We start from the raw sequence: 260,911 nt of genomic DNA, 5'->3' as shown, positions 1-260,911 counted from the left end.
TACGGCTGATTAGAGAGAGGGCCAGAGGTGCAGAGGGACCCCCACAGCCGGGGTCCAGGGCATCACTGTGTCCAGAGCGTGAGGAAGAGGGCGCAGGGCCCGGAAGACCGGCCGGCCTGAGGAACGCTGTCTTGGGTTCAGCTGTGGATTTCCTAGGGGGGAAGGTGGAGGCCATCCTCCTCTACTGAGAAGATCCCGATTCCAGCGTTTGGCAGCAGCCTCACCCTCTAGTTCTTCCCTCTAGGCCAGGAACGACCGGTGTCCCCCCTGCTCTCCTCCGCCCAGCCTCACCTGTGTCCCTACTCCCACCCCGGTCATCCCAGGCGTGCTCCGTGTTAATACATCACATCTCCACCAGCTTCTTCCCAGAGGCCCTCGAATGTGCGCTGTCAACATTTGACAAGGTTGACTCTGCACACTGCTCCCAACTGTAGCTTCTTTCCTGCCGTGCGCTGGGTGTCCCTGGTGCGGAGAACAAAACTTGACACCTCAGATTTAACGTGCCCAAGGCTGAGACCCACGTCCCACCTGCTCCAGGCCTGCTCATCTACCTCTTTCAGAGTAGTCCCTCAAAAACGGATCTCCACTTCTCAGACCCTAGTTGTGGCAGTTTTCCCTTTGAGATCTGTTCATCCTTGCACCCGCATTCTTATTTCCACTTTCCTAGGCCAGACCTTCATCCTCCCTCACTCAGGAATTCTAGAAACCACCTCTGGTTCCCTTCAGCTCTAGGTTCTCCTCCCCCAGCCTCCACTGCAGCCTGTTGCCATATTATCCCTGCATAAACAGTCTTTCTCTTGCTCTTCCCCTGCTCAGAAACTTAAGCACTCTTCCCACAGCAAATCCAAAAGCCTTTCTTGTAAGTCATCCATCTAACCTTACTTACGTTACTTGTATGTCCTCTGCTCGAATCAGGCCATCTTCTCATTGTCCTCTGAATTTGCCATGGTTTGTTGAGTGCCTACTGTTGCAGCCTTAGGAGGCTTCAAATAACACACATATTGCCCATGCAAGTTCGGAATCCATTGAGATAGCTGCAGGAGTTAGGTGGAAAGTAAAATGTCAGTGCTGTTCCTGGTAAAAACTGGTGGCCGTGGCTTTAGATCTGCAGGGACAAGGACTTGCTTGTTCCCCAGCTGTATAAAACTGACTGCAGTTTTACAGTTTCTGGAAAGGCAGAAAATAAATGCTTCCTGGGGCAGGTCTGCTCCCCATACTTAAGAGGTCAGAGGGACACATCTCTAGTTCCTCCTTCAAGCTCAGCAGTCAGACAATGCAGTCCTGCTTCCTTGTTATGGGAATAAGAGAAGTAGGGAATAGACATTCCCCCACCAGCTACCCTGTCCCAGTCTCTGTGCTAGGACCGGAGGGCACTATGTTGTACAAGTTTTGCTTCTGCCCTTTAATAACTTGCAGTACTTTTCATCCCTGGCGTGTGCACTGCACCGTCTCAGAATCTGGCATGGTCTCCTCTCCTCCTTCCTTCTTTTGTCTATTCAAAATCAGTCTCTCTCTCTCTTTTTTTTTACCCCCAGGATCCAAGTAAAGTTTCATTGCTTTTTCTAGGAACTTTTCTCGGAATAATTTGGCATAGTGGAAGGCACATGAGGTTTGAGGTCAAATGAACCTGGCTTTCAATCTTGTTGCCACCTTTGACGAGCTGTGTGACTTTGTCAGGTTACTTAAGCTCTCTGAACCTAGGTTTCTGCATCTGACAAATGGCAGCAATAATGCCTGGCAGGGGGTTATGAAATTTAAATATGGTATCTTATAGAAAGTGCCAGGCAGGTAGCAGCCCTCCATAAATGGTAACCGTTATTATTTCATTGATCTGCTTTGCATCTGAATTGCAGTTGGTATTATATGCCAGGTACTAAGTACAAGAGCCAGGTCTTATTTTATTTATCACAACAAACTGAAAAGTTTTTTATTTTTCTTATTGCGTCCACTCTCCAAGTAACGAAACTGAGGCTCAGAAAAATTTGGGTACTTTTCTGAGGTTAATAGTTGATAATACAGACTTACAACTTGGCATCTCATTGCCTATTGTTATACAGTGTCTAACACTTGTTCACATAGTTGTCAGTCTTGATTCTTCAGCAAGAGTTTAAGTTGCTGAGGGCATAAACATTGTTTTTCATGTCTTCATTCTCTCCACATTTGGGGCACAATTGATCAATTTGATTATATCAAAATTAAAGATTCCTGTTAATCAAGGGCACCATAGAAAAGTGGTAGATTAGAAGGAGATGTTCAATATCTAAAATGCACACAACTGCAATATATATGTGACCCCTGCAAATCAATAAGAAAAAGACAGGAAACAATAGAAAAGTGGGCAAAAGGTATGAACAGGCAGTTACTCAAAAAAAAAAAAAAAAAAAAAAAAGGAATCCTGAATGGCCAACAAGTAGAGAAAAGATGCTCAAAGTCACTGGTAATATTTAAACTATGCAACAACCCTATAAAATCAGTATTATTTTATTACCGCCATTTTACAGGTAAGGATACTTAGACACAGAGAGTTTAAGTAACTTGTCCAAAGTTACATAAGAAATGGTAAATATTACTTTACACTCATCACAGTGGCAAAAACTGGAGAGTTGGACAATGCCAGATGAATAGTGTGGTCTTTCTGGTACACTGTAGTGATTAAGATTATGGGTTTAGGAGCCAGGTTGCCTTGGTTCAGATTTGCCTTGGTAGTAAATCTTGGCTTTATTACTTAGTAACCTTGGGCAAATTACTTACCTCTGGTCTTAGTTTCCTCATTTGTAAAATGGGGATAATAATAGTACTAAATCCATAGGGTTATTGTGCAGATTAAATGTTAATATATTTAAATTACTTAGAACAGTGCCTGGTACATAAGCTTATAATTAATATGTGCTGCTAGGAGAACAATTCAAGGGAAGGACCTTGCAGATACCGATAATTCTGTGCTACAGAGTATGGTTAACTTGACTCTCTATAATAAACACAATACAAAACAAAATGAACCAACACTGATAACAACAAAACGAAGGAGTTGACAGCTGTATCAGTGAGGAATTTTTTGGTTGCGGATGATAGGGAAGCCAACTTAAATGCTTTATGCAATTAAATAGAATTTATTCGCCCACTAGCTGAAAAATCCAGGGGTAAGGCTGCCTTCAGGAAAGCCTTCATCTGGAGCTCAAATAAGGTCGCTAAGGATCCAGTTTCTTGCCATCTCTCGTCTTTACCTTCAGCAATCTTATTTCATCCCTGGATTCCACATGGTGGTCTCTGGGAGTTCTAGTTTATGCTCCCAGGGTGGTAAACCATCTGCAGTGCCAGCCCTTGGACTACCCCATCTGGGTGAGGGAGAGAGCCTCTTTGGGGGGCTGCTACAAAATCTTAGGGTTCACTTTTTTAAAAAGAAAGCTGAAATTGAATTTCTTGATATCTCTATACCAGTCACTTTAATTGAAGGCTGGGTTGGCATGATTAGTTTAAGCCAGTGAGGTCCCACCCAAAAGAAAATCAGGGTAATGTTGACAGGAAAAGCAGGAATGAATGCTGGGACCAAGCCCACCATGTCCACTGCAGCAACGAATCACCACCCTATCCTGTGAATCCAGCACTCTCCAAAGTTGGGGTGCAGGGTCCCCAGCGGGCATGGGGAAAAAGTATTAGAATGTCTATTTTTACTTATTTCCACTCTAAAAATAGAAATTAACTGTGCAAATATGTAGATAGACTCTGTTGCCCATATCGAGTCCCCATGTCAGACAGTCATGAGTTATGCCGCATTGCCAAACACCATGAGGAGAGAGAGGGCATCCTCCCCACAAAGGGACTGACAGCACCTAGGTTCCTTTAACGTGTTGTGATATACTGCAGTGTGCCCACGTAAATGGATTTACCTATTATATGATCTGGTTTTAACTAACCTAGATTAAAAACATTTTAGCCATGAAACTGTAAATTGAGGATAAACCTTCTTCCTATTAATAAGCAAAGGGCAGAGCTGACATGTTTCCTACTTCGGAAAAGAGCTCGCTGACTGCCACGTTAACAAGATAAAAACAAGTGACTTAATTAGATCTGACAATGAGTCAAACACAAAAGTAACAATAAGACTATTTGAAATAGGGATTCACATTCATTATTATTAGTGATGTACTCATCCCTAAGTATGCTATGGGTTCTTTGTTAGGAATACCGTACTTAGGATTACCGAGAACTTTAGAAACCAGGTATCTGAACGTAAAGACGTTAAGACAGATGCCCGTTATTTTTGGGGTGATGTTTGTTTGAAGATATACAATACTCGATCCAGTACTTTAGAAAATTTCACTCAATTTGATATTAAATATTTAGAGACACTCTTTTAGGTTTCTTGCTTAATAGCCAAAGACATACCGTGAGGGGAAACAATTATCTTCCTGATCTAATCAGGAATAGCAGAAACAGTGCATGGAAAACAATATAATGACAAGCTAAAATGCATTTTTTGGTCAGCACACACCATTGGAATTGGCAAAAAAAGATTCAAAAAGCCACACACACACACACACATCTGAATATTAGCAGGAAAAGCAAGTATTAGAGCAAATTACACCATCCAGAGTTGCTATATAGTGATGAAAATATGGATGTCTCAAATGTTTCTTTGCTTATTAAACACTGGCTAGATTCTGTTTCAATAATGAAATCAACAAAGAACTGCTTTTTGTGTGTGCGCAGCTACAGAAAGCTCTAGTGCTGGAAAAGATACATTCTTAATAATAAGTGACTTCTTTAATGAAAGCAATTATCTTCTGGAAGAACTGTGTATGTGAAGCCACAGAAGAGTGGCTGCTTTGAACAGAGTGGAAGAAGGGTTGAGGGTGAGGTTCCAAAGCTACCCTTACAGATGGAGTCCTGTGCTGCACAGGTGAGCTACTGCAGCAAAGAGACTGAGGCAAGAGCTGCACAACATGCTGTAGACAGTCACTGATGTGGTTTATTTTATAGATTAACATAGAGCAGAATATTTTAATATTTAGTAATGCTATGGGAAGTGACTATGAAAATATTTTGTACCACACTGAGGCTCATAGATTACCTTGGGGAAGAGGCCATAAATGCTGTCCAACTTGAAAACACAAATCTTTGTCTGATATAAAGACAGCTGTTTCAAATGTGTTGTGTTTTTATGTGGTAACAAGTAGAATGCTACCTATCAGGTTAAAAAAGGAATCCACATACAATCTACCATTTTATGGAAAATTTGTGATGCTAATAATAAGTAATTGCTCTTAAAAACAAACTTGTGCTATGGAGAAAGTATTTTTAAATTGGATATTTGGAAACAGTTCATTGTTAGGTGATTTTGTTGTCCCAAACAAAAAAGGTGTGGCACCCATAAAAACTCTCATGTACACGCATTAAAAAATTTTAACAAAAATTTCTAGCCTGTTTAAAAATCTTCCAGCAAAGAGTTTTCATAGTTTGTCTACTCACTTGTGAAAAGTTTAAAAATGTAAAACTTTCAGTTACTTTGCAGGACAAGTGATTTCTGAGCAGATGGAAATTTACCAGCCAAATTTCAACAAGAGCTTCTGCGTGATTGGTTTATAGCACTGCCATATTTTTGTGAGTGGACCACTGGTGCACATTTCCTGTCTAGATCTACGAACATTTGGAGTGTGTTAGTCTGCTAGGGCTGCCGTAACCGAATACCGAATACCGCAGACTGGGTGGCTTACTGAACAGCAGTTTGTTTTCTCAGTTCTGGAGGCTGGATGTGCAAGATCAAGGTGATGGCAGGATTGGTTTCTGAGATCTCCCTCCTTGGCTTGCAGATGGGCACCTCCTTGATGTGTCCCCACATGACACATCCTTTTGGGACACCAGTCCTATTGGATTAGGACTCTACCCTTCTGACTTCTTTTAACCTTAATAACCTCCTTAAAGGCCCTGTTTCCAAATATAGCCATGTTGGGGGTTCAACATATGAATTTTGGGAGAACACAATTCTGTCTATAAAAATGAGTTATCTTTTTCACCTCTCACAGTCATCAAACCAAATATCAAAATAAACTGGACTTAGGATCAGACCTTCAACTTTCCCTGTCACAAAATATTAAGCAAATATTTTTTAAATAAAAACACCACTCTCACTAAATTTATTATTATTATTTTTCCAGGGAGAGCATAAAGGTTTTTTGACCATTAATAAGTAAAAATGATATTTTTAAAATTTTGGTTATTTTATCTTTAACTCATCTTCTTATATTTTGTGTATGTTTTATAATGTATATATTTAGTTTATTGTTATTAGTGGTGGTATGTCACTATAAAGTTTGAAGATCACTCCTACAGAAAACTAAATCTCACTCTCAGGCCAAAAGAACATTTCTAGAATTGAATACAATATTTATTATTGTTAATCACATTCATTGTGACATTAATCAAATTCATTATGACATTTTGTTTAATCATTGATTGAGAGCACCTGTGACATGATGCTTTCATCAGCAACTTGGGGAAATATTTATTACATATTTATGTTTATTTACATACACAGAACAAAGTATAATTTATATGTATGCCTATTCTACCCTGTCTAAAAGGTGCTAGATTCACACAATCTCCTCCAAGTTAATTTTTGAAAATTCTGTAAATTGGTAATATAAATTATCATATTATATTTACAAAACTATGATTTATGATAATCCAATCTATTTATCACAAGCTTGGCAGGCCTATTCATTTGAATAAAGGCATTTATATCATGAAATCCTCTGGTATTCAGTACACATCTATTCCTTTTTCAGCCAGCATGCTCTCACCCCACTTCAGGTAACCATATTACATTTCCCTCTAAAATACCATTCCTCTTCCACTCTTCATCCTTGTGTTCTGCTCCACTCTAGAGGTAAAGCAATGACCTCTAGGTAAACAAATCACTGCCTTTCATTCCCCTGGCCACAGTTCAGCAGTAGGCATGTGACAGAAGTCAGACCAATAGGGCCAATGCGATCCAATTTCAAGATTTTTATTTTGCCCATTAGGGAAAAACTACCTTCTATTCCACTGGCCAGGGCACAAAACAATGTGAGTTTGAAGCTGCAAGGGGCCACATCCTGGAACCTGAGATACTGCCAACCTTAAAGGGACAGAGCCAAGAGATGGAGCCCAATAATGCTATCAGAGCCTCAAACTGAGCTGTACCTGATTAGCCCCAGATTTTTTAACTTTGTTGTCTGCTTGGTTTTGCTCAAGCCTCTTAGGCTGAGTTTTTTGATCACAATTGGAAAGAGTCCCAACTGATCATCAGTCCATAAATATGATTACAGAGTGTTTAAAACAGTAAAATAGTTAGCATAAGCAAACGCAACAGTCATTTAAGCGCAATCTTTGTAAGAGCTGTGAAACATCAAAGCTGGGAAAAGGAAATGATTTTCTCAAACACTTGCAGAAGAGCAGATGTTGGGTCCACTGCACCAGGCTGCCTCCTCCATTTCCCAGCCTGCTACAGACATGGGGATGTGTATTATTTAAGATATCTTTAATACAAGTGACTAAATTCAACTTATACTAGCCTAAGCCAAGAAGGAATTTACTGGCTGGTGACAATGCATGGTGTTGAAGGAAGAGCTGCAAGAAATAAGGTCTCAGGGACTTGAATGGGACTTGCAGTTGGCTAAAAAAATATTCCTAAAAAAATGCTCCCCCCACTCCCACAAAGATGTATTTACTTCCTACTCTCTGGAAGCTGCAAATGTTACCTTTTATGCAAAAAAGTGAATATTACTTATATGTCAAAGATATGATTAGGTTGAAGATCTTGAGAGGCGGAACTTATCCTGGATTTTCCAGGTGGGCCCTAAATGTAATCACATGCATTCTTATAAGAGAGTGACAGAGGGATATTCAACACAGACAAAGGAAGAGAAGAGACACACAGAGAAGGTGATGTAGATGGAAGTGGAGGTGGGAGTTGGTGTGGCCACAGCCAAGGAACACCAGAGAATGCCTGCAGCCACCAGAAGCTGGAAGAGGCAAGAAACAGATTCTCCCCCAGAGTCTGCAGAGGGAGCACTGCCCTGCCCACATCTTGATTTCAGCCTTCTGATCTCTGGAACTGGGAGAAAAGAAATTTCTGCTGTTGTAAGGCTGTGGGAATTTTTTATGGTAGCCCTAGGAAATGAATACAGTATTCAATGCTATAAGTATTCTCTCTCTCTCTCTCTCATCAAACTCTCAGCTTATTCTGCAGTTTTACCTTCTCCATATGGCTGAGAAGATGGCTAGTGCAGGTCCCCAAATTGCATCCTCCCAGCTCTGGTACCACAGCAAGAAGAGAGTTTTTATTTTCCCAAGGTCCGTACATCCAACCCAGGGAAGGATTCTGATTGGTCCTGTTTGTGTCATGTCTCCCCCCAACCACGTGATTGGACAAAGCACCTTGTCAGGGGGTAATCTTGTACTTGGCTGTATTTGGGTCGTGATACAGTCCCTATAGCAGGCAGCACGTTCTGATTAACAGCTTCCCAAACCACATGGCATGGGGCAGGATGTTTTTCCCAAGAAAGGACACCGCGGGGACTAAAACAACAACTATCCACGACAAGGCAGTCGGCCAGATTCCTGGGCTCTTTCCCAGCTTGGGACACCATGAGGACGTGTAGGGTTATGGGCAGAGGGACACCAGACTTGTCCCTGGGACGTGGGACATTGGATATTCCTTCCCCAATCCAGATGTAGGAGTTAACAACTGCCTTCGGAATTTATGTGGAGACTGGAAAAGCTGTGTGATTGATCAAAATGATGGGTCCACTCTCCTATCGGCTCCAGTCAGAGTGGGGCTGGTCTAGGCTGGATGAGAGGGTGTCCTCAGTGGTGCCAGGAGGTTAACTGGCAGTCACAGCTTATGGATAGGCTGGGACTCTCCTGGGAGGACCCTTGGGATAGGATTTTTTCATGACCAGAGCTCAAGGCTGAAGAGAGCCCTTCCTCATTCTCTGGCAACTTCATTTCCCTTTCTTTCCCCCCTTTTAGTCTCCCTCCCTCTGCTACCTTCCCTCTTCTTTCTCTCTTCTTCTCTCCTAACTCCCACCCTTGGGAGAAGAAGCAGGATGCTATTGCACCCGCTGTGGGGTTTGTAGAAAGCAGTCTATGATTTTTTTCCCCCACTGAAAAGTAATGCCTTGCCCTGCCTGGTGTTGGTGGAACACTCTATTATCAGCATAATCACTGACATTTATCATAAAACCTCACAGACTGAGGTTCTTCCAGGGTCTGGGCTACTCCCCAGGAGTAAATCAGGCACTTTTAAGCAATAACAGGGCTTCCTTCAGACCCTTAAGTATTATTTTTAATGTACCAGCAAAACCTAAAAATGGAAGTGAATAAATGCAGCTGGTTAAAGGAACAGACCTGCACACGAAGATCATGCAGTAGAAGAATTTGGTTCATTTAGGATGTGTGAATGTGGCAGAAAATGTTCGTTTCTCCTGGCTTTTCATGGTAAATATAAGTGCTGCCATTAATCTGCTGAATACGACTCAGAGTGAACCTACCAGTGATGCTGCCTGGAAGCCCCTCCAGCTGGGTCTGCCCCCTGGACGTTTCTTCTTTGCCCTCATTAAATTTTCAGACACTTACGGCTTCTTCCAAAGAAAGCTGACTCTTTCAAGTTACTGACTTAAATAGCTGTAATGGGTGTATGGGGGAGGGGAATATAATATCTCTTCCTTGCGGAGAGACTTATAGTTTTTTTAATGTGAGGAAATGGTGCTACTTCAATATGAATGGAAATCTGTGGACCAGACTGACTGTGTGCTGGCGACCCCCAAGACCACTCCCAGTTCCATGATTTGCCAGGAGGACTAACAGGACTGGGCACATAGTTGTGTTCACAGCTATCATTTATTATAGTGAAAGGACACAAAGCAAAATTGGCAAAGGGAAAAGCACATGGTGCAAAGACCAGAGGAAACCAGGTGCGGGCTTCCAAGAGTCTATTGCCCCTGGAGTCACTCAGAATGCACGGAATTCTTCCAGCCACAAATTGGGACAACACGTGTGAAGTGTTGTCTATGGGGGAAGCTCATTAAGACTCATGACCAGGGTTTTTACTGGGAGCTGGTCACGTTGGCACACTCTGCCTAGTACCTACCAGAATCCCAGAGTTTTAGAAGGAAAGCCAAGTGTTCAGCATAAGCATACGGTTTGCACAGTTTAGACACCATGAACCACACTCACTATTTCTGGGAATGGTGGGAACCGTCCTAAAATCCAAGTTTCCTGATATCAGCTAAGGACCAACCTTGCAATCAGGACTTTCTAAGGACAGCAGTCTCAGGCCTGCTGTTAACTCTTTAATCTCTACAATGTGCCAGTGTCTGTAGCTTTTCCTGCATTAAGGAAAACTTGAAGTTATAAAACAGAACTTGTTACTATAAATTGGGAGATACACCATGAAGCCACAAATGTCGATCTTGCTCCCACCTTTCTTTCAAACTGGATTTATATGTCATGTGTTTATCCTACTCTCCTGGCCGTAAATGATGAAACAAGAGATTTCTCCTTGAGTCAAAAGCTAAGAAATGCATTTGGACATGATCTAGTCCAAGAGTCACAGAGTCTGACCAATAAGGGGAGCACTGTGGTGGGACATGATAAACTTATCCCATCTACTGCCTCTGGAAGAATAAACGCTAGATGGAGGAAGGGAAAGTGGGTGACTTGAGCTCAGACTGAGTGAGAGCAATGTCGAGTTGTTGTTCCAGGTCTCCATGAAGCCTGGTGTGCTTCTCAATCTTGGAAGTCTACGGTCAAGATGGAGAGGATGCCTCCTGGCTCACATTCTCATGTACCCTTGCAGTGAATTCCTTCATTGATAAGGGTGTGTCTTTTCTAAGCAGCCTGAAAGAGCCTAGCGAACATGGGGGTAAATATTCCCTTTACAAAGAGATTTGGCAACTAAAATGAAAAGAATTGTACTAGAAAGCATCCAAGGAAACTTGAAAGGATACAAGTTAGGTCAATAACAGGAAGTAGTACCTTACACTGCAGAAAGGAAGTTTCAGAACACATTCCACTTCCTCAAAAATAGAAAACATAATTAGGCTTAAGAAAATCTTTAAAACTTATCTGTGTGGTTGAGTCATAAGGAGTTATTGGGAAAAGCTGTATATGCGGGGACTATTTCCTCTTCTATGAGATGGACGTCAGGAAAGAGTGATGATCTCCTACGGCATAACTCTGGTGCCCACGGCAGGACCAACCACAGCCTGAAGCAAGGGTTCCTCTTGATGAGGCTTCCAGCAGGGGCTGTGAAGTTGAGAACAGCCCCCTGAGGACTCGAGCCCCGGAAGCCCTAAACCAGACCTGAACAGTGCGCTGAAGCATTGTGATGGGCTCAGTGGGAGGCAACATTCAACCCCTGCATCCGAATCAGGCTCAAAGGCAGGAATATAGTGTATTTATCAATGTGTCTGTGGACTAAATATATCTCAAGAGTCAACATTTCGGGTCTCTGCAAGGATGAGGGTAATCAGAAATATACTCCGGGGACACACTGCCCAGCCCAGGATGTTCCTGTGAAAGGCCCTCAGAACATACAGTCAGTGTGGGGACACAGTGCCTGCCGTCTGGCTAAGCACTTCAGAGACACCCACTGACATGCTGTGGGCTGAGGCAGGACTGTGATTAGAAAGGATGGTTTCATTCCAACACCATCACCTTCTTAAGAAAAGGATAACCTCTCTTTATCTGGCATGCGACCTTTCAGTTGAACTTGGAGTATTTGGGGCTGTTCAGAGAGAGCACTAAATGGCACAAGAATACTTACTCTGTGATGATGGTTCCCTGGTGAGCTTCCTGCAATAAAAATGATAAGGGTTGCCTGAGACTATCCAGTTTTAGTACTGGGGCCATTTCCATCCTTTGTTATTAAAAATGGGCTCAAGTTTTCTTTCTCTGTAGGGGGAGGGGAAAATTAATAGCTGGCTTAAGGACATAGGACACACTTATGCTTTTGAATACAGAGTAGTGGTTAAGACTACAGATTCCAGTGTATGAGAGATCTGCAGCTTACTAGCTGCTTGGGCCAGTTAATCTAAACTCTTTGCTCTTTGGTTTCTTCTGTAAAATGTGAATAATAGTAATATCACACAGGGTTTTGGTGAGGATGGAACTGGATAATGTATGTAAGACGCTCGGTGCCTAGCACAGAGTGAGTGCCCAATTACTACTCAGCTAATATTTAACTATTTTATTTTTTTTATAGGTACTGAACCTGCATACAATTACTTTATTCCAGAACCTTCCAACATCAGAATTCCATCACAGGAAGTGGTCTAGAGCAGAATGTTTTATAGACATTTAGCAGGGGTAGATTTGGGCCACTTGTAAAATGAAATAGACCTTTGTTATTCATGGATTTCAGGTTCGTGGTTTCAGCTATTCACAGACAATCTCAAGGTTTCGTGACGCGGTGTATGTTATATATATTATATATAAGGTTTCGTGACGTGGTGTATGTTTTTTATATATATATATATATATATATATAAAACACCTTCATCTGAAAGGAATGAGAAGTGGTGAGGATGCAGCAGAATCATTTTGAGTACTCACCTGGTCATGCTGTTGTCCAAGAACCTCCCCTCAGCAGAAGAGATGGGCCCCCAGGGCTGGCTCTGTGGCTTGTGACCCCTCGCCGCAGCTGACGGGATAGCTGGCCTAGGGAGAGCCGCTTTGGTGTTTGAGTCAGCCTAATTTTCTCTCCTGGACTGTTCTTGTTTTCTGGAGATACATGAAGAAGAATTGGGGATCACATCTCATGATATATATATACACAAAATTTATTTTTAAGTGGTTCAGGAAAAAGTATATATATATGTATATATTATACAGAGAGAGAAAGCAAGCATCATAGAGGTATAACAATTAATAACTCTAACTGAAGGGTATACAAATGCTCATTGTACTATTATTTCAGTTTTTCTTTGGTTTAAAGTTTTAAACATTGGAAAAAATTTTAGTGGAAAATAAAAAGCCCTTTTAAAAAGATTAAAGCAAAACAAAACTCCTTGAGTTACAATGAGCTCCTGAGCCTCTGGCTGTCTTTCCTAGGCTCTGAGCTGAGAAAGCGCATGTTAATCTGGGGCCACGCATACACAGAAGAGAAAGCTGTACTTCAGAGAGAGACAAAGACGTACAGAAACAGAAAGGGGGATAGAGCCTGAGATCCTCGGCAAATGGAAGCATGGGCTACATTCTTGATCTCTTGGTTCTGGCTCCAGAAGCCTGATTCTAGTGCAAGGTCTACCTCTTCTTTCTGTCTATGAGGTTCATGGAATACCCTGGTAGCCTTCCAATAAATTCTTAATTAAAAAAATTTTTTTTTTTTGCTTAAGATATCTTGAGTGTTTCTGGCTCTTGTGAATCAATGGGCTCCAGTCAAGTCCCCTGGCCAGTCTGTGGTAACAGGTGCACTCTCCTCTGAGCTGAGATTGGGAAGCGTGGCTTCATTGGAGAGTGTGCCTTGCAGACTGCTAGCTTCTGCATCTCAATGGAGTTGACATGGAATAAGAGTATTAACTAGAAGCGTAATTTTCAATTGTACTTTACAGCTTTTGAAAGGGTAAGCACTTGTGTCGTGGGAATATCTTCTTCAGGCCACAAACTCAGGTGTGGGCTAGGGGGTAGGAGGAGTAACATTTGTTCCTTTTCGATGCTGAAGTTAAGTCCTATCCTCAGCCTTCCTCCTGCCTGGTAGCAGAGTCTGAGTTTGCTCTCTGGGTTCAGTGTTTTTCCTCTTTTCCCCTGGGGGAGCTTGTTGGTGAGGATGGACTATAACCCTGGGTCATCACCACTGATGCACACCTGGCGTCTCCAAAGAGCTCTCTTACCCTCTGGTCCTCCTGGCTCTCCTGCTCTTGGGGTCCAGACCTGCTGCCTCGGTGCACAGCGACTCTCTGAGACAACTTCTGGCCTCTCAGCTCACATCTTCTCTAGGGCCAGCCCCTGCAACTCTCTCCACTGCCCACAGGGGTGGAGTCTTACCACACTCCCTGGGCTCAGATTTCCCCAACAGGTTCTGAGCGGTCTGTTCACCTTCCTCCCCGGCTTAGTTTGTGGGAGGGAACAAGGGCCTTTCTCAAGTTACCAGCTGACATCCTTTCTCTTTCCTCTTGTAGAAACCTGGGATGGTGGCCTGGATCATAGACCCTCCCCTGGAAGTCTTCTCAGTCTCCTGTTTATGGCACATTTTCTTTTAAAACACAGTGTTTTATGCTTACTAGAGTACCTACACAGAAATAGCTTATTTGGTTGTTTTCTTTAATTACAAAATAACCAGAACTAACAAAAAGAGTCTTTCTATATTGCTCTCTTAGAAACATAGGATTCACAAGTTAATAACATATAGTTTGGCGTGATTTTATGACCTGAATTTTTTTTTTTTGATATTAGCTTTTGATATCTAAATGCCAAGCTTTGGGATCTCAAAACCCTTTTTTCTCGCAAAGCCTATTTTGAAACCCCAAAGCTAAGAACTGACTTGTTATTTGCATTTTGTTGTAACAAATCTACCTTGAGACAGTGACAACTTCAGGTCTAGGTCAAATGTGGATTGGACAAAGGGTAGCAGAAAAATGTGGGGATGGGTAGGAGGAGAAGACATTGGGTCATGTTATCCACTCCATATGCCAATGGAGTGTTCATGAATTGGGAAATTTAAGTAGACCCCAGAGTTCCCGTTGCCAAGCTCGAGGTTTTCCTCTCTGGAAAGGGAAAAGATTTTACCTTGCAAAGATTCTACTATACGATGACATCTCATCTACCTGAAACTTGGATTGGATTTAATCGAAACACAGCTAGGGATAGGAAGTAGCAAACAAAGTCTCAGAGTCATGAAGACAGGTTTCACAGAAGCCATGCATCAAAGAGTTCATTCATAGGCAAACCCCTTAAACCCTCCAATAAAGCTTGTTTTCGTTACATATTCAAACACACTCAAGTTATCAAGTGTCTAGGCTAGATTGGGGTTGGTGACAGGAGGATCTAGTTGCATGTTGCAAACAGTAAGAAAAACTGCTGATAGAATGACAGCAACAGAGGAGTCAGAAATACAACAAAAATCAGACATAAACATTTAAAACATCAGTGCCGTCTAGGGACATCAGTGTAAAGATAACACGTCTTAAATTTCTCTTTTGTTTATGTAACCAGAACTCTAATTGATCAGTGCCTTAGAGCTCAGTGGAAATTCAGAGAAATCTAATCCAAGCATGAAATATGGGATTCATAACTTAATAATGTGACATGATTTTATGCCCTAAATCTTTTGGGGCATTAGAATTTGATAACTAAAAGCCAAGCTTTTAGATCTCAAAACTTTTTTTTTTTTTTGCAAAGACTATTATGGGCTGAATTGTGTCTCTCCTCAGACTCATATGTTGAAGCCCCAACCTCCAGTACCTTAGAATGTAACTGTCTCTGGAGAAAGGGCCTTTAAAGGGTGATTAAGCTAAAATTAGGCTAAAGGGTGCGCCCTCATCCAGTCCGACTGGCTTCCTTATAAGAAGAGGAGATGAGGACACACAGACACCCAGTGAAGTGCACACATGGAGAAGAGGCCACCTAAGGACTTGGAGAGAAGGCAGCCACCTGCAAGCAAAGGAGAGAGGCCTCAGAAGAAACTGAACCTGACAACACCTTGAACTTGGATTTCCAGGCTCCAAAACCATGAGAAAATAACTTTCTGTTGTTTAAGCCACCCAGTCTGTAGTATTCTGCTATGGCAGCCCTAGCGAAGTAATATGAAGACTATTTTGAAACACAAAAGCTGAGAACCAACTTCTTTGTTATCTGCATTCTACTGAAAAAAGTCTACCTGAGGCTTTGTAGTTTAGTCACAGAGCAGATCATGGGTTTTTCCAAGGTACAGGGTTGAACCTAGTGCTCCCCCATCCTACCCCTTGCCCATCAGGCAGCAGCTTGGAGTACAGAAAGAAAAAGTCTTTAGGTTCAAATCTAGGCCCTGCCACTTAGAGGATGGGCTGCAGTTTATAATTTCTCTCATTTCTCTGAGCCTAAGTTTGCCCATTTACAAAACACAGATGAAGTGTGCAAATTATCTGAGATTACATTCAGGTTATATGTGCAAAACACCTAGCACAGGCCTGGCACATAATAGGCAGATGACAAATATAGTTCTATTATTATGATGATCTTAAGCCATAAATAAAAGATTAAACTCTGCATGTTATTTCTGTTGAAGAAGGGGGTATGTTATTTTTAAAATAGATTTTTAGCCTTATGTGATGATTCAAATGTCTTGATGGTTAAAGGGATGAGCATTAGATATTCAGAATGCTGGATTATCCAAACTGTTCTCCAAAGACTCTTGATAGTTGAGATTTCAGTGTAAATATTTTGTGACCACTGAACTGTTTTTAATTCCTATTCTCCTTTTGTGTTTTTTACTCCAAGGTTCTCAGTCAGAACCCCCTCAGAACTTTTTTTTTTTTACTATATTTTATTCTTTTCTGTATTCCCCCAAATGTCTATAATGACTCCTTATGAATTTTAAACCAAGACAAAAAGCATCATAAAATCTACCAAGAGATCAGGTAAGAGAGAATACAATAAATTTGATTATTTGGTCACTGCTGACCTTAATGGAAGGAACTTGAGATAGTGACAGATGCCAGTATGCATGGCTGGAGTGACTGAAAAGTGAGGAAGTGAAGATATGTGTGGACAAGAGCATGAAAAGGGAGGGAGCTGGATTTGGGGAACTGTTTTTTCAGATGGGAGAAGACTTGGATATATTTTTGGGGAATAGGAAGTAGCTCTTGGAGATGGTGAGATTATAAAAATATAGACAAGAGAGCAAGGGCTGGGGAGAGGCAGGGTGGATCCGGTAGAGGCCCAGGCAGGTGAGGACGTTAGCCGGGGACAGGACTGAAAGGTCCTTCTCAGGGCCAGGCAGGAAGGAGGAAGGTTGGGGCCATGATAGGTGAGTTTAGGGGAAGAGGAAAGAGAAGCTCAGGGGTTCTGGTCTGATGGCCCATTTTCTTTGTGACAAATGATCTCAACTGCTGAGATTGAGGGGAGTAGGCTGGAGGACGGGCTGTGGAAAGTGTGGGGAGCTGCCAACACGGAGAGTGAGAAAGGGCATATAGTAGGGACAAGTGAAATCATTGCTGGGGGCCTGGTCAAGGCTGAGAGAAAATAGGGTTATGGAGACAACAGTGAGTTACTAGAAGTTTTTGAGGAGAAGAGCAATGTGATGACAAGTGTGTTTCCGGGAGCGTATAAAGTGCTGGTATACCAGATGGTGCAGATAAGCTTTGCCAAGTTCTAGGCTGACTAGTATTGGGGCTGAAGGAGGGATGGTGAGCAAGGTCCTCTTGAAGGAAAACCATCTAGACCTTCATAATAAGGCAGATGTCTTCAAGCCACATTTCTCCTTGACTGGCTGGCTCCCCACAACACTGTGACAATAGGGGACACTAAAGGGAGACTGGAAGGCTGGAGGAGATTCTTCGAACTGCCTTGTTTTCTGTTCCTGTCAGTGTCACCCCAGGAAAGGTTGTTCACCCTGTTGATGACAATGCGTTCTGGTTTCCATTTTTTTTTCGCACTCTGAACCAACCTCATAGCATCCCCCTGGAGATAACAGCCCCAGACACTGGCCACATCTCCTCAGAGATGAGTTCCACTTTGGTGGGTCCTTCCTCTGAGCTCCAGAGGCACCAGCACTGACAGGCAGCTCCCATGTCTAAACCCCAGCTCAGCAGAGCCACTCTTCTAAGCTTCTAGATTCTGATAACCCTGACCTCTTCTCTTTTTTCCTTGCTCTAGGATGGTAGCTGCTTCCTTAATTCTCTGTTACCTCAGTGCTCCTCCTTTACCTTTCAGTCTCCAATACCTGCTTAACCTGTTTCTTTAGTTAAATTCTTCCTGTAAAAATAACTGATGTGGATTTTGTTTTCTTGATTAAATTCTTACTATAGAGTTACCATATTAATTTGCTAAGGTTGCTGTCATAAACTACCAAAAACTTGGTGGCTTCAGCAACAGATACTTATTGTCTCACAGATCTGGAGGCTGGAAGTCTGAAAGCAGGGTGTTGGCAGGGTTGGTTCCTTCTGAGGCCCAAGAGGGAAGGATCTGTTTTGTGCCTCTATCCTTACCTTAAACGGCCATCTTCTCCTTTTGTCCCTTCATATCATCTTCCCTCTATGTGCATCTGTTTCCAGATTTCCCCTTTTTAGAAGGACACCAGTCGTATGGGACTAGAATTCATCCTAATGACCTAACTTTTTAACTTGATTACCTCTATAAAGACCCTGTCTCCAAATAAGGTTACAGTCTGAGGTACTGGGGGTTAGGATTTCAGCATATGAGGGGCCACAGAATTCAACCCAACTGTTGCCTTCAGCATAAGAACAGCCGTTAGGGAAAACTGTGTGTTTAAGTTTTGCTTAGCCCACTTTTAGTTCTATATCCCTGAACAAGTAGCTTAATCTCTCAAAGCCTCAGTTTTTATCTTCTATACAATAAATATCGTAATTCCTACTTTAAAGATTAAATTAGATCATATAAAGATATCCCAATTCTCCTTTCTTTTTTTATATTTTGTAGAAGATAGATACATGTTTCCCCCCTTCCCCCCTGCTCACTCCATTATTCGCATCCTGTTTAGATGGAAAGATAAAGTTTTGTTGCTCACAACTGACTTTGAGACTTGACTGATGGGCAGTACTGACCACTGGAAACTTGTACCTCCACCAACAGCTCTCTGCCGTCCTTCATTCTCACTCAAGTGGTGCCACCAGGGCTGCCTCCCAGCCTTTCTTTGCTCTGTAACTCATTTCTTCTCTACCTTTGGCACGATCCGGGTGTGTCTCTCTTAGAGACCCCACTTTCCCAAACAAGTTTTGGCCAAGTTTCTGGCAGCTAACCGCACCCCTGCCTCTCAGGGGAAAGTGCTTTTCCACACACTACTTTGTTTAGAAATCTTTATTCCTGGAAGCTAACAAGCTGTGAGTTGCTTAAAATGTAATGGTTACCTATGAGCAGCACAGCTAAATATAGTCACAAAAAATGCAGTATTTTGAAACAGAAGAGTATTGTTTAAACAAGATTTTGAATAGTTTCTTCCATGTAGGGATACAGTGAGAGGCCTTAGTGAAGCCTGAATTCTTTGAAAACAAATGAAATTTTTAAAGTGGTACCAGAGTTAATTTTTCCTATCAACTTGACTGGTCCATGGGTGCCCAAACATTTGGTCATGCCTTATTCTGAGTGTTTCCGTGAGGGTGTTTTTGGATGCGATTGGCATTTGAATCTGTAGACTGAGTAAAGAAGATTGCTCTCCCTGATGTGGTGGCCTCATCCAGATCAGCTGATGGCTTGAATAGACCAAAAGTGCTGACTTCCCCCTGAGTAAGTGAATTCCTCCTGCCTGACAGCCTTTGAACTGGGATATCAGCTTTTTCCTGCTTTTGAACTAGAACTAAAACATTGGTTCTTCCTGGGTCTTGAGCCTGCTGGCCTTCAGACTGGAACTATACCATTGACTCTGCAGTTCTCCAGCTTGTGGACTCACGCTACAACCTTGGGACTTGTCAGTCTCCATAACCACGTGAACCAATTCCTTACAATAAATCTCTTTCTCTATATATATTGTACATCCTATTGGTTCTGTTTTTCTGGAGAACCCTGCAAATTCAGACTGGAAGGAATTTTAGCAGTGCTTCTTAAACTTTAACACGAATATGAATCACCTGGGGTCTTGTTAAAATGCAGATTCTGATTCAAGAGGTCTGGGGTGGGGCCTAAGATTCTGCAGTTCTGAGACTTCCTCGGCAATGCTAATACTGTTTGTCTATCAACCACACTTTGAATAACAAAGCTTTAGTGATCCTAAGGCAGACGTTCTCAGTCTTGGTTGCACATTACAATTATCTGGAGGGCTTTTTAACAAATACCAGTTCCTGGTTCCCATCCCCCAGTTTCTGATTTGACTGGTCTGTTTGAACTCGGGCGTCCCCGTCTTTTCTCAAAGCATCCCAGGTGATGCTAACATGCAGCCTGCTGTAGCCAGAGCTGCTCAGAATTAGGTGCAGGAATCACCTGGGAACCTTGTTAAACTGTACATTCTCAGCCTGGTGCCTGAGATTCTGCATTTCTAAAGAACTTCTAGGTCACATCAAGGCTGCTGGTCCACTCAATACACTTTGAGTAGGAATGGTCTAATTCAGTGTTCCTCAACTTTGGCACTACTGGCATTTTGGGCCAAGATAATTCTTTGGTTTAGGAGACTATCCTGAGCATTGTAAGACACCTAGCAGCATTCTTGGCTTCTACCTGCTAGATGCCAGTGGCACTCCCACACACACCTGTGACAACTAAAAATGTCTTCAGACATTGTCAAGTATCCCCTGAGGGGCAAAACTACCACTGCTACCACCACTACCCACCGTGTTGGTGTAATCCAAACTTCTCATTTTGTTGCAAACTGAAGTCCTATTACAACATCCACATCTAGGCTCTCAGAACCTCTAAATAATTGAAAGCTGACAGATTACAAAATGACCACTGCCTCAAACAGAGTATGGTAGGTAGCATAATGGCCTTGCAATGATGTTCATGTCCTCGTTGTTGAAACCTGTGAATATGTTACTTTACATGGTAAGAGAGGCTTTGTAGTTATAATTAAGAACCTTGAGATAAAGGATTATTCTGTGTTATCCAAGCTGGCTCAATGTAATCACTAGGGAGTAGATGTGATGATGAAAGCAAGGTCAGATAGAGAGATTAGAAGATGCTACACTGTTGGCTTTGAAGGTGAAGGAAGAGGTTGCAAGCCAAGGGATGTGGGTAGCTTCTTGAAGCTGGAAAAGGCCAGGGAGTGAATTCTCCCCTAGAGCCTCCAAAAAGAATGGATCCTTGCTCACACCTTGATGACAGCCCTGTGAAACCCATTTCAGATTCTGAACTTCAGAAATGCAAGAGAATAAATTTGTGTTGTTTTAGGCCAATAAGTTTGTGGTAAATGGCTACAGCAGTAATAAACTAATACACAGGGGAACACGATAAGTAGATAAACAGTCCTTAGCTGTGGGAGAAGCAGAAGTAAGTTTGCACTTGGGTAGAATGGAGTGGATGGGAAGGCTGCTGAGGAAACTGAACAGACCCTGTTTTGGGCCTGGGGGGAAAATCAATAACATTGTTCCCAGTTAAGCATTATGAATGGACAATTCCAAGCGAGCCCAGGCAGGGCTACTGGAAACAGGTGGACAAGGCACACACCTGGCAGATTTGGGCAGAGTGCAGGTGTGGGGTCACAGAAATCAGATCAGTGCTTTTGTGCTGTGGGCCCAGCAGGCTTGGATGTGGCTTTGTGGTTCTCAGACTTTGCTGCATATTAGCATCACCTGGGAAGATTTAACAACTCCTGCTGCTCAGGCTGTATCCTATACTGATTAAGTAAGAATCTCTGGGGACATTAGTAGTTTTTAAAACTGCATGTTATTCAAATATGAAGCCACACTTGAGAACTATTTTAGAAGGGGAAACAGGTGAGGGACAGAGGAATAAATGCAGTGAACTCTAATCAACTTGCTTCTGGAACAATAGGCCTTTGGCACTTTGAGGTGCTACGTTCTTTTTTTTTTTTTAATTTAAAGTGTACAATTCGATATTTTTTTTCTTATTAGTAATGTATATATGGCAATCCCAATCTCCCAATTCATCCCACCCCAACCCCCCTGCTTTCCCCACTTGGTGTCCATATGTTTGTTCTCTACATCTGTGTCTATTTCTGCCTTGCAAACCGGTTCATTTGTACCATTTTTCTATATTCTGCATATACGTGTTAATATATGATATTTGTTTTTCTCTTTCGGACTCACTTCACTCTGTATACAATCTCTAGGTCCGTCCATGTCTCTACAAATGTCCCAATTTCATTCCTTTTTTGAGGTGCTACATTCTCGAGGGGAAAGATGCAGGTGAGGAACCTAGCACCACCCGATGTCCCACAGCTGGTAAGTTGGGGAGTCAGGATGTGGTCTCAATCAGGTTGTACGTAGGCAGGTCCAACTGCAAGGCAGTGGGGACCTCAGCAGCAGAGCAGGATGTTGGGAAAGAGAAGAAAGCTGGGGCTATTGAGGGTCAGACCTGAGAGTGAGGGTAGGTATCTAAATCATGGCATCCAGAGAAACTGGGGGAATCCACACACTTAGCTACAGTCAACATTTAGAAAAGGAAAATCTCTACAAGCCACCATAACCTTCATCTATATAACTTTCAGGTATTTCAGGTCATATCTTAGAGATACTTCTGACAGGAATCCTTCCCTAACCTCCAAGCCTGAGTTAGATTCTCCCTTTTAAAGACCCATTTAATAGTCTGCCACATTTAATCCTTCTAAGTCTATGTTTTAGTAGTTAAACGATCCTCCCATGTCCTCAAGCTAAATGTGATTTATGTGAAAACAGTGCCATGGCCCACGTGTAGGGTCTATTTATTATTATATAGCCTCTGGATAAGGCAAAAACATGGCATTTGGGGCAGAGTAAGAAATTATGTCTTGAACCTTGATGTAAAGAGGAAAAAACAAACAAAACAGAAATTACAATCAATGCTGGTAATTAAGCTACAGTTTCAGGGTAACGTGCCCAAGGGCCTGAGTCCATAGCTTCCTGTTCCCCGACAGGACTCTGTCTCCCAACACCCATTCCAGATTGGCCATTGTTACCAACAGAAAGTGTGTGTCAGGAGGTCCAGAGTAGATCCAAGAATTTATACTTATCAAGCATCTCTAGTTGATATCTCTTACCCTTTTGCTGACAGTTGTATCCCAGTTGCATACAATCTATATATTTGAGTGTTACTTCTCACCAATTCTAAAGCCTAGTCTTCGGTTAAATGAATGATCACTTTTCACTCAATATTATAATTGCCTATTTGACTGCTTAGATATTCCACCAAGCCAGAATTTTTAAGGTGGCTCCTATACTCCCATCATGAGTATGGTGCTTGTTTCTGTTCACTGAATGAGAATAAAGATGAGTTTTGGGCATGTTGAGTTTGAGGAGCCTTTGAGATCTCCAGGTGAAGATACCTGCTAAGCAGCTGGCTGTGTAAGGCAGACGCTCGGGAGGTTGTTTTGGACTGGAGTTAGAAGATGGTTGCTGCCATGAACAGGGATGAGGTCACTAAGTCGAAGTGTCTAGAGCCGGGCATTATCAACATTTAGGGCTGGATAATTCTTTGTTGCGGGGGCTGTCCTGTGCATTGTAGGAGGTTTAGCAGCATCCCTAAACTCTGCTGATTGGATGCCAGTAGCACCTCCCAAGTTGTGACCACTGAAAATGTCCCCAGACTTTGTCAGATGTTGCCTGGAGAGCAAAGTTGCTCCCAGTTGAGAAAAACTGGTCTAGAGTGACAAGAAGCACTGGAAGGGGAACATGTGAATGTGTGCACGTTGGCAAAGGCTTGGCTCTGTAGAGTCAAGAGAGGGGTTCTTCCTCATTGCCTCATGACCTCACCTTCCCTTCCATCCTCTTCCTCCAACCCGGACACTCATTTTGGTATTGGAAGTAGCATGTAGCCTTGATAGAAGCAGTAATTATGTCTATCTGCTTAGTATTTTTTTTAAAAAATATGAAGCCATACTCCCAGTCGTGTAAAACTGAGTCTCTTTCCTTAGCCTAGTTTCATGGGAGAAGATGCCTCCTTCCTGAGTGGGAGCCCCTCCCTGAGGTGCTTCATGGATCCTCTAAACTCCTGGGGCCCTGGCTGGGAACTGAGACCTCTGAGACAAGGTAGGTCTCCTGGGGGTGGGGTGGTTCTGAGGAAGTAGTTGGAGCAGGTGCCAAGTAAGATATTTCTTCTGAGGCTCCACACATCAACCCCTTCCTTCCACGCTTGGAAAATATGAGCTAACCACACAACAATAACCTCAGTCAGGCAATGAGTGATGCTTCTCTAGATGGATTTAATCATTAGAAAGTTGCACATAAGCTGAAGCCTCAAAATGAACTCTCTCTGCTTTCCAAACAATAGGAAAATGAGAAAGAAAGCCACAAGGGGACCTCGGAGTGGGTCAGTGTATGTCATCCTGTAACAATACTGGGAGGATGCTTAAAAGGCTTCTTTTCAGGGTCTAAGCTGAGAGCAGGAAGGGCTGGTTTTCCTCCCTATATCCCTTCCTATATTTCCCAGAACATTTGCCATGTTTAAAAAAATCTCATTTCGACTTTTATGGTCAAAAAAATCAAGCGAATCTAAGAAAATCGACTCTAGGGTAGTAAGCATCTCATTTTTCACTGTACCTCTTGATGAAGTACTTATCCATTATAACACAAAAGGGGTCACAATTTGAAAGCAGGAAATGTGGGAGGGGCCAGTGGTTTCTGTCAGAAGAGCAACATCATTAAGGTGGGTAAATGACCTTCTCATCACTCAACATTTGTGGGGTCTCTACCATGTCCCACGCTCTGTGCTTGGCACAGGAGATGCAGGTGGAAAAGACACAGTCTGGAACCACAGATTGGTGCAGTAAACAGCTGACTTCCAGCCAGGGCGATAAGCTTAATAACAAGCAAGGGGTGCTGTGGGTACACATGAGGAATGCTCTAAATAAGATGGAGTCAGGGAAAGGGTCCCAGAGGAGGTGTCACATGAGCAGGTGGGCGTATCCAGGGTAAGGGCATGGGCAAAGATGTGTTTACTTGTCACGCTACGGTTCCAAGGCCAGGCTGAGCTTTCCTCCAAAGTCATAATAAGTGCTCTGAGGGAATACACACATAGAATGGGGCAGTATGATTCATTTCTATTACAAGAAGAAAGTGTCTTCCTACGAAAAAAGGGGAAGGAATTCATAAATAATCAATGCTAATTAGAGGTACGCAACAACCTGGCTAGAGCTTCCGTCAGTCATTAGGTAAAAGTGGATAGTGCCTGCTTAAAACTGCAGTGTCACAGTGAATCCCCTCTCCATTGCCACCTGTCAAAATCTCTTCTCCAGTTGGCCAAAGCCCATGCGCTCACTGGGCCTTAAGAGATTCCAATTCCTTACTCTGAGCCTCAGTCTGTAGCTACCTTCCCTGTGGCACTGCTGCTCCCTCACATCCACCGTAGTTGACTTTCCTTCCATCCACTTACCACACAGGACTCTTAATAGAATTCCATCAAATTTTAGAGCCAGAGGCAGCTTGCAGAACATATTATCCAACTTTTTCATTTAACAGCTGAGAAAACAAAATTTACGACTGAGAGCTTTGGGAGGAAGAAGCCATTACCTGCTATGCGGGCTGAGTAACAGAGAAAGCCTGACTGCTGCAAGAGAGGCCATGAAGCAGAGAGATGCTCTGAAAGGAGCAGAGATGAGAGACTGTGAAAGAGATTCCCAGGTCTCCTGGTTCCATCTGTTCTTGACGTCCAGTTGCACTCCTGCCTCCAGGCTTTGTGAGACTCCCCTTGTCCCCAATTACAAATCCCCTTTTCTGTTTATGGTCACTAAAGTCAGTTTCTGTTACTTCACACACACAATAAATCAGAATTCAGTCATGTAAAGTCATCTGTAAGAGAAAGGGTGACTCTCAAATTGAAACTGTAAGTATTGGTGTATGAGATTCTTGTGGCTGCTGTAAAAAATTTCCACCAACTTGGTGATTTAAAAAATCAGAAATTTATTTTCTTACAGTTCTAGAGGCCAGAAGTCCAAAATCAGTATCCCTCGGATAAAATCAAGGTGTCAGTGGTGCCATGCTCTCTCCAGGGCTGTGCTTCTTCCAGAGACTCTAGAAGAGAACCTGCTTCCTAGCTCTTCCAGCTTCTAGTGGCTGTCACAGTTCCTTGACTTGTGGCCACATTAGTCACTTCAGTCTCTGCCTCTGGGTCATGTTGCCTTCCCATCTTCTGTCTGTGCATCAAATCTCCCTACTCTTAAAAGGACACTGTGATTGCATTTAAGACCACCCGGATAATCCCGGATAATCTTCATCTCAAGATATTTAATGTAATCACTTCTGCAAAGACCCCTTTTGCCATATAAGGTAATATTCAGAGATTCGAGGGAGTAGGATGTGGGTATCTTTTAGGGGACCATTATATGGCCTACCACGTTTGGCATATTTAAAAAACAAAATGCCAGTTGAAAATGGTGTTAACTGGCAATGGAATGACAGAGTGTTTTCAGCACTGGTGGAATAAAAGGCCTCCAGATGCAAAGAACACAGGATTGACCCCCAACGCTGCGTATCCCCCTGGGGGAGATGGCTGCATCATGTTATTGTGGTCCAGACACCAGCCACTATGCCCACTGAGCCAGCATCCCTTGTTCTGATTTCAAGGAACTTTCTAATAATTTGGCTGCTTATGTAGATTAGGCAGTGACAGGAAATGCTGATCTGTATGCCAAAGTATAACACCTAGTTTGTTGGATTATTATATTTCTCATTATAAATGTAAAAATCAGAGTTTTGATTTTTTCACTCATTAACTTTCATGAGTTTGGGTAACATATCATCAGGTTCTGAGATGAGGGCTGTCCATTTCACGAGTTCAGAAATACAATTTGCCAGCACACTAATGGTTAATCCATTCCTGAAGGATAGTTAAACTGAGTTGTAATCTCTTGGTCCTCATTCCAAATTCCCAAGGAAGGAGCATAATTAGCGAAACTCCAGTCAATTTCCTGCCCTGGAACAATCCAGCTAGGGAATGAGGTCCCTTTGAATGTACTGCTTTTATTTTATATTCATTTGGGAGGGATAGGGCAGTTTCCGCAAAAGTCAGAGAATATGGCAAACAAAGGACACTGCAGCTTGTGTTATACCTTAACTCTCAGAAGGCATTCCATTTCAAATGCTGCCTACACTATTGTCTTCTTCATGATTACGTACTTGTATTTTGGGGATTTATGGGAAAATTACATTTTCTCCTTCCTCCAACATGTTCTTCTCACTTCTACAGAATTAATCTCTATAAAATACCTTAGATTTATAACCTATGATGACTATTACTCATATATTGTCTCTGTGTTTTAGCCTTTTCTATGTCGCCTCCTGTGTTTTATTACTTAATATCTTAAAAAATAAAATCACTCTATAATACATTAATTTAAAAAATAAACTCTACTATAAATGAAAAACTGATATCGATTTCCTTAAATAGAAAGTAATCATACAAATAAATATAGCAGAATGTTAGAATGTGGTTTCCAACCATGGTCTTTGACTGAGGCTTCAATGCAATATACAATATATATTGCCAAAGTCAGTGTACAATGGACTCCAGATATGCAAGTTTACATAGGAAATTGTGCAGAACTGGTGCCTTAATTTTCGTACCCCTTAGACAGATGTTTACAATGAATCAGAGTGTGGAGGGAGAGGAGGATTTGTGGAGTCTCTTAGGAGGTTCTGGTGCTATAGCAGAGAGCCAAGGAAAGGAGGTACTGCCTTCTCTTCAGACTTAGAGTGACACGTTTCCTTGGGGCCACACAGAGAGCTATGGAATATGTTCCCTGCAGTTAGGGGAGATAGAGTAATTGCAACCGACTCCCACGTAAGAAATGGTAGAAGCGGCTATATTAGGAGTGGGCTGCACTCCCAGTGTTTTGGGGATAAGGGAGGTGTGACTGTTTCCCATAGACCTGATGTGAGCCACTTGGGATGAAGAGAAGTTGCATCAGATGATCTAGGGTCATGGAAGAACTCTAGCAAAAAGAAGCTAGAGGGGAATGCTGGCTTTTTAGGGGCTGTGAAAAGACTAGAAATACTTGAGTGCCCTGCCACAGGCAGTAATGGATATCTCTGAGAAAGTGCCCAGGCAAGAAGAACTCAGGTGTGACCTACTTGGCCCAGAGGCAGAAAATACTGTCCTCGCGTCTTTAGCTCTCCTCTCTTTGACCTCCCCTTTTCTAAGCTGGGAAGAAGTAGGACAGCGGCTTACAAGTGAAGGAGGAAGTGAGTGGAGAGAGCAGGTGCTGAGCACACTCCCTTCCTGGAAGGCAGGCAGCTGTCATTAGACGCCTTGCCCAGGGTGGGGAGAGGAGGTTGAAGGGTTGGTTAATATCTAGGACTTGACATTCAAATTACCACATTAAGACTAAGAACATAAAAGACTGTAAGACTGTCTTTTACCTAAGAGCCAGTGAAAAAAAAGACATTGGGCCTGCTGGGATATTACCCAGTGGTAGTAAAAAAAGAAAAAAAAAAAAAGAGCTTTCCCACTGGATCAAGTTTAAAGGGGACCTGGGAAACAAGACATTAAGTTGAATTTTGATTGTGTCACAGTCATACTTGTTCAATATATTGCTGACAGAAACATTGTGAAAACAAAAGTTTATACTTTAAAAAAATAAATTAAAAAATGACAGTCAAGTAGTAAATATAATTTAGTTTTTAAATGCATGCAAGAAAAGAGCTTATTTTAAACATGTGAAAAACTCCTTGGTCTAGGTACAAGGTTGGCCAGTTGGTGACTGATGTTGCCACTAAGCCCAGATGCTTCCTCGGTTCAGAGTGGGTGGGGCCCCTACTTGGTGGTATGACACAGCTGGGACACCCTGATGGCCCACCCCCATCCAGATGCAATCTCACTGTGGGAATGATAACTATCGGGAGAGATGGTAGGAGCAGCCATTCTCACAATCCCTACTTCCAAAAATCCTGGTGAAATGTTCATTCCATGAAAGTCTGAAAAATTCATGGTAAAGTCTATTAATCTAGGTGGTCTGTGTAACCATGTTTCTACTTTCTGTGCCCAAGTATTTTTTTTCCCCAATAACATTGAAATAAATACTTAGGTATAAAGTAAAAAAAAAAACTTCAGTAGTATGCCTCCTGAAATCATCTTGCACTCACTGGACCCAGTGTGGCCCATCTGTGCAAAGTCCATCTTTACTGATTTCCAGTCCTGTCCTGTTTTCTGGGTTCTAATTCTCTAGTGATTCAAATCTGCTCTTCCTTCAGAATTCCTCTATTTCTCCTTTCAGTTCTACTGGTTTTTGCAGCTTTGTTGCTTGGTGTGAACATATTTAAGATTACTCTATCTTCCTGATGGATTGACTCATTATTATACGATGTCCCTCTATGTCTCTAGCAAGTTTCTTTGCTCTGATGTCTACTTTGTTTGTTACTAATATTCCTTCTTTGCTTTAATTAATGTTTGCATGGTATGTCTTTTTCCATACTTTTACTTTCAACCTGCCTATATTATCATAATTGAAGTGAGCCTCTTATAGAGGCATATAAGTTGGGTCATGTTTTTAAATCCAATCTGCTAGTCTCTGTCTTCTGATTGGTATATTTAGACCATTTGCATTGAATGTAATTATTAATATGTTAGGGGCTTAATCTTCCATTTAATTTTATTTACTTTAATTTTTTGTTAATGAAATGCTTTATTACATCAAATAATACATACACACAAAGATGAAAGCAGTTTTAGTCTTTTTTTCCAGATGTTTTGATCAACTTACAGTAAAGACAGTACTGAAATCTACATACAGTCTTAGTACGAAAATTGCTGTTGGGTTGATTGCTCTTTTTTCTGATTTATAAATTGTGACTTTTTAAACTGACTTCAAAGGACTGATAGTCATGCAGGTGCTTAAGCAAAAATGAAGCTCTATTATGTAGAGTCTATACTGTACAGCTGTCAGTAAAATAAAAACTTAAAAACATAAAGTGAACTGTCAGTATTCATTAAAAACAAAATCCTTAGACTTGTGTTAGCTTATGAAAAGGAGCGAGGAATAATTTGGGCTACATAAATGTATTTAACAGAGAAGATTAAAGTAAGACACTGGTATCTTGGAGGCAAACCATAGTTTGCTACAAGAGTAGATAACTTTTATGTGCATCTTTTTAATCGATGCTTAAAAAACCCCAAATAGTTTCTAACTACTTAAAATGCAAATTCTAATTAACTGCAAAATCTTTTCTATAGGTTTAGAGCCTAATGAACCATGAGAGGGAAAAGGGGAGAAAAATTCAAACTGTTACCATTTTGAAAACGTTTCATTTGAACAGAAAAGACAACCGTAACTTCCCATCTGGTAACAAACAAAAAAAAAAAAAAAAAAAAAGAAAAGAAAATCTTTCAAAACTAACAAGGTGACTAGGGTCTGACATTGTGTTCTGTTTCAGCCAAGCACTCCCTAGTGTTAGGTGAGTCTGATCACTTTCCCCAACTCTTTATGATGGTCAGCGGTTCTGCATATTTGCTCTGAGGTACTTGGCTGTTCCCAGTTCCCTGGGTGTAGCCTAGGGATGGTGGCCTGTGGTCACTCAGCAGCTGATAGTATGGTAAGGACATTGCCATGAAGGTGAAAGAGGAGTGGACATTTCCAGCCTTGTTGAGTGAGACCATGGGCCTGTGCAGTCGTTCAGTTTGGAAAACATGCCTCCCCTCCCCCCATCAGCGATGGCTGGCACTTGGCTGCAGCCGGGGCAGGCCTGTGAGTGTGGCAGTGGCGAAGCTGGGCCTGCTGGCAGGGAGCAGTGGCTGCACAGCAACCCTGGCATTTCTGTGCTGGTCTGTGCATTTGTGCACCTACTGAGCTCCTGAACCCTTTTTATTATTTCCATTTTATTTTTTATTTTCTCTCTGTTTTTGTTTCTCTGCTTTGTTTATTTCTTGCCTTCCTGTAGGTTACTTAAACATTTTTTAGAATTCCATTTTGATTTATCTGTGGTGTTTTTGAGTGTACTCTTTGCATAGCTTTTTAAATAGTTGCTCTAAGTATCATATCATATCTATCTAACTTATTGGTCTTTTGGTGTCATCATTTTACCAGTCTGAGTGACGTTAGAGAAGCCTTACCTCCTTTTATGTACCTTTACCCTCCCCCATTTATAAGTCTTAAATATCTTACGTTTAGAACCAAATCAGACAGTGTTATCATTTTTTTGCTTGGATTGTGAAACATAATTTTGAAAACTCAAGAGGACTAGAAAATTCTATTGTATTTACCATAATTTTGCTTATTATGTTCTTTTTCGCTACTGTTTCAAGTTTCCTTCTTTTATTGTTTCCTTTCTGTTTAGGGAACTTCAGTTAGCCATTCTTTTAATGTGGGTCTGGTGATAAATTCTCTTAGTTTTCCTTTACCTGAGAATGTCTTGATATCCCCTTCATTCCTGAAGGAAATTTTCAGTGGGTGAAGGATTCCGGGTTGAAAGTTCTTTACTTCCATCACTTGAAACATATTATGCCATTTCCCCTTGGCCTTCATGATTTCTAATGAGAAATCAGCAGTCATACAAATCATTCTTCTACAATAGATAAGGTGTCATTTTTCTCTGACTTCTCTCAAGTTTTCCTTGTCTTTAGTTTTCAGAAGGTTAATTATAATGTGTATTGGCATGGGTTTCTTAGGTTTATCCTGCTATGGGGTTTTGCTCAGCTTCTTGAACCTGGAAATATATGTCTCTTGTCAAATATGGGAAGTTTTCAGTTATTATTTCTCACAATAATTATTCAGCCCCATCTTCTTTCTCCTCTTCTGCAATGCTGATGACACAAATGTTAGATCTTTTGTTATGATCCCACAGTCTGAGGTTCTGTTCATTTTTTTTTTTTTTCATGTCTATTTTTTCTCTATTGTTCAGATTGGGTAATTTTTAGGTTCTTTTATTTCACTATTTCTTTCCTTTGTCCCCTCTATTCTGCTGTTGAGCCAATTTACTGCTATTTTTATTTTGGTTTTTGTATTTTCAGTTCTCAAGTTTCTATTTGATTCTTCTTTATGTCATCTGGCCCTTTGCTGAGACTTTCTGGTTTCCATTTGTCTCAAACATGTTCACAATTGCTTGTTGAAGCATTTTTATTATGGCTGTTTTGGAATCATTGTCAGATAATTCTAACATCTCTGTTATCTCAGTGTTGATATCTGTTGATTGTCTTTTTTCATTCAATTTGAGATATCCCTAGCTCTTGCTATGATGAGTGATTTCTAATTGATACCTAGACATTTTCATATCAGGTTATGAGACTCTAGGGCTTATTTAAACCTTCTGTTTTAGCTGGCTTTTTTTTTTTTTTTTTTTTTTTGGATACTGCTCTGTTAGAAGAAGGAGACTTTCACCTTGTTACTGCTGGGTGGAGGTAGAAGTCCAGGTTCCTCACTCAACTTCCACTAATACCCAAGGTGTGGAGCCTCTCCTTATTGTGGGACAAGGTTGGGAGTTCTGATTTTCTCAGTGGTCCGCATTGCAACTGTTGTAGAGGTGGCCTGGTTTACATGGGGTGATGGTGAAAGTTCTAACTCTTCACTAGGCTTCCTCTGACATCACCCCGGCAGGGAGGTTGAAGAATGTCTCATTACTGCTGGGTGGAGATAGAATTCCAGGCTCCTTACATGGTCTCCACTGACACTATTGCATCACCCTAGCAGAGGGGTTGGGGTGCCTCACTACAGCACCCCAAGGGTGGAAGTCTAAGCTCCCCACTAGGACTTTGCTTGTGTGAGACAGGTTGAAGCATGGTTTTTTCCTTTGGTGTTTCACTGGAGTAGAGTGGGTTTTGTCTAAAAGTTTTCTGTCTTGCTACAATGACCGTTTTCTGGTCCTTGAGAGAGCCGGTTTTTGTTCGGGGTTTCTTTTGTCTGTATCTGTTGGTATTTCTGAGTTGCATGTTCTTCAGCTCCACATCTGGGAAATGTGAGGCAAAGAGAAAACCTATGGAATTCACCACCATGCCATTCCTCGGGTCCAGAAGTCTTGTCTTCTCTCCACCTTTGAGAGGCTTCTTATGTTTGTTTTATATTTTTTGTCCAGGGTTTTCAGTTGTGCTTAGTGGGAGCAATGGGGAAAATTACATTTCCTCCAACTTCCTGGAAGCAGAAGTCACTGGGTCTCTTTCAAGTCTTAATAAACACTTGGTGATTTCACTCAGGCACATCATTTCCCCCCTTCCCACTCCTACCCTTTACACGAATACAAAAGAGTAAAAGCACCAGGTTAGTAAAATATTTTAAATTAATTAATAATATAAATATAATTAATCAAAAGGTGAGTTTATTTAAATAAAAAGTGAAGTAAATAAAATAAAGATATAATTTTATACATATGTTTATCTACCCATGTAGATATTTTTATACACATAGGTACATGAAAGTTAACAGACTAAAAACATGTATACATTTAGACTGATGCTATGAATTAGAGAGTGGTGGGTATCTTCTAGAGGCCCTGAATTTCAGACCTTGGGGATAAAAGATGATAGTTTCCCTGGACACAGAAGCCTGGGCAGCGTCAAGAGTGATGTGTTCCCTATTTTGCACTCAAGCAGTGGATCAGGACCCTTTGGCCTGTGGCTTCCTAATACATATATTCTCATCCATCTGTCCCCAGGACAGATAGAGCAGGATAGTCAACAGAAAGACAGACGGATACACATATACACTGTGATACATTGAACTAGGCTGATAGAAAAGTGACTGAAGTGACTGGAATATAGGAAAGAGAGTGTGAACAATTAATTAGAAGGCATGTTGCTCATCTACTATGTATCAGATACTCTATAAACATTACTCACCTAGTTTTTAAAAGTTGGTATTATTACCCAATTTTAACCAATAAGTAAATAACTGAGGCCAGGAGAGGCTAAATAACTTGCCTCACATCACATCTAGTAATCGCAGAGCCCAAATTCAAACCCCAATTTGTCAGATTAGGACATTGTCTGCTTTGCTGCCTATTTCTCGTAGGAGAAGGTGGGGCCTGGGGGAAGGGAGCACCGGGAGATAAGGTCATAGAGACTTCAGTAAACTCCATGAGGCGGCCACAGAGGATTGACAGAGGTGACTTCACTGCCTTCCTCAGTCTCTTCTGTCCTCACAGTTGTGATGTGCATTGTCCCAGGGTCTGCAGCCTTCTCTTCCTAAGATGAACTTTCATTTCAAGGGAAAGTCTGGGCTGGGTTCTCCTCCCAGGTCTGAAGGCAGTTGGCCAGGTCTCCTCTTCTGAGTGTACATGACTAAGAGAGATGGGAGGGAGCCCGCAGCACAGGGACCCATTGCCAAGAACATCTCAGGGTGGAGAGACCTCTGGAACATTTTTTCCATTCTGCATCAGACAGAGTAAAATTGATTAGCATTTAATTGGTTTCAGCTGTTCTTACCATGTTGCATAGAAAACTTCGATGTACTTTGTTAAATTCAATATTCCTTATGGTTAACAGATTGAAAGCCAAAAACATCCTTGAAGAAACACCAGGAATCAGTGCTTTGGATCACACTGAGTTCTTTGCTATTGTTCACCCATTTGGAATGCTCTGGGAATGCTAAATACTTGGGATTGGGTATAAAAAAAGAAACAAATCGGTGTCTGGTAAGACTCTTGGGTAGATAGCTTCCTAGAAATCAAGATATCTAAATTGCAGTTCCAGATTTCCCTGTGCAGCCAGGTGATTCTGGTAAACCTCTTCACCTCTCTGGACTGCACTCAGGCTCCTAATCTAGAAGCTGAGGAGATTGTGCACAATGATCTCAAAAGTTGTTTCCATCTCTTAGATCCTGTAATTTATTTTCATTATTGTGATGCTTTGGTACAATTCAGAAAAAACAATGCCACAATGCTCTCTAATTAAGAAGTGTAGGGGGTGATGCCTTAGAGGGCCAGGACGGGGAGGGTGGGGGGAGTCGCGGGAGGGAGGGGATATGGGGGTATGTGTATAAATACAGCTGATTCACTTTGGTGTACCTCATAAGCTGGTACAAGAGTGTAAAGCAATTATATTCCAATAGAGAGCTAAAAAAAAAACGTGTAGGGACTTCCCTGGTGGTGCACTGGTTAAGAATCCACCTGCCACTGCAGGGGACATGGGCTCGAGCCCTGGTCCAGGAAAATCCCACATGCCTCAGAGCAACTAAGCCCGTGCACCACAACTACTGAGCCTGCGCTGTAGAGCCTGTGAGCCACAACTACTGAGCCCGTGTACCACAACTACTGAAGCCTGTGCGCCTAGAGCTTGTGCTCCGCAACAGAAGAAGCCTCCGCAATAAGTGCATGCACCGCAATGAAGAGTAGCCCCCACCTGCTGCAACTAGAGAAAGCCGAGCAACAGCAAAGATCCAGTGCAGCCAATAAATAAATAAATAAATAAACTAAAAAAAAACAAAAAAAAAAAAGAAAAGATTTCCATATATTGAAAAAAAAGAAGTGTACAGAATAGCTGCGGCAGATTGTGTCTTGGAACCCAATGAAGAGAGAGGTTTCAAAGGACATAAAGTGGTTAAGGCTTAATCAATAGACATTTTAGTCTCCAGAGGCCAGAGGACAAATGAGGAGCTGGGAAAATCCCTGACATTGTGTGTTCCTGAGCAAGAACACTCCAGACCTCACCTTTCATGTCTCCTTCTGTGCAACACAAATAAGGACACCTACTTGTTAATGCAAAAGTCTTTGTGAAGAGGTTTGGTCAAAATGTGCGATGTAAATTGTATCAGATGCTGAGGACCACAGAGGGGGTGTAGCCACAGCAACTGCCCTTTCTTAATCCTCCCTCTGTGCTTTCCTGCCTTCCCTTAAACTGCTCATTCTCCAGCTTCCTCTTTGCCTTTATTTCTTTTCTGTCACTGCTTCTCTCTTGCTGAATCACCCTCACTGGGTCTTCTTTTTGTAAATGCCCATGGATGACTGAGGTGGCAGCTAGAACAGTGAAAAGCCCAGAGAAATTCCATCCTGTAACCCAGCTGCTTAGGAGGACCTTAGGGAGAGAGACTTCTGAGCCCTGCTTGCCACCCATTTGGCTTCATCGGGTCCCCAGGGGTTGTTGCTCCCTTACCAGCAAACCTCAGGTTAGCAATCTACCGACTCGATTGCAGGCCTAACCCCAAGGCCTGGGGAACTCCAGAGCCATCTCCAGCAGGCCCAGGGGCTTCCCCACGTACCCCTAGGGCTGTAGGGCTGAATGAGGACTTACTTAAAGGAGAGATGCGAGATACCTCCATTGAATGCTTCCCTCATCCTCTAAAGCTAAGAACTCCCCTATGCCTCCTTGAATGAGTTAATGCTCGAAATAGCTCAGACTGCTGGACCCACAGTTGGTGCTGCTGCCTGCATGGTCCAGGGCCCATCAGGGTCATAGGCTTTCACAGTGGGTGCAAGGCCAAAGCTGGCTGTAAAATTCCAGAGCCTTGCCATGAGTGTAATGTTGAAGAGCTGTTGGCTTTGGCTAATGCAAAGATGGTTCTCCAGGATTTAATGCTCCCTATAGATGGTGTAGGTTCGTGTCAGCAAAACACAGAGCTATGATATTGAAGGCAAAACTGTATGTTGAAAGATGGAGGCTGCTGGTAAAACTTGATGAGGGTTATTGTGTCAATGCAGAACCCTCTTTCCCAGGGCCAAACCGTGTACTGGGAATCTGAAGTATGGGAGAGAGTTCAGTCTTGGTCACTGACTCACGCACTCAGGGATGCCAGCTTCACTTGATTGGAAAGTGGATGAATAGTGTTCTCTGCCTCTGGAAATGTCATGTGTCCACCTAGGAGGGAAGTGAAGCCTTGTAGGTAGCAAGGTCTTCCCAGCCCTATCTGGTATCTTTTTACCACAGTCTGGGTAGGACTGCCTGCACATGTTCCTCTCCACAAGTAGTGGAGCTCTATCTCTTTGAACACGCTGGGGGAGCAGAACAAAGCCAAGCCTGTTGAGTGAGCCCACAAGTGCAGCAAGTCCAGAGTGCTACCCTCTGTTGTGTGCTAACTACTCTCTCAGAACCTGGTTCTCTCATGATTTTTTTTAGAACCCTTCACTGAATCTTTCCCTGGTAATGTGGGAATTACACACTATTTCAGGCATCATTTCTCTTAAGAGTTTACCCATTGTTGGAAATGTGAGGAGTCTATGGAATAGATAAAAAAAAAAATAAAGATGAAAGTGCTTTGTAAACTGTAGAGTGCTGGTATTGTTTATTCTTTTTGTTTTTAGCTCTTTATTGGAATATAATTGCCTTACACTGCTTTTGCTATACAACAAAGTGAATCAACTGTATTTATACATATATCCCCATATCCCCACCTTCCCCATCCCAGCCTTCTAAGTCATCACCCATCATCAAGTTGATCTCCCTTTGTTATACAGCAGCTTCCCACGAGCTATCTATTTTACATTTGGTAGTGTGTATATGTCAATGCTACTCTCTCACTTCATCCCCGCTTCCCCTTTGCCCCCCGCCCCCGCCTGTGTCCTCAAGTCCGTTCTCTACATCTGCATCTTTATTCTTGCCCTGTCAATGGGTTCATCAGAACCATTTTTTTAGATTCTGAATATATGTGTTAGCATACGGTATTTGTTTTTCTCTTTATGGCTTCCTTCGCTCTGTATGACAGTCTCTAAGTCCATCCACCTCACTACAAATAACTCAGTTTCATTCCTTTTTATGGCTGAGTAATATTCCATTGTATATATGTGCCACATTTTCTTTATCCATTCATCTGTTGATGGGCATTTAGGTTGCTTCCATGTCCTGGCTATTGTAAGTAGTGCTACAATGAACGTTGTGGTACATGTATATTTTTGGATTATGGTTTTTTCAGGGTATATGCCCAGTAGTAGAGTTGCTGGGTCATATGGTAGTTCTATTTTTAGTTTTTAAGGAACCTCCATACTGTTCCCTATAGTTGCTGTACCAATTTACGTTCCCACCAACAGTGCAGGAGGGTTCCTTTTTCTCCGCACCCTCTCCAGCACTGGTGTTGTTTATTCTTATTGGTATATAGCACCCCATGGAACCTTTCCCAGTGGTTCCTCTTTTCTGTGTACTGAGTTAGGGAATGCGGCCCTGTCATCTGGTGACTTATATGCTCATATTCCTCAGGGAGAAGTCCAATCCCATCCTTGTAGCCTGGCCAGCTTGGCAATAAGCCCAGACTCATTGTATTACATCCTGATTCTGCTCTTTCTCCCCATAGTCATAGCACATTGACCCTAGGCATTTTTGTTAATTTCTCAACTCTAATTTGCCTTGAGTTACAAATGGATGATGGAAGATCACATGGTTTCCTTCATTTTGATTATAAAGAGAGAACATGAAGGAGGTTTTATTCTTGCAGTCATTCTGTGCTCCCCACATGTTCCTCTGGCTCAGTTATGGGGGTGGAGGGTATGGTTGAAATCATGCCCCACATCCCCCCAGGCTCTCAGCACAGGCTCTGCTCTCTTCTGGGTTCCTCTCCCAGCCCTTCTGAAGGCTTGTCTTTCTTTCTCTGGAATCCTTTTAGTCTGAACTTATGTAAACTACGAATGAGTCAGGCAGTGTTATCCGATTTTTACAAATTGAAGGATAGAGGTTTATAAGAAAACAAGCTGTGATTATGTAGAACACTGAGTTCTACACTGATGCTTTTGAATTGGCCTTTATTAAAAAGTGATTATAATTCTTCTGGGGTCAGGACTGCTAAAAATATTAGGAATTAACTTGAAAATTCTATGCTTTCATTATGCCCACTTTCCCCAGTTATTTGTTTGCAGCCAGAAAATCTGACACATCTTAAGATATGTTGCTTTTGCCATAGGCCATAAACTTAATTTTCAGCTGCTGTACCTTGGAAACCCAAGAGACTCAGAATATTATTTATAGTCAGAAAAAAAGGATTTTATTTTAATCTATCAAGCTTACTTTATAATAATTAGGTCAGCTTGAATAAACCTACATTTTCTTCCTCTTTTTTAATGATGATGAAATTATGAGAACTAGTGTATTCCATGATTATGTACTTAGATATTGTGCTATCAGAAAGCACCAATAAAGAAGAAATAATCAAATGAAACAGATAAGTAGGAGAAAATTCTACCTCCCTTCCTCCCTCCCCTACCTTTTTGGCTATTTGTAATAGTCATCCTAACAAGAAGTATAATTTAAACTCCCAGGACATTAGTGAAATTGTTTATGTTCAAACTCCTCCCTAAGTGAAGATTTTGTGCTCTGCAGTCATTGTGTTCGTAGGCTTTGGTCCAAAGTGACTTCATTTTCTGCCTGCTGGGATTTAAGAGAGACCGCTAACGCAAAGGCGGCAGTTTCACGAGCCAAAGACGCCTTTTTTCTGACTCATGTTAAATAGGACCGAACTACGCGTTAAGATGCCCATCAAGTGCCTCCAAAATTTCAATTACATTTTGCAGAATTCTATTTGGCTCAACCACAGAGTTAATTAAAATGTACATTACAGATCTGATACACTTAACAATGAATTGGCATTGGGAAGGCATAGGAACAGCTATGACAACTCTAAAAATAACAGTTCTCGGAGAACAGTTCCCAAACTCATATTAAACACATCAAAATTAATTTCAGGTGCTTCAAAAAGTTGGCATGTTAGTTCAGGATTTGCTGTTTTTCTTTTTTTTAACTGGTTTGAATAGAATGGCGAAAACAAATCTAGGATTTCAAGATGAAGAGTTTGCTCAACATGAGCCTGTCCATTAGGAATGATGCACCATCGGACTTCCCTGGTGGTTCAGTGGTTAAGAATCTGCCTGCCAGTTCAGGGGACATAGGTTCGATCCCTGCTCCAGGAAGATCCACATGCCGCGGAGCAACTAAGCCGGTGAACCACAACTACTGGGCCTGCGCTCTGGGGCCCTTGTGCCACGACTACTAAAGCCGGCTTGCCTAGAGCCCGTGCTCCACAACAAGAGAAGCCACTATCCTGAGAAGCCCACGCACCACAACAAAGAGAAGCCCCCGATCGCCACAACTGGAGAAAGCCCACGTGCAGCAACGAAGACCCAAAGCAAAAATAAATAATTGACACCACTGGGAACTGGGTCAACACTCCTGGGAGAAAAATTTCTCTCTCAAGTCATTTATTCCAGCCTTCAGGAAGGAAAAAAGATAATCCAAGATGTGCAAAAAAAGCCACTTTGTAAAAGGTTGTTTGTTGCAACATTATTTAGCATTGTGAGAAACTGGAAACCGCCAAATAGCCAAAAAGAATCCTCCTTTAAACAAATTATGATACATTCACACAGTGGAATACAATACAATCATAAAGATAATGTCATGTGGTAGTAATATTAAATTTCATAAGAAAATTTTATATTAAGCTAATTATATGTATTAATAGCAAAAAAGCAGGTTAAGAAGTAAGACTCCAAAAGTTAATCATGGCCATCCCCAGGGCAATGTCAGAAAAACCTGAACTTCTTTCCCTCTGCCTTTTCCTATAATCGAAGAAAAGAGAAATAAATGTGACAAAAAGACATTTCATTTACAAAATCTGCTGAGAAACAGTGCACGTGTTAATCTCTTATTTCTGAATTAGAACTCTCAAATTACTTGGCTTTTTAGAGGCGCATCTACTTCTCACATTTATCATCAGTAAAAAATAATACCTGTCAGTTCCTGTCATATTTCGAAGTTTTCTGCTCTTTATTTATGTGATGCTTTGGGGAAATTAAATTTGTGCCAAAGTCAACAGAAATGGTCTGTTTTATTTCTGTGCAGCTTCTTTAAAAGTTGGTAGGTGGCGTTAATACGCCATTAAATTGGTCAAGAGGCCACCAGGCCTTAAGCAAAAAGAGTCCTTTATTACTGCAAAACCCTCCATGGACAAACTGCACCCTCAAAGCAATATGCAAACCCTAGAAACTGAAAAGCAGGCATACATGCTAAGCCAGGGTGCTCCTGTATGTAGAGAACAGATCAAGCTGCTTGATTAAAGATGGAGAACTGAGGCTTTGACCAGTAAGACTGTGCACTGGGGAAAGATCAGGCCTCAGGTCAATACCCTCTTGTGTGGAAGGATCTCAGTCCATGGTAATTTCACAGCACAAATGAGAATGACCCATGTTTAGATGGGAAATTCCATTAAATCCTATTATCCAAGATTGTCAGGAAACTAAAGTGTTATTGTATTAGCTGCTGTGAATTGAGACACTACAAAATCTCAGTCTCATTTGTCTTTGTTTCTCTGTCTCTCTGTCTCTCTCCTCTCTCTCTCTCACACACACATATACACCTCCCAGTGGAAAGAGAGAGGTATTTTAGAATCATGACTTACAGCAATAGTTGGAATTCTCAGTGTTCCCTCCTGTTATATCTTTCTTCTTATGACCTGGAGCTCTTCCTTTTCTCCCTGGCACTCATATTTCTTACCTGCAATCTACCTCCTGCACTAACCCAATTGCATAAAGGATAATGGGGCAGCCTTTCTTATGCTTCCAGGCTTAGGTTGCCCAGGTTGCACGCTCTAGGGAAGGAGATAGCAGAAAATTCAGCAATAGACGTGTGGGTGGTTGGCTTGGGGGGTGAGATGCAGGAGACAGCAGTTGCTTGGTACCATGGGGATAAGGAGGAGAACCAGGTCACAGGAGGGAGAGAGTAAAGTGAGGAAGAGTAGACAGAGACCAGAGGGAAAGGGTTAACGGTGTGCACACTATCAGGGCACCAAGGAGTGTGAGGTAGGAGTGGTCTGGGGTGGAGAACTGCTGAGAAGGGGTGGGCAGGAAGCCTGGCTGGCAAAGCAAAAGTGCTTTCAATGGAGGTCTGTGGATTATAAATAGTTTTAGTTTTGTGTGTCTGAAAATATCTTTATTTTTCTTCATCGCTCAAATTGTGGTTTGGCTGAATATAACAGTCTAAGTTGAAAGTTTTGTCCATTCAGCATCTTGAAGACTGCTTTCTCTATTGTTTGGTAGCATTTAATTGTTGCTGAGAAGTCTGATAATCTGTGGGTTTTTAAAAAAATAATCTGTTTTTTTTTCTGGCACATTTAAGATTTCCTTTTATTCTTTACGTTCTAAGTCTCATGACAACATTCCTAGGTGGGAACTTGTTTTTGTTTGTCCTTTTGTTACCAAGAGTGAACTTTCAATCTGAGGATTTATGTCTTTCTTTTACTCTGGAGAATTCTCAGCTATTACTTTTATGTGAAGCAACTTATGTTGTTTCTCTGTAATTCTTTTCATTCTTTTTTTTCTGGGATTCATGTTATATGCATGTAGCCACTCGTATATTTAAACTCCTTGTCTCTCTCATTTGGGGTGAATTCCTCAATGGGAGCTTTTCTCATTGAGTCTAGAGATCATTCTGTCTATTAAGTAATTTTAAAATTTTGAGGGCTACTTGAAGAGTAGTTTTGTTTGGTTATTTTGCATATCCATCTTTTCTTGCTTCATTTATGTCCGTTTTTGTTCTGTAATGGCTGTTTTATTTAATAACTGTTATTCTCTTATTTATCTCTTTGAGCCTCCTTGTTTTAACTATTTTGTTGTAGTCATTACATATTCATTACAACTAATTTCCTTCTGGAGTGAATTCATGTTCTGATTTCACATTTTATTGACTTTATTTTTTTAGGATTAGATTTCATGGATCTTGGAATTTTGATTTGCAAGCTGATTCTGAGTTGAAATGTTTTTATTGTTGTTTGTTTTCAGTCTTCTTTTTTCCTCTCTTCCTTCCCTGCATCTACATCTCTAAATTCATATGTTTTGTGACTTTCTCTTCACTTGGCCCCCTGGAATTCCATTTCAGAACCAGATTCTATAAAGACAGTTCAGGGCTCTTGGCCATGGTGATGTCAGAGGTAGCTCAGGTCCAGTCACCAGGCCAACATGTGGCTTGGTTTGTTTCCTGTTTTCAAGGCTGGATCTGTGACCTCTCATCTCCCTCACTACATAGACTCTTCTAACTTATAGCTTAGGCAGCTTCTGGCTAAGGCAATGATCTCAATCCAGGCCCCTTGCCTCAAGTGGAGCAGTCACACAGCCTTTACCACCTAAATCTGGACCTGGAGACTGGCAGGTCCATGGCTTTAGCCCAACTCACTCTTTGGCATTTCTGTTGTTGGTGTGTGTGTGTGTGTGTGTGTGTGTTTTCTCATCCATGGAGACAGCAATCTTTATTTTCCCCCTCAAACTCTGCCATATTTTTATTTTCTTTTTCATAGTTTATCTATACCATGTACTTGAGGGAAGAACAGCAATGCCAAAGTGTGAACTTGCTGTCCCATCTAGTTAAAATCACAGCAGCTGTTTTTAAAAATTTCCCTTGCCATACTTTCATTTTTCAGTGACAAAGTGACCATTAATTAGTACATACATGGGAAAAGAATCTAAAAAAGAGTGAATATATGTATATGTGTAACAGATTCACTTTGCTGTACACCTGAAACTAACATAACATTGTGAATCAACTATATTCCAATGAAAATTTTTTAACAATTTAGTACATAAGCCACGGTTGCAATGTTTAAGGAATGAATGGGAATTTTGTAATTAGCAAAGTTAGAATGACTTGGTGATTCTAGAAATAATAGGGTAAGGTTTTCTCTGTCAAGTGTTAAACAATTCTTACTGGATTGAGAGCTGAGTGTCTGAATTGCTTTGCAAATTCTGTGGTCCCTCGGGACCTAAAATCTGTAAAAAGCTAAGTATATTCTCTTAAGATCTTGAGAAAGATATATAATCATAGGATTTTAGAGTTCAAAGGAACATCAAAGTTCATATATTGTAGACCCCCACTTCTGAACCTGGAAAAGGAAACTTAGAGAAAGCTTTTGCTCAAGGTTACATGACATTCTAGTAGTAAAGCTAGAGCTTGAATAATTGGGTTTTCCTAGGTTTTCATTTCTCCAACAAAGTTATCTGCAGCATACATCAGAAGTGATAGAACTAGGATACTTGATAAATGATATCTACTGTGATGCTTAATTATTTACAAAGCGGAGGCATTTCACAGAACAAATCACATCCAGGTTTTATAACGTCTCAATTTCAATCTTGTGGTTTTGTGTTTTTGAAATGCAAATATGTGCATACCCACATTTCTTGCTTCAGATAGAAAACAGAATTAGCCAGGATGCTCATAATCTCTCTCACACGGTCCTATTAAGTGCCCAATTTAGATGAAATATAAGAGAACTAAAAATAAGAAGAGAAATGAAAATATAAGTATTGCATATTTCAGGGTCCACAGTTATAAGCATCAGAACCTGACTCTGGTTGAGTAATCAGAAAAGTAATTTATTACTAGGGTTTTGTGTAGCTCACAAAATCATTGGGAAGGCTAGACTCAGGCCTGAGGATAAGCTTCCAGAAACAGGACCCCAAACTTTAGAACTAGCCTGCTGAGAAAACCACGACTGTTTCAAGCACTGAGCACTGGAGGCTATAGTGAACTAGATGCTTACAGGAACTTGGCTTTACTGAAACTACAGTTGCTACCAGCGTCAATGGTATTTCTGTGCAGAACACACCATGCTGTGAATGACACCTGCTAGAATCATGTAGTGTGTTGGTCCCACTCCAGTTCAAGGAACTCAGTTGTAACCCTACTGATCCTGAATGTCAATCGCCTCTCTCACCAACCTGAGCAGCAAGATGGATTCTGTACAAAGCTTCTCTCTTCAAGCAGAAACCTGCTGTGCTTTGAATATGTCTAATTGGTGTAGTCTGGCTCACAGCTCAAGCTACCTGCAAATGAGGGGCTGGGGAAGCAGCCTCTTTTCTATCTTTGAGAGGGCTCAGAACATGGAAATTTCCCCAAATATAGCAACGATGAGGTACCAAGTAACTAGAAAGTTTGCCAATGTTTTCTACATTTAATAAAGTTGGTAAACAAAGAAGCTGAAGTGTCCTTGGGGGTGCATGGGGACCATCCATTGTCCCCATCTAGATAGTCTCCATTTACCCTCTAAATCCATTTTCCATCCTTCTCCATCCTGCACTGTGCCACTAGAGGCTAACTTATATGGACTGCATTAACCAGCTTCCTTGTCCTCTGCCTCCAGTTGGGCGTGGCCAGTGGGAGGGGCTGGCAGAAGATGGGAAGGTAGCAGAAAGGCAAAGTTTGGGCATTTAGTACCCCAATTCCCTCCTGGCTGGGTTGCAGGTTGTTTCTCTCCTAAAAGTCCCTGTTGGGTGACCCTCTCCTACAGCTGGCGTTCTTACCACCACTTCTTTCTTCTGCCCCTCCAGGCCCAGTGGTTCCCACCACTGCTAGCTGGGATGCTTACATAACCCTTGCGACTTCCCTTACCCTCCCCACATCTTGTAAATAGCTTCTTTAAACTCTCCTCAATTATCCTATTTGCATGTTCTATCAGTTCCCTGCCAGGATGCCAAATAACAAATACATCCATCTGTACTGTGACACATGCCTGACCTTATTTTCTCATCTCACCAATAAAATTCCTGAATAGAGTTCCTTTCATTTTCTTCTCAAACCCAAATCACTGATTAATTGAATTAGATAAGGACAATATTTAAAACACAACAGTAGGAGAAACATATCATTAAGGTTTCAAAATTTATTTTCTGTAGCCATAGCCAAGTTCTTTTCATTCCTGGCCATGCATCACAAAAACACTTAAAAAATCAAGAATATGGGGCTCCATTTCAGACCAGGAGGAGGGAGACCAGGTCATATATATCTTTTAAAAAAGTATGTCAGCTGATTCTGAGGCAAACCACAGACAGATGCTGGGGAAGAAGGATTCACTGAAACAACACAAAAGCGATAAAAGCTGCTCCCACCTTTCCACATATTCCAATGGACATATTTCCTCCTTCAAGAGTATCACAAACCTGAGAAAGCTAAAATTAGTACCCTGAGTGGATTTTTTAACAGAGAGAAAAATCATACGTGTCTGAATTCTCATAAAACTCTACAAAGGGTTTCCTTGCTTAAATAGCTGTTTTCCCCAGTCGTTTCTGATTGATGGATAACTTACTCTCACATTCTTACAGATGTCTGAGCTATTTCTGTCACCTGTAACATAAAATCCTCTGCACATAAAACCTTTAGTAATATGATACAGTAGTGAATCCACTGAAATTTCCACTGTACTCTGCGTTAAAAAAAAAGAACCTCCCAAGAAAACAAGGTCATATAAAAGTAACAAAAGAATCAACTGGCAGTGTAGGTACAACCACTGCCCTACATCTACTCTTAGAATCATGTATGTCAGGGAGATCAGCTCGCTGATGGGTGATCACTTAGAGGGCTGGGATAGGGACGGTGGGAGGGAGTCACAGGAGGGAGGGGATTTGGGGATATATGTATAAATACAGCTGATTCACTTTGGTGTACAGCAAAAACTGACACAACAGTGCAAAGCAATTACATTCCAATAAAAATAAACAAATTAAAAAAAAAAGAATCATGTATGTGATCCTGAGATTCTTCATTTCTAACAAGCTCTCGTGCCATAGTAATAAATAGTAATATGAAAGTGTAGATTGGATTAGGGTTTTGGTTCCAAACGAAACGAAAACAAAATTCTGTATTTGTCCTAGTTTCCTGTGCTGTTAACAATTATAGCAAGGGGAAAAAAAACACAGATTATGACAAATTTGGCATCTTAAAACAACAAAAATTGATTGTTTTACAGTTCTGGAAGGCAGAGGTCTTAAATCATTTTCACTGGGCTAAAATCTAGGTGTCAGCAGGGCCACGCTTCCTCCAGAGACTCTAGAGGAGGGCTCATTCTACCTGCTGCCAGCATTCCTTGGCTTATCGTTGCATCACTCCAACCTTGGCCTCTGTAGTCACACTGCTCTCCTCTTCTGTTTGTCTGAAATCTCCTCTACCTCATTTTTATGAGGAACTTTATGATTGCATTTTGGACCTACCTAGATTATCTAGGATTATCTCCTCATCTCAAGATCATTAACATAATCACATCTGCAAAGATCCCTTTTCCATATAAGGTAACATTTACAGGTTGCAGAGATTAGGACTGGATACTTTTGGGGGACATAATTTGGCCTAGCACAATATTCCTCTTGCAAAATGCAAACCCCTGAGTGGGTCCCACATAATGATAGCAAAATCCTCAGGTACAGGTAGCTTCACGTCAGACCTACAACTCTGTTTCATTTATGACAGGATGCCAGGAGGTTGCACATGCCAAGCATATTCTCAGTTCTAAGCTGAGGATTGTTGAACAGACCATTTCAAGGAGGAGGTCTATTTCTACATTGACTCCAGGGATAGAACTCCTAAGAGATTAATGTTACAGGATAACAATTCTTATATTGAGTAGAATACTGTGAAATTTACAGTCTTGCATGGTATTCATTTGTTCACACATTTATTCATTCACGTATTACTAAGTCAGGTTGGTACTAGATACTGCGCTGCAGGCAGTGAAGACCAGAGAAATGTCACAATACAGAGCCTGCTCTTAGAATGTGTATACAGCATGTGTATAGTAAAATCAAAGCAAGACAAAAGAAGAACAAATTCAGCCTTGTAAAGATATGGGGATTTAAAAGTTTTTTTCCTTTAAAATGTTGTTGTAATCTGGCACCATGATTGCTGCCACCTATAGAAAGTTTGGAAAATCATACTGAACCTTTCAAAGAAAAAAGGGCTATGTCAATTCAAAACAACCACTTAAACATACTGCCATGTAGCATTAATATTAAAATTCTATTCATAGTGCCTGTAGTTCATATCTGTAATTTTCAGAAGGCATCAGTTTTCTCCTCTTGACCAATGATTTGGAACAGGGAAAAGCTATGGTCTAATAAAATATACCCTATCGTATGCATCTTGGAAAGCAGGGAAGAAAAAAATTTTCAAACATGATCTGAGTTTATGCTCATGTGTCTGTGTGTTTATCAAACTCTGATGATGTCCCCTCTGCCCTTCAGTTTGAGGCACATAATTATTTAAGGTCTGCTAAACTCCAGTTCATCTTGAAAACACAGGGAGTGTAATCGAATCACCATCTAGCAGTAATTAGCAATCCATCCTTTCAGGGATTCACTGTCCAAGTCCACTCATTGGATAATTGCAACAATTGACTCCTCGTACTTTTCTGGAGTCTTGGATAAGACAGTCTTGCTTTCATTAGCATAAAAGTTAGGCTAGATGGAGAACTCCCAGTGCTGAAAACTGAAGCAGAGTTGTTGTTTTTTTAAATAATAATAAAATGTGACTAGCCAGCATCCACAAAAAAAAAAAAAAAAAGAATCACGTATGTGATCACTGATCTTCAGAATGATGGAGGCAGGGCCTGCATTATCTTCAGTCTTTAAAATCTGTTTTATTATGTTCAATATTTAATAAATGCCTTTTATATGCTCGGCTCTCCTCCAAGTCTCATGGGGGATGAAAAAGTATGTGCCCTTAGGAGCTTACAATATAATAGGAACAACAGTGAAAATTATGGAAATCACATTAAATGCTAAATAGTATGGCATTCGATGGAGAGAAGTTCAGAGAAACCTGTTATGTTCCTGTATGATACATATTTCAGTGTTTCTAATTGGTCAACAAGCTTAGACCAGTCAGTCTGGTGGACGACCCAGTTGGCAACTGTGGCCACACCTCTCTTCCCAAGACTTCTCCTAATATGGCTTAAAATTGTATTTTTAATATCTACATCATGGAATTGCTTCTGCAATGATGATTCTAACACTAGGTTTCTTATATGCTGCACTTACGCAATTCATGTTCTGAACCTCTAAATAAAAGTTTATACGCATGCCTAGTCCATTATTCTGGTTGTGTGAGGCCCCTTATTCCAATTCATTAAAATAATTTGACCCTATTTTGATCAGCCAATTTATTAGCTTTCCCTCTTAATCATGGTCCACTGAAACTTCAACTTGGATATATCCTAATTATAAGAAATTCCATTGCACTGTGACGTTTGTGAAGCCTTGCTGTCAATATCTCATTTTATCATCAGTGTCTGAGGGCAGTGCTTATTCCCTCTCTTACAGGGGCCCTGAAGCTCAGAGCAGCAGGGTGATTTACTAGCAAGTGCAGAGGATATAGGTCTTCAGAGCAGTGCCTTGGTGCCTTTTCTTTCTTTAAAATATTATATATACTTTAAAAGGTCTTTTCATTTACTTTTTAATTTTATAGGTCACATGCTAAGTAACATTAACACTGCACAAAACCAAACACCATAGATTAAGTGAACATCCCCTTTGGCCCTTCTTCCTCTAACCCCATTTTCTTCTCCAGAGGTATTCTCTCAAATTGGCTTGGAATGTATCCTTCAAGACTTTCCCCCATGCACTTCTTTACTCCTAGAAATGGTTCATCTGCGGATATTATATTGTACTTGTTTTTCTGAAATTTGCCACTTCACTTCATAGTACATTTTAGAGCCCTTTCCATTTCAGCATTTACATATACTACTCATCTTTTTATCTGATGCACTGTGTTCCACTGTAGGGATGTGTATAACTTATTTAACTTTCCCCTTGTTGATAGACATTAAACTTGTTTTTCAGTTTTGTTACTCAAAAAAAAAATATGATAATAAGTATCTTGTACCTGATTCTTTGGGTACACGTGTGGGAATTTCTCTAGGCTACATACCTGGAAATAGAATTGAAAAGGAATATGCTTTTCAAATGTTGATAACACTAAAGTTGTCCTGCAAGAAGGCCTTCCCATGTATATTCCTGCCAATGTGTCCAAGGGCAGCATTTCCCCACACTTTCAGTAATATTGATTCATACAAATTCCTTTAATTTTTACTAATCTGAATTGCTTGAATTACTAATGAGTTTGAGGATCTTATGTTTCCTTTTCTATGAATTGCTTATTCTTTTTCTTTTCACAATATTCTCTCTACTCTGTTTCATAATGTCTTTATATGCATCTCCCCAAAAAAGTGCTGAATAGGAAAAGAACACGTACAGAGCCGCACATTACAGCCTTGGAGGCTGTCCTCTGTGATGGACATGGATCCGTGAGCAGACATTTGAGTGCGATTGTCTGGCCAGCAGTGGATCCCTCTAACCTGTGTGCAAACTGGGCAACATCCCTCTATCTTGTTCAAATGAATATTATGAGCATCTTTGCAAAATATCCTGCTGAAAAAAGATTAATAATGCCTGGTATTCTTACATTCTATCTTTTAGCTCTATCAGAAAATAATATGAAGTTAATTCAGTGTCTTAATGCTTAGTTCACAAATGTTTATGTAAGGTACGTTCTAGAATACTGCAGAAGGTAATGCTAAGCTCACTCTATAGATTCTATAATCCATTTTTTCTCCTTTTAGAAAATCTGTATTTTTGCCCGGCTTAGATTTTTGGCACCTGTCCTATTTTCTATTTCCCTGAGACCTATAATCTTTTGTTCAGACTGCAGAGCCTGCATACCGGTTCTCTGACTCTCTCTTCATTTAGACTGGGCTTCAATGTATTCTCTGTGATATCTGTTATACCGTCTCAGTGTGAAGATCACGTTCCTTATTGGAGAAGAAAGAAGCGATTGAGTAGCTCTGCCTTTTCTCCATCATCATTTAACAGAATCTTCTCTGAGCAGTCAGCTCATCCATTCCTTTATCGTGCCTCAAACTGTGTGTGTGTGTTGAGAGCCTTTTCTGTGGTCCTTGCCATTCACCACTCTCAGCTCATTCTGGATTTTTGCCTTCTGCCCCTTTCTTACAGAGCTTTTATAACTTTCTTATTCATCTCGGTCTGTGACCTTTCTTTCATCTTTTGTATGTCACTTCAAAATATAGACTCATTGGAGAACTCCACATTGGATCATATTGACTTCTGCAGGTAACTATTACAGTACAAAGTTTAATTTCTCTGAGTTTCACAGTGAAGAAAAACCAACCTCCTTTTTACTGCCTCTGGCCTTGGGTTATATTTATCTTTCTATGAACTTGTTGTTTGTTTTCCTAAAGGCTCAATTACATCTATTATGACGAAAGGTTCTCTATTTCTTTTTCTATTACAGATTCTAGGATGACATGATCACTTTCTCTTTCATGTTTGTTGAAAGATTTCTATCATATAAACATCACCAACAAATCCTTCCTTGCTGGTCAGATTGAGTCTAACATAGCAGTTCCCTTCATTCCTTCTTGTGCTTTTTGAAGGATGAAATTATTAGGAAGGCAAGTCAAGGATGTATTAAATTCTAAGATTGCTGTAGAGATTTTGAGCGGATGTCTAAGTAGTTGAAGTAATATGACAAGATTACATCCTGCCACTGTGACATTTTTATCATTTGATTTAGGGAAGCCTCCTTTCGCTTAGCCTGGCATTCTTAGCATGCTCCCACAAGTAACAGTACTCTCTCGCTCTCCTTTAATCCTCTCCATATGCTGTATGCTGTGCTTGTGGATTCCATACATTTGCAGTTTTGACACACGATGGTACTATATATCCATTTTTATCAGATCTGTTTATATTGAAAAACACATACCATTTCATTGCTTAAATCAGTTTCATTTCCCCAAGTCTCAGTAAGATCTACGAAATTATCCTTATCTGTGTGGTGGATGTGGTGATGTACCAGCTATTCCCCTCCAGGAATACAGGAAGTTACTCCAGCCATTGGGAATGACACTGAAGCTGGTCTTCACCTTTTCGTCTCTTTGGGGACTGTCTCAGCAGAAGAGAGCGGCCTCATCTCCCAAGGTCATGCCCCTTCCAGGGTGGCCTGCAGCCAATGACTGCAGCCAGTGACTGACTGATGCGGGGATGAAGGCCAGGCCCTCCTGCCGTAGCTCAGGATAGCTCTGGGGGCCATCCTCAACAAGGTTGGCTGAGACATTCGCTGAGATGACACTGAAACGCCACTTCTCCCTCTGCTCAGGTCTGCCTCTTCCCATCCATTTCACAGGTATTAATCCCAAGAGCACCCCCTAATAAACGTCCTGCAAGCTAATCTCCATCTTAGCGTTTGTTTCCTGAGAAACCCAACCTGGGACAATTTGCTTATCTTAAAGTTTGTTATATTGTATTATATTATATGTTGAAACATGAATAATTGAGCCTTAAGTATTCTTCCCAGTCTGGTTCTCTGTTACTTTCTTAGAATTACTGGACTTCTCTTTCTCCCACTGTGAATCTTCTTTCTGTGCCACTCATAATAACTTTCATTCATGTGATTTAGGAGTTTCTTCTGAGCCTTTTTCTCCCTTCGCTTCAAACTTCATGTGGAGCCCTTTGGCTAGTAAGCTTTGTCCCTAAAACATTTTTTTCTAAGCTTCCTAACATGCATCCCTTACTTTGCCAGAAATCTGTCATTTTGGTAATATAAATCAGAATTGAGAAGAAAAATATCGACACCATCTTCTGAGATACCTATTCACCTCCTGTGATCTTCTTAACCCCCCAAAGGCACAACTTTCGAGTGGAAGAGCTAAGATAGTGCTGATACGTTCAGTCCTCTGCCTGTAACCCTCCCCACCCAGCCGCTCAGGGTCCACTGTCTGTTTCTTGCTGAGAGGATTCAGTGTGATGTACCACTTCTCAAGAGAGGGCCCAATGGGCTCTGTCCTCAGAGGTGTTCTTGGGGGCCAATGAGCCCACTGTACCAGTTTGGGTGCTCTGGGAAGCACAGTGGGACAAAGTCAAGAGTTCAGGGGTCCAGATAAAGGGGGTGGAAGCAGGCTAGGGCAGGGAAAGATTTCAGACTGTGAGGTAGGTCGGACACCTGTGAAAGGAAAGTAGGGAAGAAGCATAACTGGGCAGGGAAAGCTGCAGCTGTGCTGCAGACCTAACCACCTCGTATATACACGACAAATACATGGTAGCAATTCTGGCCAAAAAGGGAACAGCACCTGCTCTCCAAGTCCTCAAAAAGTATGCTTTCTCGGTCTTAAATCCTTCCTCATAAATACATAATTGTATTATTCGTAGCGGCTAACATGTAAGTAGTGACTACTATCCGGAGGCTGCTCTGCACCTCTTATACACGAACCTATCTGCTCTTTATAATAATAAACTCTATGAGGTAGGTACTATTGTCTCCTCCATTCTGCAGATGGTGAAACTGAGGGAAAGAGAAGTGCAATGACTTTTCCAAGGTCATATAACCAACAAAAGGTGAAGCCAGGGTATAGATGAAAGCATCCTGGGCCAAGCCCACCTAGGGACCCCCTGGACTACACTGTCCAGTGAAAGATTCATCGAGCCTCCATATGGTGCCTCAGGAAAACTTAAAGGAAGAGTCAAGAAGAGCTGGTTACTTGATAAAATTTAAGACAAAGCAGGGTCCTGTGCTGGGTGGTGGGATCTCCTGTTTTTTTCTCCCAATGGGAACCAATATTGCCATATGCCAGACCTTTTCACAAGGGCTGCTGATTCTGGGGCTTCTGAGAGGCCTCTTTGAAGATTGATTTTCCTCTAACTTGTTACTTTCTGCTCCCCCTTTCTAAGCAGCCTTGGCCTATTAGCAAAGCAATTAACACCTGGAAAGGAGTTCACTTCCCCAGTGGCATTCTACAATAATTTATTTCTTCTCACCTGTTTGCTAGGACAATTAAGTGAGTCTCTCAGTCTAGGAACCTGTGAGAAGCCTCTTAAATTCACTTTGGTTTTTGTAAATTATTTTCTACCCTTAGGAAACAAGCAAAGCAGCGAACGCTTAGTAATAAATTAACATGGAAAGTACACTAATTCATTTCAGAAAGATTTTTCTCCGGGTAGGTTTTTCCAGTTAACCTTCCATCTCCCATTACCCAGAAAATTAAATTAACAAGAATGTCCAATTCCCTGAGCAAGCTGGTCAATTCATATTTCAATGTAAAACAAAGTTAATATTTATGATCATTAATCTGATTTTTCTCTAGCAAATCTATTCATTTGATTAATGTTTCCCTTTGTAACGCTCTCACTTACCTTGTGAATCCCTCCGGTCCAGGTTTTCCTCGTCTGAGAATGGTTTGAGAATTCTGCCCTGAGTATAAGAAAATGTTCACGGAAGCGGTCCCTGGAGTACGTATCACAGAGGAGCTACTCATGAGACAAGGAGATCCACGTCATTTCTCTCATCATCTAAAGCAGGGCAGTTAGACACCTGCGAGGCTCTGGCTTGTGTTCCAGCACTGGCTGGACAGTACTGATTAGCCATAGTATTGTATAACATACAGTATCAGTTGTTAGGTTTAACTGTGAGCCCAGTGCCATGTCCTTTCACCAAGTTTGTGGATGTAATATTTACAAGATTCCTCAAAGCTAGTGGAGCATTTCCTAGGTTCTAGAAAACTAGGACCACGTTTCTCAAATCACAGTCCATGACCACCTACATTAGCTCACCTTAGGGACAGTGCTAAAGAAGGCCGAACTACTGTGTGAGAATATTCAGAGTTGGACCCAGGCATGTGCGTTTTATAACACCTAAGCAACCTGGAGTTGGAGAGCCATAGGCTGGCCACTGTAAATGGTATAAGTTAAGAATCAACTGAGGGCAGAATTTTTTGTGGATGTTCACAACCTGATTCTAAAATTTATAGGGAAAGGCAAAGAAATTAAAATAGTAAAAATGTCACTAGCAAAGCCCATTAACAATTCCCAGGAAATAAAAATAAAATCTGGGTAATAAAATAAAGTCTAGGGCTTCCTAGGTGGCGCAGTGGTTAAGAATCCCCTTGCCAATGCAGGGGACACGGGTTCGATCCCTGCTCCAGGAAGATCCCACATGCCGCGGAGCAACGAAGCCCGTGCACCACAACCATTGAGCCTGCGCTTTAGAGCCTGTGAGCCACAACTACTGAGCCCATGCACTGCAACCACTGAAGCCCATGTGTCTAGAGCCTGTGCTCTGCAACAACAGAAGCCACGGCAATGAGGAGCCCACGCACCACAACAAAGAGTAGCCTCCACTCACCGCAACTAAAAGAAAGCCCGAGCACAGCAAAAAAGACCCAACACAGCCAATAAAAAAAAAAAAAAAAAAAAGACCCAATGTAGCTAAATAAATAAATGCTTCAAAAAAAAAAAAAGTCTAACATTTTTCTTTTCCTTTGTGGTTAGTCTAGTGTCATTTGCTCAGAGGGTCATGTGTGCAGATGCCTTGCGCCTGGCATTTCAGACCAGAGTTCCTCGTGCGAAATGGCTGTGCCGACACCCCAGCTGGGGGGGTGTGTGTGTGCGAAGGCGATGCACCCGCTGTGCAGTCTGGAGCGTGAGCGGCACAGCTGTGTCTGACCCTCGAGAAGGCCATCCGCATCCCTGCTCACGAGACCCCTGTAAAGCAGCCCCTCTCACGGCATTTCGGGGAGAACAAGTGCTCTAGAGACAAGATTGCACCTCTCTATTCTCTGATCGAAGAACAAAGTTTCCCGTTGCTTCTGACCCAAACTCAGTCTCCTTCTATGGGTGCAAATGACACCAGGCAGGAGGACCCTTGCTGGGATCCGACTCAAAAGAATGCATAACAAATTTTGACAGCACAGATGGGATAGACTGTGGCCTTTCTGCCTGCACCTATCCACGAGGCTTTGGGCTCCCCCTGGCTCCACAGGAGGGTGGGGCCGGGGGCGGGGACTAACTCTCTTAAGCACAAGCCATCACGCATTCAAGGGGGACCGCCAGTTATGTCGTGTGCGTGCCATTTGGACATCTCCTATTTTGGTCTTTTGAGGAATCCATTAACAGTTTGGTGCTGGTTCCAAATTTCCTGCACTGGAAATCTTATTGGGGTCAAATCTTGTGCCGCATGTGTGCCAGTAAATCGCTCTAACCGCCCCCTTGGCAATGGGAAACAAATCCAAAACAGAGCATCTAAGGTATGGGGAACCAAATGTCCACTACACCAAAGGACAGCCTGTTAGGGTGCTTCCCGCGGGAACATTTAATCTTCTAGGTAACACAGCCTGGCCCCGGTACCAGGCGGGAGATGGGGAAAGTTGGACCATCAATGGGTCACAAACTAGGGTGACCTACCTAGGCTTCACTCTCACAGGAGGTCAGAGAAGTCTACCCCAGGAAAGGAAAGAAGCCATTTTCAGTTTCACGTCTCCTAAGACTAGAAGACCGCGTAGAGGTTTCCTGGGGATGGCTGTTTTTTGCCCTGTCTGGACACCTAACTATGACCTGATAGCGAGGCTTCCATGTGAAATGTTAAAAGGAAACGATGATGATCCTTTTGAATGGAATTCAGAATGCAAAGGGGCCTTTCAAGAATTAAAAAAGCAATTACTTCAGGCCCCTGCCCTGGCCCTTCCAGATTTAGCTACACACTTTGACCTTTCCATTCATAAGAGAAGGAGTCACCCTTGGGATATTAGCTCAAAAACTGGGACCCCTTACTGGGGTGGTTGCTTATTTCTCTAAACAATTGGCTCAAACTGCTAAGGGATGGCCTCCTCGCCTCTGGATAGAGGCAGGTACTACAACCCTGCTAAAGGAGGCTGAAAGCTAACATTTGGCTGGCAAATCATTCTATGGACTCCACACCAGGTTCATGCTTCAGTAACTCCTAAGAAACAGAATGGTTATTCCCCAGAAGGTTGATTCAAGTCCAGGTTCTGCTTTTAGACAACCCACTTGTTACCATAAAAACCTGACCCATGCTAAATCCTGCCACCCTGCTACCCACAGAAATGGGGCCCTGGAGCAGGAATGTTTAGAAACCATACACATGAGCTGTTCTAGTTGCCCCAACCTAGGACGTGATCCTCTCCCAAATGCTGAAGAGGAATGGTTCACAGATGGAGCAGTTTTACGAGAGAGGGTAAAAGACTAGGGGGATACACATTAACCTCCCAGACCCAAATCATAGAGGCACTGCCCCCAGGGACTCCAGCCCAAAAGCCTGAGCTGAGAGCCCTCACCCAAGCTTCAGAGCTCAGGTCAGGGAAGATTTTAAGTGTTTACACAGATTCTCAGTACGCATATGCCATCCTACCCACAAACTCACACACGGGGCTATTTGGAAGGAAAGACGTACCCTTACTGTGGAGAATAAACAGGTAAAGCGTGCCTTAAGCACACTGACGCTCTTTGAAGCAGTACAGCTTCCAAACAGTGGCAGTGATTCATTGTACGGGTCAACCAAAGGGGGATGCAGAGGTTATAAAGGGAAACAACAAGGAAGACGCAACTGCCAAAAGGGCAGCCCTAGAACCAGTAACTTGGCAACTACGCCTCATATCTTAAAGGCCAGATCCATCCAATTATTCCCCGCTCGACACAAAGGAAGAATTAGACAAAGCCCGAAAAAGGAGGCCATGGGTGGCTAGTGGATGAACACGGGCAATACTTCTTCCCCTAAACTGCAGCTTGCCAAGCCATCAGGGAGGCTCATCAAGGAGGTCACTGTGGGAGGGAAGCCCTATGTAATTGGTCAGCTGAGGTCATGGTAACTCCTGGTATGAAAAGTATAATCAGTCGAATAGTTGAGACGTGCCCCATCTGTACAATAAACACCCCCAACGCCAGACCCTCAGAGAGCCCCACATAAGGCCCACTCAGGCCAGAGGGGCATATCCTGGAGAAGATGCAGACTGATTTCACTGCCATGCCAGGAGCATCAGGAAACTTCAGGTATCTCTTGGTGCTAGTGCATATATTTTCAGGGAGGGCAGAAGTGTTCTCTGCTAGAACTGAAACAGCAGCCAAAGTGGCTGAAGTATTACTAAAAGAGAGAATTCCCAGGTTTGGGCTCCCAGGACCCCTACAAAGTGATAATGGTCCAGCATTTGTGTCTCTAGTGAGGAAGGGGATACCGAATGCCCTGGGCGAAAATGGGCCTTGCACTCGGCCTGGAGACCACAGTTTCAGGGGAAGTAGAGACATCCCATCGGGCCTTGAAATTGGCCTTAGCAAAGCTACGTCCGGAAACTCAAGAAAACTGGATTAAGTTCCGCCCAACTGCTCTGCTTGGTATTCAGTTAACTCCAAGAGATAGGTTAAAGGTAAGTGTATTTGAACTCATCTATGGTAGACCCATTCCCAAGCCTGAGAGAAGGGACACCTTACCTCCCTTGAAATGGGACAACGCAAGTCTACCCTCCAGGTAGGAGAAACTGTGAAATATGGTAACCAGGTGTTGCCTGCACCCACCGACCTGGTCCTGCACCCCTTCTGGCCAGGAGCCTGGGCGAACCTGAAAACCTGCAAAACTGGCAGTCTGCAAGGCTAACTCACTCCTGAGGAGAACAGGCTTCATGTGGTGATCCTAACCACGCATTCCAACCCAAAGTTGCATGGATGGCTCCGAGGGTACTTCACACTCTGGTGACGAGGCCCCTGAGCCCCAACCTCTGGAGAAACAACCTGGGGCATCGAACCCCCTTGACTACTCGTGTGACCCTCTCTCTGACCCGAAGCTTCTCTTCTGAAACACAACAAAAGTGTGACCAAGCATATTCAGGCCATGGCAGTGAGCCTCAACATCAGGGCACACTGTTGCCTATAAGCAAAAGACCTAGACAACTGCATGTTTAGGAAAAAACTGACATATGACCATTATTCTATTGCTGATGTTTGGGCCATGTATTATTTATTTATTTATTTATTTATTTTTATTGACGTATAGTTGATGTTCAATATTATATGTTACAGGTACACAATACGGTGATTCATGATTCTTAAAGGTGATGCTCCACTTACAGTTATTATAAAATATTGGCTATATTCCCCGTATTGTACAACATATCCTTGTACCTTATTTCATACCTGATAGTTTCCACCTCTTACTCCCCTACCCTTACGTTGCCCCTCCCCCGTTCCCTCTCCCCGCTGATAACTGTTGCTTTTTCAAACTGTCTGGTACCCTTTGTCTCCAGAAGGTTAGACAAAAAAGGTGGTCACTCAGGGATACCAACAGTCAGGGCTGAGTTCTGGTGACCACCAAGTGTATCTAAAAGCGGCTAAGGAGAAGTTCCGCTCCTCTACCTGGAGTTATGACGTTGCCTGAAATCAAGAGAAATCAGTTTCAGAGGACAGACCTGCGTCCCTCAGCGGCCCTCAAGTATGAGGGGCAGGACAAAAGACAGAGGAGGGATTTGTCACTGGCAAAGCCCATTAACAATTCCCAGGCAGGCTTCCTGGTGGTGCAGTGGTTAAGAATCCGCCTGCCAAAGCAGGGGGCATGGGTTCCAGCCCTGGTCCAGGAAGAAGCCTCATGCCGCGGAGCAACTAAGCCTGTGAGCCACAACTACTGAGCCCACGTGCCTAGAGCCCGTGCTTGGCAGCAAGAGAAGCCACTGCAATGAGAAGCCCGTGCACCACAACAAAGAGGAGCCCCTGTTCGCTGCAACTAGAGAAAGTCCCGAGAACAGCAATGAAGACCCGGCGCAGCCAAAATAAATAAAAATAAATAAATAAATAAATTTATACCCCCCTCCCCGCAAAGAAACCCCCAAAATTCCCAGGCAATAAAATTAGAATCTGGGTAGTAAAATAACGCCTAACCTTTTTCTTTTCCTTTGTGCTTCATCTAGTGTCACTTGCTCGTACAGGGCGGCATGCAGAGGCCTTGCACCCAACCCCTCAGACCAGAGATCCTGGCAGGAAACGGCTGCACCACGCTCAGCAGGCCGAGTGCAGAGCCGCTGCGCACGACACTCAATTCAAGATGGCGGCGGCAGCGGCGGCGGCGGCAGCGGCTGCGAGCCGTGTGCAGAGATGCTGCATCTGCTCTGTGATCTGGGGTGATCTGGGGGGTGAGCAGCACAGCTGCACCCACCAAGCAAGAGCTCCGCCCCCTCCCCTGCCACGGAGATCCATATAAAGCAGCCCGCCCCCCCCATGGCTGGCCTGTTTAGGGGGAACATGTGCTCTAGAGCAGGGTCACAAACCCCCTGGCCACAGACTAGTGTGGTCCCCAGCCTGTTAGGAACCAGGCGGCACAGCAGGAGGTGAAAGGCGGTGCTCCCCATCGCTGGCATTACTGCTTGAACCATTCCCCCCTGCAACATCCATGAAAAGATTGTCTTCCACAAAGCCTGTCCCTGGTGCCAAAAATGTTGGGGACCGCTGCTCTAGAGTGTGAGCGCACAGCTCCATTCTTTGATCAAAGAATAAAGCTTTCTTTTGCTTCTGAACAGAACTGGGTCTCATTCTATTGGCACAAGTGACACCAGGCAGAAGGACCCTTGTTGGGGGCTGACTAGGGAGGGTTGGTAATAAAAACAATTTTGCAAAAGAACAGGGTTGAAAGAGTCATACTACCTGGTTTCAAGACTTCCCAAAAAGTGTTTTTAAATAAAAACTGTGTGGTATTGGTACAAAGGTAAGTATTGGGTGCACCAAAATTTCATTATTTTTTTTCCATGAGACGGCTCTAGTAGCACTTAGTTGTCTTTAACTCCATTCAAAACAATATTTTTAGATTGTGTGTGACAGCTGTCATATCAGCGTGTATTTAAAAAAAGACATCAAAATTGATGAATTTTTGTGTAGCCATTTAAATATTGAATATGGAAGGAAAAAAGCAACACTTTCAGCATATTTTGCTTTATTATTTTAAGAAATGTAAAAATGCAACTGAAATGAACAAAACGTTTTGGGCAGTGTATGGAGAAGATGCTGTGAGTGATCAAACATGTCAAAAATGGTTTGCGAAGTTTTGTGCTGGAGAATTCTCGCTGGACGATGCTCCATCGTCAGGTAGACCTGTTGAAGTTGATAGAGGTCGAATTGAGACATTAATTAAGAACAATCAACGTTATGCTATGTGGGAGACAGCCGACATACTCAAAATATCCAAATCAAGCGCTGAAAATAATTTACACCAGCTTGGTTATGTTCATTGCTTTGGTGTTCGGGTTCCACATCAGTTAAGTGGAAAAAAACCTTCTTGACCATATTTCCACATGTGATTCTCTACTGAAAGGAAATGAAAATGTTCCGTTTTTAAAACAAATTGTGACAGGCGATGAAGAGTGGATACCCTACAACAATGTGGAACGAAAGAGATCGTGGGGCAAGTGAAATGAACCACCACCAACCACACCAAACGCTGGTCTTCAACCAAAGAAGGTGATGTTGTGTATGTGGTGGGATTGGAAGGGAGTCCTCTATTATGAGCTCCTTCTGGAAAACCAAACGATTGATTCCAACAAGCACTGCTCCCAATTAGACCAACTGAAAGTGGCACTGGATTAAAAGTGTCCAGAATTAGTCAACAGAAAACACACACTCTTCCATCAGGATAACGCAAGACTGCATGTTTCTTTGATGACCAGGCAAGAACTGTGACAGCTTGGCTGGGAAGTTCTGATTCATCCACCTTATTCACCAGACGTTGCACCTTCGGGTTTCCATTTATTTCTGTCTTTATAAAATTCTCTCAATGGAAAAGATTTCAATTCCCTGGAAGACTGTAAAAGGCACCTGGAACAGTTCTTTGCTCAAAAAGATAAAAAGTTTTGGGAAGATGGAATTATGAAATTGTCTGAGAAATGGCAGAAAGCAGTGGAACGGAAGGGTGAATACGTCATTCAATAAAGTTCTTGGTGAAAATGAAAAATGTGTCTTTTATTTTTACTTAAGAAACCAAAGGCACTTTTGAGCCCACCCAATATATAGATCAGTGAAACAGAATCCAGAATCCAGAAATAGACCCACACAAATACGGTCCATTGGGTTTTGACAAAAGGGCGGATGCAGTTCAACGGAAGGACCGTTGTTTCAAGAGATGCAGAAACAACTGGATGCCCAAATGCATAAAAGTGAACCTCAAACCATGCTCCAAACTTCATACAAAAATTAACTCAGCATGGGTCATGGGCCTAAATACAGAATGTAAAACTATAAAACTTTGAGAAGAAAACATGGGAGAAAATCTTTGTTAGTCTGAGTTAGGCATAGAGTTCGTAGATAGAATAGCAAAAGCATGATTCCCAAAAGAAAAAAATCAATAAATGGAACTTGATCAAAATTTAAAGCTTTGTAAAGAGAAGTTATAGGCTGGGGGAAATATTTGCATATCACATATCTGACAAAGGATTTTTATCCAAAATATATAAGGAACTCTCAAAATTTAACTGGAAGAAAGCAAACAACCCAATTAAAAAATGGGCTGAAGATTTGAATAGATATTTCATTAAAGCAGATCATTCATGCATGGCAAATAAGCACATGGAAAGGTGCTCAATATCATTATTTGTTAGGTAAATGCAGATTAATACCACAATGAGAAAAGACTATAATCTATTAGAATGTCTGAAACAAAACAAACTAAGTCCTAGAGCTGCTGAGGATGCAGCGCAACAGGAACTCATATACTGATGGTGTATGAGTACAGTCTGGCAGTCTCTTATAAAGGTAAACATAGATTTATCATATTACCCCAGAATCCCACTCTTAGTTATTTATCCAAGAGAAATGGATATTTATATTCACCCAAAAACCTGTATGCAAATATTTACAACTGGAAACAACCCAAAGGTCCTTCAGCTAGTGAATGGATAAACAAACGGTGAACCAGCAATAACTACGGATACGGTCACCAAAATGGTTGACTCTCACAAGCACTGCTCTAAGTGAACCAAGCCATTTCCAAAGTCTACACACTGCATCATTCCCTTTAAATAACAGTCAGGAAAGGGCAAAACTACAGGGACAGAAAACAGATGGGTGGTCTCCAGGGACTAAGTGAAAGGGGAGTTTTTGTCTACAAAGAGGCAGCATGTATGACGGAGTTTTATAGGGTTATGGAACTGTTCTATATTTTAATTGTGGTGGTGGTTACAGGGCTTTTTATGTTTGTCGTGACGCAGAACTGTATGCCAAAAGGTATGAATTTTACTTATGTGAATTTAAAAAAATAAGGCATATCTGATTAAGAATGGCCAACAGGACTTCCTAGGTGGCGCAGTGGTTAAGAATCTGCCTACCAACGTAGGGGACACAGGTTCAAGCCCTGCTCTGGGAAGATTCCACATGCCACGGAGCAACTAAGCCCATGTGCCACAACTATTGAGCCTGTGCCCTAGGGCCCGTGAGTCACAACTATTGAGCCTGCGTGCCACAACTATTGAAGCCCATGCCCCTAGAGCCCATGCTCCACAACAAGAGAAGCCACTACAATGAGGAGCCTGCACACCACAATGAAGAAGAGTAGCCCCCACTCGCAGCAGCTAGAGAAAGCCTGTGTGCAGCAACGAAGACCCAACGCAGCCAATAAATTAAATAAATAAATTTTTAAAATAAATAAATAAATAAATAAAATGGATATTCACACGCAAAAAATTAAGTTGAGCTCCTACTTCACACCATATATATATATAAAAAAATTAACCCCAAAGGATGGCCAACAAATTCAAACCAATGTTTATTAAGTGCCTATTATGAGTAGGGCCTGGACTAGGGGTATGAGGAAAACAAAGCCTTCTAATAAGCTCCTTCTCTCTGTAGATACCAGTCCACTGGGAGACACAAACAGGTACACAAATAACTGATATTGACTTAGGATATATGTTTAACAAAGGAGTAATGAAGGCGTGAATGAAGAACATTGGATTCTCACAAGGAGAATCATAAGCTTGGAGAGCTGTAAGGCTGAATCACAGCAGAAATAAATTAGATTGTACCCTCATCAAAAATCAGATGGGAAAAGGTTATGAGGATGGAAAAATGTGATTATTGATCAGGGAAGGGAAGGTAATAAAAGCAAACTAAATGTAATGAGATTGAATCAATGCATGTAATGCTGTTTTTACAAAAGGCAAGTCAAATAATTCAGTACTGATTCCCCACCAGGAAGGGAAATGAACAGACAAAGTTTGTGATATGAAGTTGTGTTGACTTTAGATTCTATGAGCAATTTCTTTATCCCTTCCTCCCCCATAAAAATAGTCCCTCTGAAATCTACTGATGGAAGAAAAGGCAGGTCTCCTACAAGCAGAATATGAAGGTTATTACCAGGAGAGACCTCCATCCCTCCTGGGTGAGAGGGAGTCATCTGGTAGTTAGATCCCAAAGAGGACACTGATATCAAAGAGGTATAAAAGGAAAACTCCCCCTTTATAGCATCATGTGTCTGGGACAATGGTTCTCAAAGCATGGACCCCAGACAGCCATAAAACTTCATTGGGGAACGCGTTAGAAACACAGGCTTTATGCCAAACCTACTGAATCAGAAACTCTGGGGTTAGGCCCAGCAATCCGTGTTTCAGCCAGCCCTCTGTGCAATTCCAGTGACTATTTGAGAATTTTGAGTTTGAGATGTCAAAACTGAATGCTGCCCTTAACTACTGTCACCAGCTGAAGCTGAAAGAGGAACGTCAGTTTCTAGTGAGCCAGCCCCCAGACCCTCACTGGGCCTGACTAAGACCTCTCCAGACCAATGAACAATGGGGCTTGTTTTAACTGTTCATGTAAGACCTAGGGTCTGGCTTCATTCTATCCAAAGAATTTGTTTGCATTGCTTACTTAGCATAACAACCTTGAATCTCCTTTTTCTAAAGCACTTACAAAATTCTGACTTTTCCCCCTCAGCAAACTAGTCACTGAATTTTCTTTTCCTTTTTTTTTTCCTTTACTGATGAGTGTTTTCTTGTCAGGCAAAGAAATAAACTTTATTCTGTTTTCTTTTTTTACTGTTAAAGCTGTGGTGGTCTTTGTTTCATTCTTTTACAGCGAGCAGGCAGTTAGCAAGCGACTCTGGGATGTAAGTTTGCTTTTTCATCCCTGGACAAATTCTTTAGAATCGAAGATCTATATTCTCATCTTTGTGTCAACCCAAACTGTTGGAAGGCCTTAGGCAAGCTACGTAACATCCCTGAGACTCAGTTTTCTCATCTGAAAAGAGCAAGGAGGTAATTATCCTACCCGCCTCAACGGGCGTAATGGCTGTCAAATTGCTTAGTAAAGTGAAAAGTGGAGACACATACAGCATTAGTATCATCTTGTGGCCTTTCTCAATACTGCACTCAATACCCTCAGTTTTCCCCCAGTCATCAGAGCGCCCCACAGGGAAAGCCTGTAGTCTGGGCATGGTCCAGACTCCTCTGGAGGCCCAGCCAGCAGGGCAACCATCATTGTTTTAGAATTACTCTGGGTGAATGGAATAGCAGAAAACATTCCAGCCTGCGGGATCATGGATAAAAACATTAGACAATTATAAGAATACATTACAGACTTTCCATCAGAACTTGGAAATGACCTGGCAAATTGGTGTGCAGTTTATAATAAAAAAATGTTCTTCTAATCCTTGGAATGAACAATTGGCTTATAGCAACTTTTCTGAGCTTCCCCCAAAGGCGATCCAGTGAAGTGTTCTGTGTGCAGAGCATCTCATTACCTGACACAAATAGGGTACAGATGATGCCAATGTCTAGTGGTCCAAGGAAATACACTGCTGCTTCTGGTAAACAGGTAGTAATTTATATTGAATTATTTGCTGAGGGCCAAATCAGTGCCTTGCAGTGTGCACAGCATTTCTGAAGAACTAAAAATAAATGTTTTTCTGCTTAAATAATATCTTGATCCAAAGCAATTATTACTGTAATGTATCTGACACAGGAATTATCCTGACACTTCTCCAGGGCCTTTATGAATAAGAGGATCTTTCTAAAGCATGCTACTGTTGAAAAGAAAGTAGATCTCTAGGCTTGACTTAAAAGAGGCAAGCAGAGAATGAATTTAATGAAGAAGGGAAAGTAACTTATTTATCTAGCACTTATTGTGTGCCAGGTACTGCATTAAATGATACACATGTTAACCTTATCCTCATAATAATCTGTGAGGTAAGTACATTCCCCTCATTTTAACAGCATAAGACACTGTGGCTCAGAGCAGTTAAGCATCTTCCACAAAGTCTCACAGCACACAGTTTATGGCAGAGCTGAGATTCAAATTGAATTAGTGGTCTCTTAGCTAGACAGTTGCAACAGCCCCTGTGCCAGATCCTCTCTATGTACTTCTCCATCCTACTCTGTTCCCACAAAGGCTGCACCAACTTGCTTGCTGGTTTCCAGTTGTGTTTGGCCAATAGAGATTATTGGCAGGAGGTGAGAAAGAGGAAGAGAAAGAGGAAGGCAAAGGTTTTTCTGCTCTCCTCCCTAGCTCTCTCCTGCTCCACCAACCAAAAGTCTTAGCTCCTCTCCAAACAGAATGCCTCCTCTATGTTTTGATAACCACTCTCTCCTCTGAGGGCCCTACACCCTGGTCACACTTTCTCAAATCTCCTAGTTCCAATGTGCCTACAGTTACAGTAAATTTTAGCTTTACCAGCTTATAAGACATCAAAGCTTGGAAATGACAGCCCCTCCATTTTGTTGTTATTTTGTTACTGGTTCTGATTCAAGTGAAGTTGTTGAATGATGGACACATTCTATGCGTCCTCCACAGTTTTCGACCTGAACGGCTCCTGGTTCAATGTTTACAGAGTGTCTCTTCCTCTGGCTACAGCTCCCTGAGAGAAACTAAATGGTTTTTATGAGCAAAAGCATCTCACTGAACCATATGTGATTTCCGAATGATGGCATTCTGAGTTTGGTGAAAAATAATAACAGGACCTGACACGTATGCAAAGTTCTATAGCTTTACATTCATTACTTTCTGTTTAAGGGTGTATTAGAAGCTAGATGCGTGTCCAGAAAAAAACAGCTGAACGCGAAGCTACAGTAGTTATTTTTCTAAAGACAGGTAATGGCTGAAATCTCATCAAGACACACAACAGCTGATGAAGGTCTTTTCCCCGAACTATTTTCATTAAGCTAATGAAACTGGTCTGTCTTGGCAGTGCTAACTCACTCCTGTTTTCTGAGTGAATTTATTACCCGTGACTTCAGAAGAATAAGGGGGACAGGGAAGCAGACTATTAAACAGGACAGATGCAATGAGTAGTTTTGCAAGTTAATGCTATATATAGGCACAAATAAAATCTTTGGTGATCAGCAAGTGTAATAGCCTAACATTTTCAGAGGTGTCACTCTTGAAAGTCTAATGGCGTGCGTGGATGGGCAAGAATTTTTTAAAAATTAGTTTCATCATATTTTTGTGTTTGAAATGACAAGGCGTTTTGGAATCATCATCTTACCTGAATATAGTTATTCTATTATTAGATAATTATAGCATTTAAGAAAAGAAAGGAATATAGAAATAGGTAATATATTAAAATGTCTTTAATTGTGAAATATCCCCTTGAATCTCCAGCAATACTTCTTACCTCAATAGCTACTTTGTCTGATATTAATTTAACTATATTGGATTTACTTTGATCAGTATTTGGGTAGGATATCTTTTCTTATCCTCTTATTTTCCAACCTTTATCTTTTCAATGTATGGCTCTGGTTAATAGCACATAGCTGGTTTTTGTGTTTTTATTTGGTCTGACAAACTTTGTTTTTTAACTGAATCATAGACCATTGACATTTAAAATAATTAACAGTTAATGATACAGTTTGTCTCACACTTGCTCTTTCTCTCCTATTGGTCCTCTTGTGCTTTGTTCTTTCTCATTTCTTGCCTTCTTTTGGATTATGAAAACATTCTTTATTATTCCATTTTTCTTCTTTACTCACTTTTTAGTTACACATTCTTACATCTTTCTTTTAGTGGTTACCCTAGAAATTACAATATGCCTTCTTGATGATTACAGTCTACCTTAAGTAAGTACTTTTGATTTTACCACTTCCTAAATAAGGCAAGAAGCTTTGCAGCAGTGAAACTGCATTTATCACCCTCCCACAGTTTGAGCTGTTGTTAATATGTATTTTATTTCTACATATGGGGTTATTATTGTTTTCATGTAAAACAGTCAACATTCTTGTATATTTAATCAGGCATTTACCCTTTCCAGAGCTCTTCCACATTCCACCTGAGATCATTTTATTTTAGCCTGAAGAACTTCTTGGTGTTTCTTTTAGTTTACAGCTGCTGGCATTAAATTCTCTCAGGTTTTGTTTGTCTGGATATATCTATACTTAACCTTCATTTTTATTTTTACGTCTGTATTGTGGCATGACTTATATGTAATAAAATCTACCCACTTTAGATGTACAGTTTGATGAATTTTGACAAATCGCATGTACACATGTACAGCGTCATGCAGCCGGCCCCCCCCCACAATCCAGTTTCAGGACACTTTCACCCGCAAAATGCTCGCTTCTGCCCTTTTGCAGTCCATCCTTTCCCCCAGGAAACCACGGATCTGCTTCGGGTCATTACAGTTTTGCCTTTTCTAGAATTTCATATAAATGGAATCATACAGTGTGTCATGACTTCTGTGACTAGTTTCATTTAGCACGATGCTTTTGAGATGCATCTATGCTATTGTGTGTATCAGTAGTTCATTCCTCTTAACTGCTGAGTAATATTCTATTGCGTAGATATACTCTCTTCCGATTATCCACTCACTGGATGATGAACATTTGTATTGTTACCATTTGTGTTTGTTATGAATGCTTATGCTATATTCAAATACAAATTTTGTGAGAACATACGTCTATTTTCCTTAGGTAAATATTTAAGAATGAAACCGCTGGACCACATGGTACATATATGTTTAACTTAAAAAAAAAAAAGCCAAACTGATTTGCAAAGTGGCTGTACCATTTGGCATTCCTGCTTATAATGTATGAGGATTCTAGTTTCTGCATACTCACCAAGGTTTAATATTGTCAGTCTTTTTTAATTTCAACTACTCTATTGAGTAACTGTAGTTTTAATTTGCATTTTTCTAATGACTATGATTTGGGGCATCTTTTCATGGGCTTGTGGGCCATTAATATATCTTCTTTGGTGAAATGTTTGCTCAAATCTTTTGTCCAATTTGTTTTTGTCGGGTCTGGAGAGTTATTTATATATTGTGAATACAAGTCCTTTATCCAATACATATTTTGTTTTGCAAATATTTTCTTTCTGTCTGTAGTTTACCTTTTCATTTTCTTAATGCTGTCTTTTGATATTAGTATGGTGAATTATACTGAATGATTTTGAAATATTGAACTAACATTGCATTGCCAGGATAAACTTCCTTGATTGTGGTGTATTATTCTTTATATGTATTACTGGATTCAATTTGCTAATATCCTGTTGAAATTTCTGTGTTTCTGTTTATAAGGTGTATTAGTCTCCAGTGTTTCTTTCCAAGTCCTACCTTTTTCTTGTTTTGGTATCAGTGTTAACCTACCCTCATAAAGGAAGTTAGGAAGTATTCCCTCCTCTTATATTTTCTGGAAGAAGTTGTGTAGAAATAATGTTATTTATTCTCTAAACATTTGGCAAATGAAACCAAGTGAACCAGTGAAAACCCAGTAAAACCATCTGGGTTTAGAGCTTTCTTTTTTGAAAGATTTTAGACCATGAATTCAATCTCTCTATTTAATCTTTAGTACTTCTCATAGTTTGCAATTTTTAAAAACGTAGTCCCTTTAATCGAAGTTGTTGAATTTTTGTGTGTAGAGTTGTTCTTCATAGTATCCCCTTAGTATTCTTTTAATGTCTCTAGGGCCTGTAGTCATGCTCCTCTTTCATCCCTGATACTGGTAATCCCTGCTCGCTGCCCCCCACTCCCCTCAAGCTCTCGTGCGTGTGCTCTCTCTCTTTCTCTCTGTGTCTGGCTAAGGATTTATTGATTTTATTTTTTGTTTCATTGATATTTTTCCATTGGTTTTCTGTTTTCAATTGCATTGATTTTTTGCTCTTTATTTTTTCCATACTTCTGCTGTTTGGGGTTGATTTGGCTCCTCTTTTTAGAAGTTTCTCAAGGTGGAAATTTAGATTATTGATTTGAGAACTTTCTTCTTTGCCAATATAAGCATTTAATGCTATAAACCTCTCTCTAAGCAATGCTTTAATTGCCTCCACAAATTTTGATGTGTGGTATTTTCATTTTTGTTTCAGATATTTATAGGCAAAGAACAATTTTAGATATTTGTTTTAGATAGTTTCTAATTTTTGCTTTAGAAAAGTACTTTAAATAATTCAAGAGGAGAAGAATACTCTCAATATTTACCTATGTATTTGTTATTTTTGTTGCTCTCTCTTCATTTCAGATTTGCCAACTTCCTTCTTCTGGTATCATTTTTCTTCAGTCTGAAGGACTTCCTCTAGCAATTATTTTAGTGCAAGTCTATTGGTTCTTAGTTTTCCTTCACTGAGGATGTCTTTATTTCACCTTGCTTCTTGAAGGTATTTTTGCTGGATATAGAATTCTGGCTTGACAGTGTTTTCCCTTTCTTCACTTTAGAAATGTTGTTCCACCTCCTTCTGTCCTCCATAGCATCTAATAAGAATTCCACAGTCATTTGAATTGTTGTTTGCCTATAAATAATGTTTCATTTTCCTCTGGTCACTTTCAAGTGCTTTTCTTTCTTGTTAGTTTACAAGTTTGCTTAAAATGTATCTGGGCATAGATTTATTTGGGTTTATCCTGTTGAGGTTGGCTGAGCTTCTTGAGTCTAGAGATCTATGTCTTTCACAACTTTGGGAACTGTTTAGCTGTTATTTCTTCAAATATTTTTCTACACGGCACTTCTAGCCTCTCTGGGACTCCAACAACATCAATGCTAGATCTTTTGGTATCATTCCACAGGCCTCTAAAACTGTATTCATTAAAAACAAAAACAATTTGGGAATTCCCTGGCAGTCCAGTGGTTAGGACTCCATGCTTTCACTGTTGAGGGCCCGGGTTCAATCCCTGGTTGAGAAACTAAGATCCCACAAGCTGCGCAGCATGGCCAAAAAATTACCCAAAACAAAACAAAAAGAAAAAAACAAAAACAACTTTCTTCTCTCTGTTACTTTGGGTAAATTCTTTTGATTGGTCTTCAAGTTCATTTATACTTTCCTCTGCCATCTCTATTCTGCTGTTGAGCCATTCAGTAAGTTGTTCTTAAAATTTTCTAAGGTTTTGTGCTTTTTTAACTCTAAAATATCCCTTTGTTTCTTCTTTATATCTTCAATTTCTTTGCTGAGACTTTCTAGCTTTTTATATTTAAAGAATGTTTACCCTACATTTTGGAGCACTTTTATACTTGTTGCTTGAAAGTCTGTATCAGATAATTCCCACATGCATGTCATCTTGGCATTGGCATCTGTTATTTGTCTTTTACTGTGCAAGGTTGAGATGCTCCTGGTTCTTCATGTGCTGATTACTTTTAGATTGTATCCTGGATATTTTGAATATTACGATATGGGATTCTGGATATTTGTTTTGTTTTAACAGATAATCGACCCAGTTGGGTTCAGGTACAAGTTCCAAGCAACTTTCTGTGGTTTCAGTGTGATGTCTGATTTCAGCACCTTTTCAGTACTGTTCAGATTTTTCTTGCATGTGCACCACCCAGTGGCTGGTTTGGAACCTTGGCAGCGATCTATCCTGTAGTTCAGTTCTTAAACTTGTACGGTGTTTAGGGTCAGCATGGGCATAGACATATACACTTGGAAGTGAGCCCAAGAATTCACAAGCAACTTTATGGGGCTGCTTTCCCAACCTCCTCCCTGTGGCAATCTCTTCAGTACTTGGTGGTTACCTGGAATTCTCCAACCAGAAAGTTGGAGCTACATTTATTCACTCTGTTGCATACTTTTTGCAATTACACTGATGTCCAGAATCAACTAGCAGCAGGACAGAGAGAAGACAAAGAGCAACAGGGGTCTGTTCCACACAGATGATCACAGCTCCTCTGATCAGAGAGGAAGGTTCCTGTGTCTCAGCATTTTAGAATCCTGCAGGTCCAACTGTCACTACAGATGCTGCCACTGCCACCGTGAGATTTCTTAGGGGCTGGGGTGTGAGAGAATGGAGAAAGGTGAAAAGAGGGGTTCCTCCACTCTCTCTGAGCATTAGGAAAGCCTTCCCTGCTCTTTGAGCCAGAGCTGAAGGGCTTTTCCTGGGTACCCCTCTGTGCAGATACCCACATTCAGGTTTTATGCTGCTTATTGGAGGAAAAAGATGACAAACTCACTACCAGTTTGATGGTACTTCAAATTCTAGTCCTCTTCCCCAATCACCAACTACCATTTAATTTTCAGAGTCCTCAAAAATCTGCTCTATACATTATATCCAAGTTTTTTTTTAGCTGCATCCATTGTGGAATATGTGGAATACTCCATTGTAACCTGGAATTGGAAAATTCTATCTTGCTTGAGCCCTGAATTACTGTTGGGTCCCTGGTTGCAGCAGCTAGGCCTATCCTAACTTATTGAGCCAATTCCACCATTCCTTTGTTCTTGCACTTCACCTATTCTGCAATCCTTTAGCCTTGGATCAATTGTAAATCCACCTATCAGTCCCCTACACCTAGAAGGGGTGGGATGGAGAAAATTCATCCAACCATGTGGGCTGGCAGCCTTTCACTTGTTAAAATATCGCTGTCCAGCTCTCTCCTGTTCTTCACAGAAATTACTATTCATGTTTGTCTTGGACCTTTAGTGCTAACCTTTCACTCTCCCAGCAGATGTCTTTACCTCCTACATCTTAGAGAAAAATAGGCCGCTTCTTACTGCACACCTATAGATGTGTCTTCCCTTCTGTTTTAAATAGGCATCCTTCCTTCCTTCCTCCTGTTGAAGGAGTGAATGCTTCCTATGCTCTGAATCCTATCTCCTCCCGCCTTCTCAGTGTTATCCGTAAACTTTTATCCCTCTTTCTTCCATCTTCCACTTATCTTCTCCAAGGGCCCCTATACTTCAGCATATAATGTGGAAAGTCTCTGTCTTATCTCAAATATTGCAAACATCTCCTAATATTCCTCCTGCATTTGTCAGATGAGTTAGATTAGGGTAATCTAACAGTTTTAACCATATTTGGATATCTGAGGCTTAACATACACACAAATTATTTTTTTTACTCATGCAAAGTTCAGTGTAGGTGTTCTTGGTTGGGTGGCTCTCCTGGGCACCTCTTCTCTGACTTGGGGATCCAGGTTCTTTCCATCTTGTGACGTGACCATCTTTACCATGAGGCCTCCAGGGCTGCTGTGGAAGGGAAGACAGGATGAGGTAGGTTCACTTAACTACCTTGGCTCAGAACGCTCTACACACTTTTACTTACATTTCTTTAGCCAGAACTAGCCACATGGTTCCAACTGGAGAGATCTAGGAAATGTGGACTCTCGCGGAGCAACGGCTTCCCAGCATTAGGAATCTTCAGTGTTAGGCCAACTATTTCAGCTATATGCCTTACCTCTGGTCTTACCATATATCCATCCACCTGGAATCTATCATGGTCCTCTTACCACAGATATGATCATGTCATGTCCCCATTTAGCACCCAGTTCCTACCCACTGCCCACTGAATGAAATCCAAACCCTTTATCAAGGTATTCAATACCATTGAGGAGCTAGCCCTTCCAGCCCTACCTCCTATAAGGTCTTGTCTTAGGCCCTCAGACTGCTTCTAATTCTCAGTTGTTGGGAGCGAGTTACAATTACTGTTACCTGCCTCTTTACAGTAGCACACAATTTTCCATCTTTCTGAACTGTCCCTCTTTGCGGTATCTAGTGAGAAAATTTCTGCCTCTCCATTAAAACTTGTTATAAACACCTTCCTCTGTGAACCGTCTGTAGCTTTCTTTGCCTTTTTTTTTTTTTTTTTTAATCTTAGTTTGGCCTTGCCACCGGGCATGCGAGATCTTAGTTCCCCCAAACAGGGATTGGGCCTGTGCCTCTGCAGTAGAAGCACGGAGTCGTAACCACCGGACCACCAGGGAAGTCGCCGTAGCCCTCTTTTTAAAGTAAAATTGGTCATTTAGTTCCTTTGTGCCACAACTGAACATCAGCAAACCTCCATGTGGTACCCACTTGACTGAGTTGAAATCGTAGTTTTCTGTATCTGTCTCTCTTCTTTAACTATGAGCTCCTTGAGAACTGGGACCGTGACTTTCTATCTTAGTGTCTCCAATGCCTAATACAGTGTCTGCACAGGATGGATGTTTAATAAATGTTCATGTAATGAATAATTAAATGAATGAATAAATGATGTACAATTTAAAATATTTCTTGCACTTAAATTTCAGTTTAGTGTTCATTCAATATTTAGAAGTTCTTAGAGAAAGCTATGAACTTGTGCTATATTTACCATATCTTTTAATGAAGAAGAATGGATAGCATTAAATTAAAGCCTTACAGAAATACACTAACATAAATTCCTGATTTGGTGAGGGAAGTTTCTTCACACGCAACCAAAAAAGTTAATGAAAGTGAAACAAGGACGAGCTGAAGCTACAAGGAGGTCAAAGTGACTGATTCTTACTGAAGCAGAAATAATACTGAAAGTTTCAACTCTGGGAAGTCCAAGAGCACAGAACACTGATAAGACTGAGAGGATTTGGGTGATTGAGATGAAAAGCTTGAGGAAACATTATTTCAGTCTCTAATGTAATAATGAGAGGTGAGGGGGTGGGGGGGGATGGCAAGTGTACTTCCCTGAACTTGTCCCTTCTGAACCATGAAAAAAACAACTCAATTATAGTTAATACGCATTTTGAATTAACTGTATTTCATTAATAATTCTTCAAAAATCATTGTTTATCTATGTTATATATGCTATCTCTTAATTAACTAGACTGTTCATCAGCTCCTCATTCCATCTCTGACCAGTCTATATGAGCGGAGTCATTGTATATTCAAAAACAATAAACAACAAACAAGACCCCCCAAACCAAATATCCCGATGCCCATGTTGTCTCTTCTGAACCGTATTCAGTTATTGTCATAATTTGGCTTGATCTGTGCTGAAACTTTGCCCCTGCCAGGGGACGTGGTGATGGAGGGGAGTCACTGGAGAGCTGGACTCAGGCAGGAATATTCTCTATCAAACTGAGATAAGAATCAGGAGAACTGTCCCAGCTATAGGACTGGTGCAGAGCAGGAAAGGAGGCTGAGACAGTCTCGGTCCTCACTGCTGACATCAGTTTTGGCAGGAAATGGAAGCAACAGTGGGAGGTCTCCCTCTCCATGAATTTGGAGACCAGGGATATAAAGTCACCTTCTGAGCTGAACTAGTAAAATTCACAGACAATGGATGTGATTAGTCACCTGTGGGAGTAAAGCAAGAGACTGTCTGTAATGCGTGGACCTCACGAAACTCCAATCAAGGGTGGCAATTCGGATGTAATCAGAGGAAGGCAGGTCCAGAATGTGAATGTCATTTTGTAGAACATATGTAATCAATTGAATTGTACATTGCCTGGGGGAAGACTGTGTGAAGGTGGGTGAGGGTGTGGGCAGAAGGGGAAGTGGTCAGCTTAGACTACAGGAAATAAAAACCCCAAAGCAACTTAATTCAGCAGTGCACCCCCAAGCCCCATGCAGAGGAGAGACCCTGCCTCTGTGTGTGCTGTGGGACAGAAGAGCCTCTTCTGATCTCTCTTCAGCATCTTGTGTTCATTCTGATCCTGGGACTGGCTGCCTTGGGCAGTGAAGATAAACTTTTCAGTCCCTGGGAGGTAAAGTCTCCCATTGCAAATCTGTACTTTGGCTAAGAGTAACCTCATGAATTTGAGTGATTCAAGTGACCCTGAATTCCGAAAACGTCTGAAAACCTGATGAGGATAAACACTGGAATTTGGAAAGCAGTCAGTTCCTTGAGGGGGTGCTACCCACGAGAACTCCTGGTAGGCAGCTACAGCCTTCTCCCAGGAATGCACCAACCTCATCCTCAGTCCTTTTCTGTCTTCCACAGACAGTACCACAGTATCCACTTAGGTCAAGGATTCTTAACTCCATCAGATCCAATGACCTATTTTTAAGTGAATGTTTTGTTAGGTCCCATTTACTGTTTTGAAAAGAAATTCACACATTATAAAACTCATATACACATATTTCTAAAAGTCAATACAATGTCTTGACTATAAAGATAAAATTACTGGTAGAAGAGGAATAATTTATAACTAAATAATATGTATTGGAGTATATTAGTATTTAGGGATGACTAACCAGCATGTAGAATGAAGCAGTTGAGATCCGAGTGAATGTGAGAGAGGCAAATGTAGATAGAGACACGTTTGCTGACAGCTCAAATAACAAGAGCAAAATTGCTGGCAGCAAAATCCTTTTCTGAAATTGTGACTACTGTTGGTAAAGTTCTGAACAAACACAGTGCCATATTCTCTTCCTTTAAAAGTGCTTAGGAGGTATTCACAGAAAATTCAGTGTATATTAAAATATGCAAAAGTAACTTGTATTTCCAAGTAAAATGGGATTGAGTTTCACAACACATAATTATAAACAAGTTTTCTCATACAAATGTCCAGTGTGACTTGTTTTTAAATAAGTTGTTTTTAAAAAATAATATTTATTTGGTTGCACCAGGTCTTAGTTGCAGCTCGTGGGCTCCTTAGTTGTGACAGGAGGGCTCCTTAGTTGTGGCAAGCAAACTCTTAGTTGTGGCATGCATGTGGGATCTAGTTCCCTGACAAGGGATCGAACCCAGGCCCCCTGCATTGGGAGCATAGAGCCTTATACACTGCGCCACCAGGGAAGTCCCCAAGTGTGACTTTTGAAGGTTACACAGGACACATGGCACTTGTTGGTGTAGTGCCTGTGCCACACATGATTAAAGAGCCAGCACCCTTGGTTCCTCTCACTAAATGCCACTAGTGCCCCTTCTAATAATTGTGACAATCAAAAATGCCCCCCGGAGTTTCCAATACATCTCTTAGGGGATGGTACCACTCCTATTGAGAGACACTGACTTAAGTGAATAGGAATTAATATGAGGGTCCAATAAGGCAAATGTGCCTGTACCACAGCACAATCATTCCATGACCTGGCATCACAGATCACCCCAGCTGGTAGAAAGAAGGGACAAGGATGGATGAAAGGTGGGTAGCGTACCCAGTGTTAGAGGAAGAAGCAGAAAGCCAGGCAGAGCAAAACCAGAACTTAGAGGGGAAACCAGGATAACAGTTCACCTCTGGGACTTGGGCCAACATCCCGGGAAGGGCCAGTGTAGAAGGAACTGTGGCTCCAGGGCCACATGGGTACCCAGGTGTGCTCTTGGTGCCATATATCCCAGATCTGGCTGAAAGGGAAGAAGCTACGTCAACACAGGAGCCAGAAGGTTGTGACTTGGTTCCTAGAATGTGGGTCTGGGAATGTGACGCTTCCAAACTCCGTATGCACAGCCTCAGCCAGAAACAACTCCGCGTCAGGCATGGGCTTAGTTAAGTCTTCTCAAGCAGCTGAGAAGAAAGCAAAGGTAAGAGAGGCCAACAGCTGCAGTTTCTCAATGCCACGTGATTGCAGAGGCTACGTCTACACAACACTTGATTCTCTTACATTTTTTTTTGCACTCACTTAAACACAAATGAATCAACTCATTCTTCAAACAAAAATACATGTTCAAGAGAACAAGATCTCGGCGTTCACAAACCATTCCTCATGCCACCCTCACAGCATCTATCTGTTGCTTTCCTGTGGGTGGATATAAAACAGCTGGTTGGAACTCAGATTTGGAGTTCATATCCAAAAGTGGGGTCATGAAGGCGTGGCCATAAACTGCAGCAATGCTTATACCGAATACCACAATTTACAAGGGTAAGTACGTAACTTCGCCTGGAGCCCAGACCAAGGCCAGCCCTACAACTCATGCTTTGTGACTCAGGAGCCAAACAACACTCACGCAAACCAGATCCTCCCCAAAGACCATCTCAACAGGATGCTGCCTCATCTCTTGTGACTGTTCCCAAAGTCCCATCCAAGACAATTATCTAATCTCTGCTCAGGATTCAAATTACCTAATGTTTTTACTTCATTGGGCTGAGCAGCCTCCTTTGTGGAAAAAAATAAAAAAGATGCTCTCATTTCAATTACCGCCCTTTCAGAGGTCTTATTACTTCATCTGTCCCATGTTCATTATAGTGGATGGCCATGAGAACACGTTCAACTTTATAGTCCTTGATGGAATGTATTAGCAAAATTGAGTCTTAGAGAGAGAGACAGAAATAAAAGCATTCTGTGCATGAAAAGAATTTTCCATTTCAGCCTGTAAATGAAGGCAGAGACTAAAGAAATTATCTGCTATTATAAAATATTCAGGGAGATAGCTGGCAATATTTTTTCTTCTTCTAGAAGCTTTGATCCAATCATGGTTAAGGTATTGCTGAGTACACACCTGAGGTCCCAACTCATTTTGCTGACCTTTCATTTGTTCTCTGACATCTTCTGTCCCTCCACTCTTTCCCACTCTCTCCTGATGCCTTTTACTTCCCTATATACACCATCCTCCAAGTCTAGCTGTCCCTAGCTTTTGAGCACGTGCCTGAGTAGATTTGAGGGCCACTTACCTTTTGGTTGTTCCCTCAGTGTCACCGACCAAAGATTTGATCAGCCGGTGGATTAAGATCTGAGTGCCACCAGAAGTAACTCTGGGCAAGCCACTCTATGAAAAGGAAGAACATCTACATGTATGTGTTAATATATTTTTCTGTGCTTTTTCCTATATGAATGTGTCCTTACAATTTTCTTGCTGTGTGTATCTAAATTTAAAAACCTAAATCCAGATCCACTTCCCTGTTCAGAAACCTTTAAAGGTTCCCTGCTGCCCACAAAATCAAGATCCTCTGTGATATTTGCCCAAAACAGCTTTTCAAAAAATCACCTCCTCTAGCCATAATGACAGAAGCTGTATAAAGCAGTGGCTGGACATATAGCCTTTGGACTCTAATCCCAGCTCAGTCACTTACAGGTTGTGTCCTCAGGTAAGTTACTTAAACTTTTCTATGCCTCAGTTTCCTCAACTGTAAAAATGGCTTAATAACATAAACAATTTGACTTGCACGAGGATCAAGAGAATTAACGTGTTAGTTGCTGAGAACAGTGTCTGATACATGATAAACATCATGTACTATTATGATTACTATTACTCACTACCTTCAATACACTTGCATTTTTCTATTTTTGTACCTTTTCTTACAGTTACCAATTTTTGAAATGTTTGTCCCTTCTCTCCACTCTTCTAAATTCTTCCTATCCTTTAAAGTCCTGATCAGAGTTTTCTGTTTCCATAAGCTTTTCTTTTGTGTACCAGTACACAGATTATCTATTCCAATAATTTTGCAAATGGTCATTTGTTGCTTCATGGCACTTCTTGTAATGCTGCCTTATAACATAATTCAAATACGACTTCACCTGCTCTCCCCGAGTCGGTCTGTGAGTGCTTTGAAGGCAGGGACTCAGGCCGGTTTCTGTATAGAGCTCAGCACCTGGTACATTGCCCTCCCAATTGTAGCTGAATAAATATCCGTTTGTTTGACTTGATTGATCCGCAGATTGAGCACACGTTTGCTGGATGCTCTTGGAAGTGGAGAGCTAAAGGCAATGCAGAAGAGGTGGAACCTTAGTTATTCACTTGTAGAATATTTATGAAGTATCTGTGCAGGGTTCTGCACCTCCATCTCCCACCTGACAGGCTGTCACACCCACCCTCCAGGAGGCATCAGGACCGTCTGATTAGCGGATGAGATCAGGTGGTGTGTTTGGCTAGAGGGTGCAGGCTTGCAACCAGAAAGGCTTTTAGAATAGCAATTTGGGGGGATGCAGGGAGCAGAGATGGAGTTCCCAGTCCTGGCTGTGACATACAGAGTCTCCTAAAGAGCAGCTGCTTCCGCAAAGAAGTTTTACAAATTCAGATCTTCCTTGCTTGGTTGCTCAGAGCTGCCCCTGGCTGGAGACTTTTGGCATCTAAAAGGGCCAGGGTCAGGTAAGACAGGAGAAGAACTAGCATGGTATTGGGTCAGGACTTTTGGGTTCTAGTCCAGATTCTTTCACTAACTTCCTGGGTGGCCTCGGGCACGTATGTCATCACCATACTCTAAAGTGCCCTCATCCGTCAGTGAGGGTGTTGGATGAATATGTAATTTTTAAGGTGTCTGTTGTCTCTAATATTCTATCACCCTGTGAGTCTTCTCATAGTGGAGTCATTGGTAGCTACCAGGGGAGAGACAGAGACCTCCTTCAGCTGGAATTAAGATTCTTCTGGCCAGTGGAGCTCAGCTGAGTATGAGCTAGGGTATGGGGAGTGGTCCTGCTTGCAACGGTCTTGGAATCCTTCTCCTTCTCCACCAAACTGGGAAATTAAGGACTTGGGATATAGGATAATGAAGAGATGTCAGGGTAATAATGGGGCAAAGGTTTCAAGTTGGGGCCAAGCCTGTTTATCAGGTCAATGGTCCTCACCCCAGATGATCACTGAGTGTTCCCTCCTTGTGGTCCTGACAAAAGGACTGAGGTCACAGTCACTGATGAGGGTAGAGGTCTAGGGACGTGAAGCAAGATTGCACTGAGGTTTGGTGCCAAGTGCGCACAAGTGGTCAGAGCACCCACACAGGCCTTGGGCTCAGCCCTATTGGTTCATTCCCCAGGCCCACCCATCCTTCCTGTTGGCAGAAGGCACGCTCTCCCTTCAGTCACCCAGATGTCCTTGGCAGCTTTCCCCCGGTGCTCTGGCTGCTTCTGCCTCAGCCCTCCTTCCCCTCTCAGCTTTAGCGCAGAACAGACCCTGCCTGTAATTCCCCTCTACTCCCCAGCTGAGGTAGCCAGCCTGCCTTCTTTACTTACGTCAGACTCCTGGGGCATGAGATCACTGAGGCCGTGTCTCTTTGTCCCTATGAGCCCATCTTGTGCCTGGAAAATCATGCTAAGGAGAAGGATATTGCGGGTGCCATCGGGGAACACTGTGCTGTATTCTAGGGCTTAGGGAATTGTATGGCAATCAGATGACTGTCTAGGGCAAAACTAGTACAAGGAGAACAGTTCTTGCACGACAAGTGGTCAAATGTGGAAACAGACATCTGTCCCACTTGTGTATTTCACATTCTTACTTTGCTTTCCCTCTCCTGGCGACGCAACAGCCCCTGCTAGCTTCTTGGCTCTGGGACACTTGCTGGAGGGGTATAGGAGGGAAGAGAAAACGTGTGGCCTGAGCCTCCAAGGAGCTTGCGATCTGGTCAGAGAAGCAAGGCATTCACGCATTTGCAAGAGTTCACAGGGTGGTTGAGAATATGGGGATTTTACCTGGGGTCCATGTTGAGCTCAGGCATCTAAAAATCCCAAGTTCGTCTTTCTAGATAGATGCTCCACAATTATCTGATTTCAAAAGCACACTAGACCCTCCTCCACAACAGATGAAGAACTGAGCTCAACTTAGCAGACCTGGGCTGGAGTCCTGGCTTTGCACTTGCTATCTGTGTGATGACGCATTACCTAACCTCATTGATCCTCAGCTTCTTAGTCTCTAAAATAGGGAGAATAATTTCTGTACTACCTATCTCATAGCATGGTTGTGAGGGTCAAATGAGACAAGCATGTGAAAGTGCTTTATAAATCATAAAGCACCATACAGGTAAAAGGTATTGTTAATATTTAAAACTAAAACACGAGGCCATACAGAATGAGAGAACATAGAGTTTATCGGAATCTTAGAGATGTTTGCACAAATATTTTCCTCTTGCAGATAATGAGATCGAGAGGATAAGTGGCCCAGGGACAAACAGCTAATCTGGAGCACAGCCAAGACCAGAGGACAGCCTCCCCAGGGCTCTGCCCTGGAACTGCAGGGGGAGCCCAGCAGCCAGGGTTCAGTACAGCTCTCTGCGTCTGTGGTCTCTGAGGCTGTGTTTCCTGCAAGCTGGGCCTCTGCCTCCCTCAGCGCATGGACGATCCTATCCAAATAATCGTGGATTTATTTACCTCCTCGTTCTACTCTGTTCCAACCCGTTTCCATCTCTTACCACGCAGCCAACCCCTGTGAAAATGGTTTCCAAGAGGAATCTGTGTTTCCTGTTACATCACCACCAAATAATTTCTGCCTCACTGGAAGAGACCCAGAGATAAAGAGAGGACAGCTTGTGTGGGAAAGTGAGAGGCCTGGTAGCCAATTCAAATACTGCAGACCAAACTAAATATTGCAGACAGATGTTTTGTGAGCAAGGACTCTCTGAAAAACCATTTGCCAGGATGGCTCACATCTTTGTAGGCAAAGATCTAGGCACAAGTAATGAAACAAACGACACAGGGGTAGCTTGATAGAAGGGGCCCTGGCATGTTGGTGAGAGGTGGGCCAGTGGGAGCTGTGTGCCTTTATCTGACCATTTCTTTCCAGCTGCTGCTAAAGGTCTCTGATGTTGCATGAGTTCTTTTCTCTCCCAATCTAGAAGAGAACCTGGGGAGGCAGCTTCTCCAGGTCATGGCCGTGTCTACGCGGGATGTCACCTGCAGCACTGCGGAACACAAAGGCTGCTTCTTTCAAAAAGGCCTCCAGAGGAGAGTGCCCAGCCAATATCTGTGACCCATCCTGGTGTTTAACTATCGTCAAATCTTCAAAAGTAGGCCTTACAATGACAAGATACCACCTTGGCAGTTCATGCTTATTTCCTCTGGCTCCTACTGATTAGAGGTGGGAAGTAGCCACTCACCAGGTTTTCCACTTAAAAGTATGCTTTTAAATACTTGATCATAATGCACCCCCTTAACCTATACTTATCTAGACCTAATAATTTAAAAAACATTTTATGCACTGACTAACTTGGTTATAATCTTCTTCAACTGCTCTATAATCCCGGCTACCTGATCTCCAGCTCTTCAATCCCACCTCCTGCAAAAACAAACAAACAAACAAACAAAAAACCACACACACACACACACACAAAACCTCCCCCAATGCTCCCCTCTCCTTTCTAGGCACCCACTCTCTTCCCTTCCTAAGAACCTTTCCATCTTCAATTCCCTAACATTTGAACAGCTGCACAGGCACAAAGTGTTTAATTTGGGAACAGTGTCTGTGGGAAGGAATGCTTTGTAAGTTTCCAAAGTAATGCAAATGCTTAATTTAGAAAGTCATCTAACAACTCTTTTGGTTCTGGAAGTCACAGAGATTATGGATGGCACTGCAGAGGCAACCTGCCTGATGAGGTTAGCACTTTGCAGGACTGTGTTTTTCTGCAGCAGTTTCATTTTTTTACTCCTGTTCAGAGACATAGGGGTCAGTCCAATGGAAGCATTCGCTCCCTGAGGACAGGGCCCATGTCTTGTTCAGTCTCTCAGAGTGGTCAGGACCCAGCAAGGGCAAGCAAGTGGTCAGCGCCTTTAAATGCTGGATTATATTCCCTATCTGCCCCCCTATTCCCTACTTTTGTCTTCAACTTGGTCCAAACAGGTCTGGAGCTAGGAAATGATAATGGTTATCAAGTACTGAGCAGGGCAGGAAGAAGGGTGAACAGATCATACCACCACTACCTTCCTCGGCTCCAGGAGGAAGTTAAAGTGCCAAGATCAAAGAGTCTCATGTCCTACCAGATCTAATGTTATAATCTGCCTCTCAGGGACACACATAATTAGGGTCTGAAAAATAACAAGGACCTGGGCAGAACGGGATAGATTTGGACATAGGATGGGTCCTTGGAGACTCATCCTAAGGAGGGTATAAGCGCAAAATGTAGAAACGAGGAGGATACTTCACAACCACCACCGCCACCGTAGTTGCAGCATTTGGGGCTGGAACTGAGACAGCATCTGCTAAGTGGCATTGCCTGGAGGCATCTGTATACTGTACATCCTCAGGGCCTCATTTGGCTTCTGTGGGGTCCATCCTTTAGTAAAATGCTAGGGGTGCTTCTTGACTGTCATGGGATGTTCTGGAAACTTAAAACACACATTCACTTGCATTTCTTGAGTCCCCAGGGCCCAAAAACCCAGAAAAAGAATTGAAACTCTGTCCCCCAAAGGGGTCAGATATATAGACTGTGTGATAAGCTACAGGTCCCCTCACGTCAGTCTGGAGAGAAAGAAAGACATTGAGGAAGATCCCCAAGAGAAAGTCACCATGAGCAAAGATACTCTGGCAGAGTAGACCAGGTCCAGCTGGAGCTCCTGAATATTGGGGGATAAGAGGTTTCAGGGAGAGTGCCAGGCTGAGTTCCTCATCAGTTTCTCACTTGGAGCCCCTCAACCCCCAATCCCTAGAGTTCCAGCGTGTTCTGGGCTGGGTCTTACTAAAAAAACAAAAAAGTGTGTCACTAGAGGTACAGCTACTCTGGACCTGAAAAAATAGTTGTTGGGCTGGTCAGGGAGGGAGATGACCCCTGGAGGTCGATGGTTTGGGAGAGGTGGGCTGCATCTTGGCAACAGCAGATGGACGACAGAGAACCCTAGGATGGCAAGGGCAGAAGGCCTGGAGACAGAGACAGAAGAATATACACAGGAGCCATGACTGAACAATAAGTGGTGGCAGGATGAGCCACTTTTGCTGTACAGCATATTTTACATTTTATTCCAAGTGTTAGTTTTTGCCAGATCTTGAACGCTTTCGGAGCTCAATCTGCAGTGGTTTCATCTCCATTTATTTTTCATTAACATTTACTAGTGGGCCTAGAATGATACGGGGAAATAATGAGAAAGAAGCATAGGCAGAAACACATAGTCAGAGAAAACGGGAATTACAGAAGGAGATACACAAAGAGATACTGAGAAAGTTTGAGAAAAGGGATTAGAAACAGAGGAAGACAGAGAGAAAGCAATTTGGGAGGGAGAAAAAGAGGGAGAGAGAGATCTGCTGAGACATCCAGGACCCAGCTAGTGTTCTGTGAGAAGCTAGCTGGGTCTCCTAGGATGAATATCAGGCTGTCCTGGATTAAGCCTCCCAGGATTAAGAACCCAAGAAAACCACAAACGTTCATGGTCTTTGTTTATCCGGAGGTTTTTCACAACCTGGATGCTGGCGTTCTGACACACTGCCCGAGCTCCCCCTGCTGGCGGCTCTGCAGAATCTCACCATCTAGGTCCAAAGCGGAATAGGATTACGTAAATCTTGTTGAGATTTGCTCACCTTTTTCCCTTCGTTTTTTCTCCCTCCCTCCCTCCCTTTTTCTTTCTCTCTTTCTTTCTCTCTTCCTCTCTCTGTCTTTCTTTCTTTCTTTCTTTCTTTCTTCCTTCCTTTCTTCTTTCTTTCTTTTTCTTTTTCTCTTTCTTTCTTTCTTCTTTCTTTCTCTCTCTCTCTCTTTCTTTCTCTCTCTTTCTTTCTTTCTTTTTTCTTTCTTTCTTTCTTTCTTTCTTTCTTTCTTTCTTCTTTCTTTCTTTCTTTCTTTCTTTCTTTCTTTCTTTCTTTCTTTCTTTCTTTCTTCCTTCCTTCCTTCCTTCCTTCCTTTCTTCTTTCTTTCTTTTTCTTTTTCTCTTTCTTTCTTTCTTCTTTCTTTCTCTTTCTCTCTTTCTTTCTTTCTTTCTTTCTTTCTTCTTTTCCTTCCTCCCTACCTTTTTCTCCTTTATTCCTTCCTTCCTTCCTTTCCTTCCTTCCTTCCTTCCTTCCTTCCCTCCCTCTCTGTCTCTCTTTCTTTCTTTTCTCTCTTTCTCTCTTTCTTTTCCTAATTTCTCAAGTTCTTGGTTCTCAGAAGCCTGCTGTTTAACGCTGGGGCTTGAATTCCCTGACGGCCACCGTCCTAATGCCCAGTGAGGGTAGTCCTGGGAGACCCATCTTAACAAAGGTGCAAGCGGGAGGCTGGCTTGAGCAAACATTTATTGAACTCTTGAACAGACGAAGTGCTGTGGAAAGGCCTGAAGGGAGTTCATTTGGCCTTTAGCCTTCTTGCCTTGAAAGTGACTGCTAGAATGAAACTGGCCTTCTGGGGCTGGGGTGAGGGCACTCCCCTGCTTTCCAACGGGACCCACGGGATCAGCCTTCCAAGTAAGTCCTGAGAAGAGCCTACCAGGGCAACAGTGATGGTGCCCCCCGCCTCTTTTCTTCCTTCTCTTTCTCCTAGTTTTTTTCCCCTGCAAGAAGAAGGGAATTGCTATGTGCAAAGCCCCTGGGATGGGAAGGAGAGAAACACAAGACTCCCCAAATGCCAAACTGATTTTATTGCTAAGAATAACCTTTATCTCTGGGAGGAAAGGCAGAAGATCTGGTTCTCTCGTGTCTCTCTCTCTCTCAGGTGGATTTTAAAGGGGCAGCAGCACTCATTCATAGGAATACACTGAGCCCTGTTTTTCCTAAATTCTGAGTCACAAAGTCTGGAGAGGGGCAATGTGAGAGAGAACTTGAGTCCAGAGGACTAGGCAAGGAAGTGAGGGAGGAGGCAAGAGAGAGATGGAGGGGAAGAGAGAGAACAGGACACAGGGATCTCTGTTATACCCTGAGCCTGGGCTTCTGCAGCCTCATGCAGACTGACAGGGGTAGTCAGATCCTTGGGGGGAGGGTGACCCTGGGGTGGGCGGTGGAGCCCCCACTCTGGCTGTACTTAAGGATCACCTTGGGCGGGGGGGGGGGGGGGGACGGATTTCCAAACCTCTGGCCAGGATGTACGCTCACAATAAGGAGCCCTTGCTTCCTGCCCCCCCCCCCCGCACCTACTCAGAGGTTAGAAATCTAAACCATCTCTCTAAAAGTTGTTTTCTTTCATAAAAATGCTGCGTTTCTCTCAAGGCAGAAAGTATAAATGTTCCTAAAACATTAGGTCAAAGGCATAGGGTTGTTTTCAAGGACTCTGGAATAGCAGAAAGGATTCCCTTTCCTTTGTTAACTAAAAACAAAACAGATTTTTACAGTTAACTGCATTGCAGAAAGCAGATAACAGCCCTCAGAAAAATGAGTCGCTTCCTCAGCCACCTGTTCTGCCCTTGCCCACTGTTTCTCTCTCTTATCCACCTTTCCTCTTATCACTGGTTCAGACTTTTGCTCACACTGTCTCGTGGTCTCCCCAGCCTCTGGCTGTCTTCCCCACTCGACTTTCGTGTCTTCCTGCATCTGCTTTCCGGGCCAGAGTGCCCGTGTGGAAGGAACAGGAAGAAAGGATCCCCAAATGCCTAATGCCCTGCAGCCTCCTAGCAGGGCAAACGGCCACCTCGCAGGATGTGAGGCGGATCAGTCTCTAGGTCTTTGTTTACTCACCACCCAGTCTGCAAACCACCTCTGGAAAACTACTGGACAGTTGACGCCCATAAATTGCAGTTATCTCCCATCTCAAACAGCCCTTGTCCACTTCTACCGTAGGAAAGCATTTTAGTGATTCACGAGTCGATAAGAGCAGAAGGGCCTGGGCAGCCACTGCATAAATACAAATACTGGTTATTTATCACAAATGAGAGTGACTCATAAATATAACCGAAACTGGCCCAGTTCTGCTGCTGCTGAATAAAAGGAAAAAAACCCACGAACATCCAGAAGTACAAAATAAAAGAGGAACATTCTACAGATGATGTCATTTCTTCTTATTGCTATCGTGAAATAAATTGTAGCCATTTCCAAAATGCTCCTGGAGAAGAGAGGACTTTAGGAGAAACCTGCTCAGCGGCTCTGTGGTGTGGGTCTGGGCTGCCCGTGGCCAGCAGAGGGCAGCCTTCAGTTGTAAACAGGCGCCTGCAGAGGGGATGGTGGCGAAAGGGCAATTTGATTCCAAGGCTGTAAGCTGCTTATTCTGTGCTAGGCACACCATCAGAGGTCACAGTCCAAGATCCCTGACAGCATATGAGGGACTAGATTGCAAGGAATCAGTTATAAGCAGAGAACGACATAACGGTAAATGTTCCTCTGTTTATAAGAAAAGCCTGGTTCTGCGTACCTCCTCTGGGTGCTGCAAGCTGCTATTAATTGCGAGTCACTGCAGTGACTTGGCCCCATCCTGGTCTGCCACAGGACTTCAAAGCTGCACTCCACTTTAGAGTGGAGATGTTTGGACTTTGTATCTGACTTGGAAAAGCAGGTGCTGTGTCCAGGACCTGGGGAAGAAGTTCCCTTTTGTTTAAGGAACACAGAGAAACCTGTTCCCTGGGAAACAGATAACAATAAAGACGTTTAGAAATGTTTAAATTTGAGCCAGCCTAGCAACTCCACTTCTAGATACAATATCCAAGAGAATTGAAAACATATGTCCACATAAAAACTTGGGCAAGAATGTTCACAGCAGCACTATTCATCATAGCCAAAATGTAGACACAACACAAGTGTCCACTGACTGATGAATGAATAAGAAAAATGTGGTTTATCCATGCAATCGATTATTCAGTCAAAAAGGAGGGAAGGACTGATACGTGTTACAACATGGATAGACCTGGAAAACTTCATGCTAATTGAGAGAAGCCAGTCACAAAGGTCCACACATGTGTGAGTCCATTTGTATGAAATATCCAAAATAGGAAAATTCATGGAAACCGAAAATAGATCAGTGGTTGCCGGGGGAAAGGGAGGACTGGAGGATGACTGTTAATGAGTATGTGATTTCTTTGGGGGGTAATAAAAAATGTTCTGAAAATAGACAGCAGTGATGTACAGCTCTGCAAATAAAGTAAAAATCACTAAACTGTATACTTTAAAAGGGTGAATCATATCTCAACTGTTATTTTAAAAAAGATTTTGACCAGGGCAGATATTACAGAGGGAAACTCAGAGCTGGAAATAAGGAGAATATAAAGAGAATATCTGACTCTAGGAGAGCCATTCCTACCCCAAGCTAAAAAGTATTTTGTATGAAAACAGTAGATTTAGTGCAGAATGAAAACAGAAGTAGCCAAATTCACAGCAGGAAGCAAGGAGAATTATCCACAAAGCAGAACTGATCCTGCATCTTCTCCAACCGACTAACTTAAAAAGGGTTGATACCTCTCTGATCAATCAGTCATGAATGAGAGATCATTAACTCAAGGCAAGAGGGCCCCCTTTGTGTTGATGTCATGGTGACCCCCTGTGTAGAGAGAAATAAGAAAGAATCTCACTCCTCAGGCCACAGTAACAAGAAAGACTTCCCAGGCTCTCAGGAGCTGGTGCGGAAAGAAGGTGATAAGACTTAAGTCACCAGATGAGTTGCTGTGGGCCTCACAGTCACACCTGAGTTCCAGGTGTGTTAGCAATAAAGCCCACAGAGTCTAGAAGCTCGCACTCCATTTCTCCTGTAGCCCCCACAGCATCTTGCAGAGCCTGAGCCTATAAGAACTCTTAGTAAATAATTGAAAAACGTGGAGGAACGAAGAAATAGATGAGCACACAACTGAAAAGTCCCAGTGGCATGCCCTGGGAGGCCTGGGGCCATGGCCAGGTACAGCCTCGGTCGACACGTGAGTGAGTAAGAAAGACAGGAAGAAATGACTTTATTCACCCGCGCTTTATCGCAAGAAATTCACAGATCACTGGGTCTGCCTTGTTGAGTCCTGAAGCATCACGCAGGGCAAGGTCCCAGGCAGACCTGAGCATGTCCTTCTAGAACAGCACGCTTGACATGTCTTTCATTTCTCACCTTTATCCAGTTCCTCGACAGAAACTGTAATATGTTACTATCATTGTATGCTAGCAAGTCAAAATTTGCTTCACCTCTAATATGCACTATGAAGAAACTCTATGAGAGCGTATGCCTTTTAAAATTTGTGTTTACTGATTTAAGACAAAAAAAGCACCTTCCTGTTCTGTAATTGCTTGTGGTGACCAGGGAGAGCCATCATATTGGAGTATAGTAAATATTTCCCAGCTCTGTGTTTTTCTCCAAGTCTAGTCCTCTGGGTGAATGTTAACGCATTTTGGGGAACCGGGGACTATGTCTAAGTATGTCTTATGAAACCTACTTAATTATAGATTCAGCCAAGAGCTGGGAACTCAATAACTAACTATGTACCTAGAGCTTCAATCCGGCCTTGGCACCAGAGCTCGTAACACTTCCAATTATGCAGTAACTAAGGGGTTAAAAACCACAGGCCAAATACCAGTTGTTTTTTTAATAAATGATGCGTTCAGAAGTAGAAAGAATCAGATTTGGGAGTTGGGCAGATCTGGATTTTACACTTGGCTATTTCCTTCTGTTATTCCTTTAGGGAATGTGTATTGATCTCCTACTATGTACCAGGTACTGCTAGGCATTGAAGATAGAAGCAAAGATGAGAAAGTCAGTCTCTATCCTCAGAGAGCTTACAATCCAATAGCTACATAAAATACATATCTTTAAAAAGCTGCTAAACCTCTCTGCATCTAAATCTGTAAGATGGGGAAAAAATGATACCTAATTTGAAAGTTGTAGGAAGGATTAAGTTGAATAACATAAACAAAATGCCTAGGATATTGCATTTTAAAAAACATTGCTTTTTTTTCCCCTTATATACACCACTGATAACACTTCATCATTTGCTACCACACGCTACTACTATCTTTAATTGAACATTCCTAGCTTAAAGTAAGACCCAATCGGTCAGGGCTTTGAATAGAAACTCTAAAGCAAGTCCATTAGGATATAGTACGTGTTGTAGTTGGGAATATGGTGGTTGGCATCAGATAGGTCTTCATTAGAAACCAACTTGCTGATTTGGGGCAAGTTATTTAACCTCTCTAAGCTTCACTTTCCTCCTCTGTAAAATGGGGCCAAGAACCCTATCCTCATGGAGTTGTTGGGAGGCTAAATGAGAAAGACCAGAGTACATCACAAGTAGTAACAATAAAGTATTATTTTGTGAAATGTTTGTTACATGTCATATATGTGTGTTGATATCTGTACTGTGATGTCACATTTTAAAATGCACGGGTTTCCCAGGTGGTGCAGTGGTTAAGAATCCGCCTGCCAATGCAGGGGATACGGGTTCGATCCCTGGTCTGGGAAGATCCCACATGCCATGGAGCAAACTAAGCCCATGCGCCACAACTACTGAGCCTGCACTCTGGAGCCTGCAAGCCACAGCTATTGAGCCCATGTGCCACAACTACTGAACCTGCGTGCCTAGAGCCTGTGCTCCACAACAAGAGAAGCCAGCATAATGAGAAGGCTATGCACCACAATGAGGAGTAGCCCTCGCTCTCCTCAACTAGAGAAGGCCTCCATGCAGCAATGAAGACCCAATGTAGCCAATAAATAAATAAATTTAAAAAAAAAATAAATAAATAAAATGCACTTTTTACTGTGGACTGTGGTCCAAAAGAATTGAAAGCCACTGCCACTGCTTTAAGATATGATCTATGTTGCCTGCAATTTTAAAAAATCACACTATTTTTCTTTTTTAATTAAGATAAAATTGTTATATAACATTATATAAATTTTAGTGTACAACATTATAAGTCAGTATCTGTATACACTACGAGGTGATCATTACCGTAGGTCTAGTTACTATCGATCACCATACAACTGATTCCCTCCACCCATTTCACCCTCCCCCGACAACCACCTTCCCCTCTGGTAACCACCAGTCTGTTCTCTGTATCTATGAGTTCATTTTTGTTTTGTTTTGTTTGTTTGATATTTTAGATTCCACATATAAGTGAAATCATATGGTATTCGTTTTTCTCTGACTTATTTCACTTAGTATAATACTCTCTAGGTCCATCCATGTTGCTGCAAAAGGCAAAATTTCCTTCTTTTTATGGCTGCATGGTATTCTATGGTGTGTGTGTGTGTGTGTGTGTGTACACACACAATGATGAAGTTGGCTAAATGATTATACTCAAGGTTCTAAGACATAATGTCTTTCTGAAGAGAAGCTGTATGTACACACACATACGCAACATCTTCCTTATCCAGTCATCCATTGATGGTTGTTTCTGTATCTTGGCTGCTGTAAATAATGCTGCAGTAAACATAGGGGTGCATATATATTTTCAAATTAGTGTTTTCATTGTCTTAAGATAAATACCCAGAAGTAGACGAATAGCTGGATCATCTGGTAGTTCTATTCTTAATTTTTTGAGGACTCTCCATACTGTTTTCCACAGTGGCAGTACCAATTTACATTCCCACCAACAGTGTTCAAGGATTCCCTTTTCTCCACACCCTCTCCAACACTTATTATTTCTTGTCTTTTTAATAATAGCCATTCTAACAGGTGTGATATCTCATTGTGGTCTTGATTTGCATTTCCCTGATGATTAGCAATGTTGAGCATCTTTTCATGTATCTGGTGGCTATCTGTATGTCTTCTTTGGCAAAATGTCTATTCAGATCTTCTGCCCATTTTTAAATCGGGTTTTTTGTTTCTTTTTGAGTTATGTGAGTTCTTTACACATTTTGGATATTAACTCCTTATCAGATATATGATTTAAATTGCAAACATCTTCTCCCATTCAGTAGGTTGCCTTTTCCTTTTGTTGATGCTTTCCTTGGCCATGCAGAAGCTTTTTAGTTTGATGTAGTACCACTTGTTTATTTTTGCTTTTGTTTCCCCTGCCTTTGGAGTTAGATTTAAAAAAAAAAAAATCATTGCTAAGACCAATGTCAAGGAAACTACAAACTATTTTTTCTCCTAGGAATTTTATGGTTTCAGGTCTTACATTTAAGTCTTTAATCCATTTTGAGTTGATTTTTGTGTATGATGTAAAATAGTGGTCTAGTTTCATTCTTTTGTTTGTGGCTGTCCAGTTTTTCTAACACCATTTATATTCTTGGCTCCTTTGTTGTAAATTAATTGTTCATATATGCATGGGTTTATTTTGTTCTGGGGTCTATATTTTGGGATCTGGGATCTCTATTTTATTCCATTGATCTATGTGTCTGTTTTTATATCATTTTAAATTATATACATATTTTAAATTACATGCTCATTAATTCACTCCATAAATAGTTATTGAACACCTACAAAATGCCAGGCACCGTTCTAGGCACTGGAAATACAGCAGTGAACAAAACAGACAAAAATTCCTGCACTTATCTGGCTTACCTTTCTGTGTGTGTGGGGACACTAGTAATATATAAAATAAGGTACAAAATTTAGGAAATATATATGAGGAGAAAGGAAGGAAGGATAAAAGAAAAATGCAGGGCATTGAATCCAGAAAAAAACAGTATTAGCGTTTCAGTTTATGGTCTTACAGACTTTTCTTGGTCTACATATGCCATTTATCTTGCCACTTAGAGAACTTCAGGGTAATAGGTGTCACATAAACGTACAGGGTGGGTACTGACCAACATCCAGTCCTCTGAAGCACGAAAGGAGAGCCTTTGCTTTTCTCTCCATCCGCTTCCCTTCTCCCTCTTTCCTTTTATCCCACAGTGATCACGTTGCTTCTTCTCTCCCTTCTACAGTAATCATACTGCCAGGTCCTCAGCCTTGAAGACAGAAACCTCTATTGTACATGAAATAGGCACAGGCTCTGGCTGAATCAGAGCACTGGGAAATTCTGTGTCAGGGTTCTGTTGAATGTTAAATTTTAGTGACTTTAATGATTTAATCATTTTATAGATTAAAAAAAATTGCTGTCCAGAGAGGTTGTGACGTGTCCAAGGTCTCATAATAGGAGACAGATCAGAAGTCTGACATGCCTTGTGCTCCCATATGTGAGAGCCTTGGTTTGGCCATCTCCATCTACCATGCATTTCAGACTCTTTTCTTATTGTGCCAATGTATTTTTTAAAAAAATTAAGAATACTAAGCTGTTGTCATTGTTTTCAGTTGTTTTCTAGAAGGCACAGACTGGTTAGACTCATTCTGGCTTAAGAGACCATTAATTTAGCAATTCTGCTTTGATTCTGTGACTGCCATACTGAAAGGTTTAAATGTAATAAGAAATTGTACTTGCGTACAACAGATAAGAAGATAGAATGGGACCCCTTTCAAAGCTAGTATTTATACCTGGATGCCTCTGGCCTTCTCATTTACTTTAACAATCTATTTCATGAGGTAACTTTATCTTTAAAGACAGTTTTTTTTTGTTTTGTTTTGTTTTTTTAAAGGGGAGATGGTTTTTAGGAGAGCAAGGAACTTAAAATCAAGAGGTTTGGGCTCTAGTCCCAATTCTGCTGGGTGACCTTAGATTAATCACTTCCCAGCTTTGAGCCTAAATTTCTCGTTTGTACAATGTGAGGGGTAGACTAGACTAGAGATTTTCACACTGGGGTCAGTGGGGCCTCAGGATTTCCAAGACATATTTCTGGGCCATACCAGGAGACCCAAAGTCAGGCTCGCCCACAGGCTGGGGCTCCAGGACCATGCTGCCCTCTGTCCTCCCCCCGCCCCACTCAGAGCAGTATCCCTTTTACTGGCCTTACATGGGGAGAGTGTGCACAAGATTTTATTTGAAGGAAAGCTTCTGTTATTTTTTTAGTGTTTAAATATCACCAGAATAGCTCGATGATCTGAAAGAACGTTTCTTGCTCTAACGTTCTATCGTTTCTATGTTCAAAGACTGGCTCCTGATTTTTCTTTGTAGAGGTTTCTTTGCTCTTGTGGATGCAGTACACTCACGGATCACCCCTTAATTATGAACCCTTTCTCGGCTTCCCCTAGCTGACTGCTAACTATGTATTGTGCTGGCTGTAAAGATCCTGGAAATGAGCTTGTCTGGTAATCCTGCCCTAATCGCGTTGAGACCTGCAGGGAAGAGCGTTTGCAGCAGTGCTCATTTGCTGACCAGGGATTTTATTTATTTATTTATTTATTTATTTATTTATTTATTTATTATCTTGCAGGCTTTTGTTCCATCCACTTTGGAAAACCAGTTCCAGAATCGTCCCCAGCCCGACACAGCAGCGCCCTCATTTGCATGCTGCCGCTTCTAGCCAAAGGCGCTCTGCTACCCTCTTCCTAACTGCTCCCCGCCGCGGTGAGCAGCTCTGCAGATGGGATCTCACATCCTCTCCTGCACATTCTGTTTTCCTGGCTGTCTGTCTCACCGTGTGCTCACAAAGACGCCTCTGATCGCCGGCGATCTTTGGCTGCCACTGCAGTTGGGGCTGAGCCAGGCTGTGCCAACCCAGCCCTTCCTAGAGCACCCCAGCCCTTTCTGGTACGGATTTATTTCACCCACAATGTGGCTGCTTTGCACAGAGTGGAGCGAGAGCGATTTTTCTTTACAAAGAACTGATTTGGAGTTTCATGTAAAATCCACTGTTGCTAAAAACAGACAAGGATAAATCAGCATTTTTCACTGGCTGCAGGTTGGTAAGGTTCAAGAACTTGCTGCCAGATGTTTAAAACCAGGATATAGGATGGGGAAGGTGAACACAGATTCAGGGCCCATTATGTATCACACTGAGTGTTCTTTACCTAATTTAATCCTTACAATACCCTCCTGGATAGGTACTCTGATCCCTATTTGTTAGAGGAAGAAACTGAGGCTTAGAGAGGTAGAGTAACTTGTCTGACATACACTTAGGAAGTGGCAGATGTAGGAAGTGAACTTATTCTATCTGGTACCAAATGCTGTGTTCTTTCCACTCCACCACGCTGTCTTCTCCATGAACACGCTCACTCATTTGGGAAGTTATGTAAGCTTGTAAGTCACATTGAGATTCCAGATAACGTAACAGCATAAAGAACAAAGTATTGCCACGACAGCTTTGCTGCAGTGGCACCCGTGGAGAGAGGCACTCCACTGCCTGGGAAGGATTATGCAAAACTATTGAGATGTAAAGGGCTGCACTAGCAGAATCCAAACCAGAAGCCATCACTTGTCCCTTCCCCTCCCAACCTGTTCTGTACATAAACAAGGTTTTAATGATAAACATATGAATAAAGCTCCCTCTCTATTGAATTCGCGGTTGGACTCAATTGGACTCAAAGTCCAATGCAAACTTTGTCTGCATGCTAAAGGTATGCCAAAGGTGCCCAGGATCATAAGATTAAGTACCACTCAAGACAGCCACCTCCATCAGGGGAAACAGGCAAGGCTGTTCTTAAGCATCATCCATACACCCTTTTCATTGAATAGAGAAGTGCCTGAATCAGATTTGCACTTTGGAAAGTTCTCTCTGGGCTTTGTGTGGGGAGAGAGCAAGAAGGGAGGCGACGTAGTGACTGTTGTCAGTGCCCTGCCATGTCCCCTTCGTATTCACCGCGGCACACTAAAGGTCTGTGACCCTCTGCCTTCTGACTGGCAGCATGCTCAGCCTGTACCCAGTGCAGAACTTCTTGCCCCTGAGAGCAGCCGTCAGGTGATGGTAGGTAGAGAGGTGGTGGATAAACTCCCCAGTTCCCTTGCCCATCAGTTGGGATGACTCTGAGGTGTGTTATGTAATGTCCTCCAGAGTTTTCCAGTAGGATGGGGCTCCAGTGTCCTGCAGTGCTTGATAACACACCCTGTATTGGCTTCTTTCACTTCCTCTACTCAGTTCCCAGGTCTCCCGGGATCACCTCTAGAATAAATTACCCATATGCAAATCCTTGTCTCAGGCCTCTCCTTCTGTGGGAACCCAAATGAAGACCTTCCCATACCTCAGTGTAGAGATACATAATAGGAGCCCAAAAGGAGCAGAAGTGGGAATGGAGAGGAGGGGACGGATATGAGCGATGTTCACCCTGAGATTCAGGACTTCAGAAGTGGTAAAATGGAGTGCCGGAGAGAGGGGAGGATAAAAAAGACTCTACAAGGACTCTGGGTCTTGAACTTGAGCTCCTGGATGGTGGCTGATGCCTTGAACTGAACTAGGGAATACATTTTGGGGTAAGAAAGTAAATCCAATTTCGGATATGTAGGAGAAAGTGGCATCTGGCTCTGTGATGTCATTTACAAGAGTGAAAGTACCCACTTTGCCAAAAGCATCTTTCCAAACTGCTTACCCTACTGCTTGAAATTCTATATTACTCATTCCTTTGGCTTGCTTTTTCCAGAATCCTGTTTTTAAAATGCTCCTGAGATTACTGATAATTTTGTTACATGTGATAATAGCATTGTGGTTATGTAGGGAAAAAACCTTAACGGATAGAAATATATGCTGGAGTATTTATGGGTAAAACAAAACACTGTCAGAGATTGTTCCAAAATAATCCAGCAAAAACAAAAGTGAAATGTATATGTCAGGGGATAGATAAAATGACATTGACAAAATATTTAAAATTGTAAAAGCTGAGGGATGAGTACGTGAAGTTACCCTGATATTTTAATGATGGTCCTGGGAGGATATCATATCCAACAGTCTTTACCACTTGTGAAAAAACAGCCACAGAAGTGTTTTTTAAAACTTTGGTTGGGGACTTCCCTGGTGGTCCAGTGGGTAACACTCTGCTCTCCCAACGGAGGGGGCCTGGGTTCGATTCCTAGTCGGGGAAGTAGATTGTGCATGCATGCTGCAACTAAGAGTCCACACGCCACAACTAAAGATCCTGCATGCCACAACCAAGATCTGGCACAGCCAAAATAAAAATAAATAAATAATGAATAAATAAATAAATATTAAAAAAAAAACTATGGTTGGATTCTATAGTTTTAGAACATTTAGAAGTGAGGCTGGTCTTCTTTAGAAATAGACTTTTTAGGAGCTGGATTTTAAAAGAGAGAAGAAACTAGGATTCAGATGTAGAATAGCATATAAATTTTGCCAACTGTTTGATCCTTCCTGCCATTCTTCAGAGAGGAAGATGATATCTAACAGCTTTCTATCATGCCGCACCACAATGGCCCTACAGCAGGTGCTTTGAATGCATGATCTCATTTATCTCCAAAACTCTGTGTAGGGATCCATTTCACAGATGAGGAAACAGAGGCTAGACAGGTCAGGTCTTTTGCCTAAAGGTCATGGGGTGATTAAATCACAGGGGCATTGGGACAGGGGCCTGGGTCTGAAGTTCCATGTGTCTAGCTCCAAAGTTTACCATGTTCCACGGACTTTAGACTTGCTCACTGTGGTTGGCCTAGGTCAGCGTGCCATTCAGAGAAGTGGTCACTTACAAACTGGCTCCTGCTGAATTGATTTTCTGGAAATTGGCTTCTTCTGCTAAGGATGAGCCTTAATCAACAGAAATGAAGGGCATGCTTTTGGGGCAGGAATGATAGAGTGATAAGAGTTCATAGGCCAGGTTGGGAGTGTCAAGGAAGCATTGAGCCTGTTTACTCCAGAGTCTCATGGGATTGACAGGAGATGCCAGGAAAGTTGGAGGTGGGCACATCCTCTGGAAGAGCCAACAGGGAGTGAGAAGCGAAGATAAACTGAACTTTAAAAAAGCAAATAACTCCATGAGTAAATGTAAAATGTTGAGAAAATCAGTGTTTAAGTACTTACTTATACTTTCTTCTTTTTTTTGTAAACCAACTTTAAGTTCAAATACAGGAGATAATTAAGTAAATTATAAGTATTTCCTCTAGTTGGAATTTTCTGTATCCATAATATTATGGATATTATTATCCATAATAAAGACTAAAGAAAAATGCTTACATAAAATCTTAAGTGAAAAAACAGGATACAGTATCTCTATAGCATGATTACAATGTTTTAAAAACATCCTCTACATGGAAAAATGTTTGGGAAAAAAGTCACAAAAAATCTTGTGATTGTCCTGAGGTTGTAGTAATATGGATTTTAAAAAATATTTTGATTTTTCATCTATTTAAAAGTTTTTCTATAATGAAATGTATTGCTTTTGGAATGGAAAAAAATGTTAAAAAATAAACCAAAGAACTTCATTTTACTTTTCATCCATGTTTAATCCAGGGTAATGAAGATGCCAATAGGAATAAAAGAAGCTAAAGATCTTTATGAATTCATGTTGAGAACATAAATATAATTTGGCAGGAAATTTGAGCAAGTGATGGTAAGTTATACCTTAGCTCCCCTCAGTTAGCCATATACACATGAGGCAACCTCATCACAGGGCCTCCATCCCTTTTGCTTGATCAAGGTGACTATAAAACATTGAAAAGATCTGTTCACCTGAAGGTCACACTAATGGTAACAGGATATAGACTGCTAGCAACAGGTCTCTCTCTAGACCTCAGGAGCTTAAATTTATACACCAACATCTTTCGTGAGCCGTCTCGTCGCCATGTTTCATTAGTCATAAGCGTTAGAATCAAACTCTTTCAGGGGCCCTGACAGTCTTTCAGGGGCCAGACTGCTCCTGCATTTTAGAAAGCTAGAGTCAACCCAGGCAAAAATGTCAGCTGTATCTTTTGCCTGGAGAGGGAACTTCTCTCCAAGATGGTTAAACCAAAGCTGTACTGCACCTACCCCTGATATCTACAGAGCTCCTTCACCATGGGGAGTGGTTTCTGTCAGCTGGCCCCAAAATTGAAATATTGGCTATCTGTCAGTTGGGAACAGGAAATGTAGTCTCTTTTTTGAAGAGCCTTTTACTAAAGCCTAAGAAAAGATATATGAACCATTTCATTATACTCTAATGAGGACTGGGGAAGGCTGTGCACAGGGCCCTGAGCCAGGCTCTTCAAGGGACATGTAGAATAAAAAACCGAACTTGCTCCTAAAGGAGAGGGAGAGAAAAACCACCATAACATTGCCTGTAATAACAAGTAGAATGAAAGAAGTGGAAAACATACTTAAGGAAGAGAAAAATCACCTCTACTTGGATGTTTTATGGAAAGCTTTCCAGAAAATTGGACATTTGAAGTGGACCTTGATGGATATAATATTTCAGTTGGCCACAGACAGCAGGGAGGGCATAAGGTGGCATTGATGGAGGTAATAATATCAAGCAAAGGAAAAAATGGGAAAAAGGGGCAATACTTTCTGTTTCAAATTTTTTAAAAATGCAAGCGGCCCTATAAACTAAGGACCCTAGGAGTCGTGGCTTGATCTGTGGCTGTGCTTTGTTTTGCTGAGTATAGATTTGGAGGCAGGTAGAGGATGAGGTAGCTTGGCTAGAGGGGCTCCCAGAGCTGATCTGGCAGGGGGCAAAAGAAGAGGGATGAGATACCTCCATGCTGCTGTAGAAATAAGGACTAGGGGGAAAAGCAGAGATGTTAAAAGGGCATTGTTAGGGCATTTTGCTTTGTGATGTACCCGCTCCTCTATAACTACACAAAATCTTCAGTAGAAGTCTACATTACTGGACAATAGTTTTTGACTTGAATTTTTAATTTGGGATTGGGGGCAGAAGGGGGAGAGGTAATGAGCATGGAATATGGTGTGGAAATGAGGATGGGATGAAAGCAGAGGCAGCAAGAAGGGCGTAGCCATGTTTGGTTGATGTATTCTCTTTGAAATGAAGAAAGACAATTGGTCTTTTATTCATTCACCACGGCTATGATGTGCCTGGCACTGTGCTAGTGCTGGGATGCAGGTTGAGCCAAGCCTGATGTGGTCCTGGTCTTCAAAGGGTCTACATTCTACTGTGGGGGTGGGGAGAGACAGGGATTAACTAAATACTACAAAGTGTAAAGTTAGGATTGTAGTTAGTGTTGTAAAGGAGGTCTATAGCACTATGAAAGCTCATAGGAGAATCTGACCTTGTTGGTTAGTTAAGGGAATATAAAATTGAGTTATGAAGGATGAATAGGAATGCAGAGCATAATGTTTAAGGCAGAGTGAAAAGTAGGTGCAAAGGCCCTGTGGAAGGAAAGAACTGAAGAGGGGCCAGTGTGGCTGGAGCACAGAGAGTGATGGGGAGCATGGAGCCAAGCGTAGCTGAAGAGGCAGGGAGCAGAACTCACTGGATCTTGAAGTCATATAAGAGTTTAATTAGGAGAAATAGGATAACAGATATTTTAAAAGGTCGCTCTGGCTTCTATGTGGAAAAAAAAATGGAAGTGTGGCAAGTGTGCATGCATGTAAGAAAACCAACTAGGAGTCTATTGCTTTTCCCAAGCAAAAGATGATGGTAGGGCAGAACTGCATCCTAAGAAGAAAGCACGACATAGTCTCAGCTAAGAGGATTAACCCTCTTTTATGTTAAAGTGACAACTTGCAAGAAAATGCCACCTTACACTTTGTAGGAAACTTATTGTTCTTTTCAAGTACAAATATGTGCTTATGTAAGTGACTTTAGTAATAAGAACAGATATATGACTAGGATGAAAAGGCTGTCTCTGAAGAAGAGAAATGCAAAATGTAATATTCATGAGCTTTTGGATACGTCTACATGACAGATGTGTTTCTAAGTGTACTGTATATTTTAAGCAGAAATCTTTTTTTTTTCCTGGTTGGTTCGTATACAGCACAATAAATGGACGGAGTGAGCGAACCATTATGTATGAATTGCTTTGTCTTTATGGTAAAAACAATTCACAGATGCACGCACCTTAAAATGTTTTCATGTCACCTTCGACTCACCCTGTGTATTCTAATTTCACTCAAGGAGAAATCAACAAGCCACAATGGCATTGGAAGATTATAACACACCTCGGTGTTAGAAATAGATCGAGTAGACAAAGGTGAAAAAAGACATGAGAGATCCAAACCACACAATTCACAAGCTTGACCTAACCTTGCGCTCAATGAGTACAGAATATACATTCTTTTAAAGCTCACATAGAACTATTATAAAAATGACTGCATACATAGGGAATATAGCCAATATTTTATAATAACTATAAATGGGATATAACCTTTAAAAATTGTCAATCACCACATTGTGCACCTGTAAATTACATAATATTGTACAGCAACTGTACTTCAATTGAAAAATGACTGTGTGATTACAAGGGTGCATTCACTTTAACTCATTGAATAGCATATGTATGATTAATGTATTTTTCTATATATAGGTTACATGTCAAAAAAACGGTGTGTTAAAAACAAAACAAACTGAACAAAAAACTGATCACATATGGAGTCCCAAAGGGCTAATATTATACAAAGTTCTCTGGCAATAATGCTGTTAAATTAGAAATTAACAATAAAAAGATAGACAAAACAAAACATCTTTTGCATTTCTAAATAACTAATGGGTCAACGGAAAAAACATAATGGAAATTATGAAATACTCAGAGCTATAGGACAATGAAAATACCAATAAAAGCTTGTGGAGATGTAGCTAAAATGAAAATGTACAGAATTACATGCATATAAATTATAAAACACATATAAACAAAAATAAGTGAGATAAGCATTCCACTTAAGAAGCTGGAAAAAGAACACTGGAGTAATCTCAAGAAAAATAGAAGAAATAAGTATAAGAAGAAAAATTACTGATTAGAGGTAATTGTAAAAATTAAAAATAGGTTCTCTGAAAAGACAAAGTAGACAGAACTCTAGCAGTACTGAGGAAGAAAAAAAAGGACCAATAAATAAACAGTAATAGAAAGAAAAAGAGAATCATAATTACAAAGACAGTGGAGACTGAAAAGACCATAAGATGAGAAACTCTATGAAAATAAGTTTAAAGCAAGATATTTGAGAAAATGTAAATTATAATAAATGATTCCAGAAGAAAACCTGAACAAACCAACAATCATTACAGAAATTGAATTGATAGCCAGAAGTCTCCCTTGAAAAAATATAGAAGACTCAGACAGTTTTATAAGATAATTTACTAAGCTTTCAGGAATTATAGTTCTTGTCTTATACAAACCATTTTGGAGAGGTAAAAGAAAAAATAAAAAGAAGGAAATCTATCCAACTCATTTCGTTAAATATATTACCAAAAGTAGATAAGAACAAAATAAGAGGAGCCAATTCACTTATGAACATAAATGGTAAAATTCTATTAAAAAAATGCTCATAAATTTAATTCATCAATATATTAAAAAACATATGATCATGAACTAGAGTTAATTTCAGAATGCAAAATGACACCACATCAGAGAAACTTACTAAGGCTCTCTGTCTTTTTTAACAAATTAACAGAGAAAAACCATACAGATCAAGAAATGTGGAAACAGCATTTGATCAATTAAATAATAATTCCTTATTTTAAAAAATTTTTGGCAAGAAATAAAAGGGAATTTTATTAACCTGATAGAGAATTTTATTAACCCCACAACAAACATATTTAATGGTGATCTAACAGAAGAGTTCCTATCAGAGCTGGGAACAAGATAGGGTATTCACTACTTTTGTACAACACTGTCCTGGAGGTCCTAACTGATGCAATGAGAGAAAAAAAGAAGTATAAAACTTGGAACAGAAAAGGCAAGACTGCTATTTTCATAAGATATGACCGACTACATAGCACAATTGAAAAGAATGTATAGAAAAGCTAATAGGACTGGTAAACAGTTCAACAAGGGTACTGGTTCCAAGATCAGCATACTAACATCAGTAATACTACCGTATACCAGCAATAACCATTTAGAAAATATAAACAATAGCAATGAAATCTATAACATAGCAGGAATTAATCTAAAAGAAGAGGCCAGAATTCTTTATGGAGAAAGTTACAAAACATGATTGAAGGAAACAAGAGACCTAACTAATAAACATGAATTGGGAGATACAATATTATTAGGATGTTTGTTCTTAAGTCAAGCTATAACTTTAGTGCAATTCCAATAAAAATCCCAATGGATTTTTTTTCATGGAACTGGATAGCTTAATACTAAAATTCTTCTGAAAGAGAAGAGGAAAAAAGTAGCTGAGACAACTGTGAACTATACTAAAATGGAGAGATTTGCCCTATGAAATAAAGAGCTATGGTAGAAACATGTAGAAAGTGATTTTTATGTTTATAAGAGGCTGTGTAGTCTCAAAGCGTCTTCTGGATACAATCTACTTCTGAAGATAGGAGTTCTATGTGAGTCTTTTCCAAATATGATAAGCTTCTTCCACCCAGGTATATCTGTTAGGGGAAAATGGTTGTATAATCTTATTCATGACTAATTTGGACAGTGCCAAGTCAAAGAGCCACAGATCAGCTGGATACAATGAAAGTCAACCTCCTATATGGTGCTTTGGGGAAGTCTAGATTGAATAGTGTCAAATGGACTCAACAGTATTCTCTTTTAAAGGAAGAGTAAACGCTAGGTAAACAGAGGGAAAGTGGGCTATGTGAGCTTAGGTGGGACTCTAAAAACTCTGGAGTATTTTTCTTATTCTCCCTTGGAACTGCTGTTCATTTCAATTTTGGAAGACAAATGCCCAGGGTGGCTATGCAACCGAAGAGATGACTTTCCTTGCTACCCCCATATTCCTGGATCTCCACGCAATTAAATTAATTCACATAGCACTCTGAGTCTCTTCCTTGCAGCCTTAACAAGACAAACAGGAAGATCCAGGTTTGATGGGACTTGAAGTTTATATAATTTGGGGGAGAAGGATGGGAGGGCATCTTCTTTGAGAAAAAAAGATGCAATGACGACTAGAAGAATTTTCTACAAATTAGCTTCTAGTTTTGTTTATTTCAAACCTTGTTATCTTCCTCTACCCTCATTACTTCCAGGGCCAGGCTTCACAGGATAAGTCTACATCACAATACAAACTGATCCTGCCCCTTCATGGCACACTAGGTGATGGCAGTATCACTGGAAGCCGTCCTGCACCTGGACAGCTAGCAATAACTTAACTCCACCTGGCATAGATGTGAATCAAATAAATATATCTTACCAAACCCCAACTTTTTGTTGATAAGATTCCCCCAAATATCTAAGGCCACTGCAATACCACCCAACAGGAGAAAAATGTGATAGAAGGGGGAAATCAGAGAGGAGAGACACAGCAGTCTTAGGCAATTGTGATTCAAACAGCTTACCTTTTCTAATTCTACAAAAACAGAATGACCATGTGAACACATTTTTGGGGTTCCTCCCAGGGTAGTGGGGAGGGCTCCTATAAAGAGGGGACCTTTCATTAGCTTGACAGTATATCCTTTGCTAACATTCAATGGTAGGACAAGATTTAAAAAAAAAATAATGATAGAGAATACTCACTAAATGTCAACTGTTGTTAATTACTGATTAATTAAATCTCTGGGCATTGGGTTTATTTTCAACCCAAGTGAAGAGTTTATTCCCAAATTTACATATGATCCTACCCAATTAAGAGAAGGAATGTTTTTCATATTGCTGCAAGCTGGAACTTATCTGCTTATTACAGTTTCTGTATTCACCTGTCCATTTATATAGCTTAACTGCCCCTGCAAATATGTACTTCTCTCCTTCCACACTTCACTACTTCATCCCCCCTCTTTCGACCAAGTACAGATACAGGTACTTAGTCCCTGTAATCCATGTACCAATAAATTCTGATAAATTCTATTCGGAGATTTCTTAGAGAAGTAAAAATCTTCAAAACATGAAATATTCATTGATATGACCACTTGTGAAATTGCTGCTCACTGAAATTATTCCATCCACTAACCCTAGTGCCTACATCCACCCATCAAAAAAATAATCAAAGTCGTGGTCATCCATTTGGAAATATCTAGTTTTCAAATGCAATAGAAATCTACTGCAAATCTTGCAAAAGATGTGGAATTCATGCAATTGATGAAAGTGATGTTGGTGAATTGCTAGATCCCCGTGCACAGTCACTAATACAGGAGGATCCTAGAGCTGGACCAGGTAACAAATGAAAAAGAGAAAAATCAATAAGAACATGATAACATCAGTGTTTCAAAAGGAAATAATCTGGTTTCAAAGGATTAAGAGAGAGCCTTGGGAAAACTGGACAAAGCCCTCCAACACTTTTGCAAATATGACCCTGCTGCAAAAAATCAAATGCAGTGAAGAATAATGAGCTACATAAAAATAATGTCCCCACAAATTAACACTTGATTTATCAGAATTAGCACAGTTGTAATTGTAACCCAAAATGTGTTAAATAAAAGATAAATTCATTTTCACAATTTATTGGTTGCATTGTTTCAAGCTAAAGTCCCAATCAAGTCTTTTTCTTTCACTATAGAATCTAGGTCTCCATTTTAAGTAGATTCACTCTACCATGGCCTTTTCTGGGAAAAGTAAGACCTCTTATACTCATCTCTATGTTCCCCGAACATGCAATATTGCAAGATTGTAAAAAATACAGACTCCCGGGTTCCCCTGCAAGACCAATCCTGAATCTACAAGAGCAGAACAAAACCTAGGACTTCATATTTTTAACAGTCATCTGAAGGGATCCTTATGCTAATCAAGCAAATGTGGAGATGACTCCCTTAACTCATCCAAAACGAAATGATGAAGTTTATTCTCTGTCTCTCTCTCCCCCTCTTAACCTTAAAAAGTCTTTTTTTTTTTAACTTTGTCAATTGGCTTGTACTCACTGTACTCTCCTTTTTTCTCTTTCCTAGATCAGTGTCTAATCTCTTAACAAAAGGTTTTTGAAATTATCTACGTGGTCTTTAGAATTTTCAACCGGCTCCTGCTTTTCATTTTATTTTGTTAGTAAGTTTAAACACCTTAGAAAAAACAGAACTTTTTTCCCCCTGCTCCTTTAAAACCGAGTGTGAGCAATTTAGCTCGTTTCTTTTTTCTACATTCCCTCAGCCTGCATTCTCCTGAGCCCATTTTGCTCTATATTCATTTGGACATTAAACTGCTTTGCAAATATTTTCATATTCTGTCTGTTCTTTCTGTACTGCCTGATTGTCAGTCCCTCAGAGACAAACATCTCATCCTTCATTTCTTCTGTATTTCCCCCACTGAGCCTAGAAGATTGACTAAGACTGACGAGTGTGCAGTGTGCTTCACATGGTGAGTGCCTAATAAATATTTTAAAACAGTATTAAAATGTTGAATAGATTTGACAGCAGCGCTGCTCCTCATCACTTCAAGCGCCAACACGTTCTAGGTCCCTTCTCTGCCTAGCAACCATCTCCCAACATACCTAGTGTCCCCAGACGTTTCACACAAGCTGATCCAGCTTTCCCTGCCTCAGTTATGGAAATACTGTTTACATGTTTTCCCCTAAGGAGTATCTGATTGGTACCCAAAGACTCTGCCATACAACCTGAAGTCGCCCTTTTTCTCAGGTGATAGGGGGGAAAGGAGAAGGACAGTAGGGATGGAGAACGTTTCCTTTTAGGTTGCCCTTCTTTTCCCCCCAAATCATCTTTCACAGCAAGACACTTGTTTTTATGCTTGTTTTCACATCATATCTCTAAGGATGTTTTTTATTCTTAGCACCTGAAGAGTGCTAGGGGTTTTACGTAAGAGATTTTAGTATTTTAACTAAGATATTGTTTCTTTGCGAGGTTTATTCATACCATTTTTTCCCCTGACCTACAGTTAGGCAGGGAACACTTTCTAACATCATTCTCCTATTAAACATTGTTTTAGGTCAACGAAAAACACTTTTCTGCTTACGCTGTATGGATCTAATATGGTAACGCACAGAAAAGGTAATTTTCTTTTTCTTGGATACGAAATTGTGTTTTGCAAAGTATGTTGGCATCTATTAATTACTTATTTTAATCCTCACAACAGTTTTGCTAGGTGGATAGAATAGGGGTCATCATCTCCAGGATAAGGGAGAGGAAACTCCAAGAAGTTGTGACTGGTCCCGGGTCACAGAGATGATCCCACACTGAATGAGAATTCCACAGTCAACCCCATTTTCCGTCTCTGCCAGCTCAGCGACACATAATAAGCTCCGTATGTCAGCACAGATAAGGCTGCTAGGAAGGCGCAACATGGGACAGGTTTGGAGGCGGGTAGGAGAGAGAGGAGGGGGTGGGGAAGGCGAGGAAAGCACCTTGCGCCTGCGCAGACCGCCACTATGGGGCCAGGACGCTGAGGAAGGTTGAGGAAAGAAGCTGAACTTGCTAAACTTCATCGTCCACCACCGGCTAACGCGCAGGCGCACTGCCTCTGGACGAAGGTCACACCGAAGAGGGCGGGCCTCGGACCGCGCAGGCGCAGTTGTGCGCCGGGGGCGCCAAGATGTCGTTCCCCGAGTACAAGCCGTCGCGACTGGCCACCCTGCCCGCCACCCTCGACCCAGCTGAATACGACATATCTCCGGAAACCCGGAAGGCACAAGCCGAGCGGTTGGCCATAAGATCCCGGCTTAAACGGGAGTACCTGGTTCAGTACAACGACCCCGGCCGCCGAGGGGTTATTGTGAGTGAGGGGTGAGCGGGTGGGAACCCAGGGGCCGGAGTCGGGACGGTCCCGTCCTGCTGGGCAGCCCAGGCTTGTCACGGAGGACCCTACCGCGGGTGGCCGCCGTCCCCGAAGAGTATTTTAGACGTGGGCCCTCTTCCAGGCCCAGAGGGCAGGCCAGGTCATGAGCTCTTTGACCTTGGGCAGAGGGCTTGGTGGTCTGGAGGACGGGTTCTGGATGCACACCTGCCTGGGGGTGAGTCCCGGCTTGGTCACTTCCCTCCAGAGTAATCTTGAAAAAGTTGTTCAACTCTGCTGCTTAGCCTCGGTTTTCCTGGAAAATGGGAATCATATAGTACTTCCTATCTTATGAGGCTTTTAGGAGGATTAAATGAGATAAGGCATGTGACCTGCCAGTACAGTGAATGGCTTGTGATGAATGTTCAGAAAATGTGTGTGTGTCGGGGGCGGGGAGCGGGGTGGGAGGGGGGTGGGGGTGGGGTGAAGCGTGTATTTTTTTTTTTAAGCTGTTTTCCACTGTTCAGTTCACAATGATAGCAATTACTACTACCTTCTGATGGGAATATCGTGATTTTTCAGTGTATATCTTTTAAAGACCCAAACACACTACAGCTTGCTGGAGCTTTGGGCTTTGGAGTCAGAGGCCAAGGCACTACGTACTGGCAAACTATGTGACTTTGTGCAATATTCCTAACCCCCTGAACCTTAGTTTTCTAATTTTCATATATGGAAATGGTAGTACATTCTTCATAGAATTGTTGTGAGGTTAAATGAGATAGTCTGTATAACACTTATGGCGCATGATACATTCCCAGGAAGCTGATAGCTATTATTATTTAAGAAGAGTGCCTTTAGATAATTTTCTGTACAAGAGCTGTTTAAATATGTCAAGTATGATACTAAAAAAAAAAAGACTTTTCCCAACAGTTGCACTGGTGTTCTGTAGGAATTTTAGGAAGTTGTGAGGACTGAAGGAAATTTCCAATGTGCCAGGCACTATTGAAACTCTTTCTGAATGATATTCAAATATCACAGCTATTCAAAGAGTTAAGCTCTATCACTATCCCCATTTTACAGATGAGAAAGACTACATGTGAAAGACAAGTATGTCATAGAGTGATATCCGTTAGCAAGTGTTAGAGCAGAGTTTGAACTGTAGTCTGTGTAACCCAAAGCATCTTCTTAACCTTTTGGCTGTATTGTCTCCATCCAGAACCTCATTTACTTGGAAGAAGGTGCGGAGAGAGACGTTCATTATATACATACATGATTGGGTTTGATGTGCCAGATAGTACAATGTAGTTTTAAAAAAAAAGAGAGAGAGAGAGACTTTGAGTCAGACAGAGCTGAGGTTTTAAACTCCAGATTTTCTCTTTTCCAGTTCTGTGACCCAGGGCAGTTATAATTTTGCCGTGTAAAACGGAGGTTTAATTCCAGCCTCATTGGTTGTTCTGTTAAGTAAATGAGTGCCTGACAATTATCTATGGAGCAATAAATGGAAATTCTTTGCCTAATCTCTAAGAATGATTCATTTCATGAATAAATAACTGTTCAGGGTCTGTGATGTGCCAAGCCCTCTTTTAGGTGCTGCGGTAACAGGGGAGAACAAAACAGGCAAAGACTCCTGTCCTCATAAAGCTTTCTTTCCAGAGGGAAGACAAAAGTTAAAAAATTAAGTCGTTTAGCATGCTAGGTAGTGGTAAGTGATAAGAAAAATAAAGCCAGGTAGGGGATTAGGAGTGTGTGTAAGTAGTAGGGAGGGAGAGCAGCTGCAGTTTTAGAAAGGCTCCGGAAAGGCCTCACTTGGAAGGTGACATTGAAGATGTCAGAGAACTGAGGGGAGGGAGCTAGCCACTGAGCTCTCTGGGAAAGGAGCATTTTAGGCAGAGGGGACAGCAAGTACAAGGGTCCTTTGACAGGAGTATGCCTGGTGAATCCCCCAAATACCGAAGACCATTGTGACTAACATGGGGAAGGGTGAGGGCAGAGTAGGAAGAGATGAGATGGGAAAGGTGCCTGGGACTAGATCATACCAGGTCTGGTAGACCATTGAAAGGACTTTTCTGAGTTGGGTGTCCCGTAATCGGGACTTACGTTTTAACAGCACCTCTGGCTTCTTAGTTGAAAAGAGACGATGGGGGAGCAAAAGCAGGAGCAGGCAGAGAGACTGGTTAGGAGCCTTTTGCTGTAATCTGATTTCTTAGTTGGTGGTGGCTACGAGGGTGGTGGCAGTGGAGTTGGTAAGGAGTGGTCAGTTCTGGTTATGTATTGAAAACAGAGCCAATTGGGTTAGCTGGCAGATTGGATATGTGGAGTAAGAGAAAGAGAGGACTCAAGGATAACTCCAAGGTCTTTGACTGAAGTGAAGAATGAAGTTGCCTTTTACCAAGACAGAAGAGTGTGAAAGGATCAGGGATGAAGGTGGAATGGCATATTGGCAAATCAGTTTGGGATACATCACATTTGGCGTCACATTTGCCAGTTAGTCAATATGTCAGCATTGAACAGGGAGTGGGATATTATGTCTGCAGTTCAGGGTAGAGGTCTAGGGCTGGAGGCTTAGTTTTGGGGAGTCATCAGCCTGTAGATGGATATTTAAAGCCATGTGACTAGAGATTATCGAGGGAGTGAATGCATATAGGAAAGACCCAGAGGGTCTGAGGTCCAATATTGAGAGATTGGGGAGATAAGGAGGAAGGGAGCGAAAGAGACTAAGAGGGAGTGGCCAGAGAGTTAGGAGGAAAGCCAAGCTGCTGTGTGTCCTGGAAGCCAAGGGAAGAAATGATTTCAAGAAAGGGTGTTCACTATGTCAGATGCTGCCCGTAGTCCTTTGGATGTTGGGTGGTGTCAAAGAAGGAGAACGGTCTCCCGTGGCGTGTGTTTTGGAACCTCTTTCAACAGCAGTACCTCATTCAGTGAACTATGGTCATGGGGCTATTGGTAGTTTTATGAAATGAAATGTCTGTTTCTGGAAGACAGATCTGGCAGATATTAAAGTGTAGAGAGATGACTGGTAGAGAATTTTGTCATGAGAGAGTCATTCAAATACATTAATAGCAGGAATGGATAGATACAAGTATAGATGTATTTATCCTTTCAGGTATAGAGCTCAAACGTCCCCTTGAACCTGTGTCTCATGTCTTCACCTTTTTTACTATCTCTGCAAACAGTTTGATTTAAAATGTTACTGTGTAGGATCCAGTTTAATTATTTATGTCCCACCAATCATGACTTCTTGATGTTAGTTAAGACCTTGAACGTTCTCCTTATTGCTTAGAATTAAAGTTTTAGAGCTGATTTCATTTGCTGCTTTTTATCTGTCCATCAGTTAATCGGAGCAAATAATTTTGTAAAATCATTAGGGGATTTAGCTAATTAAATTTAATCATGTCTTTGGGGTAGATCTGCTATTCTTACATAGTTATTCTAGTATAAATGTATTAAAATTGACAGTTACTTTTTTTCTTAACCAAGACAGTCTGCTTTTCTTTAACAGCCTTGTCCTTTCAAAAAACTATTTTAATAGTGTGAAATGTAATAATTTTGCTTTTAAAATACCAGCTAAGTCAGCTTAAAAAATGTAAAGTTCAGAGTTAGCCTACCTTAGTCTTCCTCTCCCTGCAGTTTATTTGTAGCCTGGAAAGACCAGTGTGGGCATAGCATTAGAAAGGGTCCTGGAAACAAAGTTCACAGCATGATAGAGCATGTGAAATCTGTCTTCATTGGAGAAATACTGTGTAGTTCTGTTGGTAGTACTTCAAGAAAGACAGTGAAGTAAAAAAAAAATGATTTTAAGAAAAGTGCCTTCGCTGACAGCTTAAAATGATTAGGATTCTTAAATCTTAAATAAATAGGAAGCTGAAGGACGATATGAGTCTTTTAAATTCTGAACAGGATCATCAGAGAATTATTCAACAAATACTAGAAGTGAAAGATCTTCTCTGAAGCTATTTAGGAATATTTGGGGTATACCCTTAACTGTAGAAGAGAATAAAGGGCATCACTTGTGCTCCTCCACAAACATCCTGATGAGATTGTTTCTCACTGTAGAACCTAATTTCCTGTATCTTTTGTTTTCATTCCTTTTAGGAAGATCCTGCCTTGATTCGTTGGACCTACGCAAGATCAGCAAATATCTATCCCAATTTCAGACCCACTCCCAAGACCTCGCTCTTAGGAGCTCTGTTTGGAATTGGCCCCCTCTTCTTCTGGTATTACGTTTTCAAAACTGACAGAGTAAGTATTAGGACCTGTGTTTGGTATCTGTGTGATAGGTTCCCTCTGTGCTGGCTGTAGCTCTCTCTCTTGTTAATTCCCGTCTTGGCTTTCTGTTCTTCCTTTAGTTCCTCTCTTATCTTTATTCCTTTCCAGCTGAGTTAAAACAGGAAGTTTCAATTATATGTATAGTTTTATTGCTTTGTCATTTCAACTCATATAGAAATATGCTTTCTTAAAAACCATTGTTTCTGGGTCTTTCAAATTTAATTTAATGGCTGCTCTAGAATTTAAAGTGATGAACTGGTTACTTTAAATATCTAAGACTTGAACTTAGCTCAAGAAACAGTTTTCCCTGATGTGTTTTAGATGAGGTAAGGAAATTATATTATGTGTAGTAAGCAAGAGAATATAGAAATAACTTAAAAAGTTAATTTCTTTTTTCTCATTAGATGTGCAGAAGTTAAACTTTTCTATTCTGTTAATCTTTAGATGTTATCCTGCAAATTTTTATATTTCTTTTTTTCTTAATTTTGTTTGTTTTTAAAAGAGATGTTTTTTGGGTTAAGTATTAGCAGAGTACATATATCATTTAGTATGTTCCCTGTCTGCATGAATTCTAGTTACGTTGGTCACATTTTGTGAATTAATATTAAAACATATTAATACCCCAACAACGGAAAAACAAAAGCTGCCTGTGGTGGAATCACTGCCATCAGAGGCCTGGGTATGTGATTGCACAGAAAGCCGAGCTTGTCTTTGACACTAGACCACTCTGATACTAGATCTCCAATCCCAGCCCTCAGGCCTTATGTCGCCATCTGCACTGGAGCCCACCCATGTAGGTCTGCCGGAAACCAGCCAATCCACTTTCCTGTTAGAGCATATATATATATATTTTTTGTTTGTTTGTTTGTTTTTTATAAATTTATTTGTTTATTTATTGGCTGTGTTGGGTCTTTGTTGCTGCGCACGAGCTTTCTCTAGTTGCGGCGAGTGGGGGCTACTCCTCCTTGTGGTGTGCAGGCTTCTCATTGTGGTGGCCTCTCTTGTTGCAGAGCATGGGCTCCAGGTGCATGGGCTTCAGTAGTTGCGGCACATGGGCTCAATAGTTGTGGCTCACGGGCTCTAGAGCGCAGGCTCAATAGTTGTGGTGCACGGGCTTAGTTGCTCCGTGGCATGTGGTATCTTCCTGGGGCAAGGATCAAACCTGTGTCCCCTGCATTGGCAGGCAGATTCTTACCCACTGCGCCACCTAGGAAGTCCAGAGCATATATATTTTGATTACCTGATAAATTATCACTTAACAGAAAGGTAGGCCACATTTACCTAGAAGGTATTGATATTTGCACTTTGCTTTCAGTGTATTCTATTTAGTGGGGTAATATAACTCTACTTACTGAGATACAGATATTTTTCAATAGGAGTGTTTTCTTATTGTCCCTTTATTTCTTCAGATTATTGCTTCTTCACTCATACTTTGTAGGCTTTAGACAGTGGGGGATTGGAATTAGGTTGGGAGTGTTTCATTCCTATTTTTCAGAGTTACATCATGAATTGTGCCAGGATGCATTGTTTTTAATGTTTTTTTTTTTTTTTTTTTTTTTTCCTGCCTATACAGGATAGGAAAGAAAAACTTATCCAGGAAGGAAAATTGGATCGAACATTTAAGATCTCATATTAAGTCTGACAATGATGACTATATGTACTATTGTTTAAATAAATCTATTAATCATTAAATAGTTTTTCTTTCTTAATATTACTTTGAACAAACATTTGCTGGACATGTAGAATCCCTGCTTTGTGAGAGTTCACAGTTTAATGAGGAAACATATTCATATTCATTCATTTAGTCATTCAACAAACGAGTGTCTACTATGAGCCAGGCATTGTGCTGTGGTGCTAAGAGTACAGCCTTCAGTAGGACAAACTTAGGCCCTGTGCTTAAGGAGTACACACGCTGATAACTGCTTATTCAGTAGTTATTATTTGAGTGCTTATTACATACCTGGTACATAACTTATTACATAAGTTACTTAAGAGCTAAGTTCTCATCTAGTTCCAGCCCCAGTGGTAAATACAGCAGAACAGTTACAACTCTGTGGTTTAAAAAAAAGAAAATAGCAATTCAGGAAGGTGATGTAGGCAGGCTGATGAAGAAGCATTTGATTTAGGCTCTGAAGATCACAGGGGCTGACCGAGCAAAACAGGAGCACGAAAGGGCAAGGTATGTTGGCTCTGGCTAGATTGGGGGCCGCTGTTGGGTGAGAAGACTGGGAGGGTGGAGGCCATGCTGAAGAATAAAATGGTGTAGAGTATGGGCTTTGGAGGTCAGATCTGGGCTAGAATCTTAGCCTGAGCTTAGCAGCTGAAATACCAGGCCCCCATTTCCTCATCTGTGGCATGGAGATAGTAATGCCTACTAGGTCATAAAGATGAAAATGAAGTAACAAGAGTATTGCTCATTAAAAGCTACACCATGCTTTGTAGTTCAGTCTTGAAACAGCAAGGTGACAATTTCATCTATGAAGACAAAGTAAAATCAAGTGCTGTGGGAGGAACAGCGTGCTCTGTGAGGCTGGCTTACACGGGTATGTTGGCTTTAACTTTCAAAGCATAGTCACAACTGTTCTCTAATTCGATCCTTATATGAGCCTGGAGCACCCCAAAATGCAGAGCCGGAGAGAAGAGCTTGTATGTAGATAGTTTGTTAGGAAGTGATCTAAAAGAACAAGTGGGAGACTGCTAAGAGTGAAACAGGTTGAGGGAAAACCCATCAACTGTGTCTTGGCCCGTTGCCTCTGAGGGTATTGGGCTTAATTCCCACAGGGGCCTTCTGAGGAGCCCTGTGGAATGGACACAGAATTTTCACCCCAGACATGAAAGAAGTGAGTATTTACCTACTAGTTCCTCTCCCTCTTGGTCCAGAGTTGTCTCATGCAGTTAACTCCCGTGTCCTTCCAGGTATGGGCATGCCTCAGACTGGCTGACTGGGTTCTTACAGGCATCTCATGGGGGAGGGAGGAAGCTTAGGGCAGAAAGCAGGTGGTGTACTGTGCAGCTGAGGTGCAGTACTGTCAGGTGACACCTGCAGGTAGCTGAGAGCTGCAGCAGCAGATGGAGTAAAAAGATGGGCCAAGAGGAAGTGAGGCAGGCCCAAGAGTTATACGATTTCTTCACCCACTCCATGTACTGCTTGGATCTGTGCCACATTGAATGTGTCATTCAGGGTGCAGTTAGATACAGTCTCACGGGGGGCTAGTGGAACAAACTACATTCTGTAGAGTTGCGACTGGTTTGAGGCCCTAGCTGATAATCATCATTTCCCCCCACCATGCTCTCTAGATTTCCCTTCCCTTGGCCATCACTTTAGCAGGTTTAGGTTGCTTGCCTGAGTCACCAGGACCTTCATTTCCAAAGGCCAGAACCTTAGTTACTCTAGCACCATCAGGCCTTCGTGCAGCAACTGCCTGTTTACAGTCATCGCTGGGCTTGGAAGCACCAAGATGAGCCAATGAATCGCTGGGGTACCAGGCATAACCCCTTCTGCCCCCATTGTGTAGCAGCAACTCTAGCTCCTTGTAATCGAGGTCACTTAGTGCTACGGGTATGAAAACCTTTTTTTTTCTTTTTGTCTACTGCTTCCAGGGTACAAGAAGCCCCAAGTGGCCAGGAGATAATCCTAGCTTCAATTAAAGTGAAATCCTGTTATACTATGATTTATAATTTATATTTGGTCTTTGTTTTGGGCACAGAGCTCCTAAAACTCTTGGGATTTCCTAAGGGATGAAACAGATAAAGATATCTTTTGTTATGTTAATGAGGTGACTTTTGGACCCCACCTAAGGATGGGGACTAGCTGCCTGGAGAATCAACCATGTGGTGAGAGTTGGAACTTTCACCCCTGCCTGACCTCCTTACCTTTATATCCCTGCTCTGCTACTTACTGGTGAAGTGACCTCGAATGTATTTAAATTCTGTGTTTCCTTATCTTTAAAATGGATAAACTAGTAAAACTTATTAAACTCATTGTTTAATGAGTTATTACCTGTAAAATATTTAGAACTGTGGCACACATTCAGGTCTCAGTGAGTGTTTACTATCATTTTTAAACCTAATTAATGAAAATGTTTTAATTTGCATTTCATTTATTATTGAAGTGTAACTTTTTCATATATTTTTGTCCATTTATCTTTATTTTGTTATTTGCTTGCTTAAATCCACTGCCCAATTTTTCTGATGTAAAATGTCTTTTTTTCTTAATAATTTTAAGACATAAACAAGGTAAATTAAAGATATTAATCCTTGATTTTACCAGTCTTCTTTCCTCAAGAGTTGTTCTAGTACACCTCAGTAACAGGAAAAACATTTACGGTATATCTTTTGTGCCTAAACTTTCAAAGAAGGCAGTACCCAGAGGGGCATAAGCAGAATTTTTTAAACACATTTTTAACATTGGGAATTATTGAGGAATGTGTTCTGAAGCATTTAAACAATTTCAAAAGATTTTTTTATCATCATGAACAGTGCCCCAAATCACACTCAGAAGTGGTCCGGTGATAACACCAGTTACCACCTCACCTGAGCGTTCAGTGCTGTCGTGTGTCTGACTGATGCTGCTAGCCCTGGGCACTGGGCACAGAAGCCCACGCTGGTAAGCTGCCTCTGTTGGCCTGAGAACGCAAGTTTGTTACAAGGTCAGCCACTGGAAAGAGTTCCTCAAGGATACCGGTAACGTCCCATCACTTGCTACTGAGTCCAGGGCATATGATTGGCTGAGCCTAGGTTATATGTGTGAGTTCTAGCTGCAGGGGAGACTGAAAAAGCAAACGTGTAGTATGTTCAGCTCTAAAACAGCTTTAAAGCAGGTAAGGAATTCCCAAACATAAGAAAGTGGTTCAAATGATGAGCATCCAAAAAATGACAGGTGTCTACTGAGGCAGGTAACCAGGAGCAAGGTCATAAAGCCTTTATCACAGGTAAGGAATTTAGACTTCAACCCGATGATAGTAGGAGCCTTTGAAGGAGCTGAGCAGAAGTAGCTTGCTGATTTGCACCCCTGGAAGATCATTCTGGATCCTGGAGGAACATCGTGGGGTAGGAGAGGCTGAAGGATGACCAGTAACCAGGCTGTTGTAAAACTTTAGGCCAGAAATTATTTTCAATTTTTGAGACAGCTCTAAGTGCAGAACAAAGCAGCCCTTGCCAATCTCAGGATGACTCATTTAGATGTGAACTTGTCGAAAGCTTTGTGAAAGTATAAATATGTCATCTCTATTAGTTCCCCTTTATGCACAAGCATGAGAAGCCAGTGCCGAGACCAGCTCGGTGACTCGAGGCGAGTGACGGGTGCCGCAAGCTTGAAGAAGACACAGACACAGACTGAAGAGAAAAGTGGGACCGGGGGGCTCAAGACCTCTCGGATCAAGAGCCCCGCTGACTCATCCCAGGCTGCTTTTATTGAGTTCGTGGGCTAACATTCTCAGGTTACACTCATAAACAGTCAAAGGCCTCACATGATTGAGGCAATTATCTTTGTTTACTTCCTGGGTCCGAGTTGAGCAGGTGTGGATTTGAGCTGGGGGTGGAGAGCAAAACAGCCCTGGGGGCAGGAGACCTCTCTCAGATATTGGGGGTCTGTGCCCCACCCGTGTTGGCCCCTCTGCGACTGTGCCTGTCTTAGGTTGTTCCTCCCTTGAGGAATCTTACCCGTCTCTGGCTAACCAGTCATCCTCCAGGGCCAAACACGGTGATATAAGGAAGGTTCTATGCACCACCCCTGTTGGCCCCTCTGCGGCTGTGCCTGTCTTAGGTTGTTCCTCCTCTGAGGAATCTTACCCGTCTTTGGCTAACCAGCCATCCCTCAGGACCAAACAGGGTGATATTAGTCTCCACGCCCCGCACCCTCAGTTCCTCCACTGCTCAAGCAGGACATTCTGAATCCCATCGCTCGGCCCACATACTTCAACATTTTCAAGGTTTCAAAAAGGTTCCCGAATGTCTTCCCACAAGCCAGTCTTCTTAATAATTCCTTATCCTTGTATGACATCCCTTCCTCTCTTTGGAACAATATTGCTTCTCTAACAGGCTGGTTTGTTTAAGTACTACGTCTTTTTACCCTTTATTATGGATCCTGTGTGAAGAAAAAGATTATTCATGCTCTGATCAAAATCCCATCAGGTTCAGTCCCTGGTTTATTTTTCTTTTTATTCTTCCTCATTCTTGGCACACATGTATCTTTGGGAAAGATACAGGGTATTGATTATCTCTACATTCTTCAGGATCATTAATGGGGTATTTGAAGAGATTTGAGATCTGAATGAGAAACTGTCTTGATCAAATATGTGTGATTTTAAAATATGAACAGTGCTTTAAAATTAGGGAAAATGTTATAAATACATTAAAAGATTCTGAATTTTCAAAGTTTCCACTGCCACTTTCTACCTTTGTGTGAACAAATAGAATTTTATCATATTTCTATCACAGGACCCATTTGTACCTATGATTGTAATACGTCTTCCCTCTCTGGCTGCCTTGTTTACTGCCATTTCTCTAGCTGAGCTAGAGATGACTCTTTCTGCTGATACCCACTGGAGACGCAGTGAGCAATGTCATCTGCCTAGAGGCTCTTCATCATTCCAAGAAGGTGCAGAAAGCATCAATCTTATAGCCAAGTTTCAGGATTTATAGGATTAAAGTCAACTTGAGAGTCTGACATTCGATCTCTGAATGTCCCTGCAGATGGCTGGCTGGTGAAACAGCCAAGATTTCTGGAGCAAACCTGCACTAGAGTTCAAATTCATTTCCCCCATAATCACAAGGAGTATCATCTTATCAGATTAAAGTCAATTCTTTACTTATCACCAATTGCATTTAAACCATTCATCTTTTATTTAATAATTAGGCTCTGGAAAAATCTTGGGGGGTGGCGGAAAGAGGCAACTTGGCTGAGGCAGCTCCAGAAATTATTACAGGAGGGATTCAAGGACTGCAATCTCTCTCTCTCTTTTAAGCAAATGGACCTGCAGAGATTTCATTGATGTAGAAAACACAAGATTGTCACCAGAGCTGGCTGTAACACGTGAGCTATTCCCAAAGCACACAGAATGCACCAGATAACAAAATGGATGTTTTATGTGGTAGACAGATGTCAAGAAAGTATCTGGGGTTAAACAAGCTAACGGGGTCTTAGTTTCTTATCCCGTGACAAAGAAACGAGGGGTGGGATGGTGGAGAGTTGCTTTTGACGCATTGGAGAGGCAAGGGCAACCCCATAGCTTTCAAGACAAGAAAAATGGGGGCATTTTATTTTTCACAGTGGGGCAGATGTTGAGCATCCCCTGCATGTCCCCCTGCAGAACCCGCTGATGGGGCTGCAGGGTGCTGTGCCAAGGCCAGGCCTCTCACCTCCTTCAGAGCAAGTCTCCAAGCTCTGAGAGGGGACAGCAGGGGGAGGCGGAGGGGTGGCACAGGTGGAAAAGATAGATGAAAACAACCCATGTAGGTGGCCCAGGAAGAGAAAACCAAGATGAGGACCAGAAGCCATCCCAGTCTTTTCCTATGGCTTGTTGGCTTCCTGAAAGTTGGGTGCTTGAGACCTGAGGATCTAGCTAGGATGCTCGAGGGAGGAGCCCCAGGGAAGAGGAAGGGAGTGCTCCTGAGGACAGCCCCTGAGGAAAGCCCAGGGCCGGCAGAGGGAAGACAGGTGGCAAAACTTCTGGGGCCAGCCTCCAGCAACCTCCTGCAGAGCTCTGGGCCAAATTCTGAGAGAGTCAAAAGAAGAGAGAGTGCACTCGAGGAAGGGGGCATTAAAAGCATCTGATCTCTATATGGCTGAGGTTTAGAGAGATGGGGCCTGGTCCCAGGGTACAGACACGTGGCGGGCCTTTGGTCTGGCAAATTAAGGAGCACACACGTGACCCTGGGAGCGCCGAGCAGGCCCTGCAGGTCCAAGAGACAAACTCCACCCCAAAGGAGTCCCCTGGCTTCTGAAGGAGGCAGCTCCTGCAGTGCCACCCCTTCCTCCTGAAGGTGCCCCTGCCCTCGCTGCCCCTCAGCGGCCCCACATCAGTGTTGTTCACGCAGGAGTCACAAAGGGCAGCCTGAGATATGGTACCCGGCCTTAGGGGGCGGCTTACTGTTTCTGATCATACCACACTTTTCCCCAGGTCTCCCGTGTTTCCTCTAAGTTCTGAGGGAGGTGAGCAGCACAGGGGACAGGAGGATGCTTTATCAGAGGCAGTAAAGTGTAGGCAGCAACTCGGGCACTTGGTCTGGGTGCAGGAGAGGACAGGCTGCCCCCCGGCTCAGGGCTCAGGCCTCCGTAGCGATACACCTTCAGTCTGTTCTCATCCGGTCCCAGCTGCAGGAGGCCAGAACTGGCCGTTGGCTTGGGCACCGAGGAGAAGATATGTGACTCGGGGTCATTCTTGTCATGTTCTAGCCACTTTTGGTTATCCTCGATCACGTCCTGGAAGTTGGTGCTGCCCACCTCGGGGGCTTTGGAATGGGGACTCTGCATGAGGTGGAGCTGCTCACTGGCAGACACGTACCCCAGCCTGTTTTCCAGGGGGGCAGGGCCGCTGCTAAGGAATGGGATGCCAGTTGGAAAATACTTGTGCCATTTCTGCACCAGGAAGTCATCCACGGAGGAGGAGAGCCTAGGTCCCAGACCCAGGTCCTGGGCCCACTGAGTGGACGTGGGTAGAGCTGGGGATGAGGCTGAGACCTGAGCCAGGGAGGGGTATGAGGGAGTGGGGGTGCTTCTGGAGGCCGGGGGTGGGGTGGAGGAGCAGCGCGGGCATGGAGGTGAAGAGGGGCAGCGGTGGCTGGGTGTTGAGGGAGCCCAGAATGCTGAGGACACTGTTAAGCTGGCTGCTGATTTGCTGCAGGGAGCTGCTCAGGTAGTGGACCTCGTTGGGGAGGGTGGGACTCGGGGTTGGGCCGATGTGAGGAAGGGGGCAGGATTTGGAACTGTCACTGTCAAGAACTGCAATCTGATGTAAAATTGTTGCAGGTAGGAGGAGAAGGTGAGAGGGGACATCTCTTGAAACTACATTTGCACAGTTAAGCACTTTTTTCTACTTACATTCTTCACATCAGTTAAAAACAAAGTTTTCTAAAGAAGGTTTTGTTTTTTATGTGAGATGGAGACAGCATCAAAGAGTAGTATTATTTTATATGGAGTGGCTTGGAAGAGGGTAGATGGAGATGGAGGGTTTCAGTATCCTGGTGCTTTGTATTAGAAGCTGGATGGGCAAGAAGAGGCACAGAGCAATTTGGTCCCATCAGGGAGCTTAGGAGAAGAGACAAATACCGGGCACAAGGAGAATGAGCTGTTGTTGGTCTGCAGGTATTAGGGATGGTTGTTTTCCTGGAGCCGCTGCGTCCCACTGAATTCTAGTAGGACACTCACCATCAGGTCTCCTCTGCATTGATCAAATACTCATGGAGCCCAGGTCACTTGTTAAGCACTGAGGATACTAGTATGAAGATACAGCTTCTTCTTGGAGGAACTCACATGCAGAACAACAATTACAGCAGCCAACATTTATTAAGCTTTTACTTGTGTTCTAGTCACTAACGCAAGTAAAAGTAAGGGCTTTACACACCTCCCAACATACCTTAAAAATCATCATTAAAACCATACCCTAAGTGACTTCCCTGGTGATGCAGTGGTTAAGAATCCACCTGCCAATACAGGGGACACAGGTTCTATACCCGGTCCGGGAAGATCCCACATGCCGCAGAGCAACTAAGCATGAGCGCCACAACTAGAGCACCACAACTACTGAGCCCATGCTCTAGAGCCTGTGAGACACAACTTCTGAAGCCTGTGCACCTAGAGCCCATGCTCCACAGCAAGAGAAGCCACCGCAAAGAAAAGCCCACACACAACAATGAAGAGTAGCCCCCGCTCGCCACAACCAGAGAAAGCCCACGTGCAGCAATGAAGACCTAACACAGTCAAAAAAAAAAGTGTCATTTAAAAAGAAAAATCGGGAGGCGTAGCGGGAGTCCCTCCAGCCGCGGTGTTGTGCTGTGGGGAAGGGAGAAGGATTTGTAAACCCCGGAGCGAGGTTCTGCCTACCCGAGGCCGCTGCTGTGCGGAGACCCCGGGGGAAGCCACCGTCACCATGTCTGACCAGGAGGCAAAACCTTCAACTGAGGACTTGGGGGATAAGAAGGAAGGAGAATATATTAAACTCAAAGTCATCGGACAGGATAGCAGTGAGATTCACTTCAAAGTGAAAATGACGACACATCTCAAGAAACTCAAAGAATCATACTGTCAAAGACCGGGAGTTCCCATGAATTCACTCAGGTTTCTCTTCGAAGGTCAGAGAATTGCTGATAATCACACTCCAAAAGAACTGGGAATGGAGGAAGAAGATGTGATTGAAGTTTATCAGGAACAAACAGGGGGTCATTCAACGGTTTAGATATTCTTTTTATTTTTTTTTCTTTTCCCTTAATCCTTTTTTATTTTTAAAAATAGTTCTTTTGTAATGTGGTGTTCAAACAATTGAAAACTGGCACCCCATCTCTTTAAAACATCTGGTAATTTGAATTCTAGTGCCCATTATTCATTATTGTTTGTTTTCATTGTGCTGATTTTTGGTGATCAAACCTCAGCCCCCTTCATATCGCCCTCTCCTTTTTAAAAATTACACGTGTGCACAGAGAGGCTGCCTTTTCCAGGACTGTGCATTTGCAGGCTTGTGATAAATAAGATTGACTGATGCGAGTGTTCATAATGACTTTCCAATTGGCCCTGCAGTTCTAGCATGTGATTGCTTCACTCCTGGACTGTGACTTTCAGTGGGAGATGGAAGTTTTTCAGAGAACTGAACTGTGGAAAAATGACCTTTGCTTAACTTGAAGCTACTTTTAAACTAAGAGGGTCTGGACCAAAAGAAGAGGAATATCAGGCTGGAGTCAAAATGACAGAGGTGGTGAGAATAATGACTAACTCCAAAGATGGCTTCACTGAAGAGAAAGCATTTTAAGATGAAAGAAAAATCCTGTCAGAAGATCCCAGAAAAGTTCTAATTTTCATTAGCAGTTAAAGTTATTCATGCAGAAGTGTATACAACAGAACACTGTTCTTTTTGACTTTATTTGTACTTTTTGGCCTGGGATATGGGTTTTAAATGGACATTGTCTGTACCAGCTTCATTAAAATAAACAAAATATTTGTAAAAACTGAAAAAAAAAAAGAAAAAGAAAAATCGTACCTTAAATCGCATCATCATGAGATTTCGAGAGTTAATAATTTGCTCGAGTCCTCTAGCTAATAAGGGCTGAGATAGAACTTAAATCTGGACAGCCTGACTCCAGAGGGCATATCTTTAACCATTCTTTGAAAGGGATAAATACTGATGTTGTGAGGGGACCAATACTGAGAAAAGACACCTAATCCAGCCTGGAGGCATTAAGAGATGGCACCTTCAAGAACAAAGCCTCCCCATGTGCACTTTTAGGTTTTCTAGCACATTCACAGGTATATAGAATGTTAGAGCTGGATGGATCTTTAAAGATCTGCTAGTCTCACAGCCTAACTCTATTGGAAAGTTTTGGATAGGAGAAACAAGTTGTCCAATTCTTCAAGAACCCTACTAAAGAACTCTCATTCACTTCTGGTTGGAATGCAAAATGGTACGGTCACTTTGGCAATTTGTCAGTTTCCTACAAAACTAAACATACTTTTATTATCTGATCCAGCAATCATGCTCCTTCGTAGTCACAACAAAAGGAGTTGAAAACTTATGCCTACACAGAAACTTGCATATGGATGTTTATAGCAGCTTAATTCATAATGACCGTAACCTGGAAGCAACCAAGGGAAGGATGAATAGGCAGTGCACAGAGGACTTTTAGGGCAGTGAAACTACTCAGTAGGACACTATAACGGTGGATACACGTCATTGTATTTGTCAAACCCACAGAATGTACAATGCCAAGAGTGAACCCTAATGTGAACTATTGGCTTTTGGTGATAATGTTGTGTCAATGTAGGTTCATCAGTTGTAACAAAACATACTACTCTGGTGAGGGATATTGATAATGGGGTAGGCTATGCCTGACTAAAAGGCAGAAGGTATTTGGGAAATCACTATACCTTCTCCTCAATTCTGCTGTGAACCTAAAACTGCTCTAAAAAAATAAAGTCTATTTGGAAAAAGAAAGAAGGAAAAAAAGAAAGGAAGAAAGGAAGAAAGAAAGGAAGAAAGAAACCCTACTAAAATTTAAGGATCAATATTCTAGGTTTTGATTAAGAGCTACTGCTCTGGGGACTTCCCTGGTGGTCCAGCAGTTAATAATCTACCTCCCAATACAGGGGAAGCAGGTTTGATCCCTGATCGGGGAACTAAGGTCCCACATGCCATGGGGCAACTAAGCTTGAGTGCTCTAGAGCCTATGCACCACAGCAACTGAGCCTGAGCACCGCAACTGCAACAAAAGACCTCGCGTGCCGCAACAAACATCCTGCTTGTGGCAGCTAAGATCCAATGCAGCCAAATAAATATTTAAAAAAAAAACAAAAAAAGGAACTACTGCTCTGATGGTCCATGTCACCAGTCTGTGACTAGAAATGAGACTGCTCGGACAATTGAGACAATTACCAGTCAACGTCCTTACCTTATAAAAACAGAAGATTAGAAAAGCCATTTTGTCACTGGTGAAGCCCACTGGGGTCCTGGGAAAAATAAGGTGGAATCTAGGTGATAATTTAAGGTCAACCTCTTCTTTTGTGCTTAACCTAGTTTCACTGGCCCAGAGGGAACAGTGAGCAGAGGCCTTGCACCTAACAAACAGGATTAGAGTTTCCAGGGCAGAACCGCATTGCTTGGCACCTCAACTCAAGCTGGCAGCTGTGTGCCCTGTGAAGAGATGCTGCAGCCTGAAGGGCATGAGCAGCAGGACTGCACGTGACTGGCAAGAACTCCGCCCATCCTTCCCTCCACAGATGAGAACCCTGTAAAGCAGCCCGGCCTGTTGCCTGTCCCAGAGACCCTGTGCTATGGAGATAGTTCCCATCTCTCCATTCTTTGATCAAAGAATAAAGCTTGAAAGATGGCAGCAAAGTAGAAGGACGTGGAATGTATCCCTCCCCACAGATGCATCAGGAATACATCAAAAGACGCAATAATTCCCACAGAAAACCAGCTGAACACCAGCAGATGACCTTGGACACCAGAAAGGACTGCAAAGATCCTGACCTAACTGGTATTTGTTTGACTCAACACTCTGCCATTAGTCTGGGGCTTGGAGAGTCTTCTTTAAACCCCTTTATTGCCAGGACAAGCAACCTCTGAAGTCTGGACTACTCCATCAGAAGTCAAGTAGGAGGCTCTGGGGAGGGAGCACTGAATCCAGGATGCTAGACTACTAGGGAGTCCTCAGACACAGGTAAGATTAACTGCATAGAACTCTCACAGAGCCCTGTATCAGAGTCTAAGACCCAGCTTTGTCCGACTGTCTGCAACTGCCAGTGCTGGACACCTCACACCAAACTACAAGCAAGACAGGAACACAAACCCACCCATCAGCACACAGATTACCTAAAGCCATATTAACCTCACAGATACCCTAAAACACACCACCTGACATGGCCCTGCTCATCAGAGAGAAAAGACACAGAGCCACACACCGGAAAGCAGACACCAGACCCCAAGCCCCCAACCAGGAAGCCTATTGAAGACACTGGACAAACCCCACCACAGGGGGCAGAGGGCAGAAACAAGAGGAATTACTACTAGGTAGCATAGGGAAAGGAGACAGCAAATACTATACATTAGACAAAATGAGAAAACAAAGAAACACCACGCAGGCAAAGGAGCAGGAAAAAACCCCACAAGACCAAATAAATGAAGAGGAAACAGGAAAATTGCCTGAAAAAGAGTTCAGAGTAATGATAGCAAAGATGATCCCAAATCTCGACAACGAAATAGAGAAAACACAAGAAACAGTTAATAAGGACTCAGAAGAATTAAAGAGCAAACAAACAGTAATGGACAACAAAATAACTGAAATTAAAAATACTCTAGATGATATAAACAGCAGAATAACTGAGGCAGAAGAACGAATAAATGAGTTGGAAGATAGAATGGGGGAGATAACTGCCACAGAGCACAAAAAAGAAAAAAGAATAAAAAGAATGGAAGACAGTCTCAGAGACCTTGGTGACAACATTAAGCTCACCAACATTTAAATCATAGGCATCCCAGGAGAAGAAGAAAAAAAGAAAGGATCTGAAAAAATATTTCAGGAGGTTATAGTGGAAAACTTCCCCAACATTGGAAAGGAAATAATTAATCAAGTCCAAGAAGCGCTGAGAGTCCCATACAGAATAAATCCAAGGAGAAATACACCGAGGCACATGTTAATCAAACTAATGAAAATTAAACACAAAGAAAAAATATTAAAAGCAGCAAGAGAAAATCAACAAATGACATAATAGAAAACCCATAAGGATAACAGCTGATCTTTCTGCAGAAACTCTGCAGGCCAGAAGGAAATGGCAGGATATACTGAAGTCCTGAAAGAGAAAAACCTACAGCCAAGAATACTCTACCCAGCAAGAATCTCATTCAGATTTCACAGAGAAATCAAAAGCTTTACAGACAAGCAAAAGTTAAGAGAATTCAGCACCACCAAACCAGCCTTACAACAAGTGCTAAAGGAACTTTTCTAAGCAGGAAACACAAGAGAAGGAAAAGACCTAAAAAACAAATGCAAAACAATTAAGAAAATGGTAATCAGAACACACATGTCAATAATCACCTTAAATGTAAATGGATTAAATGCTCCAACCAAAAGACACAGACTGGCTGAATGGATATAAAAACAAGACTCATCTATATGCTGTCTACAACAAACCCACTTCAGACCAAGGGACACACATAGACTGAAAGTAAGGGGATGGAAAAAGATATTTCATGCAAATGGAAGTCCAAAGAAAGCTGGAGTAGCAATACTCACATCAGACACATTAGACTTTAAAGTAAAGACTATTACAAGAGACAAGGAAGGACACTACATAATGATCAAGGAATCCATTCAAGAAGAACACAGAACAATTGTAAATATCTATGCACCCAACACAGGAGCACCTCAATACATAAGGCAAATGCTAACAGCCATAAAAGGGGGCATCGACTGTAACACAATAATAGTAGGAGACTTGAACACCCCACTTACATCAATGGACAGATCATCCAAACAGAAAATAAATAAGGACACACAAGCTTTAAATGACACATTAGACCATCATGACTTAATTGATATTTATAGGACATTCCATCCAAAAATGACAGAATACACTTTCTTCTCAAGTGCACATGGAACATTTTCCAGGATAGATCACATCTTGGGTCACAAATCAAACCTCGGTAAATTCAAGGAGACTGAAATCATATCAAGCATCTTCTTCTCTGACCACAACACCATGAGACTAGATATCAATTACAGGAAAAAAACTGCAAAAAATACAACCACATGGAGGCTAAACAATACGCTATTAAACAACCAAGAAATCACTAAAGAAATCAAAGAGAAGATCAAAAAATATCTAGAAACAAATGACAATGAAAACACAACAACCCAAAACCTATGGGATACAGCAAAAGCAGTTCTAAGAGGGAAGTTTATAGTGATACAGTCCTACCTTAAAAAACAAGAAAAATCTTGAATAAACAACCTAAGCTTACACCTAAAACAATTAGAAAAAGAACAAAAAAACCCCAAAGTGAGCAGAAAGAAAGAAATCATAAAAATCAGATCAGAAATAAATGAAAGAGAAATGAAGGAAAGAATAGCAAAGATCAATGAAACCAAAAGCTGGTTCTTTGAGAAGATAAACAAAATTGATAAACCATTAGCCAGACTCAGCAGGAAAAAAAAGGGAGAAGGTGCAAATCAACTGAATTAGAAATGAAAAAGAAGTAACAACGGACACAACAGAAATACAAAAAACCATGAGAGACTACTACAAGAAAGTATATGCCAATAAATTGGATAACCTAGAAGAAATGGGTACATTCTTAGAAAAGTACAATCTTTCAAGACTGAAGCAGAAAGAAATAAAAAATATGAACAGACCAATCACAAGTACAGAAATTGAGACTGTGATTAAAAATCTCCCAACACACAAAAGCCCAGGGTCAGATGGATTCACAGGCGAATTCTATCAAACATTTAGAGAAGAGCTAACACCTATCCTTCTCAAACTCTTCCAAAATATAGTAGAAGGAGGAACACTCCCAAACTCATTCTATGAGGCCACCACCACCCTGATAACAAAACCAGGCAAAGAGGTCACAAAAAAAGAAAATTACAGGCCAATATCACTGATGAATATAGATGCAAAAATCCTCAACAAAATACTAGGTAACAGAATCCAACAACACATTAAAAAGATCATACACCACGATCAAGTGGGGTTTATCCCTGGAATGCAAGGATTCTTCAGTATACGCAAATCAATCAATGTGATACATCATATCAACAAATTGAAGGATAAAAACCATAGGATCATCTCAATAGATGCAGAAAAAGCTTTTGACAAAATTCAACATCCATTTATGATAAAAACTCTCCAGAAAATGGGCATAGAAGGAAATTACCTCAATATAATAAAAGCCATATATGAGAAACCAAAAGCCAACATCATTCTAAATGGTGAAACACTGAAAGCATTCCCTCTAAGAACAGGAACAAAACAAGGGTGCCCACTCTCAACATTATTATTCAACATAGTTTTGGAAGTGTTAGCCACAGCAATCAGAGAAGAAAAAGAAATAAAAGGAATCCAAATTGGAAAAGAAGAAGTAAAATTGTCACTCTTTGCAGATGGCATGATATTATACACAGAAAACCCTAAAGATTCTACCAGAAAACAGCTAGCACTAATCAATGAATTTAGTAAAGTAGCAGGATACAAAATTAATGCATAGAAATCTCTTGCATTCCTATACACTAACAATGAAAGATCAGAAGGAGAAATTAAGGAAACTCTCCCATTTACCATTGCAACAAAAAGAAAAAAATACCTAGGAATAAACCTGCCTAAGGAGGCAAAAGACCTGTATGCAGAAAACTGTAAGACACTGATGAAAGAAATCAAAGACAGGGCTTCCTAGGTGGTGCAGTGGTTAAGAATCCGCCTGCCAATGCAGGGGACACAGGTTCGATCCCTGCTCCAGGAAGATCCCACATGCCACAGAGCAACTAAGCCCGTGTGCCAAAAAACAAAACAAACAAACAAACAAAAAAAAAAAAAAAAAAAAAAGAAATCAAAGACAATACAAACAGATGGAGGGACATACCATGTTCTTGGATTGGAAGAATCAACATTGTGAAAATGACTATACTACCCAAAACAATTTACAGATTCAATGCAATCCGTATCAAATTACCAATGGCATTTTTCACAGAACTAGAACAAGAAATCTTACGATTTGTATGGAAACGCAAAAGACCCTGAATAGCCAAAGCCATCTTGAGAAGGAAAGACGGAGTTGGTGGAATTAGGCTTCCTGACTTCAAACTATACTACAAGGCTACAGTGATCAAGACAGTATGGTACTGGCACAAGAATAGAAAAGAAGATCAATGCAATAGAATAGAGAACCCAGAGGTAAACCCATGCACATATAGGCACCTTATCTTTGACAAAGGAGGCACGAATATACAATGGGAAAAAGACAGCCTCTTCAATAAGTGGTCCTGGGAAAATTGGACAGCAACATGTAAAAGAATGAAATTAAGACACTTCCTAACACCATACACAAAAATAAACTCCAAATGGATTAAAGACCTACATGTAAGGCCAGACACTATAAAACTCCTAGAGGAAAACATAGGCAGAACACTCTATGACATCCATCAAAGCAAGATCCTTTTGGACCCACCTCCTAGAATCATGGACATAAAATCAAGAATAAACAAATGGGACCTAATGAAACTTAAAAGCTTTTGCACAGCGAAAGAAACTATAAACAAGAGAAGAAGACAATCCTCAGAATGGGAGAAAATACTTGCCAACAAAGCATCTGACAAATGATTAATCCCCAAAATATACAAGCAGCTCATGCAGCTCAATACCAAAGAAGCAGATAACCCAATCCACAAATGGGCAGAAGACCTAAACAGACATTTCTCCAGAGAAGACATACAGATGGCCAACAAACACATGAAAAGATGCTCAACATCACTAATAATTAGAGAAATGCAAGTCAAAGCCACAATGAGGTATCATCTCACACAAGTCAGAATGGCCATCATCAAAAAATCTAGAAACAATAAATGTTGGAGAGGGTAGGGAGGAAACAGAACTCTCCTGCACTGTTGGTGGGAATGTAAGTTGGTACAGCCACTATGGAAGACAGTTTGGAGGTCCTTAAAAAACTAAAAATAGAACTACCACATGATCCAGTAATCCCACTACTGGTCATATACCCAGAGAAAACCACGATCCCAAAAGAAACATGTACCATAACGTTTATTGCAGCACTATTTACAATAGCCAGGACACGGAAGCAACCTCAGTGCTCATCAACAGATGAATGGATAAAGAAGATGTGGCACATATATACAATGGAATATTACTCAGCCATAAAAAGGAACGAGATGGAGCTGTATGTAATGAGGTGGATTGACCTAGAGTCTGTCATACAGAGTGAAGTAAGCCAGAAAGAGAAAAACAAATACTGTATGCTAACTCATATAGACGGAATCTTAAAAAAAAAAAAATGGTACTAATGAACCCAGTGACAGGGCAAGAATAAGGATGCAGATGCAGAGAATGGACTGGAGGACATGGGGTTGGGGGCGGAGAGCGGGAGTGAAGGGGAAGCTGGAACGAAGTGAGAGAGTAGCATAGACATATATACACTACCAACTGTAAAATAGATAGCTAGTGGGAAGTTGCTGTATAACAAAGGGAGATCAACTCAATGATGGGTGATGCCTTAGAGGGCCAAGACAGGGAGGGTGGGAGGGAGTCATGGGAGGGAGGGTATATGGGGATATATGTATAAATACAGCTGATTCACTTTGGTGTACCTCAAAAGCTGGTACAAGAGTGTAAAGCAATAATATTCCAATAAACAGCTTAAAAAAAATAAACACACACACACAGAAAAAGAATAAAGCTTTCCTGTGCTTCTGAACTGAACTTGGTCTGGTTCTCTTGGCTGTAACGACACCGGCAGAAGGACCCTTGTTGGGGACCAACTCGGGAAGGTTGGTAACAATTTTAATAAGGATATATTTGGAGAGAAATCAGGCAGATATTTGGAGCATTTTCTGTGTAAAGCAAATATTAGTAGATTTATCTCTTCTTGGGGCTGTGAGCATGAAAATATTTGATTCAAAACCGACACCTCCTATGTTATTCTTGCCGAACTTCCACAAAAATGTATCTGTGGCGAGCACTAGCTGTTGCCCACCAACACTCACTCTACTTTCTTTTCTTCTAATAGAACCCTGATATGTTCAGGAGGCTGGTGGAAGTCCCTTTATCTCAGGGAGAGTGGGCATGAACCCAGCCTCAGGGAATGAACCTGGGATTGGCCTAAGGGTGGATGTGTGACCCAGTTCTGCATGTGAGACATAAGAGAAATCTACTGGGGAGGGCTTCCTTTCCTCAGTAAAAGACATTTCCCAAGAAGAAATCCCCTGTCCCTCCAGCCTTTTGCTTTCCTCCCTTCTTCTGACCTAGAACACAGAAGTGAGATGAAGGTAAGACAATATCCAAGAATAGCAGAGCAGAAAACCAGAATGAACTTGGTTTCAGGAAAACTTCATGTCACCACTGTCCTTGTCCTGACCTGCCAACCTCAGACTTCTTTTATGAGATAAAGTCCTAGTTATTAAGCTAATGTTTGATTTGCAGTTACAGCTGAATGCCCTCTTAATTGATACCATGTTCTTTTATTAAGAGAAGTGGTATCGTAAAATATACCTGTCCTTCAGATTTTAATTTTATTTATAAGATCCAAAATAATGGCAGAAAATGCTCATGAATGAGTAAAACTGCCTCTTTGTTAAATTTCTCTTCTAGGATCTGTACAGAATTGCACACACTTGGTTTTTTACGAGGTATCACTGTTCATAGTGCTGTAGTGGGTTGTGTCGAAGCTTCTGATATAATTTTAGGTTTAAAAAACCGAGAGTAGGCTAATTAGAGTCCAAAGGCCCACATGATTAGGCAAGATTCCTCCAGGAAAAGCTCTGTAGTTAGTCATAGGCAAACTACTTATATCAAAGCCACTTTAGATTCTGTCTTAACTTTTACTTTAATTGAGCTATTAATATGTACTGTTGAGATCTTAAATTGAACTTCAGTATGGTTTTCTTGTTTCAAGACCTGAAAGATGACGAAAAGAAGGCAGTATGTACTTCTAAATTTTCCACACTTTGGGCTTCTGTTACTTATTGCATTAGAAGAGTACATGCCTGCCTCCTCAGCTAAAAGCTAGTTATTTAGGCACAAGGACCTTGGCTTACTCATTCCAGTGTATCCTACAGTAGGTCACACAATAGCTCTCTGAGGCAGGAATTAATAAGTATTCACTGAGTCACCACAGCAACAATAAATAACAATAATGATAGCTAAATGTGCCTCTGCTCACAAAGTGCCAGAAACAGTGTGGGTGCTTTCAATCCAGGGTTGCATTTAACCCCCGCCAAATCCTTGAAACAAATAATTTCCTTCTTATGAGGAAAGTGAGGCTCAGAGAGGTTAAGTCACTTGCTCAAACTCATTTAGTTATAAGCGCAGTCTGGACTCCAGAGTCTGAATCCCTTATGAAGTAAGTACTATCATTATCCACATTTTACAGCTGGGGAAACAGAGGCGCAGAAAAGTTAATAACTCACTCAGGGTCACACGGCTGGTAAGTGATAGAGCCTGGATTTGAACCCAGGCAGTCTGGCTTCAGCATCTGTCCTCTTAATTATACTACACCAACTCACAAAAGGATAAATTTTGGACATACTTCAGATTTGTCATGCAATTATATAAAGTGGATTGTATCAAATTGAAGGCTAGCTCATTACTAAATGTAACAAAGAAGTTTTAATGTCAGCTCTCAAGCCCCTCTCCCCCTTTTTTTTCTTTCATTTTAGTAGTAAAATATCTTTCCAGAAGGACAGAATTTCCTTCAAACCCAGAGTTGATAACTTTTTCATCACTCTGGAAAATTACAACATGGACACTGTACATTAACTTTTTTTTTTCTTTAAGAACTTTTATTGAGATATAATAAACTGCATATATTTAAAGTGTACAATTTGATTTTTTTTCTTATTAGTAATGTATATATGGCAATCCCAATCTCCCAGTTCATTCCCCCCAACCATATGTTTGTTCTCTACATCTGTGTCTCTATTTCTGCCTTGCAAACTGGTTGATTTGTACCATTTTTCTATATTCTGCATATATGTGTTAATATATGATACTGGTTTTTCTCTTTCTGACTCACTTCACTCTGTATGACAGTCTCTAGATCCATCCATGTCTCTACAAATGTCCCAGTTTCATTGCTTTTTACAGCTGAGTAATATTCCATTGTATATATGTACCACATCTTCTTTATCCATTCATCTGTTGGTGGACATTTAGGTTGCTTCCATGTCCTGGCTATTGTAAATAGTGCTGCAATGAACATTGGAGTGCATGTGTCTTTTTGAATTATGGTTTACTCTGGGTATATGCCCAGTAGTGGGATTGCTGGGTCATATGGTAACTCTATTTTTAGTTTTTCAAGGAACCTCCTATACATTAACTTTTAACTTATAGTTTCCATCCAGGCGTTAGGTTTCCTACCTTCCCTCTCCTCCTCTCTGCACTCTCTCTGTGCCCCATCTGGACACCAAAGATTACTCTTTCTGGAGGAAGGCAGTGGCCCTCCCCACCACTGCCTTGTAGCCTGCTTCTCCTGGGTAATTGCTCACTATACACCCCAGTCCATCCCATCCCATCTCATTCCATGTTTACTGAAACATTGGGAACTTTCTTCACCTCCTTTCTGTAGAACCCAGGAAGCCCAGATTTGGACCAGGATCTAAGGCTGGAAACAGAGAATGTTTTGGATACTGCTTTTAAGGTAGTTTCTAAAACAGTGGTCCCAGCCTTGCCTGTGCACTGGAATTACCTACGGAGTTTCAAAAAAGTTCTCATTTGGATTCTAATTTCTAATTTAGTTGATCTGAGATACACCCTGGGCACTGGGAGTTTCAGAAACTGCCAGGAGCTCCAATGTACAGCTGAAGTTGAAAACCACTGCAGGGTTTCTCAGCCTTGGCACTACTGACATTCAGTACCAGATAATTCTTTGTCCTGTGCATTGTAGAATGTTTGCCAGCTTCCCTACCCTTTACCTAATAGATGCCAGTAGCACCCTTCGCAGTTGTGACAACAAAAAATGTCTCTAGACTTTGCCAGATGTCTTGGGTGACAGGTACAAAATCACCCTTATTGAGAACAATTGGTCTAGAGCAATTGCCAGTAGCCCAGGCTGTGAAAGAAGTCTCCCAAAAAGAAAAAAAGAGAAGAGTGGCTTCTATGGCATCTCTCTAACAGGAAAATATATAAAGATGCCAAGGGTATCTGGCTGGAAACCCTCCTGTCAATGCAGGAAACCTAATCAGGGTGCCCACCCCCCTGTTTAAAGATTTTAAAATTTCTAAGTAAAGAGATGGTATATTTCTTGGGGAGCATAGTAGAGGAAGGTATCTTCGAGAATAGGGAATTAAGAAAATAATATAGATCTTTCTGGCTGATCTGAAGCACAACAGAGGGAAACTAAATCTTTTTTTAATTGGTAAGAACAGCCTGGCCTGGGTGAAGTATTGTCTCCCACTGATGAGCTGCTACCAGCAGCGGGGAGATAAAGTACATGGGCTTGGATGCTAAATGGATGTAAACCCAGAACTGTCCTTAGCTCTAGGAAGGCTTTGTCATCACACTGATGATAGAGTGAACCAAAATGGGTGAGAGTCTAGGTTTGTGTATAAGAGGAGGGTTAGAATGAGCTTATTATGGAAGCACTGGAGTTTGAAAATATTTAGTGGTTGTTCTAGTTTGGGGTTATTTGAGAGAAGAGCCCAGGAAGCCTCATAGGAGAGTGGAGAGGTGAGAGGGAAGGAAGCTACTATTGGATGCATTTTCAGAAGTTGCCACCATGGACAGTGGAGCTTAATCCTTCTGGAAGTTGCAGGGAACCATGGCTGAACACAAGCCTTGGGGTGTGAAGCAGGACAGCTGGCATATTTATCCACTAGTTTCCATTCTGGCGGTGGAGGGCTGCATCCAGGACCATTCAGTCCTCAGCATTTTTGTTCTGGTTTGGGCCTCAGGCAATGTTACAGGTGTGGTACTGTCAGCTGGAGGCAGCTGGTCAATATGGGATGGTGATTGCTGATGGGATGTAGGTAAGCCACTGGCAACCTGCCATAGTGGTCAATTTAAAAATGTATTTACAAGTATTAACGGCTTTACTAGTTTACAATGTTTAATGTTTAATAAAGACTTCTTCATATATTAAGGAACATTGGGAAGGCACACCAACTACTGTCACCCTCAAAGAGACCTTATTGTTTGAGACCACGAAATGCCACTGCCAGAAACCCAGCAGTTGTCCCAGCCACGTCTGCAACTCCTCTTTCCCGCACCCTTGACATCCAGTCTACTAACAAGTTCTTTCTGGTCTACTCCAAAGCTTTCAGGGATTTATCCACTCTGTTCCTGCCGCCACCTCATTAGTTCAGGACAATGGTGTCTTTTGCCTGGACTGTTGCAATGGCCTGCTCCTGGGGTCCCCATATCCCCTCTTCTTTCAGTTCCTTGAACCCACGAGGTTTTTCTGGGAATGCACCTTTCCCCCACCCCACCTCAGCCCAGCCCTTCTCTTCCAATGACTTGCTCCTTCCTATCCTTTTTAGGTCTGGCTAAATGTCACTTCTTCATTGAAGGCCTTCCTTTCTAAAGAAAGATCTCCCCCACCCACCTGTCACTCCCATCTCAGTTCCTGTTTGTTTTCTTCTTTGCACGTTTCACAATTTGTAATTATTTTGTTTGTGTATTTTATTTGTCTCCTTGTCTAGAATGTAACATCTGTAAGGGCAATGACCACATCTATTTCCTTGATCACAACAGCCTTGTAGGATTGATAGATTTAGCAAATAAAAATACAGGCATATCAGTTAAATTTGAATTTCAGATAAGCTACGAAAAAGTTTTTCGTATAAGTATATCCAAATAATGCACAGGACATACTTATACTAAAAATTATTTGCGATTTATCTGAAATTCAAATGTAACTGGGCATGCTGTATTTTATCTGGCAACCCTAGTTCCTAGGCCCTGACACAGAGCTGACTCTCATTACACACTGTTAAATAAAAATTTGGTAGCAGCATATCTATGGCAACAAAGTGGGGGAAATGTGTTAAAACTACAGAACTAGGGTAGTGACAAATACCACTTCCCATTCCTTTCTGTTCTGTTGCCCGTCTTCTCACTCCAGGAGAACCTAATCACCTGGTCCAATCTCATGGACTGGCCGCCATGCCCGGCCACCACAGGTCTGCATCATCAAGGCCTGATCATGACCAGTTGCCACTTTCACAGAACACCAGCAAGTATTTATTGAGTAATTAAGCTGACAGAACTTTCCAAATACATTTCTATAAATGTTTGAGTTTCTTGATTGTTAAAAAGTGAGTTATTTTAACCAATCCCCTGCCCCAATAGTGCCAAAGGGCATGAGATTCTAAAGGAAGTCGCACAAATCCGTTCTCAATTATGGTAGCATTGCTCCAGTCTCAATTAGTTCCTGCAGGGGTCCTGGAATTGGGGGTGAAGTGGCTCCTGAGAGGTTCCCAGCACTTGTAGTAGTTCTCATCCAAACAATTAGAGGTCTTCAGCCCCCACTTGGTGACGGCCATACTTAGAGAAGACTCAAACATAAATGCCTGTAGGGAATAAGGGTGGGGACAAGAAAGAAGCAGCGAGGTGGATAATAAAACACATTTGATTAGATGTCAAGAGAGAAGATATGGGTGGGTAGAATCTTTGAATAATAAATCATGTGTTCTGGCATGGTGAGGAGAAAAAACTCAAGCCTTGAGTTCTGACTCTGGCCCTACTCCTTATACGTGGGTAATAGCTTGTGCAAGACCCCTAACTTCTCTGACATTCAAGTTTCATTCTGTAAAATGGAATTGGGCATGTAAGCATCACATTGTCCTTGTAACATCTTGGAGCTAAATTTACTAGATCCAAGGGCAGAGGTGGGAGAGTCCTAGGAATATTCTTCTCAGGGGCCATTACTGTGGCTGTGTTCGTGTGAGGGAGAACACACTTCCCTTTTTGCAGATGAGGAAACTAAGGTTCTGAGCTGGGAAATGACTGTCTAAGGTGATAGCAGTGAGAAGTTGCAGAGCTGGGATTTGAACCTTTCTTTTGCAGGACTCTGACCAAGAGGTAGTCTGGGAAAAAGAAAAGAAGGAAAAGAGAGAGTGAGGAGGAGGAGGAGCAGGAAGAAGGGAGTAGAAATGGTTGTAGCACTTTTAAAAGCCCTGTCCCAGAAGGTTCTGAATGGTGGATGTCCCACTATGTCCAGGCAGATTTTGTCTGCAACAGAAAGAATATGCAGTGCCCTTTTCATCCTAGACATCCCAGCTTCACCTATTGCTGATTTTCTGACCCACCGTGGCTTAAAAAAAAAAAAACCCAACCCCCACAATTCTTATGTGCTCACATTGTTGGAAATTTAAAAATTGTAGATGGACAAAAGGAAGATAAAAATTCTCTTTGTGCCACAACCTAGAGAAGCCATGTGAACGTCTGGTATACATTCTAATATACAATAACGTCTTTTTGCCTGCAACAATGGAGGTGATTTTCCCTGCCTGACTTCTCATGACAGGCTTGATGTGAGGACCTGATGAGATCATATGGAGGTGTTGTGCATGCTGTAAACCACTATTCAGATGTAAAGGTCATTATTATGCCATAATTATTGTTTCTTTTCTGACTGCTTCTTAGAAGCCTTGCTGTCTGACGGGGGCAACAAAACCCCATCCCAGCTGAGCCATGAAGATAGTATTATAAAGTTAATTTAGTCCAAAGTGGTATAAAAGATGAGTGGCATAGGGATGAGCCTGGATCCAAATTGTGTAATGGGAAATGGTGAGGGAGACCCAAAGTTTGGTCTAGTAAAGTGCTGGACCCTCCTTTGCCAGGTTGCCTGGGCTCCCCTCCATAGGAGAGCTCTTCTCACTAGAGCTCCAAGCCTGAGACATTCCCCAAAGTCTTGCTCCTCATAAAAATAGCCCTGTCCTTTGCCTTACTGTTGTAGAACACTGCTCCCTGGTAGCACTATCCAAAGCCAAGTTGGGTACTGAAGGTTACTAAGTGCTAACTCTGGGGTAGCCTGTGCGCTTCCAGGAACTTTTGGAGGTAATGGCTTATCAATATCTTATAGAGCTCTCGCACAGAGATTAAGGGGTTCTACAGAAACTCTGCAGAGGCCCTTGCAAGGGCAAATGGGGCCCAGGTCCAGCAGATGGGACTTGCACCCTGCCCCTGCAGATCAGCTCCATCAACTTTGGTCCTTAAGTTGGGACTAAAAGCAAACTGTGTTGGGCAGAGGGACAGACAAACTCTCCGCTTAGGTGGTTTGCAAGCTGGGCATGGGGTCAGGCAGGTCTGTGATATCGATTATAAAGTCAGGTAGCACTGAAGGCATTTGTTTAAAAATGTAAAGCAAATTTGCATATGATTTAGCATAAAATTACTCTTCGTGGTCCATAAACTCTACCTCCAAGAATACAGAAATAAAATGAAATCAAGTACCTTAGCCAAGTGCAATTGTGTTCAGCCTCAGTGTTTACAGCGTGACACAGGAGGAATACAAAACAGGTTTTAAATCCCATCAGTTTCATCCCATGCCAAACGACAGCAAAAGAAAATGAGAAAACAGCTGAGAACTGCTGCTCACAAAAACTGACTATAGTCAGGCAAAGGCTTCCTGACCCTTCTGGGCTTGAGAAACCAGCTAAAGGTGACATCCTGCATCCTCTGTTCCTGTGGCCCTAGAGGATTACTTCAAAAAGCAGGAGATGACCCTGAGACAGCATATATACAGAGGGCTGCATACAGATAAGGGAAGACTCCTCACATAGTATTAAAAATATCCCCCCTTATATTTGAACAGTGCTGCTCAGTCAGCAGGGTTAAATCACAGCCACAGGCTGGGTTGGATGCCCTACATATTCTATAGATGGAGAAAATGAAGCAAAGAGAAGTTAAGCGACTTATTCAAGGTCACACAGGAACCAGCAGCTAGAATTTGAACCCAAGTCTGACTCCAAGTATAAGGCTCTTTTTACCCCACCACACCAAAAGTCTAGTATACACACCGGGGTGTGTGCATATGCACATGAGAACATATACGAGGACACACACTCTCCTCTCCTGACTCCTCCTCTGTGACTTTGGAGAAATAAAAAATAGCCACTTCTCTCAACCAGGTTGGAGACCCCAGAGGCCACCTGAGCCTCACATCTAACTTGCTTACCATGGTGCCATCAGCAATTCGCTCGGGTGCCAGCTTGGCTTTGCGGGCCTTCTCAAAGCAGTCGGCATCAGGCCCATGGGGGGTCATTGGGCTGTGCAGGCTGCCACCGCCTGGCAGGAACCCACCTTGCTTTGCCTCGTAGTGACCTTTGATAAGCCCCATGAATTCACTCATGCAGTTCCCTGGGAAGGTGGAAACAGTACTTTTTTTAATATCCCAGATGAGTCCCGAAAACACCAACACCTCTCAAACATTATTTCCACACACTGTCAAGAACATAGGAGAATTTGATCAATTTCACAGAAATAGTAAAGAATATAGATATACAGAAAAACAACCACACAACATTCATTAGTGTGAAATTCTTGGTGGGCAAAGCTCTACTCCATGGCCAGGTGGATTATCAGAGATCTTAAATTCCATTGCCTTGAATGAAGTTATGCTAGACCTAAAGAAAATCAGGGCCCAGACAAGAATTTTAATAATAATTAGCATGCAAATTGTAATAAAGAATGGATGTACTCCATCATCTAGGCTTACAAGCCCCTTATAAAAATTATCCTCTTTCCCAGATCTGAATCCCTTCTCAAATAGCCTCACAGTAGTACAGGGGATGACTATATTTCTGGTTATCAAATGAGAAAATTGAAGTGGGGTGTGTGTGTGTGTGTGTGTGTGTGTGTGTGTATGTGTGTGTGTGTGTTGATGGAAATGTGATGTAATGGAAAGAACCCTGGACTTGGGATTCCATTATCAAATAATAATCTGTGTGAAAAAAATTGTATTATCCATAAAAACTAATCCATAAATACTATATATTCTAACAGATATCTTCTTTATCTGAATCTAATATCATCTCATTCTATCATTCTCCAAAATGCTCCTTAGATTCATTCTTTTTCCACTGACATTCTCTTCATAGAATCTGAAAATCTTAGTATTGGAAGGGATCCCCACTTCTACTCAATACAGAAACATTCCTGACAGATTACCTGCTGGGCTCTGCCTGCATGCCTCCTGTGAATGGAAATGCTGTACTCAACAAAGGGACCTATCATATTACTGAAGACTCTATTAGAAAGTGTTCCCAAGTTAAATGGAAATTTGCTTTCATATAAGTATATTGGTCCTAGTTGTGCCTCTGGAATCAGTAAAATTTGACAAAATTCACCATGTCCCCACTCTTTCAATCTTATGCTTCTATTGAAACTAAACATCTACCCATCTATCCACCCACCCATTCATTTGTCCATTCCCCACCCTATCCATGTGCCTATCCATCCATCCAGCATATTTGGACACTGTGCTAAGTGCTGGGATAGAAATGAGTGAGAAACAGCCTCTTTAAAGTTCCTTATAGTCACAGTCATAGTCTGTCCCGTGAGAGTGCCGAGAGTGCAAATCATGGACAGAGTAGAGAGGTGTGGCACTGGCGACCCCTGCAAAGCCAAACATTTGACATGATACACGCTCCACCCCTCTTCCTTCCATGTGAATACAGGCAAGTACCAGAGTACCTGTGGAAGTGCCTGAGCAGCCACGCCCACTATGCCCAGAAGGCAAAATGCTGCTGCAGCCCCGGCGGAAAAGGTAAGACCCAGATCATAGCGCTACTTCCTCTCCAGAAAGAGAGGAAAAGAAGCAACTGTAAGCATACGGTGTCTATGTTTTAGAAGCAGTTCTGCTCCTGACTCAAACATGCCGTCACACTCCTCGATCTAGCATGTATTCCCAGGGTCACCTTCACGGTTTCACGTTAAGAAGAGAGCAAGACACAATTCAGCTTTGATCTGAACATGAATTTAGGTAGCAATGATTTGGTGATGACATTTCTACATCATTTTCTATATTTCAAAGGACAGTGGGAAGGTAGACCTTGACTTTTTGATTAATGCTAAATCCAGTCGACTAAGGTGTATTAAGAGGACTGTAGGCAATATTTCTACAGAAATCATTCTCCACGTCTGTAAAGTCACATCAAAGTAGCAAAGATTTTCATTATTGCTACAGCATTATTTTTAATATCTCTGGTAAAAATAATTTCTAACCCAGGGTTCTGTGGTTCTTCCAACTAACTCAGGGCAACCATACCTTTCTGAGATCTATCTATCATGGGCCAAATTTATCTGAGAGTCTTTAAAAGAAATTGTAAGAGGCATTTCACAAGGCCATTTGTTTCAGGCAGTCTGAACTACAAACTAAAATCAAGCAGTGGGTTGAAAGCTGTCGCACAGTAGAAAAGCTGGGCGGGAGAGAAGGCCCAGGCCAGTATTTCTCAACACGTGGTCTGCAGACCTCCTGCCTCAGAACCCCCCGACGTGCTAGTTCAAAATGCAGATTTGGAGGTTCCACCTCCACACCAACTAATTAAACTCTCTGAGAGTGGAGCCAGGAGCAAATATTTTTTTGAAGGCCTTGTAAGTGATTTTTATATCCCTTAATTCTCTCAAAGTGTGGTTCCTGGAACAGTTGCATCAGCATCACGGGGGAACTTGTTACCAATGCAGATTCTCAGGCCCTACCTGGAGGTTCTGAAGCAGAAATTCTGAGGGTGGGGCCCAGGAATCTGTGTTTTAACAAGCCCTCCAGGTGACACTGACACATGCTAAAATTTGAAAAGCACTACCTCAGGCACTTAGAGCAGCCTTCCCATAAGCACTGTGTGAAATAGTGAAGGTACAGGCTGTAATCCTTGCCAACAGGTTCCTCTAGGGGACTAATTTCTAGGAGGAGAAGAGTCAGGACCTGTGATGGGCTTGATACGCTTCAGAAAGGACATAGCTTGTTAACATCTCTATTCACAAAGTATCAGGTCTTTGAAGGGTTAACCAATTGTGTCCTTTGCAGGTGATATCACCTGAAAAAGGTGATGATGACATCTGACCATTCTGAGGGCCTTTGTTCTCCACCCTCTAGAAACATCTAAGTTGCTCATTTAGTCACTGTTGTGTCCTGTTAAAGTCCTGGCACCTGGGCATGTACAGAGAGGAGCCTCAGAGACAAAAAGCCCTGAGGTTAACTGAAGAAAGTGGTTTCTTTTTTAGAATGTTCCAGCTGAAATGCACCTCAGAGTCTTTCCAGAACTCTGTGTACAAAAATACAATCTCTAGGAAGTAGAATTGTGCACTGACATTTAGGTTGGGTTTATAGCTAGCTACTGCACAATTAAAAATGCCAGCTTCATTAAGTACAGCCATGAGGTACCTTATTCATTCTTGGCGATGCATTCACTTACTAAATAAATATTTATTAGATGCATATCATGCACTGGGCACTGTGCTAGGCATATCCGTTAGTGCACATGACTGTCTGCACCGACATTGGACTGCCTTCATTAAATTCTGACTACCACTTAACTAGCTGTGAGGCCTTGAAGCAAGTTACTTAATCCTTCACAGCTCAGTTTCATCTTTTGAAAAAAAAAGGGGGTGGGAGGGTAATGATACTGCCTCTCTTTCACAACTGTCATGAGGATTAAATGGGTTAATACTTTTAAAGAACTTAGAGCCATAGCAAATGGTCGATTACTGTTAACAGTAAGTCAAAACAATATTAATAAAATAAAAATAATAGATTTGGTAAGTTCTGTTCTAGACAATAAATGCTTTGCAGAAACTGCTTCCAGAATAGGATCCATCCCCTAGTGTGGACGGCACTCTGCTCTACCCCTCCAAAATAATTGGAGAACACATTTTATTGGCTCTTGAACCAGACTTAGATAATGAAATTTCCCAAAACAACAAACTAACCAACCACATCCCATGGTGACGTCTCCCTTTACACCTGAAAAGTAAAGAAACATCTTGCTTCATCCTTTTCCAGCCTTTGTGCCTCTCTTCAGGGCCAGAGGAACTGGGCTCTAGGCATTAGAGTGTTTCCTTCTCAGAGGCAACACACCACTGCCATCCCCACACAAGTTGTGGTGTTTAAGTAGCTAAAAGTCTGGTGAGCAGCACTGGGCCTCAGGAGGCAGGATCTGAACTCCGGCCAGAGCCGGGCGTCCAAACACCTCTGGCAGTGTTCCTCATGGGTGATGCTCACCACTCCGCTGACTCTTTGGTTTTCACATGTAACTTGGCAAACGACTTACTGTGGTAATAAGGAGGCCTGAAGGTCTTATCAGCAACCCCCCACCGTGGTGGGAAGATGACAAAATCAGCGATGGCCACTCCGGGGCGGACAGACTTGGCAGTCAGTACCGTGAAAATGGATGGGTCCTGTGAAAGAAAGGACAGGAGAACCTGAAGACACGATGAAAGGGAGGTGACTGAGCAATGACACGTGTCACCCACGCACGAGGGGCTTTTTGAGTGACACTGTAATTTCTGAGCAAACCACAGGCCAGGCTAAGAAGTCTGGGGTTGTCATCAAGGTGCAGTCATCGCTCTTGTGACGTTCCCCTCTTGCTGTGCTTGAAGCAGAATGACTTAACACCAGCTGAGGGGACTCTGAGCAGCTTTTTCACCCTGCTGAGCCCCTGTTTCATGTAAGTACTACCCCATGGGTCTGAGAGCCAGCAGCGCCTGCCTCCCAACCTCAGGTCAGAGTGACCGGAGGCTGGGATGTGCTTCGGGGAGCTCTTGGCAGAGGGATGCTCAGAGTAACTTGGAAATAGAAATAAAATAATATCCAAGTGTTTGGTATAGACATAGGACATGCATCTCTTTGGAGGAATCACAGAGACCCCAGATGGTATCCTCATTGCTTTCTTACCTTTGTTTGACTCTCAGGATGGTGGTAGTATAGAGAGGAATAGGTTGGGGGGCAACATTATGATTTATCAAGAACTTTAGAATTCTTCAGTGGAAAGATTGAGATTCAACTTAATGGCAATCAATGATCATGCCTCCTTCCAGATGCCACTTGAGGGTGTGGGATTCAAAGACAACTGAGCACCATTCCTTGCCCTTTAGTGTCATTAGTGGTGGTGGTGGGTGTGTGTGAGGGGGACTGAAGGAGGAATAAAACAAGTGCACGTACAGAGTGCCTATCTCTACCCGAGAGGATCAGGGAAGGCTTCAAAGAGGAGGTGACATTTGAGGTAGGACCTGAAGAATGAAAGGAGAAAGAAAGAAAAAGAGAGGGAATAAGAGAGGGAAGGAGGGAGGATGGAAGGAAGGAAGGAGGGAGGATGAAAGGAAGGAAGGAAGGAAGAGGAAGGAAAAGGCAAAAGGCATTTTAAGCACAGAAAACAGGAAAGACATCAAAATATACAGATATTTTGTTAAGAGGCAAGAAAGCTAAAGCCCAGAGCGCATTGGCAGAAGGGAGAGGGACAAGGGATGGTACTGGGAAATGAATCCAGGACCAGATGGTGGAGAGCATCGGATACCACGCTTCAGAGCTCAGACTTAATCCTAAACTACAGGGAGCCTGCAAAGGTTTTCTAATGCAGTGATGGAATGATCAGGTCTGAATTTGGGGGAAATAACCATAGCAGCAGTACAGGGGAGACTGGGTGTGTGTAAATGCAAGTCAAAAAACTCAATGCTGTGAAAATGAACACTTCATCTGTCATGAGAAATGATCTGAAAATGTTCAAGAAAAGGTAGTGAGTGAGGCTCAAATAAAGCTCCATCAGTGTCTTCGGGTCTTTTTTCTTGCTGCTTTGGCAGGGCATGATGCCTTATTTTCTCTTCCCTTCTGGTTTTATGAAGAGTTGCTGCTCTTTAGAAAGGTAGTTTTGGGCCCCCAGAGGTAAGCTGACCTGGCTCACAGTAACCATTCTGTCTCTGGTTCTCTGGCTTCTGCTCTAATTACCCCTCCAGCTTGTGGGTAAGTCAATCTATTATGCAAAGTGAACTTTCCCCCAGGATCTCAGAACTAGCACTTTATCAAGAATGTGGGGCCTTGGGGGCCTGCACTGTAGGCTGGGGACCTATTGGTAGTCCCCTGATTGAGTGAAAAATATGACCGAGTTCATACTCTATAATTTCTCTGGTTTAAATTCAAGCACTGAACATCATGAGTAACTTTAGAAGAGGGCTGTCTGTTCCATCGCGGCTAAAAAGAGCTGGAAGTGGAGGCACTGGAGTGGGTGGCCAGAGCAAGCAGGCTCTTGGCATATGAGCAGGACAGAGAACCTTCCAAATCATGAAATGTTCCTTTCTCACCACTCCATCACTAACATTAGCACTTGGTTTTCTTTTGCGGATATATTTTCCAGGAAGAAACCAAGTTTTCAGCCACGTGGGAGAAATTACTGTGAATACGCTGTAGAGAACTGAGCTGTATTGCATGGTGAGGGCTGAGCATCTAGCCTGGATCTCTCTTTGGCTATGTTACTCTTTCCCTGAAGCCTTGCAGCAGATGATTCAAATTCCTGTCAGCACAATGACAAACGACTAAATCTCAGGCTTCCAAGGGTGACCCTGGAAATGTTAAATCTGTGAATATCGGGGGTCTACCGTGGACTCCTCCCACCTAAGGGTGCTCTCTCCCTGGGGCCCCGCCATGAGCCAGACTTACTGCGTGGTCAAAGGCCACTGAGTTGATGACCATGAAGTTCTCCAAGTTGTACTTGTAGGGGGTATAATTCCCATGCCAGGCCACAACATTGAATGGGGAGACCTCCTGATTGACAAAAAAAAAAGCAGGAAAGGGTGATTTTAGCTTGTGATGCTTATGTAGCTATGGTTCCTCAGTTTGTACTTGGCATTACCTACTCTTTTTTGATTTGATTCTGTTCTCATAATTTAATAATACCATCCTTTGGGAGAAACATCACCCTGAATCATCTTGTGGTTGCTTCACATTCTCTCAAACTGTCCGCACTAAGCCACTAGCCCTATCCTTCCACTTCATAAGCTGCAGCTGCCTCTGATCACATGTGCAGCAGAAGCACAGCACATGCTCCAAGTACTGCCTTTTCAACAATTTTAACACAATTGTGAGAATCTGTGGATGCCTGCAATTCTTTGACAACATGGGCCACCGTCTGGGTTTCCCATTGCTGAGGGCAGGTACTTGGCTGTGACTGCTCTCCAGCTAACTGCTGCCTAGAGGAGCTTCCGGTAGATTCAGTGCAGGAAGGAGAGAAGGCTTCTAAGAGTTCCAGCTCCAAGGACTTGAGATTTCAGAGCAGTCCTAAGGTGATGCTTCTTGGGTCTGCCCTGGGATAAGGGAGGATCGATGTTCTTTATAGGAAGGTAGTTAGGCTAGGGAGTCCACGTGATACAGTCCATGTAGGTCAGCCTCCCAGGGCACGGATCATGGCAGAGAAGGGAGAATGGATCGGTGGGGGCTTATACAGAGAATAACCTGCATAGAGTCCATTTGGAAAGTGGAAACCCGTGGAGCTGCTGGCTGCCTCTAGAATGGTGATTCTCTATCAAATGTATGTCAAATATAATACAGGAAATAGTCATTTGAAAATGAATGTGAATGGCACGTTTTGTTCCTTTTTATGGCTAATATTCCACTGTATATATGCACCACATCTTCTTTATCCATTCTTCACTATTTGTAGAGACGTGGATGGACCTAGAGACTGTCATACAGGATGAGTAAGTCAGAAAGAAAAACAAATATCATATATTAACGCATCTATGTGGAATTTAGAAAAATGGTACAGATGAACCTATTTGCAAAGCAGAAATAGAGACACAGATGTAGAGAACAAACGTACAGACACCAAGGCGGGAGGTGGGGTGGGATGGATTGGGAGATTGGGATTGATGTATGTATACTACGATGTATGAAGTAGATGGTTGGTGAGCGCCTACTGTATAGCACAGGGGGAAAAGAAATGAATGTGATTTCCACAGTGCATCCCCAGAGGTCAACATTTTTGCCAGGCTGGAGTAGTAGGTAAGCAACTGCATTTTAAACAAGCTACCCTGAGACTTTCTGATGCAAATGGTCTCTGAACCACATTTTATAAAATCCTGATCCAGAGAATATGAAGGTGACTATGTGTCAATGAGGGTGACATTGAACCCTCGGCAGTTAATTTTAAATGCCAGACTAGTTGGCCTCTGCTGGTTAGCATACCTTCTAGATGCTGTCCAAAGAAAACGACACGCCTTAGCAAAATATAAGCAATAAGTTAAATGGGCAAAAATAAAGCAAATGAATAGTGGTAAACAGAAGAGATCTTTGGATTACTTTTACTATATGGTTACTTTATTCTACTATATTATATATCCAGTATATTAAGCAGTAATGTATTATATTACAGATTATACATGTATATTATGTTATTATTATTATTTTATTACTATCTATGCCTTTGCTTATCTCCTGAGTTTACCAGGCTGGTGCTATAAATCAAGTCAAACTAATTAACTGAGTTCTGCTTGTTTTCTATCAATTATTGCTTGTTTTTGAAATATGGTGACCATTGGTGAATATAAGTCTTAGATAACCTGCTATTAACTCACTTCCCTTTTCAGAATGTATTGCCCCGCCTGTATATTATGTTTCCCCCACTGTTTATGGAGACCTAGATATTGTGGAGGTTTTATTGCTTGACGAATAGAAAGAGCATGCCCTTTGGAGTCAAAAGATATGGGTTTGAATGCTGATTCTGTCATTTACTGTGATATTTGGTAAGTTATCACCACCTGGCCTGTCTTCATGACTACAAATAAAGCAAACAGTACCTTATTTGTAGTATCTTAGTGATGTGGTAAAGATGAAATAATATATGCAAATACTTAACCTTGGCAAACAGAAGGTGTTTAGTAACTATTCATTCCTTCCCCTGCCTACAAACCTGCTTATTTTACCTGTTTGGCAGCAAACAGCTTGCCCTGGTATTTATTAATCACAGTGTAACCACCTGGCACTTGGCGATCTTCATACCAGGCAACAGGTATCAAAAAATCCCGAGGATTGGCCAAGCCATTGGCTCCTAGAACACAATGACCCAGAAGTCTTTTAGACACTTCTGAAATCACATAGGAAAGATCCCACTGTTGCACAAAGAGAAAGGGCTTTCGCCACATTAAAAGCCATTCCAAGATTTGCTTTTATTGTTCAAAGACTCATTGGAATCCCAGTCTGGTATCTTTTAAAAAGGACTCAGGACTTCTCTGGTGGTGCAGTGGTTAAGAATCCACCTTCAAGTGCAGGGAACACGGGTTCGATCCCTGGTCCGGGAAGGTCCCACATGCCATGGAGCAACTAAGCCCATGCGGCACAACTACTGAGCCCATGTGCTGCAACTACTGAAGCCCGAGCACCTAGAGCCCATGTTCCCACGAAAGGAGAAGCCACTTCAATAAGAAGCCCGCACATCACAACCAAGAGTAGCCCCTGCCCTCTGCAACTAGAGGAAGCCCATGCGCAGCAATGAAGACCCAATGCAGCCTAAATAAATAAATAAATAAAATAAAATAAAATAAAATAAAATAAAATAAAAAGGAGGACCCAAGGAATTTGGTCAGAAGAAAATCATGAAAATACCATCAGCATCACTAGCACTGCCTCCTAAAGTTGTAGATTGAATATGGTTTATAAACATTTTACACACATTATCTCATCACTATAGGGGAGGGGAGGGGAGGAGAGGAAGAGACTAGAAGAGAGGGAAAGGGCAGATATGATAGAATACTAGATCTTTTTTTCCAAGAAAACTCTGATGACTCTAGGACTTGTCTACAGTCCTTGAGAAAGAAAAGGTTACATACTGTAGCCCCAGGCGTGCCTCTGCTCCTCAGACAGACCTCAGAACCAACCCAAGTCTGCAAACTGCTCTGCAGCCTGACGAATCTGTCTGCCACTGAGGGAGAAAGTATTTGGGACACAGCTGCTTACCTTTGCTTTGTGAGTGTTCCCTCCAGGGAAAGAAAATACATCAAAAGACCAAAAATGAAAAGCATAAGTGCAAAAACATAATTTAACTCTGAGAGGAGAGACCTGGGGAGTGTTTTATCATTTCCAGCTCCTGGGGTTAAAAAAAATATGCCCCCAGCTGGTTCGTAAATTATATATGCTTTCCAGAGGGTACATGTTCCGTGGAACCCGGGGGCTCTGCTGGCTGTGGAGCAGCAGGAAGCCAGACCCAAGTGGGAAGAGCGGGTGGAAAGCAGGATGACAGACGGCCCACCATGGCTCCAGCTGCCTCTCTGCTGCCTCCCACCTTCCTCTGACTATTCGGATCCCCCAGGGGAGTGACCAGACGGCACATGCTGGCCTGTCCCTGTTTTGCTCTAAAAAATCTGTTGACGAGGAAAGGGAAGAGCTGGGAGCTGTGGCCACCACCTTCAGCGAACATGCCAAAGATGAAACCAAGGGCCGATTTTCCCTACCATTCCTTTCACTCCCAGAGACGTTTTGAGAACAACCCCTCCTACCACCTTCGCGTCTCTCCTGCCTCCAGCTTGCCAGAAGAATCGAGGGTGGGGGGACCTTGGTTCACTTTTTTTTATTTTTTGTTTTTTTTAAATTTTTTTAAGCTCTTTATTGGAATATAATTGACATTCTTTACACTCTTGCACCAGCTTTTGAGGTACACCAAAGTGAATCAGCTGTGTTTATACATATATCCCCAAAGCCCCTCCCTCCCGTGACTCCCTCCCACCCTCCCTGTCCTGGCCCTCTAAGGCATCACCCATCATCGAGCTGATCTCCCTTTGTTATATAGCAACTTCCCACTAACTATCTACTTTACAGTTGGTAGTGTATATATGTCTATGCTACTCTCTCACGTCGTCCCAGCTTCCCCTTCAACCCCCCACCCCCCAACCCCGTGTCCTCCAGTCCATTCTCTGCATCTGCATCCTTATTCTTGCCCTGCCACTGGGTTCATCAGTACCATTGTTTTTTTAGATTCCGTATACATGAGTTAGCATTAATCTGCCTCACAGAGGCTGCGGTTTCCAGCGCCTTCGCAGCGCCGAGGGAGGTGTCTATCCTTTGTGACTCCCAGGTGTGTGGATTTTGTGGAGGATGCTCAGTGGGAATGTGAGGTTCGCAGACTGTGTGTCTTTCAGTCCGCTTCCCCTTTCCAGAGCCACATGGCCCCTGCCATTGTTACGGCTTTTCCCACTTTATTGTCTACACACAAGCCACTGACTTAAGAAAATGATCTTCCTTCTACCCTCAAAACCCATTCTCACTTGTATACCTTTTCTAGAGGTGGTCCCATTCCTCTTTATTTCCCCTCAACTTTCCATCAAGGATTAGTCAAATCTTATCTTTTCTATGCAGCTGTTCCTGGAGACGTGGCCCACAGTAGCCCACACTTCTACATCCCCTAGGGTGTACTCTGTATAACCTGAAGTCTATTACATATTATCTTGCTCTTCAGTGGTCTGTATACTATTCTAGAGAGGGATTTATCATGGGATGGTTTGGACCGTTTTCTGTTATGCACGTATGTGATGGGAAGAGGGTTGTGCTATCCTTGTGGTGGTTCCTGTCATTACCCTCAGCATAACATGGGAGCTGAGACAAGCTGATGGACTGGTGCACTGACCAGCTAATTAATGAAGCTTTCATCTCATCAGATGGGTCAGCTATACCACCTGAAGCCCCTGAATTCAGAGGACTGAAATAAGAAGTCTGCGATTGCTCAGGGAGCTCTAATATGTTCTAAAATTCCCAACTACACTTGGTCTAGAGGAGAAGTTGTCTAGAGAGGAAAGATGAAGTTTGAGTGAGATAAAGAGGGGAGATGGATGTTTAACTTTCACACGATTATCTGTGTCCTGTATTTCAAGTCTGGCTTAGAAGCGTGTACCGAAGATTTACCAATTGGTCCCAGGTCAGGCAACTCAAAGTGGACACCGTAGACCTCCAGGATGTAGCCCCTGGTCTCTTCGAAGACATCTATGCTGAACCGCATTCCTCTCTGGAACAGGAAGGAGACACTGGTGTGTTCTCCCAAATCATACCTGTAGTTATAAAGAAGCACCCAAGAACCACAGCCAGCCTCACACGCACAAGTAATCCCATAGTCTGTTGAAATACGTAGAAGAGGTGACCAGCTCAAAGGTGAATTAGAAAGAAAAATTTAACTTCTAACCACATCTGTGACCCAAACCAATTCTAGTCTACTCTCTCATTGGGTTCAGAGACAACAGTGCCCCGATTTAGCCAAATTTTAAAGAAATCCATCTTCACTGCCTTCCACCCCCTCCAGGGCCTTACCCGGAGTGTGTATAAATGTTTAGGAAAGTGAATTGACAATGCTTTTTGCTTTGTGATTGTGTGCTATTTTAAAACAAAGTAGGCACACAAGTCTGCTTACCCTTCTGCACAGGGAGCCTTCTGTGTATCTCAGACTCCCTCCCCTTGCCCAGACATGACAGAGAAATTTTAGAGTTGGAAATAGCAGCAGCTGCAACATCTGATTGCTCCCAAATTAGGGAGAAGCAGGGAGGAGAGGGGGACACATCACCAACCTGAATGACGCAGATCTCGTTGGGCTGAACAAGCATCTTGCCAAACTCGGTGTAAATGAGAAGTTTCCCTTTCTGAGGAACTAACAAAAAAGACAGGGCAGCAGTGAGTCACTCTTTTCTTATGAGAACCACTTCATGAAGAGCAAAAGGCTTCAGGGCTGCATTTGCTTTTTCATTCCAAATGAAAAGTGCTTTATTGAGTCTTATGAGGGAATATGTCAGAATTGACAACTTAAGTTAGCTATTTTACTATCTAGAAAAACATGAATGAAAAATTGACTCTGTTTTCCTTCCTTTCTTGGTTGCCAGGTAAGAAGCTTGTATTTGCACAATTCTGTGGCTTGACCAGAAAGGGCAGCAAAAATAGGATCGAAAAAGACCCATTTCTGATAATTCCAGCAGGACGCTGACATTTATGTCTAATGTCTACATCAAAATGTTCACTCCAGAATATCAGTACTAAAACCACCAAAAAAGAATGGGAAGACCAGAAAATCCCTACTAGACTTTTCCATCTTGATGGTCTCATGAAAATTTTTATTTATATTGCAGCTATCAATGACAGATGGTCTTTTCTTGGGTGAGTTTGAAGGCAAATAGAGTTATCTTAACAAGTTAATCACACGTTAGTATTATTCTTTATTTCTTTTCAGCTGCCCAGATCTCCCTGATCAGAAATGCCCAGAAGAAATGAGCAAAGACAGGGAGACTAGAAAATAGAATAGAGGCTTGGAGGTACACAAGGAATATTTTCCAGACCACCAATTGCCTTTACACCTCAGTCTGCAGACTGCACTAAAGACAGATTGAAAGGAAAGTAATATGTATGCAATTAAAAAGCTTATGACTAGGGATAAATTACCAATGAAAGGGTCTGAAATCTTCAGAACTTACCAATCAAGAAGTCTCCATCTGAATTGTAAAAGCACCTGAAACATATAGAATAATTCCTGTGATTTTCAGTTTTAACACTGTTCAGACAAATTAATTCACTGCACAAATTACTGCTCAGTAGCTGGTATGTGCCAGGCTTAGTGCTGGGTTTAAAATAATGAGTAAAATGACCTCATCTCCGCCCTCATGGAGCCTTAGAGTCCAGTAGGAAGCCAGACAGCAGTCCAACAATTACAGAACCATGGCATCATAAACTGTAATGGCACTGTGAATGTCAAGTTCAGGGGACTGAAAGAATAATGGACCTGATCTAGTCTGAGCAAGTAGCCAAGGCTTCCCTGAAGGGGGGATATTTGACCTGAGATCTGAAGAAATCATCCAGGCAAAGGCTTGGGGATGGGGTGTGGTGTGGAGAACATTCCAGGCAGAAGGAACAGCATGGGCACATGCTCTGAGGCAGGAGCGGGCATGGCAGGTAGAAAGAACTGAATGAAGGCTAGCGTAGCTCAAGCAGAGAGAGAGGAGGTGCCTGATATGACATTGGACTCTGAGAGACATCTTCAATGCCTTGTCATAGAGCTGTGATCTTGGCCCTGATTCATGGCTCAGAGAAGTTAAATGACTTCTTCAAGGTCAATCAGTCAGAAAGAACGGATTGAGTCTTGGACACAATGGTCTGGTTCCAGAAGTAGTGTGGAAAACTGCTATGATATTCTGCTTCCCCAACGAACGACAGAAATACATTTTATATATGTTTTCTGATTGAAAAAAAATCTAATATGTAAATTCTTCTATTTAGGGTCTTTATGCTTACGCAAAGTTATAAGCTGAAGCCAGTCTGTCAGCTTGACCTGCCACTAACAGGTAGCTCTAATGGCTGCTCACGTAATGACTTTGGATGCAAGAGCAGCCCTGGGGAACCTTAGAAGTTAAAGATATTCTGACTCAAACCCAGTTAAAGTCAAAATGCATCTTAGACTACTCCTGCTTTCAGTGCCTCATTGCCCCTTTTCTATTTGCGTTGTTATGTGACATTCTTATTTATGTCACAGGAGTCAGTCAAGATAGAAATGCTCATTTACTGTCATTATTTTAAAATGTATATCAAGATTGCTCTGGGTTAAAAAACACCACCACCACCAACAAAACACAAAGCAGTAACGAAAACAACAAACCAGCCTTCACCCTCTGGCCAGTAGCTCTTGGGGAAGGGGCCTCTCCGGCTGTAGCTCTGAGCCACTTACCTGTTCCCCATGGAGGTGTTGCAGAGGAAAATGTGGACAGCAAGCCCATTGTTAGACCTGATGTCTCCAGCTCCGCACAAGGTGTGCAGGCCCTGGGAGAGACCAGCAGGAGAAGGAAAGGTGAACGCGGCCTGCCCTCCCCTTGGCCCCTGAGAGTCACGAGGCAAGTTCTACTAGGGTTTTCCCTTGGGGACCAGGCTGCCTCTGGGGAGCCTGGAATTTACTGACTTCTGTTTGTGGACGGCGGCTCGCCCTAATCGCCAGGCATGGCCCCAGGTCTGTATTGTCTTAATGGCTCCATCAGAATTGACCTTTACAGAGCATCAATTCATCCCTTGGCATTTTACCAGTTTTGGTGCTTAAGATCAACCTGAAGGAGAATTTCCTTTGGAGGTAAAATCAGGCATCTAGTAGGCTTGGGGAGGAAGGTCGCAGCATCAGGAACAAATTAATGCCCCTCAGATATACCTCACTGTGCGGGCAGCCCTCTGCATGTGCATAGGGTCAGCCCTAATCTTTCCAGAACAGGGTAGAGGAAAGTATTGGGACCAACTGTAACCCTCTCTGCTAACAACCCACAGTCGCAAAGACCTTGGCACATGGGTCTTCCTGAAAGGAGGAAGCTCTGCTCCTCCAGATAGCTGTAATTCACCCAGGGTGAGGGTTTTTTTTTGTACTTTGACTCAATTTGCAAGTTTGGGTGAGTCTACACAGGGTTGGAGCACTTAATGTGGATAAAGGATTTAACATGATACAAACAACTTGGCCTGAGGCTGGGCACCTGCACTCTGGTGCTGGCGGAGGTTGGTCTGCAGAAACCTGCACCTGCTTCTTTGAACCCCACCTCCTTGTAGCTCCTGGCCTCTCCCCGCCGTACACTGTGCTCTGAGCACAGGTGTTCCAACACGCTCAGCATCCATAACTACCAAGCAGAACTTCTAATCAGTGTTGTGCCAACTAGAGTTGCCACCGTGAGCGGATGCTGTTTTAGCCCAGGGACCCATTTTGGGGAGTTCATGAACTTGAATGATATATGTATTTCACTAAACTCTGACTGAAATTTATCATTTCCTTAAATTAATGTGAATGTCAGCAACAAACCACATGTGGTTTTAGAGGTGCCTGAAGCCTAGTACTGTTAGAAATCATAGATATTTTATATCACATTATAGCTGTTACAGATACCCCCAAATATCATTTATGCTTATACTTTTAATAACCGTAGTTATTAGATCTTTTCATAGATCTTGTGATTTGGTGCGTTAATAAGGTAGCATATATATTACTATAGACCAAACCAAATTTGTTACTTTAATATTTTTATCATTCTGTTTCAATATAATTGGCTTCTTTGTCATTTTATGTAATTTATTTTATGCATAAAAACACAGGCTTCCAGACTATCAAAGGAGTCCATGGAACGAAAAGGCTAAGAACCCCTGTTCTAGCCAAGAACAAAGAAACCTGATGTAGGTAAATGCTCAGTTTCCACTGGCTGTTTGGAGATGCTGTAAAGAGCTCACGAGTGCCCTTTGGTGTCAGGGGCCCCGTAAGACATCCCTCGACCAGCCCCGAAAGCAGAGGCAGGTGGTGCTATGTCTGCGGCCTGCCTCCAAGGGTGCTCCTGCTTGGCATCCAGCCTGCAAATGGCTGGATCACCCACCGCGGAAGAGCAGAGAGTGATGGGCAGGTGTGGATAGTATTGACTTACACTCACGAAGTCCACTTTCTTCTGAGAGGCTCTTGGAATCTCAAATGGTTTCCATCGCAGCTGGAAAAAAAATATACAAACAGAAAAATTATTTCACAAGGGGAAACCATAGACTTTCTAAATAAATAGCATGAGAAAGGATGGCTGCTCCCTCTGTGAGGCTGTGACTACTTGTGATTTTGTTATTTTCAATTTAATAATCATCCGTCATTTCCTTAGAGGGGCTCAGCTGGGTTTTGTGAATGTATGCAGGGTGTGTGTGTGTGAATGTTTAACCTACATGTATATATACTGTCTTCATTCCTTAGCATTTTAAATTACAAAAATAAAAATTCATTGCTTCTTATTTCAGAAGATATTTCTTTTAACATTTGCTCAGGCACATCAGTGAGTTTTGACTGATGCTGGTTTTTATGCTATTTATAATCAGCTCCCTTTCCTGGCGTGCCAGCCTCTGTGTGTGGGCTCCTGCCACGCAGGGGAAGGTTCTACTTCTTACTTCCAGCCCTTGGAGGTTTGAATTATTTCTTTAAGAGAAAGAAAAAGCACCCAGCTGAGATTGGATTTGGTAAATGCAGTTACCAGGTTCAACTTCTTCACCAAACCCTGTGCATGTCCCCAGGCTGCCTGATGGTTCAGTTTAAATCACAACAATCTTTAATTTAATAATGAGATGATCTAATCAAGTGGGAAATAAAATCAGCAGGTCTGAGCCCTACTAGAAGTGTCAGCCCAGCACTTATTAATCAACTTGGCAGCAGGTCTGACCCAGGCAGGCTGGCAGCTGAAAAACCCAGCAGCCTCAGGACATCTCATGGAGTGACCTGCACCCCAAGGGCTTGCTCCACTGGCTGCGGCGCCTGGTCAAGGCAAGCCAGGCAGGCCCTGCAGTAGGTCATGGGGCTCAGTTCATTCTGTAGTCCAGAGACACAGCCAGATGGGAAAGGAAGCAGCAAGTGGAAAAGGCGGTGCTGGGATGATCCTTCCTCTCTGATGTACACGGTCAGGCAGCAGCCTTTATTTTTTAATAGCAAAGCAGGATTATCACCTTCTGGGACTACTTTAAAAGAATGTAAGATGTTGGTTTGAGAAACATTGTTGAAATCACACTTCAGAAAGAAGGGAAAGGTTTAGGACTAATTCCACTGAGGATGATATTTCCTGGGGGAGTTGGGAGAACCTGAGAGCAAGGATCTAAAAAAGGGTTTCTCAACTCTGGCACGATTGACATTTTGTGTCAGCTAATCCTTTGTTGTGGGGGCTGTCCTGTGCATTGCAGGGTGTTTAACAGCATCCCTGACCTCTACTCACTGGATGCTGACGGCACTCCCCCAAGTTATAACAGCTAAAAATGTCTCCAGACATTGTCAAATGTCACCTGGGGGATAAATTTTCCCCGGTGGAGCACCACTGACCTAGGAGGATATTCCCCTGACATCAGCCAGGGCCACAGCTAAACACTGCTTGCTTTTTGCGGGGAGGTTTTGGTCTACCATGAACCATTATCTGCTGCCTCCCTCTTTAGTAGCAGCACAGTTTGTACACCCAGGAAGATTGTCTGGAAGGTACTACTACCTAGAATCTTGGGTCTGAGAAGAGTCATCGTTCTAGATTTCCCAAAGGAAGGGATTTAAGTATCCAATCAATGGTTACCTGGGCAACCTTTTAGATCTATCTCATGGCAAGCCGTGAGAATCACCCACAGAGTTTTTGAGATCCCAAACCAAATTAAATCAGAATCTTGATTCTGATTGAGAAGGTAGGGCCCAGGAATCAGTATTTTATAAAAGCTCTGTCTTATAAAAATGCTTTTAATGCTCAGCTATGGTTTAAGAATCAGCACACCCAACCCAGAGAGTCTGTGATTTTTGTATTGGTTTTCATTTCATGTTCAGAAAAGTCCATGTAGCCAATCAACCAATCAATCAGTCAATCAACTAAACTATTGAATCTAGAGCCAGTTACCAAATAGTAAGGATGTTTAAGTAATACAAGTCTAAGGCTTTGCAAACCTAAAGGAAAAGGAAGAGCAAGAAAAGAAAATCCAAGAAGAGCGAGAAAAGAAAGCAAAAAAGAAATAAAAGGGAGCAAGTGAGTGAGAGAGAATCCCAGTAATAGGAAAGCACTACCTGGTTTGTTGCACCGAGACAAACTGAGCAGGACCCTATAGGGCCCTCCCAGGTGTTCCCTGTTTCTTGTTAGTAGGGAAAAAAAAAGGCTTTAGTCTCCTAGGCCTTCCCTGGGTTGCAAAGAGCAGGCTCAAGCATTTAATAGGATCATAGCGTCACAGGACTCCTAGTTCCTCCTCAAGGGATATACATATCTGTATCTGATGCATATCTTTGAGTTGTTCTGCAGAAATTAAGACCCCTACCCAGTGGAGGATGGTGACTACATGCTGACAACAAGCACTTAGACCCCAGACTGGTTGGAACCAGGAGGCTGAGATTCCAGAGACATCACTGTGTTACCTCGCCACCACCAATCACACACCCTGCAGCCCTCACCCCAAATTTTGCCTTTAAAAACTCTTCCCAAATACCATCATGGAGTTTGGGCCTTCTGAGCTTGAGCTGCCTGTGTTCCTTGTTTGGCCCTTGCAATGCATCTTTCTCTGCTCCACACTCTGATGTTTCAGTTTGTTTGGCCTCACTGTGCATCAGGTACATGAACCTGGCTTTGACAATTAGATGGCACCTTTGTGGATCTTCCTGAAATTAAAAATACCTGTGTGGGTAGAAATAAAGCCCTGGCCCCTAAGAAGAGATTGGCATCTCATGAGTAGGGAAGGCTGAACCAGAGAGGCTGATGGGTTGGTTTGGTTAGGTTTTTGCTGGTCAGTTTTTCAAAGTCTTCTGTAGCACATCAGTCATGAGGAGAGAGAGCCTGGGTTGGAAGGCGGAAGGGCATCTACTGATGGTGTAGGGAACATGCCTTCAATAGGGCCCACAACCTGGATGAGGCAGTGGTCCTAAAGAACCTTCTCTCACGCAAAAGGTGATGCCCTTTCAATGATGGAGATGGTATAGGGAAAAGAGTACTTTATCTGCTGAGTCTGATGGCAGAGGACTGTACAGGGCCTATTCTCAGCATATCATGAACAATAATAAAGACCCCAAGGTGGTTCTGATAAACTCAGTACCCACAAAAAGCCAGCTTTGGGTCTTCAGGCAAGAGATTTGGGTCAAGAGTTTTGGATGTGATATCATGTTGAATGTGGGGAGAGAAATTTGAGGAGAGGGTAAACAGGAAGAGGCTATGGAGTGGAGAGTGGAAACATCTCCTGCTAAAGCCAGATGTTCAGCCTAACTGCATGCGATGGAGCAGTAACCCTCTGATCCAAGCCCAGCCCAAGGGGACTGTGCACTGGGCTGAGCCAGGAGACCTGGGTTCTGCTGCTGCCTCTGCTCCTATTTACTCTGTGACTTCTGGCAAGTCCCTGGATGCTTATTAACTGATTTAATTCTATAACTTTTTAACAGCTTATTTTTTTCATACTATGTATTATTGCTAAATAGCACCCCCACCCCCAGAATTCAATTATCAACATTTCAAAAACAATGAAATCAATTGAAGTACCCAATACAATGTCTTGACTGTAGTGGATATTAATATATTTGTATTGAATGAATGAATGAACAAATATAAGACACTGAGAACAATGCTAATATCTCAAAGAACAAGACTAAAGCAAATTTGTGCGACTTTTGGAAGTCAAAATGACATTCAGGTAATAGCTAGTAAATTGACAAATGCTTCTAAAAGACCTAAGATTGTTTTTAAACTATATCAGTTCTTTATACATGTGAGACCCCCCCCCCAGTTCTTCCATACCCTTTCTAATTTTCTGTTCAGTTGGCCTATCAACTGTTGAGAGAGAGGTGTTGATGTTTCCAAGTATAATTGTGGATTTAATCTATTTATCCTTTCAGTTCTATCATTGCTTCACATATTTTACAATGTTCTGCTGTGTTACAAATTCTATTGGAAAATAAACTTTTACTTACTAGAAGTGAGGTGGTCAAAAACAATTTGAAAAGCATCTTCAATAGAGACTAAAGTTAGAATTAAAAATTCTTTAATGTTACCAAAGGAGAAAGAGAATCAGTAGCAATATTTAATGATCAGGATTTGCAATTCATGCTCAGGGATAAAAATGAAACCAGAGAATTGGACTCAGTATTTCCAAAGTCAGAAGATTGGGAGGTGTACTAGATAATCTGAGTATCACCTTCAACGTTAAGTTTCTTTGATTCACTGAGATTCCCTCCAAAGTTGCCTTGGGCTCAACTAGATTGGATGAGTTGGATACTCTCAACAACACTGGTGGACTAGAGGTAGACATATCATTAGAAGCTGGTAACATCTATCCAGGAATTTGGAAGTAACTTGTAGACACAGTTGTGATCACAGTGTGCAAACAGTTGTTGGCAGCAGCTATGCCTAGGAGAGGCCCAGGGTAATCCACTACAGTGAGTTTCAGCCCAGACTAAGAAGATGGGGGAGGGGGATAAAATAAAACAGTGGCTGATTCAATTCTTCAGCAAATCCAGATATCCATTATTCAGCACCCAGTACAGAGCATGGAACATAGTAGTCACTCAATAAATATTTGTTGGATTAACAAATCACAACCCTCTAAGACTCCTATAATTATTATCTCTATTTCAGAGTGACAAAAGTAATGGTTTAGAGCTGTTAAATTTTCTTTGCTAAGAACTGATGCCTTTCTTTACTAAGAACTCAGCCTCCCTTAGTAACTTAAACCCTGAGCCCTTTAATCTCAGCCTGTCTGGATCTGCTTCCCCAACCATTCATAATCTCCATGGCTCCTGAACCCAGGCTTTGCCTTCTTTTCATGGTCTTGTACTTGCTCTTCTAATCTGGATCCTTACCTACTGCTCCTCCAGTGCTGAATTGCCTTGGCCCACTCTGACGCTGGGACACAAATCCTGCTAAGGTCATTCAAGGTCAGCATTCTTGTCCAATTCCCATATGTTAACTCATTCAAATGATTTACTGTACCTCTCTGTGTGCCAGGTCTTATGTCAGATACCGGAGGTGAATATTACAGACTCAGCCCTCAGGGAACAAGAAGACCCTGAAAGTATGAGCACTTTATGAACTTGGATTGGGCAAAAAAGTTCATTCGGGTTTTTCCGTTATGGAAAATCCCAAACGAAATTTTTGAAAATCCCAAACGAACTTTTTGGCCAACCCAATAGAAAACCAAGGAAATGGGTAACTGGAAATGACTTTGAAGAGACACATAAACAAGAATCTTCCCTTAGGAATAATTCCTGGTACAGGGCATATTTAACATTCTTACACACAAAGAATAAGAGACACACACAGTAAAATAATTTGGTTTGCACACAACTCCAATATCTTTCCAAGAAATGAAATGCAAGTTGATGGAGATGTACTGTAAAAAGAGCACGCAAGCTGTCCAAAAGGGTTAAATAGGGCAATGCACACTGCGGTGTTGGCAAACGCCAGTGAATGCATTTGGAGAAATGGAATCTAGCCTATTTATAGGATGATGGGATCTGAGGTATCAGGGAGTTACTTCAACAAATACTTTTGATTCTACTGTTTGGAAGAAGGCATGTGCTGGACACTGCAGGTTATATGAAAATGATGGAGACACAGATCCTACTCTCAAGTACTCTGAGAACTATTGAAAGAGTTCAATGAATAAAGTGGTATTTAAGATGAGTCTTAAATTACGGGTGGGATTTTGATGGGTGGATAGTTGTGAGGGAAGAGGAGAAAATTCTAGGTAGATGAAAGAGCATAAAGCACCTAAGTAGGAAAATTTAGTGTCCTGGAATGGTGAACGTTCCAGTCTGGCTGATGGGTAGAAGACATGGAAGAGAGCAAAGGGTTTGAAAGATATGACAGTGAATCATCTGCCTTGGGAGCCTGCACTTGATTGGCTGGGCAGTGGGAGGGCGAGGTAATGTCAGGATTTAAAGATTTTTGAATGAAAATTTATTGAGTCTGGCAGCAAGGTGTGGGATAGGGTGGGAAGACACATGGATCAGTTAGGAGGCCATTATAACAGTCCAGGAAGGAAGAAATGAGGTCCAAATCAGGTGGTGTGAAGAAAAGGAAGAAGAGTACACACACCAGAGACATCTTGGGAGCAAATTCTACAGCAGTGTTTCTTAAAGTGTGATCCAGAGCCAATCTAAATGGAAATCATCTGGAGAGATTCCTGGGTATCATCCCAGACGTACTGAATTAGAATCTCTGGGTGGGGGGTCTGGGGAATCTACATTCCAACAAGTCACCCTGGTAACTTTTATGTAAATGGGAATCACCGTTCTATAGACATAGCACCTAATTCAATGTAAAGGGAGAAATAAGTTCTCAAAGATGACTCTAAGGGTTGGCTGGGCAGTGGAGGGGAGGGGTAAAGAATGGTTATGTCATTAACAGACCTAGAAAAGCCAGAGAGAATTGGATTGGACGATGATGTCTTCAGTATGGATCCTGTTGAGTTGGGACATACACATGGCAGTATCCCTTGCGGAGTCTGAAGCCAGGAGAGAGATTTGTAAAATGTATTGCAGAGAGATGATAGCTAATGTCATGGGAACAAATGATGTTTGTTAGATCTTAAAAAGTAAAATACGGGAGATGTGGAAGATGGCGAGAAGGAGATGAAGTGGATGAAAGAGTGTAAAAGAGGTTCCATAGTGAAGGCAGCCTTAGAACGGCTTCCAAACCTGAGTGGTGGGACTGACTTCCTGCAACACGGCCCACCAGGTTATACCAAGCTTTGGGCTGGAATTATGTTGGGTGAAGTTAGATTTCTATAATTCTGCCTGCAGAGTTGTACATATGTGGGGAGTTTGGGGATAGGTGGGAAGTGAAGTGGGCCAGAAAACCCCCTGCTGCTCAAGGAATTCCTGTTCTTAGTTCACCAAAGCTGGGTATTTCTTATCAACAGCAATTAACCCTTTGCCTCTAAAACAAAGAGAATCCAATGAAAGTGGGAATCACTAGCTGATAATTGGAAAGATAGGGGAGCAAGCAGAGGGAGAATTGGGCTGAATTGTCTTCTCCTCAAAATTCGTATGTTGGAGTCCAAACCCCTAGTACCTCAGAATATAACTGTATTTGGAGATAGGGTCTTTACAGAGTGATTAAGTTGAAATGAGGTCATTTGGGTGGGTGCTGAACAACATGATGTGTCCTTATACGAAGAGAAAATTTGAACACAGAGATGTACAGAGGGAAGACGATGTGAAGACACAGCGAGAAGACAGCCAACTACAAGCCAATTGAGAGGCTTCAGAAGAAACCCAGCTGCCGACACCTTGATCTCAGCCATCTTGCCTCCACAACTGTGAGAAAATAAATCTTTATTGGTTGAGCCACCCAGTCTGTGGTACTTTGTAAAGGCAACCCTAGAAAACTAAAAAGAGGGGAGGGGCCAAGGGGGCGGTGATAAGAAAGAGAAGAAAAAAAAGAAGGTAAGAAAGACAGTAAGGACGAGGAAGTGAGGAACATGAGAGAATAAGCACTCCCCTCTCTCCCAGGAGGATGATGCAGACAAGGCAGGGGCAAGAGGGTCTAGTTCAGGACCTTGCAGATGGCCTGTTTTGCAGGTTTACACAATGTCACAGAATACAGGAAAGGGAGAGATCCAGGAAGAAAAGAGGGAAGTCAACTGTTCCAGGCTTTGGGATGCTGAGGAGAAAGGATTGTATTTAGCCACGGATGATTTATAACAGTAAAAATGGAAACAATCTAAATATCTGATAATAGAGGAACTATCTTATAGACATGTACTGGATAATTATGCCACGTGAAAAATTATCTACACTCAAAAAATTTAAAAAGACATGGGAAAAGGCACAAAATATGATGTTTAAATAAAAAAAAGTAAAACTATTAAAACCTGACTGTACTTATAGTAAATATATATGTAACTGCTTTCCTAAAAATTGAAGTATAGTTGATTTACAATGTTGTGTTAGTTTCTGGTGTACAGCAAAGTGATTCAATCATACAAATATATGCATATATATTCTTTTTCATGTTCTTTTCCGCTATGGTTTATTACAGGATATTGAGTATAGTTTCCTGTGCTGTACAGTAGGGCATTATTGTTTATATATTTTATGTATAGTAGTTTGTATCTGCTAATCCCAAACTTTTCATTTATCTTCCCTCTCCCTTTCCCCTTTGCTAGCCATAAATTTTTCTGTCTGAGTCTGTTTCTGTTTTGTAAATAAACTCATTTGTATCATATTTTAGATTCCACATATAAGTAGTATGATAGTCTCTACTTAGTGAAGTAAGTCAGAGAAAGACAAATATCATACGCGGTTTTTTTTTTTTAAACAGCATTAATATAAGAGTATTCACAGCCTCTTCCCCTCCCTTCCCTGCTCCCTATGGAAAATTCAGCTGTTCTCATTCCCACTCCCTCAGTCCTCTGAACTCCAGTCCCACCATGTAGATACATGGCATGTGTGTGTGTGTGTGTGTGTGTGTGTGTGTGTGTGTGTGTGTGTGTGTGTGTGTGTGTATGCGTGTCTCCTGGGAAAAGGGGATGAGGACATATACTCTCAGTGTCATTTTCTAGAGGCAGAAGGTAGGGGGAGGCAAAGGCAAGCCATGAACCAGTGGTCCAGGTCCAAGGATCTTGGGGAAGATAAGAACTTGGAGAAGAGGTGTGAGAGGGTTGGAGTCTAGAAAAAATTGGGGAAAGGGGATTTTTAAAAGTGTTGCTGTGGGCCATAGACTAGATGCTCTTCAATATGTTCAGGAGAAGCAAAGAAGATTGGGATTCTTTTCAATTACTTTTGGTCTCTGGCTGCATGAGACTCCAGACCTTATTTATTTACATATATGTGTAAAGAAAAAGATTGGAAAGAAAGAAACCAAAACACAAGAAGTAGTTAACTCTGCGTTGGTGGGATTATTAGGCATTGACTCTTTTATGTAAGTTTTGAATAAAAACATATATTAATGGTAGGGGGTGCATTACTGTTGTTTAAAGAAGGTATACATACTGTCAAAAGAGTGATCTGGGCAGGTTGAATTGCAAAGGAGTGAATAGAGGTGATAAAATGGGCTTAGATTACTTTCTCAAGAAATCACTATGAATAGGAGAGACTTGGGCAAAAGCTTAAAGAGGTGGAAAATGCAAGCATTTTTGGAGGGAGGGGGCTTTTAGGATAGTGAGACCTAAAGAGTTTGACAAATAAGACATCAAATACCCTGTAAGGATGTATTGTTTTGAAACGTTTTTGATAATTTGCATGTCCTGGAGGCAGAGGGAATTTTACGATATAATCTTTAATTAGCTTTGAGGTGTTTCTCACTTGGTCCAAATGATACTGGTTGAGAACTAAAAGGTAATTTCCTCTGCGGAGGCTTAACTGGGTCAAGAGTCTGACTTTTCAACAATTAAGACATTAAGGCTGCAGTGATAACAAAGATAAACTTTAAAGGACTCTGACCTTTAAAAGAAGAATGCTGACTCAGGAATGCTGATTGAAATCTGAAAACTCACAGTTAGATCAGATGCAGATTTGTTTGTTAAATTCTGAGATTCCAGAAGTTAGAGGAAGGTGCTTGATGAACATAATTAAGTATATTTCTTATGTGAGATATTAATGGATTGAACTTATGTCCACAGCCGAATCTAAATACACTCAAGAAGAGTTTGCATTAATTCATAGATGATTAATTAAATATACCCTAAAAGAAAATGAAGGTTTTGGGGTCATAGTTTCTAATCTTCCTGGGAGGGTATCAAAGAGGACAGTGATGGTAGGTATCCCACAATGCTCCCTTGGAGGAAACATGTAATTCTCCTGTCCTCAAATTCCCAGAGAGGACTAATGTGGAAGTTGGTGAAGCTGATGAAGCATTGGATTTGGTCTGTGATAGGTGAAAACATACCTACTACACAGGTTTCAGCCTAGAAGGACTGTCAGATGGGTATCTAAATATAATTTTCTCAGACTTTCTCCGTGAGAGTCTGGAGTACATATTTGGAAGAGGTTACAAGGGGTGGGGCGGGGGGAGGGAGTGTGTTGTGGTGGAGTGATGAATGCAGATTGCTGTGGTTAATTAATTAATGAAGCATAAAATTGGAAAGAAATATTAACCTGTCAAGAAGGTGTAAATGAAAAGACAAAAGGATATATTTTGCAAAAGCAGCCAGGGTGTGTATCAGGACAAGGGAAGCAGGATGGCAGGTCTAGATTACAGAGTGGGAGGAGGATATACCTCTACCTTGATGGAGGTGGTGTGCAAAGAGGCACGATTGAGTTCTGGGGCACATCTGTCTTAACATATGTGAGCACAAAGTTGAAAGCGAGAAGGGAAAATACTGGAGAAGAAATCACGTGGTGGCCAGTGTGTCGAAAGTGCTTGAAGGATTCCAAACAGGAGGAAGGCAACAAGTTCAAGGAAAAAAGCAAAGCAAGGAAATGGGGAAAGGGAGGAGGAAACAAATGTGTATTGAGGATCTACCAGAAAACAAGCAGAAACTTTTGATGCCGCTATTTTGATGCCTCTACATTAACTCAGGCTTTTAAATGCAGTTTCCTCAAACTTCCCTCTCAAAATGTATGATACCTACTTATGAAATAATGAATTAACATGCACAACTGATGTATTTGACGCTCACCTATGGTGGGAGATTTCCATTTTCTATTTTGTTAATTACTATACCATTTAGGTTTTTATAAATATATATTAGTTTTATAATAAGACCAAACAAGAACATTTCTATCAGAATGAGGTTGGCATCCATGGATAAGCCACCTGTACCCCCAAATAATCATTATGAAGGGTTGCATTCATGTTAAATGTGTCAATAGTAGTCAGAGAGATAATAATACTATATAATAAAAGAATATTACTGAGCAGATTACATATTACACATCACACTCAAATTTTCCCTAAAGGTTAGGTTTAAAACCTCACTGCCACACCTCAAACAAAATGGTACAAGCGTGGCTCCACTGTTGCCCACACAACCACACACACATCTACGACAGTGTATAAAGAGGCTTAGATAACTGTGCGGATGATATGAGCAGGCAGAGACATTGAAATTCCCCTCTCCACCCCATAAACCACGGGCTGATAGTCACCTTAAGGGCAACAAATATCAGCCTACAGATTTTCCTCTAATCTCTCTTTTAGTTGGTGCTCCCTGGTTCTCAAATTTAGCTCAATGGTTCTTAAATTTAGTGTGCCTAAGAATTACCATACGAAGCAGCACACAGAACACTGTATCCTTTCCTTTATGGATGATTTAAGGGATTTTTCAGAGATAATTTTGTTTGTACTTAATTTTTGTCTTACTTGCTGATTTTACAGCCTCTCGGTTCCTTTGTATAATATGAGATTTGGCTCTACTTTAGAGAACTGTCAGAAACATAATTGGGGTTTCTGTTTGTCTCCTGAAGAAAAGAATTAGAAAGCTTATTGTGGTTCAAATACCTTCTCAAACTTCCAAAACTAGTATATAGTAAATGCTTAATTTTTAGCCTGACCAAGAATCCTATAGAAATATAGGTATCTACCCTTTATTTTTTCTAATGAAAGGTGGAGTACTGTTATTAAGCAGTCAGGTCTATTTATTAGTCTAAAACAAACAAGTATGACTGTTATGAGTCTAAGAGAGAAACTGGAGAATTTGAGATGTAACCCACTGAGGAGTCAAGCAGATTCTCAGAGAATGAACAGTGACTTGGAGAGAATGATTTATGGCCCTTTGTGAGATAAGTGGGGAAGCAAATGATTAAATGAGTGTGTCTGCCAGATGGGTTCCTAACCCCAGAGGGTGGGGGAGAAGGCTGTATGGGACTGGATTAGGAGCCCAGGTGAGACCCAAGGAGAGGTAGAGATGGAGTCCACAGGTTGGCTGTGCAAATTGTGTCCCTGATCTGCTGAAGGCGAAAGCAGCAGGAGCTGAAAGCCTAGCCTCTGTCCCAGCATGGGACTGTGCCTGCAGGGTTGGGGGTTGGAGCAGGGGCTGCCTTTTCCTCTTTGGCTCAAAGGCAATATATAGGCCAGTGGTGGACTGGGGAGGATGTCTGCTTCATGCACTAAACTTCACACAAGTTTAAGGGTCAGTTATTTAGGTAGGACGTCTTGGTTTCAAAATGGCTGTGAGATGCATAATAGTTTAAGTTGTTAACTCACATATTTTTCTACTCTTAAGGCCTCTCTTCCTGTTTCTGTTGGAGAGGGGTGGGTAACATATAAGCAGGTACTTAGTTCTCTGAGATTTCCATAATTAGCGAAAAGTTGGAGCAGGGCAGGAAACCAAAAGTGACTATAAATTATTCCATCTTGTTCCACAAAAAGTCTATGCATTTAAGGGAAGGGGATTAGCAGGTATATAGAGGGCCAAGGATGCAAACCCAGGTCTGTTTTCCTTCCTGCATTATGTTCTTGTTATCAGTGACATGTACCTAAAAACAGGGGCAAAGGGAATACACTGGGGTGCTCAGAAGGCAAGGAAAAAAAAAAAAAGGGCTCAATCCATTATAGCACTGGGTCTGTCTCATTACTGAAAGCGGAATACATAAATTGTACTGATATGCAGAGGGAAAGCCCATTTGTAACTACACCAAAAGAAGGAAACTCTTAGGCAAGGAATGGAAATCCCTAGATGACACTAGACTTAACAGAATACAGGTCAGACAACAAGCCTCTCTTCTCTATAGCTGAGGCCTCTTTTCAGAGACTTAGGTGTTGAATGTGTTTTCAATATTTTGTGGTGAATTTAGATTAAAACAGACCAATCAACCTACGGGTGTATAGATATATTTTCATCAGCCTATATAATTTCCATTCATTCAACTCACTTTAGGCACTCCTAAAGCCATTTGGCTAGAAAAACAAAAGCTTACACGCACACACACACACACACACACACATGCACAGGCACAGTCAATCAATTCCAAAATTCCTACCCAATTCTAAGCAAAAGAACAGACACACTTGAGCATTTATTTTTAAAATCTAATTTCTCAAAGACCCAGGTTAGACTTAAATGTTTATATTTAAGACTTTGGATATGTGCCATTCTCCAATTCACGGAACCAGGTTACCTGGTTAGGATCAGGATCAACTTCATCCCAGCTGTGAGTGACATGGCCTTGGTCAATGGATTCAAAAGGCTTGTGAGAAACCGAAGGTAGGATCCTATATAGCCAGCTGCGGGGAAAAAGGACACATAAACCTTAGGGTGATGTTATGAGTGATGCAGAGACTGGCTCAGGAAGTACCATCAGGAAGATGCTCAAATCAACAACGATCTGTGGGCACTAATGTGAGAAACAATGACACAGCATCGCTTCTTAATAGCCACTGCTACCCATAGCCCTGGCCTCTTCTCACATTTCCACTCCACCCAGCACTCTTCAGATGAGGCTCTAGGCCTTGGTTATTTCTCTACTGACAAAAAAAGAATTGTCTTTCCCAATGACAACTATAAAGGAAGGGAAAGTACCTTGAGGGATATCTGTGCGGGCAAATCCAGAGAAAAACATCAGCTTACGTACGTCATTGGATACTAATCCTTGCTCTGGCTCTGGAAAGTGAGGACAACGAAGCCTACACAGATTGAGACAATGTGGGTGATTTCTTCATCATTTTTGAAGTATAAATTGATTTTCTTCTTTAAAATTATAAAAGTAATTCATGCCAGGGATAAACATAATTCAAGTCATTTAAAAAGTCTCAAAAGGTAAATGGCTTTCTCCTCCAATTTCTTCAGAGTCAATCCTCAGAGGCATCAGAACTCAACAATTTTCTTGTACATTCTCTCAGATATTTCCAATGCATAATAAGCAGAATTGCTGAATTGTTGTACCACTTTATTCTCACAACAATAATGTGTGAGAGTGCCTGATCACCCGCATCTTTACAAACATGGGGTATTGTTAATAATTTTGGCATTATAGGTTAAAAAATAGTCTCATTTTTATTTTGTATTACCTTTGTTACGAGTAAGGTTGAGAATCTGTATTTTTATTGGCCCCTTGGAATTTTTTTATGAATTACTTGCCCAAGTCCTTTACCATTTTTCTTTTGGGTTGTCTTTTTTATGTTAATTTGTAAGACATTTAGGAAATTAACATATCTGCACTCTAAAATTATAAGAGCATCTATCTATATTTTCTTACAGTACATTTATGGCTTTGTGTCAGGAAGAGAAGACTCTGATGAAGCAAGCCTGAAGGACGCCAGGAGGAGAACCATTCAGAGGTTGAGAGGGACACTGAGCCTCACTAAGAGGGACCCAGAATCCTTTCAGAGGCTGTTACCTTGACAGGGTACAGCAGGAAGGGGAATATCACTTGGGGCAATGGAAGATGAGACCCGCTTGAACAAGCGCTGGCCCTTTAAGCCCCTGGATGGTCTTCTTCAGGGGGTGGAGCGGACCTGGCCCCACACTGAGCCATTCGGGAGATAAAAGGGCTAGATTTATTCAGTTTTCTTTTGATTCCTCTAGCTCTAGGTGAAGTGATCTCAGACATTGGACTTTGGGCCAAGAATTAACGAAGCCTCTCCAGGTTCTATACGGAATTGAGAACGTGTGTGTGTCTTAGAATTGACTGTGTGATCCTGGGCAAGTTACAAAACTTCCTCTCTTTTTTTGGCCACCCTGCCTGGCTTGTGGGATCTTAGTTCCCCAACCAAGGATCGAACCCAGACCTTCACCAGTGAAAGCACAGAGTCCTAACCACTGGACCACCAGGGAATTCCCCAAACTTTCTTGATCCCATGTTCCTCATCCTTATCTCCTAGGATTGTTATGAGAATTCAGAGTTTATGTACCTAGAATGCCTGACACACAACAGGTGCTCACTTATTAGAGGTGTTGAATCGTCTACCTGTCTACCCCTAATCATCTGGGGTTTTATTATGGTCCAGATTTCCCACATTCTCTTTCCTGGCTCTCACCTTCTCAGGACCTAAGGGCTCAGCTAACTAATCAGATAAACATCAACCCCTAATAGATACACTCTCTGATAGTTTTTTTTTGGGGTGGGGGGGTGGGGGTGGGGTCCTGAATTCTGTGGCTTAAATGAGTAGTGACTAAATGTAGGAATTCCAGGCTTTCTCACCTATGGATAGGGCTGGTTCCATCTTCCCACTGGGGATTTTGAGCATTTTCACAGAATTCTTGTGGATACCTTTGAAGAGTTCTAAACAGGTGGGTGAACATGCCTAGTGTCCCTTGTTTTTTAGCTGAGTTTATAAAACTCCCCAGGCAGCACTGCATTGCCCTGGACAGAGATTTAATTCTGATTCAGGGAATGATGCCAGCATCTTAATGAAATGCCAACAGCTCCTTTTCAGCCTCCTGGAACAGAGCTCTGCTCCTGCTGGCTGAAGATATTGCTGAATAATGGGGGCAGGCAGCAGAATCCGCAGTCCAGGTGTCCCGTGAGTGAACGGGTCATAAAGTCAAGAACATAGTTGTGGAGGCCAGGCTGTCATAAATGAGAATGGACAGGAGTTGTCTGTGTGCTTACCTTACCTTGGCTATCTGGGCTTGCAGAGAGAGAAAGAGATGATTAAATAGCGATAGAATTAATCCTGATTTGACAAGTATGGGAAACACTCTTCCCTCTCCATGTACAAATCTGTGGAGAGGGAAGCAATATTGATATTGACATGGTAGCACAGCACCTGCCACTCAGTTTTCTGACAGCCTCCTAGGGACCCCTGTGTTGGACGGGGACACTCTGCTATTGTGGCAATAATGAAGATAATAATTAATGGTAATTGAGCACTCACCGCATACCTGGCAATGCGTAAGCACCTTATGTACTTTCCTTAAATCCTCAATACAACTATGAAATAAGTACTATTATTATCTCTTTTACAAATGAGAAACCAGAAGACTCTGAGCGGGTAGATGACCTGCCCAAGGTCACACAGCTGGAAAGAAAAGGAGCCAGGATTTAAATTCAGGAGGCCTGACTTCGGAGTGGGCACGATCTATCCCTTCTGTGGTCCGTGGTGCTTTTGTACTCACTGTCTCGTATGCTTCTCAGGAGGACTCTCTGGAGATAAACCCAATCACCTTCCACTACGCAGTACAAGACTGCCTGCCTGCCTCCCCCAGACTCCAGTATAAGTAGCAGCCCTCTCCACAGATACCCTCATCTGAAATTCCTGCAATTAGACTACTGCTTAAGTCACAACACTCAACTGCCTCCCCAAACCACAACACCTACTGCAACCAACTCACCCCCTAGGAATTAACCAGGGGAGTGAGTTCATTGACCTGGCTTGTAGGATTAGAGCAAACATGGAACATAACACAGTTTGCTAACGAAAGTGCTGACTGCCAGCAAAGGCACATTCCAGGGAGAAAAAAACCTTATTAATTCAAACCACAAGAGGCCATAACACATGACCTTTCATCTAACCCACGCTTGGATTATGCACATCTTCATCCAAAGAACATATTACTCCTAGTCAGCTGAGGAAGAAACTGAATCTTCTGTAATTTTCAGTTAATCATTATAAAAAAAACCCCTAAGTAAACCAAAATTCGGAACTCAACTGCAAAATCCCAGGGGAAGGCCAGACTATGAGGAACATTTTTTTCTGAGTACAAGCAACAATTTGTAAATGGAACTAGACCTGTCTGTTTCCTAGGCTCTGTGCAGCTGCTCTCTCTCCTTCTTCCATCAATCGTGTGATTTTAGCTGGAAATGAGTTTCCTCCTCCCCTGACTGATCCAGAGTACAGCCTGTAAGAAGCAGGATCTCGGGCAACCCTGGGAGGCTGTGGTCCAGGTATAGGAGGCAGCACTAAACACTAGTCAGAGCTCCCATAGGCCGAAGGTGAGAATTAACCTAATCCTTTTACCTTCTTTTATTGGTGCTCCGTGGACACGTGAAAGCGGATCCTGAGAGCTGCTCAGCATACAGATTGTAAGGGCAAACTTGAGGAGTATTCTAAAACAAAGGAGGCAAGAAATGATATCACTCCATCAGAAAAGCCTTCCATCTTTCCATCAAACAACTCAGTGGGGGAATTCTGTCTTGGATGGGGATGCTCCAGGCCACTTACTGCACATGACCATCTCCAACCCATACATCCTTTGTAATAATGTTTTAGGTGACTTTCCTCCCTGATTAGAAGAGTAATACAGGCTTACTGTAGGAAATTTATAAACTATAATCCATTACCTCACCATCCAGAAATAACCCAGTGTTGACATATATTTCCTTCCATTCTTATCCTCCAAAATGGGGACCCTATGATATGTGTAGTCCTGTTAACAATTAGCACTTTTTAAAAAGAGGAGACACTATATCATAAGCATTTTTTCATGCCATGAAATATTCTTAAAATTTTTTGAAAAAAATTTTGTTTGCATTATTTTTGCTATTGTAACCAGCACTAGTGTGAACAGCTTTGGGCACACATTTTTTTTTTTTTTTTTAACAAGGACTGATTATTTTCTCATCATCATATCTTATGCTGTCCAAGGGAACTTTAAGGAAGTCCCTTAACCCTGGGCCTAGGGGATCCTCTTGAAAGCCCTACAGTTAATCTTACTTCTTTTAGGTTAGGTGATTTGCCATAGGTAACCACTATCCAAATTTAACCTTTGTATTGTCATTGTTCTGTATCCTAATTGTCTTAATGATTTGTAAAACTCCTAGACAGTTCACAGGCTAATTTACAAGATGGTGGGTAAAGGCACTTGGCCTGAAGGCTGGTTATTCATTCCTATAATTCAGAGTTCTCCAAGCTAATATTCTATTTACTCATACCTGTCCTTCTGGCAGGGCACCTGGGCAGCGAGGGTCCTCTGAGGCACACTCATTACCGAATCCAGAAATGTACTGCATATGACAAAGATACAAAGGCCACCATTAATGGGATTTCAAGAGTATTTGGCTACTTTGACAGTCTATGAAGGTAAGAATTCCTGTATGGACATATGTTTGTGTATCACGTTATATACTTAACATCTTTGCTATGTCTTGGCATGTGAACCATTTAGGAAAGATAATTTCTCTGTGTGAATTTTAAAAACCACCAATTATTTGGGAGAAGAGTGCTAGATATTGTATAGACTTTCCATCCTTAACTGTACTTAGTTGATTTATGGGTTTGTTCTTAATTATCCCACTCCAAGCACAGGTTCTTTAATTCTGGGTCCAGCAGGGAGCTGTTGAGAGGGGAGATGGCTCAGGCATCACCTCAACTCCAGTTGGATCTTGCTTGCCTAGGTCGCAACCTCCCTGAGGTTGGAATTCCAGTTCCCCTCCATATGCTGAAACAAGCAACTGTGGGGTGTGTGGATCCAATGTGACAGCAAAATCCTTGAGAAAAAGCCCTCCAACCAGCCTGCTGCAGGCAAAAGCCTACATCATCTGGCTCATCTATGGAGCACTTGTAAATATATTTGCATCTATGTGGATATATGAAAACAAATTTTGAAGATATGGGTGGCTTTCAGGAGAATGGCCAGATCGGAATCTGTCCTCAGTGCCACAATGGAGTGCATTCGGATTGCCATCTGTTTACACCCAGAGGGAAAAAAAGGGAGTTTCTCAATAAAGTAAAATGTGCGGAGCCCCCGAAACTTATTTTGACAACACAACACACCTGTGAGTTCTTGTTCACTGTCTGGCTTCTCTGCTAGTTTATAAGCTCCATGAAGGCTGGAACTACGGCATCTCATTTACCTCTATATGCCTTGCGCCTGGTTTATAGAAGGTACTCAGTAGATACCTATTGTTTGATTTAGCTTTTCCCTTAGAGCCTATTCTAACACGAGTGTATGTATCCTGCTCTAAGTAGCGTTAGAACTCCCTTTTCTCTAACTTAAACATCAAAAAAGTCTATTTTCTTCCCATAGTTGTTTCTAATAAATGTATCAGTATTTAATTTTAGCCCAGGATAGTGAAAGCGCAGCCTCACTCAGTGAGTGAAATGCCACCATCTGAGCATGTGTCTTTAAGAGATATAAGAAGGATGTAAGTGGGTGGAGGATAAGCCCTCCAGAGTTCTCAGCAGCGTGGAGAAGGATGAGATTGATGTAACACACCTGGATGTGTGAGCAATGATCAGGGCAACAGCTGCCCGTATTTGGAAGGAATATCACATGTGAAATGTTATGACCTAGAAAGCAATGGAAATGAAATTATTCTTTTTTGCCTCCAGACACAATATTTTTTTATATTTGAAAATCTATCAGCACTAAAAACTGAGTTATATTACACAGAGATTGTTTAATAGCAGCGGCATGCAGTTCGGAATGATTTCTTTGGGGGAAATGGCAGAAACCATCCAGTATTCTGACTCTCCACTGAATACAATTTTCTTCTCCCTAAATGAACCTTGGGCTCACCATCAAGAGGATTGAATTTGAGTTGCCAAGAAATGATAATGACCCCAAATTACCTTCAGTTCTGTGGAATGGAATTTTAGACCAATCTTGACTGAAGCCACTGAGCATCACAGTGCCTTCACTTTGCTCAAATGCAGCATTGTTTCTCTCTGCAAAGGGAGGCAGGAAGGTCTGAGTGCTGAGCAAGACAGCTGAGCTTTCTGGCAGGAGTGGGTGGGCTTAACTCATTAACCTTCTCCATTCTTTGCAACTGCTGACCTCAGAACAGAGTCCAGGGTTATTTGCACAGTTGGCAACAAAGGAAAAGAGACTTGCTATATGTAGTTTTAAAGCATATGCTTCAGACTGCTTTAAAAAATAGAAAAGAAAGTGGAAAGAACAGCTGGTAGTTTGGAAAGGAGCCACCCAGCTCTGAGAGAGGTGTGAGCTCTGAATCGGTATCTCAGTCTTAGCTGTGGTATTGGCTGAAGAGGGGGGTGAACATGCTGAGTCATTCACAAACCAGTTGGTTTCCCTGATCCCCTGGGAGAAAAATTACAGATGAGTTTGTTAGAGCTTTAAAATATCATGAGCCTTACTGCTGAAGGTATCAGAATCAAGGAAGCAGTATTCTGCAGCTGCTTTCCCAAGGCTTTGAGATCAAGGACAGAATCTGAACTCTGCTTATATCAGCTGTGAAAATCCAAGCTTTCAACTCCAGCCGGTTCAGGGACTATACAAACAACACCATATACCAAAAAAATAAATAAATAAATAAATAAAAATCTGACATTAAGCAAATGTGTTTGTATGCTTTCTTCCATCCAGATTTCTGAATAACTTGATCCAACATAGAAATGATTTTGTTTCCTTCCAAGAGAATTATATGCACCCTTTCTAAATGAAAGAACAAATTACTGAGCTCCATGTAACTTCAGTACCATGAGTTCTTTGGTAGCTCCCTGGAGTACAGCTTTCTAATTTTCACCTGGTCCCCAGGATATGATTTATTTGTCAGAGTAGTTTTATGAGGTGTTTTCTCCTGACTCTGATTCTGGGTAACACCCTGATGAGTGGAGCAGATGGTGTACCTCACTTCCTTTTATTGGGCATAAGGGAAAGAGAGAGAAGTCAGGGTAGAGATGGAGCTATAGCTACATTTTACTCCTGTGCAAAGGGTCCAGTATTTCTAGTTTACCTTGTTGGGAACATAGGATATAGATTGTTAGGGGAACTTGCAGATTATTGCAAGTAGGCTAAACTGGTAGGCTGAATAAGGCGGGAACTTGTGAGTGTTACCTTATATAGCAAAAAAGGCTTTGCAGATGTGATCAAGGATCTTGAGCTGGGGAGATGCCCTGGATTATTTGGGTGTAGCCCAAATGGAGTCATAAGTATTCATAAGAGAGGGAGGTAGAGGATGATATTTGATTACAGAAGAGGAAAAGGTGATGTGATGATGGAAGCAGAGCTCAGAGTGATGCACTTTGAGGATGGAGAAAGGGAACACAAGTCAAGAAATGCAGGCAACTTCTAGAAGCTGGAAATGCAGGGAAATGGATTCTCCCCTTGAGTCTTCAAAAGGAACCAGCCTACACCTTGACTGAAACCCAGTGAAACTGATTTCAGACTTCTGACCTCCAGAACTCTAATAAGTTTGGTCATTTTAAGCCACTAAATTTGTGGTAATTTGTTACAACAGAAACAGGAAACTAATACAATAATTATGTAGACCAAGGGGTCCCATCTCTGGCTAATCATTAGAATTACCCCTAAAACTTGTTAAATACAGACCCATACCTAGTGAATAAAAATATTTGGTGCTGGGGCCCAAAGCCTGCATGTTAAACAGCTTTTCTTTTTTTTTTTTTAGAAATGAAGAAATCAAGAGTTGAAGAAGTGGACTTGTAGAAGACGTAAGGACATACGGTGGTTCATTTAAAATTTAATTTTATTATTTTATCTTTTGAATTTCCTTCCCCCAGTTGTGCTTTTATGTAAATATGATTTCATTTGAGGCTTTGTGTTGACATATCCATTAAAAGGAAGAAATAAAAGCAGAGAAATATTTTTAAACTTATAATGTGTATTGATTAGCATGATGCAATCTGGCTTTCTGTGTTTGGATTTGTGATCTCTAGAGCTAACCTTTCCTTGTGCAGATTAGACAGCAGGCTGGGAAAAATGCCTTTGAAATTGAGAACAAAGACCAGCATGCAATTGACATTGGTGTGCGGGTGCTGTGCATACTAAGTGGCTTAAAAATTTCAGCAGGATAGGGTTTTAGATATGATTTATTTATAAATGGTAAGGATGTTTCCACCCCTGCTGAACTTCCCCATAGGATTTCCATCAGGAAATGAAGTTTTTATGTACTCCCCTACCTCCAACTACCACCATTGATATGATGATCTCCCACATCTATTGCCCTAGCTCTACCCCCTCCCCTGAGATCCTGATTCAACGTCTGACCACATCCTGGGTGCCTCATCTTGGCTGTCCCTGAAGCAACTCAAATTTAACTCTTGGATCCCAGAACATGCACAGCTTTCTGTGTGTGCTGTGCTTTTGCACTCCACTGTTTCCTTCAGTTAGTCAATTTCTACTGCTCTCTTAAGACTCAGCTGAGGAACAGCCTCCTTAAAGAAGTTTCTCTTGGCCCTTGTCCAGATTCAGTTTTTCTCCTATGTTAACTTGTGGCATCATATATTAACATATAATATTTGCTGAATGAAAGAATGAGAATTATTTCTCAGTCTTTGTCTCGATCAGGTATAAAGAAGCAAACTCTTTTACTTTGGTGTTGAGTGGTTTTAGGACCCCTCTCAGTTAGGGAGATGTTTGATTTTTAATCTCAGCATTAGTTGAAGGGCATTTAGGAAGTGCTCAAATCCTGGAAAGAAGTCTGGAGTCTGGCGCACTTGGCTTGAGTCAAGATTCTGGGCAGTTCTACTCAGTTCCACATGCATGTGTTGGGCATGGATGTAAGCCTGGGGTGGACACTAGGCATGGTTTTAGACACTGGGAACACACTCCTTTTCCCTGGCCTTAAGGCACTCAGTCTAGCAAATGCCACTAAGGCTCCTTTTGGAGCCTGGGCATGGATTCTGACAAACCCAATTTCTAAGCCAGTCTCCATCACCTATTAGCAGTGATCTTGGGCAAGTCATCTCTCTGAACTTTACTTTCCTTAATGGTAAAGTGGCTACCTCCTAAATATTGAAGTTCATTTCAATACATCATTGTGAAGATTATGGGTTAATTCATTAATAGCACATAACCCACACACATTTTTCAATTGAAGATTAAATAATAAAAAGGAATTATTTCCTAGAAGGGGCTTCTACAGGCCAAGGGCTGATTGTGAGCCTCAAAATAACTGAATAGATTGAACATATCTAATTAGTTGGCTGGAGGCTGTCCAGGAGGCTGTCCAGGAAGCTTCAGCAACAGGAAGATGTGGGAGAGCAGGGGCTGGCAGACACAGTGAGAAATGTGTCTGTCCATGGTGGAGGAGAGCCTTTATGATGTCTACAGATTCCCAAGACAATATATGAAATGAACAAGGCAGAAGATGGATAATTAGACCATCACCTCTTTTCTTTTTCATCCCCCAGCCCCAGCCATGCTAATGGACACCACGATGAAGCCTCTGAACACAATAGCTTGGGCCAGGGCCCCTCTAAGTTCTTTCTAACTCTCATGCTCTGGAATTCTCAGAAGCTTCCATGAGTTGTGGCTGAAGAAGCCACAGCAAACTGGCCAGATAGTTTCTTACCTTCAACTCGGCCATTTTCCTTCTGCTGCAGGTGTGACGATTTTGGGAAATCCAGGCCCAGAGAGGGTATGAAGCCCAAATGCTTGTTTCTCTTTCAAACTACCTCTGGATGTTATTCCACTGCTTCACTGGTCAGAAGGTCGCTCAAACTAGCCACAAGCATTTCCTAACTGCTACACTAGGGAGAAAGTCCAGCATGCTTGTTTCCAAACTGCTTACACAACTGCCTTTGCTTTTTATTGAACCCAGGCTTTTTCTGAATAGTTTTCAGAGGGCTGTCTCCTCTTCACCCAAGGTAAATGTTGACCAATTATTTGTTCCAATTAAAAGAAGGAGGCTTATTACTAAAGGCAGAGAATTTAAAGTTCTCTACGAAAGGAACTGTGGCAGTTAGTGTCTGCTGTGTGAGGCAGAGCCTTCTCCATTCAGTCCTGACTCAGGCCTGGAAGGAACAGGGAAGAGTGTTCACTCTCTGGACGGCAGTGAGAAAATGATTAGTGCTGTGACACAGGTCTTTTCACGTAGCTACCCAAAACAGGGACAGCTCTCCACACCTGCCTCCCAGGGATGAGCTGGGTGAACAGTTCAGAGCCTGAAGCACTTCACTTAAAGCAAACTGGGATGTTTACTATTGCTTCTCTTAATTTCTTAAATATATTTAGTGTTCTTATAAAGTCTTTAAGAATCTTATTTCCTAATGCCTGTATCCCTCTAAACAGAGACCGAGGGATTGCTTTCCAGCCACCTTTTCCATGACTCCCTTGTCCTTCATCTTGGCTACTTTCCTTAGCCGTGGTCAGGTACCAGCTTCATGGGTAATGGCATTCAGGAAGGAAGAAACCATATATCGGGTGCTTGTTCATGCCAGATTTTCCCACAGACATTACCTCATTTAATTTCAGAGAAACAATCTTGTAAACTAGGCTTTATTATCATAAACTCAGGTGCAGCAGACCAGGCAGGAAATGTAAATAGGTAAAATAGGCTAGGTGATTTTTTTAAGATAGGACTTTTACACATGAAGCTCCAATTTTTAAACACTGGCAACTTAAACAAATGAATGGATGAATGAATGAATGAAGCCACTGTAATAGATTGCCAAAAATGCCTACAAAGTCTTTTCATCCTTGTATGCATGACCTTTTGCTTCTCCTCTGAACATGAGACGGAGTCTTTTACTTACCTCCTTGAATCTTACTGTGGCTAATAGCAAACACAACAGAAACAGAGGTTTGAAAAATACTTGTGCCTTAGGACCTGCCCATTTTTTGCTACTTGAGACCACATGCAGAGAAGTCAGGTGAGCCTCCTGGAGAATAAGACAGAGAGGTCCAGGCACTCAACAGCCCAGCACGAGCTGCCAGATGTGTGAATGAGGCAGTATGGCTGCCAGATGGCTGCAGACATGTACCTGATCCCAGGTGAGACCAGCAGGAGGACCACCACTTAAATCCAGCCCAAACTGCTGACCCACAGAACTGTGAGCCAACAGATTGATGTATTTTATGCCACTAAGTTTTGGGGTGTTTTGTTAAGCAGTGATGGATAACTGATACAATTATGTCAAAAAACATGTATGTAGGTATGAATGACTACGGGCTGCCAGTGTGACACATTCTGCTTTAGATAAACGGGTCTAAAAGCAACCTCCAGAGGTCCCCAGGCTCCAGCACACTGCAGTAGCGACAAAACAATTTGCCTGTGTCTTAAGTGTTAGCACAGAAAGGACCAGGCCAAAGGAGCCATGTTGATATAAACAAATGACAGGTTGGTAGCGAACTGTGTGGATTGATGCCTGCAGACCAGGGAGCTTATAGCACATCTCAGCATATGTCAACATAGACAACTGACATGGTATTTTATAAGCTTCCCTGGAATTTATATGCAAACCTGGGAGAAAGGGGGGTGTAAACCTCAGCTTTACCGAGGCTGTTTTTATTATTCCTGCAGAATGCAGACTCAAAATCAAAAGTGAATTCAAGAGAAACATTTCTTGCATATCTGAGTTTATGAGTACATTGGGTCTTGAATCTCTATTGATCCTGGAAGTTAGGCTTGGTGATTAGGGGGGAAAAATGATGGGAACCAATAAAAGACAAAGGAAAAGCTATACTGCTTTGTTTTTCCATAAACTTTATATGTTCTTTCCAAATCAGCTTTGAAGGCAGATTTAAGAGGTGTTTCAGTTCTTTCCCAAGGTATAAGAGATTTCCGAAAGAGTAAGAAAGTGGTAACAGATACCTGATGGGATGAAAATTATTTTGAGGGGCCTGAAAATATTTAAAATTGAATAAACCTATCAATTTCCTATTTAGGGTTTTTCCCAAGGGGGTTCACTTTATTTCCTGTCTTCTTCTGTTTTTGTAACAATAACTCAATAAAATGAGTTTTGCTTTGTAAGCACTATGTGCCAGGTACTGTGTCATATACACACAGGAGAAATGAGGATAAATAAAACACAGAAACACACAGTTCTGATTCTATGTCCGATGGCTTTCTATTTTAATCTAATGACACACTTATTTATTTTACAATTATTGGGGACCTGCTACGTGCCATGCCCTGTGAGATATGGGGGATACAGAGACGACTAAGAGTCTGGTCCTCTGGGAGGGCACATACTGGAGACTGACTAATAAACGGGCCGTTCCAATGGAGTGCCATGTGTACTGTGACAAGAAGGAGTCCAGGGTGCTATGGGAGGGATGAGGGACCACAGAGCTCTGACTAGCAGGGCAGGGAAGGCTTCTCGAGGAGACGATAGCTGCGCCAAGTCACAGAGAGTAAGAGTTGGGTAGGGCATTGAGTGGAGGGAGGATTGTAAACAAAGAGAGAGAAGTGCAGTGCACTCAAAGACGTGTTTTTAGGGCACTGGCGAAAATAGAGTGGAGGAGTCTAGTGAGGGAAGGCTTCCAGAAAGGGGAGTTTGGGCAGACATTTAAAGCAGGGGAAAGAGGGGGACTTCTAGGCAGGGTGATTAGCATTCAAAAAGACACCCAGTGGAAGAAGCAGGTCGTGTGCAGGGACAAGGCAAACATATACTGGACCAGAGCAGAATCAAAGTATCAAAGTGGAGCAATAAGAACAAAGATGCTAAAAACCAGGCAGAGGGAGAGGGATTCAGTGGACCATATGGGGAACAGGTGAAGGGAAGAATTTGAAAAGGACCAGGAATTGGAGATACCAGATACCTGCCACCTCCGGATTCTAGCACAACATAGGTTTACTCTCTGCAGAAGCTCTGGACTCACAAACACCAGGGAGTGGGGAGTAGGACCAAAACCAAGTGTAGTGATGATGAAATCTCCAGCTTCCTTCTCCAATTGCATTTCCAGAATGCTATCAGCAAGTGTTTTACCCTCCAGACAGGACACTGGAGGATTCTTCTCTAGGACAGTGTCCCATAAATAGTACACATTTTGATAAATAATTACTAAATATAAAAGGCAAAGCCTTTCTGGAAATGCTTCTTTCAAGAAGAATGACACAGGATTCAGCATCATATAATCCTATTTTTTGCTCTTATAGACGTAAATGTTGAGAAAATTTGCTCACATAAATAAGCAGTTACGAATGGAAGGGACTTTGTTATGGTATCACTCAAATTCCTTCTGAATTAAATACCATAAATCACATACTGACCTATCCTTAGACATTATTTTAATGACCTATCAGTCAACAACTCAAATAGGTTCTTTAATTTTGTTGCAAGCAAATTGTGGCAAGCAAATAATTAGAAACCTGATTGGAAAAGACTTTGTTACCCAGCTATTGGAATCACTGACTTTAACTGTTACCCTTTCACTCAGAGGTGCTTTGTCTAACTCATTTACTCAGAAAGCATCGGGAAAATGTTAATTTTATATAGCTTTGTCTATATAATTATTTTTGATAAGAACACTATGTTGAGATTTTGATAGACCACGCAAGAAACCTTGCCATGGAAGAATGTGCCCCAGCCTGGGATGTCTCTTACCAAAGCTCTCTGCTGTGTTCTCAGGAGCTCTTTCTTAAAGGCTCTGCATTTGCGTGTATGTGTGTAATTGTGAGGAGAGGGACAAAATCCTTAAATAAAACTAATATTTAGAATTGTCCCTTCGTTGGCATCCTGAAGACACTTACACCCTGGGGCAATATGCCGTATTTCTATTGCACAACTAGTGAGATGCTCCTTTTCTGCAGTGGGAAGGTGCAACTGTGAAAGCAGAGGTGGAAAATAAGAACCAGCATGAGCGGCTTCACAAGCAGATCAGTCTTAACAAAGTTACATTCATATGAGAATTAATGATCAGGAAAGTGATTCCCTTAAAACCATCCATGTCCATACACCTCTTGGAAGAGATACTTGCACACATTCCAGTTGGAAGACCATTGATGCACATCAAGAAAATGGAAAACATTACATCCAGGAAGCTGGCGATTGTTACAGGGTAACGTGAAGGACGATGGCAGGCCTAGAGAGCAATCACTCCAAAAATGCAGTTAGAGGATGGAGGACTTCAAGACCGATGCCTCCAAGAAAAACATGAAACTGACAGATTACCTGTTATATTTGATGGTACTGAGCAAGATTTTGTTGAAGTTGAGGGGTTTCATTCTTCACCATTACTTATTGATGACCTTGGTAAAGCTTAGTGGTTGGCCAGCTGAGAAAACAAATATGGTATAAGAGAGGGGCTAGGGGCTTCCTAGGTGGAGCAGTGGTTAAGAATCCGCCTGCCAATGCAGGCGACACGGGTTCGATCCCTGCCCCAGGAAGATTCCACATGCCATGTAGCAACTAAGCCCATGTGCCACAACTATTGAGCCCACGTGCCTAGGGCCCATGCTCTGCAACAAGAGAAGCCACGGCAATGAGGAGCCTGCGCACCACAACAAAGAGTAGCCCCTGCTCTCCGCAACTAGAGAAAGTCTGTGTGCAGCAATGAAGACCCAACACAGCCAATAAATAAATATTTATTAACAAAAAAAAAGAGGGATGATGTATAAGATGGCAAGGCATTTTATTAGAACTATATATACCCAGAGGGTAGAAAGTGGTAGTAATAAAAATGGGTAGTAGTACATCAAAGAAATATTTCCTGTTTTGTCAACTGAGGATGTGACAATCACGTTACGATTGCTATGGCATATGTAGCCTTGAGAGGGAGGAGTGGTTTAGTTCACGAAGGGGCGATCACGTAGAGGAAGCCAAAGATGAACTTTGATGAACTCTGCTATAATGGTGTCACAGAGTCTACAATCCATGTATTCCCTACTTAAAAAAATTTATTAATTGGCTGCATTGGGTCTTTGTTGCTGCACGTGGGCTTTCTCTAGCTGTGGTGAGTGGGGGCTACTCTTCGTTGCGGTGTGCGGGCTTCTCGTTGTGGTGGTTTCTCTTGTTGTGGAGCATGGGCTCTAGGCGCATGGGCTTCAGTGGTTGTGGCACACAGACTCCCCAGTTGTGGCGCATGGGCTTAGTTGCTCTGAGGCATGTGGGATCTCTCCTGACCAGGGGCAGAACCCATGTCCCCTGCATTGGCAGGTGGATTCTTAACCACTGTGCCACCAGGGAAGTCCCTTCCCTACTTTTTTGATATGAATTTATCTTTTTCAAAGGGTGGATCCTCAACTACTTGCAACAAATCACCTGGTTTGCCTGTTAAAAATACAGAATTCTGGCTCTATCCCATAGACATTGAATTGGGTGAGGGGGGCAGAGGAAATCCTAGAATCTGCATTTTAAACAAGCACTTCAGAGGACTTTCATGAACTTCTGAGTTTGAAAGCCATTACTCTGAGTTCTTAAATGAAGGTGCTGATTAATCGTAACTCGAAGTTGGATCCTTTCCTACTCTATGGAGCAGTGCTGATAGGCTCCAACTCCAACTTTGCATCAGGCAAACACAGTGGGGAACATGTGAGGCTCAGGCTTCTCCCACGGCTAGACTTGGAAGTGTTCCTCTCCTACCACAGTTAAATTACTCAGTTTGGGGACTATGGAGAAATGAATTTTTTAACTTCCTTCTCCTCCTTCCCCCAAAGAGTATCCTCCTTTGCATATCAACAGATATTAAATCAATGCAGACATCCTGTTAGACCTTCAAACTTCTTAAAACAGATGTTACCTGTGCTTTAAAAATTTCAATTAAACCAACATTTAGATACTTATATAAGGTCCTACCTAGGTTGGGTGCTAAGGCACACAGTGTTCAAATGAAGACTCAAAAGCTCTGATTATGACAGCAGTTAGGAGCACTTCAGCTCGGTCCAATGGCCCAGCACATCAGTTCCATGCAGTCCACTTTCAGAACTGAGAGGAAGGCAGCAGTGCCACGGCACCTATTATATCATGCATGTCCTAAGTTCAGGTGCTTCTGAGAACCCAAGTAAAGCTGACATGGATCAATCCCTTTGGGAGCGGCTCTCCCCCTAGAGCACAAAGGTAGAGAGACCAACCCAAATCCTTAGCTGGATTCCAACTAAGCAGCCTATGGGACAGATGAGTGGCTGCATACCCTCACATCTGGTTGCCACCACAGTGAGTAAATAAATACATTAGCTAGACATCTGAATCACAACAGGGAAAAAAAATGTTCTTTTATTGCTAAGCAATTTGTTCCATCAAGAAAGTAAGAAAATTAAAGATTTAATTAACACTTCTTAGGAAGTATTTGGTATTTACACTTGTTTATTACCTAAAATCAATTTTTATGAGGAGGTCTCAGGAAGCCTTAGTAAAAATTATGCTTCAAAAGATTCTTTTTGAAGAACTCTGGCTGATAAAATTCATTTTGGCCAACAACCATATTTTGCTGCTACTAATGCTGCAACAAACTTAGACTATCAAAATTATTTTTTCTTAGAAAGCTATAATTTAGGAGCCAAGCCTGACAGCAAGAAGAAATGAGGTTGAGTATTGTTGATTTTTCAAGGTTGACCCTGAACCCATAAGTGATAGGTTATTTTAATCTTATTTTTTAATAAGGGAGAAAATAGACAAATTGTAATGTATCTTTTTTTCTAATTAAGGGAAAGAAAGGGTTACTGATTTATTTTTTAAAAGAGGAATACAAAGAGCTTCAATTGGTTTAGGTCTTTTGTGTATGCATTTGGTTTCTACTTCCTAACTGCACAGCCTCTGTCACAACATACTTGTGCCAAATTCCACATACAGATCCTCATTTGCATAGCTCTCCTTTATGTCAAAAAAGAAATCAGGGCTAACTCTTGTGGGGGAGGATGTGAAGCGAGACTGGAGACTTTTCTAGCTGATAAAAAATGCTTTCAAATCCTTTTCCATATTCTCAAGACTGTCTTTTTTTTTAATAAATTTATTTATTTATTTATTGGCTGTGTTGGGTCTTTTTCGTTGCTGAACATGGGCTTTCTCTAGTTGTGGTGAGTGGGGGCTACTCTTCGTTGTGGTGCATGGGCTCCTCATTGCCATGGGGGCTACTCTTCGTTGTGGTGCATGGGCTCCTCATTGCCGTGACTTTTCTTGTGGTGGAGCACGGGCTCTAGGTGCATGGGCTTCAGTAGCTGCAGCACATGGGCTCAATAGTTGTGGCTCATGGGCTTAGTTGCTCTGTGGCATGTGGAATCTTCCTGGAGCAGGGATCAAACCTGTGTCCCCTGCATTGGCAGGTGGATTCTTAACCACTGTGCCACCTAGGAAGTCCTCAAGACTGTCTTTTAAGCACTCTCTTAACATTGTCATTTTAATATCCTCTTTCACCACACCCTGATTTCCAAAGTACGGAATAGAAAGAGAATTTAGTGTTTTTTCCCCTGGTTTTAAAATGAGAAGCTGAAATTATGTATTTATTATTATTATATTTTAATATGGAGCAAAATCAGGAGTGCAGAGACCTGCAGCGGAACTAGAGAGAGCATACATGTGAAAAGGTGGTGTTGAATAAGGCAGCAAATTACAGTTTTTGTAAAACAAATTTAAATATTAATAAAGAACTGGGGCAAAGGGAATTATACAAGCAAAAAAGATGGGTAAAAAAAGTAATGATGAACAATTATGCAAATACACACACACCACCCCCAAAAAACTTTGGATTATGAAATCCAAGAATCCTAGTCCATAATTCATGTAAATGTGTTGCTGTGGAACTTATTTTTACTTCTCTCCATAAATACATTGTTGACACAAAGAATAATATTCTTGGTTTACAGACTATAGTTAAGGGACATTTTAGGAGTTGACTTTTCCTTCAAAAATAAAAATAAAAACTGAAGAGGCTGTAAATCTCTCTTACTGCTCTTGTGCAGGTCTTAGATTTCACCCTATCTATTTCCAAACAGAAAACAGTAAGAGGGTGCAGATAGCTGTAACCTAAAGAGTGAAGGATTCAGTGAGCTGTCAATTTCTTGCAGAAAACTTCTTTTCTGGTACTGCTGTTCTCTATGTATTATTAATCTATTTATATTTAACTCCAGCTATTAGTCTGCCTCTTCCAGCCAATGAGAAGAGAGACAAGGGTTGCTATTATTAGGCACCCTTGTGTGTGATGAAGGTGGAGACAATTAAATAACACCATTTTGCTTCTTCGAAAATGACAGAGATCGTTTGGGGTGGACAACTCAGGGCTGGTTAACATAACCTTTCCTCTCAGAAGGTAAAACAATAGAGACACGTTTTTGAAGTACTTAATTAAGGCTTCAGCAAGGAGTGTGGGAAAACTACAGACCCATAACAACCCTCCAGTTCTAGGCAAGAGTAAATTTTCTCTGCAGCATTCTGTCACTGCTCATTTACTGCGTCATTTTGACATCTCGTATTTCCACAAGGCTTTTATATAATCTATAAACAGGACAGAAAGGTGAGGAACAGAGAGAATGGGGACAAAGTTTGGACCTCCCACACTGTTACATCCTTTCAGTTTCCCATTAAAGGGTGAGGCTGAAGGGTGGCATTTTAAGATAATTCCGTTAAAAGGCAGAGACATTAATAATCGACACAGCAACAAGAAAGCTGTGGAAAATTGCCACTGCTTGCTTACTCTTCCAAAGGATGAGTGTAATTCAGTCATAATGTAAGCTCTTTAATGTTCCTCCCCCAAACCTTTTTCGATCAGGAAAGCCTGGAACCTGTAGGCAAGAAAGATAATCATGTTAGGACTCAAGTAGGCAGAGTTCAAATACTAACAGCCTTTAAAATGTTCTCCTTATTTTCTGTTTCTCTATGTTGGGCTGTTGTTCTTTAAAGAACTATCTTTCTGAGGTTGTACTCAGAAAACCACAGCAGATTAAATAGTAAAAATAAATTTTACCAAAATGAAAAACATTTGCCAAGCAACTGGTGATAGTGTCATCTAAATCAGACAGGATGGAGGTGAATCTCATCATACTCACCTGTTGGACTTTTATGTGAATTATTTGCATTGTGATAGTCTCTGGATATATACCTTCGGAGTTTCAAGCAAATTACTTTCTAGTATTTTATAATGTAACCTTATCTCGAGATTCTTTTTGTTTCTTAGACCCTTATTTTCCCTTGATCTGATTTTTTCTTTTGTATTTAATACGACAGAAGAAAGCCAGTTGCTTGGGCCTGCAAAGGACCCCACCACTACTCCAACTTTTTAAAAAATAACTTCAAAAATAAATTTGGAAATTAATTTCGAATCAATCAAACCTTCCTCCAAATTCAAGAAATCATTTTATCAAGAAAAGATAGATACAGACCTGATTACCATCTCTTAAAAAGTATCTCTTCTCTATGACCTGTGAAAAACAAAAGATTTTAAAGGGCTTAGCACATGTACCTTGAAAAAGTGGTAACTGCAATGGTCACTACTGGCACTAAAAGGTGTATACCCAAATTAAGAGTCTTTTCAATAGTGACAGACATCTAGTACAATGTGTTAAATCTGGTGCTAATGAGATCAGGATTGTGGAAGTATTTTTATAAAAGCCTGCCTCTTGTTCCAAAAAAACATTAATGATAGGTCAAAAAATAAATGAACAAAGAAAAGAGACTAAATAACCAGGGAATGGCATGAGATCCCATGTAATTCCTAGTGTATGGCTGCAAATTTGGCTCAGAATTCCCTAGCAGCCAGCCCCAAAAGGTACCAAACAGAATTCATAAAATAAAAGCAAAGCACTTTTGCTACTACAATAGCATAGCTATTCTTTAAAGAGGAGTCTGTCTGTATAACGTAGTAAACTGCCACATCCCTCTAGTAAACACAGTTGTCAGTTCTGTAGGTCCTTAATGCAGACAGATGATACAACATCAAAAGCAGTCAATTAACTTCTTTTTGGACTTAATTTGCACCCTTAATTCAGCAGTTGTGGAATTGTCTGTATTTGCTCAGTAGGAGGAATAAGGTAAAGCAGTGGATGTATCTACACAAATCCATCACTACTTCTGAGAAAAAGCCTTCAAAATATATGCCGTAATATAATGAGTTTAACAGCACCATATTTTCACATGATGAAAAACATTTAAAATAATAATGAATTCTGTTCTAATACTTGAGAAACTGCAATGGTGAAAGAGGCAGTATTATTTTCTTTATATAGAGCTGTATTGATTAAGAAAAGTTCAGCAGGACTTCCCTGGTGGCGCAGTGGTTAAGAATCTGCCTGTCAATGCAGGGGACACGGGTTTGAGCCCTGATCGGGGAAGATCCCACATGCTGTGGAGCAACTAAGCCCATGTGCCAGAACTACTGAGCCTGTGCTCTAAAGCCCACGAGCCACAACTATTGAGCCCACGTGCCACAACTACTGAACCCCATACACCTAGAGCCCATGCTCCACAACAAGAGAAACCACCACACCGCAATGAAGAGTAGCCCCTGCTCTCCGCAACTAGAGAAAGCCTGCACGCAGCAACAAAGACCCAATGCAGCCAATAAATAAACTTAAAAAAAAAAAAAAAGAGCTCAGCAGATTAGAATACAAATTAGCTGGAGATTAACTCTAAAACATTAGAATATAGAATTATGAAGCTAGGGATTTCCTCTGAATAAAGCAGAGCATCTTCTTCCAGGCCTGCACCAGCTTGTTCGCATTGGCCTGATAGCCATCTGGATTCTTTTTATCTTCAAGACTATGGCTGGGTTACTTTTAGCCACAAGAGACTCAGGGTAAGGCTGCATTCACTGGCCTCAAAGGTAGAAAAGCTGGTTCATGATTAGTATACATCTAAAATACTTTACCCCACAAAAACCATGACAAGACTGATTCTCTTTCCTCTCTCCAGGGTAGGACAGGAAAGTTCTATTACTCTAGAGTGGGGAGGAATCTAGCAAAGGGAGTGGGGAATAAGATTAGATTCCCTCTTGGAAAAGAAATCTTTACACTAAATTCTGGAAGATATGATGTAGAGAAAACTGGGTGAAATTTAGCTGTCAAGTCCCTTACTTTTAGGCAACAACCTCAGTCTAGAGGTCTGATCAACCTCTTAATCCACCTAACTTTTGTTGTGTTTCAGGAAACCAAAAGCTTTTTGCTTTTGCTCATAATTCCCTGCCCTCAACTTGCGATGTCCTTCTCTTATCAAATCCTTTCTTTTTCTTTTAAATATTTACTTATTTGGCTGCACCAGGTCTTAGTTGCAGGCACCCGGGATCTTTTTTTTTTTTTTTTTTTTTAGTTGCGGCATGTGGGATCTAGTTCCCTGATCAGGGATCAAATCTGGGCCCACTACACTGGGAGTGTGGAGTCTTAAACATTGGACAATCAGGAAGTCCCCTCTTATCAAATCTTGCTTTTTTATTAAAAACAACCAAGTTCCCTGTAACTTTCTTTTTTTTAAGTAAAGCCTTGCCTGACAATTTGGGTCACACTGGTCTATAACCCATTGTTTCTCTAGGATATAACTTATTACATTTTATTTTTTAAATTTTAAAATTAATAGATTATTTAGCTGGAGAGGGTGTGGAGAAAAGGGAATCCTCTTGCACTGTTGGTGGGAATGTAAATTGATATATCCACTATGGAGAACAGTATGGAAGTTCCTTAAAAAACTAAAAATGGAATTACCACATGACCCAGCAATCCCACTACTGGGCATATACCCAGAGAAAACCATAATTCAAAAAGACACATGCACCCCAATGTTCACTGCAGCACTAGTTACAATAGCCAGGACATGGAAGCAGCCTAAATGTCCACCAACAGAGGAATGGATAAAGAAGATGTGGTACATATATACAGTGGAATATTAGCCATAAAAAGGAACAATATTGGGACATTTGTAGAGACATGGATGGACCTAGAGACTGTCATACAGAGTGAAGTAAATTAGAAAAACAAATATCGTATATTAACACATACATGCGGAATCTAGAAAAATGGTACAGATCAATCTGTTTGCAAGGCAGAAATAGAGACAGATGTAGAAAACAAACACATGGACACCAAGGGGGGAAAGCGGGGAGGGGTTGGGGTGGGATGAATTGGGAGATTGGGATTGCCATATATATATTACTAATAAGAAAAAAAAATCAAATTGTAATTTTAAATATATGCAGTTTATTGTATGTCAATTGTACCTCAATAAAAGTTCTTAAAAAATAAACATATGCAGTTTATCGTATGTCAATTATATCTCAATAAAAGTCCTTAAAAATAAAATTAATAGATTATTTAAAATTTACACAATACACTGTGGGATCTTTCCACGCCAGACACAGATTTGTAAGATGCTGCTCACAGGGGACATAGATGGTGGCCGTGGATCTAAACCACATGGAAGTTCTTACATTTTAAGTCTGAAAACAATGTGGAGGGAAAATTTGGTTCCTTGCAGTACTTCCTACCATTTTTTCATGTCGACACATTTAGAAAATGCTAGTATTGGTACAGCAGACGGGGGTAAATGGAAGAGCCAGCTCAGGGGCTCTGGCTGCTCTGGGAACTAGGGGATCATCATCTCAGTGCACCTGTACCCTTTCTGCCACACACCAGTTGGGAAGTTCTGCAATAAAGCAAAAATTTCCCAGTGGCCTAATATCAAACAGAGATGGGGTGTGGGACTTATCTTATGTTGACCTGTTGCACAAAAGAGCCAAATATTAGATCTCTAAATAGCCAAAAGAAAAATTATTCATAAAGAAGAGGTATGAGGAAGGAACTTTTTTTCTTGGGAGACTTGTAAAAGGAAATATAATACACATATTAATCTTTTTTCAGTAATAATACAGAAATACATCCTATTTTACTTTGCTACACAATGTCAACATTGGGCAAACAATTTAAACTTGGTCAATATTACATGCAGTGCAGCCGTATGGCCTTGTGAAGGAAAGACAAACAGTGCTCTAATTTACCAGTATGCTGAATCATTCTGCATTTTCATTCCAGTTCAGGACAATAAGATAATGCTGGTAAGAGTCAGTAATAGAAATGCAAAGGTTTCTGACAGGGAAAATTAGGGAATCAAGAAGATAGCCTTAAAAGTAACAGTAGCAGTAACACATATATAGGGAGAGCAAAAATAACTCAGGGCTTTAAGCAGGATCTCCTTAGTTTAGTGCCTTTTGTGGGGGATTGGGGGTGGTGAATAAGTACAAAAAGAGCTAGAAAATATGGAAACAGAAATTGTTTTAAGGAGGCAATTAGGTAACTTAAAAAACCCCATTTGAATCCAGGAGGTTTGGTCCTTTGCTTAGAGAACACTGGTGATAGAATAAATACGTCAGCAGGCCTTGAGCAATTATACCAACAGATAAGAGATCAAAACAAGTATTATTCAGGCTGCGAAGTTCAGGATGAAGGAATAAAAGGACAAAGCATTCTACAGAGAATTTAAACTCTCATAATACATAAATTAAGTTTAAAAATAACTTAATTGAAGCCATTACCTTATCAAAAAACCTGCTAAGCTTGACAGCATTGGAAGAACCTGCAGCCAAGTACCGTGGATTTGTGCAATCCTAGAAGATAAAACATAAGGTCCACAATTAGGAAACATAAGCTCCTTGTTAGTCATTACTGTTCCTCTTGCACATTTCTATAGTAAAATATCAGGCATAATACTCTCATAAAATAGTCAAGTAATTTTCAAATTATGATGCAAAGAGCTAAGTGCTAAAGGAAGATAAGGCCACTTACCCTGTTATTTGGGCAATTTTAGAGGACACTAAACCAATGTATTCGTTACCAAATAATTCATAAAGGAAGACAGGATTGTTAATGTCTCACTAATAAGACCAAGATACTAATCAGGTGACCTGCCCACATTTACCTTGAAAAGCAGAAACAAAGCTATTAGAAATAGACAATACTTTACTTTTCAGTACTAGTTACCAGTGCTCAACTAAAGTACCATGAAGATCTAAGGAACAGTAGGAAGCATGAAAATAAGGAGTAACAGGAGCAAAAAAGCAAACACAACAGTTGCCAGGGGTTCCTCCCTCACCAAATATAAGGCACTACATTCTCTTGGTAGGCCAGAGAGATAATAATAAACAATAGATATATTTTTTGGTAATAATAAACAATAGATAAACAGTAAGTTTATTTTAAAATATCATTAAGTATTATTTTTAATAATAAATAAATAATAAACAGATATATTACTATTAGGATAAAAATAGGAAAAAGTGGGGCTCTGGAGAAACAGAAGAATCTGAAACATTAAAATGAAGTGACTAGCACATTGCAATGATTAGTAAAGACCTTAAAAGGTTTACTATCCTTTTCCTGGAATTCCAATGTTGAATTGCCTTTGCTTGTCATCATTGACTTGCCACCTCAAGAGACTGAGCACTTTGATTTTCACCTCAAATGCCACCTAAGACCCAACCATGGGGGTATCAGATAGGCTCCTTTGCAAAGATGGTATTTATTTTTTCAGTTAAAGGTCATTTGTGTCCCTTCGGAAATGACTGAAATTATTACTGTTGCATTTCTTCTAATTGTAATCTCAAAGCCCATATGATTCCTTTCCAATGTATTCTGTAACAATCACCTATTTTACTGATACACAACATCTCAAGTCTCACATTTTAAATTTTGGCCAGAAGCTATAATACATTTTCTAAAACACAAAAGAAAAGAGAGACTACAACAACTTTTCAAAGATGGTATAGTAAAAGAAAAATCAGAGGTCTTTGAAGCCTGCAGGCTGTGAATCTGAGTATCTATCCCAACATCTCTAGATTGTGTGACATTGGTTAGGTTATTAAACCTTTAAAGTTGAGCTTATTCATTTGTGAAATGGGGATAGCAATACTTCTCCCATAGGATTTCTGTGAAAGTTAAATGAGATAATACATGTCTGGCACATAGTAGGTACTGAAATATTAGTTTCCTTCTTTCTTCATCCCAAGAAAATGCCATCAGATTGAATTTTCAAACACAAAAGCACCTAACATAATAAAAGACAATTCTATATACGGATTAAACAGGCTGAAATATCATCGTGTAAACTGTTGTATTTGAAATCATGTTTGAACACATTTATACAGCAGTTGGGACATATAAAAAGACAAACCTTAACTAGATCTGTGTCAGATATGTTTTACAAAACAGATACTGATTACATAATCGTCAGAATGTCAAGAGTTCAGAGGTGATTCCAAAATTAGAGCTAAAGTGCTAAGTATAAAAATTAAATCAAACAAACAAACAAAATCTCCCAAAAACTTATTTATAAGCCTCCACAATTTCAGGTTGACCAGGCTAGAGAAACCCTATGATTTTAGGAAGAGAATTTTAGATCTGAAAGAACTGTAACTATCTGCTATTGATCATGGCTAAGGGAGAAGCCTGAAAATTCATAGCTCTAAACGCTTGCTAAAGCTTGAGAAAAAAAACATTAACTAGGGAAGATACTTCAGAACGATCACTTTGAAGTAAACATATAATAGAGAAAAATTTGTGCTAGACACAATAAGCCTAACAGGATTTTAAAAAAATAAGTAATCTCCTCCCTGTTTATAATTTAAACAATTTCCCTTTTTCCCCCCAGGCACAAGAAAGCTTTGATTCTATCTTTGACGTATACAGTTATATTAATTCTTGCTTTCTAATAATTTTAAGTAAATTCATACAGTAACCAAAGATGCTAGCACTAATGCTGTTCAGTGTTTACTTGCTGAGTCTTTTTGACTGCTATCTCTTTTTGAAATTCTTATCCAATTTTCCTCCTAATTTTTTCTTCCCTGCATTCTCAAGACCCTCTTGTTGTTTCTGTTGTGTTCCTGAAGGTGTACACTGATAAAACGCCATAAATATATTTTATGTGAACTCTGTGGAGACCATGTGTGCCACCTGAGTACCTTTACATCTTGTTAACAATTAAAGATGGCCCTGACTTTGCAAGTAAAATAGGAAAAGCTCAGATCTAGGTGATTGTCACAGAAATCCACAGGCACTAGAAACAGATACATTCTAAAATACATTAAAAGTAATTGCTGGAACAAATTAGGTGTACTCAATGGTAAATTTCCCTTTGGAAAGAATGTCCAAACAAAGTAACTCAGCACTTTTTCGACAAGGATATTATATATTCTATGTAACAGGAATTCTCTGGAATATGATGGTCCACTGCTGACTACCTGGGGCATTTATGCTAAATATTCCATGGTGGCAGCTGAGAAAAATAGGGCACCTCCACTGCAAAGCAGAATGTAAAAAACAATGGAACCGCAGGCAGAAGCTGGTTCAGTTATGGGGGTAGAGGTGGAGTTGAACAAAGAGGTGTTCACCAGTGCTGATTCACAGAGAAAGGGCATCAGAATCACCCGAGTTATTAGTTAAAATTACCAAGTCCTGGTCCTCCTGTCAAACCTTATGAATAAAAAGCTCCAGCTGGGGGGCACTTACTCAAAATTTTCAACAAATACTATAATATGAATATCCAGTCGGGTTTGGGTAATTGGTGATCTAGATGATTTCTAACAATTCTTTTAGCTCCAAGATTCTAAATGTTAGTTGAAGGATAATTAAGTGGAAAACAGGCTTGATTATAGAGCATGGGCTCTGGAGTCAATGTGCCTGGTTTGACCTGTGTAACCTTGGCCTAGTCACCCCTCTTTGCTTCTAGCCTTTGTTTTTAAAATGGAGGTATTTATAGTACCTACCTTATAGGACTGATGTGAAGATGACGCATGTGAGATAATATACATAAAGCACTAGAATAGTGCTTGGCACTAATACGTGCTTAATAAATGTTAGCCATTAGCAGTATTAAACCACCACCACCATGTCTGGAATGCCAGTGCACTGATATGTTGCAGAAATCCTACTTGTGAACAATCACATATAAACCATCACTGAAGCTGCTGGCCAGGATCATTCTCTAGGCAACACTAACTAGCTTACATGAGAACTTTTCTAGACGTTCAAACATCCAGTTCTAATTGAGCTAAATATCTCAGGAAGGGACTCAATCCATTGTATAAACATAAGCTTATACAAACTAATGCTTATGAAGCACTCAGTTTACAGTTTGTAATTTTCTCATTTATAGATTTGCTTACCTTAAAAGGCAAATTCTATAGTTTAAGAAGCTAAGAGGCTTTTCTAAAGCAAGAATAATCAATGTACAGTATCAGTGACCCTTCTTTTCACCTTAATTATTTTTGATTTTTGAAGATCTTCTCAAGAAAAAGCCCATGATTTACATTATTCATAGAACAAAGTTTGCACATTTCAACAGATCAGCACATAAGGAGGCTTGGCCATCTCATAATCTATGTTGGCTCCAATCTTCATTACTTTTTGGACTAGAACCCAAATGCCCAATTTCAAATATAAAGCTTCTTCTGTGAGAATATATAACTTGTGAAATCTTTGGTTTTGCTTTTATTTGATAATAATACAAACATGCATTAGTGAAAATACACACCAAATTAATCTCTTCTGCATTGAAATCCTCAGCCAGGAAAGCAGTCCTAGTTAAAACTTCATGGCGCTTGGTTTCATGAATCTGATCCAATTTAGTCCCTATTACCAACAGTGGGATTTGGTTATCAGCAAACTGTTCCTGGTCATAATCCCTGTGATAAATAATAATGAAGAGGTGAATAGAATTTACCTTTCTGATGTAGATATGTAATATTTAAATGCAACTACTTATACTACTTTATAGATACTTCACTGACTCACCCATCACCTATAAGCCTACTTTTCTCCCAACTTCTTTCACCTACTTGCTCATGTTTCAATCAATCCTCACCATCTTTCAAGTTCCAACTATTAATACAACTACTGAAACTTTGTCCCATGGGTCTTTATAGACTACTTGAATAAACTGAGTGCCCACTGGGTATACTAAAGTAGGTTGACTTGACTTCTCCCAAAGCTCTGTCTTCTAAGGCTAACAGCTCAAGAATTTTTCTGGGTAGATGCAGAGAGTGGGGAGAAAACCCAGGAATCTCGCATGGCAGTCAAGGCTTTTGCCAAAGGGGAAAATATCAAACTTCTGGGTACCTTCTGGGGTATGCATAAGCTTTACACCTACCCATACACATTTCTGTCTATGAATAGTAAAGAAAAATAGATCACTTCAGGAAAATCAGAAATAGGAATGCTGAAGTCCAGAATAAACCAACCACAGGTGATGCTACAGCCTGGGGAGAGATGGATGTAACAAATGGAAAGGGAAATAAACAGGTGAAATGCAAAATGAATAGTAAAAAGAAAGAATTAAATACCAAATAGTTGTTTGTCCTGACATGAGAGCCGTGGGAGACACAGGACAGGCCGTAGGAATCACTTAGGGTTAGTGGCCTTGGGTCACTGTCTTTCTATTACTGAAAGGAACATACAGCCCAATGTTGTTCAATTAATATAAATTCTACTCACATATGAGAAAGAAAGCAGATTTGGATTTCTGACTTATTATAAGCTCAGTTTATAACAGTCAGCAAAATCTGGTTGCAACACCATATGACAGTAAATCAATATTGCATCACCCAATCAATACAAACCAGGTGAGCATAGCTTTTTTCCTTCCTTTGACATTACTTTTCTTTCTCCTTGAATAATCTAAATTGCGTGTGTGTGTGCACGTGTGCAAAATTACCAAATCTTTTTGCCCTTCACAATAACCTTACAGAGCCTCAGTTTCTGTCCAGCCTTGGGACTAAATTGTTTTGAACTATGTTACCTCCCATTTCATAAAAATATTATCATTCTAATTACTGCTTCAAAGCCAATAATAGTTTGAGTTCAAGGCCTTTGATTCTTCTTACTAATATCAATGTTGACTTAGGGGACATGGTCAAAAACTGAAATTTGCTTTATTAGAGAATAAAGTTTTGAAAGTGCCCTCCTTCAAGACTTTTTCCCCCCTATACTCTAACTTTAGCTTACATACAACTTTTTGTATATATTTTATCAAAGATCATCTTTGATACATATATTTCTGTCACTTGTAGTCTTTCATAATCTCTTGCACATTAACATATATATTTATTGTATATATGTAACAACACATGTTGTACATAAGTGTATATACAATCTGCTCTCTTATTTCTCCTTTTAGCTTTCCTTTTTTCTCACTTTCTTTCATTAAATCTTACATCCAATTTGAAATTTTGAAATCCTTTTTTTTCTTTTTGAATCATTAGGAAAAAACAAATAGGGAATTTTATCATGATGGATAAGGCTGATAATACCTTAACATCACAAAGAGATAGATTCACTTTGGCAAAAACAAAAAACCTTGCATCTTTCAGATCACTATATTTAACTACTATCATGGAGAAGATTAGGATTCAGAGAAACAAATAATGTTGGAACAATTGGACATTCAAATACAAAAATCAACCTCACCTAAACCCTGACACGTTATAACTAACTCAAAACACATCACAGATCTAAAAGTAAACCCAAAACTGTAAAACTTGCTAGAAGAAACAGAGGAGAAAACCTGCATGATCTGGGATTAGGCAAAGAGTTGTTATACAAGATTCTGAAAACATAATACATAAAAGAAAAAAACAGAGAAACTGGACTTCATCAAAATGAAAAAATATTGCTTTGTGAAAGATACTGTTAAAGAGAATGAAAAGACAATCTACAGACTGGGAGAAAATATTTGCAAATCAAACATTTTACAAAATGTTATTTTGGAAGCATTTCAAACCAATTGTGAAGTAATTTGGGCTTACCCATTTGTTACCAAGACTCCAGTTGGCACCAAATCCCTGTTGAGAGCTTCCAATGACCAACGATACAAATTTTGGGATGACTTCTTATTTGTTAAGTCATGCACTAAAATAATACCTAAAATATTCAGAGAAAACAGTGTCAATATTGTAACAATTCCTCTTCACTTCACAATTGGCAAAACATTAGGTTGCTTAATGACTGCATTTTGGTATGACTAACAAACTCAGACAATTATTTTAAAATTTCCTAAGTTCTTGCAAATAATTATTTACAAATAATTAAAAGTTTTTCTTTGTCAGTTATATAACTTTTAAAAAATTCTACAAGGGCTGACAGAATGTGATTAAACTTTTAGAATGTCTTTTCTTTTTTTCTTCATTCAACACTTAATGAGTGCCTATTCTGCCTGGTCCTAATTACAGAACTATTTCATCAATAAAAAGAATCAAAACTACTTCAAGCACATAGGAAATTATATTCATTTAAAAGGTTATTTTTTCCCACACTATGCATCTGTCATAGACATCATACATACACATATTACACTCATTAAAACATTTAAAAATAAAAATTTATTAAAATGGTATTGATTTAATTTGATACAATTCCTATTCTTTAGCTGACAGGATGCTTTCCTGTAGATCACCTGGACCTAATCAACTCAAAAATCTAATCATTTAGTTCTTTGAATTAATGGCTAGCTATGAATGCTTGCTCTATCTGTAACAGATTTAGTTAACAAAAGAAACATGCCACTAGAAGGAGGTAGGAAAAGATAGTCAAGAATATGAATAGTAGAAAACAGATGGACTTTTGAGAGATTGAGAACAACAGCAAAATATAATAAGGTTTAGAAATACAATTAAACAGAATCAGGTAAGCTCCTGGACAGAAAGGCAAAGCAGGTAATTATTACAATATGATTTAGACAAAAGGGGAAAAGCTTTAATGCCTAGTAAAATCTAGGGTACCATCTTGTGGTCAAGAGACTATAGGTTTTTAAACACCCAACCCTTTCCTATATTACCCAGATTCTACTGTGAAGAGAGAATGTGAAACTGATGATTCTTCCATCTTCAAGATGTAAGATACGTAAAGTTGAAAAAGATGGGCATGAGAGTTAGAATTATTTGGCTCCTCTAGTCTTTACATTGTGCAGCTAAGATGCTTGTGCAAATTACAACTGACTAGTTCCAGCTGGCTCAGATAAATCTGTATCTCTCCTGGCATCTGGAACAAATAGAGATCTGACACTTGCCCCCATGTCCTACCTTCCTCAATGAGGGGCTCTATTAGGCATTAAGGAAACACGAACAATGATAGATTTTAAAAAGGAATAAAGAGTTATCAGTAAAGAATATAGTTAACATTTATTTAGTATTTATGTGGTATATATTGTGCTTTACATGTGTCATCTAATTTGATTTTCAGAATAGTCCTATGAGGTAAGAATTATTATCTTCATTTTACACATGTGGAAACTGAGGTTCAGAGAAGTTGAGTAAGTTACCCTAGTCGCATGGTAAGTGGGATAGCTGGAATTTGAAATCAAATAATCTGACAGTAAAAGACTGGAGGAAAGCAGAATAAAGTCACACAGGGCAAAGGAGTGGAAGATATTTTCTCCTTATTTCACAGGTATAAATACCACAAAACTAGGGGTGGGTTTGGTTGGGAGAGTGAAAAACTTACAAAGGCCTAAATGAGCTATTAGATGGACAGGGAGGAGTTTATTTCTTAAAGATCTCTAAGGCTTTTGAGCTTTCAAGGGCACTGAGCACCCTTTTTCCTTATTTTACTTCTTTCATTTGGGCTGAGAGTTCTCGCTTTGTAGACTGTGAGGTAGAATGTGGGAAAACATTCAGAAGTCTTTCTGAAACCTTGAAAATGTTACTAAAAGTAATTAAAGTATGTGGGCTGAGTGACTGGATGCAGGATGTCCTGCTTGAGCAGTGGAGGAACTAAGGGTGCTGGGCGTGGAGACCATGGGGGCATAGGCTACCATGGAAACAGAAAATTGACCCTCTCTGGGGGCGCAGCCCCTTTCTCACTTGCACACCTCATATCACCCTGTTTGGCCCCGGAGGATGGCTGGTTAGCCAGAGACGGGTAAGATTCCTCAGGGGAGGAACAACCTAAGACAGGCACAGTCACAGAGGGGCCAACGGGGGTGGGGCACAGACCCTTAATCCTTTTGAGAGAGGTCTCCTGCCCCCAGGGCTGCTTTGCTCTCCATGCCCAGCTCAAATCCACACCCTGCTCAAATTGGACCCAGGAGGCAAACAAAGATCATTGCCCCCAGTCATGTGAGGCCTCTGTTTGTTTACTTCAAAGATAACCTTGTTTGTGGGACTAAACTGGGAGTGTTAGACCCTTAGGCTATGCCAAGAACTCAATAAAAGCAATGTGGGATCAATCAGCGTGGCTCTTGATCCTAGAGGTCTTGAGTCCCCTGGTCCCATCTTTCTCTTAAATCTGTGTCTGTGTTTTCTTTAAGCTTGCGGCACCCGTCACTCACCTCGAGTCGCCGAGCTGGTCTCGGCAGTAGAAGGGATGGGACACAGTGACGCCCAAAGGGAAGAAGTCAGGGTGATAGTTGATCAGAATATGTTCTAAATCTTTAAAAGTAGAGAGGTAGAGACACTTTACAGGTTCCCTTTGGGGACTACCAGCCTTATTCACCACAGCGGGAAGAGAGGTAAGGTGTTGAGGGAAGAAAGTTATTGCTAAGAACAGACTGTGTGAAGTGATCCTTATGCTCCGTTTCTTAGAAAACTAAGTATGGTAGATGGAGTAAAGAAATTCATTGCTTCTACCAAGAGAAATGTTCCAGAGGTAGGTTCAAAGAACACAAATGTTGATTTTTCTTTCCTTTTTTTTCATTGAAGTATCATTGAGGTGTATAGCAAAGTGATTCAGATATTGTTATTACAAGATATTGAATATAGTTCCCTGTGCTATACAGTAGGACCTTATTATTTATCTATCTTATATATAGTAGTTTGTATCTGCTAATTCCAAACTCCTAATTTATCCCTCACTCCCTTCCCCCTTTGCTAACCATAATTTTGTTTTCTATGTGAGTCCTTATTAAGATTGTTCTTAATAGGGATTTTTTTTTTAAGAAACAGGAATATATTTCAGTCTTACCTGTAAAACTAACATAGGATACATGAAATTACTTCAATAATATTTAAGGAAGACACAAACCACTAATGGATAGTAGGTATAGAAAAGATAACCAAATAAATATGGATTTAGATGGATTTCTTCAGTACTTACTAAATTTACAACTCTGAATTCCATAAAGTTTCTAGGATTTGAATGGTCTAACTTTATTATTTATTTATAATTTTTATCCTCTTTCTCAAAAAGATCTAAACAGCAAAAGTGTTATTTACCCAAATTTCTCTTTGCCAAATCAGATTATCAACTTTAACAAGTCATTTCACAGATATAATCCAAGTTTATCATTTGATCCTAGATCTGAACCAGGCTTCATTTTTCTCTCCTGCTCTTTAACAAGTCACCTAATACTATACCAGTCTTATCTTACTGTTTTTTCATTTACATACATTCTATTAATATATGCCATTATCGTGTACTTTCTCATGTATCATTATGATGTCATATGTTAATGTTACCATCTTAAACGGTGTTTTGTTTCACTTATGAATATTTTGTTTCTTCAATTAGATTGTGACACTTTCAGATAGAATTCTGAACTAAATGAGACACAGGTCTGAACTAAAATAACACAGCCTGTATTCTATAGTATATGTGTCCAATGGCAAGAGTCTTCTCTACTTTTTACAGTATCTACAACACTTTATATGGGATAAGATTGAAAGAGGACTATAAGTAATGAAGATGGGTACTGAATAATTACAATGCTTACCTAATACTGAATGAGATCTAAGCATAGTATAAATGAAGTCCCAAATAATAGCTAAGTATCTACTAGAAAGGAAGGACTAAGATGCCAAATCTTTTGGTACATCAATCAAAGAGAAGTTGAAGTTATATTTCACAGTAAAAAAAAAAAAAAAAGGTAAAAAGTGGATTAAAAAAAGAGAAGATAAAAAAATTCTATAGGTAAGTCACAGGGGTCAGTAGTTTACTTCCTTGACACAGTGTAGGCATTCTATGAACTGCAATTATGTCCTGTTACACACCTCTATCTGGAAGTCTGCTTCAGCTATTTATACTGGATGAAATTTCTGCACCCTTGAAAACATCCTTAGGCAGCTTTTATAATTACATAGGACTCTCTCTAAGGAGCAGACGAAAGAAATCTCAGTATCTCTGTGACTTCTGGCTTAGGCCATGGGACTCCTAATGGTATATACTCAGTTGACTGAAGAAACAGCACTCCCAGGGGACAGTGTTTTAGAAAGTTCCATGTTTTATGTCAAGTACCGCAAGTACAATTTTCTCTCTCAATATTTAGTTTATGACAATAATATAAATAGAAACACTTAGACAAAGCAAATATCTAACGTTCTGAAATACATTGTTAGAATCTAAAAAACACAAACTGGAATGTCACATGCAGATTTAAATGAAGAGTTGTAAGTATATTAGATCTTTCTTAAATTAAGATGAGTCCAGCATTCACAGCATTCCACATCAGATGATCTGAGACTATTAATATATGGTAAAAATAAAAAATGCTTTACCATTTACAGAGTTGTAGAATACTGCTCTTGTGCTTTTCACACTGCTGGCACTGCCCACTGAGCCTCCGACATCCCATAATTCTATATAGTAGGTCTTCTCTTCTGGGGTTCCTTCTTTGTAGTCATGAACCTAACAAATCAATCCATCAAAATAATTATTATAGCCACTAAGAAAACTGGTAAGCACCCTCATTCCAGTTTAAAGCACTGGACATTTGATATCAGCAGCTTACCCTCTGACTCTAATCACCACATGCTATCTTTGCAGCTTCCTCTTTCTAATACTCCAACTCTGATAATAATCTTTGACCCCAAAGGCCCCTATAGTTCATTGATTCTAACACCTTCCAAAGTTCCCCCTTCCACTTCCAAATCCTCACTTCTTTCCTAACTAAGCACAAATTCCACTATCCATCATTTTAGTCACTCCTTTACCCCTTCTCTCACACAGTATTCATTTGACAAAATTCCAACCCTCATTATATCCACTTTTTCCCAGATTCCATGTCTGCAAAAGCTAACTGGATTCATTTTAAATTCAAGTCTATCTCTGGAGCTCTCCTTCAATCAGTTCCATAGTCTATTTCCTCTTTTCCTCTCCTAGGTAGCTATTTCATACTTACTCCTCTTTTTCAAATATCCAGTATCTCTTCCCTATCCTCAAGCACAGCTAACGACCTTGCTTCCAGAGACAGAAGCAATCAGAAAAGAATGTCTACAACTTGCTCTTCCCTTATCTATCCACTCCCTGCATCTGTACCCATATAATCTGCTTTCCTTGCAGCTACTATAGATCAACTGTCTGTGTCCCTAAGGCCAAATCACCTTCTTATGCATGAAATCCCATCTCTTCTTTCTTATCAAAGAAGTAGCTCTATCAATTCTCCCTTTCACCATCAAATTTTCCCTCTCTGTTGGATAATTCCCACCAGCAAACAAACAGGCCATAATTTTTCCCATCTTAAAATAACCTTCTCTTGACCTCATGTTTTCCCCTAGCTACCATACCACTTCTCTATTGCTTTTTACAACAAAAGCCCCCCAAAGAGTTGTCTCTTCTCAGCTGTCTCTAATTCTTTTCCTTACATTCTGTTTTGAACTCATTCCTGTCACACCTTTTGCCCCAGTTACCCCACTGAAATATTCCTTATCAAGGTCACTAATGGCCTCCACATTGCTAAATCCAATGATCCAGTCATCTTACTCAACCATTTGATAAAACTAACCACTCCTCTTTCAATACTTTCTTAACTTACAGGAAATCATACTGTTCTGCTTTTCTTCCCCTTGCTGGCTAATTCTTTCCAGTCTCCATTTGGGTAGCCCTCATCTCTCTACCCTTCAATTGTCAGAGTGACCCACGGTTTAGTCCTTGGCTCTATCAACACTTGCTCTTTTGATAATTTCATCTAATCTTATATGATTTAAAATGTCATAAATATGTTGATGAATTCCAAATTTATATCCATCCTGGACCAGTCCCTTGAACCTCAGACTTCCATATCACCAGACTACAATTTGGATGTCTAACAGGTACCTCAAATTTAACATATTTAAAAATAATATCCCAATCTTCCTCCCAAACCCATTCTTTTCCCAGTTTTCTCTGATTCAGTAAAAGCCAATTCTAGACTTCTAGCTACTTGACGGACCAAAAACTTACGAGTTACTTAACTTAAAACTTAACTCCTCTCATACTGCATATCTGATTTGTCAGCAAATCCTATTGCTTTTGCCTTAAAAATATACCCAAAACCTTTTCATTTCTCACCATGTCAACTATTACCACCCTCAAAGCCTCAATCCATCTCTTTGCCTGGATTAGATTAGGATTAATGTAATCATCTCCTGACTTCCCCACTAGAGCCTCTCAGACTCACCTTCCCATCACCCTCCATTTATTCTCCATATAGTAGCTAGAGTGATCGTTTTAAAATGAAAGTTAGCGCATACCCCCTTCAATTCAAGACTCTCCCAACAACTTTGGAGTAAGCTCCAAAATCTCTCTCTTTTTCATGTTCTAGGTTCTATAAGCATTTACTGCCTGTAATATAGTATTACTCAGAAACGAAATCTGATATATGGCAACCTTATCTATTAGAATATAGACAAGAGCCAGATTACAATATAGTGGTTCAGGAGTGTACATTAGAATCTTTCAAGATTTTTCTTTTTTTTTCTTTTAGAAATATACATGCCAACAAAAGCAAAAATAAACAAGTTGGACTACATAAAACAGCTTCTACACAGCAAAGGAAACCAGCAACAAAGTGAAAAGGCATCCTATGGAATGCAATAAAATATTTGCAAATCATACATCTGATAAAGGGTTAATATCCAAAATATAAAAAGAAATCATACAGTTCATGAGCAAAAAACCCAAACAATCCAATTTAAAAAATGGGCAGAGGAACTGAATAGACATTTTTCTAAAGAAGACAAATGGTCAATGAATACCTGAAACAGTGTTCAATATCACTAATCAGAAGGGAAATGCATACCAAAAATACAAGATAGCACCTCACACCTCTTAATATGGCTGTTATCAAAAAGATGAGATAAGTCTCCGGGAGGATGTGGAGAAAAGGGAACCCTTGTGCACTGCTGGTGGGAATGTAAATTGGTTCAGCCACTATGGAAACAGAATTAAGGTTCCTCAAAAAGTTAAAAACAGAACTACCAAATGATCCAGCAATCCCACTTTTGGGTATACAGCCAAAGGAAATGTAAACAGGATACTGAAGCAATATCTGCACTCCCATGTTCTGTGCAGAAGAGCCATGACATGAAAACAATTCAAGTGTCCATCAATGGATGAATGAATAGAGAAGATGTGATATACAGCCATGAGAATGGAACATTATTCCATTATTAAGCTGTGAGAAAAAAGGAAATCCTGCCATTTGTGACAACATGATTGGATCTTGAGGGAATTATGCTAAGTGAAATAAGCCATTCAGAGGAAAAAGAAAATACTGCATGCTATCACCTCTATGTGGAATCTAAATAAAAAGTTAAACTCATAGAAACAGAAACTAGAAAAGTGGTTGCCAGGGGTTGCAGAGGTGGGGGAAATAGGGAGAAGATGGTAAAAAGGTACAAATTTTCAGCTCTAAAATTAATAAGGCCTAAGGATCTAATGTATAATGTGACTGTAGTTAATAACATTCTACTGCATAACTGAAACATGCTAAGAGAGTAGAACTTAAATGTTCTCACCAAATAAACAATAAATAAACATGTGAGGTGATGGATGTGCTAATTAACTGGATGGGAGGAATCCTTTCACAATGTGTAAGAATATAGTAAATCATCACAATATACAGTTTAAATATCTTACAACTTTGTCAATTATATCTCAAAGCTGAAAAAAAAAAGTCCTTAAAAAAAAAAGAAATACATGCCAGGCCTCTGAATCAGTAACTCTGAGGTCCAGTCTTTGGCAAGCATAATTTGAACAATTCTCCGAATGATTTTGCTGTAACCCCTGGTTAAGAATTACTGATTTTAGAGAATGGAACTATTTTGGTATCAGGATGCCTAGACCATACTCCTTGATTGCTACTGATATCTTTGAGTCTCAGTTTCTTTGCTTATAAAATGAAGAAATTATATTCTATATATCAAATGGCTCTGAAATGAAATCAAGACAGCTGAGTAGTTAAAAGAGATGTCATAAAATGCGTATATCAATACTATATTTAACAGAATGCTTCATACTTTTTACTTCTTCACATTTTTTGGGGGGAGGGGAATCCAAATCCTTTTGTCCAAGGAAAGCTTTAAATAAATACAATATTCTACAGACAGCCACGTTGACATTAAGAGAAGACAATTATCAGACTGGCAACAAACAGGATAGGATACAAAAGACAACAGCAAAATCAGAGCAGTTGGGGACCCCTGTGGATAACAGAAAGTAATTGTGCATACTGTGATAAAAGGTATCACTATTTTCTATATGGCATAAATAACTGATAAGATGTGAAAATGTTAAGTCATCAATAAAAAGACTGAACTACATGAATTCTGTTTATGAAATCAAAGAAATATATAATTCATTTTATCAAGATTTCTAAGCAAAACCACTGAAATGAACAATACAAGGTATTATAAGGAGTCAGTTGCCTGGTATCAAAAAGTTCAACCACTTCAGTGAAGCTTTGTTGATCCTGCCACCCTCCCCAGCTCTAAAACCAATCAGGGCCGGTTAGGTACTCTTCCTATTTGTTTCCATAACATCCTGCGCAGTTCTATCATTTCATTAACCACACTGCCTTATTTACCTGCCGATATCTCTTCTATTAGACTCTGAGTTAAGAATGAGAACCATATTATTCATCTTCATAGGCCTAGATCACAGCATAATACCTACCACATATTAGATGCTTGGATGTGTTTGGTTAAATCAAGGAATAACTTTAGGATATATCATCCTTTAAGGTTTTATTATATTCAGTTTATTATTTTACTGAATTTCAGTGCTTCTCAAGTACAGTTCTGAGAGCAAACTAAATCAGAATCAATAGGAAGGCTTTTTTAAAAAGTTGCAGATTCTTGGACAACTCCTGAAGCTTCTGGGGAGGGCTCAAGAATCTGTACTTTTAAAGAAAGCTCTCTAGGTGATTCTGATACATAATTAAGCTGGGCAATCACTTAAGTACATCACTTTTTTCTCTAAAATTATTTCAAATATCTAATGTTGCCTCCCCTTAAAGACTGTAACTCCTTCCAGAATAGCCACCATGTAATACAGTTTCCAGGTAGCATGTCCTCTTAGCCTTGCAATGTACCAAGTCTGTTAGCCAGCTCCCTTCTGGCTACACACACTCCTAAGCCAGATTCACCCACTTATCTATACTCTTCAGCACAAAATAACTTCCTTAATCAAATATTTTCATGTTTCTTTCCAGATTTAAAAAAGAATGTATCCTTCCTTCTTTCCAAACTGCTGAATTTAAGTTTAATTTCATTCAAATGTAATGGGTCCTAAGAACTTTAAACCATGGCTTGTAGCTCATAGCTGTGACATTATATCTTTTATATGGGTGAGTGATCTCCAAGGGAAAGCTTGACATTATAACAAGTATTGCTCTTGACATATTAGGTGGTATACTGGAGCTATACTAAGAACCCAACATGATGGGGGGTAATGCCAAACTATAAGAAATGTGTTTTATATTTAAATTAGGTCATCGAAGAACCAGTACTTAAAGTTATTACAGACTTTACAGCTATGTAAGGAAGGAGTCTTCTCAACAGTCAGCAACAGAATGCACTGATCCTCAAATGGGAAAAGGAACCATACTGCAACTTTGGTTCTTCTCATTTACTCACCTTTTAACTTTTTATTGGAAATCAAATCAAGACTAAGCATAAAAGGTTTTGTCTCATTTGAAGAGTTTATTCATTGTAATTTTTAAAAAGGAGAAACAAATTTAGTGAAGAAAATGATACACATCAGGAAAGAGCAGTGGGTGTTGTAGATATTCTCTAATAAGTTTGGTTTAGTATGTATGCCTGTAGAACTACTACTGAAGAGAGTCAGGAAGATAGGAGGTCTTAGGAGAGAGCTGGGAGAAAAGATAGAAGGATAGAAAAAAGTCAACAGTGAGAGTGTCCCAGGGGAGGAGGAACTGAATTTGTCTCATTGATTGCTGTACTTCCAACTCTTTGCAGTGTCTGATACCCAGGAGGTAGGTATGCAATATACACAGTGAGTGAACAAATGAATGAATGAATAATACAAAGGTTTCTGCTAATTGCCTCTTCCTTACCAGTAATCTTGTTTTGCCTTCAGCCAAGTTCATTTCCTCTATTAAAAAAACAAACAAAACCCTTCACTTTCCCCTTCTATTCTGTACCAATCTGCTCCTTTATTTAACCTCTAAACTTTGTGAAAGATTGATTTAAACCTCTGTGTCTATTTCCTCTCTGCCTACTCACATCATTTGGTTTCTGCCACCAACATTCCATTGCACTCTCAAAGGTCAGCACTAACTCTGTCATCACCAAATTCAATTTTTTTTCTCTTAATCTTTGTATCTCTATATTATTTCATACTAAAGATCAATCCCTCCTTCATGAAATCCTCATCTCTTTTTTGCTCTTGCGGTACTTCATCATCTTGGCTATACCTCCTACCTCTTTGATCAGTCTTTCTCTGACCCCTCTTTTTATCATTAACTCTCTAAATATACCCCAAGGTTCTCCCTCAGCTCTTCTTTTTCTAAATGTTCCTTTTTGAAAACCTCATCAGCTCTCATGGTTCCGGGTTATCCCTACACAGACGATTCCAACTTGGAATTGTCTCTTGAGCTTCAGCATGTCAAATGCCTTCTAGATAGCTTCAATTGGATAGCTCACAGATTCCTCCCTTCCTCATGTCCAGAGCTGAATTTATCATTTCTTTCTGTTTCACCTGTAATATATATCTCCCTTCTTAAAGAATAGAACATTTGTCCGTTGCCCAGGCTACCCATTGAATCATTAACACTCAGTATAATTTTCTATTCCTTACAAGCACCTCACTTTCTCTCTTGAACTGCTGTAACACTTACATTCTATATCAGAGCTATCTCACAGAACTTTCTGTGATGATGGAAATGTCAAATATAGTAACCACCAGCAATATGTGACTACCGGCCACTTGAAATGTGGTTACTTCAACTAAGTAACTAAATTTTTAATTTTAGTTCATTTAAATTAAATTTAAATCTCCACATGAGTCTGGTCGTTACTGTATTTAACAGGATTAGAATACCTTTTTCTTAATACCATTCTGGAACAATCTGTGTCTCAGCTACTTCATGTGTCAGATAGGGAAGTTAATAGTACCTACCTCAAAGTGTTGTGGGCATTAAGGGCTGTGGATTAGTATATAAAACAGGTGCCTAGCCAAAGGAAGCACTAAAAAAATGTTAGCCATCATTCATTACTACTATTATTTTAAAGATCATTTATACAAAAATCTTGTCCCACCTACTAGTTCCCACCTCATATTCTTAGTGGTAAGAAGACTGCCTTTAAAAAATTTTTTTTCTTCCCAGTGCTTGCATATTGTATATGCTGCCCAAAAGGAATTCAATAAATATTGATTGTGTGCAATGTGTAAATTGAGTTAAAAATCCCATAAAAGTAAACTAGAAATGACAAATCAATTTCCTTATTTATAATTTGCGAAAAGATTAAATTCTGTAAGTCTTGTTTTCATAATTAAGTGTAGCCATGCATTTATATTGGTCCCATTAGACTTGGGGCAACAAAATTAGAACACAGTAATGAATGAAGAATACCGCAAAATGAAACTTATCTTCCTTTTCCGTTCAGTTAGATTACCAACACCTCTGCACTGCATACTAAATCCAAAATGTTAATAATTACTGAGTACATACTTTAAGCTCATTAGCTTCACCCAGTACTTGAAATTAAACAATTACATTAACACCTTTACCATCTCTATTTTTGGTTGGCTCTTAACAGATGTGAAATGAGCTAAATGGGGCAAATGTTTTTAAGAGTTCTGAACAGTGTGTATTTACGGATCTATACTGATTCTGAAGATCTCCTGTCACAGGTTCCAATAACAGAAGCTGTAATTGAAATATAAAAGCTGCTACAGAAGAAAGTATTCTTCCAAGTTATTTAGGTAAAGGCTTTATCAGATTTAATTATTCTTGCTAGAGGGAAGAACTGTCTACTTTATTATAACAATAGTCAAAATAATTTACATGTCTATCAGAACTTTCCTTAACATTATCACCTAAAAATGTCTTTTACTTACGTTGTCACTCAAGAAATGCATTTTTCTCAAAGAAGACAGATCAACCAGCCCAAGTCAATGAAAAGTAATAAAAGCAAGATCACTTTCAGCCCCACATGCCCCACTCTTCCACAGTAACACAATTCTGACCAGCCTGGCTTTAAAGGAGTCAGTAACACACTCATTCCAGTAAAATCTGTCACATTATTTATTACATGACACTTGTCTTCGACTACTGTAGCCTTTATTTCAGCTTCCCTTTGAGCAGTTTTACATTCTCCCCAGTGTTCCCTGGAACTATGAAGAGTTCAAAAATCAGAAGTCTTTCATAAGCTAACTCAAGGGAACTTCAATTTCACTTTCTCCAAAAGCAGGGATTTCCAAAGGAAGTTCCTACTGTTACTTCTAAAACCTGGTCAGAGTCTTAAGAACTAACTAAACTCACATCAATCTGTTCTCTAGGACATACACAGAAGCACTCCTTACAGGTACATCCCAAGTCTCCACCTTCAAATACAGGGGGCTGTTAAGACAGAGTTTCTTTTGGAAATCTTGCCACCAGCTACACTTCAGACATTTTACAACCCTGTTATCTTCAATTACCATATACTTTGGGTCCTTAATTGGCTTCTGATATTCTGATTCCCAAACTGCTTTCTGCTTCCTCTACCTATTATTCAATGCCAGTTGTTTCCTTCTTCCAAATCTTTCCACTTCTCTCATAGAACCTTACTCTATGATTATATAAAATTCCATTATATTCTTATCCTCAACCTCACTATATTAACTGATGCCAACCTCTATATGCCACAACTGCTGAAGCCTGCACAGGCCTGGATCCCATGCTCTGCAGCAAGAGAGGCCAACGCAATGAGAAGGCCAGTGCACCACAGCAAAGAGTAGCCCCTGCTCACCACAACTGGAGAAAGCCCATGCACAGCAATGAAGACCCAAAGCAGTCAATAAATAAATAAATTTATTAAAAAAAAAAATAGAAAGAGGGGACTTCCCTGGTGGTGCAGTGGTTAAGAATCTGCCTGCCAATGCAGGGGACATGGGTTCGATCCCTGGTCTGGGAAGATCCCACATGCTGTGAAGCAACTAAGCCCATGCACCGAAACTACTGAGCCTGCACTTTACTGAGCCCGGGGGCCACAGCTACTGAGCCTGTGCTTTACTGAGCCTACGAGCTCTATCGAGCCTGCGTGCTACTGAGGCCTGTGTGCCTAGTGCCAATGCTCTGCAACAAGAGAAGCCACCACAATGAGAAGCCAGCGCACCACAATGAAGAGTAGTCCCTGCTCACCGCAACTAGAGAAAAGCTCATGCACAGCAATGAATACCCAATGCAACCAAAAAAAAAAAAAAAGGTAACTTTGATAAAGCATATCTACAAAAAGTCCTACAGCAAACACCATATTTAATGGTATTACATTAAAGATTTCCTGAGATTGGGAATGAGACAAGGATGTCTGTTACCACTGCTTCCACTTAATACCTTACTGGAGATTTAGCCAATTCAATAAGACAAAGGGAAAAAACCCAAATAAGATAAAAGGTAAATTATGTGAGCAGATTGGGCTCTGGGTAGATAAGAGGGGCGGGGGCAGAAAAATGAATTTAAGTTCAATTTCAACTTCAAATTGTAAAGCACTAGACCTCAACTTCACACCTTTTAAGCTTCTTTGATCCTTCCTACAAACCTGTAGGCTAGATAAAGCAGGTATTATTTACCTCTATTTTGCAAATGACATACTAAGGCTCAGAGAATTAAACTGATTAGCCTAAGTCTTTCTTTAAGAAGCAAAGGCAATATGGGGACTGACCCAGGAAATGGGAGTTCAAATCTAAGTTTCTTTTAAGCATGTCACGCTTTATCACAAAAAGGGAGCTAGCAAAGTCCAAAGGGAAATTCTGTCCAGAGCTTATTATTGGGTCCCCCAAACTTAAATAAAGTTGCCACTGAACTCATTATCTAGAATTTCTTTTTCTTCCATAGCTAAGAATTTGGGAACATGGTAGGCTGAAATGATACAGACAGGTGCCCTCTGACTTCAAACTCATAGAAATGCCATAAAAATATTTTTTAAAAATAAAAAGGACAAGCTCAAGAAGAAGAAGAAAAAAAAAAAAAAGGAATTCCCCAGATGCTAGAAACGAAGAAAAAACTTAGTGGGAGCTGACCCAGATTCAGATATAGCTTCAGGGGTTGGTCCCCAGGGTTTCAGTGCCTAGCCAAGAATAGGGATCTGTTTTCTAGCTTTTAAGGCAAGAGTATATGTGGGTGAGTGACAAAGAACAGATTCCCTTCTTGAAATGTGACCACATTGATGAGCAGCCCTGTCAATGAAAGAGTAGGAAAAACTCCGTCCATTGGCTTGGGAAAGCAGGAAAAACTTTCTGTCAGGGACCTTGCAGAGAGTAGATGAAAGATCCACAAAAAGTGGAAACCACAATCAGATACTGGGGGAATTTATATTATCAAGATTGCATAGAAACACCAAGCTGAGAAATCACAAGGACCACTGAAATCTCTAGGGCTCTGGCAGCAACAGAAATGAAAAGGCACTGTACACTCACAACACAGCATGCAAGACTTCAAAAGGGAAGAAGAAAAAAAATCCTGTTGAAGATGTGGTCATCTTTAAGAATTACAAACCATACAAGAGGTACATTTCCATGAAGTAGAGTCAGCATATACAGCAAGTAAGAGATCTGTCACCCACCCAGAAAAAAAATAGAACGATCCAAAAGAAACCATAAAATATTATGTTAAGTATGATTAAAATAAAAAGTAAAACATAGTGGAAGATCAGAATATTTTGAAAAATTTTGACATTTGAAAACGAACTGAAATGGACATCTATAAATTAAAAATTTATACATGGAGGGCAAAAATCCAATAGAAGTTCTAAAGAAGAAGATAGAAGGAATGAGGTAAGGCAAACAGATAATAGCTAAAAATCTTGAAAAATGAAGATAGACATGAGGCACGCAGCTTCTGAACAGGATGACTAAAAACTAATCCACTCCCAGACCCAGGTTAGCAAAACTAGAGAACATCAAAGATTAAAAAAATTTTTTTTTCTAAAGCAACTAGAGAGAAGAAATTACCTTAAAAAGGAATAATACTTAGGCTGACAGTAGATTTCTAATCAGCAGCAATATACATCACAGACTGTGGAACGACAGGTTCAAGGAACTGAAAGAAAATAACTGTCAGTCTAGCTAACTACTATTCCCTCCTTATTTATTTTCTAACTCAATGGAGAGAGGTATGCCAGTAGAAGACAGGCTTGGACAGGACTAGCTGGAATTAGCAAGAAAAAAATATCTGGGAAGATAGTTAATTCAGCAGAAACTGCACTTGTGTTTCCTAAATGTGAGGTGGAACAGATGACCCAGATATAAGGCTCCAGAAGCCTTTGCCTTTACACTATATTTCTAGCCAAAAGTTGGCTGTTTTAGTGGTAAAGGCTCAAGCAAAATTATTTATGGGGCATGTTAAGTGAACTCTAGATATACAGCATAGTAATTAAAAGTGAAGTCTCTGGAATTAGACTAATTAGGATCAAATCTTGACTCTGCTTCTTATGAACTTAATGAATTTGATCAAGTTACTTTACTTCTCTTACGCCTTAATTTCTGTAGCTCTATCTCACAGTTTAAAAAAGACTAAATAAGCAAAGACATGTAAAACATTGGGCATGGTATCTAGCACAAAGTAGGTGCTTAATAAAGCCCAGCTATTATCATTACTTAGTCTTGACTACAGGGCTGTAATTGGATCATGAGTTTGAAGGGGTTATCTTTCGTTACTTTTATTTTTGTTTGTTTGTTTGGCACACGGGCTTAGTTGCTCCGTGGCATGTGGGATCTTCCTGGAGCAGGGATCGAACCTGTGTCCCCTGCATTGGCAGGCGGATTCTTAACCACTGCACCACCTAGGAAGCCCCGGTTATCTTTAATATGACACTGAAAAACTAAAATATAAGAAACGCATACCCTGACATCTACTGAGCAGCCCACAGTCCATGATGGATTTCCCAGCACTTGATTTTGGCACAGGAGATGAACTAGGGAAGATTTCCCAACACCTGTAAAAGATATAAGAGATCTAGTCATATAAAAGACATGCTGAAATATTTTATGGCAAAAGTAAGACTGAGAATAAGCAGTAATAATGATACGTAAAGCATGGTTGTTTAAAGGGTGTTCATACCATACCAACGATTTAATAAGCTTCATTGATAAAGAGAAGATGGTTAAGGACACTGGTTCTCTCAAATTTACCATCAGAATCCTTTGAAGGATTTGCTAAAACACAGAATGCTGGGTCCTGTCCCCAGATTTGGTAGATCTGTCATGGAACCCAAAGATTTTGCACTTCTAGCAAATTCCCAAGTGATGCTACTCATCCAGGGAACTCACTTTTGAGAACTACTGGTCCAGAGCAATTTCAAATAAACTAACCTCTTTCCCTTGGAATGATTTAATCTATTCAGCCTATTTTAGAATTGTAGAATCTTATTTTAGAGATAAACTCCTCTATCCTGACCACCAATGCAGAGGTTCCTTCCATAGACCCTGTTAGACAGTCTTTCAGATTACACTTGAACACTGTCAGTGACAGGGATTCACTATTTCACAATTCCATATTTAGATACTCCAGTTCTTCCATACAGTGATTTTTAGACAGCAGTCAACCACTTGGCCCAGACTTATCTTTTGGAAAAGGAGAACAACTATTCCCCTCTCCTACATCATGGCCATTTACCTTTTATACTCAGCACTTGTCTTTTTACTGAAGTATAGTTTGCATACAATATTACGTTAGTTTCAGGTGTACAACACTTAAATACATTACAAAATGATCACCACAATAAGTCTGGTAACCATCTGTCCCGATGCAAAGCTATTACAGTACTATTGGTGATATACCCTATGCTGTACAATACATCCCTGTGACTTATTTGTAACTGGAACTTTGTACCTCAATTTCCTGCACCTATTTCACCCGTCTCCCCATCCCTCCTTTCTAGCAACCACAAGTTTGTTCTCTGTATCTGAATCTGTTTTCATTTTGTTTTGTTTCTTTTTTTTTAAAGATTCTACACATAAGTGAGATCATTTAGTATTTGTCTTTCTCTGTCTGACATATTTCACTTAGCATAATACCTTCTAGATCCATTCATGTTGTTGCAAATGGCAAGACTTCATTCTTTCTATGGCTGAGTAATAATCCACTGTATGTGTATATATACACACATTTTCTTTACCTAATCATCTATTGATGGACACTTAGGTTGCTTCCATATCTTGGCTACCATAAATAACGCTGCAATGAACATAGGGGTGCATACATCTTTTCAAATTAGTTTTGGTTTCTTCAGGTAAATACCCAGAAGTGGAACTGCTGGATCATATGGTAGTTCTATTTTTAATTTTTTGAGCTTTCATATTGTTTTCCACAGTGGCTGCACCAATTTACAATTCCATCGACAGTACATGAGGGTTCCCTTTTCTCCACATCCTCGACAACACTTATTTGTTGTCTTTTTGATGACAGTCATTCTGACAGGTGTGAGATGATGTCTCATTGTGGTTTCGATTTGCATTTCCTTGATGATGAGAGGTGCTGAGCATCTTTTCATGTGTATGTCTTCTTTGCAAAAATGTCTGTTAAGGTACTCTGCCTATTTTTTAATTGGATTGTTTTTTGATACTGAGTTGTATGAGCTATTTATATATTTTGGATATCCCCTTATCAGATATGTCATTTGCAAATATCTTCTCCCATTCAGTAGGACTGCACTTTCTTTTCTTGTAGATCTCCTGGGTTTGGGATAATCTAGTTGCTAATGCTAGAGCTAGTATTCTGAGATTTGTAGGAAGAGGAAAGGGAATGAGCTATCCCTATACATTTGTGTGCAGAGTTATTCAATTAACATATGATGCCATTATAATGAGCATAGTTGGTGAATATTTATGCATCACTAGTCATTAAAAAAATTTAGATGACCTCTTTGTGTGCCTTACTCTTATGGACCTATCATTTTTTTTTATCATAAAGTTTTATTTACAGATTACCTAAAAAGTATAGGAAAAAGAAGAAAAAAAATCACCCAAAGAGCACTATTGTCAACAATGCAGATTTAATTTCATAAGCAGAGCTCTTCTATAAGCAGGTTGTTATTGTGAATATATACACAGTGTACTTAAAAATAATGAAACATAAGCCTTTGCTTATACAGTTGGTTTTGTCTGAAATATCCTACCCATCCTCTCCTTCCATTTCTCCTCTCCCACTGGCCTAGTGAATTAATCTTTCAAGAATCAGCATCATTTTAGACATAAAGTCTTTTCTTACTCCATACAGGCAGGACTAAGCACATCATCCACCATCCTCTGAATTTCCACTGTACATTGTACATTTTTCTACAGTACACTTAAAATACACGATTATACTTGCTTGTTTATAGATTTTATTCATTCTGCTTGATTTTAAGTTCTTTGAGGCCTGGGACTGGGTTTTACTTATTTTTTATTTCCAGTATTCAGAATAGGGCCTTAATTAGTACTTATTTAGCGGCTAAAAATTTCCATGTTATTACAGAATCTTCATAAACATTTTTAATGTCTCTATAGTAGTTCAGAGAGTAGACATAATGATTTATTTAACCATTTTCTCATTATTAGATATTAGAGTGTTTTGAACTTTTCACTATGCTAAGAAAAGGTTTCTTTTTACATTTTTGTTTAAAGTTAAAATTATTTCATTAGTATACCTTTCCAGAAGTGAAATTAATATGTAAAAGGAAATCAACATTTAACATTGTTGATGTACACTGACAAAATTTATCTGGTTATTCTGCCACCAGTCACACATACAAGCCTGCAGGTCCTGTTGCACCTCAACAGTATGTAGTTGCTTTTTCATCTTTGTTAATTTATAAGAGAAAAAAAAGTGACATCTTGCTTTAGTCTGCGTTTCTTTTCCTTCTGGTAAAGATACACATTACATTCGTTTTTGCTAGCCAGCTGTTTTTCCTCTCTTATGAATTATCTACTGATGTGCTCTACCCATCTATCTACTGGGTTTTAGTTTATCAATTTACTTGACCTCTTCATATACTAGCTGCTCATGTAATTGAACCAACCATTTCCCTAGATTTTCCTTTCATTCTTTTTATTTTTTTTACATACATGCACATAAGATTTTTGAGTACCCAAACTGAGTTTTGTCTTTTATTCACAGCATTGCATCTGATATCTATGGCCTTTAGGGCATATTGTTGATTTCTGTGTTAGCATGTAGGTTTATGTTGGAGGCATATAGCTAGGCATTAGTTATCAGCTTGACACAAGACTTGAATTTCTAGTTAAGCTTAACTGTGTGACAGTAAACATCTCTACACAATAACATTGTATAGCTCTCCATGAAATAACTGCATTGGGTGATAAGAGTTAGTTAACATGGGATGAACTTTAAACAGTAAGAACAGAAGTGCCAAGAACAGTGGTTAACTTTAAGAATTTTGGGAGATTCTGATTCTATGTTTTCATCATTAGATCAAAAGAATGTACTTGATTTGCTGGAGAAAAAAAGTTCAATATAATCAAATAAATGTCAGCTCCAAACAGAGATGGTAATGTGTTGAGCTCATCGCTTATATCTAAGGGAACAAAGAGAAGAGAGTATGTGTGTGTTAGAGAGACTTCCAGGATTCCTTAATAAATTATCAAATACCTCTATGAGATACAAACAAATTTCTAAATCCCAAGTCATTTCTTTATATATTTGTGAAATCCTCAAAATTTCACAGGGGAAATAAGCCTTTATTCAAAAGCAAACTTGGAAGTTTAAATACAAAGGCAGATGAAGTGCAAAAAGTATATTCTAACCTGTCAGATAACAAATCACTGTTAAAAGGGAACTGATAAAAAGACAATAACTGACTTTGCACATACTGCCCAATGTCAGTGAATGTGTGACAAAATCAATCACTTTCTTGGTGGGCATGGCTGTGTCTTCTGTTCTACAACTAAACTATAATAATAATTTTAAAAAGCTTACTAATAGCCTGATCATTTTTCCACATTTAATACAGCAGTTAATTCAACCCTGTTGTGTAATGCACTGATTCCACAGTTATATTCCCAGCACCTAATTCAGTGCTTGCTATGTATTGTAGAAGGTATTTAAATATTCTTTTGAGGAAAAAAAATAAATCGACTAGTTCGAACAAGATGTAACATGAAGGGATTGTTAGATGCAATAGAAAGGGAATTATAAACGAGAGAAAGCACCCACTTCATATATCACGAAGAACTGTGTTACCTTTGGATTTTTCTAAATCCTGCTTGGTGATATTCTTGCGGAGTCCATTTAGACTACCATTGCTTTCGTAATCTGTAAAACTGAGTGCTTTCATTAAATTAACTCCAGCACCACTTCAAGCTAAAGAACTAAAGTTGACTTAAATTGGATTATATTCATAGAATTTCATAATGCAACTTTCTGAAGGGAATATTAAATAACGCTCTCTGTAAAATAATTTGCAATGCAAATAATCTTCAGACAACGTGAAAAGGTTCTCAACCTCCTCCCCCTCAACACTTTTATTCAGTTTGGTAAGGCTAGTTTTCAAGCTCTTGGGGTATGTCCTCTACACCTACAAGCATCTGACACAATGTCTTTGCTCAAGCAAATAGCCAAAGGTCAACTCCAGAGAAGCACATCTATGAAATGCAAGGTTATTTATTCCAAGTTCTTAAGAAGCTTAGGAGTGAAGGGTATGAGAAATAGAAGGACAGTGAAGGGGAAAGAGAAAGACAGACTTCAATTCCAGCTCTCAAGTGTCCAAGGTAAGAATTTTAACACTAGGATTAAACTGGGCTCAGCATTAAGTCCTAGCTGCTTCATAATATGGCCCTTATCTTAATTTTTCTATTTCTTGCAGCCTAGCACATAATAGGTTTTCAATTAAGATGAAAGAGAACAAAGAAAAAAGAAGTGCAGTTGAGAATAAAACAGGACTACCACCTGATATTTCATGAAATAATATGGGTTAGTGTTTTAAGTACGTGGAGTCCCGACCCCAACTAGTTCTGTCATTTACATCTCTCCGCCTCACTTTTGTTATTTGTAAAATGGGAATGATAGGACCGCTCTCAGGATTAAAGGAATTAATATATGCAGAGCACTTGGAACAGTCTCATCCTTCTTAGTGCACATTTGATTTCCTTAATTAACAAAATCCCTTAAAGGTAAGGTCCGAACTTCTGTCTCACCACGGCGCCCAATACAACACTCAATCCGCATCTTTTAAAACAAAGGATCACAAGGCTTTGGTCGCCCTGGAAACCGACGTAGAAACCAGCGAAATCAGAGAAAGGCCCCAGCTCCGCGCCCCCCACCCATGCGAAGCCGCAGCTCCGTTACACTGAGCAAAGTCCTCTGGGAAGTGTAGTCTTTAGGCCTTGAGAGGGAATACAGCCATGTGCCGGAGTCAGTTAGTCTGTGGGTGGGTGAAGGGAGAGTGAAAGGGGAGGATTCTCGGTTAACTCCAAAAGTGTCGGGAGCCCCAGAGCTGGGTTAAACGGCTCACCTGATTCTCCCAACACCAGTACCTTCACCCGATCCAGGGACGCCATCTTGCCACTGCCTTCCTAAGGTTAACGCCTATTCCGGGATTATAGGCCAATCAGAGCTGTCTTTGGAAGGCGGAGCTTTCATTGTCATTGGCCAATAGGAGAGTCACTGCCTTGATTGAAGGCCTCCGTATGCTGGCTGGTCCGCCTGGTTAAAAGTAGCGCGTGGTTTCTAAAACTGGTCGCAGGATTAGGGCGTTTTCTTTGTCGCACAAGTGGCGTGGCTCGTGTAAGCCGGTAGTTGAGGCGCTGAGGGACGCTGTAGTGGGAGTGTTCGAGGATTCGCTTTGGTAAACCTTGTTGCCTGTTCCTTGTTCTCGGTTCCCTGGCCCGGCGCCGCGTTTCAGGGTTTCTTCTCCTTTTCGCTCCTTTCTGCTTAGCTGTCCTCCTCCCCTTTAGCTACTCTCTTGACTCGCCTCTCTTCTTGGTGTTGCAAAGAACCATTGACCCCGGAGCGGCCCATGTGCGACCTCGGGTAGGACGGGCTTGGCCGCGCCGAGTGTGGCCTCCGGACTCAGCCGACAGAGTCCGAGGGGATTTAGGGTGTCGGGGTGTCACGGTGGGGAGGAGGGGAACGTCCCCGGCGTGGTGGAGGCCCGCTGGTCCGGAGGTTTCGCGGGGATATGCCACTCTGTGTACGAAGACGTGAAGAGTACCGTGTAATATGGTAACCGAGACAGCCAGTTGGTTGTGTAGACGCCAAGTTCTTCTGGAACTAGAAGTGTACTGAAATAATCCGACAGGACTCCCCACATCCACTCCTTACACGCTTAAGTCAGCATAATCCTTTACAATCAGGAATTTGATGCTGTCACCTTCTACTTAAAACCATTTGGAGTTTAAGAAGAGGGTTTCCAATACCCTATCTTTTTCTGCGTTGGAAACTGCAGTGGAGGAAGTGAACTGGGGGGAAGCTGGCAGGGTGGGCATGTTTGAGGAACAGGTGCTTAGGAGATCTATTAAAAGTTTTATGGAAGTACTAGACTAGCTATGATGCACGCTGGAAAGTCAGTGGAGAACAAGATTAAGCCCCTGGTCTCCGAGGTAGACGTGCAGAAAGTTTAAGTCTATTCTCTGCAGCCAACGAAGAAGGGGAAAGAACTATGGGAACATGTGAAAAGGGGATCGTTCTAAGCTACTAAGGAGAATCTGAGAAGATGTCTTTGAGGAAATGACATTTGAGATGTGAAGGATGATTAGGAGAAGGCACTTTGGGCTTAGTCGTGGGGGCAGAGAGAACAGCACGTGCAGAGGCCTGGAGGTGGGGAAGGCATGTGTGGCTCATAGAACTGAGAGAATGCCAGTGTGGCTGGAGATGAGGTTAAGGAGTGTAGACCAAGTGCAGGGAGTGCATTCATTTCAACTTTGTTTCTCCAACTCTGTGCCCGCTGTTTGTGTGATTAGAATACATATGGTTCAAAAACAAAACCAACTTGCCTTTGGGGGTCTGGGCTGGGTAGGGTGGTAGGTGAGGCTGGGAGGTGACTGCTGACTCTGAGGCTAAAAAGAAGAAACAAGGCCTGGCCTCCAGAGGTCACATGCTCAAAAGTCTCCAGAGGCCACAAACTCAAAAGTCTCCAGAGGCCAGCCAAGTTCCTTCCCTGTTTAAAAGTGTCAGCTGCTCTTTAGCTAATTGTTTCCATGTGGAAATAGGTTCTCACTTTTTTCCTCAGATAATTCCAGTTTTTAGGAGGGTTTGGAAATTGAAATTGATGTGAAATCTCATGATTTTTAAATGTTGACCACTAATTCAGCATATTTTTATAGCATTCTTTGAGTCAAATGATGCGGCAGAGGCCGCCAGTTTGAGACCTCTGACCTCAGTATTATGAAATCCAGAGATTGAGGAGATTCGGCGTAATTGGAGGAGTAGAGGCGGCGAGGGAGAGAACACAGTGGTCAGGAAGGAGGATTTTAGAGTGCAGAGATTTTGAACAAGGTGGCACAGCGTGACTTCTTTGCTGAGCTCCAGTTTCATTTGTTCAGCTACCTGCTGGACAAATTCACTGTAGTATTCTGTGATATTTCCTCAAAGACAAGCAGCTAAAACTGAATGCCTCATTTCTTCCAGACCTGTTCTTCTTCAGGTGTTAACCTGTTTCTCATAGTAGTACTTTTCGAGTTACACTGGCTTATAGCTATATGTAATTGTTTAATAGGTGTAATGCTTCAGTTTTATGAAAAGAGTTGTGGAAGTGGTTGGTGGTGATAGTTGGATAACATGTATTATGTACTTAATATGTATTTAACGTTACTGATGTGTCTGCTTAAAAATACTTAATTGGTAAGTTTTATGTTATGTATATTTTATCATAATAAAAAAATTGGGAAAAAAACTCCAAGTAGCTATTTAAAATTTCCCTACTCTGTAATTCCATTTCCAGTATATTATTGGGTCCTTTTGATTTTGTTTCTCTAGTAAGTTTCATTCATCCTGTCGTCTTGTAATTTTTTTTCTTCTCTTTCATAGTTGAGGTTTGAGTACTATAGCTCTTAATACTTTCACAGTGCCTCCATCTTCACTTACTTCAGCCCATTTCTCAAATTGTTGTAAGAGTCAGTTTTCTAAGTAGGGAGTCTTGTTATGTATGCCAGTACTTAATGGAACTCTTATGATGCCAGCCTTGAAAGCTGAACACTTTTTTATTTATAAATTTATTTATTTATTTTATTTATTTATTGGCTGCATTGGGTCTTCATTGCTGCACATGGGCTTTCTCTAGTTGCTGCGAGTGGGAGCTACTCTTCATTGTGGTGCGCAGGCTCCTCATTGTAGTGGCTTCTCTTGTTGTAGAGCATGGGCCCTAGGCATGTGGGCTTCAATAGTTGCGGCACATGGGCTCAATAGTTGTGGCTCACGGGCCCCAGAACACAGGCTCAATAGTTGTGGCGCACGGGCCTAGCTGCCCTGTGGCATGTGGAATCTTCCCAGAGCAGGGCTTGAACCTGTGTCCCCTGCATTGGCAGGCAGACTCCCAACCACTGCACCACCTAGGAAGTCCACCAAACACTTTATATGAATTATTTAATCTCATACATCAACTCTATGAGGAAGGCATTGTAATCTGATGAAATTGAGGCTGAGAGTTTTCCAGGGTCACAGACTAAGAAATGATGGAGCTGGGATTCAAAACCTAAAACTGTTGGACTGCAGAGTCCTCATGTCACTTCCTTTCTCATATCTTTAGGGACCCCTAGGGTGTTTCAGGCAAAAGTAACAGGCTGAATGATAAGTGGCACAGGGCCCTCCCCATGCAAGATGTGCTTTGGACTGGTATGTAATAGCCAGGTACCCACTTTGTTGGTAACAGTGGTCACGTAGATCAGAGCCACCTAAGGAGCTTTAAAAATTAGTGTGATGTCTAATCTGGCCCTCCCAGACCAGCTGAAACAGAATCTCTGGGAACGGGGTCCAGGGTGGGTATTTTCAAATGTTCCCCAGATGATTCTGCTTTATAGCCAGGGTTGAGAATCATTGGCCTGGAAAATGGAGTATATGGGGTGAACGACAGGGAGGGGAATACAATAGTAAGAAATAATACTGGAAAAGTAGGTTATTTTGACATTTGTCTGCCGTCGTTTGGTCTGTTTCTGAAGCTACATATTGTGTTCTGCCAACTGTTGAGCACATAAAACAAAAGAAAAACTCCAAAACTAGGTTCAAGTACAATGTATAGACCAAATTGGAAAGGAGAACAAAATGCATTCTGGTAGTATGTTATGATACTATTTTGTTCTTCAACCCAGGCACTTGCTTGGCATCCTTAAGCCTTGGGATGACAGGAAGGCTCTAGGACCACAAGTTTGTATCTAGGTGCTACTTTGTTATCTCATATATAGTCATGCCTGAGTATTTACAATCCAAAATATGTATTTTATTATAACTCACTTTTATTTTTCCTTTATTACAGGTAGGGTATTATATCTACCCCCCCATATGTGTATTCATTGGTTATTTAGTATTTTTTTTTTAGTGTAGTACTGTGGGTATAAAAATTTCTTATAAGAAGAGGTATTAAACCTGATAGGGTTGATAACTACTGATTTTATTTTATTTTATTTTATTTTTTCTTTATATCCCCGTATTCCCTCCCTTCCTTGACGCCCCCCCCTCGAGTCCCCCCCACCTACTGATTTTAAATAAAAGGTTCAATAGAAACTAGTATTAATAGCAGTATGATTGCCTATTGAAATAGTTCAATAGGATGTCTGTTAAAAATTTCTTTATAGTGTAGGGAAATTTCATTTGATATAGTCTTTGTGGATAGCCTGGCCGTTTAGTTTGGGGTGTATTAAATTGATATGGACGATATCTTTATTAACAAGTGCTTCCTAAGCCCATTACGTTCTCATTTATTCATCACAACAACCTCATTGAAGTAGTTGATATTATCCTTATTTCTCAGAGTGTAAAGTGTGGCTTGAAGTTGTTAAGGGATTTGCTCAGGATCATAGCCACTAAAACAAGGCTATCTGACTCTAATTCCAAAGCCAGGCTTTTTAAGAATCACATGAAAGTCTAGCCCATGCCAGTTTGGGCTTCTAGAAGACAGCTTTCTGGTACAATTAGCTTCTGCTTGTCCTGCCAGGGATCCAGTATTTAAGGATATCTTGGTGGTGGTGTTACTGTTTTTAAGTACCATATAGCCTTTACTTATTTGATCATTTAACTTTTCAAGGTTGGTAAAGCTGTCTGGATATAATTGTTAATTTCTTTCAGATTTATAACAGTAATTTTGCCAAACACCCCAGCTGGTGATTACTTAGGTGTTTATTGGTTTGTTGTGATTTTATTGTGAGAGCATGACTATGTAAAACATCCTAGAATCCATCTTGGTGGAAAAATTTTACTCAAGAAAAGAAATAGGGGACTTCCCTGGCGGTCCAGTGGTTAAGACTTCGCCTTCCAATGCAGGGGGTGTGAGTTCAGTCCCTGGTCAGGGAGCTAAGATCCCACATGCCTTTCTGCCAAAAATTCAAAATCATAAGAACAGAAGCAATATTTTAACAAATTCAGTAAAGACTTTAAAAAAATGGTCCACATCAAAAAAATCTTAAAGAAAAAAAAAGAAAGACACTTAAAAGAGTATGCTAATTGCTGTTACTCAGGGTTTTTTTTTCTCCATTATTCCCAAAGATCTCTAGCATTAAGAATATGAGACTTTGTTTAGCTTTTTTGTGTTTCTCTTTCTGAAATAAAGTGGCCTTGATATATCATTGCTGTAAGTAATGTTACTTTTTGGAATTAAACACACTATAGGTCATGAAAGTAACCAAATATGTCAAGCTTTTTAGGTGTAATCTTTATGTACTTTAGAGGAAAATCTTGTTGTCTGTTAAATGCTTGGGCATTATACGTCTTTTAAAAACAATGTTGTAAGTACCTTTGTGGCACTCCAAGAATAGTGATTACTAGCTACCTAATGGGTTGATTATTCTAGATTTAAAATTATTACTTTGTCCTTATGCCTAGCTAATTTTCTCTTTTATTCTGAATTCAGTACATTTAAAGTTGAAGTTTGCTGCTGAAGATGGCAGATCCAGATGTCCTCACCGAGGTTCCTGCAGCACTGAAGCGGTTAGCCAAGTATGTGATCCGGGGGTTTTATGGCATTGAGCATGCTTTGGCCTTGGACATCTTGATACGAAACCCCTGTGTGAAAGAGGAGGACATGCTGGAGCTGCTCAAGTTTGATCGGAAGCAACTTCGATCAGTCTTGAATAATTTAAAGGGAGACAAATTCATCAAGTGCAGAATGAGGGTAGAGACTGCTCCAGATGGGAAAACCACTCGCCACAACTACTACTTTATCAATTATCGTACTCTTGTTAATGTGGTAAAATATAAATTGGACCATATGAGAAGGAGGATTGAAACTGATGAGAGAGATTCCACCAACCGGGCTTCCTTCAAATGTCCTGTCTGTAGTAGTACTTTTACAGACTTAGAAGCTAATCAGCTCTTTGATCCCATGACAGGTGAGATTTTTTCAGTTTATGAATCTTTCTTTTAAGTAACTATTAAAAATAAAGTATGTATCCTTTTTCTTAAGTTGATTCACCTAGTTTTTAAACTGATCGTATATATCATTATAAAAGTGAATATATTGGTATAAGTAAGCATATAGTCATTCTTAGTCTTAATGTCCTGTTCGACTATCACACTACTTTTAGAAGCTGTTGCAAAGCCTTTCTCCTTTAAAGGGGCATGAGTGTCCTCATCCGTGGACTGTCCTTTCACCCATGGCCCTTTTACCTCTGCTTCCACCCCCATCCCTTATTTACAACTGCAGCATAATCTAAAGAGTTGACTTTCTCTACCACTTTGAGGCTATTCTGACTTTACTAAGTTTACTTGTGACCTCTTCATTCAGCAAATATTTGAGCACCTGCTTGTGCCAGTCACTGCTTGACAGTTATAATAAATACTTGTTATTAGTACTTAAATACTTTGTTAGTGGAAGTGCGGAGTGCTTAATTAGGGGGAGGACATAATTAGGGCATCTAATGTGGATTTGGGGAGGCCTCTCAAAGAAGTTAAACAGCAGGGACCTAAAAGATAAGTAAAAGCCAGATGAAATAAGAGGGGCACCCTTTCCAAGTTAACAGTAGGTATTTAGTTTCTTAGCCATTCATTAATGGAAGAGAATTGTCAACAGGAGTTATAAATTGCTTCATTTAATTAAATACAGTTTTAAGAATTTTTCTAATCAGCACAGAAGCTACAAAACATGTTTTTTCTAAAAATACAACGTCTAACATTAACATGAGAATCTTTAAAGGGCTCGATTGTATAGTTATGTTGTTATGGAAATGAGACTAGTTTTATTAATTACTCTGGATCAATTTTGCATTAAAAATTTGTAAAAATCTATAGAAAGAATCACTGCTTACTTAGATTGTCCCTTTGTTATGGCTGAATTCAGGAATATAGGCTACCTTTTTTTTTGTATATCCATTATATCTCAATAAATAGGCTACTTTTTAGTTCATAGCTCTGACTTTAAAATAACTACCTGAAAAATATAATTTAAACTTTTACACGTGAAATGTGTTATTGTAAAAAAAATTACAAGTTTGTGTCCATGCTTAATTTTGTATATGTTATATATTGTACGTTTTAAAGAATTAAAAAAAATTTAATGGGAAATAATGCCAATATCAATTAAAATTATTAACAAAAAGAGCAGTGATGGCCTATGACTTTTTTTCCCTTTACTGTGAAGCAGTCATCTTGGATGAAAAGTCATTTAAAGAATTCACATTTGTGTTAAACGTTTAACTTGTCTGAATCTATTTACCTTGAAAGGGCTTAACTAGGAGAAGTCTTGGTTATAAGAAAATCTTAACCATCCTAAGAATTGCTTGAGTATACTATAGAGGAAGGCTGTAGACTGCATCTGGAGCTCTTTCAAAATAGACTAGAAAAGTCTCAGGATTTTTGCTATTCACTCTAACAGATTTCTTAAAGGAGCTCTGGATTTTGGTTTGCGACTTTCCACAGGTGTTGGAGTTACAGTGGCCGCCTTCATCACTCTTGACTGAAGTGGAAGGTGTTATCCAGTCCCTCAGAGAGGCTAAAGTAATATGCTTCTACTGCATTTACACATCACTTGATTCTTATTTAATTTCATGAAAGTTTCTAAAAGGTAGTTATCCCACTGCTTATGTATCAGTGTTTAGGAATTTGTTTCATGATGCTCTTTGAATTTTACCTAGGGTTTGTGTCTGAATGAAATTAGTTGTAATCAGCAAGTGGCTTGTGGAAGAGATGGCCTAACCAAATATAGTCAAGATTATTTGTGTGAGAGAGTTGACATAGGGTAGGAAACATGAAAACATTTTATGAAAGAGAGCTAAAACTGAAAACAAAAAAGTTGTTTTGTGGCCAGTCTGAACAGAGACTGTATTCTTAATATGAGGGCTATGGTCAACGTGAAGGTGGAAAGGAAGAGTTCAGGAGAGCAAGAATAAGTGACTTTATATTGGTATTGCTTATGGGAGGGTGCCCTCTCTGATCAGCCAATGCTAACAGTTAACTTAATTGGCAGTTATGTCCCTACAGTGAAGCCTGAGATACCATAATTGAAAATTCTTAATTTAACTGATTGAAAAGGTGACCCTCTTTCAGAGAATGTATGTGCCTTTTGATTATAATTTGGTTTTTCATTTGGACTTTCCTTTACAGAGAGAATATGCTGATTGGGTGATTATTATACCCAATATCCGCCAACCTGCTTGTCAGTCTAGCTTTGTTTTGTTTTGTTTTGTTTTTCTGCTGTTAATACCTTGACACCCTCCCTTGTTCTTCTGTATGTTCCCTTTAGAAATCTTGGTCTTATTCCCTCCGTTCCCTTCATGTTTTTCTCAGTATTCATTTCTCTCCCCCTCATTTTGAAAAGACAGGAGATAAACATTTGGTATGTGTATCAGAGGAGAAGGAAGGAAGTTTTCTGTTGTAATATTTGTTCTCTGCTTAAATTGATAGTTACAGTTTTCATTCTAAGCCAGTGCTGTACAAAGCTATTTCTTGGTTGCTATTGGAGATTGATGGTATTTATGACCAGTGATGGACGTATCTAATGGGATTCTATCTCTATTCCAACTTCAATAGTTCTTAGGTTTTTTTGTTTTTGTTTTGTTTTGTTCTGGTTTATAAATTGTGGTTTATATTAGCAATTGGGGGTATTCAGGAATTAGATTTGAAGCCTTCTAGGCTTCACTTCTTTCCTGATAAAAAGTTCTTAAGTGTATGGGCAACACTGCCACTGGACAGAGAGTAGTGACTCCTACATGAGTATCCAGGAATTCTGGGCTCAGGAAATTGGGTCCAGCAAGAATTGTTTTACCGACGTTAATTCACACATAAGCCAGCGATTTTCTTCAGTTTATAGATTTTGCCTCCCCCACCTCTCTTTTTCCTAGAGATTGTAGAGTCTTCCCAAACTTTCCATTTAGATTTTGCCTTTGGTGTTCTGGGGTTGAACTCTCCAAATGTTTGATGCTTGAAATGTATAGCTAATTTTATTAAAATGAAATAGCCTAGCTTTTGCCCACAAGTCCGTGGTTTCAGAAACTTAATTAGGCAAAATCAGCTGTTTTATTTCCTGAAATACGGGAGTCTTATATAATCAAAACAAAGGTATCATGGGATGAAATCCATCAGTCAGCAAAATAGCATCTTTGGTTCAAAAGTACATGTTTTAGATTTAGCAAGCCGCTGACCACGTGAATAGACTTAGCATTTCTACTTTAGCAGTCTCAGCCCAGGTGATTTCGTTAATGACACTTCTAAGTTAAATTCAGCAACATGCTTCCCTAAAAGGGAGAGGGAGAATGTATTTTCTTTTAGGTGTTAAAGTTAGATGAAATAGCTTTGTATTTTCCATTTTTAATTCAAAAACTATGCAGTCATAGTGCCAGAAAAAATTTTGGAGAGAAAAAAATTACCGCAAAACCACCAGCCTTTTGCGTATTGTTTATAATTACAGTTATAGCCAAGAATAGTTTGTGATCTCTTGGTGCCTTAACGTACCAACTCTCCTGTTTCTATCTAGTGTTCTAAATTTTTTTTTTTTTTAAATTTATTGTCTACATTGGGTCTTCGTTGCTGCACGCAGGCTTTCTGTAGTTGGCGGAGAGTGGGGGCTCCTCTTCATTGCAGTGCACCACGGGCTTCTTATTGCAGTGGCTTTTCTTGTGGAGCACAGGCTCTAGGCATGCAGGCTTCAGTAGTTCCCGTGTGTAGGCTCAGTAGTTGTGGCGCACGAGCTTAGTTGCTCCGAGGCATGTGGGATCTTCCCGGACCAGGGCTCGAACCTATGTTCCCTGCATTGGCAGGTGGATTCTTAACCACTGCGCCACCAGGGAAGCCCCATCTAAATATGTTTTTAGGTGTGATTTTGTCCCCTGTTTTCCTTTCTATACCTTTGGGGCACTTTTTTTTGTTTGTTTGTTTGTTTGTTTGTTTGTTTTTTGCTGGTATAGATATAACACTTTGAATATTTTTGTGTATATAGCATTTTATTCTTTTTTAAGTTTTTCCTTAAGAAGGATTCTCAGAAATGGGAATATTAGATGAAAAAATATGAGTTTGTAGCTTTTATAAAGGCATGTAAGGCAATGTAGTTTTATTGTGGGTTGGGTAAAATTGTTAGGTGTTTGAATTAGAAATAGTTTGGGAGCCCCTATTACTGAATTCACCTGGAGACCAGGGGATACCATTTTAGATAAACTTTGAAATAAATTTTTAAAAAAGGAATCTTCTAAATGTGTGTTTAATGCAGTCATAAATAGGAGCTTAGAGATTAGTTCAGCTCATCAAATGTGTGTGTGGGTACACATACACATCTGTTGTACTCTTGGGTTTGGAGGATCTTACAAAGTAATAAATGTAGGGCCATATAAATTTCTAGAATGTTTTAAATTGAGTACTAGGGAAGATACGATATCTTTCATGGAGATTCAGCTTTTGTGTGGCTCCAAGGAAAAGATTTAGAATCCGATAGATTTTAGGATTTGTGTAAAAGAAGTCTTTAATAACTAACTCTAAAATAAGTGTCTAATAAATAACGCTTAAAAGTAGCCAACAGTGGTAACAGACGTCTTCCAGTGGTTAGTTCTGAGTCATTCAGAATATTCAAGTAAACTCCTTATCTACTTGGGATATTCATTTCTAAGTTTGATGTGAAATCATGAGTCCCTCCTTCCCTTGTGACTTTTGGATTTAGACAGGTAATGCTTTTGGATTTAGACAGATCAGTTTCCTGATCCCTACATCATTGAAATTCCTCTTCAGTTCCTTTAACCTAACTTTTTAAAACTGTCAGGGTCCTGTATTTGTGAGCCTCTTAAAGACTTATTACCTTCACGTTCACCTTCATAGAGCGGGCTTTTTCCTGTCTTCATCTCTTTCTACTTAAGCAAGGAGGTGTCTTATGAGCAGTGTTTTCAATTCCTGAAATGCTAAAAACACAAACATAAAAAGAAATCTTTCTAGGATTACTTTGCTCAGTTGCTGATTTGGAATCTTTGCCCAGGATGGGCTCATTAGAGACTTATACTGGAAAGCTCAGAGGTGTGGATTTTTGGGGAGACTGGTGATGGGGCAGAAGGAAGTTGATAATTAGAATAAATTAAAAAACAAAACAAAACCATGTAAAGCAATTATATTCCAATAAAGAGCTTAAAAAAAAAGTTATGGAAAGATAGTAAGGAACACGTGTCTTCCTTCTTCTAACCTTCACTTTCCTGCAAAACCTTTAGGGCTGAATTTTGTTTTTAAATTTGTTTAAATTTTAAGGGTTTGAAAACTTACAAAAAAGATAAAACAGATTTTTTTTTATTTTGATGCTGATTACATAGGAGCGAACTTATTTGTGAAGAGTTGCTTTTTAGTTTTGATGGTGGCATACAACATTCTATTGATTATTGTCTTTCAAATAGTCATATTGAAACCATACTTTTTGCCTGTTCACTGCATGCTGAGATGAATTTTTTATTTAATTTTTTAAAAATTAATTAATTTATTTTGGCTGCGTTGAGTCTTCATTGCAGTGTGCAGGCTTCTCACTATGGTAGATTCTCCTGTTGTAGAGCATGGGCTCTAGGCCATGTAGTTGTGGCTCGCGGCCTCTAGAGCGCAGGCTCAGTAGTTGTGGCGCACGGGCTTAGTTGTTCCGTGGCATGTGGGATCTTCCCAGACCAGGGCTCAAACCTGTGTCCCCTGCACTGGCAGACAGATTCTTAACCACTGCACTACCAGGGAAGTCAGATGAATTTGATTTAGGCCTAATTCAGAGAATTTATTATCGATATAAGCTTTAATATTCACCCAAGTATAACACTTCAATTTATTGTTTTCTCTCCCAGGTATAGTACATCTTTGCCCCCTTTGTAATGAGTTCCAGAATCTAGGAAGGATGCATGATTAGACCAAATCTAGATATGTTCATTTAAAGGAAGGACAGAAGCCAGTTTCATTGATGGCATTGAGTTTTGGGGATGGAGTTGTATTGTGTACATCATTAATACATTTGAGATCCTCTGAATTTAAAAATACATTAAACCTGGGACTTCCTAGGTAGCACAGTGGCTAAGAATCCGCCTGCCAATGCAAGGGACACAGGTTCTATCCCTGCTTCAGGAAGATCCCACGTGCCATGGAGCAACTAAGCCTATGCGCCACAACTATTGAGCCTGCACTTTAGAGCCAGTGAGCCACAACTGTTGAGCCCATGTGCTGCAACTACCAAAGCCCATGTGCCTAGAGCCCATGCTTTGCAACAAGAGAAGCCACAGCAATGAGGAGCCCATGCACCACAACGAAGAGTAGCCCCTGCTCTCCGCAACTAGACAAAGCCCGTGTGCAGCAACAAAGACCCAACACAACCAATAAATAAATACATACATACATAAATTTAAAAAAATACATTAAACCTGCTTCTGTTCTTTTTTTTTCTTTTGTATGCAAATGAATGAATATTTTACAGTGTTATATGTTCTGCAGTGAATTGCTGAAGGATGATTTTTCAAATTCCATTTTATTATAGGTAAAATAACTATGTAAAATATATAACTATGTTCCTCTCATGTCTGTTATTATTTTATAGTAGCAGTTCCTTTTTTTCATATGCTTCCCTTTGCCCAATTAAACTGAAGAAATTTGCTTTTTGAAATGTTTGGAAATTAGAATAAAGGGTGACTTTTTGAGACTTCAGTATTTTGCTTAACATTTTAATATATATACCCCTGAACATTTTGAGTTATGAGAGTTTTAACAAAGGACTTGATAATACTTTCAAAGAATATCCCAAGAATGACTGTGTGATTTTTGTGTATTAAGAGGGAGTTGAGTGCTTTTGGAGAATTCAGAATAACATTTGTTTTCTGTCTTCTAAAAACACATAAGTAATATACGAATGTAAACTTGTTAAAGATTCAAATAGAAAAATATATAGACGAAAATGGCAAACCTAGTTTTTCTTCTCTATGGTCTCCCACTCAAACCAGTCCCTACTCTTTCCACCTTTCTCTGTGTTGACAATTGGTAATTTTTTTTAAAGTTAATTAATTAATTTGTATTTATTGGCTGCTTTGGGTCCCATTGCTGTGCTCAGGCTTTCTCCAGTTGCGGTGAGCAGGGACTATTCATCGTTATGGTGCGTGGGCTTCTCATTGTGGTGGCTTCTCTTGTTACAGAACACTGGCTCTAGGCATGCTGGCTTCAGTAGCTGTGGCTCGTGGGTTCTAGAGCACAGGCTCAATAGTTGTGGCACATGGGCTTAGTTGCTCTGCAGCATGTGGGATCTTCCCAAACCAGGGCTTGAACCCATGTCCCCTGCATTGGCAGGTGGGTTCTTAACCACTGCACCACCAGGGATGTCCTGGTAAGTTTTATGATTATATAAAATTTTACTTTATATCTCTAACCCCACCTCACCCTCCCTCCTCCATAAACTTTTTTGAAATCTGAGAAAGCAAGGTTATTCTTTTTTTTTTTTTTTTGACAGGAAAATAGGATTTGTTGTTGGGTGTGAGTAAGGAGGGGACAGTGACAAGGCTCTTACGAGTGCAAGGCCCACCATTTGTCCAGGGGGCCACAATTAGGGATGTATTTGACCCTAGCACCATCCAGGATGAGACGCTTTTCTGCCGCCATGTTTTCAAATTCATCTGCATTAAACTTTAGTAAATCCCCAGTTCTTGAAGATGTGGATCTCCTGGTGGCCAGGGAACTTGAACTTGGCCATGAGTAGGGACCAAGCACATGTTCCTTGTTCTGCAGCTTGGTGTGGATGGACATTACTTGGCTAGTGTGGACCCTGGCCCCTGTGCCGTGGGGCTTTCCAAAGGTACTGTACATACTTGTCTGGAGCCCAAATCGGGGACAGCATCCAGATATGGATGTCCACTAGACAGGGCTGTCTCCAGGGTCCCTTAGGGCAACCTGTATAGGCAACAGGCTGCATACAGTACTGAGGGGGCTGCTGTTTGCAGCCATTGCACACCAGGCCTTCACAGGGAAAGTGATTCTTACTTAAATATTTTGTTGTTATAACAGCTATGGTTGTTAATGCGTGGCCAACTTATTTTTGTATTGTAAGGATTTTTCAGAGCACTTATTACATTGGGTCCTTTTGTGTAATCAGTGTGTTTATTGGATATGTCATTTTCAGAGGGGTTTTTTTTGTTTTGTTTTGTTTTTTGTTTTTTAAGCAGTGGCTAAAAGACAGCAAAGTGACAGTGTATTAGGATTCCAGAGCCATGGCTTGCTTCCAGTTTGGGGCTGTGTTAGTAACTATTCCTTGGGCAAATCCTATAATCATTGTAGGCCTTTTTTTAGGATGTGTAAAATAAGTTCCATCTATTCTATACCATATATGGTTTCTCTCAATTCTAATTTCAAAGCACCCTTTGATTTGGAAAATAGTTGGTATTTTAAAAGTATGGAGAAGCTTGGGGATGTCTTATCACTGTTTTTAGAAGATAATGTTAGTCACTTTTGGTTAATTTGAAAGCCTTGGTTAGGAGCTGAAAGTCCTGGTTATAGTAGTGCCCATATAGAAAATATGCCCTGTTTAATTAGGCCTTCTTCAGAAACACATTGTGGCATAATGGGGAATAATATTTAGAATGTTTGGCAGGCTTATTTTCCCAAGCTCCCCAGTTTACTCCCTTCCTCACGTGTATATGATCCATAAACTATTCAGTGGGGGGTGCAACCAATGTCCAGACTTGATTCCTAAGGTACATGTGGTGGTTGGATTTTTACAGAGTGGTAAAATTAATCCCATATGTTAGTGATATTAGTGATGTGTCTTGAAGTTTTATAGTTTCCTCTTTATTTCACTAAAATCCTAGTGATTCTAATCCCAGTTTGGTTTTAACATGAAACTGTAAATTGTCCTCTGATTTGTTTTGCTTTTCCTGGAAGCTTTTTGAGAGAGGGGAAGTAAAAAACTTTTATTCAAAATTTTTTTGGAATTGTCCAGAAACAATTATCTAAGCCATTATCTCTTGCTTAGATTTTGCACTACTCTTAGTTGGTCTCCTTGCTTTCACTCTTGCTTCGCATGCAGACTGTCACAGCAGCCATTGACCCTTCTAAAAAACATGTCAGGTTATGTCACTCTTCTGTTCACAGCCCTCCAAAGGCTTCTCCCCTCAGAAAAGTCAAAGTTCTTAACAGAACTTAGAAGGTCTTTAATCTATTCTTTTCCCTTCTCCATCCCCTCCTACTCTACCCCACCCCCCATTTCAGAGACTATTTCTACTACTCTCCCTTATTCACTCCATAGCAGCCATGCTGTGCCTTACACTCACCAGGCATGCCTTTACTTCTTGCCTTTTTATATGCTGTTTCCTCTTGCCCAGATATCTATGAGAGCAAGACATAGACTCCCTTATGTCTTTTTAGTCTCTGCTTACACATTGTATCAGAGAGTCCTTCCCTGAGTTTCCTGTATAATAAGCAATACCTCTTTCTATCACCCTCCTTTTTCTTTATCCTCTTTCCCTGCTTTGTTTTTCTTTATTATACTTCTCAACACCTAATGTTAGTTTTTGTCTTGACTACTCCCCGGTAGAATGTGAGCTCAAAAGATGCTTAGCAAGATTTAGGAAGGCAGGATGTGGAACATCCTTGGGATGTTAGTTCTGCTGTGTTGGACTGAGGGCTCTGCAGAAGCAAACGTTTGATCTTGCCTGTTTCTTTGGCCAGCCTTGAAGTCTTGGGCTGCTACACAACTCCTTTTTCAGCACTGCAGCACCTGTAGCATATCAGAACAATCAGGCTTATTTTATTTTGATTGATTTTTTTTTTGGTAGGAAAATGGCTGAGTAATATTCCAGTTACAATTAATATGTTTTACAGATCTTTGACAGTGAACTCTAGACTTTAGCTGATGACCTATTCGTTGTGGATTTTGCAGTGAAGAAGGAAAAAACAATCCAAATAATGTCTAATTATTTGGGGGTTTGACTCATAATGTCCTCTTCCCTTGTCCTCAATTATAATAAATTTCCAAAGCATTTTCTTCTTGTTCAACTAAAGAGGATAAACATTTTTTTTTTTCACTTTGGTTTTACTTGCATTCATTCATTGTTCCCTTGACTGAATACTCACATAATTAAAATGAGCATCATGTTTGTTAATGAGTAAACAGTAAAGTGGAAGACCTTGGCCAATATACTAGACACCACCTGAATTTTCTTTTTCTGTGTTTAGCAAAGTTTTAAGTTTGAATTTTGTTGAATGTTATTGGAGTTTTTTTTCCTTCTGTTCCCAGTCCCTTCCCCCACCTCCTGCCCCCCCCACCCCCTCCCCCCCCCCCCCCCCCCGCCAATGCATCTGATTCATTTTTGTTTTTACATTTCTTATTTTGGGAGAAAATTAAAATTGTATGGAATTCTTTCCCCTCACTCTCCCTCTTTTTTCCCTCTCATCCCAGCAAGTAGGTCTCCATTGCTTTTTGCATTTTGAAATAATAACTTACCTTCACTAGAAGAGTCCTGAGTCATAGAATTGGGACATTCACATACTGCTGAATGGACAACTCTAAAATATAGTTTTGAAATATCTATTTTTACTTTTTTTTTGATTGATTGGCTGCGTTGGGTCTTCATTGCTATGCATGGGCTTTCTCTAGTTGCAGAGAGTGGGGGCTACTCTCCATTGTGGTGCACAGGCTTCTCATTGTGGTGGCTTCTCTTGTTGCAGAGCACGGGCTCTAGGCACATGGGCTTCAGTAGTTGTGGCACACAGGCTCAGTAGTTGTGGCTTGCGGGTTCTAGAGCACATGCTCAGTACTTGTGGTGCGTGGGCTTAGTTGCTCTGTGGCATGTGGGATCTTCCTGGACCAGGGCTCGAACCTGTGTCCCCTGCATTGGCCAGGCAGATTCTTATCCTCTGCACCACCAGGGAAGTCCTGAAATATCTATTTTTGGAAGATCTTTTTTCTCCCACTTTCAATGCCTGTTAATTATCTACATCTGGATATATTTTAATCCTCCTGGCAAACCTGATACATTAAGACTCAGCTGAGTAAATGCCAGGCATGTGATACACATTTAATGTTTGTTAAGTTTTTTGTTATAAATCTTCTGTTCCATATTTTTAAAAATGAGAGCCTATGTATATACATGGGAAAAGTTTGCTTAATTGTAGCTGGCAGGGATGATAGGAGGTTAGGAAAGGGATGTGTAATTCAGGAAAGATTTGTATTTGAATGCATGCTTAGTGAGTTTTGTTTGTAAGCTGTGACCTGGGGAACTTAACTTGTCTGAGTCTTTATCCCCTCATGTGTTTGCGTTGAATAATGCTGTTGCACAGAGCTGGCTGTGGTGCACGCATGGGAATATCTGTAAAGCAGCTTTGTTAGCTGTTTTGGTGGTTTATGGGTGTGTATGATCAAACATATATGTTGTCATTGAGCTCTTCCTTTCCTCCTCATCATTTGTCAAGCTTTGCCTGAAGAATCTTCTTAGCCTTCATTTTCTCTCTGCTGCCGCATTCTTTGATCTAGCTTGCATGTTCTTCCTTATGTGGCTTCTTGGTCTTGTGTGTGGAAGAGAAAAATGGTAAAGAGCTCTGAGTTTCTTGTTTATTTATTTACTTATTTTGGCTGCTTTGCATCTTTGTTGCTGCGTGTGGGGTTTCTCTAGTTGTGGTGAGAGGGGGGTTAGAGGGGGGTTACTCTTTGTTGCAGTGAACGAGCTTCTCAGTTCTGTGTCTTCTGTTGTTGCAGAGCAAGGGCTCTAGGTGCGCAGGCTTCAGTAGTTGTGGCGCACAAGCTTAGTTGTTCCGTGGCATGTTGGGATCTTCCCAGACCAGGGCTCGAAACTTTGTCCTCTGCACTGGCAGGCAGATTCTTAACCACTGTGCCACCAGGGAAGCCCCAAGCTCTGAGTTTCAATTCCAGTTTCTTCTCTTATTGAGTAGTATATTCTGTGCGTACCACGTAGTACAGAGTGGTCCAATTTCAAGAAGAGTTGGGATATTCATCATACTGATTACTTAGCAGCAGCTCTCTACCAGGGGTATGCATTAGAGTCCTTGTGAAACTTTCAAAATTTATGTTTCTGGCCCCCACTCCAGACCTATTGAATCAGCATCTTTGGGGCAGGGCTTGGGTATTAATTAAAAATTCCACCAGTGATTTTTATACAAACAGTCAGTTAAGAATGGGCTGATTGGAAGACCATCTCAATTAGTTTTGATGACCTCTGTTCTTTCCCTAAATCCTTCAATCACTTTCCTGTTGCTAAAGAATAAAGTCAAAGTGAAGCTTGGCATTCAAGTAATGGCCACCCTAGTTTATCCTGTTAATTCTGTTTTTTACCATTCTTTTTGATAACTATATTCCTGCTAGCCTGAAATTGAAGATTACCATTATTTTCAGCCACCTCCTTCTCTTATGATGATCTAGAACGCCCTGTTCTCTTCTCCCATTCCTTGGTCTCTCTAACAACTGCTTTTCTTCTAAATTATACCTCACAAGGTATACCTTCTCCATAAACCTTCCCTGATGCCCTCAACTAGAAGTCATATTTCATCTTTGAACTTCAGAACACTTTGATGCTTTATTTTTGTACTGATTCTAGATCATGTTTATCTCCAGACACCTTTCCTCTCTATTAAACTTTAAGCTTCTTGATGACAGATTCTGTGTCTATATGTGTTACACTGTTACCCAGTAAAATGGTACTTTGTACATAGTGTGCACTGAGCCCCACCCCGCCTTTCTGATTTGGGGGAAATTTATTTGCATTTTTATAGTGTTTAGTAAAATTTATTAAAAATGCTCCTGGTATGTTAAGCTAGTCTTAAGTCATTTTCCATAAAATGTAGAATTTCTTATTTTTCTCAGAACTCAGACCCGGCTTTTGACAGGCTGCTTCTTGTTTTCAACTTGCGTTTTTATAATAAACAACGGACTCAGATGTCGGGCTAGCTTTTCTTTTTGTAATGTTTGCTGGACGTGATTTTTGTTGGGAGACAGATGTCCATGGGTCTCTCACGTGTTATGTATGTCTTGCAAGCAGAGATACTACTGACTGCCTTTTTTCTGGACTGTATTTGTCAAGGATGTTTATATAGTGAGCAGCCTTGGAATATAGAGTTATTGTTTCTCTCCAGAGCAGAAGGCAGGTTTGCTTACTATTTAGTATAATAAAAAAGTGACCCCCTTCAGAGTATGTTTGCTTAGTGTCCAGCATGGTAAGATAATCACCCTACAGAGCAAAAGACAAGCATGTCTATGCCCATTATAAAAGATTTGGGTTCCTAAGCTCAGGGTTTCTTTCCTGTAACATGATGCACTTATGAGTGGATCCTCAAGTCTTATGTCTGTCTTCAGCATCTATGAAACTGTGGTAGGATAACTTGTTAGTTTATAAGTAGGGTAAAATTTCAGACCTGTCACAGTTTTAGACAGTAATGTGAAAGCCACTCTTTTCAGAACTGCAAAATGGGCCCTCTACAAGTAATTCTTGTGAAGTGTTAATCTACATTAAGCCTGGGTCTCTGGATAGGTACCTAGATGAGGCTGGAACTCAGATTTGTTATGACTATACTGTGTTTTCTTTTTTCCCCCAATTTTTTTTGTGAAACTAAATTTATTCAAGTTCAAGAACTATCATTCTAAAATTGTCCTTCTATGAAATGATGTTTAACAGTGATCTTTTTTTCTCTCTCTTTTCCCAAAATAAAAGCACTGCTATTTTATACAGTTAAGCTACACTGACAAATGTGTTGATTTATTTACTTAACACTGAAGTTTGGAATGTATGTTGTCTTCAAGAGAAAAATGGGGGTAGTTGGGAGGACATTTCTTTTTAATTGGGTATAACATGACAATCTCAATGATAAATAACCTAATAAACTAGATAATAAAACTTAGTATGTTAGGTGGTGACAAATGTTAAGGAAAAAGAAAGGGAGGACAGGACGTTGTTGAAATTTTAGGTAATGTTGGCTACAGAAGCTCTCGTGGAGGTGACTTGAGTAAAGGTCTGAAGTTAGGGAGACTAGCCATTTAACTTTCTGGAGGAAAAGCATCCTGGGCAGAGGGAACAGCAAGTACAGAGGCTCTGCAGCAAAGTGTTCCTGGTACAAGACCTTGAGGAGGCTGATTTGTAGTGCTTTGAAGATACAGAATAAGAATTATAGTGTTGCCCTTGGCTTAGATATCTTTTTGTGCTTCAACCAGAGCACTTACTTTTATGTTTATATGTTAGGTACTTTTTCACTTGAGGAATGGGATTTCTTCCTTTAAAAATAATTGAAAACTACTAAAGTAGATAACTTTTCTTCTATAGTATCCTCGAGTTCTCCTTGACAGTCTCTGTACGTGCTCATCTTTCAACAGTCAGCGTAAGTCCCACATCTGTGTTTTTCAGTTCAGCAGGTATTCGAGAGCTGTGTTATACGTTACTTTACAGGCACACCTCGTTTTATTGTGCTTTGCTTTATTGCACTTCACAGATCATTGCGTTTTTTACAAATTGAAGTCTGTGGCAACCCTGCATTGAGCACATCTGTTGGTGCCATTTTTCCAATAGCATTTGCTCATTTTATATTTCTCTGTCACATTTTTGTCATTCTCACAATCTTTCAGGCTTTTTTGTTATCTTTGTATTTGTTATTGTGATCTGTGGTTGGTGGTCAGTAACATCTTTGATGTTACTACTACAACTTGCTGAAGGCTCAGATGATGTTTAGCATTTTTTAGTAGTAAATACTCTATTTTCTAATTAAGGTATGTACATTGTTTTCTTAGACCTAATGCTATTGCACACTTAGTAGACTACAGAATAGTGTAAACATAACTTTTTTACCCACTGAAAACCAAAAAATTTGTGACTCGCTTTATTGCGGTGATATTTGCCTTATGGTGGTAATCTAGAACCGGACATGTATTATATTTGAGGTATGCCTGTGTATGACCTATGTTTTAAGTCCCACATGGATTCTGTTCTTTATATTTCTGTTGAAGAGAAGAGACTGAAGCAGCCTGGAATAGAGAATACCCTAAGATAGCATACAAACTAAAACCTCTCTAAGCAAGGTCTCTATTTACCCTTTGTTACTAAATATAAAAGCTGGCTTTCAGTTCTTGTTGACCTTGAAAATTAGCACCATACCATTTCCTCCTTGAGACACCATCCTATCCCTCTGGTTGTACCATTTCTCTCTCTCAAGGATTCTTCTTTCCTTGGGTTTATACCTTGACTCTCTGTGCTTCTCACTCCTTAATCTCTGGATACTCTGCCCTACTCTATGGCTTCAGTGACCATCCATATGTTGTTGATTCTCATATCAAAATATCTAGTCTTAAATTCCACTCTTGAGCTCTAAGCAGTGGTGATAAGCTGGCTTCTAAAATATCCATTTTGATGCCCAATGGGCAGCATGGATTCAGATCTCTAAAGCAACTTGATACCTTTCTCCCACAAGGAAAAATGAACTTGTTCTTCCTCTTTATTTTGGTAAGTAGTATCCTTGTTCAGTTAAGCCAGAATCTTTATGTTGATGCTCATTAGTAAAGACCATCAGGTACATGCCCATAGTAAACAAAATTGGATTTGTTGATACTTTCTGCAGCAAGGAAGCCACACACCATAGGGAACCATGTGGTGTTTCAGCAAGACTGTGCTGAACAAACTTAGAGAATCTGAGCTTTTGTTAGATAATTTTGGGGAGGATTCAGGGAATTGGTGGGGATTTGCTGTGGATTAGGTACTCTCCAGAAACGAGGATAATTCTGTGATTGAATATCTTAAGAAATCTTTCCCAGGGGTGAGAAGACCAGGATGAGACTAAAACTGTAATTGGTAAAGAAGAAGCAGTCACTTGTGTTAGCTGGGATTTTTTTTTTTTTTTAATGTGGTTATGCAGAGACCTTGCTTTTGTCTGTATTCAGGCAGACTCAGATTGGCTTGGTTTTGCCGCACTTCCATCATGGTCTCAGAGGACCTTTTATCTGATGTTGGTGATCTGTGAGATTCCGTTTGGCAGAAAAGCATCACAGCCTAGCTATGAGTGCTGGGCTACTTCTTAGCTAAAAGGGGTAGAGCTTTTCTCTCTTATTGGAATAGATGTAAAAGATGAGGTAGCATATAAATAGCAGGAAGATGGATTAAGAGTGTTTAGACAGGGTATATGAACAAACAATTTTATGTGATTGGTTTATGTGTGAGAGGCAGTAAAGAAACTTACTCTGAAATATATCAGTAGAAATCTAGTGTTTGTGTTGAAGCAGAGATGTCTAGTTTGTTTCTTCCTTACTAAGGGAAGAGGGTTTGGGAGTGGGCTTATGTATCTCTCACATATTGGGCTTTTTAAAACTGAATGTTTGCATACTTACCATGTGCCAAACATGAAGTGCTTGTATGATCTCTTTTTAATCTCTTGGGTTAATTGGGTTACAAAGGAAGGTTGCATATTCCTGGCATTGGGAATAAGAACCAAACGGGGGGGGGGGAAAAGAAAAGAACCAAACTGAAAATCCAAGTGGGACTAACGGTGTTAAGTAATGTTTAAGAGTGTGAGTTTCATCATAATAGATTGTGTTTGAATCCTGCCATCACCTCTCAATTAGTAGTGATAAGATCTTGAGCAAGTTACTGAACTCTTTAGAACCTCTGTATTTTATGGATCTAAATGGGCAGCAATAATAATACCATCCTCAGGTGATTGGCAATACTTGGTACTTAGTAAGCACAATAGCTGCTGCTATTACTTTTCTGTTATTGGCTCTGTGCCTTTGGACAAATCACAACACTCAGATCCTCTGTTCTGATGTCATTTTACAGGATTGTTATAGGAATCAAAACGTGTACATGGAGCACTTTGGAAAGAAAGCACTTATACAAATAAAATAAATGTTAATGTCCATTATATTGTCTCTCAGGTGTTTGATTTACTTGACAAGTAAAGGACTGTTGTTGGGTTATGATGCTTTTGGATCAAGTTATACAGGATCTTGAATGTTAGGATGAGAAATTTAGATTTGATGCCATGGACTTTAGAAGTTCAGCCATCAGATAGACTTTAGAGCAGGGGAATGAGATGATGAAAATGGTGGCCTAGGAAACTTGGAATTGGAGAGGGAGAGCCTAAAGGTTCACAGACCAGATTTAGAAAGCTAAATTTCAAGCTAAGTAATGGTGGCCCAGATTAGTGAAATGATAGTAGAAGTGAAAAATCTGAGATGTTTCTAAGGAATTACTACAATTTAATTGCAGGTTGAATGTGAAGACTATAGAAATAAGAACAATAAAGGCTTCTTGAACTTTAATTTTAGAAATGGATTGGTTAAATTTATTTAGTTGTAAATAGTTAATAAGTTTGAAGAAATAGCCTTGTGACAATGTACAGAATGACCAGAGGCTTTTGATTTTAGGTATTTATTTGGCTTTCCTCATAACATAGACTCAAATGTGTACTGTACAGAAAGAAAACTGTTGGGAAAAGATACAGGTTTTAGGGGTAAGCAGTAAATAATTTGATTTTAAGTTAAAATAAGTATAAATATGTTAGAAATAATGTAGTGATTAAAATCTGTTTGCTATGCTGCAGTTAGGGGTGAAATTACTTTGAAATGCTTCAAAAAGGGTAGATGGATAGATATGTGATAATTCAAATATAGAAAAATATTAATTGTAGAATCTCAATGGTGGGCACATGGATGTTCACTGTAAAATTCTTTAATCTGTTCCTTATTTTTGAAAGTTTTAATAATAAAATGTTGGAGGAAGAGTGGAGTTATAAACTGTTTGCTAAAGGCTAGTCTTGAGAATTTCTCTTCCCTGACTTGATACTTTTGTTCTCTCTATAGGAACTTTCCGCTGTACTTTTTGCCATACAGAGGTAGAAGAAGATGAATCAGCAATGCCCAAAAAAGATGCACGCACACTTTTGGCAAGGTTTAACGAACAAATTGAGCCCATTTATGCTTTGCTTCGAGAGACAGAGGATGTGAACTTGGCCTATGAAATTCTTGAGCCAGAACCTACAGAAATACCAGCCCTGAAACAGAGGTGAGTGTAGGCCCTGTGCTCTTACCAAGAAAACTTTAAGCTCACCCTTGTTTTAACTACCTGTACTTTGGAGAGCAGCATTGGGTGAGTAATCTACCAGGAGACTAAAAAATGTAATAGTACATGGATTCTAAGCGCTGAGTTTTGTTTGGTAAGTGATCTGTAACCAATTAAATTCTAGCTTATCCCTAGAACAGGAAGCAGAGGCTTCCTCTGCAGGACTGTCAGTAGGTTTAACCCAAGAGCTGATGGACAGTTCCAGCCTTTCAGCAAGTCAACCCACTGGTAATATTTAAAGTCTTGCTATTCTTCTTAAATGGAATTCCTTGCCAGTAACTTCTCCTTTTCCATCATCTCTTATTTAACACTCACCTTAAAGATCTTTAAAAATTTAAAAAAAAAAAAAAAAAAAAAAAAAAAAAGATCTTTAAAAATTTATCTTTTTTGAAATAATATTCCTCCCTCACCACTAAGTGTTATATCTTTTAAAAATTTTAAAACTTCTTAAATAATATAAAAAGATTCAAAACTAAATTGTCACTTTTGTCATCTTGAAGTGAGATGTGTACATTCTCTCCATAGAAGAAATTTAAATATGCAGGAGTGAACTCTGGTGTCTCTCATCTAGATTTTCTTTAGTGTCACATTTGCTGATGATTTAATTTGACTGTTTATGTGGTGAAGGTAGAAATATAATCTGTGTAGTCAACTCTCCATGGTTAAAAAAATCTTTTAAAAAAAATTCATCCAAATTAAAAAATTTGTTTAACTTGTGGTCAGATCTCTCCTGCCTCAGGGAATCCCCTGGTGGTCCAGTGGTTAGGACTCCTTGCTTTCTCTGTGGAGGGTGCAGGTTTGATCCCTTGTCGGGGACTTAAGATCTCAAAAGCTACACGGTGCAGCACCCCCCCCCCCCCCAAAAAAAAAAAAAAAACTTTCCTGCCTCAAACCGGTAAAACCAATCTTGGGTTTCTGTGATGGACTACTGAAAACAAATGACTTTTTAAAAGTAGTCTCATGCTAACATTTATTTGAATTGTCCTGTTCTTTTTCTCTATTCTTATTCTTCTCTACTCAAAGTACTAAACACTTGCTAACCTTCAGAAGATAGTCTTCAGAGTTAATGCTAAAGAAACAGTATAGATGAAAACTGTGTGTTCAAGATGATGTAGAGAAGCAATAGCTTCAGAAAGAGTGAGTGAATCATTTAAGATTCTGGGTGAAGGAGAGATGGATAAGGACAGAATGTAGTTGGCCAGGTCAGAGCTCAAGAAACACTGAGTGGGTGGAGAGAGACTGAAAAGGCATCTGGCTAGCTCAGGGAGACACATGTGGGCATAGACAGGCATATAGGACAGACTCAGCACAACAAGATAAGAACGTTATCTGAAGATATGAGAGACATTAAGAGTAGTCAAGGAGACAACTGGGTGAGAGAGGAAAGACTCAGAATGTAGAGTAAGCACAGAAACATGAAAACACAGATCAGGCCAAGAGAGAAGAGAAAACTGAATGCTTGAGGGAGACCAAAATTCAGAAAGACAACTTAAACCAGACTAAGCAGCGTCATATTATAGTGAAGCCTTTTAGAAGAACATAGAAAAGGAAAGACTAGGGACAGATATGGATTAAATTGAGACAAAGATAGTAAATAATGCAAAAAGGAACGTTAGATGAATGCAGAAAGGAAAAAAGATAGAAACAAGTTATTTGCAACTGTAATATAAGACTTTAAAATATAGCAAGGCAAATAGATGGATTGGGTACAGAGAGATGCCTCATAGGCCTAGACTCAGAGCGAGCAAGCACGTAACTGATGAAAAGGCATAGGAAAGAATGATTTACAAAGCAGCCCTCGTACAGCTAAAGGCAGTAGTTAGGAGGCATGGATTAAGTGACCAGATCAGCATGGTTTGTACAGCTAGAGAGGGTACATTTTTTTGATAGAAAAAGTGGCAGTGGGTCTGTAGATATCCAGAGGCAGAACAGGAGGGATGGGATGAACCCAAGATTACCTCCAGAGGTTGGTCAGAAACACAGTGTGCTCAGGGAGAGATGTAATGGGCCAATCAGATAGATGGACAGCAGTATACATCAGAGAAATCTCAACTAAACCTGAGACAGAAAACTCAAATAGATGTGAGTGGGCCCTGTGAGCAATGGAGTAAGCAGACAGGAAGTAGGATCAAAGAGAAGGAAAAATAGCGAATGGCCTCTAAGAGAAAGAAGCAATACAGATCATAAATTCAAATGAAAAGGTATTGTTTAGGCTCAGAATGAGATGGCACTACACGGGAGACAGTCCAGGATCCATGGAAAAGATTTAGAAAAAATGGCAGAGAAGTAAAGGAGAAACATGGGGCCAAGAGAATTAGTCACAGACACAGGAAGGAACATAGCAAAAGGTATAGAGAAACATACAGAGCAGGTACTAAGTAAGCAGGTAGTTCATGAAACATGAAGATACTTTATGGAATAAAACAGAGCTGTCTACACAGAAAGAGAGGGAGAGTCACGCATAGAACTTGATGTAGAAAAGCATCAGTAGCAGGCAAAGGAAGACAAGGTGTGAGCTTAGGTACACAGAAAATCAGGTATATTCAAAAGAATGTGGAGCAGATTGAAAGTGAAATAAACAGAACAGAGAGCACCATAAAGACTGAAAACTTAACTCATAGAGATGAGGAAACATTAAGTGGCTAGAGAAAGATAAGGCATGATCCAGCCTGAACAGACTAAGAAGATCATAGGTAGTAGAGGTAAAAAACAAAACAAAATAGACTCAGAAATAGATCATGGTTGCTGTGGAGTAGAAATAATGTTTGGAGCTGGATACGGAGAGTCAGCATAGGTGCAGAGACGGAGAGACACAACTTGATAGAAAAGAGATTTGCCTTATTTGGTGAGTTGCAGAAGAACATTAATTCTGAGTTGTAGAATACTTTTCTAGCTTCTCAGCACACAAAAGAAAGGGAAAAGCCCACAGAACTACTTTGAATTTTTCTGGGTTGAGCTGAGAGAGTGCTTTTTAAAATATAACATGTATTTCATTTTGTGTTTTTGTTTTGTTTCGTTTTTAAACAAAATACTCATCAAAGATGTTACTGGGAGAGATTTTTACCAGACTAGTATCTTTAAGTGGATTATGTCACTATATCATTCTCCCCTCTCTCTAAGTAGATTTTTTGAAACATCTTAATCAATACAACCTCAATCATTTATATATACACCAGAGGATTCAGTGTTTGAGGAACTTAAATATAAATATGATGTGTTCTTCTGACCAATGTAACTTTCACCCTGAGATATAAGAGCGGATTCTCAGGATTATTAAAGCATGTGTGCACGATAGCTAGATAGCATTTATATGTAATATTTCAGTAACCTCTTCCCAAGTTGCTCTTCTTTTCTAGCACCTAAACTTCAAGATTTCTTCTTTCTTTCCTCCTCTAATCTTTTTATATAGCAAAGACCGTGCAGCAACTGCTGCTGGAGCTGCTGGCCTGGCAGGTGGGCACCACCGGGAAGCATGGGCCACCAAGGGTCCCTCTTATGAGGACTTATACACTCAGAATGTTGTCATTAACATGGATGACCAAGAAGATCTGCATCGAGCCTCACTGGAGGGGAAATCTGCCAAAGAGAGGCCTATTTGGTTAAGAGAGAGCACTGTCCAAGGAGCATATAGTTCTGAAGAGATGAAGGAAGGTAAGAGGAGAAAAAGTCAGTAAGATGAAATATGTCTTGGGTTCGTAGAAAGTGAACTTAGGAAATCACCTGGGCAATTCTTAGTTTTACTGGAAACCCACTGTGTCTGTTTTATAAAACAGTTGCATTACAGCAGGAAGTAAATTGAGCAGTAAGCATTCAGATTCACGAGTATACTTGTATTATCCCTTCAACTTAGCTGAAATAACAGACGGCTTTTAAATCTCCATTTTTAGATTTGAGAAATTGTCATTTCTTAATTTCTTGAAAAAGCACTCTTGTGTTCAAAGTGGCCCAAATCATCTCCTCTTTAATTTTCTGTTGCCCTAACTTACATGCATTTTTATTTCATTGAATTGGGAGTCATAACTATACACTAGTCCAAACTTTTTATGTTGTCTTCTCATAAATACCAAGGAGTTGTGCTACTTGAAATATATATGAGGGTGAGTCAAAAATTATCTGCACTCTGGCTGTAGAATTTATTTTAATTAACTTTTAGAAAAGACAAATACATCATTTCTCAACATAATCTCCTTGCTTTTCAATACATTTTGTCCATCTGTCAACAAGCTTTCATATTCCCTCATTAAAAAATATTTTAGGCTGAGCTGTGAGCCATGAATATGCACCACTGTCTTCACTTCATCAGAAGTGAATCTTCGTCCTTGTAGGGCTGCTTTCAGGGGACCGAGCAGGTGAAAGTCCGATGGAGCAAGATCAGGACTATAGGGAGGATGCTTTAACACCTCACAATGAAACAATCCGTGACAGACTTAGATTTTGAAAAGTTTGTGTGAGATGAATACCAAAACAACTCACAGAAGAGCATAAACAGAAGCATTTGGATATTTGCAAACAAAATTTGGCCCGATACTCTAAGGAAGGGCAAAAGTTTCTTAAAGAGAATCATTACTGGTGACGAGACATGGATTCATCACTACGAGCCTGAGAGTAAATGACAAGAGTATGAAATGGAAACATCCTCAATCACTGACCAAGAAAAGGTTTAAAAGTCAACCATCAGCTGGAAAATTGATGCTTATAGTTTTCTGGGATTCTTAAGGGCCAGTGTTGGAACATTATCAGGGAAAAGTTCAACAATCAACAGTGCTCATTACAGTGACCTGCTTATTGAAGAGCTGAAGCCTAAACTTTGGATTAAATGCAGAGGACTGCTATCCAAGGGCATTGTGATCTTGCGTGACAATGCACGTCTGCACGCTTCTGCCCACACTGTCGACACTCTGCAAAAACTTTGTTTTGCGGTGTTAAAGCATCTTCCCTATAGTCCTGATCTTGCTCCATCGGACTTTCACCTGTTTGGTCCCCTGAAAGCAGCCCTACAAGGGCGAAGATTCACTTCTAATGAAGTGAAGACAGCAGTGCATCTGTAGGTCACAGCTCAGCCTAAAACATTTTTTAATGAGGGAATACAAAAGCTTGTAGACAGATGGACAAAGTGTATTGAAAAGCAAAGAGATTAGGTCGAGAAATGATGTATTTGTCTTTTCTAAAAGTTAATTAAAATAAATTCTGCAACCAGAGTGCAGATCAGTTTTGACTCACCCTCGTAAAAAGTTGCCACATGAGTAGAGGACAAGGATTCTAACCATCCAAGAAGATTGGCAGAACTTTATACTAGAAGATTTCATAACTCTCTGTAAGCCGTGAAGGGTTAAGAATTGCATAATAATCAAAGTTTGAGAACTGCACAGGTTTACTTTTCAAATTTTAGTCTCAAATTACTGGATTCAGAGACTTTGGGTGATGATGGTTTAGGAGTAGGTAGAAAATGGGAGGCTAAGACTGGATAAATATTACTCAGAAACTGGGAAACAGGTGAAACAAGGAGTCTGTGCCTCTGGTTAGATTTTATCAGCTTTAGAATCTACTCACCGCATTCCTAGGTCATGTAGCGTTGCTAATATATCACTCCAGTCTGGTTCTTTAATGCTAAAGAATCATCAGTAACTAAAAACCGCTTGTGCTTTGACTTTTTTTCTAACCTCTTTTCCCTTCATAATTAGCATTTCTTTACTGTGTATGCTAAGAATTGTAAAAGTAGTGTAGAGTTGGGTAGTGCTAGTACAAGCAGGTAATAATACTTCTAGGGTGATTCTCTTTGGTGTTTTAATTCCTATCAGAAAAAACTTTTCCTCCGCAATCATGCTTTATTCTCCCTCCTTCCCACTGATTACTGTGGCTATGATGTTTAGTTATTTTGATGCGAGGTGTTTTAGATTACATAGTATTGATAGTTAGGCTGTCAGCTATTTAATAGGTTCATTTTCCCCAGCTTGGCTTCTTGCCTGTTCTTGAAGCAACCAAGCCTTTTCTTCTGTGAACTTAGGAACAAAATCGAATGAAATAAAACTATTGTTAGCTAGTATTATATATGAGGGTGAGTCAAAAATTATCCGCACTCCAGTTATATTAAAACTGCTGTAAATTCTACAGCCAGAATGCAGTTAATTTTTGACTCGCCCTCGTACAATTAGGCTCATAAGTTTAACATTCAATGTTTATAATTCCTAGAATGGTAGAATTTGAATCATAAGAACTTTAAATAAGTCATTTAGTCTACCCAGTTCCCTTTTGTGAATTTTTCCTTATATGTATAAAATAGGATGTGCTATTATGTCTAAATTTGTCTTCATTAGGTTTTGTGATAGTTGAATAGGTTCCATCCAATGAATGTGTGAAGTGAGTCTTATTTGTCCTACACTTAGTTTTCCTCAGAGTTCACGTTAACATCTTTCAGAATTTTATAGACTTCAATCATGTCCTCCTTACTATACTTCAAGTTCTAATTCCCTTTGATTCTACTTTTCTTACAAATCGTTTTCTTCCCTCAAGCCATCTCCACCTGCAGGTTTTGTCTTATTTCAGTTGTCTTTTTCTGGACCACCTCCAATTGTAGTATACTTTACTTGAGACCTAGTGACCAGAACAATACATGTTATTTATGCATGAATTTATCATTATTTGTTTATTTCAAATACCCTTCTAGTTTTTACATGACACTTTGTTGCTTTGCTTCTGGAGGCATATTAAGACTAGCAGCTTTAGAAGGTGCAGAGATTTTTTTCAGAACCTCTCCTGTCCTTCATGTGATAGCTTGGATCAGGTTTTTCAGTATATTTTAGATTATTTTTCTATAGGCAGATTTTCTTACACTTGCCATTATTGAAATAGATCTGCTACTCTTCTGCCCACTTATACAACTGTCAGCTCTTATGTTATTTTTTTTCTGTGTTTGGCCTTTTAGCTCCCAGAACTGCTTAGCATCGTCAGTGAACTTGACAGTTTCCCAGTACATCTTCGTAATTTATAACCCTATTAAATAAGACTGTTCCTAGAACTAGTGTTTCTACTTTTCCATCTAAGGATTTGTTCATTTATCCTTATTTTTTGTTTTCTGTCTTAATCTGTAACAGAACAGTTCCCTTTTTTGCCTAAATCTCTCAAGAACCTTGTCAGAAATCTTTTAGATATGACTTCATTTAGTTTACAAAACTAAATAGCTTTTCCTCTAATTTTATATTTCCTATAAACATTATTCAAAAGACTATGTTGGTAATATTAAGCTATTTGGAAAATTATTTTAGAAGTGTGTAAGTCTTAGAGACTTGTATACATTCCTTCTCTTTTCTCCCTCTTGAAATACTGCATTGGCAATCAGGGCTCTAAGGAGGAGTTTCAGCCTTTGGCACTATTTTAAAGTAGTTGTTTGATTTTAATCCTCATTTTTACATCCATGTTATCAAAAGCTTGTTTTATCTGACCTCAACTTTTAACTTCTCAGTTCCTGTTCCGCTTTCTCTCTCTTATATACCCAATATCTTATCTCAGGAGTTCTATACTTTCCAAAATGTCCAGGGTTATAACTAATTCATTCTAGTATGTTAGTGACAAGATGCTTTCACTTCATCCATGGCCAGCATTGGTCATTTCTGGGTCTTCTCTCTCTCTCTCTCTCTCTTTTTTTAAATAAATGTATTTATCTTTATTTATTGGCTGTGTTGGGTCTTTGTTGCCGCGTGGGCTTTCTGTAGTTGCGGAGAGTGGGGGCTACTCTTCGTTGCGATGCACAGGCTTCTCATTGCGGTGACTTCTCTTGTTGCGGAGCACTGGCTCTAGGTGCACGGGCTTCAGTAGTTGTGGAGCATGGGATCAGTAGTTGTGGCACATGGGTTTAGTTGCTCCATGGCATGTGGGATCTTCCCAGACCAGGGCTTGAACTCGAGTCCCCTGCATTGGAGGCGGATTCTTAACCATTGTGCTACCAGGGAAGCCCTTTGGGTCTTCTCTTGATAATAATAATAGGTAACACTAATCTAAGTGCCAGGCCTTCACAAATATTCTCTTAATACCCATAATAATCCAGTGAGGTAGTTACTATTTTCCCCCCTTTTTGTACTTGAGAAAATTGAGGCAGAAAAAGATGAGGTATTTGGCCAAAATCATACAGCTAATAAGTGTTAGCCAGGATTTGAATGAAGGAGTCAGGTTTCAATCAACATTTTAAATTCTTTTATGTATTTTATTTTGTTTTATTTTATTTTATAAATTTATTTATTTTATTTTTGGCTGCTGTGGGCGTTCATTGCTGTGTGTGGACTTTCTCTAGTTGTGGTGAGCAGGGGCTACTTGTTGTCATGGTGCGTGGGCTTCTCACTGCAGTGGCTTCTCTTCTAGAGCATGGGCACTAGGCACATGGGCTTCAGTAGTTGTGGTTCATGGGCTCTAGAGCACAGGCTCTGGGTTGTGGTGCACTAGCTTAGTTGCTCTGCGGCATGTGGGATCTTCCTGGAGCAGGGTTCGAACCTGTGTCCCTGCATTGGTGGGCAGATTCTTAACCACTGCGCCACCAAGGAAGCCCTCTTTTTTGTATTTTAAATGGCATTATATTTTGTATTATTTTCAGAATACAGAATGCAAATGTTTTTCTTAAATTCTTCATCTGTAACATGTACACAAAATGATAGGTGGTGTGTAGTGGGAGAGTTTCATTTCTGGTACTAGATTCCTAGATAAACAGTTCAAAGTACACTTGATTTGCTTCATGAAAATAAAACTGCCATTTATTCACTCATTCATCAAATATTTATTCAGTACCTAACAAGCGATAGACACTATTCTAGGTGCATGGGATCGATCACTGAGTAAAAAAGGTAAATATCTGTTGTGGAGAACCTACATCTGTGGAAAGTAGGTGACAAAGACAATAGACATAAATTATTATGTTAGAAAATAAATGCTATGGGAAAAGAAAATAGAGCATTGAGAATATGGGGGGGGGGTGAATTGAAAGAAGGTGAAAAATGAGTAAGGACATGAAAGATGCAAGGGGGAGTGTGGATACCTAGAAGAAAAATATCCCAGGCAAAAGAAACAGGCAGTGCAAAGGCCCTGAGGTAGGAGTGTGTGTACGGGGAATACCATGGAGGCCACTGTGACAGGAGCAGAATGAGCAAGGAATAAGAGAAGGGATAAGTAGGTGGGCAGGAGGAGTTCAGATGATATAGGACTTTATACATCATTGTAAGGCCTTTAGCTTTTTACTCTGAGCAAGATGAGGGGCCGTATTTTGATGTCCTGTTATGCCAGCTGCAAACTTAGTCCTTCATAGACATTATTTCATGTTCTTATCCAGAGCCCTAGAAGACAGATGCTTTTATCATCCCATCTTGCAGAAAAAGATACCAAAGTTTAGAGACTAAATAACTTGCCCAAAATATTACAGCTTGCATGTGGAAGAACCAGGATTCACATCCCTTGAACAATGCAGGGGTTAATCTGAGTATAACTTATATTCGTGGTTCCTCCACATCCATGGATTCAACCAACTATGGATTGTGTAGTACTGTAGTATTTGCTCTTGGGAAAAAAAAAACCATGTATAGGTGGACCTGCACAGTTCAAACCCACATTGTTCAAGGGTCAACTGTACTTAACCATTATGCTACTTAAGTTCCAGTTTGTGAAAAACATTTTGAATATCGTATGGACAGTAGCTCAAAAAATGGAACCAGTGAAGTCTGTATTATTTTATAATATTATCCTACATTTAAATATAATATATTAAAATAGCATATATTTTATTAGTTATAAAGGAATGCCTTTTATATTTAAGGATACTGACTTTCTGGTTTTTTCCCTCCAGGTGGCATAGATATAGACTCATTCCAGGAGCGCGAGGAAGGCCGTGGGGGGCCAGATGATAATGAGGAGGTCATGCGAGCACTGCTCATTCATGAGAAGAAGACCCCCTCTACCACTGCAGGCTCAGTGGGCGCGGCTGCTCCTGTGACCGCCGCCAATGGCAGTGACTCTGAGAGTGAGACCAGCGAGTCAGACGATGACTCTCCACCCCGTGCGGCTGCTGTGGCTGCACATCGTGGGGAAGAGGAGGAGGAGGAGGATGAATTTGAGGAAGTGGCAGATGACCCCATTGTCATGGTGGCTGGCCGTCCGTTCTCCTACAGCGAAGTGAGCCAGAAGCCAGAGCTGGTGGCTCAGATGACACCAGAGGAAAAGGAAGCGTACATAGCAATGGGACAGCGCATGTTTGAGGACCTCTTTGAGTGAGCTTTCCCTGCCTTTTCCTCCTTTCTCTAATGCTCATTTCCAAAAGAAATTCCCTACCTTTGAAGAAAAGTGTTCAGCGGCTTTCTGCCCCTCTTGAGGTAAAGCAGCTGTTAATCTTGTGCAAAGAATAATGGGAGAGAAGGTTTGATTTTTATGCCAGGAACTGCCCCACAAGGTAGGTTGGCTATAAGCATTCCCTTTCCTATGACTACAGTATTAATATTTTTTTGTATTTCCTTATCTAATCTTTTTCCTTTCCTTTTTAAGACACATTTTCCTCCCTTCTGAAATGAGTGTGAGAAGTCTATAAGGTAAATTCTTCCGGTCAGCCTGTGGAAGCCCACTATGATAGGTTACAGTAACTCACTGATCACATCCTTTTTATCTATTCTGACCAGGCATTCCAAACAGCTCCTGATATTGCTGCCGACCAAGCAGTTGGCAACAGGCAATCATTGATGAAGGGAAAAAAAAAATCTTAAAGCTTCATATTCCCTCACAGTTGAGGTTGTAGTCAATATGTAAGGAGAGGTGGGAGTGTGTGTGGAAAAACAATGGCTATGTGTTATAATCTCATGATTAATGTCTAAACCAAAATTGGTGTCTTTAGAACTGACTTTGCTGACAGATATTATTGTTTTGCCTAATGCCTTTTGGTTTGTGTGTTAGATAATAGAAAACAGAAAGTGTGTTTAGTAAGCCCTTAGAAAGAAATTAGAGAAAAAACATGGACTTAGGATAAGGAGTCCATATAAAGGATTGAAGAGTAGAGAGCATTAGGAACAGTACCTTTTAAAATTGTCTGAGTTTGTGCTGATTTGGAAATCCTATATATAAAGCTGAGACTGGTACCCTTCTTTTTCAGTTCTTCCACAGCGCTATAAATTGTTTACAGAGGCCATTCCAGCAGAAATCAGCATATAGCAATTGATTACTACTCTCTCTTTTTTTTCCTCTCAACCTTATTGAAGGCCTTCTTTGTCTCTTTTGATCCTTGTCAGGCATGGTGTTTTAGAGTGCATCCAGTGTATTGTTGAGCATATGTTCCTCAAGGAAAATAGTTTATTTTTGGTTCTGATATGTAGCAAGGTAGTATTCCCTAAGGCAGAACTTTAAAGAACTTTCATACAAGGGTCTACAACAATTGTATTTTTTGTAATATTTTCCCTTGCATTGTCATTTTTAAGTATTTATCATTTTATAGTACTTGTGTAAAGTTAAGATAGATTTTAGAGCATCTGAGCCTTGTATGAAGTAATGTTTCATTTACCTGGGTTGTATAAATGACAGTATTGACAATAAATCTATTTTATACTGATTGAAATTTGTTAATTTCTAGCTCTGTAATATCTTGAAGCATAATTAAAATGAATACTCTTCCCATTTAAAAAAAGTGTCTCAGAATTTTTTCTTTTATTGGTCATGTTTCAAATAATAGATATAATCGATTGTATGTGGTATAAACTTTCTGGCAATAAGTTGCCTTAAGAATGACTTTATGTATGTACCTTGTACATATGGGACTATTCAGCTTTTAAACATTGTTTTCTAAACATTCATAGTTTAGAAAGAAGCTCATTTAAATAAAATAGTAGTCAGACGTTAAGTTTTAAAATGTGGCTGTAGGTGAACTGTCAGTTCTTCATTTCAGTGAATACATGTTTCTTGCTAATTTTTCTTGAATCTCACTTACATGTTCTGCTTCCTAAAGCTACTGTTCTCTTTTTCTTATCCATTATCTACCAACTTCTTAAAGACTCATGTAGACTTATGGCATATTTCTTTCATCTGCCTCTTGCAGTCTGTGTTATGCCCTATTACTACAGCGAAACAGCGTTCTCCAGTCCTAATTTGTCCAACCTAACAGCCCTTTATTTCTCAGTCTCTTTGGCTGCTCTTTAATATTTGATACTATCAACCCACCTCTTCCTTGAAACATTTTCATTTGATATCCTAGCCATCACCCTGGCCAGGTTTCTCCTTACTTCAGGAAGCCTCCCTGCTTTCCTGGCTTCTTCACCTCTCCTCTGCACCACCTATACCAACTCTCACAGTATCATAGACAGAAGTCTGTGTCGCAGATCTTCACTGAAGTTTTTATAGTAATGGGCAGGGGACAGGCAATGAGAGGGGGGTTTTGTCTCAGCATTGAATAGTCAAGGAATAGGAGTGGATCATATACATCCTTGTTCTTAAAGAGGGTCTTTGCCATTCTCACGTGTTTCATCCCAAGGAGAGTCCCGCCTTCCTTGCTAAAATTTCAGCTTCCTTCTTCCTTCTCATCATCACCCTTTTCTTTCCAAAGTTATAAATGTGTTAGAGAAAATAACTTAGTTCTTTATTTTATTCCTGTTCCAAGTAGGACCTTGAAAGATCCTATCATATCTAAAGTGGCCTATCAAGATGTTTCCCTAACCAAGGAATCATTTCCAATCCACTTTTTTTTCCCCACCCACCCACTTTACCACTTTTTTCTCCTCTCACTGCACTAAAAAAAAATATTACTCATATATTTGGCCAAAAGTAAGGTGATGAATAAACAGCTCTGGACCCAAGTGATCCTAAGCTTTGTATCTGCTGGAAAACTGCTTTCATTCTATCTGCCCTTGTAGTTGAAGCCTTTTCTTATTTAGATACCACTTTTCCCCAAAACACCTTAAGAAGCATTAACTTTAAATGATTAAAAGGAAGTATCCAATTTGGCATAGCCTGGAAGTCAGGAGACTAGGTTCTAGTCCCAGCTCTAGTTAACTAGACACTTGCAGTGTGACGCAGTTATCTGATGTAGTCTTTCTGGGCTAGTTTCTCAGCTGTCAATAATGAGAGGATTGTGCTAGAATCACCAATGATTCCTTTCTGCTCTGATATTTTATGGAGGTACGTGGTAGCTAATACATTTTAAAATGAGGCCCAATAATAATAACAAAACAACAACAAAAAGTGTTCTGATGTGCTACAGCAATGCGAACCCGTTCAGGGATGTTTTAATTGAGGGACTAGTGTAGGTGGCAGGTTTAGGATTTAGAATATAGAAAACCAGAGCGTAAGCAATTGCTAATTAGGTTTCTGTCTTCCCGTCTTGCCAATGTACTTCATTTCTAATCTCAGTGACTGAGGCGGAAATAATTGAATATTTCATAACTCTTTTTGGTATCACTTTGAGAGAATTAGATGCTGAATGGTAACAAGATTGGGAAGAGCAGTTCATTTTCTTTCTACCGGTTGGCTCTATGGCTAGATTCCCAGACAGGAGCACAATAGAAAGACTTAACATATGTACTTTCTAGTTCTCTTTATTCCCGAGTTTAAAAAAAGTAACTAGGAAATAACAATCAAAAAACAAATTTGAAAATCTTCAGAATTTAGAAGTTGGTATAATTCCACCTTCTATTTGTTCAGCATTTTGTTTCCACCAAAGCTATTTCACATGTGTTATCTCTAGGAGAGCTGGGCTACTATCACTTTTTTTTTTTAAATGTCTAAAAATCTCTTGGGGAAATGAGGAAGATTTTCAGAAAGGAACTGGAACTATGGCACTAAATTTGCTATCTTTTCTATTGGATTTTCATATTTGTAAAAGCAAAATAAACTGTGAACACGATAAGTACATGTATTCTTAAAACTTGTAAAGCCAAATGGGTTGAGAAGGGATAAGAGTTTTGAAATTTTACTTCTTCCTTTGAAGAGCTAAAGGAATAAACTAATTCTGATGCACCCTCAAGGGAAGGAACAAGTACCTTAGCTTCTCTTCAGAAAGAGCTTCCTGTCCTCCTGAGTACCAGAGGCTGCCTATTCCAGTTGCAAAGCAGATCTAGTACATGACCCAGTTTCAACAGTCAACCCACATTTCCCATCACACGAAAGTACATTATCGCCTACCTAATGTAAATAACTCTGAGAAATTAGTCTGGAAGTGAAGCCTGGTGCCAGGTGCTAAAGTGCCTTGAATCATGTTAAGGCATACAGGATAGTTATACAGTGTGTTGTTGTTGTTATATAAATGTATTAATTATTTAAAAATTCATCCAGTAAGAAATATATAGTAAAAAATGACAACTCCCCACCCAGCGCATCCCTATCTCACTTTACCCCAAGGTAACCATTATTAATAGTTCAATGTGTATCATCCCAGGCCTGTTCTGGGGCTTTAGAAACAACATACTCACACACATACCCACAGATATATTGGTAAATACAATCATATACACATTGCCATTGGTTTTGAAATATCTTGGAGATCTTTCTATATCAGTATGTTTAAACCTGCTTCATTTTTAAAAATAAGGACTGGATTGAATTTTGTAATATAATTATATTATGGTTTAGGTAACAATTCCCTTCTTGAATGGCGTCTAGGTAGTGTCCAGTTTTTCACTGTTAAAGCGCTATAATGAATTACCCTTATATCCTCATTCTCTGAGTATTTCAATGGGATAGAACCAGAAAAGAGAAATAGCAAATCAAAGGACATGTCCATTTTAAACTGATAGCTACTGCCAGATTGCTCTTCAAAAAGAGAATTTTAAGCAGGGGAAAAATTTGTATCATTGATGCTGGGTTGGAGTTTAAACCTGGAGATTATTAAGGTGATTTCAATAGTCTTAGTTAGTAATTGGTCTGATGACCTGTCCAAGTCAGTGGGGATGGAAAGGAGGGGACAGATTTAAGAAACTTTGGGGAGGTGGCATTAATGGATCTAGTGACTCTTTGGATACACCACCACCTTGGATGAAGTGGTGGCTTCTGACTGAATGGTTGTTCCATTTATCAAGGTTGGAAATACAGGAGGGGAGCAGAATTTGTTCCTGTGTCAGCTCCCCATCTCAGTAAATGCTACCACCATGTCACCTGCATGCGCACACCAAAAATCTAGTAGTTGGCCATCCTTTCTTTTTTTCATTCCATGTCCCATTCATCAGCAAGTCCTGTCAAACTCGAAATATAATCTAATTTATATAATCAAATTTTGAAGGTAGAGCTGATAGGACTTGCTAATAAATTGAAAATGTATTCTAAATCTGACCTCTTGTACTTCTACCACTACCAGCCTACTCCAAGCCATATTAATACCTGCCTGCCCTCCGCTTAAAACTTAAAACCCCTCGTTGACGTTTTCTTAGAATAACATCTAGACTCTAAACTCCTGGCCCTTTTCTATAGGTCCTAAGAGATCTGGTCCCTGGCTACTTTTATGACCACATCTACTATTCTTCTCCTTATTAACTACTCTCTGACCACATTGACATTCTTTGTTTTGGAAATATGCCAAGGTTTTTCCTGCCTTAGGTCTTTGCCCTAACCGTTATCTCTGCATAGAACATTCTTCTCCATTCTCGTCCCTTTTATTTCATTCTCGGCTTAAATGGCACATTCTCAGAAAAGCCTTTGCTGTATCTAAAGTAATCTCTTCTTCCATTCATGATGATATTTTCCTGTTTTATTTTCTTCATAGCAAAATTGCTGTTCACACTGAACTTGTTTATTTTCTATTTAATTATTTATGTCTATCAACTTCTCTCCCAAAAGATGGCAAGCTCCCTGAGGGCAGGATACTAGCATCTGCAATTAATTCTGGCACACGATAGGCTCTCAACAAATGGTGAATGGTGAATGGACAGTTGAATTGACACTAGGAGAACATAGTCTTTTCTCCATCAAGGCATATCATTTTGTTCCTGCCTTAAATAAATAGGTAAATAAATAATAAATTTTTTCTTAATCAGTTAATTATGTTTACTTGTGGTTCATGGTACCTAGGGCTGTGTCCCCAGGACTAACAGTAGAGGGTAGCAGAATATAGCTTCTTTGGTGCAGCCAGTGAGATGTATAGAAGCTTTAGTTCTGGGGACCCGTTAGCTTTAATGTTCATGGAAAAGGGAACTTAGTGAATACTTTGTCTAGGGCTGCCCTATCCAATATGGTAGCCACTAGCCACCTGTGTCTATTGAGTACTTGAGCTGTATCTAATCCAAATTGAGATGTGCTATAAATATGAAACCCACACTAAATTTTGAAGACTCAGTATGGGACTAAAGAATGTAAAATATCATTAATAATTTTTATGTTATTTGTTAGAAAGATAGTACTATAGATATGTTGGGTTAGAGGAAATGTGCTATTAAAGATAATT

The 260,911-nt window shown here is 40.7% G+C and overlaps 5 protein-coding genes, 1 non-coding gene and 1 pseudogene across 9 annotated transcripts; 3 read left to right on the top strand and 4 right to left on the bottom strand.

The window, feature by feature from the left end:
* The first annotated feature begins 106,794 nt into the window (after positions 1-106,794).
* NDUFB4 (NADH:ubiquinone oxidoreductase subunit B4) lies at positions 106,795-113,076 on the top strand. Its single transcript, XM_057697935.1, has 3 exons — positions 106,795-107,118; positions 111,211-111,357; positions 112,958-113,076. The coding sequence occupies exons 1-3, from the start codon at positions 106,939-106,941 to the stop codon at positions 113,018-113,020; spliced, it is 390 nt and encodes a 129-aa protein (XP_057553918.1). The 5' UTR covers positions 106,795-106,938; the 3' UTR covers positions 113,021-113,076.
* Positions 113,077-119,470: 6,394 nt separating this feature from the next.
* On the bottom strand, positions 119,471-121,474 carry LOC130829829 (centrosomal protein of 164 kDa-like; annotated as a pseudogene).
* LOC130830155 (small ubiquitin-related modifier 1-like) lies at positions 121,342-122,004 on the top strand. The gene has a single exon (XM_057697177.1). The coding sequence runs from the start codon at positions 121,473-121,475 to the stop codon at positions 121,776-121,778; it is 306 nt and encodes a 101-aa protein (XP_057553160.1). The 5' UTR covers positions 121,342-121,472; the 3' UTR covers positions 121,779-122,004.
* Positions 122,005-135,973: 13,969 nt separating this feature from the next.
* On the bottom strand, positions 135,974-178,456 carry HGD (homogentisate 1,2-dioxygenase). Its single transcript, XM_057697888.1, has 14 exons — positions 178,267-178,456; positions 172,924-172,995; positions 172,010-172,098; positions 168,229-168,334; positions 155,129-155,188; positions 153,418-153,509; positions 152,174-152,208; positions 151,280-151,359; positions 150,627-150,726; positions 147,659-147,783; positions 145,398-145,502; positions 143,020-143,146; positions 138,930-139,111; positions 135,974-136,320 (listed from the first exon to the last, which is right to left on the bottom strand). The coding sequence occupies exons 1-14, from the start codon at positions 178,279-178,281 to the stop codon at positions 136,171-136,173; spliced, it is 1,338 nt and encodes a 445-aa protein (XP_057553871.1). The 5' UTR covers positions 178,282-178,456; the 3' UTR covers positions 135,974-136,170.
* Positions 178,457-186,076: 7,620 nt separating this feature from the next.
* RABL3 (RAB, member of RAS oncogene family like 3) lies at positions 186,077-220,466 on the bottom strand. Of its 2 annotated transcripts, none has more exons than XM_057697923.1 (8): positions 220,395-220,466; positions 214,789-214,880; positions 203,022-203,151; positions 198,342-198,456; positions 196,073-196,223; positions 192,081-192,152; positions 187,948-187,986; positions 186,077-187,350 (listed from the first exon to the last, which is right to left on the bottom strand). In XM_057697923.1, the coding sequence occupies exons 1-8, from the start codon at positions 220,438-220,440 to the stop codon at positions 187,285-187,287; spliced, it is 711 nt and encodes a 236-aa protein (XP_057553906.1). In that variant the 5' UTR covers positions 220,441-220,466; the 3' UTR covers positions 186,077-187,284. The 2 variants fall into 2 exon arrangements, with proteins under 2 accessions (XP_057553906.1, XP_057553907.1); XM_057697924.1 differs by lacking the exon at positions 220,395-220,466 and adding an exon at positions 215,962-216,018.
* Positions 220,467-220,623: 157 nt separating this feature from the next.
* GTF2E1 (general transcription factor IIE subunit 1) lies at positions 220,624-256,099 on the top strand. 3 transcript variants are annotated; one of them, XR_009047804.1, is made up of 6 exons: positions 220,624-220,727; positions 225,939-226,416; positions 244,278-244,479; positions 247,946-248,187; positions 254,357-254,956; positions 255,049-256,099. XR_009047804.1 is itself a non-coding variant. In XM_057697920.1 (5 exons), the coding sequence occupies exons 2-5, from the start codon at positions 225,969-225,971 to the stop codon at positions 254,779-254,781; spliced, it is 1,317 nt and encodes a 438-aa protein (XP_057553903.1). In that variant the 5' UTR covers positions 220,624-220,727; positions 225,939-225,968; the 3' UTR covers positions 254,782-256,099. The 3 variants fall into 3 exon arrangements, 2 of the variants coding, with proteins under 2 accessions (XP_057553903.1, XP_057553905.1); XM_057697920.1 differs by having other exon boundaries at positions 254,357-256,099; XM_057697922.1 differs by lacking the exon at positions 220,624-220,727 and adding an exon at positions 220,740-220,912 and having other exon boundaries at positions 254,357-256,099.
* On the bottom strand, positions 234,358-234,490 carry LOC130830655 (small nucleolar RNA SNORA70). Its single transcript, XR_009047828.1, has one exon. It is a non-coding gene; the product is annotated as a small nucleolar RNA SNORA70 (small nucleolar RNA).
* Positions 256,100-260,911: the final 4,812 nt, after the last annotated feature.

Source organism: Hippopotamus amphibius, chromosome 10, assembly GCF_030028045.1.
Source record: "Hippopotamus amphibius kiboko isolate mHipAmp2 chromosome 10, mHipAmp2.hap2, whole genome shotgun sequence".
NCBI lineage: Eukaryota > Metazoa > Chordata > Mammalia > Artiodactyla > Hippopotamidae > Hippopotamus > Hippopotamus amphibius.
This window is presented reverse-complemented; position numbering and strand designations above follow the sequence as displayed.

Excerpts from the sequence above, each read along its gene's own strand:
- RABL3 (XM_057697923.1), bottom strand. The coding sequence starts at position 220,440 with ATGGCGTCCCTGGATCGGGTGAAGGTACTGGTGTTGGGAGAATCAG. Across the intron at positions 214,881-220,394 it reads ACTGGTGTTGGGAGAATCAG|GTGTTGGGAAATCTTCCCTA; the intron begins GTGAGCCGTTTA and ends TATCTTTTACAG. Across the intron at positions 203,152-214,788 it reads GCTGCTCAGTAGATGTCAGG|GTTCATGACTACAAAGAAGG; the intron begins GTATGCGTTTCT and ends TTGATTTGTTAG.
- GTF2E1 (XM_057697920.1), top strand. The coding sequence starts at position 225,969 with ATGGCAGATCCAGATGTCCTCACCGAGGTTCCTGCAGCACTGAAGCGG. Across the intron at positions 226,417-244,277 it reads GCTCTTTGATCCCATGACAG|GAACTTTCCGCTGTACTTTT; the intron begins GTGAGATTTTTT and ends TTCTCTCTATAG. Across the intron at positions 248,188-254,356 it reads TTCTGAAGAGATGAAGGAAG|GTGGCATAGATATAGACTCA; the intron begins GTAAGAGGAGAA and ends TTTTCCCTCCAG.
- LOC130830155 (XM_057697177.1), top strand. The coding sequence starts at position 121,473 with ATGTCTGACCAGGAGGCAAAACCTTCAACTGAGGACTTGGGGGATAAG.
- NDUFB4 (XM_057697935.1), top strand. The coding sequence starts at position 106,939 with ATGTCGTTCCCCGAGTACAAGCCGTCGCGACTGGCCACCCTGCCCGCC. Across the intron at positions 107,119-111,210 it reads CCGGCCGCCGAGGGGTTATT|GAAGATCCTGCCTTGATTCG; the intron begins GTGAGTGAGGGG and ends CATTCCTTTTAG. Across the intron at positions 111,358-112,957 it reads ACGTTTTCAAAACTGACAGA|GATAGGAAAGAAAAACTTAT; the intron begins GTAAGTATTAGG and ends CTGCCTATACAG.
- HGD (XM_057697888.1), bottom strand. Across the intron at positions 152,209-153,417 it reads AACACCTCCATGGGGAACAG|GTGCTTTTACAATTCAGATG; the intron begins GTAAGTGGCTCA and ends TATATGTTTCAG. Across the intron at positions 145,503-147,658 it reads AGCTGTTTGCTGCCAAACAG|GAGGTCTCCCCATTCAATGT; the intron begins GTAAAATAAGCA and ends TTTGTCAATCAG.